This window comes from Tursiops truncatus, chromosome 15, assembly GCF_011762595.2.
Source record: "Tursiops truncatus isolate mTurTru1 chromosome 15, mTurTru1.mat.Y, whole genome shotgun sequence".
Taxonomy (NCBI): domain Eukaryota; kingdom Metazoa; phylum Chordata; class Mammalia; order Artiodactyla; family Delphinidae; genus Tursiops; species Tursiops truncatus.
The window spans coordinates 9,499,509-9,725,848 of NC_047048.1; the positions used below are offsets into that span (position 1 = coordinate 9,499,509).

The 226,340-nt window shown below is 51.1% G+C and overlaps 5 protein-coding genes and 2 non-coding genes across 25 annotated transcripts; 5 read left to right on the forward strand and 2 right to left on the reverse strand.

Moving 5' to 3' along the window:
• The first annotated feature begins 23,017 nt into the window (after nt 1-23,017).
• ELN (elastin) lies at nt 23,018-55,522 on the forward strand. Its single transcript, XM_033839862.2, has 35 exons — nt 23,018-23,457; nt 29,647-29,697; nt 30,673-30,699; nt 31,545-31,577; nt 35,536-35,631; nt 35,877-35,921; nt 36,011-36,067; nt 36,761-36,808; nt 37,803-37,874; nt 38,152-38,181; nt 38,655-38,726; nt 39,358-39,399; nt 39,809-39,868; nt 40,457-40,510; nt 41,890-41,970; nt 42,056-42,109; nt 42,711-42,908; nt 44,053-44,106; nt 44,687-44,797; nt 45,015-45,053; nt 45,454-45,537; nt 46,369-46,425; nt 47,400-47,495; nt 47,579-47,638; nt 48,189-48,290; nt 48,972-49,010; nt 50,414-50,482; nt 50,568-50,633; nt 50,930-51,013; nt 51,547-51,585; nt 51,798-51,851; nt 52,231-52,275; nt 52,661-52,690; nt 53,311-53,361; nt 54,494-55,522. Exons 1-35 carry the CDS (start codon nt 23,070-23,072, stop codon nt 54,535-54,537), a joined length of 2,532 nt encoding a protein of 843 aa, XP_033695753.2. The 5' UTR covers nt 23,018-23,069; the 3' UTR covers nt 54,538-55,522.
• Nucleotides 55,523-67,532: 12,010 nt separating this feature from the next.
• On the forward strand, nt 67,533-145,369 carry LIMK1 (LIM domain kinase 1). Of its 12 annotated transcripts, none has more exons than XR_012326031.1 (20): nt 67,537-67,797; nt 69,502-69,598; nt 76,090-76,228; nt 76,576-76,685; nt 78,172-78,378; nt 83,062-83,167; nt 83,255-83,421; nt 84,512-84,695; nt 85,531-85,617; nt 85,943-86,074; nt 87,380-87,439; nt 87,812-87,877; nt 88,235-88,391; nt 90,641-90,696; nt 90,918-91,075; nt 91,153-91,394; nt 92,519-92,627; nt 92,873-92,982; nt 113,907-114,035; nt 145,199-145,369. XR_012326031.1 is itself a non-coding variant. In XM_033840909.2 (16 exons), the coding sequence occupies exons 1-16, from the start codon at nt 67,743-67,745 to the stop codon at nt 90,938-90,940; spliced, it is 1,719 nt and encodes a 572-aa protein (XP_033696800.1). In that variant the 5' UTR covers nt 67,533-67,742; the 3' UTR covers nt 90,941-91,074. The 12 variants fall into 12 exon arrangements, 2 of the variants coding, with proteins under 2 accessions (XP_033696800.1, XP_033696798.1); XR_004522267.2 differs by having other exon boundaries at nt 92,519-92,613; XR_004522266.2 differs by lacking the exon at nt 92,519-92,627.
• On the reverse strand, nt 110,367-110,439 carry TRNAG-CCC (transfer RNA glycine (anticodon CCC)). The gene has a single exon. It is a non-coding gene; the product is annotated as a tRNA-Gly (tRNA).
• Nucleotides 129,975-154,500, forward strand: EIF4H (eukaryotic translation initiation factor 4H). 2 transcript variants are annotated; one of them, XM_019921928.3, is made up of 7 exons: nt 129,975-130,131; nt 145,199-145,386; nt 147,418-147,482; nt 147,566-147,662; nt 147,979-148,038; nt 152,340-152,477; nt 152,568-154,500. In XM_019921928.3, exons 1-7 carry the CDS (start codon nt 130,073-130,075, stop codon nt 152,705-152,707), a joined length of 747 nt encoding a protein of 248 aa, XP_019777487.1. In that variant the 5' UTR covers nt 129,975-130,072; the 3' UTR covers nt 152,708-154,500. The 2 variants fall into 2 exon arrangements, with proteins under 2 accessions (XP_019777487.1, XP_019777488.1); XM_019921929.3 differs by lacking the exon at nt 147,979-148,038.
• Nucleotides 154,501-160,023: 5,523 nt separating this feature from the next.
• Nucleotides 160,024-176,325, forward strand: LAT2 (linker for activation of T cells family member 2). Of its 7 annotated transcripts, XM_033839396.2 has the most exons (14): nt 160,073-161,126; nt 162,012-162,203; nt 165,493-165,618; nt 166,081-166,120; nt 169,673-169,716; nt 169,900-169,960; nt 170,188-170,225; nt 170,516-170,551; nt 170,632-170,662; nt 171,225-171,280; nt 172,356-172,418; nt 172,703-172,774; nt 173,231-173,351; nt 175,535-176,325. In XM_033839396.2, the coding sequence occupies exons 3-13, from the start codon at nt 165,522-165,524 to the stop codon at nt 173,332-173,334; spliced, it is 642 nt and encodes a 213-aa protein (XP_033695287.1). In that variant the 5' UTR covers nt 160,073-161,126; nt 162,012-162,203; nt 165,493-165,521; the 3' UTR covers nt 173,335-173,351; nt 175,535-176,325. The 7 variants fall into 7 exon arrangements, with proteins under 7 accessions (XP_073648115.1, XP_033695289.1, XP_033695290.1 ...); XM_033839398.2 differs by lacking the exon at nt 162,012-162,203 and having other exon boundaries at nt 160,054-161,126; nt 173,267-173,351; XM_033839395.2 differs by lacking the exon at nt 162,012-162,203 and having other exon boundaries at nt 160,077-161,126.
• A 1,278-nt stretch (nt 176,326-177,603) lies between these two features.
• Nucleotides 177,604-199,874, reverse strand: RFC2 (replication factor C subunit 2). The gene is made up of 11 exons (XM_033839394.2): nt 199,719-199,874; nt 196,999-197,068; nt 194,770-194,811; nt 194,364-194,470; nt 190,736-190,837; nt 189,343-189,443; nt 182,041-182,198; nt 181,726-181,791; nt 180,921-181,001; nt 179,611-179,724; nt 177,604-178,023 (listed from the first exon to the last, which is right to left on the reverse strand). Exons 1-11 carry the CDS (start codon nt 199,823-199,825, stop codon nt 177,913-177,915), a joined length of 1,059 nt encoding a protein of 352 aa, XP_033695285.1. The 5' UTR covers nt 199,826-199,874; the 3' UTR covers nt 177,604-177,912.
• On the forward strand, nt 184,110-184,182 carry TRNAG-GCC (transfer RNA glycine (anticodon GCC)). The gene has a single exon. It is a non-coding gene; the product is annotated as a tRNA-Gly (tRNA).
• Nucleotides 199,875-226,340: the final 26,466 nt, after the last annotated feature.

A 226,340-nucleotide genomic window follows, 5' to 3' on the forward strand; every position in this document is an offset into this window, starting at 1 on the left:
TGACCATTACTGCGCAGCAGTCTGCAAGCTGGGCAGTCAGGGGATCAACAAATATTTATTCAGGGGTGTATAGGTCAGACATGAGGGGCTTACAGCCTGGTCTGCCTCCGTCTGCCAGTTGCAGGGACTGGAAGGGGGATGTAGTCGTCCGTTCTGGCCAGTCGTCCGTTCTACAGCTGTGTCTCTACAGCTTGAGGGCCCCCGGGACCCCTTCCCCTTCTGGGGGAGGGATGCCAGATCTGGGGGTCTCTGTCCACGGTGAGCAGGGAAGGGGGGACCTGGTCCACAGCCCTTACCTCCCTCCACCCACCCCCCTGCAGGGAACCCAATGTGCATAGAGAAAAAGTATTATCCAAGTTTTCCCAAATACACGTGGCTAAACAATGATAGATAGATAGATAGATGATAAATAGTAGATAGATAAACAGACATTAGATTTGTATGTACACACACATATATACATACATGTATATTAAAATACTGCGACTGATTTTTGAACTCTTTCATCACAGTATTATTTATGTAGAAAAGCACAAAAATCACATGTGAACTCTCATCAAATCAAATGTGAATTTTCACAAACTAAACACCTTTGTGTTGTCAACACAAAGGTGTTAATTTGTGAAAATTTGATCTGGTCATTTGATTTGATCTGGTCATTCACCAGATCAATATATAGACCTTTGCTGGGTTCCCCCAAAAGCCACCTTACACCCACTTCCAGTCACGACTCACCTCCCCAGGATAACTGCTCTACTGACCTCTCTCACCATAGATGAGTGTTGCCTGTTTCTGAACTTGATGTAACTGGAATCCTGAAATATGTCCTCTTTTACGTCTGAGGTCCGTCAAAGCTGTCGCGTGTAGCTGCCAGTGTATTTTTTGCGTGTTTGTTTGATGCGGGCAACGGTCTATGCCCCCCTGCATTCTGCCCTCACCCCCACCTGAGTTCTCAGGAGTCCATCCCTGTGAGGAAGATCCCAGAAGGAGCCTTTTCGAGAGAACAAACAACACCTCGGGACCCCTGAAGCTGTTGTCCTCCCAGAGACGGGGGTGGCCTTGGGGGCGTCCACCAAGCTGCCCAGACCAGTGCCCCTGATGCTGGGCAGTAGGGACTGAGAGACCAGATGAATGGCCCCAAGCCGTTCCTGGCCCTTTCCAGAAACGTGCAGTGGGAAAGCAAGCCGGGGTTGGTAGAGGCACATCCTAGGCACAGCAGGCGACCCCAGCCATTCGCTGCCTCTCTCCAAGAAAGGATGTGCTTGTGGGCCATTCGACCAACAATGCTCCCTCCCAGAGCCCTGCGTCTGTCCCAGGCACAGGGTCACAGGTGTGGGTCAGATGCGTTCTCCAGATGCCCCTCCTCTCCTTCTCCTCGAGGCCCAGACTGAGTGACAGCTCCTCTCTGAAGCTACCTTGACCCACTGCTGGGCCCCTGCTGGACCCCACACCGCTTTCCTTGGTACCAGTGGGTGGTGTTCTGCACGTAGGATGCGATGCCCTGAAGGTCATTCTAGGATGCAAATCTGGTCATGTGACCCTTCTGCTCTGAGCATCCTATGGCTCCCACTTACCTCTATAAAAGCGTTCAAACTCCTCCATCAGGCATTTCTTGCCTGGAGAGATCCAGTCCCGCTGACCTCCCCACCTTTTTCTTTCCACTGTCTGCTCTCAAGCACCCTACTCAAGACCCAGCCTTGGATTTCGGGCTTGTGTGATTTCTGAATTGTGGTCACCCTAATTGCAATGCCCCTGTCTCTCTTTAAACTAGCAAACTTGTCCTGGAAGACTTGGCTGAAATATCCCCTCCTCCAGGAAGCCCTCTCTGACTGCTGAGGCAGGGTCCGTGCCTCCTCTGGGCTCCCACAGCCTCATGGTCCCCTCAGAGTATCCCATTCCTCCGATGCAATATTCTCAGTCCGCGTGACTTGGTGCCTCTGGCAGTCGGAAGATGTCAGGGGGTCCTGGCCAGGCAGCCCAAGTGAGAAACATCTCCCCAGGGATGAGCCGGCCTCCCCTCCGAGGTGGCCCGGCAGCAGAGAAGGAGGCGTGACCCTTTGGTCACGGAAGCCAGTCTTGGGCAGCACCTCTGATTTAGGCCTCTTGTGACCCCCCCAATTGCCCCCCCAGGATCCCACAGTCCCCTAACAGGACTCTCCACCTGCCCCAGCTAGTTCTCCACATGGCAGCCAAAGGGCACCTGCCCACATCCAGATCTGATCATGATGTTCCATGTCTCAAACCCTCCATGGCTCCCCAGTGCCTTAGGGGAAAGTCTAGGCCTCATTCCCATGGTCTGTCGCCCACACATCATCCCCAGCTCTTCAGTCCATCAGCAAGACCACGGGCAGGTGCCCAACTCTTCCACCAAGCCTTTGCCCAGCACACTGCCTCTGCCCGGAGCACTCTTTCCACACCCCCTCCTGGCCCCAGGTATTCTATAAATGTATTCTGTTCTTTCCAGAGAGGACTGACCGCTCTGCCTTTTTCTCCCTGCGCCCCCCATACCATCTGTTCTAGACCTTGAGGCACTTTGGGGAACTCCTCTGTATTTGTCTGTCGTCCCCTCTAGACTGTAGCCTTGGGACCAAGGCGCTGCTTGGTGCAACTCCAGTCCTGGGGCCTGGCATGCAGTAAATGTTTGTTGAATGAAGGCGTGAATGCACCCATTTTATAGACAAGGGGCTTGAAGCCTGGTAGAGCAGTGACAGGGCCTCTGATGCATTGTGGCATGCAGACACAGGCCTCTGAGTTTCTTTTCTTTTTTTTTAATTAAGTTATTATTTATTTAGGCTGCACTGGGTCTTAGTTGCAGCACGCAGGATCTTCGTTGAGGCATGTGGGATATTTTAGTTGTGGCATGCGGGAGCTAGTTCCCCAACCAGGGGTCGAACCCAGGCCCCCTGCATTGGGAGCGCAGAGTCTTATCCACTGGACCACCAGGGAAGTCCCGGCCTCTGAGTTTCTAGGAGGTTGTGGGCCGGTTTCCAGCCTCTAGCATCTGCCTGCTCCCCGTCCCACCCCAGATCAGTCCCCTGCAGAGAGCAGCAGGCTTGACCAGCCCTCCAGGAGCCAGGAAAACGAGGGTCCCTTGGAGCAGTCTTTGGAGACATTTGGGGATGTGTACTGAGAACCAGGTCACCAGGACATCTGTTCTGCAGAGCTGGGAGCTCTGGGCAGGTCCTCCTCTGCCTCCCCTGCTGGGTGGGACTCAGGGCAGGGCAGGCAGCAGGGGAGGGTGTGGCAGGGGCAGGGAGGTGTTGGGGAGAAGCAGGCCTGGTTTATGAGACAAGCAGCGGTGGAACCACTTGGCGAGGTGGGCATGCACGACAGACCCTTGGAGATAAGAGCCCAGAAGTATGTGAGCAAGGTAGACAGTGGGTTGCGGGCACCCCAGCTCCCCCGTACCAGCCGGAGACACCGAGACTGGGGCAGGTCAAGAACATCTTGGATGGAAGGAGGCATCAGGACCTTCCAGGGCTGGGCCCACATTTCCCCACGAGCCTCTCTTTCTTCGTGGCTCCACACATCACTTTATTCCCTCTCAAAGCAAACCTGCTCCAGAATTTTCCCTGACTTCTCCAGGCTTTCTTTCATCACTGTCCCCTGGTCAGGTCAGTCTCTCCTCCTTCACGGCTCATCATGGTCCTTTTCAAACTCAGCCTTCCCAACTTCCTGCACTTCCTGGGTGTGCCTCACACTTCTTGCCACCTCGGCACCTTTGCACACATGATGCCTTGACTATAAAGTCCTCCATGCTGATCTGCTGGCAAATCCTACTCAACCTTCAAAACCAATCCCATAGATCCCCTTCTTCAGAGTCACTCTTGCCTCCCTAAGGCAGGATAGGGGCTGCTCTCAGCTTCCACAGCCCCCAACCCCATCCCATCCGTCTTGGTCACAGTACTCAGTACCCTTGCCAACCTGCTCTTCCTTCGATGGGGCTCTCTCTAAGGCAGAGGCCTCAGGCATGTCCTCTCTGGGTCCCTGAGCTCCATCTTGGGCTGTTGAGGACTCAGAATCTCCAAGTTCAAGGCTAGAGGCTCCCTCCCTTTGTAAAGAGGCCAAAAGGATGAGGCCCCAGCATAATCCCCCCTCATACCCACCCACACTCTCTCTGTTGTTCCCCTCATCCCAGTCCTGGGCCAGACACCAAGAGTGTTCTGGTCATTTCCCCTTACCCTGATCACTGCAGTCATATGAAGGGAATGATGAGATCCCCTTAAAGAGGAGGAAACTGAGGCTAGGGGCTGGGGGCATGTCCTTATCCAAGCTGCACTTGAACCAGCCCAAGCAGGTTGACTGAAATGGCCGGTTTGTCCAGAGCAGGTTGAAGACACACCCACTCCAGGTACAGGGCAGGGGACACACAGCTGGTACTCGGGCAGGACCACACAGATGGGGAAAGGCCAGTGGGTGCCCCGGCTGCCGGCTCAGGGCTGAGGACTCACGCGGGCAGGGTCATATCGGTCACCCACGTGGGGCAGGGAGATGTACCAGCTGAGTGCCGGGGGCAGGACACAGAACAGGGAGTGAGCTGCGTGACACGGCTGGTGTCCTCTGGCTGCCTGCACGAGCAGGGCCACAGCTGCCGGCCCACGGCTCAGCCACCCGCCGGCAGGCTCCCTTGGCTGTGGGCATGGCCCTGGGACCCATGTCTGCAGACAGGACTGCGTGCCTCAGCAGAGGCCCCACTCCTGCCGCCAGCCGAGACCCCTCCTCACAGCCCTCCCACAGGAATGCGTGACTTTGAATGGAGACTATGTCATCCAAGAAACATTCCGTGTTTTCCTTGGTGTGTGCTCTGGGAACGTGGCAAGAATGGCTGTCCACACTGCCGTCCACATACTTGGGCAGCTGCCGGAAAGCTGGGCTGCCCGGGGCCAGCTCTGTCCTCAGTCCCGAGAGGATGGGCCCCTGAGAGGCTACCCCTACCCCGCACCTGCCTGGAGACCAGGTGGGAATACCCTTGGGGCTGGGATCTGGGTCGGGGGAGGAAGGGGAGTTGGCAGGGAATGGAGGTCTACTGCCCCCCACCCAGGCCCTGGGCCCTGCTGGCCAAGCACTGTCTTTGAGTCTGGGAGACAGAAACATGGGTGCCAGTTGCCTTACTGCCACAACCATGTGACTTTGGGCAAGCCACACCCCTCTCTGAGCCTCAGTCTTACCCTCCAGACAGTGGGCTCCCTCAAGGCCCTCTCAACTCTGAGGGGTCTGAAGTTAGAACCTGGGTCTTGGCCTGGACAGCTCTCACCAAGAGGATAGAAAGGGGCTCACTAGAATCCCCACACCCCACGACAGCAGGGACATACCAGCCTTTGGTCCTGCGGACATCCTACCTGCAAAAGCATCCCTCCCTCTTCCTGCTTTGAGCGCAGAGGCCAGCCAGCCACAGGGTCCTGTAGTCTCACACTGGTCCCTGCCCTTGTGCTGCGAGTGACAAAGCAAAGCAGGGGTGACGGGGGGCGTGCTGTCTGTCTTCCTCCCCTCTCGAATGGAGAACCCAGCCCCAGCCCTCAGGTGACTCTGAAACATCCCTGGGGTAGGTACACTACCCTGGGGAACCCAGGGTGGCAGGAGAAAGTGTCAGGGACCCAGAAGTCCTCCAGCAGCCAGCCTTTCCCTCCCTCACCCCCGCCTTCCCTCGGAAAGGCCTCCCACTGAGGCAGTGGGTCCAGGGGTCACTGGGCCCAGAGCGCGAGGTTGGCTGGCACGGAGCGGCCACCTGCCAGCGAGTCCTGAATGTGCCAGTGATGGGGCCTGCAGCAGAGATGTGCACCTGGGCCCCAGCCCACAGCCCCAGGCCCGTCACCGGCTCTGCTGGAGTTAACAGCAGCGCTCCAGGCCCTTCTGCTTTCAATTCGGATGTGGTGGACAGAGCTTAAGGATTTGCACGTTTCCTTGAACATTTCTGAGCTGGGGCCCAGGGCAGGGACTGAGGACGGAGACTTCAGGGAGAAGCGGTAGCCACTACCTGCCCCTCCCGGAAGCCCACATCAGCACTGCAGACCTGACGCTGTCCTGGCTTACGGGCTCGCAGGGCACTGGGGTCCCATGGGTGATGGACGAGGAGGCTGAGGCCCGCAGGGCACAGGCACGGAGCCCGGGGCCTCTGCCCCCTCAGCCTTGGGCTGAGCAGCCTCTGAGGTGTGTCTGCTGGGACCCAGAGACCCAGGTGGGAAGGGCCTCTCCATCTGAACTGGGCCTCAGGCCCTCGCATGGGGGGTACAGGTGTATGTCCACGTGAGGGGTGTCAAGGCTATGCCCTAGGAGGCCTGGCCCTCTCTGACTGGCGTTCTGATTTGGGGGATTCTGGGTGTGTAAAATGACCTTTCCAGGTCAGGGCCTCAGCTGGGACCCCTGGAACTGAGAACCAGGCCTAGGTCAACCTTTGGATCCCTTTACCTGCCAGGCCTGTCCTCCCTGCCTGCCCCCTGCCCGGCTGCCGTTTGCCTTGGCATGCCTCTCACCAGCCCCAGGGAGGCCCAAGTGCCTGGAGTTCGGTCACATCCGGTCCAGCCGTCTAAACAGGCCTGAGGCCCCAGAGCCCGCTGGGCCCAAGGGGAGCCCAAAATAACATCTGAGTCAGCGTCCCTGCAGACGCCCCCACCCACCTGGGCCCACAGGGAGGCGGCCAAGACAGGGGACTGGGCCAGGTCAAGCGGCCACCTGCTCCAGTGGGGACCCAGCCAGTGAGAGGCACAGCCTAGAGGGCAGCCATACCATTAACGTCAAGAGGGAGAGGCTGGGGAGTAGAAGGGAGATGGGGCCCTGCCCTGGGGCTCCTGTCTGAGGGAGACAGAGTATCTGCAGAGGATGGCAGTCCAGTGTGGTCACGGCCCCAGAAGAGGGAGAAGTAGGGGGCTGAGGAAACAGAAGGGAGCCCTCAACCCAGCCTAGGGTCAGAGAAGGCTCCCAGAGGCAAGCAAGCCCTGAGAGATGGGTTGGATCTGGACAGGACAGAAAAGGGGGAAACACAGTGCATACAGGGGGGTAAAATGAGCAGAAGCCCCGGGCACTGGGGGACTCATCCCAGAGCAAGTGGGGTACCTCCACCCCTCAGCAGGCAGATGCAGACACCCCAAGACAACCCCTGCCCGGCCCTCTAACCAGAATGTGCCCCTCACACCATGACCCGGCAGGAACGGCAGGGCCGTCGATCCCACACCACCCCGGCCGAGCACAAAGGCGGCCCCAGCAGAAGGGACTGTCTGCCCTGAGCCACCCACATCCTCCTACACCTTCCTGCAGCTGGGCCCCAACCCCAGGAGACTTAGAAGAGGTGAGATCCCAAGTCCAGGGGAGGGTTCAGCCTGGGATCGGGGACAGGAGCTAGGCCGCTGTCATCCAGGGTCCAGCCTGGCGCGGGGTCAGGCCTCAGCCCGGGCTGGAGGAGAGGGGCTCCAGGCTGTGAGACGCGGGCCTGTTGGGGGCAGAGGGGCCGGAGACAGCAGGCCTTGGCACCTCTTTGAAGGCGGTTCCCGAGCAAGCCGGTCGAGAGGGAATTCTGTCCCCACGTCCCTGGGAGGGTGGCAGCTGTGAGGTCATCCTGCCCCTCATCTCCAAGCCGGGACAAGAGGCGGATACCTGAGTCCCCGCTGGCCTGCAGCTTAATCCCCCAGCTTTCCTGAGAACAGCTCTGCTGTTCTTGGCCAAGGGCCTCTGCTGAGCCTGGCACGGCCCCGGCTTGGCCCTCACCAGCGAGTGAGGGCTTGGCGGGGGCCCAGCCAGGGCGGTGGACATGATGAAAGCACAGAACATGGGGCCCGGGCAGACGGCAGGGGCCCAGCTGGGCTCTGGTCAGCAGCTCCGCCGCAGGGGTGGGTCTCACCTCCTGGGACCCCTGTTGTCCGGTGGAGGCTGCAGTGGTCATTTCCCAGCTTACCTGGTACAGAAGACAGACAGACCCTGCTCCTTCTTGCCTCTGAAACAAATTAGAGCTTCCCCAGAGGGAAAGAACCAGAAGATGGAGAGCAAAACCCTGATCTCCCCTTCCTCCCTCCTGTAACTGGCCTTGACTGCATCTCTACCACGTTCCCAGCTCACTGCCAAACTCTGCGTGGGGGGCACAGGGATGAATTTGCTACAGAGCCCCGAGGGCAGGACCACGCCCCTCCTCACTGCCGCAGTTTCTCGGAATAGCCCTGAGCCAGGGATCTGAGCGGAGCTTGGGGCGGCGCTCCAGCGAACATTTGCTGAACAGCTACCCAATGCCTGACATGTGCTCACCACTCCCCTCTCTAATAGATGGGGACTCTCAGGCTCCGCAGGCTAACCTGCCCAAGGTCAAATAGTTCAAAGTGGGATAATGGGAACTTGAACCTGAGATATGGGAGCCCAGAACCTTGTGGGGCAGAGAATGTGTGTCTATGTGTACATTTATATATATGTCCCCGTGTGTGTCTGTGTGTCCCTCTGTGTGTGTGTGTCCTTGTGTTGTGTGTGTGTCTGCGTACATGTCTAGGCATGTGTGTGTACATCGGGGAAGAGTGGAGAGCCCTGAGGATGGCTCAGAGGGAGAAAGGTGGTCCAGCAGGGCAGGACTAGGGGATTTGTCATAGAATGGTGCCCAGGCAGTCCCTGAGGACCATTTTAGAAACCCCAAAGTCCCCCTGGTCCATTTTGTTAGCAATTTCACATCCTTTTGTTACAGGTGTCGACTGTGGATCACTTTCCTGAAAGTTATCTGGAGAGAAGCACTTCAACCGTGGAGCCCCAGGTACTCGCCAAGTTCCATTTAAAAAAAAATTGTACTGTAATCCCACCCTGGGGACTGGGGGCTGGAGGGTGAAAGAGTGAGCAATTGTGGGCTCGCTGGATGGCAGATGACCATCACATGAGACCCCTGATTCATTAATTCTGTATGTTGAATATTGGCATCAAGGAAGTCACGGAACTAGGGATATACCAGAGTAGGACTTATTCATCATTATATCCTCAATGCCCAGTACAGGACCTGAAATATAGTAGATGCTCAATCAATATTTGCTAAATAAATGAGAAAAGGCCTCTTTGCTGAATGGATAATACCTGAGCTTCCAAACCATCTTTATTAATTAAGAGTTCAGTGTCCCTGAATGAGTCATTTAAACTCTACTTTTGACCAATCCTAGTTAGAGCCTTAGATTAGAACAGAGGCATTAAAGACACAACGTGTAGGGCACAGCACCCTTCTCTCGCTCCCAGGCATACATTACCAAGCAAATGTATGATTCTCACCTGCTGAAACTGGATATCCTCAGAATCCTTTTTAACACCATTTCAGGCAGCCATTGCCTGTCAAATGCAGTTGGCGATGGAACCTATTTGCTGTCCTGGGACAGGACAAGCTCCTCCAGCCCATAAATCTATGAACAAGTGGAAAGAAGCTTCTGGGAAAGCCCAGGCTGTGGGGTGGGTTTAGGGAAGAGTAAGGAAGGATCAGGTAAGGAGGCTCCTCCCTGGAGATTACTTATCCCAGTCGGGGGACTCCCAGAGTTGTAGAAACTGGTGAGCTTATCACACACCAGGTAGAAATAGACATGCACATGGAGAGGGGATGGGGGACCCCACTTGCTGCCTGAATCCTGACAGAGGTTGGACGCAGCCTTCAGCCTGAAAACCACAGGCAGCTCAGAGCTTTTATTAAATCCAGGGGCTGGGGGAAGGTCAGGGGCTAGTGAAAAAGGCAGTGCAGCCAGCAACTCAGGAGGGAAGGAGTTCTCCCAAATGCTGGGGCCACCAAGCTTGGGGAGGGATTAGGTGGGCAGGCTGAGGCCTGGCCCTGCTGAGACTTAAAATGCTCTAGGTCAAAGTAGATCAGAGACCTAAAAGTGAAAGGTAAAAGTATAAAGTTTCTAAGAGAAAACATAGGAGAATATCTTTAAGACTTTTGAGTAGGCAAAGATTTCTTAAACAGGACAGCAAAAGCACTGACCACTAGAGAAAAGATTGATAAATGTGCTTTCACTAAAATCAAGGACTTCTGTTCATCAAAAGACAACATTAAAAGAAAGGCAAGCCACAGAGTGGGAGAAGATCTTTCTAATACGTATAACTAACCACAGAACTGTATCAGCATATATAAAGAATTCCCACAAATCAATAGGAAAATATCAAACAACTCAATCTTAAAAAGTGAACAGAAGTCTTGAATAGGCACTTCACAAACAAGGATATTCAAAGGCCCAAAAGTCATATGATAAAGTGCTCACCATCATTACTCATCAGGGAGATGAAAGTTAAAACCATAATGAGATACCCCTATACACCCACCAGAATGGCTAAAATTTAAAGACTGACAATTCTAAGTGTTGACAGGATGAGGAGCAACCGGAATTCTCCTAGACTGCTGGTAGGAATGTAAAATGGTACTACTTTACAAAATGGTCCAGAAGTTCTTCAAATAATTAAACATATACTTACCAGAGAAGCCAGCAATTCCACTCCTGGCTCTACACCCATGAGAAATGGGCACATATTTCTACAAAAGATGGGGATGTTCCTAGCAGCATTATTCATAATACCAAAAAAATGGAAGCAGCCCGAAAGTACATTAACATTACAATAGGCGAATACACTGTGGTATATTTCTCAAATGGAATACTACATAGCAATGAAAAAGAATGAGCCCTAGCTATACACAACAACAAGGATAAATCTCATAGTCACGATATGAGCAAAAGAAACCAAATGCAAAAAAGTACCCACTGTGGGATTCCATTTACATGAAGTTTGTATCAGCTTCCTGAGACTGACGTAAGAAATTACCACACACTTGGTATGAAAACAACGGAAATTTATTCTCTCACAATTCTGGAGGCTAGAAGTCCAAACTCAAGGTGTTGAAAGGGCCATGCTCCTTCTGAAGGCTCTAGGGAAGAAGGCTTCCATGCCTCTTTCTAGTTTCTGATGGTTGACAGCCGTCCTTGGAGTTCCTTGGCTTGTAGGTGATTCATTGCGATCTCTGCCTCCGTCTTCACGTGGCCGTCTTCTCCCCGTGGGTCTCTGTGTCCCTGCATCTTCACGTGACCTTCTTATGAAGGCACTAGTCATCGGATGTAGGACCCACCCTAATCCAATAGGACGTCATCTTAATTTGATTGCATCTGCAAAGACTCTTTTACCAAATAAGGTCATGCTCACAGGTACCAGGGATTAGGGCTTGAACATATCTTTTGGGGGACACACTTCAGCCCACTGCAAAGTTCAAAAACAGGCAGAACTAATCTGTGGCGAGAGGCATCAGCCAAGTGGTGATCTCTGGTGGGTAGTGACTGGGAAGGGACGCAGAGGAAGCTGCTGGGCTGGAAGTGTTCTACATGTTGATGTGGGTGGTGGTGACATGGGTATGTACCCAAGCTACCCACCTACCCTCTGTGCACTTGAGTCTGTATGCGTTATTCTCACTTTAAAATGCCTTTGTAGGGGCTTCCCTGGTGGCGCAGTGGTTGAGAGTCCGCCTGCCGATGCAGGGGACACGGGTTCGTGCCTTGGTCTGGGAAGATCCCACATGCCGCGGAGCGGCTGGGCCCGTGAGCCATGGCCGCTGAGCCTGCACGTCCGGAGCCTGTGCTCTGCAACGGGAGAGGCCACAACAGTGAGAGGCCTGCGTACCACAACAAAAATAAATAAATAAAATTAAAAAATAAAAAATAAAATGCCTTTGTGGAGCTGAATTAACTGTTGGGTGAGTGAGCAGATGTCATTATGTAGGTTAGACAACACACACACACACACGCACGCACACACAATGCTACACAACCACAGACAGGCAGACACAGAGACACACATACAGACCCACTCATCCTCACTGATACCTCCCCCAAGGCCTCAGTCTCCTCGTCAGTCATCAGCACGGGTTGGCAGGAGTGTGGAGCCCAAGGCGGAGGGGGTGCTTCTCCCCCAGAGCTGAAAGCCAAAACCAATTCTGGGGGTCATGGAGAGCACCCCACCCGGCATCATTCTGGGGCCTGGAAGGTGAGTTCAGGCAGCCAGGTCTGCTCAGGATAAACAACTTAATGCAAACCCAGGGACCTGAGAGCCTCAGGTCCCGTAGGAGTAAACCCCTGAGAGGCAGAGAAAGATGCAGACAGGAACATGTAGAAACCAGCAGGAGAAAGAGAGAGACACACCGAGAAAGAGGCGGAGACACACAGAGAGCGTGAGACAGAGACATAGAAGGAGCGGGATGGAGAGAAGGGGACATTCATTCATTCACTTCTTTCCCACCCAGCCACCCCCAGCATGTGTTCTGGGCCAGGCCATGATGGGTGCTGGGGACACAGAGGGCAAGACATAGCACTACCCACAAGGAGCTCCTGGCTGTGAAATAGAGACTCCAGCTGACCAGAGGGAGTGGGCAAGGCTTTAGGGCAGGTCAGCCTCCCTCTTTTCCCAAGGGAGTTTGTGTCCCATCCCCCTCCCTCCACCCCTTCTTCAAGAGTCCAGAGAGGGGACGGAGCCCACAGAGCAGTGGAAGTGATGGGCCAGCCTGGAGAGGGCCACAGACTCAGCAGGGACAGACCCCCACGGCAAAGGGCCAGCTCCAGGAGATGTGTCTCAACCCGCGCTGCATCCCCACTCTTCTTCCTCCCCACTTCCTCCCAGGCCTGCTCTGTCTAAGGACAGGGGCCAAGGACAGATGCCCGGCTTGAAATAAGGTTCAAAGCCCAACTGCTATTATCGGCTTTGGGACCTTGGGTGAGTCACTTAATTTCTCTGGGCTTCAGTTTAGTCATTTGAAAAATGGGAAGAGAATGCTTTAAAATATAAGTTTTGTTATTATCCAGATATGGTGAGGCCAACAGATCAGGAGACCACTGCCATTGAAGAGGTAGTTTGAAATGGATGGCTAATGGGAAGCAGCCGCATAGCGCAGGGAGATCAGCTCGATGCTTTGTGACCACCTAGAGGGGTGGGAAAGGGAGGGTGGGAGGAGGCTCAAGAGGGAGGGGATATGGGGATATATGTGTACATATAGCTGATTCACTTTGTTGTACGGCAGACACTAACACAACACTGTAAAGCAATTATACTCCAATAAAGATATAAAAAAAAAAAGAGAGAAAAGGTAGTTTGTAATACTCAGAGATCCCAAGAGAAGAAGACATGCCATTCAGGGTCACACAGGGAATCACCAGGGCCAGTCAGGGGGCAGAGGGAGGGAGACGCATGAGCAATAGCTTTTGTTGTGGTTTTTGTGGGAAGGAAGATGGGAGGCAGGGTGAGCAGGGTTAGGGTTGGCTACTTTGAATAATTTCAGCAGGCTCTGGGGCCTAGGGCTGTGCCTGGTTGTCTGATACCTGGCGTGGGGTAATGAGGGTCGGTGGGCAGTAGCCCTGAGTGTGAGAGCTCCGTAAGGGAGGTGGTCGAGGTGTGAACTCTCGATTGGTTGGTTTATATATGAAAGGCCCTCTCCCAGGCAACTTGTTTATCACCTCTAGAAGTTGGCTAACCTTGGGAGGGGTGGTCCCTCCAGAGTCAGCAAGGTCCTGAGATGGCAAAGCATCAAAAATACAGAATAAAAAGATGTGATTAATACAGGGGAATCACAGCAGCTCCTCATTCATTTGGAGATTAAACGAGTTACTGTTGTTGGAGCTCCCAGCATAGTGCCTGACGGGTGACAGGAACACAGTACAGGCTGGAATCCAAAGCCACATCCCTCCTCCTCTGAGAAGCCTTCCCGAGCTGACCACACCTGGCATCTCTTCTATTGATGGCCCCCAGTTCCCCATTAGTGCCACCAGATTTTTTTTTCTATACCAGTGAATTCTACACACACATGGTTCTGGGGGACCAGGGTTCTCACCAGTCTGGGTTGATGGGGAAAGAGTGGGTAGCTCAGCCTGAGTCCAAGGATATTTTAAAAGAAATGGATGAGAAGAATCATACACCCGCCTGGATACTCGACCATCTGGTAACACAGTGTGACCAGGAAAGACCCTTTGGAGAAGTCAGTACAGGAGAGGGGACTTCCCTCCTACATGGGACATTTTGAATGTTGTGTCAGGAGGTACACACACTTCCTCAAACCCAGGCAAGAATCAGAACCAGAAGTTCTGCTCTCAGGAGAGGGTGCAATGAACATGTTGATGCAGTGAGCATCTGGAGGGCTTAGTTCCAGAATGTTCCTTCACTGTACTTGGGGCCTGGGAGGAAGAAGGTGGCCCCCTCGCCGGCTCCCACAAGTCCTTTGTTATGGACTGATTTGTGTCCCCAACCCCAAAGTCTTATGATGAATCTCTGATCCCCAGGGCCTCAGAAGGTGACTGTATTTGGAGACAGGGTCTTTAATGAGGTAATTAAGCTAAAATGAGGTCATTAGGGTGGGCCCTAATCCAGTATGACTGGTGTCCTTATATGAAGAGGAGATTAGGACACAGACACACAGAGGAAAGCCCACGCGAGGACACGGGGAGAAGACGGCCTACAAACCAAGGAAAGAGGAAAACCCAACTCTGCCCACACCTTGATCATGGACTTCCAGCCTCCAGAAATGTGAGAAAATAAATCCCTTTTGTTGAAGTCATCTGGCCTGTGGTACTTTGTCAGGGTAGCCTGAGAAAACCCACACACCCTCCAGAAACCTCTGGTGGCTCTGCCTTCTTTCCAGAAGCAGAAGCTGTGGTTGGGAGACAGGTGGCCCTTCTTGCAGAGGACTCTCATGGTCAAGGTTAGGCCAGTGGTTCTCACACTTGAATGTGCATCAGCATCACCTTGTGGGCTTGGTAAAGCTCAGATCACGGGTCCCACCCACAGAGTTTCTGAGTCGATAGATCTGGGGCGGGGCCTGAGAATCTGCATTTCTAACAAGTTTGTTCTCGTGTGGTGCTGCTGGTTCAGGGACCACACTTTGTTTTTGTTTTTTAATTTATCTATCTATCTATCTATCCGGCCGTGTCTTATTTGCGTCATGCAAACTCCTAGTTGCGGCATGTGGGATCTAGTTCCCTGACCAGTGATTGAACCCGGGCCCCTGCCTTGGGAGCATGGAGTCTTATCCACTGGACCACCAGGGAAGTCCCAGGGACCACACTTTGAGAACCAATGATTATGATGCCCATTAAACTCTGAGAACCACTGGCCTGACAACAGGAGGCCCCTGCGGGAGGGTCACTTTTAGAGACGGGCCATTTAGCCCAATGTTTCTCTAAGTCTGCTGTGCATTGGAAACACCTGAGAGGTTTTAAAAATACCAACACCTGCACCCTCCCCCAGAGATTCCAGTCTGGGGTACAGCCTGGGCAGTGGAATTTAGAAACTCCCAGGATTCTAATGTGCGGCCAGGGTTGAGAGGCCCTGCTCCAGTCTACACGCCCACTGCTCTGCACCCCCTGCGCCCTCACGCCCAGAGCGGGGAGAAGTCACCCAGGATCACACAGCGATTGGGGCAGGTCAGAGAGTGGAACGCCAGTCTCCTGGGGACCCTGCCTTCCCACCAGAGTGGTGGCTTTCATGATTTTTCAAGCCCCAGAAGGCTTTCTTCAAATGAAATGCTACTCAGAACCTTAGTATATAAACCAAACACAACTAGGTCTGTCTTGGTTGGAACCAGCTGGGTGGGGCCTGGAGCCCTGCCACCCCCAACCCCCAGCAGCCCCACCTCTGTCCTCAAGGTTCTGAAGAACACACCCTAAGATCGCTGAGCTCTCCAAGATATCCTCTTGGGGGCCTCTGGGGAGTCTGGAGGGCTTTGGAGCCAGAAGCCAGCATAGCGCCCCCCTGAGAACAATGGTGACCCAAGCTTGGAGGCTAAGACCTCAGTTCTTTTTTAAAAATTTAATTAATCAATTAATTAATTTTTGGCTGCACTGGGTCTTCGTTGCTGCACACGGGCTTTCTCTAGTTGTGGCGAGCGGAGGCCACTCTTCGTTGCGGTGTGCAGGCTTCTTCATTGTGGTGGCTTCTCTTGTTGGGGAGCACGGGGCTCTAGAGCTCAGGCTCAGTAGCTGTGGTGCACGGGCTTAGTTGCTCCGCGGCATGTGGGATCTTCCCAGACCAAGGATCGAACCCGTGTCCCCTGCACTGGCAGGCGGATTCTTAACCACTGTGCCACCAGGGAAGTCCCAAGACCTCAGTTCTTATGAGCTTAGCAGGAGCCTATCCTGTGGCCAGACAAGGGGGTCAGGGAGGTGTGTAGGAATGGGGGTCTTCCTCCCCACCGTTCACCTGTCCACCCGGACATCACTCAGCCACATCGTGGGTGCCTCCTTCCCACGAGCAGGAGAACGGCCCCCAGCGCAGAACGTGAGGACAATTTGTAAACACTCATGGTAACAGTGTCTCTCAGACTTTCTGACTGTGACGTGCAAGAAAAAAGTTCATCTTCATCTAGTACTCCCATGCAAACACGTGAAACTCAGACAAAAGATTTAGTACACAAGGTCGATTTGGTCACATGTATTACACTTGCATCTCTTCTGTTCTCTCCTTTTTAAATGCTGTTCCTGACCCACTAAATCAATTTTATACCCCACCAACGGGTCACAGCCTGCAATTTGAAAAGTGCTGGTAGAGCATGAAAGGCTGAGCAGGAAGGGCCAGTGTCCTCGCGGAGTCGGTTACTGGTGGCTAGAAGCAGGGCAGGGCCAGCTGAAATCTGTGCTTTCGGAAGCCCCCTCCCCGTGCCCCCACTGCAGGCAGGCAGGCGGCCTGTGGGTGCGCTGGAGGGAACAGGCCTGGGTCAGGGCTTTCAGCCTTCCTGCTTTTGCAGGTGCCACCAGAGTGCATCTCCCTTTGAGAGAAGGGTACAGGATGCAGCTCTGGCGTCATCTCCTCCAGAAAGTCTTTCCTGGACTTCCAGCCTCCAGATCGCTCCTCTTTCCCAGGATTGCTGGTGCCGGTGTCCTGTGTGTCCCCCACTCCCGAGGCCTGATGCTCAGCCAGAGCAGGCAGCTCAGGAATGTGGAGGACAGAATGAACGAGGGAGTAGATAACCCAGGCCCGGCAGGAGCCCCTGGCCTGGTCTCGCCTGCCTCCTACCCTGCATCCTGGCAGCTGCCCTGGCCGCCCCGTGGGACCCGCCCGGAGCCACAGGGATCAGGCCAGCTGAGGGCTCCGGGCATGGGTGGAGGGGTCTGCCTAGGGCAGGGGGTGGCTACTGGCAGAGCCCAGGAGGAAGAGAACTCCCTGCCTGGCAGTGTTCCTGGGTCAGGCTCTTGGAAGGACTTCTGGGCATGGCGGGCTGGGGGAGGTGAGGCAATAAGGGCGATAAGGGCGCGTGCAGGAGCGAGCACTACTGTGAGACAGGTAGAGGCAGCACGGAGGAGGGCGGGGGGTGCCCGGACAGCTCTGTGCACCAGCTCCCAGAGCCCCGTGGGAACCCTTGGGGCAGGCAGCTCGGCCCCAGGCCCTACTCTGTGCCCAGCCCAGGGAAGAGAAGGCCCTGCTCTCCAGTTGCTGAGTGTACCCCAAAGCTGTGGCCATCACCCCATCAGAGAATGGTGTGGCTGGTGGAGTGAAATACCCCGAAGGCCTCAGCCCCAGGCCACAATGCCTTGGGGTGACCTTGGGCCAGGGGTGTGCTTCCTCAAGCCTCAGTTTCCCTATCTGGGGAGCAGGATAGTTTGTTCGGTCGTGGATACCTGTGTGTGTCAGTCCTGTATCCCTCCCTTCCTGCAGCTCACCAGGCTGCCGCCAAAGCAGACTGAATTCATCTTCTCTCTGAGTCAGAATCCCAGAGAAGCAGGAGACCCAGAGGAAAGGTGTCCTGCTCTGGGATTGGGACAGTCCCCTGTGAGTCCCATGAGTGGATCACCCCTTGCAAGCATCCTCAGAGGCGGCCCAGGCCCCAGGCTCCCCAGCTTCAGCACAGTGTCAGGGTGCACAAAGGTACAGAGGCTCCCGCAAGGGAGTGATTGAGGCCAGGGCTTAGAGGAGACTCCTGGATTTTGGTTGGGGACGGATGGTGGAGGCCGAGAGACCCAGTAACTGGGATGGAATTTACTGCCCCCGCCCACGTGACAGGGGCTCTGAGTTAAAATTAAATAGATCTAAAGGAGATAGGAGTGCTCTTTCTGGCGGCCCGAGTTCGTAGACAGGGCTCCTAAACCCTGTGTTTATAAACTTGGCTAACAATATCTCCGATTGAAAATGGAGATGTGCTTTGTAAACTGTCAAGTGTGAAAGCAATGAGAGGCGTGTTCTGCACTCCTCTGTCCTGGGTCCCCTGGGGAGGGGTGCAGAAAGCACCTGGCTCACAATGTTCTCCCCAGACCGCAGCAGACAGCCCGTGAGGCAATGTGGGAACAGCACGGGGCAGAACGGCCCGTCTGGGACACCCACCCACCCCCAGCTCGCACGGGTCAAGGACCCAGACTGACAAATGACTCAGACACACAAACACCCAGGCCTGGGCAGAGGTGTCTGGATCAGAGATGCGTGCCTCCGGAGCTGGGACACCCTGGGCCAGCGGTGGAGCTGGCACTCGTGGGGAGGGGCCTTCCCCCTGGGCCTCTGGCTCCCCCAGCCTCAAACATCTGCTTCAGCTGCCTGAAATGGTGTCACGGACCCCGTCCCACTTTTGAGCACTTGCTTTAACCAGACTCTTACGGACATGAGTCATCGATCTTAAAGGCTTGTGAAGACCCCTGTCTCCGTAAGAGAAAGTGAGGGCTGCTGAGGGTTAATTACTATTAACGTCACCATTATCAGGTATGAATTACAAGGTGATCCATCCAAGCTCACACACTAACCAGCGTTCATCCATGTCACAATGATGACCACTGGCCCCTTTGCACCCCCAGCCTGCTCCCGGTGCCCCAGCCTGGGGGTTGCAGAAATTCTAGCCCGCCTCCCCTACTCCCAAACCCCGCTCTGAGCACAACCTGTACTTCCCTTGGGCTGATCCCGTGTGATGAAATGGGATTCCATGAGTCGCCCAGATCTGCAGCATATTTACCTCCAGTGAGGTCTGCTGAGGAGGGCCCAGTCGCCTTTGGGGAGGCCGAGATGCTAAGGCCTTTCTCCTCTCCTGCCTGAAATGTTGGCTCTGGGCCGAGGCTGCCTGGTGCCCCTCAGTAGGAAGCCGCCCCCTCTGGCTCGGTCATCAGCATGGTGGCCTCTCCCCTGTGGTGTGTGCGCCTCAGGCCTCCCCTGCGGGCCCTCAAGGACTTCCCTTCTTCCCTCTGTCCCTCACCCTCATGCCCCATCCCACCTGTAACCTTTCAGTAGCAGGAACCACCCTCGATATTCCCTCCTCGCTTGTCCCAAGTTGGGCTCATCCCCACCAGACCCCTTGTGGTCTCGCCCTGCACCGTCCACCCTGCAGCCACTGGCCACATGTGCTTACTGAGCACTTGAAATGTGACTAATCCAACTCGAGATGTGCTCTGAGTGGAAGCTACGCTCCAGTTTTAAGACTTAATACAAAAAAGAATGCAAAATACATCATGAGTAATTTTTTATATCTGTTATCTGTTCAAGTGATAATCTTTTAGATATATTGGGTTAAACATAGCTTATTATTCACATTAGTTTTACTTATGTTTTCTTTCATTTTATGTGGCTACTAGAAAGTTTAAAATCAGAGGGGAAAGCTCAGACTTAATGTCCGCAGCTGTGTCTCATGGAAGAGAGGGGATGGGCCAGAGGTCCTTCACTCTGCCTTCCTGCTAATTCTCTCTTGGAGCGTCTAAACTGGAACCTACGCTACCCAACCAGCATGCATTTCCTTCCCAAATCTCACTTGGGTCCATATGAGAAATTCATGTTTTTCCCCTATTGGTATAACCTGGACCTTATTTCCTGTGGGACCACCTGGAGGGACACTCACCCACACAGAGGTGTAAATGACTGACAACAGTGGCCCCCTCACTGGGAGGGACCCCAGTAGGGGTTCCAGGTCTGGATGACACCCAGCTCTTCCCAGCCTAGCCCAGCAGCGCACGCTTACTCTCTGGTCCAAGGTCCCATGCACACAGCGCATCCTGCATTCAACGGATAAAAGGACCATGTGAAGACAAGGAAGAAAACAGAAACAACACCTCCCGGGATTCTGGAGCTCTGTCCATACCACCAGAACTCTGCCCACATCTCCTGGCGTGCACATCTGTGTTTGTCATCCCATACTCTTGGACAACGAGGGAGACGGAAATGGGTCTGTCCTCAAACTGCCTTCAGTGATGGCCAGGCCGGTCAGTGGGGGATAAGATAAAGCACGAAGTTCAACTCAAGAACCATCAGAGAGGTTCCAGGGGCAGGGATGCTGAGGGGCACAGACCTGGAGGAAGCTGAGACCAGGGGACCTCAGCAACAAAGGTCTAGCACCTAGCCCTCCAGGACAAGTCCAGGCTGCTGGGCAGCAGCTCCACCAGCCAGAAGGAAGGAGGGCAGCAGAGCAGTGGAGTCGGGTCAGGCAAGGCCTTGAAGGCCGTACTCAGAAGACTGGACTTTATCTGAGAGGCAACTGAGGGTTTCTGAGCAAAGCAATGACATGTTGAGAGCCGAGTGGAGGCTGGGGCTCCTTTTTTTTCTAAACGGCTACACCTGGAGATGCTGGTGGACAGGGAGAGCCTGTCAGTGACTCACCTGGACGCCCAGGAGCAAGTGGGTGGGTAATGCTTGTCAGTGACAACAGTAAAGCCAAGTTCCTCCAGCACTTGGTGCACCAGGCAGTTCGACATTTATGACCTTATTTAATCTGTACAGCTATGCGGGAAGGTGAGCACTGAGCAGTTGAGGACTGTTGCGTTTCTTGAATGAATGAATGTTGGTCTAAATTCTAACCCCCAGTCCTTACATTATGCATTGACTGCATTGGGCTAAATTGCACTGAATAATCAGTCTGCTGGGTTTGATTCTGAGTTGAGGTCCCCTCTTGAGGTGTACAGAAGCCTTGTCGGATATGAGCTCATGGAGCTCCTGTAAGACAGGATGCTAAGGAGAAGGGGGCATGCAGCTGGGGGACAGGACACGGGGCCCTGGCCCTGTGGGGAGCGACCTGGCCCAGCAGCCTCAAGTCTATCCCTGCAAGCGCCCCTCCACACCTCTCCTGATCCCCACAGCAAGCCCTCTCCCGCTGGCACCAGCCTCTCTCCCAGTCCTGGAATTAATAAAGACTGAGCAGACTGCGGTTTGAAAGTCTGAAAGCCGGTTCCTGCCCACGTCACTGCTCCGAGAGAAATGGGGCCCAGCTTCTCCCCAGAACCCCCTTCCTCCCCCCTCCCTGGGAGGGGGCAGGCACGCAGATGCACCCCACCCCTCCGCCTCCCCTCCCTTCCCCCAGCAGGCACAAGCCAGGCCCTGAGCCTCAGACCCTAACCCTGAGCACCGCTATCCGCACCAACAAGGGCTGGCTGGGGCTCGTAATCTCCGTGAACCACCCCCAGATCACCACCAAATAACACACATAGGAAGTAAGAGCTGCACACTTGCTGTGCACGCACAGCTTCAAGACAGCTCTGCTAGCGTGCGTGCCCTTCCAAACTCTTGGAGCAGCTGCCGCCTGAGACCAGGGAGAGGAAGGGATGGTCCAGGGTCCCAAGGTGACCCAGCATAGAGTCAAGCCTAATACCTACACAGGAGCGGTTCTCGCAGAACTGATGTAGTTACGGTAGCGCTACAGGACCAGGACTAGTGTACAGAGCGTTTGGATCTGCAGACACAGTACAGAAATACGTGACCACATCTTATCCATCTTTGCAATAACCTCCTAGGCGGGAATAGTTATCACCATTTGACAGATGAGGAAGCTGAAGTTCTCTGGAGAGGTTAACCTGCTAGAAAGTGCTAGAACAAGAATTTAGTCCTAGGTCCTACCGAGTCCAGTGCCCGGCCTTTGGCGTCTGCACTCCTGGCTGCCCCTGCAGGCCCTGCAGGCCCTGCAGACTGCTTCAGCGCTCCTGGCTGGAAGAGGGGTCCTTTAACCCCTTTCCTCTGACTTGCGGCTGTGTCCTCCTCTCATTCTCCATCTGGGTGCAGGGAAAAGCTCTCAGAACTCATGGCCTCGACTTTTCCCCCTCACAGGCTGTGATGAGGGCAGGTACCAGTTTCCCTCTCCTATCCTCTGGCTCCCAAATTTCTTCCCCACTTGGGTGAGGTGGCGTGACCCCCTCGTTTCCCACCCCACCCCATCCCCCAAATCCCTAGGGTCCCCATACCGCACAGTCAGGCGGGAACAGCCCGAGTCCTTCTGGAAATGCTGGTCCCTGTTGTTTTAGCTCAGGGCCGCCCCCTCCTGGCCACCAAAGGAATGTCAGCCTGGGGAGTTCTTCTGGGGCAGGAAGAGAACCGGCAGTCTGGGGGCTCCTGCGTCTGGTCTGGGTGCTAGGGATGCTCAGCATTGGGACAGGTGGGGGCCAAGTGATAGAGGGGGGCTGGGCCACCTATCAGTCTGGATGGGCTCCCCAGCCCCCCGGTTCTCTGCAGGGCACCTGGGGTCCAGCCTGGCCTTCAGCACACACTGTGGCCTCCACAGGCTTGCATGGGGCTGCACTTCGATCCCTGACGGATGGAGCCCCTGTGATGTGTCAGGGTCTCCCACATGGCCCCAGATGCCCTGGGGAATGACACCAACAGAGTCTTAACCCCCAGGCTATTCTGCCCGCAGCCCCTTGGCCTCTGCAGCCGTGGATCCCAGACTGACCCATCACACCCTCCCCAGCTTCAGGCAGGAGGCTGTGACCTTAGCCCACAAAGAATGGAGCCCTGCAGCGCCTCAGGGTCCCCCTTCCTTTCCCCAGGTGCCCCACGGGGCAGTGCCAACATGATCTCACCTTCCCGGCCATTCTGCCCACAGGCCCTCGACCTCTACGGATACTGGCCTGGGCCCTGGACCCCTGTCCCCAGCTTTGGGCAGGGCTGTCTCTTGCCAGGTCTGGGAGTGCTGAGGGAGTCTGGAGGCTGGGGTAAGGGCAGAGGCACGGGACAGCTGGCCTGTCTCCCCACACTGGGCCCGGGGCCCAGCCGCAGGGGCGGGGGCCTGGCCACTCAGGCCTTGGCTGGGGCCGGATCTTTGGCCGGCCTGCAGGGCCCTCCCTCCCGTTTCCTCTCCCGAGGGCTGTCCTGGCAGGGGCCCCCCTTGCACTTTCTGGCGGGGAACGGGGCCAGCAGTGAAAGAACAGCCACAGAGGGAAAGCAGGAGAGAGATGGGGGAAACTCTGTGTGTGTGTGTGTGTGTGTGTGTGAGTGTGTGTGTGTGTGTGTGTGCGCGCACGTGTGTTTTAAGGAAAAAAGCCCACAGTCCAGTCCAGTCAGACCCAGCCTGGGAGGCTGTGAGCCGGCCTTTCGTAATTGCCCCCTCCCCGCGGCCCCCTCCCCGAGGCCTCCCCCTTCTCCCGCCCTCCCGCCCGCCCTCTCTCCCTCCCTCTTTCCCTCGCAGACCGACAAGGCAGCAATTACGCTTTGGGGATAAAACGAGGCGCAGAGAGCGGGCTGGGGCATTTCTCCCCGAGATGGCGGGTCCGACAGCTGCAGCCCTGTGGCCCGGAGCCCTCCTGCTTCTGCTGTGTATCCTCCACCCCTCGCAGCCTGGAGGTAGGCCTCACCCTGTTCCCTGACGTGCCCGCAGCCCTCGGGCCTCCCGCTCAGGTGGCTGGACCGACGGACGGACGAGAGGAAGCTCTTCACCCCCAGCATCCTCCAGGGGGTCCCAGGCAGGAGCCCCTCAGCCACTGGATCCTTGGAACTGCCCCTCCCGGGAGCCAGCCGTGCTGAGCAGAAACCTGTCACACCATCGCCCCCTGACTCAGGGTGGCCCCAAACCAGCACCGGCTTCTGCTGCCCCAAGAGGGCTGATGGGCCCTGCTCTGTCCTGGGGGGTCTCCCGGTATGGGGGTCGCGAGCATGCTGGGGAAGGGCTGACGAGCTCCCGTCGGGTCTGTGGGCACCAGCAGTTTGCACACCTGTGGACCTGCCGGGTGTGCGCGTGTGCCCTGGGGGCAGGGGACCTGGGCTGGAGGCCAGCTCAGCGGCAGTGAGCTCTCTGACCACAGGTTCCTTGTCCCCTGGGAAGTCAGGACGCGCTCGGAGCAAAGTCAGGGTTAAGTTGATTATAGGGTTGCGAGTTGGAAGGCTGCCGCTGTGGTCTGTCCCTGGTGAGGAGGGCTGGGAGCATGCATTCAGGCGTGTGAGTGTGTATGTGTTACATGCTCTTGCACAGGTGTGCATGTTGTGTATATGCCCAGACGTGTCACCAAATAGAGGAGGAGGTTTCTGCGAGGGGATGAATGTTCACAGGTTCATCCTTGGACAGGGGTGTGTGTGTGTGTGTGTGTGTGTGTGTGTTTGGGAGGAGGGGTGTTGTAGGTACGTGAAAGTGCCTATTAGCATGTGTAAAAGTCTGCCACCCGACAGGCATGTATACATGGGAGAGCTGGTGTGCAGGTGTGTCACTGGGTGTGGTTTGTCACTGTGCATGTGAGTGTGTGTGTATATGTGTGGTATGGGACACAAGCGAGCACAAGGAAGCTAGGGAAGGTATCCGTCTCCTGGCAGAGGGAGAGTGGTGAGTGGCAGGGGCTTGAGTGGACCTCGGGGCACTCCTGGACCACCTGGCCTTGGGTCCCGAGGGTGCCCCCCCCCGGAGCTGCTAGCACCTTGGGGGACCCTGGGAGTGGCCTACCAGGGGTCCCTGACGGTGCTCCTGGCCACAGGAAAAGAGAGGTGCAGGCAGCCTCACGAGCCTTTGGTGGGGTAGCCTGGGTGCGGTCTGGTTTCCGGGAGAGTCTTGCTCGCCATGAGAACCGGCCCTTCAGTGGCGGCCAGCGTGGGGAGGTGCACCGGTTGCAGCAGGGCCAGGCCGGAGGGCTGGAGCAGGGGGCTGGGCAGCAGCAAGGGCTCCCTCCATGAGATTGACCAGCTGGGCAGGACCGCTGGGAGCAGGGGCTTCCTGCAGAGGTCAACTCCTGGGTCTGGGCGAGGCCAAGGGATGGTGTGCACCCTCAGATGGGGCCCGTGGGGGGCAGCGAGACAATCCCAGAGGAGCAGCCGCCCCCGTGCCCGAGAGTAGCAGCGCTGGTCCTGTCTGATCCTCCTCCCTGGAGTTTGGTCCCCGAACATCTGCCTTCCCAGAGAGAGCTCCCACCTAGAGCATGATGGTTAGTCCCCACAGGAGCCCAGGGAGTAGAGGATTTTTATTGACGCTTTTCTAATGGGGAGACTGAGGCTCAGACGGGCTAAGGCAGCCCCAGGGGGATTAGTACCAGCCAGCTCTCTGCCCTGGGCCAAAGATGAGGTGGCCAAGGTCCAGGTTCTGAGCAGCATTTGGGGAGGGGCAGGCTGGGGGCCAAGTACTCTGGGGTGGGCCTGCCCTAAGAAGAATGCATCCTCAATGACCGGGCTAAATGCTCCGTTGGTCCTGTTCTTTCTTTGCAAACATAACTCTCAGCTCTGTCCCAGGTGGTAGAGTAGCTGGGTCCAAAGAAGGGGTGTGTGAATTGATGATGTCTTCTGGGGTTGGTGCCCAGAGCCACCCAAAGGAAGTCTAGAGAGATGGGATGTGGGAGGGGCCCCCCACCCAAACACATATGCGCACACACCTGCCTGGCTGTCCTGAGGGAACCCAGCTTCCCCCCACCCCTCATGCGTTCCCCAGTTCCAAAGAACCGTGTTGCCAGGGGAGACAAGGAAGGGGCATCCCGGGAACCTCTGTGATGGTAAAAGTTGTTTAGACCCATTTAAGATGGGTCAAAAGTAGCTTTGATCAGCTGCCACGAGAGAGACAGAAATTACATCAGTTATAATCGGGACCAGCTGCCCCAAACCCCCAGAAATTTTATCATTTCGGTTTTGGGTGTTTGTTTGTTTTCTTATTTCGGAACTGAAGACAGTTTGCAACAGGGATTTTCAGCCCTGGCTGCATAATTGGAGTTTCCCGGGAACTTGAAACAATTCTGATGTGGGGTCTCACCCAAGAATTTTTGCTTTATTTGGTCTGGGGAGGGACCCAGACCTGTAGGTCTTGTAAGAAGCTGCCCAGGTGACTGAGGCGCCTCCGGGACCCTGGATCTTGGGGTTAGGGGTTGATCCTGCTCCAAGTTTGCTGGGGCCAAGGCAGGAGGGCAGACGTGTCCGCGGGAGGGAGGGGACAGAGTCAGTCACTGGAGGATTGTTTTTGAAAAACGCTTGGCGGCCTTTCTCCGTGCAAACGACAAACAGCTTCGTGTGGTCTTATCTGCGCCCCAGGCCGGCCCCCTGGACTTGGAACTGGCAAAGCCCCCTGCCAAGGCCTGCTGGCCTGCTGCTTGCTCCCAAACAGCCATCTCCCAGATCTTTGAACCTAGATCAAAGGATCTGGAACGCAGAATGCCCTGCGTGTGATTGGGGTCAGATGCGGTTCCTGGGCCAAGCACTTCATTTCTCTGACTCTTGGTTTCCCTGGCTGAAAAATGGGGAGAAACATCCCTGCCCTACTTACTGCCTAGGGCCAGTGGGAGGCTCCAGCAATGAACATTGCAAAAAAATAAACAAATAAAGCATCAAGTAAGAGGACTGTGGGAATGCAAATTTTAAAAGCTGTATATTCTCTTATTCAGAATTTGCTATCTTGGACTGATCAACCCTTGTAATTCATGCGCGTTTATGAGGTTTAGTTTTCCCTCTTGCTACTCATGCCACGTTTTGTCCAGTGGGGAGGCAGCCCGTGTGTAAACAGAGATGCAGTAATGGAGGAAGCTGACAAGACTGGGAGAGGGGGTGGCCTAGAGGAGTCCCAGGAAATCCAGAAAGGCTTCCTGGAAGAAGTGACATTTGAGTTAGACCTTGAAAAAAGGTAAATGTTCGAGGAACTTCTGTGGATGAGAGGTGGGCCTCAGTCTTTGGGGCTCTGGGAGGCAGACCTAGAGAGACAGAGGGGCAGATTCTATCTCAGTAGGAGGAAGATCTCTCCGCAGGTAGAGCAGACAGCATCGGGAGGTGGGAATTTGCCTGTCACTGGAGGCGTGCAAGCAGGAACACAATGGGATGTTTGCAGAAGGAATTTCAGCCCAGGCCAGAAGACAGTTACGATCCCTGAGAGTATAGGATCATGATTCTAAGATGCAAGAGACAAGTTCCACCCTGGGCTAGCCGGTGAAACAAGCCAAACCCACATAAAACAAGACAAGTATGCTCCAGGCCAACTGCTTGGGCCAGATGAGCAGTGAGAACCACAGGCTCAGAGACGGCAGGGGGGAGAAGCTGAGCCCAGTCTTGGTGGAAGGGTAGGACTTGGATAGAGGAGAGGGCATTCCTGGCAGGAGGAACTTCTCAGGCCAAGGAGGGGAGGTGGGAAGGAGGATGCCCCTTCCCATGATGGGGCAGGAGAGGAGGCTGCTGCCTTTCGAAGGCCTTTGATCAACTCCTGTCTTATTCTATTCTCACCTCTCCTGCGCTTGAAGAGAGGCCAGGCGTAGATCCTTTACACCCACTAAGCCTTCCCTATTTCCTCAGTGCAAAATGGGGATCAGAACCCCTGGCCCCCCAGGCCGTCATGGTTCAGGCACGGAGTTTGGCAAACACTGTTGGGATCTGAATCATAGGGGTGGAGAGTAGGGAGAAGAAAGAGCTTGGGACGGAAGAAGCAGAAGGAGCTGGCAGGCCCAGGAGGGGCCTGGCCACTGGTCAGGGAACAGAACCCCAGGAGAGGAAGTGGGGCTTCAGCCAGGCCAGCCCGAGGTGGGGGGACCCCAAGGTGGGGAGACCCTTAGGCTGGTTGGGGATGGAACAGGTCAGACCAGACCCACAGGCAACCTCCTTGCCTCCCCTCCACCTAACTCACCCATCCTTTATTTATTTTTTTTTATTTATTTATTTTTTTTTTGGCGGTACGCGGGCCTCTCACTTCCGCGGCCTCTCCCATTGCGGAGCACAGGCCCCGGACGTGCAGGCCCAGCGGCCACAGCTCACGGGCCCAGCCGCTCCGCGGCATGTGGGATCCTCCCAGACCAGGGCACGAACCCGCATCCCCTGCATCGGCAGGCGGACTCCCAGCCACTGCGCCACCAGGGAAGCCCCCACCCATCCTTTATTGAACACCTACTGTATACCTGGCCTTAGGCCATGTACTGTGCAGTGAAGTAGAAACAAAGTGTCACCTTTTTTTTAAGCGTTACCGAGTGCCAGGCCCAGGGTAGGACAGGTTTCTTGAACTCTTTGACAACTCGCAACAACCTGGCAAGGCAGCAGTTATCAGCCCCACGTTGCTACAAAGGAAACTGAGGTTCAGAGAGGTTAAGTGACTTGCCTGAGGTCACACAGATGGTAAGAAGTGGCACAGCCAAGATTACAGGCCAGATGGGTCTATCCTGAGCCCCTTGCTTCCTCCACCCACCATGTCGTTCCTGCAGTCTGCCCTGGAGCAGAGGGTTAGAGAGAGAGAAAGGGGAGGAGGGAGAGAGGCCGAGGCAGAGAAAGGCCTGGAGCACAACAGGGAAAGGCACATAAGAGACAGAGCTCGGAGCCGGAGGCCAGAGCCAGAGAAGGCATCAAAGGCCTGGGGCGGACCATGTGTGCACTTGGCAGCCGACGACAGGACCCAGGCGCTCATTCCCAGAAGGCCCAGCCTCCTGGGGCCACTGCCCTGAGCCCCTGAGGCTCTGAGCAGACTGCTTAGACACTCCAGGCCTGGATTGCAGTGCCTGGGGGGCCTCAGGCCCGGGGGGGAGGTAGGGGGTGGCTCCGGGGCTTTGGCACGGGGTGGCCATGTCAGCTTGGCATCCTCCGCCCTGCTGGGCCATGGCTTAGGCTGACGGGGCCCTGGGGCCAGCAGGCCAGACGTCTGCTGGGCACACTGCGGAGCTGCCCGACACTGTCCCCCAGCCCAGTCCACGCCCCATTCGGCAGGGTGGTGCTGGGGCCCAGGCTGGGGCACCGGCAAGGCGGCTTGTCAAGGCTGGGGCCGTTCTGTGGCAGTGCAGTCGGGGCCTGGTGTGCTCCAGGATTGTCTGTTGCCATGACTACGTGCAGGCTGGGTCTGGGCCCTGCATCACAGCGTTCCCCGGTGAGAGCTTCACTGGTCCGTGGGGACTGAACTCGTGATCTGGGCTGGGCAGACAGCCCCTGGACTGGCCAGTGAATTAGCTTTTCCTTCGGAAACTATTCACTTTGCTCATTCATGGTGTCCCCCTCTGGGCCCCGGCGCCTCCTTAGACAGCTCTGTGTCAGACGGCCAGAGCACCACCCAACCACTGCTGCCCAGTGGCTGAGGACGCGGACCTCACGCCGTCCTCTCAGCGTGGGAATGGCCGCACTTTTGTCGGCAGCAGCCACGATTCCTTACCGCTCACTGTCACGGTCCGGCCTGCCCTCACACAGCTCTGGCCCCTCCCGTGCCGCTCAGGGCTAGAGAGGCTTGGCTGCCCAGCAAAAGGTGCTCAGACCCAGCCCCATGCCAGGCTCTCTCCAGGTAACGCAGTGCAAACCGTTATGCTCAGAGGAGTAGCCTGGCTTTGAATCCAGGCTCGATCTCTTTCCGCCTGTGTGACCCCCGCCCCCGCCCCGCACATCCCTTAACCTCTCTGAGCCTGACTTCACATCTGTTAACATGAAGATAATAACCCCTGCCCTTCCAGCCTCACCAGGCCATTTTGAGGAGCATGAATGAGAAAATGCTTTGTAAACATTATTTGCTTAGTCAACCTAAATTGCTTTGCAGACACGCAGTATTATTATCATCATCATTATCTTTATCGTTAGCATGCTTTTATTCATTCTGGCTAATGGGGGACTCTACCTACTTCATTCCAGGGGTCCCAGGGGCTGTTCCTGGTGCAGTGCCTGGAGGCGTCTTCTTCCCAGGTAATGTACATGAAATTGTCACACTCCCAGGTAAGACAGATGGTGATTACATTTGTGAGAGATGCACATTGTGACACTGCAGAAGGGGAGAACATTGGCACACCTACCCCAGAGGACCCATAAGTCACTCCTATTTTAAAAAGCAGTTACATGATGCTATTTTACAACTATTAAGAGCACAAAGTTTCTGAAAGATGAAACGCAATGCTTGTGAGACTGTCGGAAAGTGACCGCCTCACCGATCCCTGCTGTTTTAGTCTTCGAACCATTCACCTCACTCTTGGAAACCCATTCAAAGGAAATAATTGAGAAGAACAGAAAAAGAACCATCTGCCCCAAGGTTCGTAGGAATGTTCCTTGCAAAAATGCAAACAAGAAACCCACCTGACTGGAGGGTGTGATTAAATAAACTTATATGATGCAACTACTGAAAATTATGAATATGCTATCTGTCGGGTAACATGGTAAAGTGATTCTCAAATAAAAACAATATAAAAGCAAGGACTAGGTGCGGGTGGAGATTGGGCCCCCTCCAAAAAAAGAAAATGGGCAGAATATTAACTCAATGGCATGGTGGGGGGGGGGGGGCGGGGGGCGTATTTTCTTTTTTTAACATCTTTATTGGACTATAATTGCTTTACAATTTTTCTTTTAATTTAGAAAAAAGCATAATGTCTTAAAGTAGATTGAAACGTCAAACCTAATATTTTCAATACTTACAATGTGTCTGAGTGTTCAGAACCAACGTGGAAGTGAGGGCAGCTACCAGCACACTCCCAGGTACACACAGGCACACAGCTGTTTCCCCGATGAGATGGATGTGGAAACAGAGGCTCACAGAGGTCAAGGCTTGCCTGAGGTCATATGGCTAGGCAGCGGTGGATTTGACCAGGGTCAATGGATGGCTTCCCGGCAGGGACCCTGATGGTCCTCTCTCTCTCTTTCTCTCTCTCTCTCTCTCCCCCCTCAACACAGGCGCTGGTCTCGGAGGCCTGGGAGGAGGTGAGCTCAGACACCAAACTTGGTTCTTCAGCGATGGGGTCTGGGTCTCACTCTAGTCCACATACGTGCTCAGATCTGAGAACCTCAGAAGGCCCAGACATTAAGGGACCCCTCATTTCACAGACCGAGCATCCACTGGGGAGGGATTTGTCTAAGAACTAGAACTCACGAGTCCCCTAAGCCCCTCCCCCTGGCCTCTTTCCCTGGGGGCCCTGCCTTCTTTCATATTTCTTTCTTTTTTTTTAAATTAATTAATTTTTGGCTGCGTTGGGTCTTCGTTGCTGTGTGCGGGCTTTCTCTAGTTGCTGCGGGCGGGGGCTACTCTTCATTGAGGTGCGTGGGCTTCTCATCGTGGTTGCTTCTCTTGTTGTGGAGCACGGGCTCTAGGTGCACGGGCTCAGTAGTTGTGGCTTGCGGGCTGTAGAGCGCAGGCTCAGTAGTTGTGGCGCACAGGCTTAGTTGCTCTGCGGCACGTGGGATCTTCCCGGACCAGGGCTCCAACCCATGTCCCCTGCACTGGCAGGCAGATTCTTAACCACTGCGCCACCAGGGAAGTCCCTCTTTCCTATTTCTTTTGATCCTCAGTAATATCCCTGCAAAGCCAACTGCGCGGGAAGCATCATCCCCTTCAGAGGCTGGGAAACTGTGTGAGAGAGGGTAACCCCAAATCAGGGCCAGAGCTGGGCTTCCCACCCAGGCATGTGGACACTGGGCTCCCAGCAGCTCCCTGTGCAGAGGGGAGGATCATTCCTCACCTCACAGTGAGACCCCGCAGTACCCTGGGGGATCGTGGTAGGTCAGGTGGGCTGGGACTCCCCATTTACCACCATCTCTTCCCTCTGCAGCACTGGGCCCTGGAGGCAAACCACCCAAGCCAGGTAAGACCGGTGGCCTCAGAGCACTGAGTGAGTGCCGACGGGGTAGGGGAGGGAAGGGTCCGCAGAGCTGTGAACCCAGCCTATGGACGGAGGAGGGAGGGAAGCGGTGGGCAGCAACAGTCCCTCTGCCCCCTAGTCAACCCCACCTATGACCTGGCTAGGGCCAGGCTCTGGGGCATCCAGGGTCAGGAGGCTGGAGGCAGCTTGCTGTCCTCCATGCGCGAGGGGTGTCTGGCACCTACCCTGCCGGTGCCTATGTGCCCAGCTGCCCTGACTGTCCCCTGTGCACAGAGTCCCAGAAACAGCCCTGGTGCTGGAGTCAAAGGTAGGAATTGATGTTCCAGTGGCCACCAAGCCTGTGGGCTCAGACACAGATGGTGGGCCCCATACTCTGCCTGAATGGTCTCTGACCACAAACCAAGCCCTCTCTTACTCCAGGCCAAGATCCTAGATGTCCCCGTCCTTAATGACAATCTGAGCCCTTATCCTGACCCCAGGCCGAATCTTGACCCCAGACCAAGCCCTGAACCTAACCCTAGGCTTCACCCTGACCCTGGCCCCAGATGAGCTTCCTTCCCAGGCCCCTTCCAGCTGTGTCCAGACCAAGGAGTTTTCCAGTATGAGGATGTGGCCAGATCTATCCCGGCCTTGCCCATGGGGCTTGGATCTGCCACTAGGGTCCACCATCAGCTCCAGAGAACACCCCCCCAGGAAAGAGGGAGGGCGGCTTCCTCCTCCAGGAGGCCCTGGTGGATAAGGCTCAGGTGGCGGAAGGGGCGTCTCTGTCCGGATTTATGGCCCTAAGAGCATGAGACACTTCACATGCAGCCTTGGCACCCCCCACCCTGATCTGTGTCTCCCTGGCTCTGAAGCCTGGGACTGCAGGACAGTTTGCATGTCCAACAGCTCTTACGAAATCCAGATATCCGATGATTCAAGTGCAAGTGAATCTACAAGACCCAGCTTCCCCTTCCCTGCAAGCCCATCTGCGTTATGAAACTACAGGGCTGGGGCCAGCCGAGAGAGATGCAGGAGGGCAGGAGGTCTGGGCAAGGGGTTTGCTGGGGTCTGTTGGGGTCTGCAAGGCTGGAGCCCTCGGGATTCACTGCTTATCCCGCCTGAACCTGTTTCCTATCTTCTCGGAGGGGTGGGTGATCTTAGCAGGGTCTTTGACGGCAGAGAGAGAACAGGGAAAGGCTAGATAAACAAAGGTGTGGAATTAGGATCGTGCTTAGCTGTGAAGACCCAAATGGTAGCGGTCGTGACTGCAGAGCTAGAACAGGGATTCATTGATCCCATTGGCAGCAGGGGACACACGGCGGGTTGTGATGAAACACCGAAGAGAAGACTGTGAAAACTGCATTCAGTTGCAGTTGATAAAGTGAAGCTTTTATTGATGAAAGATTTAGTTTAGACTTCCAAAAGAACTTCTGGCTCAGGGTGAAGGCGTAGACCGAGAGGAAAGTCAGAGCATCTGCTCATGAAAAGGGGCTGGACTCCATGACCTCCCTGAGGTCATCTTTCAGCCTTAGGACTCTGAGCTACAAAGGCCTGGACAGGGCCACAGTGCCCCCCCGACACACACACAAAGGGCAGCTCCCCACATCCGGGCAGCAGGGACGCCTGGGCCTGCCCAGATGGGATGGAACTGGGCACAGACAATGCAGGTCATGCTTGGGAACAACTAATCCATTGGCGAGTGGAGGGTGGGTGGCCTGGCAGCTGCTCCACCTGGGCCTCGGCCGGTGGCCCCGCCTGGGCTCTCAGTGGGGGACCAGGCAGCTGGGAGCCAGCCCCACCTACACCCCCAGCACCGGCTGGAGGCCAGTCACCCACGTGAGAGAACAGGGGGGAGCAGAGGGGCCACCCACCGGTCACCCTGGCAGGCTGCATACGCTCTGCACCCCCTGCCCACGAGCCCTCTGGTCCCAGGAAGGTGGGGAACATGCTGGCCGTTTTGTAAGCGGGGAAACTTGAGTCTCAGAGAGGTGAAGTGACTTGCTTTTTCATGCAAGGAGTAGCTTGGGACAGCGGGATTTGAATCCAGGGCTCTCTGACTCCAGGGGAGAGAGACGGTTGGGTAAGCCAGGTCCCCGGGCAACCAGGGAGTCCAGCCCCTCTCTCCTTCGCCCTCTCTCCTCCATTCTAGGGGCTGGACTCCTTGGGGCATTTGGGCCACGTGAGTCCACAGGAAGGAGGGCATGTAGCTGGTCATGCTACAGGGTGGCGCTGGGACCAGACAACTCTGGGGGAGCACGGGACGAGGGCAGATGGCCGCACAGGGGCTGCATGTCCCACCCCACGCACCCAGCCTCTTCTCACTTCCTGTTCGGTCCCCATCCTCTCCTCCTAGCCCCTCTGCGGTAAGGAAAGGCCCGAGTGTGTCTGCTGCCCTGTTGGAGCTCAGGACACAGGCCTGGCTGGAGAGAAACCCCTGCCAGAGCTGGGGAGGGGCAGGGCCCGCAGCCCTGGGAAGTGGACCCAGACACACCCCACGCCCAGCTAGACCACACCACACCTGCCCGGAAGGGAGACTGGCCGGAGTCAGAGGCCCATCTTACAGAGTGGCTAGCTGGGTTTCAGACAGGCCAGCTCACAGAAGTAGGAAATGGGGTCGGGGGACCACACCCAGTGGAAGCTAGGTGGACTCTCCAGGGCTCAGCAGCCCTGCATGTTTGAGGTCGGTCCCCAGAGGGGCCACCCCTGAGCTTGGAACCCTGGTGGCCGGGACTGGTGCTTGTGGGAGAGATTCTAGCATAATTGGAAACAAACCCAGCACGGTTGTGAACTCCAACCTGATTGCCCATCGGTCCTGGCCAAAGCCGTGGAATGTCTCCTGGAGGGGGAAAAGGAGAGATTGAGCCCAGATGTGGGACGGAGAGAGCCAGAGGGACCCATTCGGCTGTTCATAAACATTTTAGCATCTGTCTGCAGGCAGGGAGGCCCCCGGACTGCAGGGCAGGCTAGACGGATGGACAAAAGGGGCTCCAGATACAGGGGAGAGGGCGTGGCCTGAGGCAGGGGACCCCTGCGAGGAAGCCAGTGAGAGGCCCGGGGTGGGGCAGCTAACGTGGGAGCAGAGCAGGGCCCGGCCTGGGTGAGATCTTGCCGGCAGCTCGTGCTCAGCCCCAGCCCTCACAGAAAGCCCCTCTGGGTCCCTCGTTAGGTGGCGGGCCTTCTAAGGGAAGTGAGGTCTGGTCAGGGTGTGTTGTACGGAGTCAGCACAGTCAGTCCACATGGCACATAGCTGCTGGTTGCTAAACAGCGGCTGCTACTTCATCAGATCGGCCCCTAGGCACCAAAGGTTTGAGTCCAGCTTAGGGCCCTGAGCGGCCACACGCCGACCACAGCATTGCCAGGGTCCCGCCCCTACTCCACGAGACCCTTTCCACCCTGGGCCCAGGAGCGATGCCCCACACCAGCCCCTCACCTGGCTCTGTCTTCTTCTCCCCGGGTGCAGGAGGGCTCGTAGGCGCCGGCCTTGGGGCAGGTTAGTGTGGACACCAGGCAAGGTGCCCCTCTGGGGGCCAGAGCATCTGCCCAGTAAGAAGGGCAGCTGGGGGTACGAGGATGCAGACCGGGCCTGTCCTGGGCACTGGTGTAAGGGGTGGTGCTGTGACCGCTGTCCAGGGCACAAGGGAATCACAGCTGGGGCCTGGGTGCTGTTATAACCTAGTAACCAGAGCTGGAGGGGAGCAGCCCCAGGAGCCCAAAGGAGCCGCCCACCTCGGCGGGGCTTCAGGAAGGCTTTCTGGAGGAGGGAGGTGTGGAAGGTAGACCCCGAAAGATGCCTGCGGTTTGTCAGGCCTGCCCCAAAGTGCCCGCTGACACCGCACCCCGTCCCGGGAGCAGCAGTCGCAGCTTTGCGTGGAGCAGAAGAGCCTCAAATGTACCTCGTGGGCAGCGCGGGCCGGGGAAGGGCTGCGGGCAGGACCTCACTCCGTCCTCCTCTCTGCAGGGCTTGGGGCCTTTCCTGGAGGGGCCTTCCCAGGAGCTCTGGTGCCCGGCGGCCCGGCTGGCGCTGCTGCAGCCTATAAAGCCGCTGCCAAGGCCGGTGAGTGTCACCCTTTGGGACGTGCCATAAGCCCTCTGGCCTCCGCAGGCTCTCCACCTGGCAAAGAACCTTTCCTGAAGGGCAAGCAGACGGGAGCCTCAGCTCCATCTCCTGGGGGTGCGGGGAGGCAGCCAGCTGTGCCCGAGTCTCAGAGGTGGTGGCAGACCCAGACCTCAGCCCCGGGCCCTCCCGCCTGTGACTGTTCCTGGTGTGACCTCTCTCCTCTCCCACTCCTGGCTCTGTAGGTGCTGCGGGGCTTGGTGGCGTCGGCGGCTTAGGAGTGTCTGCAGGTATGGAGGCGAGACCTGGGTGGCCCCGGCGAAGGCCGTGGGGGTGGGGGGTGGTGGAGCCCACTCTGTGGTGGCCCCTTCCCTACCAGGTGCGGTGGTACCTCAGCTCGGAGCAGGAGTTGGAGCGAAGCCCGGGAAGGTGCCAGGTCAGTGTGGATGGAGTCCCTGGGGGTGGAGGGCAGAGGTCAGGGAGGAGCGAGAGCTTCTAAGGCCCACGGGGCAGGAAGGACAGGGCCCGGCTGCAGCAGGGCAGGGGGCATAGCCAGGCCCAGAGCATGGTGCCGTGTCCCAGATAGGGGCGAGGGGCCCTGGTCTACCTCCCGGGCCCTTCTTCCAGGACCTTGGAGCAGACCTCAGAGACAGACTCTGTGGCACCCACATTCAGGCGACAGATGGGGACGCTGAGCTTCAAGATAGGGAGCTGGCGCAGAAGGGCCCGCCCGTCACTGCGGAGCGGGGGGGAGCCCGAGGTGGGCCGACTCCCCATCCGGTGTTTGTTCCTCTGCACCAAGCCCTTGAGGAAGTGACTTCAGGTTAAACAAAAGGCTGCCTGAGTCCACACAGCAGGGAGGGAACATCTGGAAGCTGTTAACCCAGAGGTGGGCTGGGCCGGCCATGTAAACAGGCTCCAGGAGATGGGACAAATCCACGCACAGAAGGGTTTGCAGATGACTTCCGGAACTTACGGGAAGAGGGCTGCAGCCACTGCATGTGTCCCTCGCCGTTCCCGCCGGGCACCCAGGTGGCTGGCTCGGGAGCCCCAGAGCTGCCACGGCGGGAAGGGCCTGGAGGGGCCCCTGGAGGCCAGGCTGCCACTCACTCTCCTTCTTTGGCCACAGGTGTGGGGCTCCCAGGTGTATACCCAGGTGGAGTGCTCCCAGGCGCAGGTGAGAGCAAGCAGGAGAAGGGGACCCTGTAGCAAGGAGAGCAGACCCTGGCAGCCTCCCCGGTGGCCCCCCACCCCCCCCCCGAAGCCGAGGCCACCAGAGACCTTGGGTCCTGACCGGCATTTTCTCCCTAAGCATCAAAGCTCAGGCTACAGGCGTCAGATCTCTGGTTGTCTTTTCCCTACGAGGATCCACAAGCTTCCCCTGGCCCCCCGGCGCCCTGAGCCCAGGCCCAGACCCAGACGTCATCACAGCCTGCAGTGGGCCCCCAAGGACAGACCAAGTCGCCAGTGTGGCCAGCTGTTTCCCAAAAGCCATAAGTCACCAGGGGCCCCACCCAGTGCATCCGCCCTGCAGGAGGCCCTCGGAGCTGCCCTCTCAACCTCCTTTCCCCACCAGGGCCCGGCCACCCCACCCAACACGTGACCTCTTGAATTCCCCCAAAAGCCCAGACTCGGGCTGCTCTGCGGGATTGGCTGGCAGAGTGTCCCTCCCTCGGCCCCTCCCTGCCACGGTGGCCCAGCCCCAGGGGAGACAGGAGAGGTGACAGCACTGGACACTGGCAAATGGAGTGTCACCCAGCCAGAGCAGATGACTGCTTTGTGTTTGCTTGTCAATCACATCCAGTGAGAGCCCCCCAAGGTCACAGGCCTCCCCGACCTGCAGGCTCTCCCCACTTCTGGCAGGCTTCTACCGTCTGCCTTCTCTGATGAGGTTGAGCAGGGCGGCGGGAAATTAGCTCCAGTTTAGAGACAGGCCAACAGAAACACAGAAGCACATGGCTAGGAAATAGCATTAAAACTTCCGACCTTGGGTAAGATGGGGAAGAAAAGTCACTACCAAAGAGGCCCTCCCCGCACCCTGTGAGCCATGCCAGTAGCTGACAGTCAGTGCAGAAGGAGGCCAGCTGTGTCACTGACGGGTATGGTGCCGGGCTGGACCTTCCAGGCCGGCCTTCCCACGCCCACTGCGAGCCCCCTCTTTGCCCCTTCAGGAGCTCGGTTCCCGGGTGTAGGGGTGCTCCCTGGGGTTCCCACTGGAGCAGGCGTCAAGCCCAAGGCCCCAGGTATGTTGCCAGCTGGGCTGGGGACCCATGGTGGGAATCTCCATTCACCCTCAGTCCCCTCCGCCCTGGGGTGAGGGGCGGGGACCCTGGGCTCAGCTGGCTGAGATGGGCGGCACATCTCTCAGAAATCCCCGAGTGTGTGCGAGGCAGCATGAGCTGGGAGGTCTGGGCAGAAGTGGCCACGGCTCGGGCCAGCCTGCCCCTCAGCACTGCCACTGGTGCGTAGGCCCTGTGCCCGTGGCGGCAGGGCTGCAGTGAGGGCTCCTTGTCACTGCAGGTGGAGGCGGAGCTTTTGCTGGAATCCCAGGTAAGGCAAGGCCGGGTCCCCCATGCCAGTGAGGGTGGGCAGGAGATCCTCCCCTGGGAGGGGCTGGGCGTACCTACTGCTCCAGGCCTCGGACTGGCTTCAGCGCAAAGTGACATCAATCACAGGCCTGCTTCCCCCGTCCCAACCCTCTGTCTGGGAGCCCAGATGAGCCCAGAAAGCCCAGCAGTCTGTGCCAAATGCCACAAGGGCTACAGGCCCTGAGTGTGGCCCAAGCCCCAGGAGGGAGAGTGTCCGGCAGCTTCCAGAAGGAAGTGGCCCATCACTGGGGGCTGCTCTGCTGGCCAATGAGAAAGAGGCAGGAAGGCCCTCTAGGCACTAGGATGGTTTCCGGATTCCGGATGCCACGGGAGCTCATTCTGTCTGAGCAGAAGGTGGAGCGTGAGGCTGGGCGCTTCGCAGGGGCCGCTGGCTCGAGTGACTGGGACCTCATTTTGCTCTCCTTGTTCCCACAGGAGTTGGACCCTTTGGAGGTCCGCAGCCTGGAGTCCCTCTGGGGTACCCCATCAAGGCACCCAAGCTGCCAGGTAAGGCAGAAGGAGGATTCGAGAGACACCACTCGCTGGGCCTCCCTACTGGGAAGCCAGCTTGAGAGGGGACTTGTTTGGCCACCTGTGTCTTGGGGTGGACGAGGGTAGCCAGGAAACCTGGTATTAAAGCCCATTTCTGGTCGCCAGCAGAGGGAAGCAGGGGGAAGCCATCCTGCAAGTGTTGGTCTCACTCCCATGCACACACATGCACAGAGACCCATAGCCCTGATGGGAAACCGCTTGTGTTGATGGTAAGAAACACCATTCACTGGAAAGACTCCTCTGATGCCAACCCACCTCCACCCCAGCGATCAGCTCACATGATGAGCTGTTTCCTGATGGGGAGGAGAGTAAGGAAGATACGCAGACTCTGGGGCCATGGCAGGGCCTGAGTTGGTAGAAGAACGGGTGTCCCATCATGCCCTGGGGCAGGGGTGTCCTCTCCCTCCTCCACCAAGGCCTCTGCTCTCCCGAGAGCCTCTGAGAGCAGCTCACAGCCCTGGTGGAGGCGGCGCAGTCTTGGGCTTCAGTACCTGTGGGAATAGGTCTGTCTACCCAGGTAGTGGGGGCCCAGTGAGGCATGGGGCCGCCATGGGGCAGCCCCTGATCCCACACTCCATCTCCTCAGGTGGCTACGGACTGCCCTACAGCACTGGGAAACTGCCCTTTGGTAAGGCCCTCTTAGACTGGCGGGCTTCTGCCTCTCTCCAGATGCAGGGTTCTGGCAAGGGAGCTGTGGCCCCAGCTCAGGGCTAAGAGAGCACCCCCTGGAGGGAGGGGGTGTGTGGAGTCTTGGAATGGGAGTCCCCGAAGGAGGGGACATGGAACTTGGACTCAGAGCACCTCGCTCTCAATCCTGGCCCTCGCACTTATCACCAGGTCTTGGGAGAACCAGTTTCTTCTCTGAGCCTCAGTGTCTTTGTCTGTAAAATGGGAATAACCATCCCATACACATTTGTATTTAACTCTGGCTGGGTGGGAGACAGGTGGAGACTCTGGGTGGCCTGGCCCTTGAAGGGCAGGGGAGGGGGCAGCCACAGTGAGGTCCACGTGGATGCCCAGAGCCTCGCGTTTCGCAGGCTATGGTCCTGGAGGAGTAGCTGGTGCCGCGGGCAAGGCCGGGTACCCGACGGGGACAGGTAAGGAGAGCCTCACCCCACTGCCAGCCAAAGGGGGCACTAATTACCGAGCCTCCATAAAGCAGGCCAGCCCACCCTACATCCAGACCCCGGTCTGAGCCTGGAGAAGGATCCTCAACCTCTGCATGCTATGAAACCCCGCATCCACACCCAGATGGGAACCAGTTGGTTTTCTTTTTTTTTTTTTATAAATCTATTTATTTATTTATTTTTGGCTGTGTCGGGTCTCTGTTGCTGTGCGCGGCTTTCTCTGATTGTGGCGAGCGGGGGCTACTCTTCATTGCAGTGCGAGGGCTTCTCATTGCGGTGGCTTCTCTTGCTGTGGAGCACAGGCTCTAGGTGTGCGGGCTTCAGTAGTTGTGGCACGTAGCCTCAGCAGCTGTGGTGCATGGGCTTAGCTGCTCTGCGGCATGTGGGATCCTCCTGGACCAGGGCTTGAACCCGTGTCTCCTGCATTGGCAGGCGGATTCTTAACCACTGCGCCACCAGGGAAGCCCCGAACCAGTTGGTTTTCTTGGGGCTGGAATAGGTGGGCTCTGGAGATGCAGGGGCACATTTTCCAGAGTCTCTCTCCTTCCTCTCCCCCAGGGGTTGGCGCACAGGCTGCAGCAGCAGCAGCAGCTAAAGCAGCAGCAAAGCTTGGTGAGTACGCCTGCAGTCCCTGCCTGCTAGCTGCCAGCCCCCCAGCCTCTCCATCCCTATTACCACGGAGAGCCTTCCTCACAGATAACTAACTAAGGTGGCCCCTCCCCACTCCACCCCTATTTATCCAACTTTTGCAGCGCCACCCGTTCCTGTCTTCTTCCATGCATCCATTCATTCATTCTTTTTTCCATCCATCCATTCACTCCACCCTCCAATCCTCCATTCCTCCATCCCTCCCTCCATCTCTCCATCCATCCACCCATCCCTCCATCCATCCATGAATCCATCCCTCCCTCCATCCATCCATCCTTCCATCCATCTATCCACCTATTTATCTCTCCATCCATCCATCTACCCGTCTATCCATTCATCCATCCATCCCTCCGTCTGTCCCTCCCTCCCTCCATCCATCCATTTCAGAGACCAGGGACAGATAAGAGCTCTGCTGGAGAATGTTGGCACTGTTGCGGGAGTCAAGAGGGAGACGTTGTTTCTACCTGGGGATAATCAGGAAGCGTTCTCAGAGAGAATATTTGATTCAGGCCTTAAAATATAGGTGGAGTTTGCCATGTGGTTAAAATAGGAGGGAATGGGTAAAAGTGTGGTTAGAATGATAATTTTAGGTGGTACCTATATGAGCATTTAAACAATTTAATAGTTTAGTATCAATTTAATATGTACTATAAAACTTTTAACTAGCCCCTCAAGCCCATGATCCCTTGGTTAGTAGATGTGGCATGGCCTTCTCTATGCCCACGTGGGGAGCAAAGTGGGCATCTGTCCCCCTGTCCCGGGTGATTCCCCAGTTCAGAGACAGATCATGGGTGGTGAAGTTTTCACCTCTACCCCAATCCCAGGGGAGCCCTTCCTGTAGCCTGTAGCACCGAGCTGGAGGCCTGCCCCACGGAGGCCCCACAAGCCCTCCCTCCAAGCCCCCAAGGCTGGAGGGGGTGGCTGGAATGTGGGAGCAGGAGAGTGGGACGGCAAGGGGCTGCCAGAGCTAGGCAGCCAGGCGCTTGGATTACAAACTTGGCCGCGTCTTCGGAACACAGGGAGAGGAAGTCTTGAACATTCTTGCAGGGGCCCCCCTGGCCCGGGGAGCGGCCGCTTGTGGTTTCTCAGTATGTGGCAGTGATTAGAATGGGATTTGTCTGAAAACATACAAGTCCCTTAATGAGGGTGTTGAAATGGACACTTTGGGGGTGAGTCAAGGAACAGTGGGGTGGGGGCCTTCCCAAGCCGGCCCAGCTGGAGACGCCTGGGCCTCATTCCCAGAGGAGATTGTGCTGTGAAAAACACCAGCATCCAAGTAGCCTCCTGCCTGGCTTCGGGAGGGGCCCCTGGGAGCCACATTTGCACTATCTCCCTCCTAACAGGTGCCGGAGGAGCCGGAGTTCTCCCAGGTGCTGGCATTCCTGGCGGGCCCGGCGTGATTCCTGGCATCGGAGGCATCGCAGGTCGTGTCCATTCCAGCAGGGGGTGGAGGGTGTCCTTGAGAACGCTGTAGGGGAAGGGCCTCACCTTCTGTGGCTCTTTCTCCAGGGGTCGGGGCTCCAGATGCTGCGGCTGCAGCTGCCGCTAAGGCAGCCAAATATGGTGAGTGTCCCCCCGGGGGGCAGGACCAGGGCTCCGGCCAGCCCTGGCCTCTGCACGGGCCATGGAGACCCTCGTCCTATAAGGCTGGATGGACTTGGCCTTTGTCCATCTGGGGCACCGGCCCTCGCCAGGCATCACCGTCATGCCTCCTTGCTTCTGCCCATTCTGGCCACTCTGCCTGGGAGACTCTCTCCAGTGCTCTCCACTGACTGACTCAGCAGAGGGTGGGGACCCTGTGGAGCATCTGTCTCCTCCCACTTTACCCCCAGGGCCAGCCAGAGCTGCTGCGCCAACTGCCTGGGTGCCCAGTGGAGCGTTCTGACCCTGCTTTAGAGCTAGATCGCGCTCTTCCCAAGCATAGATCCAAACCCTTAGAGCTCTGTCGGGGTTCCCTCACTTCCCTCCCCTTCTCTCGGATGACTTGGATCCATGCAGATGCAATGCCCGCTCACCTGGGATCCTGCACTCAGGACCTGCCACTCCCGTAGTTCCCCAGAGTCGTGCCCCTGGAGGCCCTCTGAGGTTCCCACAGGGTCCAGGCCAGGGGAACAATCCTTTCCTGCCACAGGAGCTGCTGGAGGCTTAGTGCCTGGTGCGCCAGGCTTTGTCCCAGGAGCAGTCGGCATCCCAGGAGTTGGAGTCCCAGGTGTTGGGGTCCCAGGTGTTGGAGTCCCTGGTGTTGGAGTCCCAGGTGTTGGAGTCCCTGGTGTTGGAGTCCCAGGTGTTGGAGTCCCAGGTGTTGGGGTCCCAGGTGTTGGAGTCCCAGGTATTGGGGGCCCGGGCATCATGGGTAGACCAGGTGAGCTTGGCTCTGTGTGTGTGTGTGTGTGTGTGTGTGTGTGTGTGTGTGTGTAAGAGAGAGATGTTGAAATTATTGCCAAGACTTTTGTATTCTCCCTGACACCTCCCCACTCTATCCTCTTCTCTCCACACCGTTGGTCATCTTGTCTCCCTTGGGATATAACCACCTCCTAATTAACTACGGCCAGCATCATCTTGAATTCACCTTTTGGCTGTCAGTGTGCTCCTGGGGGCAGGAACCATGTCTTTTTCATCTCTGTGTTCCCAGCCCTTAGCTGAATATGTACTCAGTAAATGGTGGATAGATGGGTGGGTAGGTAGATGGGTGGATAGATGGATGGGGGCGTGGATGGGCAGAGGGACAGCTAGAGAGGTAGGTGAATGGCCATGTGGATGAGTAGGCAAATTGATGGATGAGAGAGTGGGTGGTGGGTGGATGAAGGGACAGATACAAGGATGGGTGGTTACATGGATGGATAAATAGATATAGGTAAAATGGTGGATGGTGAGATAAATGGGTAAATGGAAAGAGAGATGAATAGGCAGGTGGGGGACAAGATAAGTTGTTAGAAGGATGGATGGATGGATGGATGGATGGATGGATAAGCACGTGGGTAAATGAGCAGATGAACGGGTGGGTAGAAGGCAAACACAAAATGGATGGGGAACTTCCCTGGCAGTCCAGTGGTTAAGACTGTACGCTCCCAATGCAGGGGGTGAGGGTTTGATCCCTGGTCGGGGAACAAAGATCCCACGTGCCGCAGGGTGCCACAAAAAAAAGAAAATCAAAATGGTTGGTTGGTTAGATATTTAGATGAGTGGATAGATAGACAGATGGATGGATAAATGCATGTGTGGGTGGACAGAGAGATAAGTGGTTGAGTGGGTAGATTGAGGTCCAAAGATAGACAAATGGGCAGCCATACGGGAAGGTCAGCAGATAGAAGAATGGGTGGCTGGTTAGACAGATGGACAGATGGCTTGATGGAGATATGTATGGGTAAACGGATGGACAACTCTGTGTTGGCTCAACAGATAGAAAGAAGATGGACTGAAAGACAGATGGGTGGACAGAGGGATATATATAGCGCATCTCTGCTCCATTCTCTCCTGAGCATTTGTGTTTCCCTTGATCTCTCCAGGGGCTGTGTCACCAGCTGCAGCTGCTAAAGCAGCAGCCAAAGCGGCCAAATTCGGTGAGTCCTGTGCTGACAGCTCCGCCCCACCCTATTCTGGCCTTTACTTGCCAGAACTAAAGGACCGTCCTCTTCTAGTCCCCGTTGTACAGCCCAGAGAAGGGGAGTGACTTGCCCAGGGTCACACAGCAAGTCACTGGCAGAGCTGGGACTTGGCCCTGTTGGGCCCCAGGACCATGTCTCCCCCAATTGTCTCCCACCATGAGGCCAAGGGACTGGGTGATAGGAGAGTCCCAGTACGGCATTCCCAGTGGAGACAGTGTCCCTGACCCTCCCTGCTCTGGCCAGGACCCTCTCAGAGGAGCCCAAGCCTGGCTGGGGATAGGGGACCTGTGCGCAGTCTTTCCGTCTTCAACAAAGAGGCCCTTCCCCAAGCGCTCAGAGAAGAGAGAGGCTGGAGACACACTGTGGGGTGTCAGTAGGGAGGAAGTTGGTGGGGGAGGAAACATGGTTTCCTGTCCTTCATGGACCAGACTTGGGGGAAGCTCGCATCCTCTTCTCCAGTCCAGCGTGTCCCTCAGAGCCCTTCCCAGCCTCTCTCATTGAGATCATTTTCCACTTGCATCTCTTCTCTCTGCAGGGGCCAGAGGCGGAGTGGGAGTTGGAGGTATTCCCACTTACGGCGTTGGTGCTGGGGGCTTTCCTGGCTTCGGTGTCGGAGTTGGAGGTGTTCCTGGGGCTGGCATTTCCCGTGAGCCTTAGTTCCATGCAGGGGAAACAGGGATGGGGCAGGGGCTTGGGGGATGGGGTGGGGGAGGGTAGACTGGGCTTCGCCACCGAGCTCAGGGACGAGTTGGGGGAGAGCGCAGGGAGGGTCTCCAGTGCCTTGGGGGCAGGAATGCTGTCAGCACAGTCTGGCTGAGAGCCAGCAAGGTTTCTGAGTCTCTTTCTTTCTCGGCTCCTCTTAGCTGCAGCCCAGGCAGCGGCCGCCAAGGCAGCCAAGATCGGTAAGTGCCCCAGCCCTGCCTGTCCTCACGCCCAGGGCCATGCCCTCCCTCCTCCCCACCGCAGCCCTGCTCTCCTGCAGGGCCCAGGCTCAAAGCTCAGAGCAATTCTCCAACACGAGGGCAGAGCAACGTCACACTAGGGCCTCCAGGGCTGAAATGGCCTGGGTCAAGGTCGGAAGCCCCTGGGCCCATCCTCCAAAGCCGCAGTGAAGTTTTCTGCGCTTTTCAATTGCGCACCATTAGGATCATTGGTACCTGGCTTATCACCCCCAGACCAGCGCGTTAAAGGCGCCGGTCCATACACAACCACGGTGCCGTTACGCAACCCCTACCTCCACCCTCTGCTCCCCCAAGAAGGGGGGACGTCAAGGGCAGAGCTGGATGCTCTTCACCCCTCCAGGTGCTGCAGGAGCAGGAGCCCTGGGAGGGCTGGTGCCCGGTGCCGGAAAAATACCAGGTGTGCCAGGCGCTGAAGGGGTACCAGGTGAGCTGTGTCCCCAACCCAGACATGGGTTTGGCTTATCTCATGGAAGGGACCCTGGAGGTGGCCTATGTCCAGTGTACCATTTTACAGATGACAAGACTGAGCCCAGAGACAAGGGTAGAGACAAAGCAATTTCCCTTAGTTTGGAGGGAAGAGCCCCCATGGGATTCCAGATTGCTGAGTGAACCCGGCAATTCCCCTACCTGCCCCGGGGACGCTCAGGATGTCAGCCCAATAGGCAGTGGAACTCTGCTTTACCAGGGTTGGGGGGCCTTTCTGGTTTCTGATCAGGTGGGAGGGCCTGTGTCAGCCTTTGTTTCCCCAGCGCTCTTTCTCCAAGGGGAAGAGATTAAGAATTACAATGAGATTAATTTACAGCCTTCCTTGATTGTTTTTTTCCCACCAGAAGATTTCTCTTCTGCGTTTCCTCTTCTTTCTGGGAGGAAATTCCCCTTTTGAGTTTCCCCCCAAGAAATGTGGCGCTTCCTCTAATAGTTTTGGATACAGGCGTGATTAGGATTTTTAAAAACTAACATCACCTTCAACAGAAAGCTCCAGAAATCTTTTAGACTGAGGTTTGGGAGAGACAGCTTCGGGCTGCCCTCCACCACGGGCAGAGCTAGAAGGCCACAGCCTCAGAGCTGCTTCTCAGGGAAGGGGCGTGTCCAGGGCGGCCGGTGGGCCATCTGAGAGCGGGCCTGCCTCACGCTGGGTTTCCTGGGTGAGGGGACAGTTCCCTAGAGGTGGTCTCTGAGAAGCCTTTCCACGGTGGAGGGTGGGTAAGAGGGGGAAGGGATGCTGGGGACCACTCCTCACTCTTCACATCTCCAGGGGCAGGGATCCAGGCAGCGGCAGCCGCCAAAGCAGCCGCTAAAGCAGCCCCGTTCGGTAAGTGAGCCCCCGCCGGTCCTGCCTTCGGCCCTCAGCCTAGAGCACTGCTCTCTTGTGTCCCCGCTTTGGGGTTTGGCAGACCCCCCTCCTCAGGCTGTCATGTTCTGGGCGTGGGCCTTCCTCACAGCTTTTGGCCCGTCCGCCCACTTTGAGGGGTGTGGATGGAGTTTCTGATTAGGAAGGCAAAGTGAGAACAGGTGTTGGCGAGCCCTCCAGCACACACCCCCTACCCTTCCCAAAGCCACTGCTGCCTCCCAGTCCAGCTGGGGCCTTGCCCTGCTTCTGCAACAAATGCTGGGCTCCTCTGGGCTCCCACCCACCCCAAGGGACAGCCATGTTCTTGCTCCCTGACAAGGTTCTCCATGTCCTGCTTCATCTGAGGGCCACCCTGGCAGCCCCAGGTTCCCATACCTTCCTGAATATGACATAGCAAAACAGCTCACTTTAGAGCCAGAGAAACCTTAACTTCAGGTCTGCTGACCCCCAAACTCACATATGACAAACAACTCTTTTTTGTAAAACTATCATTTGCTGAGGTAATCATTACACCAGCCTTATGAAATTGGTACTCTTATGCCCATTTCACAGCTGTGGAAACTGAGGCTCCAAGAGCCTAAGAGACTTGCCCATAGTCACACAGCTAAATGGTGGCCGAGCTGAGTTTGGAAGCCAGTCCTGCCTGTCTTGCAGAGCTCCCTTTACTACATAAGTCTGCCTCCATCACCCTCAGGAGTCTCAAAGGGGCCCTTGTAACTCCAAAGTTTAAGAATTCCTGATCCTGCCCAGACCTCATATTAGGGATGAAGAAGCTGAGGCCCATCAAGGGAAAGTAACTTGTCCAAGGTCACACAGCAAGTCCGCGCCCAGCTAAGAACCCAGGGCTCCTGACCTCCAGCCCGCTGCTCTTTCCATTAGCTTCTGCCCTCCTTGATCAGTACTTGGTTAAGGATGAGCTCTTCTCTGTCTTGCAGGGGTAGTCCCGGGCGTCGGCGTGGGTCCCGGTGTCGGTCTGGTTCCCGGAGTCGGCGTGGGTCCCGGTGTTGGCATTGGCCCCGGTGGTGTCATAGGTAAGCAGTGTGAGCAAGCGGGCCTGAGGGGCCTCTGAGTGCTCCATGGGTGCCGTCCTCGAACCCCCTCTCTCTCCTCCCAGGAGCAGGGGCCCCAGCTGCAGCCAAAGCCGCGGCTAAGGCGGCCGCCAAAGCCCAGTTCCGTGAGTGCCCCGCCTGCTTCTCCCCTCACCCCACAGGCCCAGGCCTGGCCTGGCGTGATCCGAGCCTAAACTGGACCCCGGGACATGCCATAGCTCAGGCCTGCCCTGCGGCCTCGTGAGGCTCCCGAGGCGGCAGACAGAGGGCTTGGAAGTGCAGATGTGGCCTGAGGGAGACCTGGGTTCGAGTTGTGAGCCACACACTGGCTGAGTGGCCTCTGAGTTTCCTGCCCTCCCGTGTGGGTACCGATGGCACCTGTCACAGAGGCTTGTTAGGAGAATCAAATGAGTTCATCCAAAAGGGAGGAACCGGAGGTTAGGCTGAAAAGGGCAGTGGTGTCCAGAGTGTGTATCCCTGAATGCCAGCCTGGGGAAGGGCTGGACTTGGTGGTCAGTGAGAGTTTTAGGAAGACCATTCTTGTGGCAGCGTAGAGGGCAGATTAAGGGGGTCTGGGCCCCTTCCTTGGGGTCTGACTCAGCTCCCTGAGCCGGACACCCCCAAAAGGGCCTGTTCCCTGCCTGCTGCCGTCACCCCACTCCCCATCTCCCCCAGGGGCTGCCGCTGGGCTTCCTGCCGGCGTTCCCGGATTTGGAGCCGGTGTTGGAGTTCCTGGACTTGGAGTTGGTGTTGGTGTTCCTGGATTTGGGGCAGCAGGTGAGGGGCCTTCTAGGGGCTGAACAGAAAGACCCCTGACCTCAGAGGAGGGAGACCTCTCCTCCCAGCATGTCCCCTCCACTCAGAGATGTGCAATAAATTCCCCGTTATGTTCTCCGGAGCAGTTAGAGACAACTGGGGTAACAGACGCAGGCAGGCCAGGCAAAAGGTCCTCTGCTGCCAGATATCAGAGTTTCTGTCTCCTCAGTGGACGGGTGCCAGGGCTCCAAACTGAGAAGAAGCCCACCACCCAAGGAAGGAGGCTGGAGGGCCCTGGGGCCAGTGGTGTGTGTGGGCTAGCCTGGCTCCCCTTCGGCAGTGTGCTGTGGCAAGAGGGCCACTAGGAACTCTAACTCTTCGTCTGCTAGTTACTGAGCCTGCTCTATGTCCGGCCTCAGGCAGACCATGCCGGGCCTAGAGGAGACGGGAGGGGACAGATGGAAGGAGGAGGCACAGTTCAGCCCTCAAGCACCCACAGACCAGACTGGTAGAGGCACAGTTAGACACTGAAGCTCTGTACTTGGCTGGGTGAGCTCCTGGCTGCAGAGCCACAGCTTCAGGGCTTTGAGAGAAGCAAAGAAGGCTGAGGAAGTCAAGGAGGGCTCCCTGGAGGAAGCAGAATCCCCAGGCACAGAGCTCAGCTGCTGACCACCCCACTTTTCCTTTTGCCCTTTTCCGCAGTACCCGGAGCCCTGCCTGCAGCTAAAGCTGCCAAGTTTGGTGAGTGCACCCCACACACCATCGCTGACAGCACCCGGTCACCCAGCTCCCCTCTCCCTGAGCCAGGGCCCAATGCCTGGAGCCTACAGCACAGGGCTGGGATGGTCAGGATGGAAAAAGGCAGTTTCTAGGAAGTATCAATGATGGTTCAGCAGACTCTGGCTCCTGCCCACTAAATGCCTAGCGTGCCTCCAGCCCTAGGACAACCCAAACCGCCCTTCACAGTTCCAGCCCCCCTGGGGGCAGTTTCACTTTGGTGAGGACCATGGTCGCTAAGACACCTCAGGCCCTGACCATTTCATGGGGCCCAAGGCCAGGGAGGGGCCAGGGCTGCTGTCCCAGCAAAGCCAGGACTCCTCATCTGGGCCCCTGCCTCCCTGTCAGCATGACCGCGCCCGCCACGAGCCACGAGGACGTGGCAGACCTGCCCTCCCCCCACATTTGGCATTCGGGCAGCCCCGCCTGGCCAGATCCACACTGTCTATGTCCCCCTGCATTCCCGGCCTCCTGGGATCTGGGCTGGGGCCTCCGCCAGGGAACTGCCAACCAGGCCTGGCTGGTCCACGTGGGGCTAGTTTCCACCTCGGAAAATCCCAGCTTCCTCAGACCCCGCCCACGGCGGGCCTGATGACCCACAGGCCCCTCTCCTGTTCCTCGCTGGCGGCTCTGCCGGCCTGAGTTCGTCAGCCTTTGCCAGGGAAACAGAGCAGTTAAGGCCTCTGGCTCCGAAGTCATTTCCTGCCCATGAAACCGTGAACACATTGCTTAACCACTGCTGTGCCTCAGTTTTCTCATCTGCGAAATGGGGCTAATAGTGCCTACGTTTCCCGCTGCCCGGAGCAGTCTGATATGTGTGACACACGGACCATGAGTGTCCCCCTAAAGCGCTAGCTATAACTCCTGCTGCTGCTGCTGCTGGCAGCTCTGTACTGGACAGTGGTTCACACTCAGAGGTCCTTTCACTATCCAAACACCTACAGGTGAGCAGGAGTAAGGATCATCATCTCCTTTATAGAGATGCAACTCTGCGGCTCAGAGAGGTGACAGCTATGATGAGTGGAGAAAACAGATTCAAACCCAGGGCTGTCAGGACCTGAGACTAGTCTTCCACCCTTGGCAGCCTGTGGCCACAGCCACCACTGTGACCACCTGCAGGTCCCAGCACCAGCCCGGGAGGAAGGAGAGGAGACAGGCAGGCTGAGGCTCAAGGGGTGTGCCCTTGCCCGATGCGTCAGGGCAGAACCGGACCTCAGACCTGGGTGTCTGGTTATGGATTTCTGTCCAATACTCCTTCCACTAGGTCATGTGGCCTCAGCCACCTGTCTACTTGCCTAGTAGCCCTGGGGCCGGGAGACCCCGTCCTTCAGAAAGGGGAGGATTGACCTTTTGTCCTCTCTGCACAGGAGCAGGGGTCGGGGCCCTTGGAGAGCTTGGAGATCTTGGTGGAGCCGGTGTCCCAGGTGGTGTGGCAGGTGAGTTGAAACCCCAGGACAGGCTGGGCATGGAGGGAGACTGACCCATGGAGAGTCCCTCCCTGAGCCCCCTCTGTGTCCCCAGGAGTCGGACTTGATGCTGCGGCTGCGGCTGCGGCCGCCAAAGCTGCTGCCAAAGCCGCCCAATTTGGTGAGTACAGGAGGCGGGGCTGCCGCCAGGCTGCTAGGATTTGACGGGAGGGGAGGGGTTCTGACCACGCACCATGGAGCGCATATTCCCTGACCTGTCCCTGAGGCCCTCAGGGGCATCGTCTTCCAGGGCCCCGGCCCACCTCCTGGCCCCACTAACCCTCCAAGGCCCTGGGGGCTCAGGCTCCACCTGGGTCCTGGGATGATCTCCCCACAGCCCCCACCTCCTCCCACACCCCACCGCAGACAGACCAGCTGCTCTCACTTGCGGGGATTAATGCACAGCTCTCTCCTCAGGGTTGGGGGGAGTCGGTGGGCTCGGAGTTGGAGGACTTGGAGTTGGAGGGCTTGGAGTTGTCCCAGGGGCCGTGGGCCTTGGAGGTAAGGGGTACTCTGGAATCGGTGAGTGCATGGCCGCCCCCTTCTCTGGGCTCCTGCAGCATTTACAGGGGCCTGAGCAGGCTTAGCGAGGGCTGCCCCTTGCAGTTGGATGTCCCAGTACTCTCCCTCTCTTTCAATTCACCCAACCACCTCAAGGGGGAGTTCATTAGGATAGTGATGATTATGCCCATTTTCCAGAGAAGAAAAAGCAAAGCTTGGAGGGAAATTACTTTCCCAAAGTCTCTGCCATCATGGTGGACCTTATGTTAACATTTCTCTCTCTCTTGGGTCATCATTGTGTCTCCCTACCTGACCTGGCCTGAAGTCTCTTACCCCGTGTACGCCACAAGACTGGCCACACAGTAGGAGCTTAATAAAGACTTCTGGGAAGATGGACGGATGAAGGTGGGGTGGAGGGATGGTGGAAGGATGAGTCAGTAGGCTGATGGCAGATCGGTGAGCAGGTCAGGAGGGGGACATGACTTGGGGAGGGAGGAGATATTCCTGGGCCCTCACGCGCGCCATCTCCCCAGGTGTGCCCCCAGCTGCAGCTGCTAAAGCAGCCAAATTTGGTGAGTTGCTCCCGATGCCGCCCCCTGCCCAGGCCTGCAGGCTGCTTAGACCCCGCCCCCACTGCCCTGTCCCCGCCCCGGCGCAGGCCTCCGTCCTGCTCACAATACCCCTGAAGGCCCATCCAGGAGATCCCTGACCCCAGACCCCAGAGGGGATGCTCAGTGTCCCTTAAACTGTGGCTCGTCCTCACCCACATCTGCCCTCCTCTCAGGTGCCGCTGGCCTTGGAGGTTTCCTAGGCGCCGCCAGGCCATTCCCAGCTGGAGGTAGGGACCACCTCTGCTGTGAAATCCTCAGCTCTGGCCGGCCCTGGAGGAGGCCTGGCTGCCTAGCAGCTGGGGCCCTGAAGCTGCATCTGGCACAGGGACACAGAGAGAGGGAGGAGGGGACAGTCCAGGAAAGGAGGCATCCTGGGCAGAGGGGCAGGCCTCAGGGTCAGGTGGACACATGTGACTCAGACACCGGGCCGGCGAGCTGAGGCCACGGAGCTGCAACCCCGGATGCCAGCAGGGGACCAGCTGTGTTAAGAAAGCTGCCGCGGCAGGGGGTAGGGGGGAGTGGGAGGAGGTGGTTCTAGTCAGAGAGGCAATAGGTGGCAAGGTTGGGGTGGGCCCTGCCCCCACCAACCCCAAACCCCTCCTGCAGGTGTCGCAGCAAGGCCTGGCTTTGGACTGTCTCCTATTTTCCCAGGTATGACCAGACTCCCCCGCCCTGGGCCCCATCCTTCCTCCTTCCCTGGTTCATCTCCTGCTCAGAAGGGCTGAGCCAGGACCCGAAGGGTACCCCGCGCCCTCAGATTGCACAGAGTTGGGTTTCCCCTTCTCCTCTCCCTCCTGTGCCAGGCCAGGGAGCATCAGCTCTTCCAACACACCACGTCCATATGAGGCAAACTGAGGTTCAGAGAGTGCCAGGGACACGCTCAGGGTCACACAGTCACTGGTAGAGGCAGAGCCAAGGGCTTCCAACAGCCAAGCCCAGAACTTGGCCCCCCTCAGACGAGGCCCAGGCTGCCCGGCAGGGCTTGGCGGGCACCCCAGAGGTGGGCACACTCACGACCCCTCTCCTTGCCTTGTAGGTGGCGGAGCCGGGGGCCTGGGAGTTGGCGGTGAGTCTATCATAAGAACGAGGGGCCCCATTTCAAGCAGGGCCCTGAGATCCTGCTGAGGGAGCGGCTAGTGCAGCCACGGCCCTGGGCTGGCCCTGGGCGTGGGGACACGAGGGAGCCCCACGGGGAATCACAGAAGCTGAAGTCAGCCCTGGGACGTGGGGATATGGGGACCCCGATTCCTGGGGCTCCCAGCCAGGCACTCGACTGGGCACCAGGAGTGAGACAGGGACCTGGGTCAGCCCGGGTCTCAGGGTCTAACCAGAGAGGTTGACAAGGTCCCATAGAAAAGGAAAGAAACTGTAGGGAAGCACAAGCCATGTTCAAGCAGGTGGTCAGGGAGGCTGAGCTGGAGCCTGTCAGTGGGCGTAAGGCTGCCCCCGGGAAGCGTGGCCAGGGTCTAACTGTGGTGGGAGAAGGTGCCGCAGAGCTGCTCAGTCCTCCACAGGCAGCAGGCCATCTGCAAGGGGCGAGGTTGGACAGGAGGGTCGGGCCGGGGTCAGAGAGGCCTTTGGAACCCGCTGCTACAAGATGGAGGCGTGTGGAGGGGCCGGGGAGGGGTTGTCTGGGAGAGGAGGGAAGGCCTGGCCTCCTCCCCAATCCCGGCCTTCCCTCCACAGGCAAACCTCCCAAGCCCTACGGAGGGGCCCTGGGAGCCCTGGGATACCAAGGTGAGTAGAGACTCAGCCCCTGGAAGTGGGCGGGGGGTGAGGGGGTGGGTGTTGGGCAGAGGCAGAGTGATGGGGTCCATCAGCCTGGGAGAGAGGGCAGCACGTCAGACAAGGCCTGGCAGGGAGTGGGGAGGCTGGGGCAGAGCTGGACACCTTACCCACCCCTTCTTCTACCTGCGACACAGACACGCAGAGCTGAGAGTGGGCCAGGACCCTCCAGGTTCATCCAGGCCCGGCCTGGCCGCCCCTCCCTCCCTGGTACCCACACCCGCCCCTGCGGGAGGAGCGAGGGGCTGGGAGGGGGGGCAGAGAAGGAGAGAGAGGATGGAGGCGACAAAAAAGCGAGCCCCGGAGTCAGGGGATCAGAGGGGTGGACCCGGCAGGGTGGGCAGAGGCGGCCCAGAGCCACACCCTTGCTCCAAGGTGCAGATGTGTCTCTGGCAGTGTGTGGGGCGGGGTCTGATCACCACCCCCCAGGCATTTCCCAATGATGCCCAAAAGAGACCCAGAGAAGCCCCAGCTCTGCACCTGTGCCCAGCTCAGACTGCGGATCCCCTTTCCACGCCCCCAACCTGCTTCCCACTGAGCAGATGAGACAGCCCAGGCCAGGGCAGGGAGAGGCAGAGGCAAGAGCAGCCTGACCTCGTCCACGGTGCCCAGCTCTCAGTCAGGCACCAGCTGGTGCCTGTGGCCCTGTCACACAAGCTCTCTTTTTGTTGGCTTTCTTTCCCAACAACACCCTGGATGAGCTTCACAGAGAGAGAGAAAGATGGTGCTCACTGCCACCAGGTGGCAGTAATGAGCCACATCGAGCTCCCCCAGGGGTAGACGCTACCCCAGGCCCTACTACCAGACTTCTGTGCCTTGATGATTTGAAATAAGGTTAACCAATCAGACCCTCCGCCCGAGAGGGCAGGAGTCCTGCTACCACCCACCTGCTCAGTGGGAGTTTGTACAGCCGAAGAGCTCAGAGAGTGGCCTGGGGTCGTGTCCAGGCTTCCCGTGGCTTCTTGGAGCCTCTGTTCCCCGCTGTGATGATGTGGGTGTTAAGAACAGCTTGGAGTTGGGGGGAGTGGGCAAGGGCTTGAGAAGCAACCAAGACTGACCCTTGCGTGTGCCTCCCCGCACCCAGCTGGGGCCTGCCTGGGGAAAGCCTGTGGCCGGAAGAGAAAGTGAGCTTCCCGGGACCCCTGACTCACGACCTCATCAACGTTGGTGCTACTGCTTGGTGGAGAATGTAAACCCTTCGTGACCCCCCCCATCCCATGCCCCCTCCTAAGTTCCCACCCCAGGAGGGAACAGGGCAGGCAGGGTGGCCTTGGAAATCCACAGGGCAAGCAAACAAGAGAGTGGTGGCCAAGTGAGCTCCTGGAAGCCCCCTCCTTCAGAGGCAAGGGGTGGGTGGCCTTGGCCCCTGCCCCCACCCCCTTCCCACCCAGGAGCTCTCCCTCCACACACTCCATCTCCAGGGGAACTTGGTGCTACGTACTGGTGCTCTCATTCTCCCTGCGGGGAGGGAGGAGGGAAGGACAGCCCCTCAGGGAACCCCTTCCCTGGGGCTCCTCTGAAGATGGTGCAGACACTTCCTGGGCAGTCTCGCCTCCCCCTGCCCACCAGGACCCACCTCTGGCTGCAGTCCAGTTGGTACCCAAGCATCGAAACCCTCAAGCTGGATTCGGTCACACCATCTCTTGTCCCCCTTGGCCCCCTCTCCCCTACCAATGGCTATTCCCCATGTCTGGGGCACCTTCAGGTCGGAAGATTCCCCCCATTGGGAATAGCCCTCTTGCTCTTGTGGAATTCATCCGCCCATATGCCCATCCGTCCATCTGTCCTGGTCCCCATTTGGCTGCCCAGCACCTCTAGCTGGCTGGGCGCCCCTACCATCAACTCGATTAACCTGTCATGGCAGCCTGTGCCCTGCCTCTGCCCTACCACATACACCCCTACGTAGGGGCCCCGAGCCCAGGTTGTGAGGGGCTGTCCCGACTGGGGCAGCAGGAATCTCCCTCGCATACTGGGTCTCCCCCCACGCAGTACTGTATCCCCGGTCCCCCCCCCCCTGGAGCCCCTGTACTTCAGAGCATATCCCCCCCTACCCCGCCCATCTCTTTGTGTCTCGCTGTGATAGATCAATAAATATTTTATTTTTTGTCCTGGATGTTTGGGGATTATTTTTGGCTGTTGATGTTCTCCTTTGGTTTTATTTTTGTGGTTTATGGGGGAAAAAAACCTTTTCTTTTTTTTTTTCTGATCTGGGGAGCTACACCCCCAGTAGAAGATTCATTTTAATCGCTTTGGTATAACTCTGAGTGAAACACACATTTTTTTTTTTTAAATAAGAAAAGACAATTAACTGCTTCAGAAAAGACTAATAAATGAAAACCTTTTAAGGAACTGTCTTGGCCTCCTTTGTAATCCCTCATCTGCCTTCAGCTCCTGGTCAGGGTAGGGAACAGGGCTCAGCCTTGGGAACCTGTTCAAGATGTATTTAGGGGGCTGCCAATTACCTGCCATTGGCTTCTGGTGAATTAATCCTTCTCCTAGTTCAGCCTGTCCTTTCATAATGATAATCCCTTTGTAGGGGAAGCAGAGCGGCCAGCCCTACACACGTCCACCCACAGTGGGTCTCATTCCTCTGAGGATGTGGGTTCACCCACCCAGACACTCCTTCCCCAGCCCTCACCCCTTAGGCCCAAATCCTTGGCCTCTAGATGCTAAGAGTACAGCTGGACAGATGGAGGAAACAAAAATGACCCTTCTGTCCAGACCAAACGCTTGGCCTTGGTGAACAGCCTTGCAGAGAGAAAAGAAATGGCCCGACCTAAGAAACACAGATGGATGTTTCCTTCTAAACGTCCCCTTTAAGGAAGACTCACTGTCACACGTGGCCACTAGGGCACCACTTTACTTCTTTACAAAACAAAGCAAATGACACTCTGCAGGTGGCAACAGGAGACTCTGGACTACCCTTGGATGCCCCAATTCCCCAGGGTTGTCCCCCTCCCCTCAGGACTACAAATCCACAAAGTATGGGGGTGTGCCCCCCTGGAGCCCACAGGTCCCTTCTAGAGCCCACAACTCCCTTCTAGAGCACACTCTTGGGTACCAGATTCTGGAATTTCCTCCCCAGACCACCAAGTCCACTTCCAGGGCCCACATGGCCTCATGTGTGCATCAGAGCAAACCCCATGGCCAGTGGGCACGCGTGGAGGCCAGAAGGATGGCAAGGGAGCTGTTTGTTGCGAGTGCGGGTGGAGTCTGTCGTGCAGACAGCAGCAGACGGCAGTGTGGGTATCCGTGCACCTGTGCACAAGGACCCTGTGGAAAGAGCAAGGGGGTGGGGCGATGCTCAGGGACAGCTTCCCAGAGGACAGTAGAGCACAGGAAGCAATCTACCAGGCAGAGAATAGAGCAGAGAGTAGGGAGGGTCAGACCTTTCCAGCAGGAAGGGCAGCCTTGTGAAGGTTCCCAGTGCCTGGTGGGAGGGAGCAGAGCCGAGGAAAGGCGAAGGATGGATCAGAAGCCGGTCGGGGGTAGGTTAAAGGAGACCACGGGGTGGGGGGCTGCTGTGACAGTCAGTGAGGAGTGACAGCCTGCCCAAGAGTAGTGGCAAACCAGATTCATTCATTCATTCACTTGTTCAGCAAAAAGATCCCTTGCTCATCCTGGGAAACCCCTCAGCCCCAGGCATATTGGGATAGTTGGTCGCCCTGCCTTCCAGAGACATCTATTCATCATACACAAACATATACACATATTAGTTGCATTACTCAGCATCCTGGTGTTATTTTAATCAAAACTATGTTTCAAAGATCATTCCTTATCAGCTGTATATTCATTTAACAAATACTTACGGAGTTATGTACCATGCACTAGGTACTGTTTTAGAAGCTGAATATACAGTAGTAAACAAAATGGGCAAAAATCCCTTTTCTCGTGGAGTTAACATACCAGTAACTCTATCTGTTGTATTTATTTAATCACTTTGCTATTATGACCAATGCTGTCCTGGACATTTGTGTGTGCGTATCTTTCCTACATGTCAGTGTGACTTGGTCTATAGCAGCACCATCCACAGAACTTTCTGTGATGACGGAAATGTTCTCTATCTGCTGTGTCTGGTGTGTAACCACTAGCTACGTGGGCTCTTGAGCTCTAAAAATATGACTAGTGAGACTGAGGAATTGATTTTTTTTTTTTTTTTTTTTTTTTTTTGCGGTACACAGGCTTCTCACTGTTGTGGCCTCTCCCGCTGCGGAGCACAGGCTCCGGATGGATGCGCAGGCTCAGCGGCCATGGCTCACGGGCCCAGCTGCTCCGCGGCATGTGGGATCTTCCCAGACCGGGGCACGAACCCGTGTCCCCTGCATCGGCAGGCGGACTCTCAACCACTGCGCCACCAGGGAAGCCCAGGAATTGAATTTTTAATTTTGTTTTTTAATTTAAATTTTTAAATGTAAATAGCCACAGTATTGGATGATGCAGGTCTATGGGACAAAGTCCTGAAAATAGAAAAGATAAATCAAAAAACAAAACAAAACAAAAGATCCCTTGCTCATCCCTCTGCAGCTCTCCAGCCTCCGAAAGTTGGCCAGCCCCAGGATTCAGCCCTGGCACCTCCCTGCTTCTATTTCTCATAATTCATGGCTTTAAATACCACGTATGCGTTGGCAGTTCCCAAACTGACACGTCCAGCGCAGACCTCTCCCCTGAACTCTGGACTTGCACGTTCAAGGCCAGTTCTTAACATCTCCATCTGGAAGTCTCATACTCCTGCGTAGCATGGGTCCGCCCACCCCCACCAAAATCTGCTCTCCTCCCCACCTTCCCCGTCTCAGTAAACAGCAGCTCCAGTAGTTCAGGCCAGCAAATTTGGAGCCCTCTTCTCTCCCCACTGCCCACACCAGATTCACCAGCAAATCCTGGGACACTGCCTTCAGAAGATAACCAGAGTTCACCCACTCCTCCCACCCCCAGGCCCTGGTCCACCAGCAGCTCTTGCCCGGGGGACTGACACAGCTTCCAGGCTTGGCTCCCTGATTCTGCCCTGGCTCCCCTTCAGCCTTCTCTCCACACAGCAGCCGAAACAATCCTTTTAAAACATAAGTCAGCTCAGGTCACACATCTGCTCAAAATCCTGCTGTGGCTCCCGTCTCATTCGGGGCCCAAGCCAGAGGCCTTTCAATGGCCGAGGAGCCCCTACCTGAGTTGGCCCAGCTGTTCTGACCAGCTGTTTGACCAGCACCCTGCTACTCGGCCCCCTGCCAGGCCGTGTGGTTACACTGCCCTCTTCCCTTCCCTGCAGGTAGCAGGCCACCCCTCTGCAGCCTCCACACCTGCTGTCTCTCCTGCCCAGAAAGCTCTTCCCTCCGTTATCAACATGCTTGGCATCCTCACCTCTTTCAGGTCTTGATTCAAATGTCACCTTCTCAGAAAGTCCTTCCCTGACCCCTTTTCTAAAACTGCAAACTATAGGGGGTTCCCTGGAGGTCCAGTGGTTAGGATTCCGAGCTTTCACTGCAAAGGACTCAGGTTCAATCCCTGGTCAGGGAATTAGGATCTTGCAAGCCATGCGGTGCGGCCAAAAATAAAAATAATAATTAAATAAAATTACAAACTATACCTTCCTCCCCCACTTGGGAGACCAATGACTTGGCCCTGCCTTCTCTTTCTCCAGAGCACCCATCACCAGTACCCATCCTGTCACCACAGAGCGCAGTATACTTCGCGTCTTTGTTTATTGTCCGACTTTCCCCACCAGAACGCAACTCCCTAAGGATGGACATTGTTTTGAGATCAAAATAGTTGAGGGCTTCCCTGGTGGCGCAGTGGTTGAGAGTCCACCTACCGATGCAGGGGACACGGGTTCGTGCCCTGGTCTGGGAAGATCCCACATGCCGCGGAACGGCTGGGCCCATGATCCATGGCCGCTGAGCCTGCGCATCCGGAGCCTGTGCTCCGCAATGGGAGAGGCTACAGCAGCGAGAGGCCCGCGTACCGCAAGAAAATAAAAAGTTTAAACTCCCTGCTTTCATTAGTTATACACCCTGGTAGAAAGATGGTAATGGCAAGCAAATGTGCTAGGCTGATATTAGCTTCAAAGATATCCAGGTCCTAATCCCTGAAACCTTGTAAATATTACTGTTATTAGTCTGCTCAGGCTGTCATAGCAAATTGCCACAGACTGGGTGGCAGAAATTTGTTTTCTCACAGTTCTGGAGGCTGGAAGTCCAAGATCAAGGTGTCCACAGGGTTGGTTTCTCCTGAGGGCTCTCTCCTTGGCATGTAGGTGGCTGTCTTCTCCCTGTGTCCTCACACGGTCTTTCCTCTGTGCATATAAGTCTCTTACTCTCCTCTTCTTATAAGGACGCCAGTCATAGTGGATTAGGGCCCATTCTGATGACCTTGTTTTAACCTGATTGCCTCTTTAAAGATTCTATCTCCAAATACAGTGACATTCTGAAGTGTTGGGGGCTGGGACTTCGACGTACAATTTTAGCGGGGATGCAGTTTAGCCCCTAATAGTTACCTTATATGGAGAAAGAGTCTTTGCAGATGTGGTTAAGTTAAGGATCTTGAGATGGGAGATTATCCTGCTGGGCCCTAAATGCTATTACAAGTATCCTTAAAAGAAGCTGGAAGAATTGTATGCCAACAAATTGAATAACCTAAAGAAACGAATAAATTCCTAAAAACACACAACCTGCCAAGACTGAATTGTGAAAAAATGGAAAATCTGAAGAGACCAATGACAAGAAAGGAGAATGAATCAGTAGTCAATCCTCCCAACAAAGAAAAGTCAGGACCAGATGGTTTCCACTGGTGAATTCTACCAAATATTTAAAGAAGAATTTATACCAATTCTCCTGAAACTCTTCCAAAAGATTGAGGAGGAGAAACAGTTCCAAGTTCATTCCAAGAGGCCAGCATTACCCTGATAGCAAAGCCAGACAAAGACACTACAAGAAGAGGGCTTCCCTGGTGGTGGAGTGGTTAAGAATCCGCCTGCCAATGCAGGGGACACGGGTTCGAGCCCTGGTCCGGGAAGATCCCACATGCCGCGGAGCAACGAAGCCCGTGTGCCACAACTACTGAGCCTGCGCTCTAGAACCCACGAGCCACAACTACTGAAGCCCGCGCACCTAGAGCCTGTGCTCCATAACAAGAGAAGCCACCGCAATGAGAAGCCTGTGCACTGCAACGAATGTAGCCCCTGCTCGCCGCAACTAGAGGAAGTCCGTGTGCAGCAGCGAAGACCCAACACAGCCAAAAATAAAATACATTAATTAAAGAAAAAAAATCAAGACACTACAAAAAGAGAAAACTACAGAGAAATGACATTAGTAAGATGGCAGAATAGGAGGTCTTCAGTCCATATCCTCCCACAAACAATCCTAAATTTCATGTAGAACCACAAAAGACCTAAAATAACAAAAACAATCTTGAACAGGAAGAATAAAGCTGGAGGCATCACACTTCCTGATTTCAAAATATATTACAAAGCTACAGTAATAAAGAGAGAGAGAGACCAATGAACAGAATAGAGAGCTCAGAAGTAAATCCATGCATTTACAATCAACTGATTTTCAACAAGTGCACCAAAAACACACAATGGGGTAAGGATAGTCTCTTCAATAAATGGTGCTGGAAAAACTGAATATCCAGATGCAGAAGAAGGAACCTAAACCCTTGTCTCACACCATAACACGAAAATCGACTCAAAATGGATTAAAGACAAACATAAGACCTGAAACTATAAAACTACTAGAAGAAAGCACAGGGAAAAAGCTTCTTGACATTGGTCTGGGCAATGATTTTTTGCATATGACTCTAGGAGCACAGATGACAAAAGTGAAAATGGACAAGTGGGACAGCATAAAACTGAAAAGTTTCCACCGAGCAAAGGAAACCATCAACAGAGTGAAGAGACCACCTATGAAATGGGAGAAAATCTTTTCAGACCATACATTTGATACAGGTTAATATCCAAAACATATCTGGAACTCAAGAAACTCAACATTTAAAAAGAAAAAGAACTAATTTTAAAATAAGCAAAGAACTTAGGCAGACATTTCTCAGGAGAACACATATGAAGGGCCAATAGGTATATGAAAAGGTGCTCAGTATCACCAGTCACCAGGTCATGCAAATACAAATCAAAACCACAATGAGGGCTTCCCTGGAGGCGCAGTGGTTGAGAGTCCGCCTGCCGATGCAGGGGACACGGGTTCGTGCCCCGGTCCGGGAAGATCCCACATGCCACAGAGGGGCTGGACCCGTGAGCCATGGCCGCTGAGCCTGTGCGTCCGGAGCCTGTGCTCCGCAACGGGAGAGGCCACAGCAGTGAGAGGCCCGCGTACCGCAAAAAAAAAAAAAAAAAAAAAAAAACCACAATGAGATATCACCCCCTACCTGTTTAAATGGCTATTATCAAAAAAAAAAAAAAAAAAAAAGATAAGCATTGGAGAGGATGTGGAGAAAAGGGCACCCTTGTATACTGCTAGTGGGAATGTAAGTTGGAGCAACCATCATGGAAAACAGTGTGGAGGTTCCTCAAAAATATTAAAATAGAGCTATCATATGATCCAGCAATTCCACTTCTGGTATATAACCGAAGGAAATGAAATCACTCTCTTGAAGAGATATTTGTACTCTCGTGTTTATTGCAGCATTATCCACAATAGCCAAGCTGTGGAAACAACCTACGTATCCAACAACAGATGAATGAATAAAGAAAATGTGTTGTATATCTACAGTGGAATATTATTCAACCTTATAAAGGAAGGAAATCCTAAATAAATAAATAAATACAGGAAGGAAGGAAGGAAGGAAATCCTGCCACATGCTACAACATGGATGAACCCAAGGGACGTTATGCTAAGTGAAATAAGGAAGTCACAGACAAATACTGTGTGATCCCACTTATATGAAGCATCTAAAGTAGTCGAATTCATGGAAACAGAAAGTAGAATGGTGGTCACCAGGGCCTGGGGGAGGGGAAGAAGGGAGTTTGTTTAATGGGTACAGAGATTCAGATTTGCAAGATGAAAAATTTGGGGACTCTGTAATGACCTGTGTGGGAAAACAATCTTTTAAAAAAGTGGATAATGGGGCTTCCCTGGTGGCGCAGTGGTTGGGAGTCCGCCTGCCGATGCAGGGGACATGGGTTCGTGCCCCGGTCCGGGAAGATCCCACATGCCACGGAGCGGCTGGGCCCGTGAGCCATGGCCACCGAGTCTGCGCGTCCGGAGCCTGTGCTCCACAACGCGAGAGGCCACAACAGTGAGAGGCCCGCGTACCACAAAAAAAAAAAAAAAAAAAAAGTGGATAATGTATATGTATAACTGATTCACTGTGCTGTACGCCTGAAACTAACACAACACTGTAAGGCAACTATATTCCATATAAAGAAAGAACTAAAGAAAAGGTTAAAAAACAAGTTTTGGAGATCTGTTTCACAACAGTGTGAATATAGTTTACCCTTGAACAACGCTGGTTTGAACCGGGAGAGTTCACTTATATGCAGATTGTTTTTCAATAAATATAACACTTGTATTTTCATTTTACAGGTCTTTAAGTGTGGGGAAAAGTTTGTGTGTGATTAGAGATCACAATACGTAGAATCAAAAGAACGGGGGGTTGAGTCCTGATTCTCTCCAAACGGTTTCTGCTTCCTGGTCTTGGGTGAGTCATTTATCAATTCCTTTGTTTTTGAGGCAGAGACAGCAGCGTTCAGATTTTCCACTGTGTGTGTGTGTGTGTGTGTGTGTGTGTGTGTGTGTGTGTGTGTGTGTTGAGGGCAGCGGTGGGAGGGGAGCGTGTGTTGGTTCCCCTAACCCCTGAATCATTCAAAGGTCAACTGTACTTAACACTATTGAAACGTACACTTAAAAATGGTTAAGATGATAAATTTATATTATGTGTTTTGATGACACAGTTTTAAAAAAAAAAGAAGCCGGAAGGGAGAAGGAACTGATTTCTCCTCTAGAGACTCCGGAATGAATGCAGCCGTTGTTTTTAGCCCAAAGCCACTGGGTTAGGACTTCTGGCCTCCAAAACTGTGAGCAAAATAATTTGTGACCACAGCCACAGGAAACGAATACAGTGAATAAATGATTAATTCTAACGTCAGGTGAATCAGTGCTATGAGGATTAAAAGCCAGGGAAGGAGACAGAGAGTGAGACAGGATGTTAAGTTAGCTGGGATGGTTGGGGACATCTAATGTCAGGTCAAAGGCCCTGTGATGAACACATGCTTGGGAAGTTAGAAGAGCAGAGAGGTGCACCGTAGTTAACTAGAAAGAGCAAAAGAGAGAAGAAATATAAGCAAAGAAGTAGCGAGGGACTAGGTCCCATAAAGGTTGCAGTAAGGGCTTCGGGTTTGAAAGCTAGGAAATGTCACACTTTGACCCTTCAGAGGCTCTGGAGGGTCACAGGGGTGCATGACTCAGGGGCTGTCATACTGTACACCCAGCTAGACCAGGGAGGAGAGAAGAGTGGAGGGAGAAGTGGTAGAATTCTAGATCTGCTTTGTACAGGGAGCCAATAGGATCTGCCAGTAGGATTTGCTGATTGATCGATCAAGCGCAAGGAAAAGGAATAGGGAGAGAGGAGAGAAGTCGAGGATGCCTTCAAATTTTGGCTGAACCACTAAAGGACGGGGATGTCATTTACTGAGATGAGAAACACTGGGGGAGGAGCAGATCCAGGCACAAATTAAGAGCTCTGATCCGGATGCATTAAGTTTGGGGTGCCCGTTTGCCATCCAAGTGGAGATGCCGAGTAGATATTTGGGTTCTTGCATCTGCAGCTCAAGGAGAGGGCAGGGGAGTCAACGAGCCATGTGTCTGGGTGATGTCACGCAGAGTGGGCAAGGAGGGGGCAGGCTGCATCTGACAGCAGGGATCCCGTGATGCCAGCTCTCTTTTCCTCCCTAGGCTAGGACAGTTCAGGCTCTGGCCCCTGCCCTGGGTCACAGTCTTGGGCTAATCCAGTGAGTATCCCCACGGAGCCTCTTGTCACCAGCCTGTGTTCAGCCAGGTATCAATTTGGCAATTTGGACAAATCCTAACCATTGACCTGGAATGAGTCTTTCCCAAAGGGCTCTGGACCCCTCATCTAGAAAACTTGTATCATGAACCCCATCAGTAAAATATTTTTGAGCAAATATCACATATATTTGCCACTTGGATGGCAGACAGGCACCTAAAACAACGCATCCAAGCCAGAGCTCTTAATTTGCACCCAAATTATTATTATTATTTTTTTGCGTTGCACGGGCCTCTCACTGCTGTGGCCTCTCCCGTTGTGGAGTACAGGCTCCGGAAGAGCAGGCTTAGCGGCCATGGCTCACGGGCCCAGCCGCTCCGCGGCATGTGGGATCTTCCCGGACCGGGGCACGAACCCATGTCCCCTGCATCGGCAGGCGGACTCTCAACCACTGCGCCACCAGGGAAGCCCACACCCAAATTATTATTTGTTCCCCAACACACACATAGACACATTCACTTATAAATTACATACATAATTGACTATACAAATAATAAAAAATGTTCATCACATAACAATGCAAAAGCAGAGTTTAAGAAGAATGTTCGAAAGATGAAATGAACAACAGTTGAATGCTTTTATTTATTAAAAGTACAAAATTGCTTTTTTGCTTTCAGTTAAAAAAAGACTTAATAACTTGGATGAGCAATGTGACCGAATATGTCAGATCTGATGAGTTGGTCTTTGGTTTCACCAGGAAACGGGAAACGTGTCTGACAAGGAGCTCCGACAAGAGAGGGAAGTACCAGCTCTGTCTTTTCGCTCGTCTTGCAGTATCAGCATCATCTTCAACCTGCTTTCTTTTCAAGACTCTTTTGCAGCCACAAGTCTACTCTGTAAGGGTTAGTTGTGTTATAAAAGTGGGTGAGAGGGGCTTCCCTGGTGGCGCAGTGGTTGGGACTCCACCTGCCAATGCAGGGGACACAGGTTCGAGCCCTGGTCCGGGAGGATCCCGCGTGCCGCGGAGCAACGGAGCCCGTGCACCACCGCTGCTGAGCCTGCGCTCTGGAGCCTGCGAGCCACAACTGCTGAGCCCGCGTGCCACGGCTGCTGAGGCCCGCGCACCTGGAGCCCGTGCTCCGCAGTGGGAGAGGCTGCCGCGGTGAGGGGCCCGCACGCCACGGCGAGGAGTGGCCCCTGCTCACTGCAACTGGAGAGGGCCCACATGAAGCAAATATATATAAATGAATAAATTTTTTTAAATAAATAAATTTTAAAACAAAAAAAAACCTGTGTGAGTTCCTCTACCTAACAGGCACAGGCCCACAGCCCCTCTAGGTCCACTCAGTATCCCCCCGCACCCTGCACTGGGGCCCTCTCCCAAGCCCCTTCACCCAGGGGTGCTACCTGCTGCCACCTCCTGAGGCCGTGAGTGTCCTCATGGGTTTCCCTTAATGCTGCCCAGTCCGTTGTAAAATCCCCTTTATTAAACTCTGCTCAGTAATCCCTGCTGAGTGCTTCTCTGTTTCGTGCCAGGACCCTGCCTGATATATACCCTATAGGAAAGCAACAAACAAGCAAAAAACGTTGCTGTCCAGCCTCCGAGGACCTCCACACCTCCTTGGGACACTTTACTATAAGTGCTTTAGGGCCATCTGACCAGCAGACAGAATGAGGGCACCAGCATCAATCTGAATATTAAGAAAGGAGGGAGTGGGCTTCCCTGGTGGCGCAGTGGTTGAGAGTCCGCCTGCCGATGCAGGGGACACGGGTTCGTGCCCCGGTCCGGGAAGATCCCACATGCCACGGAGCGGCTGGGCCTGTGAGCCATGGCCGCTGAGCCTGCGCATCCGGAGCCTGTGCTCCGCAACGGGAGAGGCCACAACAGTGAGAGGCCCGCATATCGCAAAAAAAAAAAATAAATAAAGGAAGGGAGGGAGGGAGGGAAGAAAGAAGGAGGGAAGGAGGGAGGGAAGGAGGGAAGGAGGGAGGGAGGGAGGGAAGAAAGAAAGAGGGAGGGAGGGAGGGAGGGAAGAAAGAAGGAGGGAGGGAGGGAGGGAGGGAAGAAAGAAGGAGGGAGGGAGGGAGGGAGGGAGGGAGGGAAGAAAGAAGGAGGGAGGGAGGGAGGGAAGGAGGGAGGGAGGGAAGAAAGAAGGAGGGAGGGAGGGAGGGAGGGAGGGAGGAAGAAAAATTATATTTTGTTCCCTCCCCCAGGTAATTGTTTTGCACCCAGGGATGAATGCCCACCTTGTAGGCCACTGGACCCAAGCCCTGACTAGAGAAAAATCTATACAAACTTGATGGCTGGAGCTGGAGTGTGGGCAGTTCTGTCCCTTGTTCACTGGGTGAACTTAAGCATGTGGCTCAACCTCTCCCCGAATAGGCTCCCAGGCAGTAGGACGACGAAGTGGGCGGTGGGCCTCGCGGAGATAGGATTCTCCACTTGTTGGCAGGGTGCTCCACGCTTCCAGTGCTGGACTGAGCACCTGTGCGTTGGGGACCACCCAATTCCTCTGGCCACTTCCCTCAGCCAAAACCCCATTCAGCCTTGCCTCCTCCGGAACGCCGGGCAGGGCGGCGCCAGCTCCAGGTCTCCAGCACTGGGAGGAGCAAATCCCTGAGCAAGGTTGCTACAGTCTCCCCCAGAGGCTGCTCCTTTAGCGCCCTGCCTAGCTGGTGAGAGCCTGAGACGTGGGCCATCGCCTTCCCCCGCAAACCCTGCTGGGGCCTGCCCTCTCTGCAGGCCTCAGAGAAGGAGAGGACCTGGCCGGCGCCCCTGCCCAAGGCAACCACTATTGTCCTCAGGGTCCATCCACAAAGTCTCCTCCGGGTCGGGTCTCGGTTCTTGGCCCCCATCCAGCAAGCTTGGGTCTAGGGGCTCCCCGCAGGGAAACCGAGGCCCCTAATTGTCGCTTCTACACCCCCTAGGTTGCCGCATCAGAGCACGCATTCCACCTAAGCCGCAGCTTTGGGCTTAGGCGTCTTGGCCAAGTGGCGCGGAGCAGAGTGTTGTCACTCCAGGAAGAATGAATGAAAGGAGGAGCTGAGCGGGGCGGGGCGCCGCCGAGCGCGCGGGGCGGGGCCGCGCAGGGCAGTTCGGCCGCTCGCTCGCGCCCCGCCCCGCCCCCGTGCCGCAGCTCCGAGGCCCCGCCCCGGCCCGCCCCTCCGCTTGCTCCCCAGGCCGCCGCGGCGCGGAGCCGGTGCCGGAACCGGTGTCTGAGAGGCGGCGGCGGCGGCGGCACCGCGAGCCCCGAGCCCATCCCTGCCCGGCCTGCGCTCTCCGCCCCCGCCTCCCGGGCCGGCGGCGGCGGCGGCGACTGCGGGCGAGCTTGCGGGGCCCGGGCCGCCCCCAGCCCCAGCCCCGCCGGGCCCCGCCCCCCGCCGAGTGCATGAGGTTGACGCTACTTTGTTGCACCTGGAGGGAAGAACGTATGGGAGAGGAAGGTGAGCGGGGTGCGGGCCGGCGGGGCGCCGACCAAGGGGCCGGGCGGGCGGGCGCACCGCGCTTGGGGGAGAAGGGGAAGCGGGGAGCACGGGTGGGGGCCGGGCCTGGCCGCCGCGGAGGCTGGGTCTGCCGCGAGGCCGCGCCCCTGTGTCCTCCGGGATGAGCTCGTCCTTCCGAAGCCCGCAGGCCCCTCCCTGAAAAGCTCCCACCCTGTTTCCCCCTCCTCGGCCCCGGTGGGCTGCCCTCCCACAGTCGGAGGGCCCCTCCTCCCTTTCATCCCCGCCTTCTCCCATCCCCCGACCGACGACCACCCGGGAGGAATCCCAGGCACAGCTCGCCCAGTCTTGGCCTCCATCCGCGAGCTGTGTCCACCCGGGGCTCGCCCTTACCCCTTGGAACAGGCCTTGGAAGAAAGAGTCGCTGGGAAAGCCTCAGCCCTGACTCGCAGCCCAGCGTTTGGCCGGCTCCGTGACCTTGAGCCAGGTGCTGCCTGCTGGGCCTCAGTTTCCTCGTTTGTACAGTTGAGGGCCACATAGTTGGCCCGTGGTGCTGGTGTTGGGAGCCTGGGGGCAGAATGGACAGAGCAGAGATGCTCCTCTGGGGAACTTTTGGATGTATGCTGGGGCCCCCACCCCCTCTCCCTGCACCAAACCCAGTGCCTGCCATCAGTCTTGGCTGGGAAGATGACTCTCATCCTAGCCGCCTCTTCTGCCCCTTCCCCCTACTGGGGCCCAAGGCTTGGGTTTGCAGGACAGTTAGGGTTATGAAGACCCCCAGATTCTCTCCCTGGGGTCTCCTTTCCTGGGTTTCCTCATCCAAGCAATCTCATAGGTCCACCAGGTTCAACAAAAGTCCTATTATGCCAGCTCCTCCAGCCCTGCCCTCCCCTGGGGCTACTGCCAACCCTCCCCCAGGTCCCTGAAGGCCCACTTGGAGCAGGGGCCCACCTTATGGTAGCTCCTAGGTCCCTGGGTCCTCATGGAGGGGCAGACTGTGGCCTTGGAGCTTGGCTGGTGACCCCGCAAGCCTTACCTTCTCCAGGGCTCAGTCTCCCCAACTGTACAATGGGAAGGGGCAGGCTGGGAGATCTTCCAGGGCCCACCCAGCTCCAAGGGTGTCAGGCCCCAGGGATGACTAAGCATGCCTAGTGGCCCTCTTGAAGAGGTGCCGGGCCTCCCTGGAGCAGGTGTCTGGGAGCCCAGTCCTACGGCCCTGGCCCCATGTTAGGCCACGGCATAGCCAAGCCTTCCAGGGGGCTTCAGTACAGGACGCACCAACCTAGCCCTGTCCAGTCCCTGCCCTTTGAAGGGACTGGGCAGGCAGGAGAGGAAGGGGGGCTGTGACAAGAGTGTCACCCACTGCCTTATTTCCAAATCGTGCTGCTTTCTTTCTCCGCATTTACCGTGCCAGACCCTGAGTTGAAGGATGCCATTGCTGGGGGTTGGCGGACATCTGCTCCTCCTCTTCAGTTTACAGAGAGAGAAACTGAGGCCCAGAGGAGCTTGGTAGTTCAGCTGTGGTCTCAGCAAGACTCTCAGACCTGCATTCTCTCTCCTGCTCTGTACAGCGACTGCTCAGCCTGGGCGCTGCGTGTGTACAGGAGGGTTTGTGGAGGTGCATGTGGAGTTGGCGCAGGCCAGCGCAGGCCTGCAGCAAACTGCGCCTCCTGAGAATGGTTCCTAACGCCCTTTCCACCCCTGCAGGAAGCGAGTTGCCCGTGTGTGCAAGCTGCGGCCAGAGGATCTACGATGGCCAGTACCTCCAGGCCCTGAATGCTGACTGGCACGCAGACTGCTTCAGGTAGGGCAGGCTGACCTGAGCTCGGGTGCCCTAAGCAAGGCCTGCCAGAGACGTGGCCATCCCTCCTGGTGCCATCTCTGGTTGTGACTTCCAGCAAGTCCTTGGCTTCAGTTTTCCCCATCTGTGAAATGAAGCATCTGGACTAGAAGATCTCTGGAGGCCTTTCTTTTTTGTCATTCTAGACAGAAAAGGAGAGAAAAGGCGAGACTTGCGTTTATGCTCGTAATACCAAGGCCTGTTGGCTCCTTGGTGGGGGAGGAGTGGAGGGTAGTGCGCCCCTGCCTTCCAGGTGCTGGTGCTCCACAGAGAGGCCTTGGGAGGAGCTGGGCCTCCTTCATGGGCCCCAGGCTAGTTTGGAAGATGCATATCCAGTAAGACCGGTCCCTTCCCTCCGGACACCAACTCCCAAGTGTAGGAGAGTAGGACCAGAGCTGTGGTGGAGCACATGGGGACCCAGAGGTGGCCCAGCAATCCAGGAGCACCGTCCTGAGAAGCAGGGGCAGGGGGTAGCCTTAGATAGCTCTGTAGGGCCAGAGCTGGGGATGTGAGATTTCCCACATGGAGAAGTGTGGTAGAAAGCAGCTCCAGACAGAGGGCCCAGCAGGTGCAAAGGGTAGAATGGTGACGGGGCCTGGCCCAGTCAGTAAACGGCAGCGTTCAGGCAGGAAAGCACCCAAAAGGAGGGAAGGTAAAGTGGCGAGGCCCAGCTGGGGTCAGGGCATCAACCACCGGCCGAAGGAGTTTAATTTGGGCAGTGGGAGGCTCCGACAAGGATTTTTTTTTTCTTTTATAAAAATGTCTTAACATTTTCTACAATTTAGGAAGGGCCAGGCACTGTTTTAAGAACTTTTTATAGTTGGATACGTGTTGTCTCCGTGAATCGGAACACGGAGAGGTTAATTCTCTTGACCGAAGATACACAGCCAGTGAGCGAAATGAACACACAGTACACACACTGGCTGGGGAGCCCAGAGGAGAGGCGGGCTCCGTGTCCTGGGGTTCCCAATCAGGTGTTCAGAAGGAGGCCTTCAGGGAGGAACGGGCCTCTGAACAGGCAGACAGGGAGGTGGGACCGTGCAAACCGTTGAAGGCCCGGGATCAGCTCATCTAGTTGGAACAGAGTGAGTCGAGAGACATGATGATGAGGCAAAGTTAGGATCGATTCAGTGAAGAGCCCTGAATGCCAAGATCAGTAGCTTCTGAGGGCAGTAGGGAGCCAGCAGAGAGGGTAAGAAAGCAGGGGAGGGATGTGGGCAGAAGTGCTATTGAAAAATGCCATCCCGGTGGGCAGATGGTGGTAACATGGCAGGGAAGGGACTGTCAAAAGTTCGGGGCTCTGTGCCCATAAGACCTGACATAGGACAGTGACTAAGAGTGGAGAGAGTTTCAGATCTAGAAGGGACGATATTTGGCAAGGATTAGTCATATTAGCCACTATTCATTGGTGACTCTTGTAATGTCATTTCATTAAACCTTCACCATAACCGTAGGAGGGGCCGTTAATCGCTCGATTTCCACGTAAGAAATGGAGGCTCGGAGAAATCAAGTAACTTGCTGAAAGTTGCAACAGCCAGAGCTGGGACTTGAACCTATGTCTGTCTCACTCCAAGTCACTGCAGAGCTGAAGAAGTCAGGGGCTGTGGGGTGGAGCTGGGGGCTGGTGAGTGGCAGGGGCAGAATCTACAGCAGAGTCTGGTTTTTCACCCCGGGTGCAGAGGAGGCCAGTGGTCTGTTGGCTCTGGTGGAGCTGGGGGCCGTGTTGGTGAGGAGTTGTGCCCTGTCCTTGTTGAGGTGCAGGTGCAGTAGGCTAGCCAGGGAGGCAGTGCCCTCCCGAAAGCTGGCCGAGGTGATCTGAGGCCGGTCAGAGGTGGGAAGGGCAGAGACAACAGCCTACTCAGTGCGGGGGGATGGGATTTGAGAAGAGGCCAAGAGAAATCCAGGGAAGAACTTTGGGGGCCCCGGTGCATGGAGTGGGGAGGGAGGTAGAGCCTTGGGAGACATGGGGGAGGGCCAGGCGTGCAGCCACAGAAGCCACAGAAGGGCAGCAGTGGGGCGGGATGCGTGGAACCTAGCTTTGGAGGGGTCCCTGCCCTGTTAACCAGCAGAGGGCTGAGGCCCCGGGAGGGGGCGGTAGGGAGGGGGCATGTTGGGTTAGGCCCCGGTGCGGTGGGGACACAGGGAAGGCTCCCACAGTGAGGGAGGGCCCACAGGCAGTAAGAGCCATGGCTTCCACATGGTTCCACGACTTACACAGTGTTTCTGGCCCCGTGGCGTGTGGTCCTCCCAACAGCCCCCAAACCTGGTTGAGGCCAACGGTATCCTCACTCCCCTGACAGTCAGGAAAGCAGCTCAGAGAGGAGTCGCTGCTTGCTGGGCCCCTGGAAGCATCTCAGTGCCGTGAAGCGGGGCTGCCACCAGCCCCTGGGCTCCGAGAGCCTTGCAGCGACAGAGTTGCTGTGGGCCCATTGTCACCGCAGAGCCAGCCCCTTTCTCTGTTCCAGCCTCCTGGGAGGTCGTGGCCAGGCTCAGGGGGGTCCAGGCTTCCCTTTGCCCAGCTGCTGCCTCTGGGAGGTCCCTTCCCAGAAGCCTGCAGCTCAGGAGCCCTGGGGCTGCCGTAACTCGGGTAACATCTCCCTGGAGGCTGGTTGGGCTGACCCTGGATGAGGAGGGCTGAGTGCACAGCTGGCACTGGGGGCCGGAGCCTGGGCTGGGATGCCCCCCTCTTTGGGGGACTTGCAGGCAAAGAGGATGGACTGTCCATGGAAGTCAAGCTCTGTTCCCTCGGGGGCAGCACCAGAAGAAGCAGCTGCTCCCTGTCCCCAGAGAGGCTCCAGTGCCTTTGTTACAGCAGAGGCCGGGGGGCACGGAGGGTGCCTTTCTCGGGTGTGCAGGGCTGAGGACACAGTGCCGGCCAAGCTTCCCCGCCTGCACCAGAGCCCAGGCAGTAGGCCCTTCAGCTGCTTCCTGTTGTGAGCTAAGACCAAGTCCTCTTGCACCCACATCACTGCATCCTCCTCCCCTGCTGTGTGGCCACGCTGGCCCCTCCCTCTGCAGCCTCCAATCCTGAGTGCCTGGAGTAGGATAGGGAAACAGCCTGTCCGGCCCACGCCTGCACTCCCCGTAGGCCTCTGGGGCCCCCCTGCGATAGGTAGCAGCAAAGGATGCTGGCCTCGAACCTGAGAAGATGCTGCTTCCTCCGAGGGGCTGAGTAAGTGGAAAGCCCCCTCCCCACCTGTCCCAGGCCTCAGGCGGGGCCCCTGGTGTGAGGGCTGGGGCTGGAGGCCATGGTGGGACAGACCCACCTGAGGCCGGGCAATGGGGCAGGAGAACTGAAACTCCTTGGTGACTGTTGGCCGCCTGTCGAGGGGAAGCAGGCCACCGCTGAGACTCCTGGCCCTTCTGGTACAGGTCTCCCTTAAGGCTGGTCCCCCAGCTGCTCTTTTTCACCCTTGGTGTCCAGGGATGTGGCTCTGGGTAGAGGGCACCCCTGGGAGGGAAGGACCTGTCGCCGTAGGGGTTTCCACTGCTTCCCAGCCTGGCCTGTTCATCCCCCCTCCAGCCCCACAGTGCCCTCCTCTCCTGCTCAAGCCTGGCTCTGCCTTTGCTGCTCTGGGAGAGGGCTACACTGTACCTGGTATTACTCTCTTGACACCCTTTGTAGGGGCAGGGGCATTGGGGGGCACCCCAAGAGCCAGGCATGTCCTGCCCCACCTGCCTCCTCTGACTCCTGGCCCGATGCGGGCCTGAGGGGTGAGGGGATGCACAGAGTCAGGGGCTCCTGTGTGCCTTCCATCGGCAAAGGTCCACTGAGGCCCCAGGCGCCAGCCACCAAACTACTATGTGAGCCTGGGCTAGATCCCCTATCTGAGATGGAGGCTGAGCCAGGGCACCCTGGAGCAGTTCTGAGGACGCTGGGGGTGGGAACTGCTCCTGGTTGAGTGCACAGAGTGAACCAGTCTGGCAGGAAGCACTTCTGTTCTCTTCGGGCAGAGGCGTTTGTAGGTGCCTGGTCTGGGACCTCGGGGAGCCGGCAGGTTAATGGCAGAGGCTGGCGGTGCAGGCTGCGTGGGGGGCCATGGGCGCATCTGATCAGGCTTCAGGGAAGTGGTTATCAGGGAGCTGACTGCACTCACAGAGCCTGAGTGAAGCAACGTGGGGTCTTTCAGGGCTGCTACAGTGACGAATGTTTGTGCGTGAGAAGGACTAGGAGTTTGCAGGCAGAAGAGCATTCTCTCCCCGGGGGGAAGGCGGCCGCTCCAGAGCCCCGACTGACCCGCCCACCGAGGTGGGGGAGGGGGGCTGCTTCCTGCAGCCTGGGGCTGTGGGGGAGACTCCCGCGGTGACACTCTTGTGACGCGCTTCGTGGCTGGTGGGTCTGGTCAGCGGAAGGGCGAAGTGAATCACCGATCCGCACAGGGAGTGGGGTATCTCCCCAAGGTCACCGTGCGCTGCCTGCGCCCCGCCTGTTTGCGGAGCCTGATCTCCTGCTGCGCACCTTCCTGCTAGGTTAGAGCCCCCTGGGGGCTGCGCCGGGGACCTCCCCGTCCCCGGGTGTCCTCCCTCCTGGCTCGGTGCCTTCCTTGCCTTGTCGCCCGCCCCGTGGTAAGATGCCCACCCACTGCAGTCGGCAGCGATTGTGGGGGCAGGAAGGGCTGCAGGGGCAACAGATGACGTCATGGCTCCCGTCCAGCCGCTGCTTCCGCTGCAGCCTCCCGCATCCCAGCGCTGCCTCCAGAGGCTTTCCCTCCCCACTCGGATCCCTTTGAGAGAGCTCATCAGACCCCGCCTTCCTGGCTTCCAAAACCCGGGCATTTTGTGTTCCCCTGCCCGCCCCCTGCCCAAAGCCCCAAGCTGTGGTCCCCAGCCCCTCCCCTCAGGCTACCAGACAATGGGGAACTGGCTGGATCCTCTTAAAGGGACAGTGTCCCAGCAGCACTCTTGCTGCTCTGCGCTCCCTCCTTCTCCTCCCTCCTCCCCCTCCTCCTCCCCCCTCCTCCCCCTCCTCCTCCCCCCTCCCCTCCCCAGTTCCCTAGTTCAGGAGCAGTCATTGAGTGCAGTCAATGAGTGCTGCCCTGTGCAGGCTACGGTAGAGCGGAGGCTTTCCCGGCTGCCTGGTGCACAGGGCTCTCTGACCCAGCCCCAGTCTTTCCTGCCCTCCTGTCTCCTGGTTTGTTCCCCCACTGAACCATGCGCTCTGAGCCTGGGCCCTCCTATCCCTCTGCGACCTTGGTACATCACCCAGAGCACCCAGACAGCAGCAGAGCTGGACGGGTCCCCTAGCCGTTCTCTGCGCAGGGTGTACTCCGGCCCAAACATACCTGTGCATGCCAGGACCCTGGGTCAGGGTTTGCAGAACCCAGTGGGGCTTGTGCCCGGGGTTGAGGAGGGTGTCAGTCGCTGGGGGTCCCACATTTTTGCATTTGCTTATTACCGTGGCTTAGCTGAGCTTCTGGTCCCCACCCGACCAGGACACTTGACGGGAAAGATGTCAGGCATGTAGGTCTAGCTCCTGGCCTGGGGGGTGGCACATAGAAAGAAGCCTGTACATCATTTCTCCCCATCTGCCCTTCAGGGGCCCCACCAGCCAGGCCTTCCCGCTGCCTATGCTGAACCCCGTTCTTGTGCCTGGCAGCACTCGTGGGGCTGGCTGAAGCCTAGGGAGCCTGGAGATCCCCTTTCTTAACTGACTGACTGGTCTATACTGAGCTGAACTGCTGCCTTGTATCTTGGTGGAACTGGGAGTATCTTCATGGGGCCTATGGTGCCCATCTCTGTGACCCTGGGCAGGGTAGATAGACCCTCCTAAGTTCATCTGCCTCATCTCTAAAACGAGGGTAGCCATGCCTGCCTCATGGTGGCCTGTGAGAATTAGTAAATTTATTAAGCAAGAAAATGGGAAGGTGCCAGCACTTAGTAGGTCTTCACAGCGCCGAAAGGTTACCACCATCTACATCAGCTGCCAGAGCTGCCTCCACTTTGCTGGGAGTGGGGGGAGGGGGAGGGAGAGGAAGCCGACTAGACTGGAAGAGTGGGGCTCGCAGTTTGTTTCAGCCCCGCTCCCCCCAACCTGAATCCTGGGCTCCCAGGTTCCAGCCCTCCCTGGGCCTGACTGGTGGGTGACTGAGAGTAACTTGCCTGCCCTCGCTGGCCATCTTCCTTCACGACAAGGGACAGGGGACTCAGATGAGTAGCACCTCTCAGTCCAGGTCTAGCAAGTGGGCCAGACACCCTGGGTGCAGAGCTGCTGAGGGTGGTTGTTCATAGTACCAAGGCTGCACATAGTACCAAGGCTTCGGGCTGAGGGACCACGGCAGAGGGGGTGGGGGTGGGCGCTGAATCCATCCCCGGCTCCACTTGCCAAGCCCTGTGCCTAAGCACAGGCTGCTCCCGTCCAGAGGGCACACCTTTCTCTAGTGCTGCCTGTAGCCTGGAAGGGCCCAGGTGTGCGGGAGGGGTGGGCCCCCCTGAGCCCCAGCTCCCCTTCCACCCAGGTGTTGCGAATGCAGTGCCTCCCTTTCACACCAGTACTATGAGAAGGATGGGCAGCTCTTCTGCAAGAAGGACTACTGGGCCCGCTATGGCGAGTCTTGCCACGGGTGCTCAGAGCACATCACCAAGGGGCTGGTCATGGTAAGCACCCCTCTCCCACTCACACACCTCACGTGTGTGTGTGTGTGTGTGTGCGTGCGTGCACGCGCGTGCGTGCATGTGTATGTGTTTTCACAGGTTTCCGTGCTCCAGATCTCTCTCCCGTCATCTCTCTTGTTCTTTTCACTAGTTCTCTGATTCTCTGTGCCTCCTGAGCCTGTTTCTCTGTCTGTATCCCTCAGCCCGCTATTATGGAGGCAACTCTGTCTGCCCCCTGCCCCGAAGTTGGTTTGGGGCTGCCCTTCTGAGAGGAGGCCGAGGGGAGGAGCTATGGGGGCTGAAGGGGCTGCTGAGGTGGCTTGTCCCCACCCCCCCAACTCCCCTTCCAGGTGGCCGGGGAGCTGAAGTACCACCCCGAATGCTTCATCTGCCTCACATGTGGGACCTTCATCGGTGATGGAGACACCTACACTCTGGTGGAGCACTCCAAGCTCTACTGGTGAGTGCCCCGCCCCTCCCTGTGCCTGGCGTGCCCCCACCGTGTCACACGTCTCCCACGCCAGGGCCCTTCCCGTTTCCATGTGGGGGGCAGTCATAGTGACAGTGTAGAAACCACTGGGAAATATAAGACACAGCAATCAGGTGGAGAAAGCCTCAGACATCAGCTTTCTTTTCTCTTCGTTTTTTTTTTTAATATTTATCTAATATTTTGGCTGCGTCCGGTCTTAGTTGCGGCACGCGGGATCTTTTGTTGTGGCGCGCGGGCTTCTCTCTAGTTGTGGCGCACGGGCTCTCTAGTTGCGGCGCGTGGGCTCAGTAGTTGCAGTGCACGGGCTTAGTTGCCCTGCGGTATGTGGGATCTTAGTTCCCCGACCAGGGATCAGACCCACATCCCCTGCCTTGGAAGGCTTATTCTCAACCACTGGACCACCAGGGAAGTCCCACAGACATCAGCTTTCTTACTGACATCACTGCTGTGCAGTTCTGGCACCAACCCTCAGAGTTACCACCAACCCTGTGAGCTCAGGACCTGTCCCCAGCAAGTTCACCCTGACTTCAGTCACCGGCCACAAGTTTGGGAGTCCCCAGGCCGCTCGCATTTCTGACCGATTGGCTGCAAAGTCAGGGATTCCCACAGCTCTCTCAGCTTTGATACTTCGCTCAATGACTGAGAGCTCAAGAGAGCACTATACTCACAATTATAGTTTTTTACTAAAGGCTGCACATCAGGACCAGCCAGATGAAGAGACGCAAAGGGCGAGGTCCGGGAGGGTCTCGAATGCACAGCTTCTGAGCATTCCACCCATGGAATCAAGACGTGTGACCCGTCCTCCCTGGCATCACCAGAGTTTTTATTGGGGTTTCATTATGTAGCATAATTGATTGAATCACTGGGCATGGATTGAACTCAGTTTCCTCGAGGTCAGGCTGGGTCAGAGCCATAGCCCTCTCATCACGTGGTCAGTCTTTCTGGTGACCAGCACCCACCTCCCTGCTGCCTGAGTCATCTCATTAACATTAGCTCAAGTGTGTGAAGGGCTCAAGAAAAAGGAGGATACTCCTGTCCAAGGATTTAGAGCCTCTTTCCCAGGAGCCAGGGACAAAGACCAGACAAATTCTTTATTATGGCAACACTGATAAAGCTGGATTTGAGGGCAGCATGACTTTTGAGGATCCCGAATGGACTCTTAATGACTTCCTGCTGAACTGGACTTATCCCCAGGCCTCATCTTGGCTAGCTGACGGAGCATAGACAACCTAGAGTGAGCCCCGGAGAGGGGCAAGGCTGGGCTGAGCATGCCCAGTTCCTGCTCCCAGCCCATCAGGCAGCCAAGCTCCTCCTCTTCCCTTGGGGAGCAGTGAGGGGAGGGTGGGAGGAGAAGAGAGCCTGGGGCTGAGGGATCAGGGTGGGGGTGATGCTGGTGACTGTCCTGACACACTTTTCTTCCCGCTCTTTGGGTCCCCACCGCCTGTGGCTCTTGCAGCGGACACTGCTACTACCAGACTGTGGTGACCCCCGTCATTGAGCAGATCCTGCCTGATTCCCCCAGCTCCCACCTGCCCCACACAGTCACCCTCGTATCCATCCCAGCCTCGGCTCATGGCAAACGTGGTCTCTCGGTCTCCATCGACCCCCCTCACGGCCCGCCAGGCTGCAGCACAGAGCACTCCCACACCGTCCGCGTCCAGGGGTGAGTGGCTGGCCTGCTGAGGCTGCAGCTGGTGCAGCTGTGGGCACGGATGCTCTAGGTGGGTGGCTGACCCTGGGGCAGGGGGGCCCTGAGAATGGGTGAGCACATGGGCCCAGATGGAACCCAGCTCTGACAACTGGTATACCAGATGCCTGGTTCAATCATTCCTCCAAAAAAAGTAACAAATGTTAGATAAAATATTTTAAATGTTTTCTTTAATCCCTGCATGACGCAACAAGAAAGAGAAGTAACCAGGTCAGGAATAAGTGAAGGAAGGAGCCCAGGTGTGTCAGCAGAGCACGGAAGGCAGCCATGACTTAAGGGCAAATCTGAATTGGGTGAATTAGGCTTCAGTTTTCGAGTCTTCTCATGGCTGAGTCTCTCAAAGCCCTGACTTGCTCAAGGAAAGTGAGACTAATAAGAGAACGCCTCCCCACCCCATAAAGCTGCAACCCCCAAAGGGCTCTCAGGGTGAGGAAGAACAAGAAATAAACCACACCTTCCACCAGCCGCCCACCCCGCCGCCCCTGGCAGCCAACTCCCAGAACTAGAAAATAAACTGATTTGAACCTAAATGGAAGGGGAGAGGGGATCTCCCCTGAGAATTCATACACTTGGGTTTGCCAACCAAGTTCACATGCCTGGGTGGTTCAGAAAACCTCCAGGCAAAATTGTAAAAGTTTAAAGTACTTCTCCGCTAGGGGTAATGTCCTCAGGCCATGACAGAATCAGATGCAGATCCTTTCTGGAGGAACCCACCTCCAGGCTTCACAGAATTTCTCGAGATAAGCGTCCCAAGGAAGGTGAGCCATTTGGTCAAAAATCGCAGAGAACAAGGCACTGTGAGCGAGAACCAGCGGAAACAACAGGTGGCAGAAGCAGACCTGCAAAACCTGCAGATAGTAGGATTATCAGAAACAATACAAAATTATGCTCCATATGTTTTAATAAATAAGAGATCCTTGGGAAAAGTGAGTAAAGAGCAAATGAATTTGGAAAAGAACCACATAGAACCCCTAGAAGTGAAAGATGGGTTTAGCAGTAGAGGAGGGTTTTAAACAGCTGAAGGGAGAAGCAAAAACACAGCAAGGTGAAAATAGGGAAAGAGAGGTTAAGACGCACGGAGGGCAGAGTGAGCAGCTCTAATCATCCATCTAGAATCACAGGAGGAGAGAATGGGAGAGAGGCAGTATTTGAAGATACGATGGCGGAGAACTTCCCAGAGCTGATAAAAGACACCAGTCCACAGACTGAAACCCAGTGAATCCCAAACAGGAAAACTAAAAAGAAATTCACCCATAGATTCCCCCACCTGGTGAAACTCCGACACCAAAGGCAAAAGAAAAGACTTTAAAAGTAGCCATAGGGAGGACTTCCCTGGTGGCTCAGTGGTTAAGAATCTGCCTGCCAATGTAGGGGACACGGGTTTGAGCCCTGGTCTGGGAAGATCCCACAGGCCGAGGAGCAACTAAACCTGTGTGCCACAGCTACTGAGCCTGTGCTCTAGAGCCCGCGAGCCACAACTACTGAGCCCCTGTGCCAGAGCTACTGAAGCCCTTGCGTCTAGAGCCCATGCTCCGCAACAAGAGAAGCCACTGCAATGAGAAGCCTGCGCACTGCAATGAAGAGTAGCCCCGACTTGCCGCAATAGAGAGAAAGCCTGCGTGCAGCAGCAACAAAGACCCAACGCAGCCCAAAATAAATAAATTTATTAAAAAAAAAATTTCCTTCAAAAACAGAACAGGCTGACACCTGATTTCTCAACAGAAACAATGAAAGCCAGAAATAGTGAAATGATATATTCAATGCACCCAGCAAAAAAGAACCATCAGCCTAGAATTCTATACTTGATGTAAATATCCTTCAAGTATGAAGGTGAAATAAAGACATGTTAAGGCAGACAAAATGAGATTTGATACTAGCAGATCATCCCTAAAGAAAATTCTAAAGGTTGTAGAAAAGGTCTGAGATGTAAGAAGAAATGAAGGTTAAGGGGCTGACGCAGTTGATAACATGCTATGAGACGTTGAGCAGTTCCCTTGTCCTCTCGGGTTTTTGGGGTCTCTGTCTGAACAATGAGGAAGTCAGATACCTTGGGGCCTTCTGAGATTTCTCCTGGGCCTTCATGGACCCTTGAGAAATAGTTTTAAACGTTCCCCGTGTCTGGGTGTGGGAGCCACATGCCAGCTTTCTTTGGATTCAGTCAACGCTTCTCACATACCTGCCAGGTACCAGGCCCCATGCCTAAGCACTGGTGAGAAGTGAAGATGGTACTGGTGGGGGGAGGAGGAAGTTGGGCTTGACTCTGCATCTCCACCCCCATCTTGAGCATCAGCCAGGCCAGCAGCTGCCTTCCATACACAAGTGAACAGACAGATTGGTGAGAGAGATGGGGAAACTCCCAGACCAGCTGGTCCCTGACAACTGGGCAGAATTTTAGGAGTAGAGGGTCCACAGCACCTCCTCCCTGCCTCCCTCACTGGGTGAGCATTCTTTCCTGCTTCTTTTCCCCCCTTTGGCCACACTGTGCAGCTTGTGGGATCTTAGTTCCCCCACCAGGGATCGAACCCGGGCCACAGCAGTGAAAGCACCAAGTCCTAACCACTGGACCACCAGGCAGTTCCCTAAGGAATATATATATATATATATATATATATATATATATATATATATATATTTTTTTTTTTTTTTTTTTTTTCCGGTACGCGGGCCTCTCACTGTTGTGGCCTCTCCCGTTGCGGAGCACAGGCTCCGGACGCGCAGGCTCAGCGGCCATGGCTCACGGGCCCAGCCGCTCCGCGGCATGTGAGATCTTCCCGGACCGGGGCACGAACCCGTGTCCCCTGCATTGGCAGGCGGACTCCCAACCACTGCGCCACCAGGGAAGCCCAGGAATATATTTTTAAGGCTATATCCATAAGAAGTCTTTATCCATGAAAATATATTCACTATTTTTTAACTTTTTTAATCCTGAAAATTTCAAATTTACAGAAAAATTACTAAAATAATAAGTATATTGAATACCTGTACACCTTTTACCTAAGTTCACCAATTTTAACTTTCTGCCACACTTGAGGCATGTGTGTCTCTCCCTCTATGTATTTGTGTGTATGTACATATATATACTTACTTGTATATACACACATGTACATATTGCTATTTTTTTACTAAATCATTTGAGTGGAGGTTGTAGGCACCATTGACCCATCCTCCCCCCACATACTTCAGACCTTCTCCTAAGAACAAGGACATTCCCTTACATAATTGTCCATTGTATCTTACAGTGTAATGATGATATTTAGGAAGTTTAACATTGACACTTGTATTCAGTGTACAATCCACATTCGAATTTTGCCAGTTGTCTCAACACTGTCCTTTATGGCAGTTTCCCCCTTGATCCAAGATCCAATCCAGGATCACACATTGCATTGAATCCTCACGTCTCTTCGGTCTCTTTTAATCTGTGCCAGTTCCTCAGCTTTTCATTGTCCTTTATGACCTTGACATGTGTGAAGAGTGCAAGTCAGTTAAGGAAGCATGCCCCTCCATTGGGGTTCTACAGAGGGTTCCTCTTCCTTAGGTTTAAGTCATGCATTTTAACCAGATAACTGATGCTGTGTCCTTCTCTGTGCATCTTACTGGTAGACACAGGATGTCAGTGAAGTGCTCCCTTTATTGGGGATGTCAACTTCGATTATTTGGTTAAAGTGCAGTCCACTCTCTCTGCTGTAAAGGATTTTTTTTCCCCTTTGCAATGTAACCAGTTTGAGTCATCTGTGAGATATGAGTCTGTAAATATCCTGTTTCCAGCAGCCTTTCACTGACTCTAGCATCCACAGATAATTCTGTGATGGCTACAAAGTGGTGATTTTCTGTGTTCTTCCTGCTGTATTTATTACCTGACTTTCCTGTGTAAGGAAGCACTTCTCCCCCATGTGAGAATATACTCTCGATAATTGAAAAATTGCTAGCAATCTGTTTTTCTTAAAGCTCTCAGTCTCCTTTCTGTCCTGCCCACCCTCCCCCAGCCCTTCCCCATCTCAGGTCAGAGACAAAGTGACCATTCTTTGCAAAGCTTTTACAAAGACAAAATGACAATCAGACAGTTAACACCAAGGAGTTAAAAGAAGCAAGTAAATTTGGCAAGTTGGCCATTCCGTGAGTTAGTTTATGGCCAAGTAATCCAGGGCACCAGCCCCATCTCCACCCTGCAGCTGTGGCCCAGCCCAGGCTACTGGCTCCTTCCCGCCGATCCCAGAGGAGTGGGAGCCTTAGCTTCATCTTGCAGGGCAAGTTTGGGGGTCAGGTAGGAAGCAGTGGGTCCAGACCCTCTTAGGACTCTTTGACGCTTGTCTGCCCCACACGTACCAGCCAGGTAGAAGGAGAGGTCTGTCCTCCGTGGCAGAGACAACGCTCTGTTGAACAGGAGCCTCCGAGCATCTAGTATAGGGGGGCAAACACCTGGAGGGCATGCCACTTTTCTCCAGTTCCACACCCATAGGGGGCAAGCATTGTAATTACTATAGAACTCTTCCCACCAAACCAGAATTCGGTGTTCCCGCCGGTTGCCACCTGCCGATCACACAAGATAGAATGGTTTGCCCCACGCTCCTGATCTGATCCCCTTGGCCTTGGTTTCCTAGTGGGGTGAGCAGGGGTCTGACCACCGCTCTATGCCCACAGAGTGGACCCAGGCTGCATGAGCCCGGATGTGAAGAATTCCATCCACGTTGGAGACCGGATCCTGGAAATCAATGGCACACCCATCCGGAATGTGCCCTTGGACGAGGTATGGGTCCTGAGTCTGGTTGGATGTGGTGCTCCCCTGAGAGCACCACCCCTGAGACTCACCTGTCCACACTCCTGCTCTCCCCAGATTGATCTGCTGATCCAGGAAACCAGCCGCCTGCTCCAGCTGACTCTTGAGCATGACCCCCATGACGCACTGGGCCACGGGCTCGGGCCTGAGTCCAGCCCCCTGGTCTCCCCGGTTCACACTCCCAGCGGGGAAGCGGGCAGCTCCGGCCGGCAGAAGCCTGTCCTGTAAGTCAGCCCTGCACCTTGATGTACTGTATCTTGGTACTTTCACTGACGCTGGGCCTCAGGGGGCATGGGACCTGGTCCCTACCCTCCGGTAGCTCACAGTCTGATGGGGGAGTCAGCCCTGCAAAAAGAAGGAGGCCGGCAAGGGGTGCAGGGGGCTAGAAAGAGGAAGGAGAATGAGGAGCAGACGGGGAAAGCAGCACCCCCAGCTGGGGATGACAGCGCTTCCAGGGTGGACCAGCGCCCTGGCTTCGAGGAGCAGCTGGCCAGCAGCTCAGGATGCTGGGGCATCGGATGTGTTGGGGAGTGACGGGCTCTGAGGCAGAAACTCGTGGCTGGGGTCTTCGGGCTTTGCCCATCCCGGGGCGCCACCGAAGGGTGTTGCAGCACAGTGATGTGTTTCACAGAGACCACTCTGGTCCCCTTTGCGGGGAGGTGCCCAGTACCAGAGACAGCTGGGGGACTGTTGTGGTGGTCCAGGCCAGAGGGGCCAAGTGCCCTGTACCCTCTTAAAGAGAGGTGGGGAGGCACCAGGAAGAAGCCCAGAAGCAGGCTGGTCCTCGTGCCACTCACTGCAGGGGTCTGCTCAGGACTCCTGGTCAAGGCTTTGAGGGGGACACCTGGGATGACAGCCTTTACGCTAAGAAACAGTGATACTGAAGGCATGTGTTTCCTCCTCCCCTGCATTTGTCTGGAGCTCAGGCTACCCTGCAAGGCCACCTGTGGGCATTCTGGGCAGGTAGTCTGCCTCTGCACTCCAAGGCCTGGGACTCAAATGCTGGGAGACAAAGCGTCTGATCCAGGGTCACCAGGCAGAGAAGGCCTAGGGCAAACATTCCTACCTTAACAGGAAGTCCAAGCCAGACAGGGCACTGGGTGCTGGCATCAAGATGGGGCAAGAGCCTTATGACTGCCCCAGAAGAGCTGTCCTCTGCCGCCCTTTCTGACTGTACGGGTGACTACATAGACTGGCATCGATGGGGCATGGCAGGTAGGGGGAAGGGGGCAGGGCCAAGACCTGGCCTCCCCCCAAGGGGGCCTCGTCCGGGTGCCCACCTGGTGGCAGCGGGCACTGGGTGTGTCCCCCCAGGAGGAGCTGCAGCATCGACAGGTCCCCGGGCGCCGGCTCGCTGGGCTCCCCGGCCTCCCAGCGCAAGGACCTGGGTCGCTCCGAGTCCCTCCGTGTGGTCTGCCGGCCGCACCGCATCTTCCGGCCTTCGGACCTCATCCACGGGGAGGTGTTGGGCAAGGGCTGCTTCGGCCAGGCCATCAAGGTACAGGGCACGCCAGGCAGGGATGGGGCCGTGGGTGGGAGCAGGGGGGCAGCCTGTGTGTGACCCGTTGGTCCTCCACCCTCCTCCCACCAGTGTCCCCAGGAAGCCCCAGTGGACGGGTATCTGGCTTCCAGACTCGCTGGCCAGAGCTCTCCTCCACCTGGACCTCCCTGAGCTAGTTAGGGGGAGGGGACTTACTATAGATAGACCACGAAAAGTGGCTCCTCGGGGTGGGGGATGGGAGGGCAGCCCGGACTGACCCTGAAGGCTCCCTCCCCCAGGCCCCCTTACTGAGCCCAATACCAGCCCCCTCCTGGCCTCTGGGCTGCTCACCCCCTTCACACTCTCCCACAGCAAGACACGAGCCCTTCCCTGGCTCTGATGTCACCAGGCTATGACCAGACTGGAAGGTTCAGAGTTATACAAAAGGCACCAGCCAGGTTGCCCACGTGTGCAGACAGGCCCCAGCCCCTGTCCCTCGTCAGAATCTCTGGTAGAGCTACCATTTGACTTCCAGGAGACAGCCCAGCAGAGCAGAGGAAAGAGAACTGGCCTCTGGGTCAGGCGGTCCTGGACCCAAGCCCTGGCCACCCCCCTTCCTGCCACTTGGGTGACCGTGGACCCTGGTGGGAAACCTTCTTGAGTCTCAGTTTCCTCACCTGTAAAAGACTTAAGCCCCACCCCCTCGGGGGCTGCGAGCATCCCATGAAAAGTCTGCGAAGGGCTTGAAGCCGTCTGTCCATCTGCCTGGGGTGGGGATGGGCCTCCTGCAGGGCGGGCCTAGAGCAGAGCACGTGCCTGTGCTGAGTCTCAACCCCTGGGCGTCCCCACGCAGGTGACACACCGGGAGACAGGCGAGGTGATGGTGATGAAGGAGCTGATCCGCTTCGATGAGGAGACCCAGCGGACGTTCCTCAAGGAGGTGGGTGAGGGGCCTGCTGCACCCTCTGCACCAGACTCTTAGGACCTGCCCCACCCTTCGCCATTGAGAGGGGATGGGGTGGCAGAGGGCTCCAGGAGGATGTGTCGCTCAAGCCCACGCTGGAAGAAGAGAAACTATCTGCCAGGAGGGCGAGAGGGGCAAGGACGTCGCTGGGGGTGGGAGCAGCCCAAGCAAAGAGCACGGCAGCCGGCAGGTGTGACCCCGGGGGCTTGAAGGCTCCTCCATCTTTGGAACTGTCCGTGGTGGCCTCTGGTGGGAAACGGGGAGAAGGAGACATGGGCCCAGCCTGTTTGCACCCCACCAGGTGAAGGTCATGCGATGCCTGGAGCACCCCAACGTGCTCAAGTTCATTGGGGTGCTCTACAAGGACAAGAGGCTCAACTTCATCACCGAGTACATCAAGGGTGGCACGCTCCGGGCCCTCATCAAGGGCATGGTGAGTGCCGGGCAGAGCCCCTGCCTGAGACCCGTCCCAGCCGCTCCTGCCCTAGGACCCTGGGCCCAGCGGCTCCTCTGTCGGTCCCAGTCTCCTCCCAGGCTCTTCACTGGGGATCGGCCTGTGGTGTCAGAGGCCCTCCAGACCCTGATTCTGAATCAAATAAGGGAGCAACTGACTCCATCTAAGGTTGGGGGGGAAGCTGGGGCCCAGAGAAGGGTGGCAGCTTTGCTGAGGGGATGCACAGGCTGTCAGGTTAACCCCGTGCACCTGCCATAGGTTACCTCTCCCAGAGGGTCTTTGTTTTGCTTCTAAGCAAAACCAAGTCACTTACTGTTTGCCATGACGTATAAAATTCAGAACTCGCTGTGACAGCTTGGATGAAATTACCGATCCTCCTCTAAAAAAGAAGCGTTTGCGGGGGAGCTTCCAGCTCTCCTGGGATGCTGACGGTGCCCCGGGATCCGACGCTCAGCATCACCACCCCAGCATCACCCTCAGACCCGGAGACCCTGTTCCCTTCCGTCGCCGCTGAGTCCTCAGTCCCTTAGGTTGGATTACCTGCTGTCACCAGAGTATGGTTCCTGCGGGCTCCGGACAGGTGTAACTTCTCAGAGGGATTCTATGGTCCAGTGCAACTCAGAAATGCTGGGCTGCACCAGCGCAGGCTTCCTGGCTGCATCTGAATCTTTAATACGTTCTGATGTCCTTGCTCTCCCACTTGAGGTCTCCAAGGAGATGGGGGGAGAGCATGGGGTGTTTCCCCAAATGATTTGAGCCAGAGCCCTGTTCTCCAGAGTGACTCACCGCAGCTCTCTGCAGGTGACCTTGCCAGGCCCGTCTCTGCTGGACCATGAAAGCAGGTTCAGGTTTTTTAAAAACTCGAAAAAATGGGATTTAGTAGAAGAGAGTTTTTGTTCTCAGAGGAGGTGGGTCAGGAACTATAGAAGAGTATCTCCCACCCCGTCACTGTTTGGAACCAGTTCTGTTAGAAAATTGTTTTGAATTATTCACCCACAGCCCTTAGAGGGGACAGTTGTGAGGGACTTCCTTGGCAGTCCAGTGGTTAGGACTCAGCACTCTCACTGCCGAGGCCGCAGGTTCAATCACTGGTTGGGGAGCTAAGATCCCACAAGCCACATGGCAAAAAAAAAAAAAAAAGAAGGGACAGTTGTGGGTGTAGAAGAGAGTTGGGGGTGCATCATCAGACCCTACAGGACAGTCGCCCCTTCCTGTGTCTCTCTCACCCAATGTCCTGCAACTGTGGCCCCGTTGGCTCATCCTGGTCATTCTCCTCACCTCCAGGACAGCCAGTACCCGTGGAGTCAGAGGGTGAGCTTTGCCAAGGACATCGCTTCGGGGATGGTGAGTAGGCTCCGATTGCCGCGGGGCGTGTGGGCTGGGTGATCAGGCCCCACTTATAAAAGCATCTCGGGGCTTCCCTGGTGGTCCAGTGGCTAAGACTCCGTGCTTCCACTGCAGGGGCGCGGGTTCCATCCCCAGTCGGGGAAGTAAGATCCCACAGGCCACGCGGTGCGGCAAAAAACGAAAACCAAAACATGTTCTCCAGCGCTCACCTAAACTTCACAAGTTTAGAAATGGAAGGCACAGGAAGCTTTGAGAGAGGACAGAGGGGATCCAGTGGGAGGGGGGAAGGTGGGAGCCTTGGGGTGACCAGGGCGGGGCTGGGGGCCCTCAGCACGGCTGCCCCCTGACCCCCGTGCCCCCCACCCTCAGGCCTACCTCCACTCCATGAACATCATCCACCGGGACCTGAACTCCCACAACTGCCTGGTTCGTGAGGTGAGCGGGCCGGGCCGGGCCGGGAGGGGACAGCAGGGGGCCCCGCCCACCACGCCGCTAGACGTGCGGGGGCGGGGGCTCTGCTGTCAGCGTGGCCTTGACGGAGAGCCGCCCACACCAGGCTGCACCAGGGGCTGCGGGCCCGGAGGAGGGCCCGGGTGTGTGGACTGGGGTGGTCAGGGCAGGCTTCCTGAAAGAAGCTTTTGGGGGGGATGTATTTCAATGGGGGACAAGTGGGCCCAGGGAGCCCGGCTCTAAGGGGCAGTGACTGAGGGACCACAGGCTGTGGTCGAGGAGGGAGTGGGCAGGTGGTGCCAGGGGCGTGTCTCAGTGTGGCTCTACTTCCGGGTCACCCAGAACAAGAACGTGGTGGTGGCCGACTTCGGGCTGGCGCGGCTTATGGTGGACGAGAAGACGCAGCCCGAGGACCTGCGGAGCCTCAAGAAGCCAGACCGGAAAAAGCGTTACACGGTGGTGGGCAACCCCTACTGGATGGCGCCCGAGATGATCCACGGTGAGTCGGCAGCCCCGCCTGGCACATCCCCCAGGGCCCCGCGGTCCCAGGCGGAGCTGCAGGAGGCGGAGGTCCTGCCCTGCCCCTCTTTGAGTCCTGTCGTTGGTTTCCTTGTGCTGCTGCAACCAGTCATCACACACTTGGCTTAAAAAACACAAATTAGGGCTTCCCTGTGATGCAGTGGTTGGGAATCCGCCTGCCAATGCAGGGGACACGGGTTCGAGCTCTGGTCCGGGAAGATCCCACATGCCGCGCGGAGCAACCAAGTCCGTGCGCCACAACTACTGAGCCTGCGCTCTGGAGCCCGCAAGCCACAGCTGCTGAACCCCACGCGCCTAGAGCCCGTGCACCGCAGCAAGAGAAACCACCGCAAATGAGAAGCCCGTGCACCGCAACGAAGAGTAGCCTCCGCTCACCGCAACTAGAGAAAGCCTGCGCGCAGCAACGAAGACCCAGTGCAGCCAAAAACAAAATAAATAAGTAAATACATTTATTTAAAAAACCCCACAAATTATCCCGTAGTTCTGGAGGTCAGGAGTCCAGTATCAGGCTCACTGAAGTCTGAAGTCTGGTGTCAGCAGGGCTGCATTCCTTCTGGAGGCTCAAGGGGAGAGGATCTGTTTCCTTTCCTTTTCCAGTTTCTAGAGGCTGCCTCATTCCCTGGCTCCTGGTCCCTCCTCCAGCAAGGCCAGCAACGTAGCCTCTTCTCTCTGACATCTGTGTCCATTGTCACGTCTCCTTCCCTGACCCTGACCCTCCACCCTCCTTCATAAAGACCTTTGTGATCCCATAGGGCTCAGCTGAATGATCCAAGATAATCTCATCTCGAGATCCCTAACTGAGTCACACCTGCAAAGTCCCGTATAAGGCAGCGTGTTCACAGGGTCCAGGAGTTAGGATGGGGACACCTCCAGGACCGTTATTCAGCCTCCCACAGATCCCCTTTCTCCCACTCCGTTTCTTTTTTTTTCAGGCCTGTTACACAGCGGTCCCGTGTGTGCCCAGACTGGGGCTTTATAAAGCCTCTGCACAGGCAGGGGACACGCAGACACAGGGTCAGGGCCGCAGAGCCAGGGTCATCTCAACGCCAGCTCTGACCAAAGTTAACCCCCCCCCAATAGCTTAACCTGTAAATTGGGGTTAATGGTCCCTATCTCTAAGGAGTAATGTGAGAATTAGATAAGGTTTGTAAGCTAGTCAGAATTCAATAGAGAGTGGCTGTCCTGATTTTTTTTTTTTTTTTTTTTTTTTTTTCGGTACGCGGGCCTCTCACTGTTGTGGCCTCTCCCAGTGCGGAGCACAGGCTCCGGACGCGCAGGCTCAGCGGCCATGGCTCACGGGCCCAGCCGCTCTGCGGCATGTGGGATCCTCCCGGACCGGGGCACGAACCCGTGTCCCCTGCATCGGCAGGCGGACTCTCAACCACTGCGCCACCAGGGAAGCCCTGTCCTGATTATTTTTAAAGTCGTCAGAGAGAAGGTATTGTTTCCATTTTACAGCTGAGGCAACTGAGGCTCAGAGAGTCTGTATCAGTCCCTGAGGCTGCTGCAACAAATTTCCACAAACCAGGTGGCTTAACAACAGACACTTATTCTCTTATAGTTCTGGAAGCCAGAAGTCTGAAATCCAGTAGAGCCGTGCTCCCTCCGGGGATTTTAAGGGAGAGTCCATTCCTTGCTGCTTATAGGTTCTGATCCTGGCGTGTCCGGACTTGTGGCCACATCAGTCCAATCTCTGCCTCTGTCTTCATGTGACTGCCTCCTCCTCTGTGTCTTTTCCTTTTCAGTCTCTTTTTTAAGGACAACTGTGATGGCATTTAGGGCCCACCCGGATAATCCAGGATTGTCTCATCTCAGGATCTTTAACTTAATCGTAACTTCAAAGACCCTTTTTCCAATAACATTCACAGGTTCCAGGGGTCTGACGCAGTTCTCTTTCGGGGTCACCACTAGGTCCATGACCTGCCCAGAGTCACATCGCTGGTTAGTGACCGAGCTGGGCCTGGAACCCCTTGCCCAGGGCTTTCACCTTTACCCACTGCCTACCCCCGCCAACAGGTTGGCTCAGACTGGGTGGGCTCGGGTAGTGTCAGAGCCTAAGGCCTGATGCTACAGAGGTTTCCAGCATCTGCCTCCTGTCCTGACCTGCTGGCCAGGGCATCCCCCCAGTGGGCGGGTCCCTGGCCCGGCACCCTCACCAGCTGATATACCTGGCCCCATGCACTTGCTGACAGTGGTCTCTTCATCTAGGCCGCAGCTACGACGAGAAGGTGGATGTGTTTTCCTTTGGAATCGTCCTGTGCGAGGTAGGTCCGGGGTGGGCTCACACTCCCAGGCTGCAGGCTGAAGTCTGCAGGGGCCCCAGGCCAGGGAGGCTCTGGGAACGGGGCTGCCCACAGCCACCTGCATTCCCAGGGGTGTGGTGGTCCAGGGGGCGCCAGGCCCGGGTGTGACCTGCCCTCGAACCCACCTGGGTGGTGCCCAGTCCCAGGGGCCCTGGGTAACTGCTGGGCTTCGTGCTGGACAGATCATCGGGCGGGTGAACGCTGACCCAGACTACCTGCCGCGCACCATGGATTTTGGCCTCAATGTGCGAGGCTTCCTGGACCGCTACTGCCCCCCAAACTGCCCCCCAAGCTTCTTCCCCATTACTGTGTGCTGCTGTGATCTGGACCCTGAGAAGAGGTGAGTGGGTTGGGGGCTTAGGGTGGGGTTGTCCCCAGCAGAGCCCGAACCCACCATTCCCCTGCCTGTCTCCCCAGGCCCTCTTTCGTGAAGCTGGAGCAGTGGCTGGAGACGCTCCGCATGCACTTGGCTGGCCACCTGCCACTGGGCCCACAGCTGGAGCAGCTAGACAGGGGCTTCTGGGAGACCTACCGGCGCGGCGAGAGTGGACTGCCCGCCCACCCCGAGGTCCCCGACTGAGACCGGCCTGCCCAGCTGCCCCTGTCCCCGACTCGGGAGAATCCACCCTGCACCAGATTCCTCTGTGTGCGGTGGCCAGGTGTGGCACCCTCAGCGGGGCAGCGGACACCCAGACCCCTCCCCAGTGCCAGGCCCTAACTTGCCTTCTACCCTGTGGGCCGTGGCCCCTGCCCTTCCTCTGCCCCCGGCCCCAGAGCTGGCCTGGCTGCACAGACACCATCACCTCGCCCTGCCTTACCTCTGTCTTGGTGGGACCACCCCCTCACGCTTCTCCTTGCATGAGCTGGAGGACCCGTGTGAGCTGTACCCCATCCCATACCCGGTATCCTACCCCACACCCGCTGCCCCGGCTGTCCTATGCACACTCTACCCGTCTGCAGCTCCTCTGAGGCTGGGCCAGAGGACAGACAGCCTCAGACCGTGGCTCATCACTATTCCCAGGAGCCAAACAGGGAGTCTGGGGCCCATCACCCCCCCAGGGGGTGTCTAGGTAGCGTCAGGTATTGATAATTATCCAAACCCCCAAAGCAGAGAGAGGTCGTCTCCTGTGGAGTGGAAATCCCCGTGGCTGGGCAACAGCCCTCCCTCGCTTTGGGTCTTTTTGTTTCTTTATTGAAGCCACTTTAGTGAGAAGCAGGTACCAGGCCTCAGGGTGAAGGGTGGGTCCCTGGAGGGAGAGGGGAGCTGTGGTCCCAGGGCCAGAGCTGCTGGGAGGAGCAGCAGAGGGAGGCTGGGCAGAGTGGACGAGGCAGTGTCCACCAGCATCCCAGCCCCCTGAAGTTCATCTCAGCACCATCCGGGGCCTCTCCCCGAGGCTCCCTGCCAGTGGCCAGAGCAGCCCCTGCCCCTCCCCATGCCCCTCTGTCCTCTGGGTTCTTTCTGTGTAATCTATTTTTTAAGAAGAGTTTGTATTATTTTTTCATACGGCTGCAGCAGCAGCAGCTGCTGGGGGCTTGGGGTTTTATTTTTTTGGCGGGCGGGGGTGGGGGGGCCATTTTGTCACTTTGCCTCAGTTGAGCATCTAGAAGTATTAAGACTGTGAAGCCTTCTCAGTGCACTTTGAACCTGGAAAGTAATTGAAACAGGCCCATGGGACTATGACTCAGGGAGGTGGGACACAGTCACCTCCATCTAGGAATCACGATGTCTAAGGAACAAAACCCAGACTCAGAATAATAAAATAAATTCTGTACTCCCCACCAGATCCCGCTTTGTGACATGTGTCTGGGGGCCCTGAGGAAACAGGAGGAGAGAGGAACTTTTTGGATTAGAAGCCTTGTGGGAAGACAGGAATGGAGGTGTGGGAATGGAGGTGTGGACGGAGGGCCTAGAGGGTGGGGATGGAGGTGGTGGCCCAGCTGGGACAAGTGAGGACTTTCCAAAGCTGGGTTTGGTGGTGGGGGGAGGATTGGGGAAGAGTGGGAGAGACTAGGGAATGGATTGCTCTTATATCATGCTTGCTTTTTTTCTAAAATGTAAAGGGTCCAATCAGGAAAGCAGAAACCACGCTAGTTATTTCAAATATAGGTCATTTAATCCAGGGAATTGTTTATACAGGTGGCGAAAACACAGTGGAAGGGCGAAAAGTGGATACTGAGATAACCATTTCTGAGGAACTGCAGGAAGCAGCTGCTACCCCTTGGCTGGGGCACTTAAGGAAAGAGGAGGTTAGTTTAGTTATCTGGTGTCGGGTAACACTTCACTCCTTAAATTTGGTGGCTTGAAATAACAGTGATCACTCATGGATCACAACCGCTCTGTCAAGGATATGGGAGCAGCTTGGGTGGGTGGTTCTGGTCTGGGTTCTCTCCTAGGGTTGTGTTGGTGTTTGGGGTCTGGGGTCTCTCCTAAGTTTGTGGTCAGATACTGCCTGGGGCTACAGACATTTGAGGGCTCGAGTGGGACCAGAGGGTCCACTTCCAGGGGCCCTCTGTATGTGGCTCACACCCGTGGCCGCAAATTGATGCTGGCTGTTGATGAGAAGCCTCAGTCCCTGTCAGGAGCCTCACCATAGGGCTCCTTGAATGTCCCTACAGCATCCTCTAGGCGTGAGTATCCCCTAGGGTGAGCGCCAAGAGACGAAAGCAGAGGCTTCACTGCCTTTTAGGACCTGCTCTCAGAAGCCACACAGGGTCACTTCCACCGTACTTCACTGGTCACACAGACCAACCCTGATTCAACGTGGGAAGTGTCTACACAAGGCCACAAGTAGCGGTCCAGGAGATACCACTGGGGTCTTCTTGGACACTGGCTAGAGACGTGGAGGGTGGAGCCCCAGGAGACCAGTGCTTGGATTTTTGATTTTATGGGGGAAAGGGTTGGATTCCAGTTGGTGCTGGAACTTCTAAGAAGGTAGATGCAGAAATAGTGCTAGAGCTAAACATTTGCTCCTGCTGGACTGGAGGGCATTAGAAAGTCCCTCCTCCACATTCCAGTCTCCCTCAGCTGGTCCCTATTAGCAGGCCCACCGCAACAGGAATCCAGTTGCAAGGGAGCCTGGGAAATGTAGTTTTCAGTGGTCCAGCAACTGTTTCACAGAACAGAAAGTGGACTGGGCTTGAGGCTGAGATACCACAAGCAAGCAGCACAACCCACCCCTTTGGCTACTCATCACCCACGCACATCTTTCTACCATATTTGATATCCCTACAACTCTAACAGCTTCATGCCTCCACCTAACAAGACGCAAGTATCCTTTGTGCACAGATGTGTCATTCTCTTCCTAATACTGAAATCAGAAATAGTACAAGAAGAGGAAAATCACACACCATTATCATTCTAGAAATATCTAAAAAGAATAATATACTATGACCAAGTAGGGTTTATCCCAGGAATGTAATAGTGTTTCAGTATTTCAAAAGTAAATCCGTGGAAAACCACAGTGAGATACCACTTAACACCCACAAGGATGGCAGTAATTTTTTTAAATTTTATTTATTTATTTATTTTTGGCTGCATTGGGTCTTTGTTGCTGTGCGTGGGCTTTCTCTAGTTGCAGAGAGCGGGGGCTACTCTTTGTTGCAGTGTGCGGGGCTTCTCATTACGGTGGCTTCTCGTTGTGGAGCACAGGCTATGGGCGTGCAGGCTCTAGAGCACAGGCTCAGTAGTTGTGGCGCACAGGCTTAGTTGCTCCGCAGCATGTGGGCTCTTCCCGGACCAGGGATTGAACCCGTGTCTCCTGCATTGGCAGGCGGATTCTCAACCACTGTGCCACCAGGGAAGTCCCCATAATTTGTAAAAAGAAAGAAAAAATGTGTTGGTGAGGATGTGGAGAAATTGGAAACTTCATTCTCTGCTAACGGGAATATAAAATGGTGCAGCTGCTGTGCAAAACAGTCTGGCAGTTCCTCAAAATGTTAAACAGAGTTCTGACCCAGCCATTCCACTCTCAGGTATATAAACAGGAGGAATGGAAACGTACACACAGAAACTTGTACATGAAGGTGCATAGCAACATCATTCATAACAGCCCAAAAGTGGGAATGACCCAAATGTCCACCACCTGCTGAATGGATAAACAAAATCTGGTCTGTATGCACAATGGAATATTACTCAGCCCTGAAAAGGAATGGAATACTGATACGTGCTACAACATGGATGAACCTTGAAAACATTATGCTAAGAGAAAGAAGCCAGACAGAAAAGGTCACATGTTGATGATTCTGTGTACATGAAATGTCCAGAATAAGCAAATTCATAGAGACAGAAAGGAGATTCGTTGGGGGGAAGAAGGGTGCATAGGGAGTGATTGCTAATGGGTATGGAGTTTATTTGGGAGATGAAGAAAATGTTCTGGAATTGGGCAGTGGTGATGGTTGCACAACTCTGTGAGCATGTTAAAAACCACTGAATTGTACATTTTAAAATGGTGAATTTTAAGGTATGTGAATTACCTCAATTTTTAATCCATCAGTCAATGAAATCCATCATATGACCAGATCATATCACATGATGTTGATAGTGTCTGACAAAAATTCAACATCCATTCCTGGTTTAAAAAAAAAAAATCTCAGCAAACTAAAAATAGAAGGTAACTTCCTTAAGCTGAGTGAAGGCAGCTACAAAAAAAAAAACAACCAAAAAAACCCCACAGCTCACACTATACTTAATGGTAAAATAATGCACGCTTTCTTCCTAAGATCAGGAAAAAAGGCAAGGAGGTGTAGCCTCACCACTCCTATTCACCATTGAACTGAAGTCCTGGTCACTGCAGGAAGAGAAGGAAACAGACAAGAAGTAAGATGTGTACAGATTGGGAAGGAAGAAATAAAACTGTTCCTATTTCAGAAGACATGATTGTCTAGGTAGACAATACTAACAAATCTACCAAAACAAACAAACAAACACCCTCCTAAGAACTAACTTCAGCAAAGTCAGAAAATAAAAAGGTCAAAGTCAGCGTGAAAAATCAGTCTACATACTACCAGTGCACAATTGGAAACCAAATTTTTTTTTTTTCATTTATTTTGGGCCATGCCACGTGGCTTGCGGAATCTTAGTTCCCCAACCAGGGATCGAACCTGTGCCCTCTGCAATGGAAGCGTGGAGTCCTAACCACTGGACCGCCAGGGAATTCCAAAATATTTTTAAAGCACCATTCACAATAGTCCCTCCCAAAAGGAAATAGATCTAACAAAATCTAAAAGTTACAGATCTAACAAAATATGTGTAAGATCTGTATGCTGAAAACTGTAAAATGCTGAAGAAAGAACTCAGAGAAGACCTAAATAAATAGACATAGTGCTCATGAACTGGATTACTCAATACAATTAAGATGTTAATTCTCCCCAAATTGATCTGTTGATTTCACACAATTCCAATAAAAATCCCAAGAACATTTTTTTGTAGAAATAGACAAGCTGAGTCTAAAATTTATATGCAATAGCAAAAGGACTAGAAAAGTTAAAGTACTTTTGAAAAAAGAAAAAGTTGAAAGACACACACTACCCAATTTCATGACCTGTAGGAACTATAGTAATCATGACAGGTTTGGTGAAGAGATAGACGTGTGCACCAATGGAACAGAAGAGAGTCCAGAAATAGACCCACGTGTATATAGCCAATTGCTTTTTTTTTTAATTAATTAATTTCTTTACTTTTGGCTGTGTTGGGTCTTCGTTGCTGCGCGCAGGCTTTCTCTAGTTGTGGCGAGCGGGGGCTACTCTTCGTTGTGGTAGGCAGGCTTCTCATTGCAGTGGCTTCTCTTGTTGCAGACCACGGGCTCTAGGCACGCGGGCTTCAGTAGTTGTGGCACATGGACTTAGTTGCTCTGCGGCATGTGGGATCTTCCCGGACCAGGGATCGAACCCGTGTCCCCTGCACTGGCAGGCGGATTCTCAACCACTACACCACCAGGGAAGTCCAGTTGCTTTTGACAAAGATGCAAAGGCAATTCAGTGAAGGAAGGCTAGTCTTTCTAACAAATGGTGTTGGAAAAGTTAGACATCCATAATATCCTAAGTAAATAAAGATCCCAACCTAAACCTCAAACTCTATAGAAAAATTAACTCAAAATGGATCATAGAGGGACTTCCCTGGTGGTCCAGTGGCTAAGACTCTGCACTCCCAATGCCGGGGGCCCAGGGTTCGATCCCTGGTCAGGGAACTAGATCCCACATGCCACAGCTAAGAGTTCACATGCCGCAACTAAAGATCCCGCATTGCCGCAATGAAGATCCCGCATGCAGCAATGAAGATCCCACTGAGACCCAGCACAGCCAAATAAATAAATAAATATATTTTAAAAATGGATCATAGATCTAAATGTAAAATGTGAAAGTATAAAATGTTTATACGAAAACGAAGAAGAAAATCTGCGTGACTTGGGTTAAACAAAGATTTCTTAGACGTGACACCAAAAGCACAATCAAAAAAAAAAAAGGTTGATAAATTAGACTTCATCAAAATTAAAACACTTCCTCTGTAAAATACAATGATTGTGGTGGTGGCTATGTGTATCTATAAATGTGTTAAAACACCTAGAACTGTCAGTGGAAAAAGAAGGTAATTTTACTCTGTGTACATTTTTAAAATAATTTTAAAAAATCATACCAAAGCAGATGGCAAGCCAGAAGAAATATTTGCAACATACAGAAAATATTTGCAAACCATGTAATAGTCAAAGAATTCTATAATATATTGAATATAAAGTGTTCCTACAAAAAAAAAAAAAGATTGTCAGATGGGATTCAAAAAATAATTTATATGCTGCTTACAAGAAACCAACCTGAGGGCTTCCCTGGTGGCGCAGTGGTTGAGAGTCCGCCTGCCGATGCAGGGGACACGGGTTCGTGCCCCGGTCTGGGAAAATCCCACATGCCGTGGAGCGGCTGGGCCCGTGAGCCATGGCCGCTGAGCCTGCGCTTCCGGAGCCTGTGCTCCGCAATGGGAGAGACCACACAGTGAGAGGCCCGCGTACCGCAAAAAAAAAAAAAAAAGAAAGAAACCAACCTGAAATGTAATTATATAGATAAAGTAAAAGGATGAAACGATACACCACACAAACACTAGTTTTTTTTTAAAGCTGGACTGGCTATATTTAGATTAGATGAGATAGATTAGATTAATATCAATCAAAGTAGACTTCAGAACTGGGAAGATGATTAGGGATAAAGAGAATTACATGATAATAAGAGAATCAACTAGCCAAGAAGACACGAAATGTGTATGCATCTAAAAACATTGTTTTGAAATACATAAAGCAAAAATTCCTAGAACTGAAAGGAAAAATAGATATTATAGAAGTACCACCTTTACAGCCATGTGAAGTAGTACCTTTGAAGTGGATTCACCAGCCCTAGATTGGTGACTGTGGTCCCAGTCAATATCTTGACTGCAACCTTATCAGAGACGCTGAGCCAGAACTGTCCGGATAAGTCACTCCTGAATTCCAGACCATCAGAAACTGATAAGTGTTTATTAATATTTTAAGACACTAACTTCTAGATGAATTTGTTACACAGCAATAGATACGTAATAAAGCCACCATAAAACCTCTCTGGTTCTTTGACCATGACTTAAGCTGAGAATTAAAGCCCTAAGCTAGTCCCTTTCTTCCTGTAACTCTGCAGTGCAGTCAGAAATAGCCAGCCCACCTCACCATTCTTATAGTTTTCCGTAGCTATTTGTTTTCACGTGGCACTGGGCACTTCTCAAGCAACCACGAGTGGTAATCAGTTTATCTGAGATGTCTCTTTATGCCAGGGGACATGAGAATCCCATTTACATTGGCAAGGTGCTCAGCACTGAGTTCAAGGTCGGGGGCGTAACCAAATCAGTTTCATGGTCCCACCTTTTAAAGTCTACTTCTCTTGCCAGCTGGCTTCCTTCTAACTTCTGACAACGGGAATCACTAAAGGGACCTTGGAAGATGGACAAAGGGGAAAAAGGACTCCTTCCAGCTTTCCGGGGATTGTCTGTATTTCTCAAGCAACAGCAAACACTTGACTTCTGCCCCCAACTACTTGCAGCAGGCATAGCCCAGGCTGCCCATAGCTCTCTCTTCACAGGTCTGAGTACCAGCCACATGACACAGCTTCCGCAGTAGTCTGGGTACCACCCAAGGGCTCCCTTTCCTCAGGGTTCTGAACACCAGCTACATGGAGATACAATGTAGAGCTCCTAGGTCTTGGTAAATTATAAGGTTTGGTTCCCATTATCCTGACTAGTCCCTGATTGATATAGTACTTGGTACTGGAGTGGGGTTGAAATATTTGCTGGATAGGGCTTCCCTGGTGGCGCAGTGGTTGAGAGTCCACCTGCCGATGCAGGGGACATGGGTTCGTGCCCCGGTCCGGGAAGATCCCACATGCCACGGAGCGGCTGGGCCCGTGAGCCATGGCCGCTGAGCCTGCGCATCCGGAGCCTGTGCTCCGCAACGGGAGAGGCCACAACAGTGAGAGGCCCGCGTACCGCAAAAAAAAAAAAAAAAAAGAAATATTTGCTGGATAAATGAACAGAATAATGAATAATTGAGCTTGTAAGATCTAGGACTCCCAGCTGCCATCTTACTCTCAGGAGGAGCAACTAAATTATTCCTTCAGTAATTAAATCATTCAACATCTGCTCTTTGTCTATGTTAACCTCTTTACCACTCCATCAAATGAGTCCATCAACGCCTTTCTGCTTCCACCTCTTGGCCCGATAAATTTATTTTTTTTAATTTATTTTACTGAAGTAGAGTTGATTTACAACGTGTTGATTTCTGCTGTAGAGCAAAGTGAGTCAGTTATACATGTATATGCATTCTTTTTCATATTATTTTCCATTGTGGTTTATCAGAGGATATTGAATATAGCTCCCTGTGCTATACAGTAGGACCTTGTTGTTTAATCCGTTCTATATATAATAGTTTGCATCTGCTAATCCCAAGCTCCCACTCCATCCCTCAACTACCCCCCTCCCCCTTGGCAACCACAAGTCTGTTCTCTATGTCTGTGAGTCTGTTCCTGTTTCATAGATATGTTCATTTGTGTTGTATTTTAGGTTCCACATATAAGTGATATCATATGGTATTTGTCTTTCTCTGTCTGGCTTACTTCACTTAGTATGATAATCTCTAGGTTCATCCATGTTGCTGCAAATGGCATTTTTTCATTCTTTTTTATGGCTGAGTAGTATTCCACTGTATATATGTACCACATCTTCTTTATCCATTCATCTGTCGATGAACATTTAGGTTGTTTCCATGTCTTGGCTATTGTGAATACTGCTGCTATGAATATAGAGATGCAGGTATCTTTTTGAAGTATAGTTTTGTCCATATATATGCCCAGGAGTGGGATTGCTGGATCATATGGCAACTCCATTTTTAGTTTTCTGAGGAACATCCATACTGTTTCCATAGTGGCTGCATCAATTTACATTCCCACCAACAATATAGGAAGGTTCCCTTTTTTCCACACCCTCTCCAGCATTTGTTATTGGTAAATTTTTTAAAAGATGGCCATTCTGACCAGTGTGAGGTAGTACCTCATTGTACTTTTGATTTGCATTTCTCTAACAGTTAGTGATGTTGAGCATCTTTTCATGTGCCTGTTGGCCATCTGTATGTCTTCTTTGGAGAAATGTCTATTTAAGTCTTCTGCCCATTTTTTTTTTTCTTTTTTTTTTTTGCGGTATGCGGGCCTCTCACTGCTGTGGCCTCTCCCGTTGCGGAGCACAGGCTCCGGACACACAGGCTCAGCGGCCATGGCTCACGGGCCCAGCCGCTCTGCGGCATGTGGGATCTTCCCGGCCTGGGGCACAAACCCGTGTGCCCTGCATCGGCAGGCGGACTCTCGACCACTGCGCCACCAGGGAAGCCCTTCTGCCCATTTTTTGATTGGGTTGTTTGTTTTTTGTTGTTGTTGAGTTGTATGAGCTGTTGTTGTATATTTTGGAAATTAAGCCCTTGTCGGTCACATCATTTGCAAATATTTGCTCCCAGTCTGTAGGTTGTCTTTTTGTTTTATTTATGGTTTCCTTTGCTATACAAGAACTTGCAAGTTTGATTAGGTCCCATTTGTTTATTTTTGCTTTATCTCTGTTGCTTTGGGAGATTGACCTAAAAAAACATTGGTACAATTTATGTCAGAGAATGTTTTGCCTATGTTCTCTTCTAGGAGTTTTATGATGTCATGTCTTATATTTAAGTCGTTAAGCCATTTTGAATTTATTTTTGTGTGTGGCATAAGGGAGTGTTCTAACTTCACTGATTTACATGAGGCTGTCCAGCTTTCCCAACACCACTTGCTGAAGTGACTGCCTTTTTTCCATAGTATATTGTCGGCTCCTTTGTTGAAGATTAATTGACCACAGGTGAGTCGGTTTATTTCTGGTTAGCCCAATAAATTTAAATAAGACTCAGACTCTGCAACCCTCTGTTTGAATAAGAAATCCAATAGGTTTGGAGTTTTATTAAATTTTTGCAGGTAGGGAAAGGAAAAAATTGCCAATGATCCTTTCTTGACTTAATAAAAAGATTAATTATGTATATCTTTCAGAAAGCATATATACATCAAATTAAACACTATTATAAGCGCAACAAATTATTAAATGAGATAACCAGAGGACTTTCCTGGTGGCGCAGTGGTTGAGAGTCCGCCTGCCGATGCAGGGGACGCGGGTTCGAGCCCTGCTCCAGGAAGATCCCACATTCAATGGAGCAGCTAAGCCTGTGCACCACAGCTACTGAGCCTGCGCTCTAGAGCCCACGAGCCACAACTACTGAGCCCACGTGCCACAACTACTGAAGCCCCCGCACCTAGAACCTGTGCTTCGCAACAAGAAATGCCACCGTAATGAGAAGCCTGTGCACCACAATGAAGAGTAGCCCCCCCTTGCTGCAACTAGAGAAAGCTGGTGTGCAGCAATGAAGACCCAACGCAGCCAAAAATTAATTAATTAATTATTTTAAAAAGGTAACCAGAATGTAGACTTTCAGGGATTATTGGTTACAGTTCACACAATATAGTGAAAGACCCTGAAGTCTGAGTGTCTTAAAAGACTCATTTGGGACTTCCCTGGTGGCACAGTGGTTAAGAATCCGCCTGCCAATGCAGGGGGACATGGGTTCGAACCCTGGTCTGGGAAGATCCCATATGCTGTGGGGCAACTAAGCCCATGCACCACAACTACTGAGCCCACATGCCACAACTACTGAAGCCCGCGTGCCTAGAGCCTGTGCCCCACAACAAGAGGAGCCACCGCAATGAGAAGCCCGCGCACCACAACAAAGAGTAGCTCCCACTCGCTGCAACTAGAGAAAGCCCGTGCACAGCAGTGAAGACCAAACACAGGCAAAAATAATAAATAAATTTAAAAAGTAAAAAAAACTCATTTGAACAAATACCATTTCTAGAAGAAGATTATACATTTGCAAACTGTCACATCAGATAGGAGTGCAGAACTGATACTTTGGTGAATGCTCTATCAGAAATAGCTTTATGATCCTCAGTGATGGTCTGCATCTCTGCAGCTGTAGGACAAGGCAACATATACTTCTCTTACATTTTCTTCACTAGCAGCATTTTCAAACGTACTCCCCAGAATTCCATTAATTAATACCGAAAAACAGAAGAGACCTAATAAACCTAAAACATAAAGTAGGGAAAAGAACTGCCTGCCGAGATAATTTTTAGATAAAATCTACACACAAGGGCTTCCCTGGTGTCGCAGTGGTTGAGAGTCCGCCTGCCGATGCAGGGGACACGGGTTCGTGCCCCAGTCCGGGAAGATCCCACATGCCGCGGAGCGGCTGGGCCCGTGAGCCATGGCCACTGAGCCTGCGCGTCCGGAGCCTGTGCTCCGCAACGGGAGAGGCCACAACAGTGAGAGGCCCGCGTACCGCAAAAAAAAAAAAAAAAAAAAAAAAAAAATATCAACACAGGGTTATATAAAAGAATCTAGAGGGGCTTCCCTGGTGGCGCAGGGGTTAAGAATCCGCCTGCCAAAAAAAAAAAAAAAAAAAAGAATCCGCCTGCCAGTGCAGGGGACACAGGTTCGAGCCCTGGTCCGGGAAGATCCCACATGCCACGGAGCAACTAAGCCCGTGAGCCACAATTACTGAGCCTGTGCTCTAGAGTCTGCAAGCCACAACTACGGAAGCCCACACGCCCAGAGCCCGTGCTCCGCAACAAGAGAAGCCACCACAATTAGAAGGCCATGCACTGCAACAAAGAGTAGCCCCCGCTCGCCTCAATTAGAGAAAGCCCGCACCCAGTAACAAAGACCCAACACAGCCAAAAGTAAATAAATAAGAATCTAGAATCTCTTCAACATAATATTCACAAGGTTCAGGATAAAATCCAAAATCTTCAATATAAAACCAGTAGGAAAATGTGACCAATCTCGACAGAAAAGAAAGTCAATCATCCAAGGCCAATCCCCAAATAATCCAAATGTCGACATTAGCACTATGGAATTTTATTTTAAAGTAGCTATTATAATTATGCCAATGAAGTAAAGGAAAATTTTTTCATGATGAATTAGGAAATCTTAGTGGAGAAATAGAAACTATGAAAAAGAAGCAAATTGAAATTCTAGAACTTAAAATATCTAACATAAAAATTTTGGGAATTCCCGGGTGGTCCAGCAGTTAGGACTCCGCGCTTCCACTGCAGGGAGGCTGGGTTCAGTCCCTGGTCGGGGAACAAAGATCCTGCAAGCCATGCAGTGAGGCCAAAAAAAGGGGGAAAAAAGGAATTGAATTTAGAAGGAGTTGCATTGTAGCCTTGGTTACTTTGGCTTCACTTTTTTTTTTTTTTTTTTTTTTGCGGTACGCGGGCCTCTCACTGTTGTGGCCTCTCCCGTTGCGGAGCACAGGCTCCGGACGCGCAGGCTCAGCGGCCATGGCTCACGGGCCCAGCCGCTCCGCGGCACGTGGGATCTTCCCAGACCGAGGCACAGAACCCGTGACCCCTGAATCGGCAGGCGGACTCTCAACCACTGCGCCACCAGGGAAGCCCTGGCTTCACTTTTATATTTAACTCTAGTAGTGTCCTAGAATCTAAGCACCACGAGACTGTGCCACCTCTCTCTGCTTTGTAGCCTCAATCCCATCACCCCATACCCAGCAAATTCCCCGAGAAAGTAGGGGCTGTAGGCTTGTCAGGTTGTTCAACCTATTTATCTGTTTTTAAGAAATGTATAATCATTAGAACATAACACTTTTTCAGGAACAAATCTACCTTACACATATTCTACACACCAACTTGTTTCCAAATATAAATAGTTACCCACATTTTGTTTAGTTAAAATGTTGTTTTGGGGACTTCCCTGGCGGTCCAGTGGTTAGGACTCCGTGCTTCCATTGCAGGGGGCACGGGTTCCATCCCTGGTCGGGGAACTAAGATCACACATGCCACGAGGTGTGGCCAAAAATTAAAAAAAAAAAGTTGTTTTGGTTGTAAAACCAATCTTCTGTTTCCAGAAATAATCAAATACTTCATGTATCTGAACTGCTTTTACAAATGGACTAATAAACCTTAAGCTAAACAAGATTTTATACATGTATTTTCATTAAGATATAATTCACATAAAATTCATTCTTCTACAGATAATCAAGCATTTTTTTAAGTGAATCATGTTTTTTAAAAATTCCATCGGTATTTTTATTTGTTTGGTTGTTTATTTATTTATTTTTGGCTGTGTTGGGTCTTCGCTGCGCGCAGGTTTTCTCTAGTTGCGGCGAGCGGGGGCTACTCTTCCTTGTGGTGTGCAGGCTTCTCATTGCGGTGCCTTCTCTTGTTGCAGAGCACGGGCTCTAGGCGCACAGGCTTCAGTAGTTGTGGCATGTGGACTCAGTAGTTGTGGCTCGCGGGCTTAGTTGCTCCGCAGCATGTGGGATCTTCCCAGACCAGGGCTTGAACCCGTGTCCCCTGCATTGGCAGGCGGATTCTTAACCACTGTGCCACCAGAGAAGTCCCTCAAGCAGTTTTTAATGTATTTACGAAGTTATATTTACAACCATCAGCACGATCAAATCACAGAACATTTCATCACCCCTAAAAGAAATCCCATCCGCACTAGTAGACACTCCCCATTCCCCTGCTCCACAGCCTCTGAAAACCATGAATCTACTTTCCGTTTCTGTGGATTTTCCTATTCTGGACATTCCAGAATCATACAGTGTATGGACTTTTGTGTCTGGCTTCTTCCATTTAGAATAATGTTTTCAAGTTTCATCCATCTTGTAGCATGATTCATCCATTCCTCTTTAGGGCTGAATAATGTTCCATTGTATTCATGTACTGCATTTTGTTTATCCATTCATGAGCTGATGGACATTTGGATTGTTTCCACCTTTTGACTATTATAATACTGCTATGGACATCTGTTTGAACATGCATTTTCAGTTCTCTTCAGCATATACCTAAGAGTGGATTGCTGGCAGATATGGCAACTCTATGTTTAACTTTTTGAAGAACTGCCAAACTGTTTTTCAAAGTGCCAAGAGTTTTCTAGTTTCAGATCTTACATTTAGACCTGTGATTTGAGTTAATTTTTGTATATGACATGAGGTAGGGGTCCAGCTTCATTCTTTTGCATGTGGATAGTGAGTTGTCCCACTACCATTTGTTGAAGAGACTATTCTTCTCCCATTGAATGATCTTGGCACTCTTGTCAAAAATCGATTGACCATATTCGTATGGGTTTATTTCTGAACTTTCCATTCTATTCTATTGATTAATATGTTTATCTTTATGCCAGTATCAATAGTCTTGATCTCTGCTAATTTGTAGTAACCTTTGGCATCAGGAAAGGTGAACCCTCCAACTTTGTTCTTCTTTTTCAAGATTGTTTCCATATGAATTTTAGGAACAGCTTGTCTGTTTCTGGGGCAAAAAAAAAAAACCCAGCTAGGGTTTTTTTGTTTTGGTTTTTCGGTCTGTTTTGCGGGGGGGGGGGGGGGGGGGGGGGTTGTTTTTTGTTTTGGGGTTTTTGTTGTTGTTTTTTGGGGGTTTTCTGTTTGTGTTTTTTTGGCTGCTTTGGGTCTTCATTGCTGTGTGCAGGCTTTCTTTAGTTGCGGCAAGCGGGGGCTACTCTTGGTCACAGTGCGTGGGCTTCTCATTGCAGTGGCTTCTCTTGTTGTGGAGCACAGGCTCTGGGCACGCGGGCTTCAGTAGTTGTGGCACTTGGGTTCATTAGTTGTGGCTCCTCGGCTGTAGAGCACAGGCTCAGTAGTTGTGGCTCGAGGGCTTAGTTGCTCCGTGGCACGTGGGATCTTCCCGGACCAGGGCTTGAACATGTGTCCCCTGCATTGGCAGGTGGATTCTTAACCACTGTGCCACCGGAGAAGTCCCCTAGCTAGGGTTTTTGATAGAGATTGCTTTGAATCTGTAGATCAATTGAGGAGTATTGGAGTATTGATATCTTAACAATATTGTCTCTTCTAATCCGTGAACATGTCTTTCCGTTTATTTGAGTCTTAAATTTCTTTCAATGACGTTTTGAAGTTTTCATTGTATAAGTTGTGCACTTCTTTTGTTACATTTATTCCTAAGCACTTTGTTCTTTTAATGAGATTGTTCATTTTGGCGGGGGGTGTTGTTCATTGCTAGTGAATGCAAATACAATTGATTTTTGTATATTAATCTTGTTTCCTTGCTGAACTCTTTTATTAGCTCTACTAATTTTTTGTGGATTTCTCAGGATTTTCTATATACAAGATCATGTCATCTGCAAATAAAGATAGTTTTTATTTTTCCCTTCCAGTCTGAATGCCTTTATCTGCCTTTCTTCCCTAATTGCCCTGACTAGAACCTCCAGTACAATGTTGAACAGACGTGGCAAGGGAAGACACCCTTGTCTTGTTCCTAATCTTAGAAACCTTTCAGTCTTTCACCATTACATATGATGTTAAGCTGTGGGTTTATGCCGTTTATCAGGCTGAGGAAGTTTCTTGCTGTTCTTAGTTTGCTGAGTGCTATCATGACAGGGTGTTGAATTTTGTCAAATGCTTCTTCTGCATCTATTGAGATGATCACGTGGGTTTTGTAACCAATATTCTAAGTAGAAAGAACTCTATTTTTCAAATAAGTTAGTATCTGTTTCTGTGGTTTACATGCATACATTAACTTTCTCTTTTATAAGAAACTTTAAGTTGATCACTTACATTAAGCATTATAAAATAAAGGCAAAGTGGGCTTCCCTGGCAGCACAGTGGATAAGAATCTGCCTGCCAATGCAGGAGACACAGATTCGATCCCTGGTCCGGGAAGATCCCACATGCTGCAGAGCAACTAAGCCCGTGCACCACAACTACTGAGCCTGCGCTCTAAGAGCCTGTGAGCCATAACTACTGAAGTCCGTATGCTTAGAGCCCGTGCACCGCCATGAAAAGAAGCCCCCACTCGCCACAACTAGAAAAAGCCCGCGCGCAGCAGCTAAGACCCAACGCAGCCAAAAATAAATAAATTTATAAATTTTAAAAAAATTTTTTAAAACTTTTAATTAAAAAAAACTATTAAAAATATAAATAAATAAAGGCAAAGCTAATTGCCTATTAGCAAACTACTCTGTATGCAACAATTGCCAATATCAGAAATACTATTTAGTTGTTGTCAATTACACGCCCTGAAATAGGAAACAAAATTCACTTACTGTATTGTTTTTCAGATAGCCCCTGGCCTTCAGAATCAGAAATTGGGACTTGCCTGTCAGTCCAGGGGTTAAGACTCCGCACTTCCACTGCAGGGGTCAGGTTCGATCCCTGATTGGGGAACTAAGATCCCACATGCCACATGGTGCAGCAAAAAAAAAAAAATATATATATATATATATACATACATATATATATATACATATATATATACATATATATATGTATACACACACACACATACATACAGAATCAGAAATAAGGATTTCCCATAAATAAGAACCACTGCAGTGCATCTAATGGTTAAGTCAGTTGTTGTTTTCCCAGCTGTGGCACCACATTATTAAAAGCGTTATGCACCTAGGAATTATGCTGCAGTTAGTTGATAAGTCAAATAATGCCTGTCTCCTTTTAAAAAGAGTGTTCTGTGTTCACAATTACTTCAAAATGTGATTACATTCAAATAATTGATATATCATGCTCTAGCAATTACAGAAGTGTGATTTTTGACACACGGCAATTTTATAAATTAGGCAAACGTAAAATGCTAAAAGATGTGAACAGCTGTTCTGTTTAAAGCTTAGAGTGCTTCGAAATGTAGGTAATAGATTTCAGTTAACATAATCAGCCTATAATACAGCCTTCTAAATCATAAAGACTTTTGGAAATACAAATATAAACAAGGGAATTACTTTTCCAAGTTACAAAATTTTGGCAAATCAATACAGTACTTTGTAATACAGTAAAACTGTGTTGTATTTGTTGGAATCATATATCACTTTAACAGTAATTCCCACCACAAAAATACTATTTAAGTATGAAATCAAATTACTAAGTCTTTTTATCAGAGTTTATAGCAGAACCAGCTGTTTTATATAGATTAATATGGCTTTTAAAATTATATACTTTCCTTCTTTTAGAGTGCATTCCTTCTTGTAAGCTGCTGAGTTAATACAGCAAAGCAATCACATGTATGTAAAATGGGCTCTGTTTCCTTCTGAGGTTGGCCCCAAACCATTCATGAAAAGGTTTAAAATTCTACTTTAAGAAGCTCAAACATGCCAATAACTAATTTTGCAAATATTGTTAATTCTTCCATAAATAGGAAAACCCTCAATGATAGATGATCACATATATAGTTTTTTTTTTTTTAATTGTGAACCAACATGACCTATTTCAAGCCCAATATCCTTAGATTATTTTTCTGGTTTCGATGTACTGGCTAGTACCACCTATACAGTGTTGAACAGAAGTGGATATTGGACAAGCTTTTCTTGTTCCTAATTTTAAAAGGATACTTTCAATATTTCTCTTTTGAAAATTATTTTTATTATAGGATTTTGGTAAATACTCTGTATCCAGTTAAAGAAGTTCCCTGCTTTCATTGTTTGCTAAGAGGTTGTAACATGAATAGATTTTGAAAAGTATGAAATATTTCCTATTCATCTATTGGGGTGCTTATGGTTTTTCTTTGTAAAACTGACAATGTGATAACTTACATTAATTTTTTAAGATTATTTTATTTTATTTTGGCCACACCACGCGGCATGCAGGATCTTAGTTCCCCGACCAGAGATCGAACCCACGCCCCCTGCAGTGGAAGCACAGAGGCTTAACCACCGGACTGCCAGAGAAGTCCCTACATTAATTTTTTTAAATGTTAAAAACTTTGCATTCTTGGAACGAACCCAATTTTTCTATAATGTGTTCAGTTTTGTACATACTGTTGGATTTTATTGGCTAAGATTTTTTTATGATACTTACACCCATAATTCAGAGGAAGATGGTCCTCTAGCTTTCCATTCCCCTGTTATCCTTTTTTTGTTTTGGCATTGAGCTTATACTAGCCTCATATAATATTTGGGTACTATTCTTTTTGTTTTTTCTTTTTCTATTCTCTAGAAGACTATGTATTACGCTCTTGTGGAATTCCTTGAATGTTTGGCAGAAGTCACCTATAAGGCTGCTGTGAATGTTGTCATTTTTTAAAGACTTAACATACCGTTCAATTTCTTTCATTGACTGAAAGAAAAGCACACAACGTTAAGAGCTGTGAGTTGAGTTTTATTCAGTGTTTTGCTAAGGACTATAGCCCAGGAGACAGCCTCTCAGACAGCTCTGAGAAACTGCTCTGAAGATGTGGGGGGAGAAGCCAGTATATATATAATTTTGGCTAAGGAGCACATGCAATCAGGCATACATCTCAGTAGGAAGTTACTGCTAGTCACAAGGAACAGATATCCCAGTTAATGATTCTAGTGCTTTTCTAAGTATGGGAAGATGCAAGAATCTGGGTTCATAAAAATGTTTCCCGAAGTATAGCTAAGTATCTAAGGGCCTGTTTTCCCAGAGTACAAAGTGCCTCGTCCTGTTCTTGGTCTTGAATTCCTTTCAGGCTGCGCTGTAGGTCAGCGACTGCAGTGGCTAACGACTTGATTCTTGGAAAACTGTATGGTATGCAACATTTTTGTTTTACACTTTGATGATTTTCTGCGTCATCTTGAGTCAGTTTTGATAATTTGCATTTTTCTAGAAAACTCACCATTCGACTTAAGATTTTAAATTATTGTTAGAAAATGATAGTTTAAATCTCTCTGTCCTCTTTATCATTTCTGAAAATGTTAATTTGTGCCTCTTTTTCTTCTTGAAAATTTTCCCACAGGTTTCTTTTTATAGATCTTCTTTATTATTTATTTGTTTGATGGTTCATTAATTTTTGCTCTTATTTAGGTTCCTTCCTTCCTTCTGATTTCATTTGCTCCATTTTTCTTTCTCTACATTTCTGAGATTATTTGCTCTTTCTTATTTTATATATAATTTATTTTTAAATACAGGTATTTATGGTTGTACATTGAACTCCTATAGCCACATCCTACAGTTTTTTTTAATATTAATTAATTTATTTATTTGGCTGCGCTGGGTCTTAGTTGTGGCATGCGGGATCTTTTAGTTGCAGCATGTGGGATCTAGTTCCCTGACCAGGGATCGAACCTGGGCCCCCTGCATTGGGAGTGCAGCGTCTTAACCACTGGACCACCAGGGAAGTCCCTACAGATATTTAGTGTTTGTATTAGTTTCCTATGGCTGCTATAACAAATTGCCACAAACTTGGTGGCTTAAAACAACAGAAATATTTTCTCTCACTGTTTTGGAAATCTGAAAATCAGTGTCACTGGGCCAAAATCAGGGTGTCAGCAGGTTTCCGTATAACACTTACAGGTCCCACAAGTATCTCCAAGCCTGTAAGTGCACAACATTAAATAGCAAATTAAAAACACCATGAAAAGTCAACACATTTTCATGGAATAAAGAAAAAGTCCTCACATTTTCATTTTGCACTGGGATCCACACATTACATAGCTGGCCCTGCTTCTGGGACTCCCGTTACATGTATGTTGATATACTCGATAGCATTCCACTCAACAATTTTTCTTTATTTTCTGTCTAGTCTTCAGACTGGATCATCCGTATGGACCTATGTATCTTCAAATTTGCTAATGCCTTCTTCTGTCCACTCAAATCTGTTGTTGAGTCTCTCTAGTGAATTTTTTATTTCAGTTACTGTACTTTTCAACTCCAGAATTCCTATCTGGTTCTTTTTAAGCCATTTCCATTTCTTTATTGATGTTCTTTATTTGATAATTGTCATACTTTCCTTTAATTCAATAAACATGTATTCTTTAGTTCTTTGAACATATTTATAATAGCTGATTTAAAGTCTTTGTCTACTAAGTCCAGTGTCTGGGCCCCTTCAGACAGTTTCTTATTACTTCTTTTCCCCCTGTGTTTGGGCAATACTTTCCTGTTCCTTTGCATGTCAGTCAGACCAAAATTTGTGTGTCAGTGCAGCCGTGTCCTAGCTGTGTGATTTGGAGCAAGCTACTTTATCAGTCTGAGCCTCATTTTCCACAAATGTAAGTTAGAAATAGCTCTGTTGGGAGGATTAAATGAGATCTGCCTCATAATTTTTTACTGAAAACTGAACATTTTAGAGAATATATTGTAACTCTGGATCCTGATCTCCCAGGGACTGTTGTTGTTGATTCTATCGTTGTTGTTGTTTGCTGCTTGGCCGGTTGGTTGACTTAGTGACTTGTCTGGACTAATTCTTTATAGTTTGTCTTCCCCACAGTGTGCAGCCACCGAAGTCTCTGTTCAGTTTTATTCTGGTGTGGTGTTTTGTTGTTGTTGTTGTTGTTTTTGCATCTTGTTTTTACTTTTAAGCTTGACTTCCTAGGTATCACCCCTGGGTCAGCATAGCTTAGTGGCCAGCCAGTGGTTGGTCAGAAGTTTTTCTTAAACACCTTGAGCCCGTGCCTTCCGCCCTTTGCCAAGTGGGTCTGTGTGTGGACTGGGGCACACAAAGTTCAGGCAGGTTACAAGTCTGCCTTGGTTTTTACTTTCTGCTTTTGCACAAGGCCTGATGTTCAGCAAGGGATCTGGAGTGGGGGTCCTCAACTGCACGCACATGTGTGTGCACACCTCTAGATCCCCAGGAATATGTCAGAGCTTCTCGAAGCCCCCTGTGGCTATCTGGTGCCCTACATCTCCTTTTCAAACTTTGGACTGCTCTCTTGCTTGCCCCAGGCAGCACTGTAGCCTTAGGCAAATGTGACGGTGGCCTTTCCCAATTGTTTGCCACCAATCGATATTATTTTCAACATCACCCCTCACCATGAGCTTTTTTGCAGAGCTCCAAATCAGGTCAGCTCCTCCAGCAGCAGAAGTGAGGCTGCCAGTTTTCATGGCTACCATGTCTTGGCATTGTGGGTGGGGGAGGGGAAATGGAAGCAGCCTGGAGATAAAATGCCACAGACCCACTGTTATTACCGAGGTTCAATTTTTCTTGAATAAATGCCTTTCAATTTGCTGTATGCCTTTAGTTACCTTCCAGAGCACTGAAATAGTTGTATTGGATAATTTTGCCAGTTTTATCATTGCTTTTTCTGAGGAGAGGATTTGCCAAGGTCACTTCCCTCTGTCACTTCCCCTCCTCATTCTTCACTGCTTCTTATAATGCTCTAAGTAGAAATTTCTTCTTCCTGAAGTACATCCATTAGGAATTCTTTCAGAAAGGATCTGTGAGAAATAAAATCTTTTTTCTTTTTAACCTTTATCTGCTTTTTATTACCATGGGAATCTATTTGGACCTAGTTTAAATTATATTTAGTGTTCATAGTGTTTCTTCATTCTTGAGAATCGTGTCTCAACAATTCTGGAAAATTCTTAGTCATTATATCTTCAGATATCTCTACTTCATTCTTTTCATACTCTTTCTGGAATCTCTATTAGACATATGTTGAATATTCTGATTCTATTATCTGTGTCTCCTAACTTCTTTTTCACCATTTCAGTTCTCTATGCTTCTTCAACTCTCTTTTCCAGTTCATTAATCCTCTCTTCTACTGTGTTCAATCTGCTGTTAAATCTACCCCTTGAGGGCTTTATTGTGCTGTTTGTTCCAGTGACTACATTTTCTGTTTTTAGAAACTGTTTCTTTGTCAAATTCTGGGGGTTTTATTGTTCGTTTTCTTAGAGTTTGGATTTCTAACATTGAATTTTATGTTCTCTTCCATGCTGTTGTTGTATAATCTCAAGATCTAGGGGCTCTGATTGTCCTAATTGTAATTTTTAGTCTCATATGTGAAAAATTGTGTCAGGGCTTTGACATTAATTGTAATAACGGGTACAATTTCCATTGTAGGTGGGTCCAACTGCCATACTTAGCCCCCCCCCAAAAATATATATATGCTTGTTTATACATATATATTTTATATTTTATATATATATACACACACACACACACATAATACAGGATGCCTATATACATGTATATATATATGTACATATATATAGGCATCCTGTATTGTTCTGTATTTTTTTTCTTGTAACCCTAGTGCAGGGCCTCATCTCCTGTCACTCCTGGTTATTGACCCTCACTGACACTTAAGGGAAGACACATTATCAACTCATCGACTGTCATCTATGCTGTTTAGTCCCCTCTTTGTTTCTGGACTCCTGAGTTTTCTCTTTCTTCCATGGGAACTCAGCTGTGCATCTAAAATCATTTTTAATTTAATCAAACATTTCAAACAATTTTGCTAGTAGAGTTTTCTGGTTATCCTAGCTGACAAATCAGAAACATATGGGGAGATTTTTCAGAACATGTTTCACAGTCCTTCTTCCCCTGCCAAAATTCTGATACCACCTCCTAGAGAGTCTGCCAAAATCTGGGTGGAGCTGGGACCAGAAATGGGGTGGCGGTGGGGATCATTCCTGTATAATTTGAAAAACAACACAACTCACTTCCTTAGTGTTCTGATTCAGTTCCTGGTGTCTTAGACTTCTGTGCCTAATGCAGTTTCACGGCCCACAGGAGATACGGGGTAAAGATATGCTGAATACATGAATGCATGACTGATTACTGACTGATACTTGTGCAGGTCCGACATGTGATTAAACTAGATAGTAACTGCTCGATAAAGATCATTTTCCCTTCCCCTAAAACAGGAAAGAGGAGCTTACCAGCACCCCATGGGCGTGGCAGGCTCAGCTTAGACTACTCTCAAGGTGGACAGCCTGCATTCCAGCCTTGGTCCAGGTCTCTGAGGACTGTGATGGAGGGCACGAGGGAAGCACGTGAGTTGGCCTGGATTCCATTCTGTGGATTTTCACCCTCATGCACTGGATGAATGGGCCAATCAGCCTGGAGGACAGGCCCTAGGGGGTGCCTCACAGGTCTGTATTAGGCCCTACCTATTTATCTGTTTGGGGGGTGACACAGAGTTGAGAAGGATCAGGACACCTTAGGTGACAGTCAGGACCCTGGATCCCCTCTTTTGCCCCTTAAAGCCTCAGCTTTCCTTCTCCATCCCCTCCCTACTCTTCCAATCTGTCCCCAGCCCTTTCCTGACTCTGTCTCTCTGCAGACGACTCCTCCTTCAGCAGGGCTGCCCACACCAGCGCCTCCAGCTCATCTCTCCAGGTCACCAACCCATTGCAGGAAGACCCAAAGGCTCTTCAAAGGCCAAGTGCACAGACACAGACTCCCCTTTCCCCCAGCATCCTGCCCTCCTTCTGTGATCCCAACTCCAGGGTGTCATCCAACCCACGCAGGCACCTGTGAGTCACCCTGGACTCTGCCCTCCTCTTTCCAAATCTGTTTAGACCAAGTCTCCTGGATGGAATCCACTTCTGGGTATGTCTGCAATCAGGCCTCTGCCTTCCACCTTCCCTCCGCACCATCACCTGAGGTCAGCCACCAGCATGGCCCTCGGGATCATCATACCTCCTAACTCACCTGCAGCCTCTAGTCCGGGGTTGGTGGCCCCTGAGCCTGATCAGGGCCTCAGACTTGTTTTGTCTGCCCCCAACTGTGGTTTGCTTTGCTTCTGCTTTTAAATGAGCTAACACTATCAACTAGAAGATCTCACATACAAGGAAAGAATTCTGGCTGCTCTTGAGTAATTTGCGGGGCCCAAATGCGTGCTGTCCCCTTGGAGGGGCTGTTAGCTGTCCCCAAGTGGCAGCTGTTCCCTGATGATCACAGACCCCTAACCAGTCTGCCTTGCCCCTCAGGGCACTTGAGATTAAGGCTTTTCTCCGGTCTGTAATCATCCTCACTGCTCCCAGCTAAAACTCAAAGTTGACGCTGTCATTCAGCAGTTTGTCCAACGTCCTGCAGAGGAAATCAGCCTCTTTAACCAGGCATTCGAGTCCCTTCCCCAGTCCACCCAGGCCAACCCTCCAGCCTCACCCCAGTCCTTCTCCCCTGGAGAAGCACAGCTTACCCATCTCACAATTCCCATACACATCCCGCTTTCCCAAACCTTTCTGCCTGTAATTGGGCTTTTGTTCCTACTTAGTTTACTTAAGAATGATTGTACTGGACCATATACACAAAAGTGAGTACACTGAGTATAAAACACTGTCTCAGTGAATGAGAGCTGTCTTGGAGGAAAGGCTCTTTTTTTTTTTTGCAAACTTTTCATCAGGATAAATTTCAAATACTAAGAAATAATAAGTTAATGAGTCCCTTCTGCCCACTACCTATATTCAACAATTATTAACATTTGTTGATGTATGTATAGGGTTAGCTAGTTGGTTGGTTGGTTTTGCTGAACTATTTGAAATCAGTTTGCAAATATCATTACATTTCACTTCCTGAATATATCAAATACCTAAGCATGCATCTCCTAAAAGCACATTTTCTTCAAAACCACAAAACCATTATTAGACTCAAGAAAATTAACAATAATTCCCAGTATTATCTAACATCTAGTCCATAGTCAGTTTCCCCAGTTTTCTCAGCTAAGCATTTCTCAGCTGTGTTGTCATTGTTGTTTTGTTGGTCACATCAGGATTCAGTTGAGGCTTTAGGGCAACTTTGCATGTTGTGTCTCTTTGTTCTTGTGCCCCCACCAATCCTTTTGTCCCTGACATTTTTTTGTCCCAGGCCAATCATCTTGTATAAATCCTACCTTCTGGATTTGTCATGTTTCCTTGAGGTGTCATTTAACCTTGTTCCTCTATCCCCTTTACTTCCTGTAAATGGGGAGGGAGGTTAAATATAAAGGCTTGACTGGGCTCAGTTAAACATTTTGACAGGAACATCTCATGGGTGATGCGGTGTAAATAGGGGAAAGGAGTTTGGTTTAGTCTCCATGGTTTTCTGCTGTTGTTGTTGTTTTTGTGGCAGTGGCGCACAGCATGTGGGACCTTAGTTCCCCAACCAGGGTCCAAACCCATGCCCCCTTCCGTGGAAGCACAGAGTCTTAACCACTGGACTGCCAGGGAAGTCCCAAGTCTCCATGTTTAGACTGATGTCTGGAACTGGTGGACATTACAGGGAAAAAGGGAGCTGTGTACAGACATCAGAGCTGCTGAATGTGGCATGGGCTGCCTTGTGAGGTGGTGAGCCCTCATCACCAGGGGCATCCCAGCAGGCGCTGGTGGACCATCAAGTACATTGGTGAGGAGTCTGCTGTTTTGGTTAGAGTGCCAGACCCCCTCACCCGCTGGATACTTTAAGGGGTGCTTTTGCTCGTCACAATGACTGCAAATGTTGTTGATAGACAGTGGACGCTGAGAGCCTTGCAACTTGTGGGACAGTCCCATAAAAAGAGCTGTGTACCCAAGATGCTGTTGAGAACCCTGGGCAAGGGCTTGGTTAGAAAAGGGGCTTTCGAACCACTTTTAGCGATGGAGCTATTTTTCAAACAATAGCTTCACAGAACTGAGTATACAGAATAGAATCACGGTGCTTAAAGCTGGGGTGGCTGCGCTGTGGCCCTTCTCCAGAACCCTAAGGCACCAGAGAACACATGTGAAAACCACAGAGCTGGGTAACCTGAGATCCAGATGCTTCTGAAATTCTCTATCACAGGAGCGGGGTGGTCCATTCCAGGCCCCACGGCCACCATCACTCACGCTGTGGGTACCTGCAGGCAAGTGCTGGCCCTCTCAGGCTCAGGTGAGGGGACAGCAGTGCCCACTTGCCCTTACAAGGACTGCAGGAAGCGTGGTCCAGCCAATGCCTGGCTTGTGGCGGGGGCTCCATAATGTTTGTTAAAGCTTAATCTGAAACTCATTTGTTTTCTTGAATAAGAAATACATTCACATGGTAGGAAATTCAGAAGGCACACACAATTATACTGTGGCTTCCCCAGCGGACGGAGGTTAATGCTCTTCCCAGCACACACTTCTTTTTAATGGGCGTGTACTCCTCTGTGTTTTTCTTTCCATCTCAGAATCTCAGAGATCATTTCATTCCAGTTACATGGAAAGGTTTCTCATTCCTTTTCTGTAACTTCTTTTTTTAAGTATAATATACATATATAAAAGTGAACGTAAGGGAAAAAGCTCAATGAATTTTCACACACCCAAGAGACCAGCGCCCAGATGAAGAGGCAGATTCCAGCCTCCCAATGCCAGCATGTGCTACCCCAAAAGTAACCGCTATCCTGACTTCTAACACTGGAGTTTCGTTTTGCCTGCTTTTGGACTTTTATTATAGAAATAGACTCAGTATGTTCTCTTTTGTGTCTGGCTTCTTTCATTCAACATTACGTCTGTGAAATTCATCCACACCGTGTGTAGTTGTAGCTGATTCATTCTCACATTTGTGAGCTACTCTGTTGAATGACGTGACTATTTATTCATCTATTCTACTGTTGCTGGGCTTCTGGGTGTGTTCCAAGGTTTTGTTGTACCTAATAGTGCTGTTTGTGGATCAGGCACTGCCCAGGAACAAATCCAGCTCCCACCCTTGGTGCCCTGGGGAAGCTGGTGGGTGCATTTTGCAGTTGCACTGTCATTCATTCCTGTGGCAGGGGTCCATGAGTTTGAGTTTCGGCCCAGACCCCTCATTACAGCTCCTTTATATTCCCTCTTACTATCCCTGTCCTCAGGCGGCCGTGGTTTACCCAAGCCTCAAATCTTTCTGTAGTTCCCAGAGAGCTTGCAGAGAACAAGATTATCCTGCCCTCCAGGCACTCCCTGTGAAACCCACATAGCCCTTGAGGAAGGGCGTTCACAGCCTGAGGCACAGCAGTTGTCTTTGGGAAGGGGAATTGGGTGGCCTGAAGCCCAGAGTGCCCGGATGGGGAGGACAGACCTCTCACCTTAAACCCCTGGATGAATTTTAAATATTGTGTGTCATGCATATAAAACTTACTCTTTTTTTTTTGTTTTTTTTTTTTTTTGTGGTACACGGGCCTCTCACCGCTGTGGCCTCTCCCATTGCGGAGCACAGGCTCCGACGTGCAGGCTCAGCGGCCATGGCTCACGGGCCCAGCAGCTCCGCGGCATGTGGGATCCTCCCGGACCGGGGCACGAACCCGCGTCCCCTGCATCGGCAGGCGGACTCCCAACCACTGCGCCACCAGGGAAGTCCTATAAAGCTTACTCTTAAAAACAAATGTTATACATGTGTGTACATATACACATAGAATACATATATTAGAGTGTTTGGGGAACATAGACGGCGGGCTTTCTAGGGGAGGTGACATTTGAGATTTTGGCTTTTAAAGAAAATGAACCCATCAGGAAAGCGGGTTGGGGGTGATAGAGAGGGCCTGCGAGGAAGAGGGAATGGCTAGCGTGGGCAAAGGCCTTCAGGCTTGGGAAAGCGGGAAGAGTTTGGGGAATCCCAAGATGCGTGAGGCTGTAACGGAGGCACCCAGGGGAGCTGGAGCCCCTGGAGGAAGAGCTCTCCAGGGAGAGTCTGGGGTCAGGAAAGGGCTGAGGACAGAATGGAGGAGTGGGGAGGGGATGGAGAAGGAAAGCTGAAATTTTTAAGGGGCAAAAGAGGTCATCCAGGGTCCTGTCACCTAAGGTGTCCCTGATCCTTCTCAACTTTGTGTCACCCCTCAAATAGATAAATAGACGGGGCCTAATACAGACCCCTGAGGCACCCCCTAGGGCCTGTCCTCCAGGCTGACTGGCTCTTTCCTCAAGCACGTATGGGTCCAAATTCACAGAATGGAATCCAGGCCAACCCACATGCTTCCCATGTGACCTCCATCAGGGTCCTCAGAGACCTGGACCAAGGCTGGAATGCAGGTTGTCCATGCCCTAGGATTAGTCTGACCTGAGCCTGGGGAGGTGGTGAGCTCCTGCTTCCTTTCCAAGGCTGCACTGTCCAATATGGGAGCCACCAGCCACATTTGGCTATTTAAATCTCAACGTCCACTGGTTAAAATTAAATAAAAATCAGTTCCACAGCCACACGAGCTGCCTTTCAAATGCTCAATACCTCCTCAAGGTGTACAGAACAGAAATTATATCAAATGCTCAGCTGAGGTCCCAGGAAAGAAAGAGAAATCCCAAATGCCAGAAACAAGAGGGGACTGACCCCAACAGACGACAGCTAATGAGCTCACCCTGCTTCTGGGGTGAGGATGGGGTGAGAAGCAGGGGCTTGTGCTTAAGCGCATATGGGGACAGAAGACAGCCTTGGGAGCACACTTAAGGTTAGGGCAGGTCCTGAGATCTCTGTATAAAGCTGGACCCTTGAAAAGCCGCACTCTCGGCAAAAGGGCGAACTTGAGAAAAAACGCCCATCTACAAGGAGGTGACAAGCAAGCCTGTCTGTTTCAGCCTGAGAATCCAAAGCTCCCAACTCAGCATCGCATGGTTTGGGATGTCAATTTACTGGACAGGAATGGTCCAGAAACTCCCAACTCTAAGCAATGACATAAACACTGAACATAGTCTGGTGATACTTCTGGGAGATAAGCAAAAAGGGAAAAGCTTTGAAGCCATGCTCCCAAGACCCAGGCTGCAACAGGCTCTATTGGAGGAAAAAAATAAAAGAACCCACCACCCTAAGGGTGAGCTCATAGCAAGAAATGTCACAATCCCTGGGGGAACATTCCATGAGGATTGAAAGTCAGAAGACACAACAAATACAAGATAACAGGCCCAGGGTCTCCAGAACACACAAGGGTCTGACAGAGAACACAAAGTAAGTCTGTTAGAGATGAGTGGTTGCCTTTGGGGGGAAGGAGTGGGCATGAGAGAGGCTTCTGGGGGTACTGAATGTTCTGTGTCCCGACCCAAGTGCTGGTTACATGCGTTTGTTCAGTTTTGAAAATTTACTGAGGTACATACCTATGATTTGTGTACTTTTTCGGATGTATGTTATAATTCAATAAAGTGACATAATAAATAATTAAAGGAAAAATATTAGGAATCAGAATTCTAAAGAATAAGACATTATGGGGGTGGAAACAGAGGAGGCAGGTTTTAAGAAGAATCAAATAGAACTTTTAAAGATGAAAAATGGGGACTTCCCTGGTGGCGCAGTGGTTAAGAATCCGCCTGCCAATGCAGGGGACACGGGTTCGAGCCCTGGTCCGGGAAGATCCCACATGCCGCGGAGCAACTAAGCCTGTGCGCCACAACTACTGAGCCTGCTCTCTAGAGCCCGCAAGCCACAACTACTGAGCCCATGCGCTACAACTACTGAAGCCCGCGCAGCTAGAGCCCGTGCTCCGCAATGAGAGAAGCCACTGCAATGAGAAGCCTGTGCATCGCAACAAAGAGTAGCCCCCACTCGCCGCAACTAGAGAAAGCCCACGCACAGCAATGAAAACCCAACACTGCCAAAAATAAATAAATATTAAAATAAATAAATTTTAAAAATAAAGATGAAAAATGCACTCAATGAAACAAATTTTTATAAGGGAAATGAGTTATGTAACAGGTTAAATGTACCTGAAATGAAAATTACTGACCTGGGAGACATATCTGAGGAACAGATTAAATGTGCCCAGAAAGCACAGAAAGCCAAAATGGTGGAAAATATAAAAGAAAAGTTAGGGGACATAGAAAAGAGAATAACAAATTCGACACAGGTCTAATAGGTTCTATAAGGAGAAAGAAAGAATGTGGGGAAGACAATATTTAAAGAGAGAATGATTACTAATTTTCCAGAGTTGATCAAAGACACAATTTTAAAGATTCAAGAAGCAGAAACTCTACCCCTGCTCAGAAACAATAAGTCCACATTAATTTTAATAAGTATTTTATTTATTTAGCCGCTCCTTGCAGCTTTCGGGAACTTAATTCCCCAACCAGGGATTGAACCCAGGCCACAGCAGTGAAAGCACCAAGTCCTAACCACTGGACCACCAGGGAATTCCCAATAAGTCCACATTTAGAACCATCATAGTGAAAAGGCAGAACAAAGGCCAAAAGAAAAACTGTTTAAAGCTACCAGAGGGGAAAATGCTGATAATCTGACAGTGAGATTGACAGCAAAACAACAGCAACATCAGAAGACAAAAAGGGCAAATGGAACATCATCATTAGATTCTACAGGAAAATAATTCCCAACCGTGGAATCGATACCCAGCTTAGTCATCATTCAATATTGAAAGTAAAATAAAATTTTTTTCAGAAACGACTCAGAGAATTTCTCTCTCATAAATCCTTTCTGAGAGTGTTATAAAGGATGTACTCCAGGAAGAAAGAACTAGAATTCAGAACAAAGTGGTCAGTTGCAAGAAGTGATGGGAACAAAGACATGATTAGTACACATGTGGACAAATCTAAACAAGCCTGGACTTTTAAGAAGACTAATTTTGGTGTTGAAAATAAAATACTGGAAATTGATAACTTTTGAGATGTTGTATTTGTTTTTTTATAAATTTATTTATTTATTTATTTTTGGCTGAGTTGTGTCTTTGTTGCTGTGCACTGGCTTTCTCTTGTTGCAGTGAGCGGGGGCTACTCTTCATTGCAGTGGCTTCTCTTGTTGCAGAGAATGGGCTGTAAGCGCATGGGCATCAGTAGTTGTGGCACACAGGCTCAGTAGTTGTGGCTCATGGGCTCTAGAGCGCAGGCTCCGTAGTTGTGGCACACGGGCTTAGTTGCTCCGCGGCATATGGGATCTTCCCGGACCAAGGATCGAACCCCTCTCCCCTGCATTGGCAGGTGGATTCTCAGCCACTGCGCCACCAGGGAAGCCCCTGTATTTGTTTTTTTAGGTGTGCCCTAACCTAGGTGCCACGAACTGGGTGGCCTAAAACAACAGAAGTTTATTATCTTGCAGTTCTGGAGGCCAGAAATCAAGGTGTCAGCAGGGTTGATTCCTTCTGGAGGTTCTGAGGGAGAATCCACTTCACGCCTCTCTCCTGGCTTCTGGTAGCTGTTGGCATTCCTTGGCGTTCCTTGGCTTGTAGCTGCATCACTCCAGTCTCTGCCTCCATCCTTACATGGCCTTCCCCTCTGTTCTTTTTTTTTTTTAATATTTATTTATTTTATTTATTTATTTTCTTTATTTTTTTGGCTGCACTGGGTCTTAGTTGCAGCATGTGGGATCTTTCATTGCGGCACGGGCTCTTCATTGTGGCGCACCAGGGTTCTCTCTAGTTGTGGTGTGCGGATTTTCTCTCTCTAGTTGTGGTACAGGGGCTCCAGGGCGTGTGGGCTCCAGAGCACGTGGGCTCAGTAGTTGTGGCACATGGGCTTAGTTGACCTGCGGCATGTGGGATCTCAGTTCCCCAACCAGGGATAGAACCTGTGTTGGAAGGCAGATTCTTTTTTTTTTAATCAATTATTTATTACTATTATTATTTTTTTATTTTTATTTTTTAAATTTTTGGCTGCACTGGGTCTTCATTGCTGCGTGGGCTTTCTCTAGTTGCAGCGAGCGGGGGCTACTCTTTGTTGCGGTGTACGGGCCTCTCATTGCAGTGGCTTCTCTTGTTGCAGAGCACAGGCTCTAGGTGCACAGGCTTCAGTAGCTGTGGTGCATGGACTCAGTAGTTGTGGTGCACGGTCTTAGTTGCTCCGCAGCATGTGGGATCTTCCCAGACCACGGCTCGAATGTCCCCTGCATTGGCAGGCGGATTCTTAACCACTGCGCCACCAGGGACTCCCTGGAAGGCAGATCCTTTACCACTGGACCACCAGGGAAGTCCCTCCTCTGTGTTTCTATCTCACATCTCCCTCTGCCTTTCTCTTCTAAGAATCCCTGTCATTGGATTTAGGGCTCGCCCTAAACCCAGGATGATCTCATCTCTAGATCCTTAACTTAACTACATCTACAAACACCCTTTTTCCTAACAAGATCACATTCACTTGGTTCAGAGGATTAAGACTTGTTTTGGGGGACTACTATTCAACTTACTACAGATGGCTAGAGAGTTATTAAAGAGTTGTAGGGTCCTTGTTTTGTTTTGGATTGATTTTAGACTTTGTGAAATCAAATATGTGTGCTGGAAACTAAATGACAATTTCCCAAATATCTGAAATAAAATTATTATAAGTTGGGAAGGAATAAAAAATTTTGACCGATTTAATAGAAGATAGAACCAAAGAAAGGCAAAGAAAAAGCACAGTATATAGAAAGCACGAAATAGGATGACATAAATAATCCAAATATAGCAGGACTCACAATAAATGAAAATGCACTAACTCACCAATTAACAGGTAGACATACCTGGTTACATGCTGTTCATACTGTTTAACCATATACTATTTATGAGGCCCACCTCAAAATATAAAGATTCAGAAAGGCTAAATATAAAGGGATGAAAGAAAATGTGCTAAGCAAAGAAAGCTGGTGTGCTTCTGTGTGTCCTACACATTAGCAAAGACATTTAAATAGACTTTGAGCCCTCCCCACCCCCCAAAAAAAATTAGGAATAGAGAGAAGGCTCACTACATAATGTTAAAGGATTAGCAGACCAAGAAGATAAGATTATTTAAACTCGTATGCAATAGCAACAAAGAGTCTCCAAATATACAGTGCCAAAATTACAGAGAATAAATTGACAAGTCCACAACCACAGTGTGGAGATTTTAATATACGTCTCCCATTAGTTGAGAGCTAGCTCAAGCGGACAAAAATTAGTGAGGACACAGAAGAGTTAACCTACCTTCACAAAACTCCATATTCAACAATTAGAGACTACACATGGAACACTTTCAAAAACTGACCACATGATAAGTCAGAAATAAGCCTTAGGGACTTTCCTGGTGGCACAGTGGTTAAGAATCCGCCTGCCAATGCAGGAGACATGGGTTCGAGCCCTGATCCCGCAAGATCCCATATGCCGCGGAGCAACTAAGCCCATGTGCCACAACTACTGAGCCTGTGCCCTACAGCCCGCGAGCCACAACTACTGAGCCCACATGCCGCAACTACTGAAGCCCGCGCGCCTAGAGCCCATGCTCCACAACAAGAGAAGCCACCACAATGAGAAGCCCACGCACCACAATGAAGAGTAGCGCACGCTTGCTGCAACTAGAGAAAGCCCACACACAGCAACGAAGACCCAACGCAGCCAAAAAATTAATAAATTAATAAATAAATAAATTTTAAAAAAAAGAAATAAGCCTTAATAAATGCCAAAAATTTAATACCGTACCTCTGGTGATAATAAAATGAGGAATCAGTAAGAGAAAACATACGCAAGTCCATGCACGTTTGAAATTTTAAAATACACTTCTGAGTATTTTACCGATCAAAGAAATGAAAATACCATGTAACAAAACTGGTAGGATGTGGCTATAAAAATATATACTAATACTTAGGGGAAATTTTTTAACCTTAAATGTATATGTTAGAAATAAAGACCAAAAGTCAGTGAGCTGGGCATCCAACTCAAGAAGTTAGAGGGAAAAAAACAAAATAGAAAAACCCCAAAGGAAAAAAAAAGGAAACAATAAAATTGAGAACAAAGAAACAAGATAGAAAACCCATAAACCCAAAACTGGTTCTTTTAAAAGTCTAATAAATCCCCTGATGAAAGAAAGAGAGAGAGAGGGAGGAGAAAAACTATTGGAAAGAAAAAGGCCATATTATAGATACAGCAGAGACTGTACTGTGAACCACTTTATAACATTAAATTTGAAATTTTAGATGGAATAGATAATTTATCTTAAAAATATAACTTACCAAAATGTATTCAAAAATGTATTGAAGAAGAAATAGAAACCCCTAATAAACCTATAACCTTTTTTTTTTTTTTTTTTTTTTTTTTTTTTTTTTGCAGTACGCAGGCCTCTCACTGATGTGGCCTCTCCCGTTGCGGAGCACAGGCTCCAGACGCACAGGCTCAGCGGCCATGGCTCACGGGCCCAGCCGCTCCGCGGCATGTGGGATCTTCCTGGACTGGGGCACGAACCCGTGTCCCCTGCGTCGGCAGGCGGACTCTAAACCACTGCGCCACCAGGGAAGCCCCCTATAACCATTTTTTAAATGGGTCGTTTAATACCCAACCACCAATTGGTCCTAATAGGAAAATAAATAAATAGAGGTTCAGGCACATAATGGAATACCATAGAGGCGCTAAAAAGAATGAACTAGTTTCACAAACGTCCACACGAATACAAGTAAGAAACAATTTGGAATGGAATCATGTGCAAAAGGAATTGTAAAGTCTGATAACATTTCATAAAATGGTAAAATACAAACAATAATCATATCTATTCCTTAGAGATGAAGGGATTGACTGTTAAGTCAATGGCAAGTGGTGAGAGTCTGCAGGCCAGGAGGACTTGGGGGCCCAGCTGGCCTGGTGGGGGTCCATACTCAGCTCCAGTGCCTGGTACCATGGAGAAATGAAGGCCCGGGGTCACCAGATCTTCCCAGTTTTTGAAAGTGAACAAGAAATCAAGGCATTTATGTGAATTATGTTCCAATTCTTTGAAAGGCTGAACTTGGGGAGGGGAGATCCTCCATAGGAGGATCACATTTGGTCTGTGGCCCCCCCAGTTTCTGGCTTTTGGCCCAGGCCACAAGAAGTTGGGTCTGGGTTTGAACAGGAGCTCTGGGGAGAACAGGCTAGATCAGCCACCCCGGAAGCAGCCTAGATTCTGCCCAATGAAAGCTCCCTGGCTTAGGCAACAGGCTCTTAGATATGACATTTAAAGCATAAACAACTAAAGAAAAAAAATAAATTGGACATCATTAAAATTTTAATGTTTCAAACACCACCATAATGAAAGTGGAAAAAAAACACCCCACAAAACTGGAGAACATTTTTGCAAATCATATCTGATAAGGGTCTTGTATCTAGAATAAAGAATTCTTACAGCTCAATAATAACAAGACCAATAATTCAATTTAAAAACAATGGCTCTGATTACACATTTCTCCAAATAAGATATATAAATGACCAATAAGCACATGAAAAGATGTTCATAGCCATCAGGAAAATGCAGATCAAAACAACAACGAGCTCCCACTTCATAACCACAAGATGGTCATAATCAAAAAGATAAGTGTTGGGGAGGAAGGGGAGACATCGGAACCCTTATATACTGCTGGTAAGAATGTGAAATGGTGCAGCCACTTTGGAAAACAGTCCACAAGTTCCTCAAATAGTTAAACGTAGAGTTAACCATATGATCCACCATTTTCACTTCCAGGCCTATACCCAAGAGAAGGGAAGACACACAAAATCTTGTACACAATAGTCATAGCAGCATTATTCATACTGACCCCAAATGGAAACAATGCAAATGTCCATTAGCTGATGAATGGATAAATAAAATACAGCATACCCACACAATGGAATTTTATTTCACAATAACAAAGAATGAAGTACTGCATGGATGTACTACATGATACAGCATGGATGAACCTTGAAAATATTATGCTAAATGAAAGAAGCCAGTCACAAAGGATCACATATTGAATGATTCCACTTACATGGAATGTCCAGAATGGACAACTCTATAGACAGTAGATTAGTTGGTCTCTGACTCTGGGAGAGCATATGGGGGTTGGGGAGTTAGGCTAAGGGGAGCAGAGTTTCTTCTGGGTATTGAAAATGTTCTGAATTGATAGTGTTGATGGTTGCACAATTCTGTGACTATCCTACAAACCACTGAATTATACACTAAATGGGTGAATGGCATGGTATGTGAATTATATCTCAATAAAACTATTAAAAATAGTACTAATGAAGCACATGAATGGTGCCATTGTTGAATCACAGGGTCTTTTTGTCCACAGAGCACCAGTGGCTGCGGAAGCTCTTTGCAATGCTACCCAAGTTGAGGCATGGGAGGAAATGGGATGATGAAGAAAGGGTTTTAATCAAACTCCAAATATTTTCATCTGATTCCCAGTTTTCATAGAAGCAACCAGTATTTATTGAACTTCCTCTATGAGACAGTCCCTGCTTTAGGTGCCAAGACTTCATCAGCCAGCAAAACAAATTCCCTGCTCTCGGGGAAGATGGACTTTAAATAAGAAAACAATAAATAGATAAGAAGTCAGGTGCGACAAGTGCTGGGAGAAAGAACCACCAGGGCAGGAAAGAGAAAACTGGAGGCTGTTGCTATTTCGAACAGAGCAGTTAGGAAGGCTCCTTTAAGCAGAAGCCCAAAGGAAGCAAAGGTGCATGCCATGTGGGTGTCAGGGGGACAGGCAAAGCAAAGGCTTGAAGTGGTGAAGTGATCAGGGTGCTAGAGGAAGAGGAAAGCAAACAGGGTGGCTGGGCAGACAAGTGATGGGAAAGACAGGGAGGAGGGGCTGGGAGGGGACAGAATAGGGCCTTTAGGCCATAGTAAGGGCACTGGCTCCTACCCAGGAAGATGGGAGGGTTGGAGCAGAGAAAATGACATGCCCTGATTTAGGGTTTAGAAAAAACACTATGACTGCTTTGTGAAAAATGGACCAAGGGGGCAGAGTTGAAGCATCCTTCTTCTCCAAATAGTTTCACCGCTTATTTGATATATTTGAGATCTTTTTAAACAGTTTTTTGAGTTACTTCACAAAGTCTGCACAGTTTTAGTGCTAGTAAGCTATAGTTTTGGTTACAAAGAAAGCATATTCAGTACTCTTTTTCTTCTTTATTTTCATCATGTATAGATAGAGATTTCATTTTTAATTTTTCTCATATTCACATTCACTTGTTTGGAAAGCCTTTGACCTAGAGTAACACGTGCTTGTAACAGAAGCTTTGCAGTAGCTCAATACAGATGCTTACTGAGATTCACGCAGGGCCAGATCTGCGTAGATTTGTAGAGTATCAGTATGTCTTTTCACATAAATTGACTAAGTCATTGATCTTAATCTCAACATAAAAGTGATTCATATTTGAGGTTATTTTAGATAGGTTAACAGCATTTCACCAACAAAACATCGTTTCGAAACTTAAAAACAGCTGAATACTGAAAACTGTTATCACAAGGACTATCGTTCTTTTATAGGCAAAGAATTGATAGATTAAACAATTTGAGGTCACACAGCTAGTAGTTAAGTGGGTTGGCCAGGATTTAAACACAGGCAGTTTGAAATGCAACCCACAAGCTTCACTACACTATAGGTATCTCAAAGAAAGTGGCATCTGAGATGGGTCCTCTAGCAGGTTACACCCCCAACTCCCAGGATTAAAGAGAACTGGTAAAGGCTGGGATATCCACTCTTGGGAAGGAGTTAGGGAACAAATTAGGATCAAAGCTCATGAGGACAATCTCAGGAGAGGTTGGGCATCTAGCTTTGCCATGGAGGCAGTCAGCACATTTATGGAACTTTCTAGGGTTGGTCTCAATCCTCTGGATCCTGTGTGGGACACAGGTTGTGTGCTAGAGACCAACAGAAGGGGAAAGGGCCTATGGATAGTAAAGCTTAAGAGTGTGGCCTGAGACTGGCCCCGGGTGTTGCCCAAGTAGAGAAAAGGCCATTAAGCCTGGTGGGAGGGGATGGCCCCTGGATGGGCCTGGTGCTGGGAAAGCCCCAGACATACACCTTCCTATTAGTCTTCCCTCCTTTTACTTCATTCATGATAAATCACTCTCTTCTCCCTCACGCAGGGCCCTGTAGGATGACAGACCTCTCTCAACACAGGTTCCTATCCTCCAGAATCTCACCTTGGGGTGACTTTGGACTGGGAGACTTTGCTTCTTATTTAATCTTTACAATCTGAGGAGGTGGCTGATATCCTCCTCTTATGATAAAATGATAAAATTGAGACATTAAGGAGGTTAAGTAACTTGCTTGAGGTCACACAACTAGTAAGAGGCAGGGCCCAGATTACTTTGGGTCTATTGGATAGTAAAGTGGTTTTATTATCAATACTTAACAAAGATAGAGACAGAAAAGCAAACACCGAGTTAACAGCTGCCCTGTGAATGCCAGCACTGGGATAAAGTAGCAGAAGTGCTTAAATATAACAGTACTGGGCATACGTTGCAAAAATTCTGAGGTTCTTCTAAACTCTTCCTAGACACGGAAGGGTTTGGAGGATCCAATATTACCACAATCTCAATCACAAACTGGAGAAATTACCAGTGTAATGAATTCTCATTGCACATCCATTCTTTGCGATTGCTAGATGGACTTCACGTCAGGATAGAATTTTCTTCCAAAAGCAAGATGCACCAACTCGCTCGCAGGTTCAACGACAAGCTATACTCCAATCTCAACACCCCTTCCCCACCACCAATACCCAGGCGGCAAGTAGATCCTTGAAGGCAGGATTCAATAAGGGCATCCCCATTGCCTCGCACGCTCAGATGCTGACCCCAATCTCACCCTTCCAGGCCTTTCGCCCCCTGTGCATTCTCAACAAATGCTCAGCTCTGCGGGGTCTCCGTCCTGGGGGAGGTAGACCTTTCTTTGGTGTTAGCAAGCGAGGCCCTGGCCGTGTAGGTGTCGGAGTGGGACCTCCCCGCCTCCACCGTGTAAGTGTCGGAGTGGGACCTCCCCGCCACCTCCCCACCCCCCCACCAAGCGGAGGAGACCTCTGGCGTCCCTGCCAGGTCTGGAGTTCGGAAGCTAGGCGACAGAAAACACCGCGAGCCCGGCGGAGATTCCAAGGCCAGCCCGGGGCGAGGCCTTCGCAGCGCGCGGAGGGAGCCACAGGAGGTTCGGCTGGTAGGGCAAGGCTCACGTCCAAGGGTGGGGCGGGGCGGGGCAGGGGCAGGAGGCGGCCGCGGGTGAAGCCTCAGAGCTAGCACACAATGGGCCGGAGCGCCAGGGCAGGAGCCGAGCCAACGCGCCGCCGCACCACGTGGGCCGCAAAACGCGCCGGGCTGCCAAAGGCCAGCCAGCCCAGACCCGGCGCGGCGTACGTGCGCGCACGCGAGCGTGCGTGCGTGCGATTTGCGATCAGGCGGTGCGGCGGACAGCCCCGGCGGCGGGGCGGGGGGAGTTATATTGCGGGGTCCTTCCTCGCTCACCCTGGTTCCTCTCGGAGCGGAGACGGCAAATGGCGGACTTCGATACCTACGACGATCGGGCCTACAGCAGCTTCGGCGGCGGCAGAGGGTGAGGCGGGCGTGCGCGGGCCCCGGCCGGGCGCGAGAGGCGGGCGGAGTCAGGGGCCCCTGGCCCGCGGCCTTCTCGCGCGCACAGCAAGGGGCGGCGAGCGGTAGGGGCCCGGCTGGGCCGACTGAGGCCTCGTAGAGGCGCCGGGAGGAGTGGGGTCTGGAAATGGCGCGCTCGGGGAGGGTGCGGCGGCGGTTAGGCTCCCCGGGTTTTGCTCGCGGGACAGATCCCTCTCTGTGCCACCCCTCCCCCGCCGCCTACGATGTGTCTTTCCTCTGCCTCGGTCGCAGGGCCAGGCCGCAGCGGCGCTGAGTGCCCGGTAGGACGAGCTCCCGCTTCCAGCCCCATCCCCCAGTACGGCGGGGCCGGCGCGGGGCTGTGCTGCAGCGCGGGGGTGGGGGCCGCGGCCTGCCCCGCTCCAGTCCCGGTCCCGGCCGCGGCTTCCTGTTGTCAGCCTGCGCTGCAGGCCCCCTGGCCCCTTTCACCAGGAGACCAGCGGGCTTGGTATGATCGGAAGGCCGAGAGAGGGGCGATTCCCATCCCTTTACGGGTGTGAGGCTGGGATTTGGCAGCTGGAGCCCTGGAATAGTTCGATTCACCCCGGGGTCGGGGGAGACCAACCAGAACATACACATCATAGCATTGTATTTATCCTTTCTTAGATCAGAGTGCCTTGTTGACAAGTGCTACGTGCCTACTGGCAGAAGATGTTATTCTCCCTGGTTTCTCCAGACCTGGAGAAGGAATCGCATTTAGCTTCGTTCTGATTCTGGTCATACACAGGCTATATGTAATTGAGGCACCTTGTTTAAAAGAAAGATCCCTGACTAGTGAAGGAAAAGCTTATGGTGTTCAATTCCAGGAACCCGCCCTAGATTATTTCTTTTTAGCCACAAGTTACCTCATACAGAATTTAGAAGATAGGCTGTAAACATCTTGTTGTTTGTCAAGGGCACACTTGGCCTTTGTGTGATTCACAGAAAGGATTACTTTCCCAGGATAACACCACAATAGTACCTACTGAGGTGTCCAGTCTCCTGGGTTTCAATCCTAAAAGTACCTTTGTTTGGTGAAGAATGATCTTTTAATACCTTGGTTTGGGAATGGCTCAAATAAAAGCTTGTTTGGGTGCGGGAGTGTACCCAGTATCATTCATGAAAGTTGGGGACATGGAAATTGGGGGAGGTGGAGCCACCTGTTACTTCAAAGAATACTTTATTTACTAATAAAAAAGAAATAGATGTTGGATTACATGTAAAGTTAATGCTTTTGGGGGTAGGTTTCTAGACATCAAATTTGTACTTCAGTCATCTTGAAATTTAATAACTAGGATTTTTTTTTCCTTCCTAGTTTCAAAAAGCATTTGGAAGTACCCAGGAAAACTCTTAAACAGAGTAGTTCAGATTAAGGCAGTTCCAAGGAATTTTAGTTGGTTTGGAACTACAGTGTTAGTCATATTATACAGAGCCTGGGGATTTTTATTATTATTATTTTTTAATTCTGCCTTTTGACAAATTTACCAGCTGTTCTGGTGACTAGAGGTGTTCGAGTTAGACTTTCGGTGGATATCAAATTTTGACAGTTGGAGTACCTTGAACAATAGAAGTTGATCAAAAGTAAAATTCTCTTTTAAGATGCCATTTATTTATCAGAATATCAAAAGACGAGGACACTGTTAGCCATTTACCCAGATGTACTCCAAAAACTTGTATAAGAGAATAGTAGCTGGCATGATACATCTCCTAAGCTTCCTCATAAAAAGTCCTTTTACTATTAAGCACCTTCTACATCTTACCTTCTCAGAATTTTCCACTTCATCTTCATGTAAAAGTACATAGGAAATACTGCTCAGATTGCCAAAAAGTAGTTTTTAGAACCTGTCGGTGAATTTGTGTGTTCTTTGAGGCGGTGTCACGGGTGAGTCAGGAAACTTCACAGAGGACTAGACATGTAGTGGTGTGATCTGTGCCAAAGCTTTCCTATTCCAGATAGTTAATATTATTTTAACTTCATCAGGTCGAAAGTTATCAGTTATTGGAATCTTTGAAATTTAGCAAGGTGATAGGATAGTTGACCAGATATTCTTCAATGATAATTTTGAGTTTTGAATTATGTTCACATCAGTACGTGTCTCAGTGCTGTTTGTTTATGTTCAGATAGAAGCTTAAGCATTATAGACGATTACCACCTATGGAAAGCTGGTCTTGTATTGCTTTGTTTGGTGCTTTTTGTTTTTTAATTTATTTATTTATTTTTGGTTGCATTGGGTCTTCGTTGCTGCGCGCGGGCTTTCTGTGGTTGCGGCGAGTGAGGGCTGCTCTTCATTGCAGTGCGTGGGCTCCTCACTGCGGTGGCTTCTCTTGTTGCAGAGCACGGGCTCTAGGCACGTGGGCTTCAGTAGTTGTGGCACACAGGCTCAGTAGTTGTGGCTCTAGGGCTCTAGAGTGCAGGCTCCGTAGTTGTGGCGCACGGGCTTAGTTGCTCTGTGGCATGTGGGATCTTCCCGGCCCAGGGCTCGAACCCGTGTCCCCTGCATTGGCAGGTGGATTCTTAACCACTGCGCCACCAGGGAAGTCCCTGTTTGGTACTTTTGTAAGGCAACTTCTCACTAGTCTAAAACACCTTAGCTAGATAAGATGTCTCAACTCTAAGCAACTTGGGTCACAGGTGAAAGGAATGGCAGGTTTGAAATATAGAGTCAAGGGGCTTCCCTGCAGTGGTTAAGAATCCACCTGCCAATGCAGGGGACATGGATTCAAGCCCTGGCCTGGGAAGATCCCACATGCCGCGGAGCAACTAAGTCCTTGGGCCACAACTACTGAGCCTGCACTCTAGAGCCTGCGAGCCATAACTACTGAAGCCCACGCGCCTAGAGCCTGTGCTCCACAACAAGAGAAGCCACCGCAATGAGAAGCCTGCACACTGCAAGGAAGGTAGCCCCTGCTCACTGCAACTAGAGAAAGCCCGTGTGCAGAAACAAAGACCCAACGCAGCCAAAAATAAAATAAATAAAAATAAATTAATTAAAAAAAAGAAGGGTCTTCTCATTTAATTAAAAAAAAAACCAAGAACTTGGGTTTTAATAATTATACATTCCCCGTAAGTTTATTTTGTAGTTGTGTGTAATAACCAGTACGGTTGTCAGGAAGCAATACTGAACAACTGCTTTATTTCCCCAGCCTATAGAGGCATGTCGCCTGCAGCAGAGGAGAGAACCAGGGACTGCATTGTTGCTCAGAAAGCAAGTCAAAACAAAATTCCAAATTATCAGGAGTTGATTGTACCATATCTTGAATGTATTTGGTTTTTCACTTTGCTAAATTATCTTTGTGGGGTTCCAGTTTTTCATTTGCTATTGACAGTAAAGTGGAGAGTAACACTGATTTTATATTTTTAACTGCAAAAGGCCTTTTGAGTGCTTAACCTAAAAGTAGCATCAATCCTGAGAATTAGATTGGAACTTGGAATTAGCAAGAATTGATATTACTGAAATGGTACCTGCTAAAAATTGATTAAGCTACAAAATTAAATATTCTTTATTAGGTTCCAGTTAGGGGATTTAGAATTCTAATCTTCGAGTCTTATAGGATTTAAGCTTGGCATCTCTGTCTAAATTTCTAAGGATATTTTAAGCCTTAAAATGGGGAAGAAAGTGTATAAAAGCTAGCTAGTTTCACTTATAACAGGATCTGTAAAGATGTTGAAAGGCATATTCTAAAATCCTGTTTACCTATCAGATGGCAAGTTGTTTGGGTTTACTGTCATCCTTCTCTCCACTCAGTCTCCCAGTGCTTGATTCCAAGTCATTGTCCTCTTTGCGAAGTGTTGTTACCACAAATACTTGGTTTTACCAAGAGATCTCTGAGATGTCAGATGTTCAGGCAGAAGCCCTGGCTTTAGAATCAGGCAGACCAGAGCTTAAGTGTCCTCTTGGCTGTGTATGAGCAGTATGATCTGGACAAGTTTCTTTACCTCTCTGAGCCTCACTTTCCCTGCATATAAGATAGAAACTCCTCTATAGGGCTGTTGGGGAGTATTAAATGAGATGTTAAACTGTGCAGCACAGTATTTGGTCCATTAAAAATGCTTAATATTTGATAGCTGTTGATTTATAATTTTTAAAAATTTATTTATTTTTGGCTGCGTTGGGTCTTCATTGCTGCGCACGGGCTTTCTCTAGTTGCGGCGAGAGGGGGCTACTCTTTTGTTGCGGTGCGTGGGCTTCTCTTGTGGAGCACAGGCTCTAGGCGTGCGGGTTTAGTAGTTGTGGCACATGGGCTCTGTAGTTGTGGCTTGCAGGCTCTAGAGCACAGACTTAGTAGTTGTGGCCCACGGGCTTAGTTGCTCTGCGGCATGTGGGATCTTCCCAGACCAGGGCTCAAACCTGTGTCCCCTGCATTGGCAGGCAGATTCTTAACCACTGCACCACGAGGGAAGTCCAATTTATAATTTTTTAATTCTTAAAATAATTCCTTTGGAGTTAGAGTGGGAAAATTTCTGTTGAGGGTTAGATGGAGTGAGTTTTTATTTTCCTGTCTATATTTCTAAAGCCAATAAAGGGAAAGCTGTTCAGTTTATAGGCATAAAGCATTTATAATGTAATACCATAAGTATGGTAAATTAGTACCAAGTAATTCATTCTTTTTATTCATTTATTTATTGGCTGCTTTGGCTCTTAGTTGCTGAGCACAGGCTTTCTCTTTCATTGCAGTGCGCGGGCTTCTCATTGCGGTAGCTTGTTGCGGAGCATGGGCTCTAGGCGCATGGGCTTCAGTAGTTGTGGCACTCCGGCTCAATAGTTGTGGCTCGAGGGCTCTAGACTGCAGGTGCACGGGCTTAGTTGCTCCATGGCTTGTGGGATCTTCCCGGACCAGGGCTCAAACGCGTGTCTTCTGCATTGGCAAGCAGATTCTTAACCACTGTGCCACCAGGGAAGTCCCACCAATTCATTCTTTTTTTTTTTTTTTTTTTTTTTTTTTGGGTACGCGGGCCTCTCACTGCTGTGGCCTCTCCCGTTGCGGAGCACAGGCTCCGGACGCGCAGGCTCAGTGGCCATGGCTCACGGGCCCAGCTGCTCCCCGGCATGTGGGATCTTCCCGGACTGGGGCACGAACCTGTGTCCCCTGCATTGGCAGGTGGACTCTCAACCACTGCGCCACCAGGGAAGCCCAAGTAATTCATCCTTGTACATTATTGGTTTGTAACAGAACTCATGCTTGGAATATTTAAATGCTTCTGAGATTTCTAAAAAAAAAATTTTTTTTCGCATACTTTCAAAATTTATATTTCTGTTTGAAATTAACCTTAGTGTTCTGGAAAGACTTTACACAAATTCAAGAAGTCTTCCCAGAAACTTGGAACATACAAAGCAGAATGTTTGGCTGGGGGTGGGGGGGGGCATGGTCAGTCCTAGATCAGATCCACCTTCCAGTTTCCAGCTTCTGCTAGAAATGGAAGAGTGTTGGGCAAAAGACCATGCCATGCATCTTTACCTTTTCATCATTTGTGCAGCTGGTTAGACCTGCACACTCGGCACGAAGTAAGTGACCACTTGATTTTGATTGCACTTAGCAGCTGTAATGTCTAGGTTGTCTTTTTAAATAATTGAACATCCTATTTTTTTTAAGTTTGCCAACCATATGATGGTTTTTAAAATGTTCTTGATAGGACCCTCTGGATGTGCTTCAGTATGTTGATACTCTACTGAAAACATAGTACCTTCATTGCACTCCATTATAGGATAGATGTAGCTGGTGATCTCCCTCGCTCTGCACACTGTTCTCTAATTGAAATAATCAGTTGCATTTTTGGAGCCACCCACCCACCCCCTTTTTTTTTTTTTTGGCCGCACCGCGGGGCTTCTGGTATCTTAGTTCCCCTGACTATGAATTGAACCTGGGCCCTTGGCAGTGAAAGCAAGGAGTCCTAACAACTGGACCGCCAGGGAATTCCCTGGAGCCTTTTGAATATCTGGCTGAGTAGAAGACAGCTCGTTTCTCATAGCTGCTTCTGTATTCACTCTTGAGGTAGGTTGTTTGGTTGACATATATGAAGAAAATCCAGCCTTACATAGGTAAGTAGTTGGAAGTGGGAGGACTTTTTAATAGCCTTTTCAGATAATTGTAGATACTCTTGTGACTGTACCAAAACTTGACAGGTGGTAATTTCCATAAAAGTTAGTTGTAACAATAAACTTTTAATACTCTTACATTAAAATCCATAGATCTATCTTATATTTTGAGTGGATCTTTTACTGTGCTTTTTTTTTTTTTTTTTTTTTTTTTTTTGGCTGTATTGGGTCTTTGTTGCTGTGCGCAAGCTTTCTCTAGTTGCGGTGAGCAGGGGCTACTCTTCGTTGTGGTGCGTGAGCTTCTCATTGTCGTGGCTTCTCTTGTTGTGGAGCGTGGGCTTCAGTAGTTGGGGCACACGGGCTTAGTTGCTCTGCGGCATGTGGGATCTTCCCCGGCCAGGGCTCAAACCTGTGTCCCTTGCATTGGCAGGCAGATTCTTAACCACTGCGCCACCAGGGAAGCCCAGCTGTACATTGGTTTTTTTTTTTTTTTTTTGGTAACATGATACTTTGGTCATTTGGAAAATACCAGTTCACTGAGTTATGTAGCTCTTCCAAATGTTGAAGCATTTCACTATACAGTATCAAAAATCATGTTCATTAATGTCACCATCAGTTTCATCAGAAAATTTTCAGGTATTGGGAGACTGTCAAGCTTATATTGATAGATAAAAGTTTTCTAAAATTCTGGTTTTTGCTTGAAAGCCTGCGTTTTGTCATTCGCAGCAGACAATACTGTTGTTTTCCTTGAAGTGACAGGCTCACTTCATTTACAAGAAAATGTCTATGTAGCATCCGAGTCTGAACCATAGTTAGTCAGTTCTTTCAGGTAAAAATGGTGTTCCATGAAAAGAATAGCTAGTTCAGCTTGTAACTCACTTGCAGGAGTGCCTTTCCTGGAGATAACCATGTACTTCTGTAAGCAGCAGAAGTGCTTCATTCCCATTTTGTAACGGAATATTTTAAAAGTGGGTCAGTATTTAATAAAATTAATCATTTTTACCACTTTATCAAAAACATTCTTTGCAGAAGGTGGCTTTTTTTTTTTTTTTGGCTGCGCCATGAGGCTTGTCGGATCTTTGTTCCTCCACCAGGGATTGAACCTGGGTGAAAGCGTGGACTGCTAACCACTGGACCATTAGGGAATCCACCCCCCCCCCCTTTTTTTTTAATACTGCAAATGCATGAGTAATAGTGCAGTTTGGTGCCCCGGCCTGATTCATGCGAAGGCCAATGGCAGGATCGGTGTATGTGTTTGCTCTCTTTGACTTAACAGGGATACTACAGCCAGAAAGGTTTGGCTCTGCGGGGGCAGAGCCAGAACCAAAGGAAGTACATTTTGGTGCTTTTAGAGGCCGTCTGAAAATGCAAAGAATTGTTACTTTAACTGATTTTCTGTTAACGGAGGAACCTCAGTATGGTCTAGATTGGAATTTACCAGTTGCTCATTTTACCTAATAGTTAAAGATTTTTAAAATAAATATATTTATTATTTTTTATATTTTTATTTTTGGTTGCATTGGGTCTTCGTTGCTGCGCACAGGTTTTCTCTAGTTGCGGTGAGCGGAGGTGACTCTTGCGGTGCGCGGGCTTCTCATTGCAGTGGCTTCTCTTGATGCGGAGCATGGGCTCAGTAGTTGTGGCATGCGGGCTCTAGAGCGCACGCTCAGTAGTTGTGGCACACGGGCTTAGTTGCTCTGTGGCATGTGGGATCTTCCCGGACCAGGGCTCGAACCCATGTCCCCTGCATCGGCAGGCAGATTCTCAACCAATGCGCCACCAGGGAAGTCCAAATCTGGAACTTTTGGATTGAGTAACCTTTTTCACCCATATGAAGTTATTAAATTACTAAGCGCATTTCTTTCCTTTCATGTTAGGAGTCCAGAATTTTAGTTCATTATGATAAGTACCTTTTCCCAGTAAGAAAAGTTCCCTAAAAGACTCTGTAAACCAGAAGTCCCTTTCGTGTTCACTGTTCATCTAAAACAAGGCTTTCAAACTGCCTGTTGTGTCCTGTTGGGAGATGATGAAATCAACTTAGTGTGGGTCCTGGTAAGCATCTTTTAAGGTGAAATAGAATAGACAATAGTGTGCATTATACTATGAGTTAGTACTGTTGGCAAGCTTTTTAAAATTAATTTGTGTAGTTAACATGCAGGAATGTATGCATGTATTAAGTTGTGATGTAAAATGTATTTCTTGTTGTTGTACACAGCCTGAAAATTTTTTGAAAAATACTTAAATACAGGGCTTCCCTGGTGGCGCAGTGGTTGAGAGTCTGCCTGCCGATGCAGGGGACGCGGGTTTGTGCCCCAGTCCAGGAGGATCCCACATACCGCGGAGTGGCTGGGCCCGTGAGCCATGGCCGCTGAGCCTGCGCGTCCGGAGCCTGTGCTCCGCAATGGGAGAAGCCACAGTGGTGAGAGGCCCCCATACTGCAAAAAAAAAAAACAAAACAAAACAAAAAACTTAAGTACATAATTGGGGATGTCTTCTGAATACATGTAACCCTCTCTTATAATCTAAATTTTTTTCCAAATAAGCGTACCCACATTGGTGAAGAAGTTACTGGCAACCCTAAAGTAGTTGGTAGGCCTGTGGCTTCATTCCTTCCACCCTAAGTCTCAGATATTGTAATAGTTTTGGAGATAAAGCAGTGAGCAAGACAGGAGCTCCTGCCTCAGAACAACTTTGCATTTCTCTGCATTGCTTTTTATATCTTACCGATGTGATTGAATTATTAAGTTCCCATTCACAGCAGAAAAGAGCTCCTTGAAATAGGGCTCATTGAAGAATTCACCATAGACACTGCTCCCTCCCCACCCCCAGTGTTTACCAGAAACTTTCAGAGGCTTTCATGCACATCCTGTAGGAATGACAGTTGTCAAGATAAAGGGATTTAATTTTGAGTGCTAATTGAAGGCCTTGGAAAATACATACACTTAGAGGAAGATCTGCTTGGAACTGAAGGGTCTTTAATCCAAGTTCATTGGACTAGTTTTTTAAAACCTAAGTTACAACTAAAATGTAATGTGGCATCTTGGATGGGATCCTGGGACAGGAAAAGGACATTAGGTGAAAGCTAGGAAAATCTGAATAAACTGAACTAGTTAGTAATGAATTAGTTGGTAATGTATTGATGTTGGTTCTGTGATTGTAACCAGTGTATCTTCCTAATGTAAGATGTTAATAGGTAGTGTAAAAGGGTGTTTATGAAATAAGGGCTTGGCTTTTGAGAGCCTAACCTTTTTTGATTATTGTCTAGAAACCAAGTAGGTTACATATTTTGATCTTTCTTTCTTTCAGCATGCTCAGAGGATTTTGTCTTTGTTGCTTACTTGGATTTTATTCTCATAAAGGTAGTCTTACTGTGATTTTATGTAGGATCTAGGATAGTGCCTCAGGCCATGTGATATATGCTAATAAGCTCTAGGTGGCGCATGAAAGACCAAAGTTGTTGATCAGCCCCAATGAAACGAACTCAGTTATCACCTAGAAGTAATAGAGGGAGAGCACCTAATGTTCCAAATACCAAAGAGAGGTTAATACTCTATAGTCATGGTATCTTGGCACTGGTCTTAAAGTTTTAAGAATGACAGCAACAGTACTTAAATTCTGTATAGTTTCTAATGCACCGAGGAATCTTCGTAAAATTCTTGTCCAGAAATAATAGCATGTGGCCTTCATTTTTTATTATCTTTTACACTTTGGAAGCAAGTCTTGAGCACTTAATTTTGTTTCATCCACTTACTGACTCTAATCCCAGCCCTAATAATCTCTTCTCTTCTTTTTTCTTATAGTTGCCATTCCTCCAGTTTCCTCTCACTCCTATATATCTTTGCTTATTCACACATTATCATCTTAAGAGTTCAGTGTTTTGTCTGCTGCCTGGAAAATAGAGTCCAAGTGCCTTTTGCTCCACCCTGCAGAGACAGTGCTTGTTGCTGTCTCCTGAATTTTCTGCAGTCTTTTACTTGGGATGTGATTTCTCCTTTCTAGATGCCTGGACCCCCTTAGCTGAATTATAAGCTCCTTGAGGGTAGGAACAAGTCTTAGGTTTGTGCCCTCAATATGGTGCTCTGTATTTAATAGACATTCAGATACTTTGTTGATTTGAGTGAAGAAACGTGATTTGTCTGTAGCTCCAGGTGTGATTTTGGTCACACCTGGAGTTGAAAGTTGGATTTCCTAAATGACTGAGGATGAGATTATTACTTTAAAACTTTCGTATTTTTTTTTTAAATCAATAGACTGTCCCTTTGTGCAGCAGTAATGAGCGGGCAAGCCCATTGCTCAGTGGGAGCGATATGGCCTGGGAGTTTGCAGCACAGCCCTTCAGGTCTCTATTCTGAATTGCAGGGTGGTGGGGAGGTGGGGGTGTGTGCCCAGGCCTGCAGCTTTGCCTCATCTGTTGCCTGCTTTACATCCATGGCTTGTTAGTCAGCCTCCTTCTGTATAAGCAGTGTATCCTGTAGCGTGTTTAATTTACCCATAACACTTTAGAATTATTAAACTTTTGTAAAGCAATCAGTCTCTGTGAAGTGTTTTTATGGTCAATTTCAAACTCCTTTATAACATAGAAATTTGAAATATTTATAAAGTAACAGGTGAGAAAACCGAGGTACAGAGGTGATTTGGAAGAGGTCCTACACCAAGCTAAGTAAGGTGCCAGGTGTGTCTTCTGTGTTTTGAACCTGTTTTAGAAAGTGCTTTCATGTAACATAGCTTATTTAGATAATAGTCCCCTCTAAACTTAAATTAGTGTCAGAAGTATCTCATAAGAATTTTAGCTCAAAGAATTTCTGACATTTGACATTTTTATTTGATTGATGACAGAATGTATCCTTTTATTACGTCCATATGCATTCTCTGGGGTTTGTCTTCTTCACCCTTGTCTCTCAAGTTGCTGGCACACTGCAGACTCTTCATAGAGTGAATAAATTGAAATCTACCAGGCTGGCCCCAGTCCCACTGCATTGTAATGTCTTCAGTGAACTACTCAAGGAAAAGCTAAAAACCACTCAAGTCCTGTAGAACTGACCAGATCAGGTAGGGCAGTATTGAGGACTGCATCGGTTAGTCTTGAAAAAATCTAGAGTGTTAAGCCACTGGCAGTTTTGTGAGGCTAGGGTGAAATGAGCAAGTTGATGGGCTTGGGTTAGCTCTTTCCACATCTCCAGCTCTTAAAGTACTGCTTGCCTGAAGCAGGATTTTTCTATCTTTGCAAAGACAGATCTGGCTTCTGATCCTGCTGCATTCTTGCTAGTGCCCCCCCCTCAGTAGCATTCACCTGGGCAGCGGTCCTTATCAAGGCTTGCTTACATGGCTTTCTGTACTCAGTCAGAGGTCGGTTGACCCTATCTTTTCAGTCCTCTGTCCAGCACCCCACAGAAGTTCTCATGTGCCCTTTTAGCAAGACTTCCTACCTCCATTTTCTTGCTTCATCAAACAGACACCTGCCAAATTTATCATTTCTTCATCCTCACCTTCATGTTGAATTTTTAAAAAATCATTGTAGCCCTTTGCTTTTTTACATGTCTATGTAAATGTATACACAAACATGCATGTATGCATTTACAGTTATTTATGTTTTATATGTGCTACTCAGGTGTAAGCTATTCCAGGACAAGGGGCTGTTTTCCACCAGATGTTTAATAAATGTTGAGTAGATGAATTTAAAGTGTTTTTAATTATAGTTGGTCCCCTGTTTTGACAGTTTTCCAAGTGTTTATACTGTATTTTATATGTTCAGTACCCAGCCCCAAAGAGTATCTTACTGAGAATATTTTAGGTTTTATGGGGTTTTTTTGTTGTTGGTGGGTTTTTTTGTTTGTTTGGCTGCATTGGGTCTTCGTTGCTGCGCGTGGGCTTTCTCTAGTTGCGGCGAGCGGGGGCTACTCTTCATTGCAGTGGTTTCTCTTGTTGCAGAGCACAGGCTCTAGGCGTGTGGGCTTCAGTAGTTGTGGCACGCAGGCTCAGTAGTTGTGGCGCACGGCTTAGTTGCTCCGCGGCATGTGGGATCTTCCCCAGCTAGGGCTCGAGCCCTAGTTCCCTGCACTGGCAAGAGGATTCTTAACCACTGCGCCACCAGGGAAGTCCCAGTTTTATGGTTATTGAAATGCAAAATAAGTCACATTCACTTGTAAGCCTATTTTTCTGGTATTAGGACAGAATGCAGGATTTTTCTATTGGGAAGCAGCAGTTCTGAGGTAATTAAACTTAAAATTTTTAGCCATCTAATAATTACTTCATAGCCTGGTTCTTCTGCTTAAAAAAAAAAAAGAAAGCGTTGTCTTAAAGACTGGTATTTATTATCAAATATTTGAGATATCTGGAATTTGTGTCAGGCAAGATGTGGAATCTCTTTCATGATATTTCTAGCAGTATATGAATTTTAAAAATCAAGTTACTTTCGAAGACCTGGTATTAATATATATTCTGCCAAAAGAAAGGAGGGTTGACTTTAAGCAGATTTTTGACTGATGTGAGGAGACTCTTTTGCTTTAAATGTCTCTTAAAGAAAAACAACACCTCCCCCTTTTAAATTTGTTTTCTCCTGTGTTCTGCAAACATTTTATTTTGAAATTTTTCAAGTCTTCAGTAAAGTTGAAAGAATGCAATACGATGGACACTGGTAGATGTCACAAGTTTCACACTTGCTTTATCTTTATATATTCGTGCATGCACACATGGCTTTATGCTGAACCCTTTGAAAATAAATGGCTGTCCTGACACTTCACTCCTAAGTACTTTGTCTCTCCTGAGAACAGAGGCATCCTACTAACTTCAGTACCAATTAATCACTCCTAAGAAATTTAATGCTCACAATAATATTTATACTCATCAGATTCAGATTTCTCCATCTGCTTTTTCTTTTATGGCTGTGTGTTCCAGGATCCAAAGATCACATGTAGCATTGGTTATCATTTCGTTAGTTCCCCTGCCTTTTTTGTCTTTCATGACTTTTACATATTTGAAGAATCTGTGCCAAAATAGAAGGCACATTTAAATTTCTCCCATCATTAGTGATAGTAAGTTCAGTTACCTGGTTGCAGTAGTGACTGGCAGATTCATTTTATCAGTGTTTTGGCATCCTTTGAGCCTTGCCTGAATCAGTCACTACTACATTGGTGGTTGCAGAGTAGAGGTTTTCTAATTACATGATTCCTCCTACATTTTTTAGCTGACAGCCTTATTGATGTAAAGAAGAGCTCCCTTCCCATTAATTTAGTAGACCATCTATTAGAGCAATGTAGGTTCAGAGCAGAATTGATCAGAAAGTATAGAGTTCCCATATGCCCTCTGCCCTCACAAATGCACAGGGGCACAGCTTCCCCTGCTGCCAACATCTGCACCAGAGTAGTACATTTGTTCCAATCAATGAATCTGCATTGACAATGTCATTATCACCCAATGTCCATAGTTAACATTAGGGTTCACTCTTGGTGGTGTCCATTCTGTGCTATGGGTTTTGACAAATGTATAATGGCCCCATTTATTTTTTTGTTTGTTTTTAAAATATTTATTTGGCTGCAGTTGGTCTTAGTTGAGGCACGCAGGATCCTCAGTTGCGTCATGCAGGCTCTTAGTTGCATTATGTGGGATCTAGTTCCCTGACCAGGGATCAAACCTGGGCCCCCTGCGTTGGGAGCGTGGAGTCTTAACCACTGGACCACCAGGGGGAAGTCCCGTGGCCCTATTTATTTATTTGTTTGTTTGCTTTTTGTGGTTTTTTTTTTTTTGGCTGAGTTGGGTCTTCGTTGCTGCGCATGGGCCTCCTCTAGTTGCGGCGAGCGGGGGCTACTGTTTGCTGCGGTACGCGGGCTTGTCATTGCAGTGGCTTCTCTTGTTGCGGAGCACAGGCTCTAGGCGTGTGGGCTCAGTAGTTGCGGCACGTGGGCTCAGTAGTTGTGACTCGCAGGCTCTAGAGTGCAGGCTCAGCAGTTGTGGCACACGGGCTTAGTTGTTCCACGGCATGTGGGATCTTCCCAGACCAGGGCTCGAACCCATGTCCCCTGAATTGGCAGGCGGATTCCCAACCGCTGCGCCACCAGGGAAGCTGGTCCCATTTATTTTTAAATTATCTATAAAACATTGTAAACCTCAGGTGTTAGACGGCAGTTATTATGGTCATTGTTACTCTACACATGTGAACTATGTGACAGGCAGTGTATGACGCACCATATGTTATTTCTCAATAATTCAAGGTCTCTCTTAGTATTAACCCAGTTTTCCAAATAAGGCTTAGAGAAATTGAGTAACTCCTCAAGATTATATGGTGGAGTAAGTATGTGGTAGAGCTCGGATTTAAACCAGTGCGTACGCAGATTAGCCATGATATGGTGGAGTCAGGGTCCTGCCACTTTTAAGTTCTGTAACCATAGACAAGCTAAACACCTCTTGACTTAGCTGAGGAAATGACATTGACGTTTAAATGAATTAGTAATATGCACCTTGTGTTTGAGGATCCAGTGAGGTAGTGCATGGGGGAGTGGAGAGTAATATGTACAATACATAGTACTTGCTGCACAAAATCTAAAATTTTTATTAGAGCATATTATCTATAATCAGCAAGAAACAATTGTATTGTGAATGAGTTAAACTTCAGCTTCAGGGTAATAAGTGGACACTCCATTTCTGTGTGTGTTAGTGTTATCGGGTGTGAAGGAGGGCATTGGCTTAGGTTCTTTTCTCCTATTCTTAGTGAATAGGAGAGAACCACTTGTCTGTAGGAGGATTTTAATGTTTGGATTCGATTCTCCGGGGAAATGTACGTTCACAGAGATTCTGTGTTTCTGTGGACATTTCTGTCATCCAGAAATAAGCATGTTTTTCATAAATATTTTGGAATACTCTATTATTTCAAGGAGATGTTACTGTACACATTATATAGGATTATTTTGCCTGAGTGGTGTGGCTGAGTGGGAGACATTTTCCTTGGCCCTCTGGGGCAAGTACACAGGGGCAGAGTTGAATCCTGTCTGTTTCCCCTCCTAGGTCCCGTGGCAGTGCTGGTGGCCATGGTTCCCGTAGCCAGAAGGAGCTGCCCACAGAGCCCCCCTACACAGCATATGTAGGAAATCTACCTTTTAATACGGTGCAGGGCGACATAGACGCTATCTTTAAGGATCTCAGCATAAGGAGTGTACGGCTAGTCAGAGACAAAGACACAGACAAATTTAAAGGTGAGTTTGGGGGATTTTTACTGTGCATTATTGTAAGGGGAGGAGGGTCTAAACCAGAGGGCTCTAATTATGAAAGTGTTTCAATGAAAGTGTTCCGAACGTTTGCCCACTCCACGCAGTTGAAATAAACATTTATTAGCGCTTTAACGCATAGGCCTTCAGTTCTATTTGGGGGGGAAAGTGTTATACATAATCTAGTTTGTAGAAATATGTGGCATATGCCCAAGTAAATCTGGCGTTTTCCTGAGCTATATAGCAATCCTGTCTCTGCCAGAAAAGGAGTTACCAGAAAAGAAATGAACAGATAAAACTCAGGACTTTTCAGGTGCATATCACCTTGGCCGACTCCTGCATTTTTAGGGGGTAGTTTTTCTGTAATCTAGTTTATTATGAAATCCAAAAGGTAACCTAGTACTTGTTGTCACTGTACATTTGTGATTTCAGAGCATGTGTTTAGGGAAATGATTGGCTCAAATTTCAGATAAAGTTAGTGTCTGTAGGTTAGTCTTTCAGGTTCTTGAGCAGAGGAGTAAGAATGAGGAACCAGATGGGCATTATCCAACTTCCAAGGCTTCCTAAAGGGAAATGTGCCCTGTATTTAAGTGCGTGATGCCAGATACAAGGGCATTTGGTTTGCTTTATTTACCCAGAAGTACATCCATGAAAGGCACACAGGCTGTGGGGCTGTAGAAGAAGCAGGGGTGCTGCTCAGCAGAGCGGTTCCATAGTTTTGTTGTTCTGAAAGCCTTCTGACTTAAGAACCTGGAGCCTTGTTATAGTAAGTGATCAAACAGTGAAAAAGAATGTATCAGTTAAGCTTGGAGCAGTAAGTCCTGCTGCTAGGAAGCGTTAGGAATGCAAATTTAAGGTAAAAATGTGTGGGTGAAGCCAGCCTTTGGGCTGAGTCAGCAGCAGCAGAGATTGTCTCATAGAAGGGCATCTTTAGTTTCAGCAGCTCTGGAGTGTGAGATGAGTGGGAGCTCTGGAGTGACTAGGCTCTTGTTGCCTCTTTGAACTTGCAAGTAGTTTTCTCAGTTCTTCTAAGCATTGAATCCACTTAGGGGAAAAGGCATGGATGGGGAGGTGGAGTATGGTTGGGGGTGGAGGACAGGGAACTCTACAGCCAAGCAGTACATTCTTTGTGTAAGCAAATGGCGAACAGGAAAAGTTTGGACCCAGGCTTTAGAAGCACTTGCAGTCTAGTGGGCTTTGAAGGTGAAGTGTAATCGTCATACAGGATGGGGATCGGGAGGGTGGTGATACAGGGTGCAGTGTGAGCATACGGGGCAGGGGGAGTGCTTAACCCAGATTTAACCGAGAGGGCATGGACAAGAGTGTTGCAGCTAGAAGGAAAAGCTTATTCAGAGGTTGGAGGTGAGAGAGAGGGTGTGGTTTCTTCTGCCTGGAGTGTCCTCTGCTTACAGGCCTGTGTCAGAATCTAGCGTTAGAGACTCAAGTTGTCAATAAAGCATGCTGCACCAAGGCCATCTGTCTTTAATTAATTAGCATCCTGAGGAGGATGTGCTTGTGGCCGAGGGTATGTTTTTTAGCTTTGTAAAACAAGTTTTATAGCAGCTACCTGAGTAGTAAGTAATGGCGCCCTCAGCCTGTTCCATCAAAGCATGTTTGGTATCGAATTTGAAGTCTGTGTCTTAAAGCCCCTGTTAGGTTATATGAAAGTCGTTCAGAAGTCAGAACTAACAGCTCTTCAGTGACCCAAGAAGGTTTTAATATTATGGTTAAAACATAAAGCTTTATAAAAACACAGCTACTATTTCAGTACCTATTTGATTAGCACTTTCTGTTAGAATATAATTAAGAGGGGAAAAAATATAATTAAGAGGGAGGAATACCAGTCACGTTCTATTTATTAGAAAGTAAAATATGCTCTTTCAGGTTCTGCAAGTCTGCTACCATCTCGATGCAACAGAAGTGGTAGTTATGATGTAGGGAAATGGTACAGACAGGGATCCCACCTTATCTTTAACCCGGAATTCCTTGAGGAAATCGGGGGTTTGTTTTCTCTTACAGGATTCTGCTATGTAGAATTTGATGAAGTGGATTCCCTTAAGGAAGCCTTGACATACGATGGTGCAGTAAGTATATTCAGGTTTTCTCTGTGGTGGTAGTAGTTGAGATTTTTTTCTTGCCAGTACTTACAGTGTTTTCCACTTATTAGCTCTTGGGTGACCGGTCACTTCGTGTGGACATTGCAGAAGGCAGAAAACAAGATAAAGGCGGCTTTGGATTCAGGAAAGGTGGACCAGATGACAGAGGTGATTGGTTCTTCTACAACTGAGCATAAAACTTGCTGTATGCCCACTGATTACAGCTCTTGAAGGTTACCAGAAGAACTCTTATCTTGTAGGTCTGATAGGTGTTTATGAGCTTTTAAAAATGTGTAAAATCTTAGAAAGAATGGATGATGCTTCTGCAAGCCTGGGTTTTTTTCTTCCTGTTGGCAGCAAAAACTCTTATAATTTCATTGAACTTCCCATCACATGAGTTGTACGTCTTCCCAATGAATTTTTCCATGTTTGTGCAGCAAGGTAATGATACGACCTCAACTTTATCTTTTTTGTGTATCCTCAGGAATGGGTGGCTCTCAAGAATCTAGAGGTGGATGGGATTCCCGGGATGACTGCAATTCCGGTATCAGTATTTAAAGTATCACCACTTACCCTTTTCAGTGGCCTTGCTGCTATTGTACATTTCTTGTGAGTAGCCCGCCTGGCCGGACTACTTTAGTTCCTTTCACAAATGAAACTTTCCGAAAAGGTACCCAGGCATGCAATAAGCCTCTGTTAGAACCTCAGTGTTTGGGGTAGGACTTGAAAGCTTCCACATCGTGGGCAAGTTGGACTGATCCGCCTTATTTTGTTACCTTTTCTTAGTCTACTGTTCTTATATGTGCCTGTGTCTCATGCTGAGTCTTTCTCAGGGTTTAGCCCAGGGGAGCCCCTTGATGATGCTTGTGTGTATGGCATGAATAGAAGTACTATTATTTCTAGAAGTCTGAAGGTTCTAGAAGCTTACAGAAAGCCTCATACTAATGGTTCCTGGTGGCTCCCTCTTAGATGGTAATAGGTAGTCCTGATGACCTCTTTGTCTCTTAAAGGGCGTGGAGCACCTGTCCCTTAAGTGGACATAATCCACTTTATCATTGCTTTTCTTAACTCATCAAAGCATACCAGTGGGTGCCTCCTTGTGTCAACTCAAGAGGTCAGTTTGCATGCCAGGCTTTGAAGGGTTGATCTCCTAAACATCTCTTCATCTCTTTACTTGTTTTTTTTTTTAATTATCAAGGTAAATCATATGGTAAAAATGTCCATTGTAACCATAAGGTAGAGAATGAAAAACAAGTCTGTTTTCTTTCCTACAAACTTGAGGTTGTCTCTGCATTTGCCACCACATAAGATGAGATCATTAGTGCCCGCCCCCCCATCACCCCCCCCAATCAAAACAAAAATCAGTAGAAAGTAACTGGTAAGTATGGGAGGAACTTGTCTTGTGAGTCGAAATTTTTTAAAAGTTCATTCCAGTACTGTGTTAGCTAAACAGATTACTGCTTATATCTGTTGAATAATTTAATTCCTAAAAGTCCTATAGCCAATCAGAAATGAGCTTATTCATAAAAGTACAGTATAATCCAGTAAACCTGTAATTTTATGTATAAGCTAGTCTCTGATTGAAAAATGCAACAGATGTCATCTCAAAGCCACCTCAGGTGTAGTAGTTAGTGACTTGATGAGTGATGGTCTCCAATCTGCCAGTTTTGCCTTTCCTAGTACTGTAGAAATAGTACAGTGAGCTCACAGCTTTGGAGGTTACCAAAGGAACTGATGTCTTTCTACTGCTGGCTTAGCTTGGGCTTTTTTACTCTGAAGCAAGACATATAGTGAACATAGCCAGAGAAGCTACCTTGCCACCAACCAGTGTAAACTACAGTGTTCTGGTAATAATCTAAAACCAGCAGTGCGCACATGGTGGGGTACGGCCTATATACATTATTTGTATAGGTAGACCATTTTTACTCTTTAGAATAATGCCTTTTTTTAAATGACATACTCTCATTGTAAAAAAAATTTTTTTTTAAGCAGTACAAAAAAATATATAAAGAAGAAAACAAATAAGAAAGTCCCTGTCAACCAGAAATAGGCAGTGTGCTTTTATTTATTTTTTATCTTTTTTTTTTTTTGGCCGTGCCATGCAGCATGCAGGATCTTAGTTTCCCACTAGGGATCGAACCCGCGCCCCCTGCAGTGCAAGTGCGGAGTCTTAACCACTGGACCACCAGGGAAGTCCCTAGGCGGTGTGTTAAACTAAACTTCGTAAAGAAAGCTCAGAAGATTTTCATGAATAGTGTGCCTCCTAGAAATCTGTCATCAAACTTGATGAAAAGATAATTGTTAGTGTCAAACCTTGGTTCCCCCCCCCCATAATCTTCCCATCGCTCATATCATAAGAGTTTTGAAATGAGGTGGTCACTTGATGTTAATGTACACTAGGTTTTGGGGTTTTTCCCCACTATACTTTGTCTCATGGACCTGGACAAAGTAGCAGTTGTGTTTATGTGCCTTGTCAGTGTGGGTGTGAGCTAATTTGTTTTATGCTAAACACTGGTAGCAAAAATTAATCTCATTAAGAGGGAAGTAACTTTACTTTCATAATCAGTGTGGAAAGGTACACACAGTTTAGTTTGGGGGAAATGTCAGGTTAAATGTTTGAATACTAATTAAGCTTGTTTAATGAATGGTGTATCCTCTCTGGTTGATAGAAAAGATTTTGTAAAGAAACTTATACTTGATGATATGCTTCCAAAATGGGTTTTCCCCCAAAGCAGTGCTCCTGTTGGTCTGAACCTTCTTAGAATTGTTTTCATTACTTGTTTTGTTAAAATTGAAATTGTTCGATTTAGTCTCTGAACTGAGTTTCAGATAACTTGATCAATTTAAAAATTCCTTGCTACCCTTAAAGAACAAAAGAACCCCACCATTGCAGATAGTTAATTCTCCATATTCACAGTAGTTAGGTTCTTTAAAACCACTGCAAACAGCAAATTGGCGGATACGGAGCCATCGCTCATAGAGGAAATACACAGGCTCCTGTGAGCCTCTGGTCATATTTTTGTCAGCCATTCAATACATAACCTTGCTTTATGTGTTTGTGTTTAAAGACGCCTTGTTTAATATATATAGTTGATTGATTAACAATGAACTCACGGCCAGCAGCACTGTAACTCATGCCTGCGTGAGGCTTCTCTAACAAGGCACATCCCAGCCTTGCACTTAGGAGTACTAGACAGCACTTCAGCATGATGTTTGGGTGCTGTTTTATTTTAACAGCAAAATCACTAACAAAAAGCACAAAAGAGCAGAAAGCCTGGCACTAAATAGATTGTGAAAAGGACACTTGTTTACTGTTTGAGCTGAGACAAGGCAGAGTGTTGGCTCATTCAACCCTCAGCTGGGAATGTGTGTGTCAGGTGACAGACGTTTCACTGCTCTGTGCATGTCTGAATGACAGCGAAAGGCCCCAAGTATTGATTTCAGGGTTACAAATAAATTTTAGTGAGTAGACAAATTTGCAAACGTGAAATCTATGAATAATGGGAATCAACTATTTAGTAGAAGAATATTTCTCAAGCTCAGGATCCTTCTTCAAGGATAAGTTCCTGCAAAGCTTTGAGCAATCGCACTGTCCTTGGAGTGAGTAAAAATAGTCACCTTCAGGAGCTTAAACAGAGGGGGCAAGCTCATTTGTTTAATTATAGTCTTATTGCTTAAATTTTTACTGAAAGTTAAGTTGGTTATACTGTTAAAAGGTTAATTATCTTAACCTCCCCCTATGACTTTCAGTTAAATGCAAAACTAAATAAGGCTTAAGGTTCTTAAAGTCCATTGAGAAGATATTCTTCACACTGATGAGAATTGTAACTTTTTTAATATAAATTTACTTATTTATTTATTTTTCGCTGCGTTGGGTCTTTGTTGCTGTGCATGGGTTTTCTCTAGTTGTGAGCAGGGGCTTCTCTTCGTTGCGGTGCGTGGGCTTCTCGTTGCGGTGGCTTCTCTTGTTGCGGAGCACAGGCTCTAGGCGCGTGGGCGTCAGTAGTTGTGGCTCGTGGGCTCTTGAGCTCAGGCTCAGTAGTTGTGGCACATGGGCTTAGGTGCTCCGCGGCATGTGGGATCTTCCCAGACCAGGGCTCGAACCCGTGTCTCCTGCATTGGCAGGAGGATTCTTAACTACTGCGCCACCAGGGAAGTCCAAATTGCAACTTACTTTTTAATTCTAAATGAGATGCAGTTTACTTCTGTTGGTAATTATTTTAGCGGTGCACAAATGAATGGGGTGTGGGAACCCTTTGCAGCCAGAGGAGGTGTGGGTTGGGTCTGCGGTTCCTGCTCTCTGGCGCCCTCTCTGGGAAGGGAGTGGGCCTGATCACAGCTTTGTTTACACACAGGTGCTTTGCTTTTAGAATGATCCACACCCGAATCGCAGCAGAAACAGAAAAATGGGGGATGTCACCCAGAGGTGACTTTGTATTTTTATTTTGTCTTCATATCTAGCTTTTTCCTTTTGATTTTGTGTTCTAAATTATAACTTCTAAATTTCAGGTTTATCTTTTTTAATAACTGTATAGATTGTATTAGAAAACAATAAAACGTGCTTTGAGCATTTTTGTGTTAAGCCATATTAGAATATTATGGACTTTTCCTGCAAGCTAAGAATTTACAGCTCGTTTTATTTTTCTCTCCTAAGATTCTTTTTTTATTTTAGAAGTCTGTTAGCATTGAAATTACCCAACAGATTCACGTTTGGACTCATTTTGTATGCACTTTTGATGCTGGACAAACTAAAGAATTTAAAATTAAACTTAATTCACACAAGCTATGTTATCAGCTTTGAGACAGTAGTTTAAAAGATAATTCAATGTCATCTTCCTCCTTCAGGCTTCAGGGATGACTTCTTAGGAGGCAGGGGAGGGAGTCGCCCAGGTGACCGGCGAACAGGCCCCCCAATGGGAAGTCGTTTCAGAGATGGCCCTCCCCTTCGAGGGCCCAATATGGATTTCAGAGAACCAACAGAAGGTATGACGATAACGTGAACGTGTAAATGGAGCTCTGAAGGGTGTCTTTTCGTGACACATTTGTAAGCCATGTTGTGTTTCCCTCCCCCAGAGGAAAGAGCACAGAGACCACGGCTCCAGCTTAAACCTCGAACAGTTGCAACGCCCCTCAATCAAGTAGCCAACCCCAACTCTGCTATCTTCGGGGGAGCCAGGCCCAGAGAGGAAGTCGTTCACAAGGAGCAAGAATGAGCTTGCGGTTGGGAGGGAATGGGATGTGGGGGGGGGGTTCGAGCGAGAGCACAGCCTGGCTGCCCCCCAGACCGGCAGTCCTGCAGTTACCATTCCTGCGCCTGACCTTTGTCCTCCTTTCTTACAATGGAAACACAGAGCTTGTGAGTGCATGTCAGCAGTTAACAAGTGGTTTTTAGTACATTCTTGGCTTTGCTGAATCTACCTAGTGCCTGTTTTGTGCTTTTTTTTTTTTTTCTTTTTTTCCTTCCTGCCACTCCTTTCCTATTTTCCTTCTGTCCTTTTTCCTTCTCGCTCCTTGTTTCTTTCCAGCACATGAGTTTCTCTAGAGGGACAGAGGCAGCTGCCATGCGGGAGTTCTTTATATTGAAATGCTGCTTCATTTCTCTCCTTTGCTTTTCTGTTTTGCCTTTAGCCACACTGGGCGTTTCCTTTGATTTTTCTCAGCAACCTGCATGTTGAGTTCTGTATTGCTGTGGCTTCCAAGAAAAAAAAAACAAGTCACAAATTGGATAGCATCTTGTTTTTATTCAGCTGTTATCAACATACAGAATTTGGGACACATTGCTTTCAAAACAAGGATAAAATATCTGTTGATCTTTGCAAATTCCTTCCTGTAACTATTTATAGATAGTCCTGACTCCATTACTCCCTCCCCAGATGGGAGAATAGGCTTACATTTCAAACAGCAAAACCTAAAAAGATAATGTGAACTGCTGGCAGGGTGCACATAGGAGATAAATTGAATACACGGCTGTGTTCACATGCTTTATTATTGCTCTTTCAATACCGTGTCCAAACTGGTTCCCTTCTTTCACTGGCCGTTTTAGAGGCTCCTCTGTGGCTGGATGTAGCGAACTGCTGTCTGGTTTCCTTTCTGCTGGCTGCAGAGGTGCATTGGGCACTGCAGGTGGTAGCGCGGTGCTGGGCTCACTTCCTAGTGCGGACGCTGCTTCCTCTCAAACCCCTGTTGTCGTGTGTTCTGCATCACTCCCTGTGTTTATCTGTTCCCTGATACAAGTAATAGTGAGATACTGCGCTTCCCACCATCTCTTAATTTTAGAGTGAAAGAATGGGCCTAGAATGACTCTCTTTCACTTGATGAATTGAGAATTTGACTATGCAGAGCTGTCAGGTAACTGGTAGGTGGCTTGAGGTCACTAGTTCTCAGCTTCAGGACGTTCACTGCCACGTACAGTGTTCAGCACTCACCCAGGCTAGGCAGCAGCTTTTGAGCTTGAACACCTCTGTGTGAACAAATTCTTGAGCGCCCGAGTCCCACTTCATCCAATTGGGAGCAGTTCAGGGTCAGCTAGAGCCCCGGAAAAGAGAGACCCTCACCAGCATGACTGGAGGGCCGGGGGCAGGCTGGCCCACGCAGTGTGCTTAGAAAGTAGCTCCTCACTAGCTGCCACCCTCGGCCCCTCTTACTTTGTCTTTGTCACCAGGTCTCAGCAATTTACAGAACTCTCCCTCCTTTCCTTCCTTCCACCTGTCATGTTTGCTTCTGAAATAAGAACCATTTGTGTAACACCAATACTTACCTTAAGAAAGACATGCATTATGTGGTTGTAATCAAACCTGATGCTTTCAGATGACCTACTTACATCTTCAGTGTGGAAAAGATTAAGAACAAAACAAATTCATCTAAACTTCTGGGCAATCCAGTTGACTTTTAAATGTAAGAATGGAATTCCAAACACTTAACACATTCAGCTATATGACAGAAAGTAAATCTATGGATATGGTATTTTGTGAATGATCTTTTAAATAAAAGAAAACCTTACGTAATATTTAATGCTTGTCTTTATTTTTGAGTTGTTTTTTAGCTGCTTGTGAAGTTAATTTTAAATTTGGAAAGTAGTGTCCAAATTTAGTGGAATGTACTGCGGAGTGAGCAAAGCGTCTTGCTTTCGGAAGTTACAAGATTTGTGAAATTATTTTAGAAGCTGGTGATGATCAGAGATGGGATGCCAACTTTCTTCCTGTTTTTTTTTTTCCCCAAAAAACTAATTTCTCTTTTTTTGAGGGGGGGGGTTAAATTTATTTTTGGCTGCGTTGGGTCTTCATTGCTGCGCACGGGCTTTCTCTAGTTGGGGCGAGCGGGGGCTACTCTTTGTTGCAGTGTGTGGGCTTTTCATTGCAGTGGCTTCTCTTGTTGTGGAGCATGGGCTCTAGGCGCGCGGGCTTCAGCAGTTGTGGCATGTGGACTCGGTAGTTGTGGCTCGCAGGCTCTAGAGCACAGGCTCAGTAGTTGTGGCACACGGGCTTAGCTGCTCCGCAGTATGTGGGATCTTCCCAGACCAGGGCTTGAACCTACGTCCCCTGCATTGGCAGGCGGATTCTTAGCCACTGTGCCACCAGGGAAGTCCCCAAACTAATTTTTCTAACAAATGTTACATGGTGCGGTCATAGTTTTTGGTTGGGGAAAGGAACTTTTAAAAATAACTGCTTGTTTGAGAAGAAATCCTAGGTGCTCCTCGTGTGCATGATGGGTGCTACTTCATGGCAAGCAGATTGTGTGTTTGAGGAGGCACTGCTGTGTAGTTGAGTGATTTTATGACCCAGTGGGCAAGGGGCAGGGCTTTGAGCTACGTGTGGGAGAGGCCAGGCTGGTGGGGAGGGTGCAGAAGTTGCTTACCTTGCGGTCAGAGCCTGACTGCAGCTTAATCTGGAGAAACAAGGCGGGGAGGATGGGTGCTGTTCCGGCCAAGTGCGTGAGGGACTGATGACTGCAGCTGCTTCTCGGCCGCGGGCTTGGAGGAGAGGACTTGATGCCGACGGGTGTTTCCTTAAAAGAGTGGGAGCATTCCTGAGGCTGGAAACCCTCTGCCCAAAGTTAAGGCGTTGGAACTTGGTCTCCTGGAGGGTTTTCCTGGGACTGGTGGCCAGAGGCTTGAAATCCAACTCTATGAGCCTTTTTTCCAAAGGCTCTTTGGATTCCGTCTTAAAGGGCCTGTGGAATGTTCAGACCCTTGGAAGGATCATCTGTGTCTCCCAGTAATTCAGAGGTTTCTTATGATTGAAATGAGACTGCAGCTGTCTTTCTGCCTCCCCCAGATGTTGCTGTTACTATGCAGTGGTTGCTTCTCACAAGCACCTCTTCCCTTGGCCTGTAATACTTTCGTAATATTAAGACATCACAGTGTTTTAGTACCTGTGTCTCATCCATAAGTAACTGAATTGAGACGGGAAGGTACGTCTTTCTCCAAATAAGCACCTAAATAAATAGGGTCATTTTCATAAAAGTGTGTACCACCTATGTGAGTGTTCCAGAGATAGGTTTAGACAGATAGTTGACATCTGGTTTCTCTCTGCTATTCTTGAACTGGTTTCAGAGAAACATTTTAGTGGAGTGCCAAGTGAGGCCCTTTTAATAAGGGGTTCAGGTTTCTAAGAATGTTCTTTCCTCGGAGTCCATTTTGTCCAAAGCCAGATTGTTTCTCCAGGTCCCGGAAGAGGACAGGTTTCCACAGCAGGCTTCCAGAAGCCTGGGTTTCCCCTCATGACTCAAATGTCTTGTTTCTTCAGGGAGGTCTTGGTGAGCTCGAGGCAGAAAGGGGGCAGTAGTCAGGAGGGGCGTACGTGCGGGTGAGGAAGGAAGGTGTTGCCATTGTTACCTAGCATCCCCTTTCCATTCGTCATTGCTTAGGGGTAGCCTGCTTTTCTCAGTGAAGGAAGTTACTTGGTAGAGATCAAGTCTAGAAGAAGAAAAACTGATTGACTTGAGTTTGTTAAAGCCACTCTGGCTTGAGATGCGTTAGAAACAGCATTGCTTTGCTATGTCTTGAGATGGTGCAAGGCAGCCTCTAGAGATTCCTGTGCCTGATTTTTTAAACAACCTTATTATAATCTCTCTTCACGAGTTATGCTTCAGATACGCTTTTGCTTCCTCTCAGTCCTCTTCTCAAATTCCAAATGGCTGTTGAGGTCATGCGGGGTCACTAGTACCGCGACAAGGTTCACTCTTTAGAATGACCACCTCAGTAGGACCTGAGGGGGCCCAGTGCTGTCTGTGGGGCTACTTGGTCCCGTGGAGGATGGGGTCAGTGGCCTGTTTGCAGTTCAGCTGCTGCTGGATGTCTGCACAGTGGGATTTCTCCCCACTGTTTCTGTAGGGAAATTGGGAAGGGAGATGGGTCACGTCCTGAACTTTCTGAAGGATCATCTGTACCGGAAGTCTGTGGCGCATGTCACAGATGGCTGTCTCCTGGCTCTCCCCACCCTCCCCAAACAGTTTGTCTGGCATGTAGGGTAGTGAACCATCCTAAAAGGTCCCCCTGAAGGGAGGCTGTGTGGACGGCAGGCTGGGCCCCTTGTGCTTCTTTCCAGGAACAGCTGGCCTGGGCCTGGCCACATCTGCCCTTGTTAGTGAGGAGCTTTGCTCTGTCTTTTGCATTTTCTTGGCCAGTCTTTAACAACATTGAGATGTTTGAGTTACTTTCTCGCTTGGGAGAGGTTCACAGGCTTATAAACACATCTAGTATCTGAGAGTTTTCCTTTTGCAGTTTTTTGTCATGAAAATGAGCCGAAATAATGAAAGTTCTGTACTTAATTATAGCCTCCTACTAATCTCTTCCTCCATCTGTAACCACACTCTAACTGTAGAATATTAAATATACAAACAGAAGCGCACTCCTTTGCAGCGGCAGGCTGTTTGGTTTTCAGTTCAGGCACTTAGAAAAAATCTGTTTCCTGTACCTGTTCTTCCGTTCACTGTGGGAGACAAGGTAAATGGTAATAAAATTACTGGCCTAGAAGCTTATCTTTCCAAACGGGATTGGGAGGGAGGGAGATCAGAGAAGCTTTCCAGGTAGCCCAGAGGTTCTGTAAATAGCACCAAGACTCCTCGGAATTGGTAGAAGTCTCTCACATGCGTTATACTCTTGAAAGTAAGGATATGCTCACTAGATTTTTTTTAAAGTAATGTATCAAAATATAGATAAAACGGAGGTATTATATTCTAAAAATACATGAAGGGTATATGATGATTTCCTGCAGATCTGTAAGAGAAAAACAGTAGGAAACTAAGCAACACGTGAACAGGCATTTCACAGGAGAGGAAATATGGCCCCACAATGGTCAGCCTCATTAGCAGTCAAGGAGCTGTAAATCAAGACTACAAAGAAAATACTTTTCTACACCCCTCCACACGGCAAGAAGCCTGACAGACCGGTTGCTGGCAAGTTTGTGGGTCTCTCAACATGTTACAAATGAGACTGTGAGTACAGCCGCTGTGGGAATTCATTGGAAATTAACATTAACCTGAAAATTGAATGTTCCCACACTCTAGCCCAGCAGTTCCCCTCCCAGATATGTACCCAAGAGAAATAACAGCCACGCAGCATGATAATTTTATACATAAAAGACACTTGAGAAATACACATAGATGACAAAAAAGTCACGTAGGTCGGGGGAGGCAGAAGAATTGGGAGGATATTCTAGGTTCCGTTGGGTAGTGAGGTCATGACCAAAGATAAATCATAAATGGCTGGAGATGAGGGACAGGAATGATGCTTGTCTGTACCTTGAGAGTTGAGGGTGGCAGACAGCTTTATAGACAGGCTCCAGGGGCTTCTAGAATGTTGTGTACGCTTCTCAAGGTGCATTTTTCTGAAGAAAATCCCTCCCTTCACGCTAGCCTTTAAGGCATGTATGATGCCCGAATATTCTGAGCCTTGGAGTTGTTGAGTTCTTAGAACTGCTGCATGACTACCTAGATATCTCGCTTCTGTAACGTGTACATAACTGACACTCAGCTGTGAGCTGAAAAGCCAACTAGCCCTGTTTGGAGTGATGAAAACTTTGAAAATAGACTGGTGAGGGTTGTACAACGTGAATAATTAAGGCTGCTGAATTGCACACAAAAGTGGCTAAAGTGGTAACTTTGTTATATATGTTTTGTCACAACTTTTTAAAATGTAATATACCAGCAACCATTGAATTGAAAACAAAAAAACAATAAAAAAAACCCCCGGGACTTCCCTTGTGGGCCAGTGGTTAAGACTCCACACTTCCAAGGCAGGGGTTGCAGGTTTGATCCCTGGTCAGGGAACTAGGATTCCACATGCTGCGAGCACAAAACAAAACCCAAGTGCACTAGCGTTTACACAACCGGACATGAAATATCTAATTTGGGTTTTTGGTTTTTTTTTTTTTTTTTTGAAAACTGGTCTATAAATGAAATAGAACTTGGAGGAATTTGAGAATTGCCCAAAAGGGGACAGGATCCTCCTTCCACTCAAGTCCAAAAAGGGTTTTTAGGTTGACAGGGCCCTGTTTTTTGTTTTTTGAGTAACTTTATTTATTTAATTTATTTATTTTGTGCTGTGTAGGGTCTTCATTTCTGTGCGAGGGCTTTCTCTAGTTGTGGCAAGCGGGGGCCACTCTTTATCGCGGTGCGCGGGTCTCTCACTATCGCGGCCTCTTTTGTTGCGGAGCACGGGCTCCAGATGCGCAGGCTCAGTAGTTGTGGCTCGTGGGTGTAGTTGCTCCGCGGCATGTGGGATCTTCCCAGACCAGGGCTCGAACCCTTGTCCCCTGCATTAGCAGGCAGATTCTCAACCACTGCACCACCAAGGAAGCCCAACAGGCCCCTGTTTTTATAGATGGAAAATGGGCTCAGAGAGGGTGCAAGAGGGCTCCTAGGTGCCACTGTAGATGGGCCCTGAGACTTTGCCGGTGGTTGGCGGTCACTTCTCCAGCATCTGCCATCGCTAAGGCCGCGACAGAAGCCAGCATGTAGAACAGAGCGCCATTCCCACTGGACATGTTGGAGCTTCTGTCCGTCTCTGCGGGCAGGAAACCCTGGGCAGGTACCTAGTCCAGGGTTGGATGGAAACCAACACAGGCTTGTCCCAGTGGGTGAGGAGAAGCCAGGCAGGCGATCCCAGAGAGCACCTGCGCTCAAGGGTGGTGAAAAGACGACAGGCTTTGGAGGCTTTGGAGTATGGGTTCAAATCCAGCTTAGCCTCTGAGCCTCAGTCGGCTCACCTGTATAAGAAAAGTAAGGTCTCCCTCCAAGAGTTGCCGTGGGACTTGAACGTAGCACTGCCCCACGTGGGATGAGGGAGGCAGCAGTGATTCTCAGGCTTGGGAGTCACGTGATGTCGGCTTTAGTCCTGGCGCCACCACTTGCGGGGATGCGGATTGCTGTTGATGGTCAGGGCCCACGGGCTCTCCCATAAGCTCCAGTCCCTGCACCACCCTTCTCCCCCGCGGGGGGGCAGCAGCGGGCGCCCAGCCCTTGCATTTCTCTTTTGGTTGCCGCTGGGCTTCCTGGCGGCACTTCCGCTGTCGCCTGGCTGGGTCTGGGAAGCCTGTGGACCCCGGACTGGGGCTGAAAGAAAAACCTTGTCCCAGCAGAGAGGGGCCCAGAGCTGGGGAGCCCAGGCTCTGGGATGCCAGACAGATGGGGGTTGGGGTGGCCCCTGTGGACTTCCTGGTCTCTAGCTGGTGGGGCGCCACTAAGAGTTCAGCGGCCTTGGGCAAGTTATTTAATGGCCAATAACGGGAGGCACTGGGGAACATTTTTGCTGCGTGCGTGCGGCGCACCCGTCTCTCTAGCGCCATCCTCACCTCTGAGGGAAGGGCCCAGGCACCAGGGCAGCAGGTGGAGGGAGTGGGGGCTGAGCTCTAGCCGCCCTGGCTGGCTCCACGCCTCTGTGAGCCTCATCTGGAAAATGGGTGTGTGGAGGCTCCCAGGCCTGGCAGAGGAGTCATGGTTGTCCTTCCTTCTGTCCTTCAGCTTGGTCCCTTCCTCTGCTGCCAGGGACTGTCCACTCCTTTGTCCATCTGTCTTTGTCTCTGCCCATTCGTTTGTGATGTCTGCCCTGATATATGTCTGTCTGTGCCCATCCACCCACATCCGATGTTGTGTGTGTGTGTGTGTATCTGTGTTTCTCATTCTCTCCCTGCACGTATATCTGTGTGTGTGTGTTTTTTCATTGTGGACGTGTATTTCTATGTGTGTGTGTGTGTGTGTTTTCAGTGTGTCTCTCCGTGTCTTCCTACTCTCTCGCTGCCTGTGCGTGTCTGTGTGCGCTCCCCCATTTCGTTCCCTTTGTCCCTGTCCCGCAGTGTGTGTCACTTCCTCTTTGTGAGACATGTGTTTGTGTGTATGTATTTAGTGTGAATTTTGTGTGTGTTTGTGTGTCCATGTCTTTCTTTTCTCTCTGTGCCTGTTTGTGTGTGTCTCTCTGTCTCTCTGTCTCTGTCTGTTTGTCTGTCTCTCTGCCTCTGTCTGTTAAGAGCAGAGCCTGTCCGGCAGAGCAGCGGATGTATGAGGGATGATTCAGTGGCTGACAGGAAGCTCGCCGCCTTGCATCCTGCCTGCCAGTGTCTGTGGCACTGACATCGGATCAGGCAGGTGTGTGGGCTCAGGATGAGGTGGCCGCAGTGAGGAGACCCCCGCTCTCAGGTAAGCCTTTTCCAGGGGTGCCTGGAGCCTGGCCCCCAAGGCAGGGGTCCTGAGGCTGTCCCCCCGACACCCCACGGGGTTGGGAGTGGCCCTGCTGGCCCAGCAGGAGCGCTTGGCTGCCCGGCGGGTGGGCTGGAAAGAAGCCGGGATGCCCGGCACCCCCTCCCTTGGCCCCAGCCCTGTCCTGGCGCCCCCAGCTAGCAAGCCCTCGCCCCAGACCCTGTGGCACTAGAGGGGCAGCTGATTCTGGGGCTCTGGCCCCTCTCCCGCCCCGCCTTCCCCGGCCCAGCCTGCACAGCCCTGGGAAGCCCCCCAGGGCGGGTTCCATCACTTCCAGAGTCGGGTGAGGGTCGAGGACAGCAGCTCCGCAGGCCCAGACCCGTGAGCCTTGGTTTCTTCATCTGTAGAATGGGGCTGTAACAACCCTGCCCCAGGGCTGTGGGAGGATGGGAGAGATGCTACAGATAAGCAGAGCCAGGTCCTGCCCCTGGCCTGGAGGAAGAAGCTGTCCCGGCCACCCCGCCCAGCCCCCAGGCTGGCCACCAGCTCTCTGCTGGGGGGCTGAGAAACTGTAGGCCCTGGGGTGCTCTTTGTTTGTTTTTTTAAATTCTATTTTATTTATTTTTTTATACAGCAGTTTCTTATTAGTTATCCATTTTATCCACATCAGTGTATACATGTCAATCCCAATCTCCCAATTCATCCCACCACCACCACCACCACCGCTTTCCCCCCTTGGTGTCCATACGTTTGTTCTCTACATCTGTGTCTCTATTTCTACCCTGCAGACCGGTTCACCTGTACCATTTTTCTAGGTTCTGCATATATGCGTTAATATACGATATTTGTTTTTCTCTTTCTGACTTACTTCGCTCTGTGTGACAGTCTCCAGATGCATCCACGTCTCTACAAATGACCTGGGGTGCTCTTGGCACCCTGCTCTGCCTACGGGTGGCCCTGGCCTTCACCATCCCGCACCCGTGCCCGGAACAAGGGCTGCCCCGGTCCCTACCCCGGCCGCCTGAGCATAAGAGCCTCCATTAGAGACCTCTCGGTCAGCCTCATCTGAAAGCCAAGGTTATTTGGGAAAACGGAGCAAAGCCCAGCGGATAAGCCTTTCCAGGGGTCGGACGGGGACCTCTGGGTCCACCCCTACCCCCGCAGCCTGACCTTCGGCCCTGGTGGGCCTCAGTTTCCCCATGTAATACATGAGGAGGGCTGGGAGGCTGGGCGGCAGGGTTGCCAAGGGCCTTTCAGGGTGAGAGGCTGGGTGCAGAGGGTTGCTCAGCCCAGCCCTGAGAGCTTTTCCGCTGTCAGCTTGTTGCAAAACTTGTTCATATGAAAACTGCCCACTTCCCTTTCTGCTATTTTGGCCTGCAGGCCACGGTCTGTGGCGGCCTCCCCTCCCCTCCCCACCCGACTCAGCCCTGTCTGGCCCCTTGGGGCCCTCCTGGGGCTGCCGGGCCTGCCTGCGCCAGGGGCCCAGCCCCTCTCCCTCCGCCCTCCCCTGCCCCACTTGTTCTCAGGCCTGGTTGGGAAAGCAAGGAGAGAGGACAGATTGATTCAGTCTGGGGGGCAGCCACAGAGTTTTCCTCAAATGAGCCTCTCTTTTAAAAAATATTGCATGATTCTTAAAAATGTAATATAAGCAAATATATATATATATATAATATAAGAAAGGATTTACGTAAAGGAGTGTAGGCCTTGGAGTCAGCCTGCCCTGGGTGTAGATCTTGGTTCTGTGACTGGTCAGCTGTGTGACCTTGGGCAGAATACTCACCTCTCTGGGCCTCCCTCTCCTCCCTTGGAAGAAAGGAGCTGGCATCTCCAAGGTGATGCTACCCGCGTCTGTGACAACCGAAGGGCTGGGGCAACAGCGCTGCTCTCCTTCAGATCCCAGCCCCTCCCAGGGTCCCACCACGATGCCCTGCATGGTGCAGTAGAGGGGGGTCTCAGGCCTGCATGTCTGGGGGACCCGGCAGGGAGGGCTTCAGGTAGGGTTGACCCACACTGCTCAGTGCGGGCCGTCCAGCCAGCTCTGGCCCCGACAGGATGCGGCTGTCTCTTCCCATCCCACAGGGACCGTGATGATGGCAAGTCACAGTGGTCACAGGCAACCATGTCCCACCGGCCAGCACTAGCACCTTACAGGCATCCTCTCAATGCTGGGCCTCAGGTGGCAACCTGAGTGTTGAGTGTCATTCTTTCCCTCGTTTAACAGAGGGGTGACCGAAGGCTGGTGACACTGGGATTCAACAGCTGGGGCAGAATTTGTGTTCTCATACTCCCCTCCCTTCCCTCACCCGGTGCCAGGTCGGTGGAGATGGACCAGGGCTGGGGGCATCCCGAGCGTCTGCAGGGCCAGGAAGCAAGAGGGCTTTCTGATGGTCGGGGTCCTCTGGGAGGGAGGGCAGCAGAGGTCAGCAGCCCAGGTCCCAGGGCCTTGAATGCCAAGCTGAGAGTGTGGACTTGAACCTGGGGTCTTAAGCAGACCCCGGCGGTGGCCAGTGCTGGACCATTGTCCCATGGGTGCAACTCTCCCATGTGTCTGTGCCTGAACCTCCTCTGGGGCAGAAAGAGTCTCTGTCTTGACCAAAGGACAAAGACGTCAAGGGTGGGAACCCAAGGGAACTGTCCAGACCAGCCAGCTGGAAATAACACCCTCAGCAAGTTTCTCTTCCGGAAACCCCAACCGTGATCCAGGCTGGACGTGCTTGTCCACCCAACGACTCTTTGAGGAACGGCCTGGGTTGATCCCAGTCTTATAGATGAGAAAACTGACGCCAAGAGACCCCGAGGCACAGGCAAGCTTCCCTGCTTCAAGGCCAGATGCTCCCAACCTCACCAGCCTGAGATGGACTTGGGCCTTGGCTGGAGGCCCGGGAGGGAGGCAGCCCCGGGGCAGAACGAGGTGGGGGGGAGGGCGGAGGGTATGCGGCCTGGGAGGGCAGTGCCCAGGCTCGTAGATCCCCTCGGACAACCTCCTGGGGTGATCAGGTCATCCTCTCTCCTCGTGTGGAGGCCGCTGGGTCATGAGGTTTGGGAATGGTCATGTTTCCGCTGACTCACTTGGAGTTTGGGGGAAGGAGAGGTGACTTCTTCATGACGGGCCCCTGACTGGGGCTCAGCCCTGCACGGAGATTCCTTGTCATCTTTGCCACAGGGAATCAGGAAGCTCAGAGCGGCGAGGGGGACGGCCGGGTGCAGTGCAGGCCTCTGGGGAGCCCGGAGCAGGAGGCGGGCAGCACAGAGCTCAGGTCTCCCCAAGCCTTGCTTTCCCCAGCTGGGAAGCAGGGAGAAGGCTCCTCCCAGGTGGGCCGCGGCAGGAGGAACAGGTGTTCACCGAGGGGACACTCAGTAGCGTGGGCTCCACGTGCCCACCACGGGGCACTGCCCTCTCAGGACCCCTGGTTGCCCTCAGCTCTGTCACTGGCATTTGCAAGGGGGGAGCTGAGTCTCTTTATAGTTGTAATGATTCTCCTTGGAGGGCCCCTCAAGAGGGCTGTACTCACCAGGCCCTCCTGTGTGGGTGCCTGTGGCTTTGCTGAGGCCTGGCAGTCACAGCGGGGCCCCGAGGCTGGGACCGGCCACTGACCAAGAAGCAGCCTTTTAGCCCCACCTCCCAGCACATCCCACCACCAGCCACCAAGGTCCATCTGCCCAGGCGCCCTTCTTCCCCTCCTGGTCTCAGGCCCACCTCCTCCAGGAAGCCTTCCTGACCTCCCTCCTTCCATCACCCAGGGCAGGAGGAATCTGGGCAGATGGGTGTTTTAGGAATGGAAATCCCACCCCCAGCTTCCCCAGAGGCCATGGGTGGGAGCGGAGAACCACCCAAGGGTGGATGGGGGCTGCCAGGGGCTCCCAGGCAGAAGGGGCCATGGACTCTGAGGTTGGGGAATAAAGCTGGGCTGGCAGGAGGCAACAGGATGCAGTGGGCGGAGCCAGCGTTAGGGTCTGGAGGCTGGAGTTCAAATCCTGTTTTTCCCCTTAGCAGCTGTGGGATCTCTGGCTTTTGTTTTTCTGTTTGTGAAATGGCTCGAGCCTCTCCCTCAACGGGCAGTTGGGGGGTAAGCGAAGACGTGTGTGGGAGTGTGCACATACATGTGGTGCTGTCTGGCGGGTCTCCAGAACCTTCCAGCACTTAACCAAGAGTTGATGATGGCCCTGGGAGCCCGGGGTGCAGGTTGGGGGTCAGATGGGGGAACAGGGCTGGTTCTGTCCCTGCCTGGTCCCAGAGCAGGCAGGGGAGGTGATGCTGGGCTCAGCTGTGGGGTTGGCAGGGGACAGTGGGGGCCAGAAACCTGGGGTTCCTGGAGGGGGCGGCCCTGCAGCCTCCACCCCAGCTCACAGTGCCCCCACGTTGCAGCCCTGCAGGAAGAGTGGCCAGGAGTGGACATGAGCGTGGACACGGAGCTGCTGTGGTCGGGGGCGGCCCTACTGCTGCTGCTGGGGGCGGCGGCCGGCCTGTGTGTGCGCTGCTCCCCCCGCGCAGGTAAAGGCTGGGGTCACAGGTGCGAGGGAGGGGCGTGCGGTGTACCCAGCGAGCCACTCAGGCCCAGACCTGGCTGCAGTCGGAAGGGGCAGTCAGATAAGCCTCAGGAGGCAGAAGTGAACCCCAGGGGCCTGGGTTTCTCCTCTGAAGACAATGGGTCTGGCTCGCTGGGGGCTTTGGTTCTGCTGGGTCAAGGGCGTGTGTCTGGGGCCGATGGACTGCGCTGGACAAGCGTGGGGAGGGGGGCTGGGCTGCCTGCGTCCGCCTTCTCCACGCTCCGCGTTCCTAAATAAATGGTGAGCAGCCCCTGCCAGTGTCAGGTGGCCCCCAGTGATCGGTGGCTTAGCCCGCACGTCCGGTCTGAGGCCTGCACAGGGCACAGGGGAGACACGATGGTTGGGCCTCAGATCTCAGTTCCCACCTGGCCCCGGGACGCTTGCTAATCTGGTCCTGTTCTTGCAGGTGCAAAGAGGTCCGAGAAAATCTATGAGCAGAGGAGCCTGTGAGTGTCTCAGTGTCCCCAGCACGGTGACACTGTGTGCCCTGGGCATGGGTGTCCATGTGGGCATCCCCTCGGGCACCGCCACGCCCCACCCCTAACCCTTCACTCACACCTCCTCCGTGCCGGGCTCTAGTGGGTTCTAAGCAGTTAGGGGAGGGCGAGGGGGTGCCCAGGGGCTGTTCGGACCTGGCCCCAGCCTGGTCGGGGAGGGCTGGGGATGCCACAGGAGGGGAGGAGGGGATGCCACTCTCCAGCTAGCCCAGGAGCATCTCCAGAAATCCCCGCAGTGACCCCAGCCCTGGGGAGCGTGCTGTGCCGGTGCTGGAGGTCGACAGAGGAATCCCACCCTCCCGGGGCAGTGAGGGGAACAGAGACCGGGCGCTGTGTCCGAGTCTTCCCTGGAAAACACTAAAGGACCTCAGGGGAGGATATGGGTGTGAAACTTGGGGGACCAGGGAAGGCCTCCTGGAGGAGGCGGGAGGGATTTTAAGAGAGAAAGAAGGCAAAAGGGGACATCCAGAGAGAGAGGAAATGGTGTGGGCATTTGCCGATGTCGGGCCGGGGTGGACATTGTCTTGGGGATGAGGTGGTCGCTGTGAGCATGTCTTGAGAGAGATCAGCTGAATGCGGAGAAAGAAGAGTCTTGACTGTGGAGAGAGACCTTGGCCTTTGTCCTAAGGGCCAAAGGGAGCCACGGGAGAGCTGGAAGCAGGGCAGTGGGGGTGAGATGAAACGGGGCCACTGACCCCAGGCAGAGTTGCAGGACCTGGGCAGGAGGGAGTTCCAGGCACCTTGGGGACAGGCTGGCCGTTCTGTGAGCCGTGGGAGGGTCAGCAGTGCTGGGCACTGCAGATCGGGGGGCAACCCAAGAACAACTCGAGGCAGGAGGGCAGCAGCCAGTGGTGTCCTTACAGTGCCTGGTGGAGGGCTCTGAGACCCGCGTGCACACACGTGCACAGGCCTGCATGCCCACTCGCACCCACAGGCTCTCCCAGCACTCGCTCATGCGTGTACTTCTCACACGCACGGCACTCGCTTGCACGCCTGGGCAGGCACTCACATACAAACTCACACACACACCCTCTCTCATTTCCTTTTGCAACTGAAAAACCACAGAGATTTGAAAATAGAATTTTCCCATCCATGCCCACTCCTGGGGCCGGGGCTGGACTTTCCAAGGCTTTTGGGGCCACTTGGTCCTCTGGCTCGCCAGCCCATAACCTCCACCAGGGCTGGGCTGGGCTCCCCTAGTGCCCACCCACACCCCTGCCCCAGGGCAAGTTCCTCAGTATCTTCCCTCTCCCCTCCTCCCTTAGTCCCTGCCCACTCCAGGCCCCTGATTAATCTTAGAACCGAAGATAGTCAGAGGCACAAGTTAAACCTCCTCACGTGGGAGGTGGGAAAACTAGGCCTAAGTGGGAGGAGCTGGGAGGGGAGACTTGGGCTCTCCCCACCTCACTTGGGTTCAGTCCTATCAGCCTGTGTGTGCCAGGCCCAGCTCCTGCTTCATTTCCTCTGGGAAGCCATGCCTGACTCTCTTCTGTGGTTTTAGGGCATCATTCCTAAATCAGATCACTCTGACCCCCAGGCTGGAAGGCTGGGGCAGGTCACCATTCTGGTCCAGGGGAGGAACCCAAAATGGTTTAATGATTAGCTAATCTGATCCACTATCCTTAGCAGTGGCTTTCATTCCCAAGGGCATTTCATGGTCCAAAGTGGCAGCTAGAGCTCCAGCCCTCATCTCTGCCTTCCAGGCAGTAAGTAGTAAGAATGAAGGAGAAGGACAGAAATGGGGCATCCCAGTTAGCAGTGCCTCCTTAAAGGAGTTTTCCTGAAGGCCCAACAACCTTGGCTTTGCATGTCATTAACCAGAATTATATGGTCACACATAAATGCAAGGGAGGCTGGGAAATATAGCCTTTTATTAAAAATTGAGGTAACACTGGTTTATAACATTATATAAGTTTCATGTGTACGACATTATATTTCTACTTCTGTATACCCTACATTGAGCTCACCAACAAAAATTTAGTTTCCATCTATCCCTTCACCCATTTTGCTCTCCCCACCCCTGGTAACCACAGGTAACCACTATTCTGTTCTCTGTATCTATGTGTTTGTTTTTGTTTGGTTTAGTCATTTATTTTGGGCTTTTTTGTTTGTTTCTTTTTTATATTCCACATATGAATGAAATCATACAGAATTTTTCTTTCTCTGTTTGACTTATTTTACTTAGCATAATTCCCTCAAGGTCCATCCATGTTGTCACAAATGGCAAGGTTTTGTCTTTTTTATGGCTGAATCGTATTCCAGTGTGTATATATTTACCACATCCTCTTTATCCATTCATCCGTTGATGGGCACCTAGGTTGTTTCCATGTCTTGACTATTGTAAATAGTGCTGCAATGAACATACGGGTGCATATATCTTTTCAAATTAGTTATTTTGTATTCTTTAGATAAATACCCAGGAGTGGGATTGCTGGCTCATATGGTAGCTCTATTCTTAGTTTTTTGAGGAATCTCTATACTGTGTTTATCGTGGCTGCACCAATTTACATTCCCCTCAACAGTGCCCAAGGGTTTCCTTTCCTCCACATCCTCACCAACCCTTGTTATTTCTTCTCTTTTTGATAATGGTCGTCCTAACAGGTGTGAGGTGTTACTTCATCACGGTTCTGATTTGCATTTATTTCCCTCATAATTAGTGATGGTGAGCAGCTTTTCACGTGTCTGTTGGCCATCTGTATGTCTTCTTTGGAAAAGTGTCTATTCAGTTCCTCTGCCCATTTTTTAATCAGGTTGTTTTTTTGTTGTTGAGTTAATTATATATTATGTTATAAGGGGTATTAACCCCGTATTGGATATATCATTTGCAAATACCTTCTCCCAATCGGTACGTTGTCTTTTTGTTCTGTCGATGATTTCCTTTGTTGAGCAGAAGGTTTCTAGTTTGAGGTAGTCCCATTTATTGGGAAGTACAGTCCTTTGGATGGGTATGTGGCTGTCTAAATGAAAATCAGGGTTCTGTTTCAAAGGAAGAAGGTGATGGTTAGATACCTGGCTGTGTCTGCTAAGCCTTGAAGTTGCCTCATCAGGTACTGGGGAGTAAATGGCGTGTGTGAACAACTTAAGAGGACCGTGCTCTCTTAGGAACGTTAAACACTCCTGGGATGGCAGGTGGTGGGAGCAGCCTCTTTGTTGCTCCTGGCTGACGTCACTGCCAGGTCCCTGAGCAGCTGCCCCAGCCCTGCCCACAGACTCTCCTGGGCATCCCCAGGGGTCCTGGGGAGGCTCTGTGGGGGCATATGTCTGGCTGGCAGCTGGCTCCAGCGCAGGGCCATGTGAGAAGTGTGGGCGCGCGGTGGGCAGGCAGGGAAGCACTCTAGAGAAGGGGTGCATCAGGAAGCCCTGGATCTGAGTCCTGGGGGGCTGGCAGCCCCTCCTCACTCTCGCCCTGGTCTGTCCCTCCCTGTCCGTCTGTCCTGCCCCTCTGTCCCTGGGGCTGTGGGAGGCCAGGCCCTGGCTCAGCACAGCTCCATGTGTTTCCAGGCAAGAGAATCAGCAGAACTTTGCGGTGGCCCGGACCTATACCCGTGAGTCCCCAGACAGAAGGGTCCAGGGCTGGGCTTGGGATTGGGAGTGTCCACATCAAAGTCCCTTTCGTCCCCATTGTTCTGAGGCTGTGGCCAGGCCTGATCTAGTGGGGTGATGGGGTGAGGGGGCTGTGCTGGGCAGCTGGCCTGGGGGCCCAGCCAACACCCCGTCAACCTTTCCAGTGGTCAGGGAGGCCTGGCCAGGGCCCCTGGTGGACACGGCCTCCAACGCGGCATCAGCAAGGTAGGAAGGAGCCCCTGTCCCAGCCCCACGGGAGGCAATGAGGTGGGCCCCAGGGTCCCCACCTGGCTGAGCCCAGGCCAAGACCTTGCTCCTTCCTCGGACCTCAGAGCCCCAGTTCTGATTCTGAGGGCCCTACCGGGGGGCTGTGGGACTGTGGCCTCCAGACCCCCAGGAAACCCGGGGCCTTCTCCCAGCCCCTCCTTAGCCTCTGCCCCACTCCCGTGCAGGAAGGACAAGCTGCTGCAGTTCTCCCCCAGCCTCGAGGGTGAGTGCCCTGGGACACAGGGTTGGGGGCAGGGGCGAGGTGGGACGGAGATGGGTGAATACCTGGTGGGACAGGTACTGAGCAGGAAGCCTTCCCAGAGGAGAGACGCTGTGAGCTGGGCTGGGAGGCCCGATGGGGCTGGCCCAGCAGGGGGAGGGGACGGAGAGCAGGTGTGAGGGCGTGAAGATTGGAAACACCTAGGCTTCTTCCTCCCGTGGTCACAGCTGGGAGGAGGCGGGGGCTGGGGAACCAGCATTGAGCCAACCCAACAGGCCTGGCCTTTCTTCCAGAGTCTTCATCCTCCAGGTACCAGAACTTCAGCAAAGGTAGGTGGGCTCCATGGAGGAGGGGGCCGCAGTGGGGCATACAGCCCGCGCTCAGGCCTGATTCTCGCCTCCTCCTGCAGGAAGTAGACGCACATCAGATGCATCCTACATGTGAGCGGGCTTCTCCGGGCCCTGGCCACCCCCTCGCCCCGCCGCCCGCCCTGCCCGCCCTGCCCGCAGCCTCCTTACGTGAGAAAGGCCTCCTGCCCTGGAACCTGCTGGCCCAGGCAGGCTCTCTGTAGCTCTGTTTCCCTCAGATGACCGTAGCTTTGGGGGGGCTGAGGACAGGGACAGGAAGGAGCCCTGCTCTGTTTGGGGGTGGGGGAGGCCGTTGGGGGACCTCATCCTGCACCACCCGGTCAGAGACGAGTTCCACCGACCCTCAGATAGGAAGGGCCCCCAGGACGTCTCCTCATCTCACAGTTGGGCAAACTGAGGCCCAGGGCAGGAGGTAACTTGCATAAGGCCACACGGTGAGGTGGCTGGAGCCAGGGCAGCTCAGGGGTGCAGGGAAGCAGGGTGGGAGGATCGGGGGAGACCCTGGCAGGGCCCTCCGCAGGCTCTGGGGCAGTGACGGCCGGAGCAGCCCTGGCCTCACTGCCTGCTCAGGAAGCTCCCGGCCCAACCATGGGCCTGCCCAGCAGTTGGTGCTGTGTCTATGTTTTCTTGCCAGACACCCCTTCGCCATGGACTATTTTGATAGTGGGCGGTTCCAGAAGCCCCCGGAAGGTGAGGCAAAGGTCGATGAAGGGGAGAGGGAGGCGGTGGCCTGGGAGCGCAGCTTCAGAAGTCACACCCCCGGGGCGGGGCCAGAGGTGGCGGGAGGATGTAAAGCAGGAGGCCAGGCCCAGGTTTAGGTGGCTGGAGGGGGCTGGGCGGGGGGACCTGGGGGAGGCTGGCCCTGTGGAGGGAAGGAGGGAAGGGATGGGCGGGAAGAGAGGGTAGGGGGGCCAGAAGGGGAGCTGAGGGCAGGCGCAGGGGGCAGGCTGGTCCCCTTGTCATCCAGGCCCCTCTCAAGGCTGGGCACACAGGGGACCTTGAAGAAAGGCCCTGGACCGGTCAGCCTTGTTGACAAACGCTGAGCCCTCCAGGCTCCGAGGATACTGGCACCCTTTGTGAAGAGCAAAGGTGCTCCTAACACCTTTGCTCTACAGAAACTGAGAACTGAGGGTGGGCAGTGCCTGCTGAGAGGTGCACAGGGCTGGGCTCCTGCCTGGGCCGGGCTGGGGTGAGAGGTGGGGGGGTCCTTTTCTCCCCGCTGCGTTTCTAAATTGGGGAGAGGCCCTCACTTCTCAGAGCCTCTTCGACACAGATGGACGCAGGGTGGGGTGGCGTTTAGAGCTCAGCTTCCCCGTTGGGGGGTTGGGGGGGGAATACCGGGGTACCAGGCTCTGATATGCCACAACCAGCCTAGGCCCCCGGACAAAGGACCCTCAGCCCACCCCACTGCCTGAAGGGTTAGGCAGGTTCCTGTCCCCTGGGCCCCCAGCGGCTCTCCCTGCCCCTCTTTGCCCCATAGAGATGGGCCTCCCTTCTCTGACTGTCCCTCGTGGGCCTGACTGCACCCCCCCACACCCCCTAATCTCCCCTCCCCAGGGCATTCAGGGGAAGACAGAGAAGGAGCCCAGGGTGGAGGCTGCTGGAGCCAGGCCAGCACCCATTAAGAAGCTTGTCCAGGAGAATGTTCGAGGCCCCGGGGGACCCAGAGGGCTGGGGGCTTGATGAGACAGAGGGAGAGAGGAAGGGCCAGGCCTGTCGGGCAGGGCCCACCAGCATCCGGCGCCCTCTCCTCTCTCCCTGGCAGATGAAGATGACACCAATTCCTATGAGAACGTGCTCATCTGTGAGCCAAAGAAAACCGAATCAGGTGAGGCTGCCCTCCCCGGAGCAGGGCAGGGAGGCCCTGCTAGGCCAGGCCCGCCTGCCCCGCTGAGCTCTGAAGTCCCCGCTGCACGGTTCACCAATATCAGACCCTGTGTCCGGGAGGAGTCCCCATCAGTCCTGGACTCTCCCTCCCTCCCTCGAGGGGCCTGCCCAGCACGAGGACACAGGCTGCCCCTCGGGAGGGGTGGACGTGGCACCTCTCTGGCCTAAGGGCTGGCCATGGTGGCTGCCCCTCTGCCAGCCCCTCCCCCGGTGTCCTTCCTGCAGGGGACGAGGAGTCTGAGGGTTATCAGAACTCAGCATCCATCCGGCAGTGGCGGGAGTCCAGGAGAGTCGTGGGTATGCGGCCGGAGCCCCGGTGCTTCCAAACGGTCACCTTCAGCAGGCTCAGAGGGGCCAGGCCTGGGACAGACAGTCGAGGGGAGGGGGAGAGAGGAGAGCTTAGGGGATCTGGCTGGGAGGGCAAGGCCGGGTGGGCTCCCCTACGGCCAGTCCAGCTGATTCCACAGCGAAGCTTCTGGCACATCAGCGGCTGCAGAGGCTCGAACCGTGCCAGGACCCCCCTCAGCAACACCATGGCCTCCTGAGGTTGGGTCCTCCTGGCCGGCTGCCCATCCAGCCGCACGCACGGCATCGCACTCGCCCTGCTCCCCGCAGGACGCACCTCTGGCAAATCCCAGAGAGGACGGGACAGACACACCATCCAGTGTAGCCTTTCCTGCGGGCGGTGTGGTGGCGGGAACAGGGCTGGGCATGTGCGTGTGAACCCTCTGACCATCTGCCCGCGGGTCGCAGAGCCGGTCCCGAGGGAAGCACCTCCCTACCCGGTAGGAAGCCCAGACGAGGACGACGGGGAGCCCGATTACGTGAATGGGGACGTGGCAGCCATCAAAGCCTAGAGAAGCCCTGGAGGAAGGTACGGTCCAGGGTGGGGGCTGCACGGGCCTAAGGGGCTGCGCTCCCAGGGAGAAGCAGAGCTGGGGCGGGAGGAGCCACAGCAGGGACCATGGGGCAGCACCCACGGATGCTGAAACGGGGTGGTTCCTCGGGGCGCTGGGACGCCACCCTGGGTGCTGGGCCTCTCGAGCGGTCCCTGCCCACCCCCCGCTCCTGTGGCTGGTGTGGGGAGGTGACAGACCCACGGTGGACACAAAGTCTCAGGCCCAGGGCGTGTCAGGCAGGGCAGGCTGGTGAGTCATGGGGTGAGAAGGTGGGCTCTGGGTGGGCCTCTGCAACCTTGGGCGAGAGACTTCACCTCCCTCGACCCATTTCCTTGCTTGCAACCTGCAGCTACTGGGACCCGTGTCTTGACAACACGCACAAGGCATAGCACGGAAAACAGGACGAGTTGGACTCAGGGATGGGGCGGGATCGGGAGGAAATGGTGCCAAGTGCTCACACGCACCGTCTCTTGGCGCCCCCAAGGCTCAGAGTGGACAAGCCACCTGCCCGAGGCCCCACTTAGAGCGAGTGGAGGAGGGAACGGTCCCCCAGGCGCTCAGATGTCGGAGCCCAGGCCCTGCCTCACGGGGAGCAGGTCCCAATGTGGGGGACACGGGCAGTCCTCTCAGCGGGCGGCCGGTCTGGGCCGTTTGAGAACGAGCAGCAGGATCGGTGGTAGCAGTTTAAGCCCAGCGGGCAGAGCCCGGGGTTCATTCATTCACCCAGTAGCTAGAGGGCCCCTGCCAGGGGCAAGTCCTGCCTTAGGGGCTGGGGACACAGTGATGAACAGAAGACACACAATCCCTGTCCGCTTAGAACTTCCGTTCTGGTGGGAGAGAGAGAACATAACCAGCTGGAAGAGAAGAGGAGAGAAATGCAGCGCGTTAGGACTGCAGGCGTGGGAAGGGGCAGGGAGCAACGTGGGGTGGGGAGAGGTGGTGCCGTGATTCAAGCCGGGAGACAGCGCAGCTTTTCTGAGCTCCACTCCTCGCCCCTCTGGGGACAGGAAGGACACCCAGGCAGAGGGACTGGCAAAGACCCCCGGCAGGAATCTGCGTCTGATAATGTGTGTGGGCAGACAGAGTGATGGGGGAGCATCGGCAGAGGTGGAGGGCGGCGGCGGGAGGTGTGCAGGGCCAGCACCTGGGTTTTCCTGAGATGGGGCAGGCGAAGGTCTGGAACAGAAGAATGACTTGTTTCTAAAGGATCGCTGGCCTCCGCGTAGAGGGGACGCGGTGGAGGCAGGGAGACCGGTGCGCTCAGGCAGGAATCCAGCGACTGTTTGTGGAGCGATGGGGCTCACTGATGCGCGGCGTGTCGGCTGCCCGGTAGAGCGAGGACTTGAGGAGGCCTGCAGGGGTTTGCCTGAGTAATGAGAGGGTATCGCTGCCAGCAACTGAGATCAGGGAGGCTACAGGCGGGGCGGGTTTTGTGGGCAAGGCCGGTTTATTTCTGGGCCTGTTAAATTGGAGATGCCGTGCAGGAGGATGTATGAAATGGGCAGTTAGAGATCTGCGCCTGGATTCAGGGACAGGCAGGAGTGGAGAGGCTGTGCAGGTTCTTCAGACGAAAGAAACTGAGTATGTTGTACGCTGACAAACGATATGGGAGGTTCGAGTCTGGGTCGGCTACGGCTGGCTGGAATTTACACCTGGGACCCCGCACACAGAAGGGACTGAACTCCACGGGCTGGGGCCCACAGCAGCCCGACAGGACTGCAGAGGCCCAATCCCTATATTCTAGCAGGTGGAAGGGCTGCCAGGCAAGGGGAAAGGCGGAGTGGAGTTAGGGCCCAGTACCCCAGTCAGGTCCCTTCTGGGTTCGAGGGGAGAGGACGCAGCTCAATGGTACTGGTCCCAGGACACGTGCGGGGGAAAGCCGCCAGCTGCTGTGCAGAGGGTGTTCCTGCACCCAAGGCATGTCAGAATAACTCGGGCCTCGGCCAGAACCGAGCAGTCAGGACTTCAAACAAAAAGCAGACGCTCCTGGAATAAGAAACATGCTTAAGGCTGCTTGACGGCGGGTTCTCTGCTCACTGGACTCTGACCAATGTGCATCCTCCCCGACCCGTGCCGGCTGCTCCGGGGCTGAGGGGACAAAGCGTCAGGCCAGGCAAACCTTTCCCTCTTTAACAAATACTTTTCCTTTTCATTGAAGGAGCCAGGGAACCATATACTGCCTCCCCAGGGTCCCTTCTCCAGAGCTGCTCAACTTCTAGACCCCCTACGGCTACTCCTGGGAGGGGCACCAATGCACCCTGAGGACCAGCCAGCCGGCCACGGGGTACCCAGCCCGGGAAAGGACAGTTACGCATGGAGCCGCCCTCTGACCGGCTCCCACGGGCAAGGCAGGAGCCTGGGGCCGAGGGCAGCTCCCGCTGTGGTCAGATGCCCAGGACTCAGGGCAGTCGCATCCCTTTAACCGCATTTAAAACATCATACTACATGGGTGTTCGTGTCCTTTTTTGCTTTGGATTTTGATCCCAAATTGCTTACTAATGTTGGTTGCTGGGATCCTTGTGCGTGGTGGATAAGCTTGTACAGTTAATTTATATAGGTGGAGTTGTATTTAATATTCTGCGTTTCAGAGTAGAGGTTGTGTCCATCTTGTCTCCTGTAAGCATTACACGTACTTAACTTCAGCAGAGTTACGGGGAGCCTTGGCGCTCCTTTCTTTGGCCCTCCGTTGACCGAATCAGAGATGATGCCACGGCCACCTTCATGACCCTTCAGCAGGAGTGTCTGCTGTGGACAGAGCACGTCACGGTTCTGGGGAAGGGGCAGGCGGAGTGGAGTGGCCTGGAGCCTCAGCTGATTGGGCAGAAACAGGACCGTCTCATGGGAAGGACGGGGTCCAAGGGACCTCCTGAGTCAGAGAAGCCAGAGTCAGGGAAACAAAATGCCTCCTCCAACCGAAACATCTCAATAAACCGTTCCAGTTCAAGGGCAGCGATTCTCCCGTCTGCTTTCCCTGCTTCACGTAGAACCTTCTAAGGCAATGAAAGTCAGGCTTCTTGTTTCATAGAAAGGGACCCTGAGGCCTAGAGAGACAGAAGGCTGGGGACAAGAACTTGGTCCCTGAGTCCAACCCTCTTTCCAGAGGCTGCACCGATTCTATGAGACGAAGTTAATGCTGCAAGTTAGGAAGTTAGAAGAGAAAACATCTAGAACACAGCTGTTGGCCACTTGTCTCTTCACACCCCGCAGTCCTGGCCTCACGACGTGGAGAGGACAGCTTAGGCCTGAGCACAGGTGTGGTGGGGCTGCAGTGAGGCTCCAGCGGGAGGGGGTCCTGCCCCGCTGTCACTGAGTGTGGGAAGCTGGGGTCTCACTTTGCACCATGGGCACGAGCATCCCTTCGCCTCACAAGGGTCCCAAGGCTCCAGACAAAAGATAAGAGTGAGAAGGTAGGGAATTCCCCTGGCGGCCCAGTGGTTAGGACTCGGTGCCTTCACTGCAGGGGCCTGGGTGAGAGCCCTGGTTGGGGAACTAAGATCCCGCAAGCCGTTTGCCAAAAAACAAAACAAAACAAACAATTGAGACGGTATGCCGAAGTATTTTTGTAAACCTTCACCCTGCAGTTTCTGAGGACCTTAATTTTTTTTCCCCCTCTTAATCAAAACCCTAACCGCAAAGAGCCAGTGACCCTGGAGCCTTTCCTGTATCCATTCAACCACGTGGTCTGGACACGTGTCTAACCCTGCCTGGGATTTGCTTCAGAACAATCTGGGAGTGGGGTAGGATGCTGGTGCTGGTGTCGGGTACAGAGGAAACAAGACTGGCCACGTGTTGGTAAAACTGCTAAGATGGATGATGAGTATGTGGAAGTTCACTGTATCATTCTCTGTTTTACGTACAATTGATATTTTTCATAATTTTTAAACGTGGAAAAAAATAACACCTTGCCAAAAAGGAAAAAGCGATTCCACAAATTAATGCAAAATTCACTGGGAAATTCTAAAGCGAATGAGTACACCCGTTTGCACAGAAAAGGCGACCTGGTGGGACGGTCCCCTATGCCTGTGATTCTTGCCAAGTCCTTTCTGAAGGGCTCAGGGCCCTGGGCTGTTCTGAGAAGCTGATAAATGACAACAAACCCTGCCTCACCCTGTGGGACTGTCCTCTAGGCCTCTAGAAAGATTGAGATTAGCCTGTCCAGTCTATTATCGAAATCACCTTTCTACCTGTAGGACACTAGGGGCGTAAACACAGAGACGGGAAGCCAGCTTTCCTTGTGGCCTTGCACTGCCACCTTTCTGCTGACAAAGCTGTACGGTTTTATTACTAAAATGCCAACACGTGCACAGATCAGGCACTGGGCCCTGGAGGGTCTCTGGGGCCTTTCCATGCTGTCACCCCACCACGAGTCTGAGGCTGAGGGTAAACACTCCAGGAGCAGGGGAGACGTACTGGAAGGCGACGGCAAGGAAGATGCACTCCAGGGCCATCCAAGGCAGCACTTTTTCCACATCAGAAGGCTATGACTCCTGCCTCTCAGTGACGAGGACTCATAACCCAGCGAACGAGTTCTCTGCTCTAACTGGCCACCGGGGCCATTGTCTTCTGACACAGCCTGGCCAGGAGCCCTGCCATCTGCAGAAGGGAGTTCACACCTTCTGCTATTTTCATATGAGTGTATCCAATTTCCTGAAAAAAAAAAAAAAATCAAATTTAAATCTGGTTAATAAGTGAGGGAAGAAGTTTAGTTTTTAAAATCTGAACATCTAAACGAATGGTTTGCTCAAAATTGATGCAGTGAACTCAAACTCCAGCTGAAAAATGAACTCTGAGGAGTTCAATTTATTTCCTAAAAGGTTGCTGATATTTCTTTGACAGGTACTGCTAAGAAAATGAAAAAGAAAAAAAAAGCCAGACTGGGAAAAAACATTTGTAACACACATATCTGACAGAGGACTTGTAACCAGAATATACAAAGAACTCTCAAAACGCAATAATAAGAACGCAAACAACCCAATTTAAAAATGGGTAGGGCCTCCCTGGTGGCGCAGTGGCTGAGAGTCTGCCTGCCGATGCAGGGGACACGGGTTCGTGCCCTGGTCCGGGAAGATCCCACATGCCACGGAGCGGCTGGGCCCGTGAGCCATGGCCGCTGAGCCTGCGCGTCCGGAGCCTGTGCTCCACAACGGGAGAGGCCACAACAGTGAAAGGCCTGCGTACCACAAAAAAAAAAAAAAAAAAAAAAAAAAAAAGGGTAGACTTAGACACTTCCTCAAAGAAGATCATGGATGTCAAATGAGCCACATGAAAAAGTACTTGACATCATTAGTTATTGGGAGATGCAAATTAAATCCATAATGAGATACTACTATACACCTATTAGAATGGCTTAAAAAAGACCAACTGAGCATTCCAAGTGCTGACCAGAAGGGGCATTGTCTGGAATGCTCACATATTGCTGACACAAAGGCAAAGTTCTATAGCCACTTTGGAAAAGTTTGGAAGTTTCCTATAAAGTTAACCCTTCGATTACCATTCAACCAAGGAATCTCACTCCTGGGAAGTTACCCAAGAGAAATGAAAACTGGGGTTCATGTTCACACCAGTTCACGTACACAAATGTTTACAGTGGTTCTATTCACTGTCACCAAAATCTGGAAACTCAAGTGTCCTTCAACTGGTGAACAACAGTGGGACGTCCACACAAGGGAACACGACTCAGCAATGAAAAGGAAGGACCCACCGACATAGGCAACAACGTGAACAAATCCAAAATGCATTAAGTGAAGTGAGAGAAGCCAGACGTAAAAGGTTACGTTCTGCTTGATTCCACTTGTATGGCCTTCTGGAACATTCTGTCCCCCAAAGAGAAAAGAGATCGGTGGTTTCCAGGTGCTAGGGGGACAAGCTGACTACAAAGCAGCCCATACATTTGGGGAGATGACACAGCTGTTCATATCTTGACTGTAGTGGTGTTTACAAGACTGAATGCTTTTGTCAACAGAATGCACCCAAGAGGCTGAATTTTACTCTATTTAAATTACACCTCAGTTAATCTCACTTAAACAACAAACAAATAAATACCTCTCTCATAAAGAGAGTCATTCCAAGGAACACTAGGTCACTGCCTGGCAGGACTGACTTAAACAAACCCCCAGCCCCCAGGATGACCGGCCACTGACTGAGCATCTTCCAGGCACCTGGTCTGCGAGTAAAACAAAACCTCAGCGTGGCCCACGTTCTTGACGAGAGAAGCACTGCTCTACTCTCACTGACCTTAATAAACTCCAGTTTCAAGTATTCTGCCATTTGGAAGGTTTTACACACTCGAAAAATGTTGCCAATGATGTCTTCTGGGGAATAGCCAAGATGCCACAGGTGAGCGAGGATCTAGACAAAAGAAAACACACGGAGGCCGCGTAACGGTGTGAACAAGGATGCTGGGGGCAGTGAGGTCAAACCCACACCAGTCTCAGGCCCGTCACACAGCTGGGAGCAGACAGGCCATCTGAGACAGCACGAGTGCTTCTAAGAATCGGCCCAACGCAGCGGCCCTGCTGGTGGGCCGCACCCTTTAGGTCATGTGGGGTGATCGATCTTCCCAGCAGGCAGAGAGATAGTATCGCAAATGTTTTAAACCATACTGCAAGATGGTCTACCACCATACCCTGTAACGTCTTTATCCAAGGCTCTTAAAAAGACTTTTTAATCATCCCAGTAAGCACCCCAGAGTGTCTGCTACGCTCTCTGAGCTGCCACTCTTATAAATGAACACCCCCGGGACGATTAGGCCTGAACAAATCCTGACCAGGGCAGAGATGACCGCAGTGGTCTCAGCCTCCTGCCTTCTCAACCCCAGGCCCCAGTTCCAACGCTCACCCCACCCCAACTGCAGGGCCTGGAGTCCTTGGCTCCCTGGGGCAAACGCAGGGGGTGGGGTTAGCCCCGTGTCCATAAATCTGACGGCGTCCTTCAGGCCACGTGCCTGGGTCTCCCTGCCTTGCACGCCAGTTTCACGAGAGGTCGAGCTCTGCCCTAAACCCACTCAGCTTGTAGCTTAGTTTGGTGGCAGCATGGGGGAGGGAAACCGGCTGCAATCAGAGCAATGGCCTCAGATCACATCAGTGCCCCCCACGTGGACTTGAGGGTCACCTACACCCCAACGATGCCCACTGGAATCTGCTCATAGGACCAGGCTCTGGGTCCCAGGATGCCCATTCCCAGGCTCTTCAGGAAGATAGAGGGGGACAGCTCCCCTCCACAAAGAGAAAGATGGCTTTTCTCTATAAAGCAAGGAATTGGGCTGTTCTTTCCTCATGTCCTAGGAGGACAAATTCCTCTTGCAGAGAATATAATTCGAGTAGAAAGGCATGACTTTGAATTCCAGGTCTATTACTTTCAAGCAGTGTGATTTAGAGCAACGAGTTTAGCCTCTGAGCCAGTTTTCTCACCTGTAGAGGGTACCCAACTCCCAGCATCAGTTAAGAATGAGATGGAGCAAAGTCCCCAGCACAGGGAGCGCCCTCTCTGCCCGGCTCAAGAAGCGAGAGGTTCCCCCCGCGTCAGGAAAGGGGGAGGAGACCCACCTTGTAGGCCTCATCGATACTGGCGCTCACACAGTGCTGGATCATCTCCTTCACCAGCAAGGGGTGGGGCTCGTCACAGACCTGAGCAAACAGAAAAGAGAGGCCGGTCTGGGGCTGAGGGGGGCCATCCGAGGAGGAGCCCTGGCAGACCCACGTCTGGGTAACCTAGATACCCACCGTCTTCACTTGCTGTTTACATTGAATTCTCCAGCAAACAGAACAAGGTTTGGGAATGCCTCTCTCACCACCAGAGTCGTCACCAAATAGAGTTTGGTGTCGACCTAGTGCGGTGAGGGAAAGCCTCTGACATCATCATTACAGATTTCTCACACCAGATGAATTCACAAGAGCCAATAAGGAATGTACACGCAAGGGGCAGCTTCAAAGCCACGAGTCACCTGTCTTACATCACTGGGAAGATGACCTGCCCAGTGGACTCTCTGAACCCACTTAAGAACTGGGAGGTCTTTGGGGGCCAATCTCCCACCTGGAAGAGGAACAGGCTTGCCCTGGACAGGGCCCCCAGCCTCAGCGTGATCTCGGGCCTGTTTCCTCAGCCCCAAAATGATGAGAACATCTGCGGGCAGGGATGTGTGAGGACCAAACAGGACACACGTGGAAGCCCTGGGCCTGCCGCAGCAGCGGGGCACGTCCACCACCCACACCACGCCACAGCCGAGCCCCTCCCACTCTCCACGGGGGCGAGTCTGTGCCCCTCCTCCCAACGCCGCCCGCCCGCCCTCCTCTGCTGGCCCCGGCAGGTGCACGACGCTCTGTCGACTGTGATGCCCACGCCAGCTTTTACCTTGAACACATTCTCACTGTTGATGAAGCCGAATCCCGCGAAAGTGGACTGCAAGTTGTTCAACGCCTGCCGAGGAGCAGAAACAAGGCCAGGGTGATCTTCGGTCTCTGCCCGCCCCATCTCCCCTCTTGGGATCCGAACTTACCCCCCTACTTGCAGGCCTGCTCCCCACTGGCCCGAGGCCCCACCAGTGTATCTGGTCAACGTTCCCCAGTCTGGCTACACTCATCCCCAGGCAGCAGTCGCCCCCCTCTCCCCCCAAACGAGGGGTGCAGCAAGCCCGGGAGGCCGGCGCCCAAGCGGTGGCGCACGCACCTGCCTCATGTCGCCCTGGGCGGTGAAGAGGATGGCTTCCAGGCCGTCGTCCGTGTGCGGCACCTTCTCCTGCTCGATGACGCAAAGCAGCCTGGCAAGAATCTGGGCGTCGGTCAGCTTGGTGTAGCGGAGGACCGCGCACCGGGACTGAATGGGCTCTGCACGGGATAGGAAGGGAGTGAGGCTCCCCAGCAAAGCACGGCGTGACCCCGTCGGTCCTTCAGTTACTCGGAAGCAGCCGCAAGAGCCACGAGGCCCAGCCATGCTGACGCCACAGCCCCTGCCCAGCAGTGCCCAAGAGGGACCCGGCAAACAGGCTCAATTTCAAAATACCAACCAATAGTGGCCTCAGCTAGGACTGCCCAGGCTGACCTTGGCTGGCCAGGGCTTCCAGAAGGGGAAAAGATCCTCCAGGATAGAGACAGCCACGTGCCACAGCCCACAGGAGTCAGTGCGCGCCCAGGTGGCCTCCTGAACCACCGGGTAGGAGGTACGTCTGGGCCCTTCTGGGCAGGTCACGACCCAGCCAGTCTGGGGTGAGAACAGGGCACCTGCGTGGCTTCTTTAAGCTTCCACAGCAGATTCTGAGGCACATGAGAACCACCAGATGGACAAATGCCGGACTCTGGGTGCTATCCCTGACCTTCAGTTCAGACCATGACCACAGCATCTCCATGATCTCCACGCCCCGAGTGGGTCTCTGATCCATCCTGCTCTGCTGCCCCACTGGCTTTCCTCAAAATGTGTTGATCCGTCATCACCTCTGCCTTTCTAGGCAAACCCTGTGCCCACCAAGGTCACAGCACAGACCACCTCTGACCCTCCTACATAAAATCTTCCGCAAACCTCACCTGTCTCTCCTCTCCTAAGCCCGCGTGCCTCCCGTGGAAAAATCGACCTGTGCTCTCCTGGCAGCTCTTCCCACCAAGGACGTCCTTTCCCAGCTTCTCCCCACTTAAATCACAGCCGTCATTGAAAAAGCTCTTCTCCCACCCTCCTCCTCGCGGAGCCGGCCCAGACCACCCCAGACCGAAGTGACCGCCCCTCCTTTGCTCTCACATACACTTTCAAGGAACATGTTCCTGTTCGTTTATTTGCATTAAAGAAACCAGTTACCTCCCCCAGGGATGCAGTGGACGAACACCACGACCAGGCCCCGGCCCCTCAGAGCTTAGGTTTGCCGGGGTAGAGGAGTGAGCATCAACAGGGATGTTCCCACACCCCGGGACAGGGCCATGGAAGAGGTTTGTAGGAACGGCTCCAGGAGCCCAGCCGGAGAGCCATCAGCTCAGTGGAGGTGAGTTCTGAGCTGGGCCTTCAGGGACGAGCTTTCCAGGCCGGAAAGGCAAAAGGAACAGCACATTCAGAGGCAAGAGTGATGAAAGGGCACAGGGGCTCTGGGGAGCCGTGAGGCACTGTGCAGCTGCGTCACACAGGGTAGAAGGAGATGAGGCTGCGGGTAATGGGCTCCTGTGTGCTAGGATGGGGGCGGGCGTGGCTGTGTGGGCCATGAGGGACCACTGAAGGGCTCAGTGGGGGAGTGGCAGGGTCAGACCTGTGCTGAGAAGACCCCGGCAGCCAGCTGGTGACTCAGGTGCAGGGAAGCTGCAGGGACACGGCACCAGTGAAGGGGAGAAACTGAGGCCAGACCTAGAGTGAGGGAAGGAGGGGTAGGGGCTCAAGACACTGGGGAGGTGGGATGACCTTGGACCTGATTCTGGTGAGGGGCTGGCTGTGGTGGTGAGCAGAAAAGGGAGGACCTGAGATGGCTCAGGGCTTGCTGGCTTTGGGACACACCCCCTGCCTTGTGTGAGCCCCTGATGGGCAGGGACAGAGCCTCATACAGGTCTGTAGCCTCCACTGTGCCTTGGGTGGAGGAGATGCTGTGCACATAAAACACTGTGTTCAACATCTGCCCAATGGATGAGACGTTTCAAAGAACGGCTTTCCTAAGAGTTCATTTCAATTTGTCTGAAATCAGGAAGATTCACGACAGAACCTTCTTTACATATTTGGCTTAACAGCACAGACAAGAGAAAGACCAATTCGAAACGGGAGTTCTTGGGACTTCCCTGGTGGTCCCGTGGTTAGGACTCCGCACTGCCAATGCGGGGGGCCTGGGTTCGATCCCTGGTCGGGGAACTAGGATCCCACGTGCCACGCGGTGCGGCCAAAAAATAAATAAAATAAAACAAAACAAAACAAAAAAAACACAATGGAATTCTTATCTAAAAGCAATTAATATGCAAACTACACTAGAAGTTTCCTTTCATAGATTTTTCTCTTTGGAGAAGTACCAAAAGCTGCGAATTCAGATACACGTCAGAATAAAGCAGTCCTAGCCTTCCTCCAAGAAAGCAGAGCTCTCCCTTAACTGGTGTAGCTCCAGGAGCTAAGGTGAGGTTGTTACTGACAGTTTCAAAAATCAGCTCTGCAGTGATTTGATCATGAACCATCTCCTCTAAAGCTAAGCAATACATTTCTTTACAGATTTGGTTTACATGGTTCTTATATCCCTTTAGAAATTAAAAAATAATCAGAATGCTACCGATATATACCAGAAAAATTAATTTCATGAAAAGGGAGGGCCAGACCTTTCTCTACCAATAACTGCAGTTTCAAATCACAAAACAGACCCATCCACGTATAGCCCTATGCAAAATGCACTGGGGGGATGGCTTCACAGGCGAAGTCTATCAAACATTTAGAGAAGAGCTAACACCCATCCTTCTCAAACTCTTCCAAAATACAGCAGAGGGAGGAACACTCCCAAACTCATTCTACGAGGCCGCCATCACCCTGATACCAAAACCAGACAAAGATGTCACAAAGAAAGAAAACTACGGGCCAATATCACTGATGAATATAGATGCAAAAATCCTCAACAGAATACAACCAAACAGGGCTTCCCTGGTGGCGCAGTGGTTGAGAATCTGCCTGCCAGTGCAGGGGACACGGGTTCGAGCCCTGGTCTGGGAAGATCCCACATGCCATGGAGCAGCTGGGCCCGTGAGCCACAATTACTGAGCCTGCACCTCTGGAGCCTGTGCTCCACAACAAGAGAGGCCGCGATAGTGAGAGGCCCGCGCACCGCGATAAAGAGTGGCCCCCGCTTGCCACAACTAGAGAGAGCCCTCGCACAGAAACGAGGACCCAACACAGCCATAAATAAATAAATTTAAAAATTCACGACATATGTCAATATTAAAAAAAAAAAAATACGAGCAAACAGAATCCAACAGCACATTAAAAGGACCATACACCATGATCAAGTGGGGTTTATCCCAGGAATGCAAGGATTCTTCAATATACGCAAATCAATCAGTGTGATACACCATATCAACAAACCGAAAGAGAAAAACCATATGATAGGGGCTTCCCTGGTGGTGCAGTGGTTGAGAGTCCGCCTGCCGATGCAGGGGACATGGGTTCGTGCCCCGGTCTGGGAAGATCCCACGTGCCGTGTAGCGGCTAGGCCCGTGAGCCATGGCCACTAAGCCTGTGCATCTGGAGCCTGTGCTCCGCAGCGGGAGAGGCCACAACAGGGAGAGGCCCACGTACCGCAAAAAAAAAAAAAATGATAATCTCAATAGATGAAGAAAAAGCTTCTGACAAAACTCAACACCGATTTATGATCAAAACTCATCATAGAGGGAACCTACCTCAACATAATAAAGGCCATATATGACAAACCCACAGCCAACATCATTCTCAATGGTGAAAAACTGAAACCATTTCCTCTAAGATCAGGAACAAGACAAGGTTGCCCACTCTCACCACTATCATTCTACATAGTTTTGGAAGTTTTATCTACAACAGTCAGAGAGGAAAAAGAAATAAAAGGAATCCAAATTGGAAAAGAAGAAGTAAAATTGTCACTGTTTGCAGATGACAATACTATGCATAGAGAATCCTAAAGATGCTACCAGAAAACTACTAGAGCTAATCAATGAATTTGGTAGAGTAGCAGGATACAAAATTAATGAACAGAAATCTCTTGCATTCCTCTACACTAATGATGAAAAATCAGAAAGAGAAATTAAGGAAACACTCCCATTTACCACTGCAACAAAAAGAATAAAATACCTAGGAATGAACCTACCTAAGGAGACAAAAGACCTGTATGCAGAAAACTATAAGACACTGATGAAAGAAATTAATGATAATACAAACAGATGGAAAGATATACCATGTTCTTGGATTGGAAGAATCAACATTGTGAAAACGACTATACTACCCAAAGCAATCTACAGATTCAATGCAATCCCTATCAAACTACCAATGGCATTTTTCACAGAACTAGAACAAAAAATTTCACTATTTGTATGGAAACACAAAAGACCCCAAATAACCAAAGCAATCTTGAGAAAGAAAAATGGAGCTGGAGGAATCAGGCTCCCGGACTCCAGACTATTCTACAAAGCTACAGTAATCAAGACAGTATGGTACTGGCACAAAAACAGAAATATAGATCAATGGAACAGGATAGAAAGCCCAGAGATAAACCCATGCACATATGGTCACCTTATCTTTGATAAAGGAGGCAAGAATATACAATGGAGAAAAGACAGCCTCTTCAGTAAGTGGCACTGGGAAACTGGACAGCTACATGTAAAAGAATGAAATTAGAACACTCCCTAACACCATACACAAAAATAAACTCAAAATGGATTAAAGACCTAAATGTAAGGCCAGACACTATAAAACTCTTAGAGGAAGACATAGGCAGAACACTCTATGGCATAAATCACAGCAAGATCCTTTTTGACCCACCTCCTAGAGAAATGGAAATAAAAACAAAAATAAACAAATGGGACCTAATGAAACTTAAAAGCTTTTGCACAGCAAAGGAAACCATAAACAAGACGAAAAGACAACCCTCAGAATGGGAGAAAATATTTGCAAACGAAGCAACTGACAAAAGATTAATCTCCAAAATATATAAGCAGCTCATGCAGCTCAATATCAAAAAGACAAACAACCCAATCCAAAAATGGTCAGAAGACCTAAATAGACATTTCTCCAAAGAAGATATACAGATTGCCAACAAACACATGAAAGGGTGCTCCACATCACTAATCATTGGAGAAATGCAAATCAAAACTACAATGAGGTATCACCTCACACCAGTCAGAATGGCTATCATCAAAAAATCTACAAACAATAAACGCTGGAGAGGGTGTGGAGAAAAGGGAATCCTCTTGCACTGTTGGTGGGAATGTAAATTGATACAGCCACTACAGAGAACAGTATGGAGGTTCCTAAAAAAACTAAAAATAGAATTATCATATGACCCAGATATCCCACTACTGGACATATACCCTGAGAAAACCATGATTCAAAAAGAGTCATGTACCACAATGTTCACTGCAGCTCTATTTACAATAGCCAGGACACGGAAGCAACCTAAGTGTCCACTGACAGATGAATGGATAAAGATGTGGCACATATATACAGTGGAATATTACTCAGCCATAAAAAGGAACGAAATTGAGTTATTTGCAGTGAGATGGATGGACCTAGGGTCTGTCATACAGAGTGAAGTAAGTCAGAAAGAGAAAAACAAATACCGTATGCTAACACATATATATGGAATCTAAAAAAGAAAAAAAAATGGTTCTGATGAACCTAGGGGCAGGACAGGAATAAAGACGCAGACGTAGAGAATGGACTTGAGGACACGGGGAGGGGGAAGGGTAAGCTGGGACAAAGTGAGAGAGTAGCACTGACATGTATACACTACCAAATGTAAAATAGATAGCTAGTGGGAAGCAGCTGCATAGCACAGGGAGATCAACTCCGTGCTTTGTGACCACCTAGAGGGGTGAGATAGGGAGGGTGGGAGGGAGATGCAAGAGGGAGGGGATATGGGGATATATGTATACATATAGCTGATTCACTTTGTTATACAGCGGAAGCTAACACAACATTGTAAAGCAATTATATACTCCAATAAAGATGTTTTAAAAAAAAAGATAGCACAGCTACCTTGTTTGATACCACTCAGTTGTTAGTTAGGGGAGCAGGGATTTGATTTGAAATCTGTTTGCTTACAAAGTTCATGTTGTTTCCAGTTAAGCTGCTGATCTGGAAAGTTGAACATTATTTGGTAAAATCTGGACTCTGTAGTTTCCCTACTCTTGCCATTACCTGTAGATAGAATTTTGACTTCTAGGATATTGTTCATTTCACTTTTACAGTAAAATTTATAATAAAAATTTAAATTAAAAAAAAATGCACTGGGGGGTGGGGGCAGTTCTTTAAGTATAACACAGCTCCCGCCCTCCCAGACCTGTCCTACCACTGGTAAGGAGACAAGCATCATACGCGGCCATAAATCAAGACCTTTTAGCACAGTTTCCTCCACTGCACCATGGGTGTCTTGAAGGTAGAGAACGTTTCCTGTTAAACTCTGTCTGCTCTGCACTAGCCTAGTGCCCGACGCCTACTAGGAACAGAGTAGATGTTTGTGGAATAGATTCATGACCTGGGGAAGGTCAAGGGCCACGAGCCCACTGGGGCTGGAGACAATGACTTTGGGGGGCATCATGGTTGGTACCACGCTTGTCTGGGTGGAGGAGCCGGACGGCTGAGCTTACACAGGCTGGGGGTTAGCGGGGCGGATGTGAGGCAAGGACAGAGGGACAAGAGAGCTGTGAGAAATAGTCAGAGAGAGAGTGAAAAAAAGCTGGGCTGTGCTCATAGTCTGTATCAGAAAGGGAAGGGTGTGAAACCAGCAGGAAGTTGAGACACTGAGGTGGGAGGGCTCAAAGCAGTGAGGAAGAAGACAGACTGCTGGGAGGGAAGGAGGGAGGGAGGGAGGGGGCTGGAAGGACCAACGCCAGGTCAGGAAGATGAGCGTGTGAGGTTTCACAGGGGAGGCAACTCCTGGTAATGACAAAACCCAGCGTGCAGACACACTGTATGCCAAGCGCTCCAGACACACAGAAAGCGCAAGAGCGCATCTGCACAGGGGCCATGACCGTGACACTGCGCACAGGATACCAAAACATCACACGCGCCTGTGATGCAAGAGTCAGACAGACCTGGGGTTCCAATCCCAGCTCTTCGGCTTGCCGTGAGACTTTGGGCAAACTATTCGACCTCTCTGAGCTCCATGTTTTTTTCATCTCTAAGGTGGAACTAATAATACCTCCTCATAGAATTATATAAGATTAAATGAGAAAGCAGATTATACAGTGCTCAGCCCACGGCAGGCGATCAAAAGCCCCTTCTCTTCTGCTGCTAAAGAGCCAACGTGAACGGCACGTGGACCCCGAGCCATGCAGAGCTGACCCTCACCTATGATTTTATCCGAAGCGTTACAAGCAAGAGCGAAGCGGGTCGTTTTGGAGTAGATTTCCATCGTTCTCCTCAAGGCTTGCTGGGCTCCATCAGTCATGCTGAGAAGAAAAACACAAGGGGCGGTTTGCAGCTGGGACCCAAGGTCCATGGGACACAAATCCCCTCCTATGGACCCTGGGAAGCCTACACTCCTGATTGGGCATGCTCAGTCTCTCTCTGGGACCCCGTGTGGGCCTCACGCAGACAGGCTGCACATGGACAGAGCAGAGGCCCTGCAGGCAGGCTGCCTGGGCTCACCTCAAAGCTCCTTCATCCACTCCTGTGGGACCTTTAGGCAAATTATCTGAGCCTCAATGTCATCGCCTATAAGGAGATAATGCTACTGCCCACCTCAGAGGGTTGTTATGACAGTTAAATAAAACAATAACATGTAAAGTGTGTAGCAGAGCACCTAGCATAATGCAAATGCTTACAGATACGTGCTGGATAAACGTTAGCGGCTATTACTGCTGTAAATAATGTTACAGTAAAATGGTTAAGGTGTATCCCCACTATGGAACAAAATGGCACAGAATACAGCAATTAAAACCTATGTTCAGGGCTTCCCTGGTGGCGCAGTGGTTGAGAGTCCGCCTGCCGATGCAGGGGACGGGGGCTCGTGCCCCGGTCCAGGAAGATCCCACATGCCGCGGAGCGGCTGGGCCCGTGAGCCATAGCCACTGGGCCTGCACGTGCGGAGCCTGTGCTCGGCAACGGGAGAGGGCACAGCGGTAAGAGGCCCGCGTACCGCAAAAAAAAAAAAAAACCTATGTTCACAACAAGATTACAATAACATGGAACTCTGCTTTTCGCGTTAAAACGCAAAACCAGGATACAAAAATTATAATTATTATCATCTCAACTATGTAAAAATGCACAGTGTAGAAAAACAGGAGATAAAATAAAGCAAGAAATTACCCATATCTTTAAAAGTTTCTTCAAAGAACATGAATTACTGTTATTTTTCTAAATGGCACCTAACATTTTCTCATTTATGCTGATAATGATCGCACAATGTTGTGAATGTACTAAGTGCCGCTGAATGGTACACTTGAAAATGGCTGAAATGGTAAATTTTCTGTTAGATATATTTCACCACAATTTAAAAAAATCATTTAAATTATGCATGTAAGTGATGCTGGAACAAACACCTTAACTGTCTTAGACAAATGTTTGTAAATTACTTAATTAAGATCAGGTTCAGGGCTCAGGCCTCTATTAAATCTCTTTTGAAGATGTGATAAGCAAATCTGTCACAGAAGTGCCAAGGTGAGAGCTCTTCCTCCTGATTTAATACAGCCGATAAAAGACTCAGAGATCAAGGTAAAAAATTCCTGGCAAAGCACTCTACCTGTCTGCTTCATCCAGGACGATGATCTTGTGTCGCCCTTTGGGAAGGGTGACTTTCTGTTGGGCAAACATTTTGATTTTGTTCCTCACAACGTCAATGCCCCTGAAACAATGAGCCACAATATTACTGTCACCTTCTGAGACCAATTCACTCACCTTCACGGGGACTGTTAACCCTCAGGACACCATCATGGACCCAACTTTAGTTTTTAAGTTTCTTTTTGGGCACTCTAACTATTTATAAGGATTGTCATTCATTACTTTTATTCCTTCTTGGAGGTCTTCAGAAGAACAAAGGAAAAAATTTAGTTACTTTTTAAAAACAGAATGAAACTCATTTTATCTTGCAACTATCATACGGGTCCACTGGATTCTTTATAATCTAAGATACATTTTGGGGGTCTCAGTAATCTTATGCTTCCTGTATCTTAAAATGTTTGCTACTTCATCATCCTAGTACTTATTTCATCATTACTCATCAATTATTCCCAACTATGCTAAAAAAGACTAAAATAATGAAATGAAAGTGATAGAAATGCTTAGAAGATCGATGCAATATTCAGAAAAACTGTTACTACTGCCTCATCCTTCGGTTTTTTATTGTTTTGTGAGGTACTACATTATCTTTCTGGAAGATACAAAAGTAGTTCAGATACACCATCTGAAAGCTTTCATTGACAACAGCCAAAAATTCAAAATTTTTCATTTTCTACCCATAATGTCACAGAGAAAAGAAATGACAGCGGAAGATGTTTCATCATTATAAGACAAGTCAGAAAATGAAGTAGAGAGACAGCAGGATTCTAGACTCTGATGATGCTGATGGTGAAATAGATCACATAAACAAAATTTTAGACTACGAGTCTTCAGATGCCAAAATCCTCCATGAATTTTCTCAAACTTAAGAATCAAGGCGTGAACATATTTCTAAGGACAAAAACTAAACATATTTTCACCCAGTTAGTCACTCAACAGGAAGGACTTAGCTCTCCAATGTCTTGTGACAAGAACTTGGACCATCCTGTTTTGCTAAAAGAACATGTGACAGGACTTCCCTGGTGGCACAATGGTTAAGAATCTGCCTGCCAATGCAGGGGACACGGGTTCGAGCTCTGGTCTGGGAAGATCCCACATGTCGTGGAGCAACTAAGCCCTCAAGCCACAACTACTGAGCCTGCGTGCCACAACTACTGAAGCCCATGAGCCTAGAGCCCGTGCTCCATAAGAGAAGCCACTGCAATGAGAAGCCCGAGTGCCACAATGAAGAGTAGCCCCTGCTCGCCGCAACTAGAGAAAGCCTGAGAGCAGCAACAAAGACCCAACACAGCCAATAAATAAATAACTGTATCAAAAAAAAAAAAAGAACATGTGACAGTATTCGTTCATCTTTGATATTCGAACACCCACATTTACAGGGTACAGTTTGTAAGTGATCAAAAGCTGAAGGTAGGTGTGTATAATAAGGTTCCTGGAAGGAAATAGATGATAAAGGAACCAAAAAAAGCCATTGTATGGATCGCTCTAATAAATCTAAAATTGAAAATATTTGCAATTATGGGCCATTCTCTCTTCAACAAAGTTAAGAGCCACCAAAATTTTCTGCTGGTATCTGCCATCTGGAATCGGCGTTTACAAAACGGCTCAACTGCAGGCGTGTTCATGGCATCCGATGAGCTGTTAGTTGCATTCAAACAACAGAGCCCGTTTCAGGTCTGTATACATCATCAAAACCAGGAAAACGTTGCAGAGTAGAGAACCACGTCCTCAGGGAATAACCAAAGGCAGACTTCGCAGACATTTTATTCAACAGGTCCTCATTTTTTAATCCTCTACTATCCCATGTCTAAAAAGTAAACTGGGGGAGTTCCCTGGCAGTCCAGTGGTTAGGACTCGGCTCTCTCACTGCCATGGGCGGGGGTTCAATCCCTGGTCGGGGAACTAAGATCCCACAAGCCACGCTGTGCAGCCGAAAATAAATAAATAAATTTATAAAAGCAAAAAGGTTAAGATGGTAAATTTAATGTTAAAAAAAATAAAAGTAGTAGGGACTTCCCTCGTGGCGCAGTGGTTAAGAATCCGCCTGCCAAGGCAGGGGACACAGGTTCGATCCCTGGTCCGGGAAGATCCCACGTGCCGTGGAGCAACTAAGCCCGTGTGCCACAACTACTGAGCCCGTGCTCTAGAGCCCATGCTCTGCAACAAGAGAAACCACCGCAGTGAGAAGCCTGTGCACCTCAACGAAGAGTAGCCTCCGCTCGATGTGACTAGAGAAAGCTAGCGTGTAGCAATGAAGATCCAACGCAGCCAAAAATAAATTAAAAAAAAAAAGTAAACTAGCAGCCCACCTCCATTAGGATGGTTACTAACAACAACAGAAAATAACAAGTGTTGGTGAGGATGTGAAGAAAAGGGAGCCCTTGTGTGCTGTCGATGGGAATGTAAAATGGTGCAGCCACTATGGAAAACAGTACGGCGGTCCCTCAAAAATTGAAACATAGAATTACCAAATAATCCAGTGATTCCATTTCTGAGTCTATATCTGAAAGAATTGAAAGCGGGGTCTCAAAGAGATATTTGTGCACTCCTGCTCATAGCAGTATTATTCACAGTTCATAATATTCAAAAGATAAAAGCAACGCAAGTGTCCATTGTCAGCTGAATGGATAAACAAAACATAGTGGTATATACCACTCAGCCTGAAAAAGGAGGGACATTCTGACACGTGCTACAACATGGAGGAACCTGAAATATGCGTGAAATAAGCCAGTCACAAAAGCACAAATGCTGTATGATTCTACTTGTGTGCGGTTCCTAGAACAGTCAATTCATAGAGACACAAAGTCACATGGTGGGTGCCAAGGGCTAGGGGAGGGGAATGGGGAGTTGTTGTTTAATGGGTGCAGAGTTTCCGTTTGGGAAGAAGAAAACAGTTCTGGAGATCTGTTGCACAATACTGTGAATGTACCCAACGCCACTGAACTGTACACTTAAAGATGGTTAAGATGGTAAATTTTTTTTTAATAAATTTATTTATTTTATTTATTTATTTTTGGCTGTGTTGGGTCTTCATCACCGCGCACGGGCTTTCTCTAGTTGCAACGAACGGGGGCTACTCTTCGTTGCGGCAGGCAGGCTTCTCATTGCGGTGGCTTCTCTTGTTGCAGAGCACGGGCTCTAGGCATGCGGGCTCAGTAGTTGTGGCTCGCGGGCTCTAGAGTGCGGACTCAGTAGTTGTGGCACACGGGCTTAGTTGCTCTGCGGCATGTGGGATCTTCCCGGACCAGGGCTTGAACCCGTGTCCCCTGCATTGGCAGGTGGATCCTTAGCCACTGCGCCGCCAGGGAAGTCCCAAGATGGTAAATTTTATGCGATGTGTATTTCAGCACAATTAAAAGTAATTTTTAAACTCTCCATTAAAAAAAAAAAAACTAAACCAACAAGTCAAGTGCTTATGATGCCACATCAACAAGCCAGCAATCCCCATTCTCTTTCATTGGAAAGATTAAAGGAAAACACAAAGCCAGCAAAACAAGCTCTATAAGTGCTACAGAGACCTGAAAAATGTTGTTTCTATAACAGCTCAAAAGGTAAAACACTTGCCACCCTTCAGGCCTAACTCCCAGGTGTACCTGTCATTTGAGGCATTGAGCTCCAAAACGGCATCCTTGAAGGCCGGGCCCAGCAGGGCTCGTGCCAAACACAGGATGCTGGTAGTTTTGCCGGTTCCTGGGGGGCCCTAGGAATGAGATCTCCAGTAAGTGCTTCAAGCCAACAGAATGAACGTAATGAGAACTCCCGATTTACTGCTCACCACTCTTTGCACTCAGGCCCCGCCTAGAGCCCTCCCAACCCATAGCACACACCAGATCAATACAGCAACCAACCCGCAGGCCTCACCAGTGGGAGGTGGGAATGGTATGGGCTCTGGTGGTCATGGGCTTCTCTGAGGAGGAAGCTCTGTACATGAGAAAGCGCTTAAGAGGGGGCGAAAACGAGCCTCCAAGATGTCCGACAGGGCCAGGACCCAGTACTCACAGCAATGATGATATTGGGCACATTCCCTTCTCTTGAAAAGACCTGAAGGAAGAAATGCTCGTTAAAACTGGTTCATCTGCAAACTTGAGGAGCCAGGTCTCCCCAACCACACAGGCCCGTGTAGCAAACATGGCTACAAACTGTTCCATGTGGATGCCCCATGGAACACTCAGGTCAACACACTCTAACCTGAATTCAACACTTTCCCCTATAAACCTGAGGTCCCCCCATGTTTCCCCTTCCGTGGACTGTCAACGGCGTCAACCCTCCCGCCCACACCAGGAACCTGGAGGTCACCGTCATCCCTGATTGGCCTTCTCCCTCACCCCATGCAGCCCCTCAGTGACAAAGGCTGGGCCCCCCTTTCTCCTTTATCTGGAGACCACTTCCTTCTCTTCAGCCCACTGCCACTTTCTTAGCCCAGGACCTCTTTTTAAAAAATTATTATTTTTTTACATTTTTATTGGAGTCTAGTTGATTTACAATGTTGTGTTAGTTTCAGGTGTACAGCAAAGTGAATCAGTTATACATGTACATATAGCCACTCTTTTTTAGATTCTTCTTAGCCCATTACCTCTTGCCTGCATTGCTTTCAACAGGCCATTGGCTGGTCTCCTTGCATCTAATCTTGCCCCACTCCAATCCATTTCCCATATGGTAACATAACCAATTTTCTAAAATACACATCTCTGAAAACACTCTTACCTGACTGGAACTCTTGGATGACTCAAACCCTTAAACCTGGCTCACGAGGCCCTGCCCACCTCACCAGCTCACCCCTCCCACCCCTCCCACCCCCCAGGACATGTGCTCTACAGCCTCGTTACTTGGTAGGCTCCACAGACCAGCAGCATCGGCATCTCCTGGGAGCTTGTCAGAAATGCAGACTCTCTGACCCCACTCCAGAACTACCAGATCAGAACCTGCATTTTGACAGCACCCCCAGGCGATTCGTATGCCATCCATGTCGGGAAAGCACTACTCTGTATTCCACTCAGATGGCATTCCCCACCCCCCACCCCCCACCCCCGCCATAGAATAAACCATGCTCTCTCTCACCTCCGGGCCTTTGCACATGCTGTTCCTGCTGCCTCCCCTCTCTCCACCCCCGACCCCCCAAGTCTGGCTGACTCCCACTCACTTAGCTTTGGTGTCACTTCTTCCATTTGGGAATTAGGACTCTGTAAACAGGTTAACTCTTCCCTGAACTAACCCACATGCCCCCACAGCCCCTGTACGTCCCCTGGCAGAGTGCTTATCACATGGCCTGATGACTTTAATGCTGCCCCAGTTCGACTGTAAATCCCACGCAGAGCTGGGCTCAGGTCTAGTCTGTTCACCATTATATCAACCGTTCCTAAAACCGCACCATAACTAGCCCAGAGAAGATATTCAAATATTTGCCACATGAATAAGTCTGTAAAATAAATAAATACCTTGGTAGCTATTGAAGTCTAAGCCCCAGTTACTACAGAGACTGCCTCTGTCATGTCTCAGATAGCTGGGCTTCTAGATTCTGCCTAAAGACCTCTAGGGCTGGGAATTCAAAGCTTCCTCTACTGCTGACTGTTTCTGCTTGCTCCCGGTTTGTGTCATCCTGAAGTCGGTTGCCTTGTCACTTAGTTGCTTTAGGCAGGGCTTAGCAATTATGATGGAGAGGAAGGTGGGGGGAGTGGGGGGAGTCCACCCTGAGACCCATTTTTATAAGCTCCCTAGCTAAGAATGGTTTTCACATTTTTAAAGGGTTGTTTAAAAAATAAACAAAGGGACTTCCCCTGGGGGTCCAGTGGTTAAGACTGCGCTTCCACTGCAGGGGGCGCGGGTTCAGGGGGCGCGGGTTCAATCCCTGGTCGGGGAACTAAGACCCCATGAGCTGCACACGCGGCACGGCCAAAAAAAAATACAGAGAATATGTGACAAAGACTTTATATGGTTTGCAAAGCCTAAAATATCTATTCATCGACTTTTGCAGACAAAGTTTGCCACCTCTGCTCTTGAAGAATACAAAACAAGTCTGATAAGCCCTCTCCAATGAGCCAGTCCTTCAAACATCTGAAGTTACCCACCCTGTCTTCTAGATTCCTCTCCAAACTGAATGTCTCCCATTCCCTTAATTCTTCTGGATTTGTGGCCAGCCCCCAGCTCGCTACCTTGGCTGTCTTCCTCCAAATGCCTTGAGCTTATCAAAGTCACAATAATGAGATGTAAGATCCTCTTTTAAAAACTCACCTCCAGCCTGCTCACTGTGTCTTCATTCCCGACAATTTCATTCAGCTTTACTGGTCTATATTTTTCAACCCTGTTTTTAAGAAAATGCATAAAGATGTTGACACGGCTATTTTCACGCTACCCAAAAGAAAGCACTAAAGGGCAATTCTGGGAGCTTTGTCAGAAGATGATATACATTCAATAAAAATACATCAAATGGTTGCAGGTTTTAAATTTAAAGAGATGCCCGAGTGCCATTTGAAAAGTCAAGTGCATGAGAATTGTGCACCAAAGACTTCAAACCCGCCACAGCAGAGAAACACCTGCTGGTGCTGGAGAAGGGCCAGAGCAGGCCATCTGGAGAAATGTGACACTGTGTGGCCACACAGTCTGCCCATCACAACAGAGGTCCAGCGCACGCAGCACTGACACCATTTGCTCTGACAGACATGGATGCAACTGGGCCCCTTCTCATCCTTTAACTGCCAGTGTCTGCAGACTTGTGCCAGGTGCCCAGCACGGCTGACTAGACAGAAACCGCAGGCCTATCCTGTGATCCTACTAGGCTGTGTGGACTGGACAGCCTAGTGGCCTTTTCAGACCAATACTTCTTCTACTAAGCAAGCTATGCTATGAGAGAAAGTGACTTTCTCTGGCTCTGAGAATAGAACAGGAAGTAGATTTGCAATGATTTGACCATCAGGACTTCCTCTGCCTTTATGATAGTCCCTGATTTACTCTTAGCTTGTATTCCCTCCAGGTACTGGTTTTGCACCAGAAGGAGCTGCATGCAAAGCTTTTTTGCCACATACTGCAGAAAACAGAGACAGCTCTCTTCCAAGGTCCGCAGATGCAGCATGCTTGTTCCTCCTCATTTATTCTTCATGCTCAGCCCCCTCCAGGTGCCAAGCGGTGGGTAAGGAGCTAGCACACTCAACGGGAAGAAGGTAGCAGGTGCAGACACGAGCAAAACATAGTTCTTGCTCTCAAGGGCTTTCCCACTAGCGGGGAGACACAGCTTGGCAAATCCCACTACAATGCTAAACTGCTTATGAAAACCACGGGCTGTGGAAGCCCAGAGGAGGGAGGAATCGCCACCTGGGAATGTTTGCAGCTGAAATCTCAGCTAGATTTTGTTCTGTTTTAATAAATTTATTTTATTTATTTATTTTTGGCTGCATTGGGTCTTCGTTGCACGGGCTTTCTCTAGTCGCGGTGAGCGGGGGCTACTCTTCGTTGTGGTCCATGGGCTTCTCATTTGCGGTGGCTTCTCTTGTTGCAGAGCACGGGCTCTAGGCGCCAGGACTTCAGTAGTTGTGGCACACGGCCTCAGTAGTTGTGGCTCGCAAGCCCTAGAGCGCAGGCTCAGTAGTTGTGGCGCATGGGATTAGTTGCTCCACGGCATGTGGGTTCTTCCTGGACCACGGCTCGAACCCGTGTCCCCCGTATTGGCAGGCAGGTTCTTAACCACTGAGCCACCAGGGAAGTCCCTCTCAGCTAGACTTTGAACAAGGCAAACATACTCCTCCTTCAGGACCTTCATAGCTGCTCCCTGACTGAAAGCTCTCTCTGCCTCCATGGCCACATGGCTTCTTCCCTGAATTCAGGTCTTTACTCAAATATCATCTCATCAGAGGCCTTCCCTGACCACCATAGCGATTTACTCCACAGAAGCTGTCACCATCAAATATATTATATGTCTACTTGTTCATTTTTTACTTTGTCTTTCTCTATCAAATGTAAGCTCTGTGACAACAGAATTTGTTTTGCACACTGAAGTATCTTAAGCATCTAAAATAGGGTCGTGTGTGAAAATTATAATGCAAACCACATATGTAATCTTAAACTTTCTCATAGTCACATTTAAAAAGGTAAAAAGAAAATGGGTGAAGTTATTTTACTAATATGATTTAGAGAACCTAATATATTCAAAATATTATCATTTTTAACATGTAATCAATATAAAAATTACTGAGTTTTTTTAAAACTAAGTCCTTGAAATACGGCGTGTATTGTACACTTACAAGCCCATCTCAATTCGGACTAGCATCAGACTCATGTGGCTAGTGGCGGGGGGACTGGATAGCGCAGCGTAGATATTCCAGTAAGCTATACTGCCCATCATTTAGGTATCTGGTCTCGCCAAGAAGAGGGGTGGGCTGGAGGGATGGGAATACGCAGCGGACAGGGAGGAAACCATTCCCACGCCCAGTGGGGAGTTCCGAGAGGTGCGCACAGGGAGTGGAAACCGAGTGGAGAGCCTGCCCTACACCTGCGCCTGTTGGCAGGTGACTTCCCAAGTCACCTTTCCTCCCAGCTGCCCAGGATGTTGCTATTTAAAGTGAGCAAGCCACGGAAAACAGGCGGGTGCCTTCACACCATCCCGATTCCGGATCTGCGTCCGACACTGCCCGCCGAGCGACCATCAGAGTCGTGGCTGGCACAGCGCCTGGTGCACAGTGCGTGGTCGCAGCGGGCGGCTATTATCACAACTAGCATTGTTCTGACCAAGACCCCGCTTCCAGAGTTCAGACTGGTCACTCTCCACCCCAGGTGGGCTTAGCGACCCACATCCCTTGCCTTCTTCAAATAATAATCTACTGGACACCACCCCGGGGCCTCCTGCTCCGCTCAGGTGACCCCCAAATGAGCTCCCGCCCCTGGTTACCCCGGGACACACGGCCCGCCACTCGCCCACCCACATGTCCAGAGAACCCATCGTTGATGGCCTGGATCCTCACCACGGCAGCTCGTACTGGCCGGCACTGCCGGGGGCCTTGCTGGGGGCCGGGTCAGGGTCCTGGGCCCCGCACTCGCCACTGCCACCGCCACTCTCCTGCGCCTCCATTCTCCCGCCGCCTCTTCCCGCCTCCAGAGACCTCACCCCATGACGCCATCACGCAGGCACCGCCCCTTGCTTGCGAGGGACTCTGGGCGCGAGCGGAAGCCTTCTGCCCGCCCCTTTCTGCGCCTGCGCAGAGGGCACTGGCCTGGCGGGGGAGCTAGTTGCTATTGACGGCAGTTGCTATGGGAGACCTGGTGTACGGTCTGGGTAGTGAGTGGAAGGCGAGACCGGACCGCATCGCCTTCCGAGAAGGCTGGTCGCTCCAATAAGGGACGTTCGTTGGTTTTCGTCTTTGTGAGATTTGTCGGGGAGGCCCTGTCTGTGCGGCCCGTGGGGAACCGCTGCACGGAGGTGGGGCCGCACGCCAGACAGGCCTGGCAGGGTAGGAGCATCCTGCCCGGTGCAGGGAGAAGCCGGAGCCTGTGGACATTCCGCCCAAACGCAGGACCTGACGGCGGACACAGACAGGGACTGATGTCCAGCGGTCCTGGACGGCGGAAGGCCGGAGCCGACGTCTGGGACCTGCCCTTGCCCACTTTTCTCGATTGCTCAGAATGTCCCCATGCAGAACACTAGCTCCCATTGCAGGTGGGCTCCTGCACCCTGGAACCTGACGTTTATTATCAGGAAATTCTCATAATGCTACAAAATGGGAATTACTCTCATTTTGCAGAGGAGGAACTGCCCCTCTGTAAAATATGAATCAGTTTCATTCCAGAAAAATAGATACTGCATATTCACAAGTGCTTTGAGTATTCTTTTGGGCTGGTTTTCTACCTGTTGAACTAATCTTTCCTCCCATTGCCTAGCTAACATAATAATAACAACTAATAAAAATAACGAATGGTGACTATATTTACTATCCTCTACTATGCACTAGACCCGAGGTGGATACTCACATTACCCTCGTTTTACAGATGAAGAAACAGGCTTGAGAATGACTAATTTGTCCAGTGTCATTTGGGTTGTAAGTGGTGGAGCCAACCCACCATGTTGCCAAAACAGTTCATATAAAATTGTGTTTTATTGCACATACCGTATTGCGTCATAATTTCGGGATGAAATCTGACTTTAATGGTTAGGATTCTGTGATTTCACTGCCGAGGACCCAGGTTCAATCCCTGGTCAGGGAACTAAGATCTTGCAAGCTGCCAAAAAAAAAAAAAAAAGTCTGAATTGAAGGCAAGGATTGGGACCTCTTCATCTCTACCCTGTTGCTTAGCACAAGGCCTGGTGCTCTGTAAGTGTTCAATATGAGTATCTTTAATGAACAGTAGGGATCCATGTTTCCAGACCAGCTTGGGTCAGCTGTGAGGAACTGGGTTGCTTTCATCGGAGAACTGACGAAAGCCCCATGAATGTTTTCCTTTCATCATCAGTTAAAATATGTGTATATTACAGAGAGAAGACTTCTCTTCTAGGCAGTTGATTGGTCTTTCAAATAAATATGTGCTCCAGAATATATACTGCAAGTAATTGTTTGTTTTCTCTTTTTATCCTTATTTTTCAATTTTCTTTCCCTCAAGAAACCCAGCCCATTATGGAAATTTATTGGGGAAGACAGTATTGCTGTTCTATTCATTTTTCATGTGTAAACTCTGTGCTTCATCTTTCCAACCTGAGTGTTTATTTAGCTCCTTGAGGACATGGGACCTGCCCCTCAATTCCTATTTTCTTCCCTTGTATATAAGCGGCATGGAATTGATGTCTGCCAGTTGCTTCTTCCAGTTATGCAGCCAGGCTAGCAAGCTCAAGACAGTGGGCACAATTTACAATTGTGTTCTATGAGCTGGGAAGAAAACATGTGCTTCCGCATTCTTTTCAAGCTGTTGCCAGTTGGGCAGGAACCTCAAATGACTCGGATTCTGAAGCAGTTTGTTTTAATGATGGTAATTATTTAAGTCTCCAGGTTCAAAACTAACTCAGTGTTTTTCTTCTCCCCTTTTATATGATTTGGGAAAAAAATACTTGAAGTTGGCTATATCTCATTCGTTCCCCTTTAAACTAACAGAGCCATCCTGTGTATTTTCAGAGTCACTATTCACAGGTCCTTTATTTCTCTGGAGGAGAAAATACAAGTTTTCTTGAAATATAAACGTTTTTTGAAATGTCTCTTTGTGGTTTTCCCTTGGGATTGTTCCCATGTGGTAATATTCATATTTTCCTGAGAGTCAGCTGTCACTCACACACACATGTCCCACCACATACACAGTTTAGAAACTAAACATTTTCAGTAAATGCAGAAAGTGGTGTATAATTCTTTCCTCTTTCTTGGTTCTCCAAAAACCCCACTCTAGAGGGGCTTAGTTGGTGCTCCCAGGACCCCGCGTTCATTGATGTGATTGGAATACCAGGAGAATCAGAAGGAGATGACCTTTGAGGCAGAACTGCACCATCAGGACTTTTTTTTCTTTTTTCTAGTCTGAGCCTTCTGTGATTTGTTGGACTTGGGCCCAGACAGAGCTTAGATCTTTTTTTTTTTTTTTTTTTTTTTTTTGCGGCACACGGGCCCCCCATTGCTGTGGCCTCTCCCGTTGCGGAGCACAGGCTCCGGACGCGCAGCCTCAGTGGCCATGGCTCACGGGCCCAGCCACTCCGCGGCATGCAGGATCCTCCCGGACAAGGGCACGAACCTACGTCCCCTGCACCGGCAGGCGGACTCCCAACCACTGCACCACCAGGGAAGCCCCAGAGCTTAGATCTTAAAAGCTCCAGCCACTCCCCTAGGGCCACACAGCAGCCACATGGGGGGACCAAGGAGTGTTGGGGAAACCACAGGCTCTTGTAAAAGGGCAAGAGGAGTCCAAGCAAATCTTCCACTTCTCTCCTGACAAATCTGTGAAATGCCAGGAAATTGAATTCACATATAGGCTAAGCTCCCAGACTCTTATCACAAGAGGGCAATTAGAGAAAAGAGGAAAGATGTCAAAAGGTAATCAAATTGAAAACAAAATCGTTTACCTAAAGCCAGAAGCTTTCAATCAAATTTATCAAATGGGACAGGCAACAAGTCTTGGTCAAGATGACACCTTGACTTTGACCATTAAAGTACAGCTCACTTCTCACGTGACGTTGCAGGATGTGGGTTTGGAAATCTGGTGGCATCTCAGGACCAGGACTGCCAGATATTCCAGCTTTCCACCCACTTGTAGCCTCCATTGGCCCAGAATGTTGAACCTACCTGATGCTGTTTGCTTTGTTTACACTGAAGTTTTAAAAATTCATTTGTTGTTTTCTAGTGGATTTCCTTATGAATTTTAGCTAATAGTGATACTATCACTGAAATAATTGTTTGCCCTCAGACACCGCAGTCTTCCATCACCGGTAGAGTTTTTCTAGCATTCTCATTAGCATTTACAATATTAAAACTAACGCTCATTTTGTAGTGAAAAAGCATACATCCTAAACATATCTACAGTATAAGGATTTGTTCTCGGGAATTGCTCTGATTAGGTTTGCGGGATTTGGAAGCTGGAAACCATTTAGCCTGACTCTTGGTTTCTGTCTAACAATATTGATTGAGAGCCTACAGCCGCTGTTATGGGCACTGGATGTGTGAACAGGGCAGGCTTCAGTCCCTAAGGAGCTTGTAGGGAGAGAAAGGGACACCAGGCAGCCAATCATATGTTTACTTAGCTGTGATTATGATGTGTTGGAAAAAGCACTGACTGGTTGTTAGGATATCAGCCCTAGGGTACCACCTCACCTGAGAGGTCAGGAAGGGCTTTGCTGGGGAGGAAGCATTTAACCTGAGATCTGAATCCTGAATCTCTGTTGGCTTTGCCTGGCAAGCACCTCCTAACCCCCTCCTTCTCTCCCATGACTGTCTTCCCTCTCACTCTGTTTATTTCTTTATTGTACTTACCCACGATTATCTGGGTTTATTGCCTTGTTTATCGTTTGTTTCACCTCCTAGAATGACAGCTTGTTAAGAACAGGAACTCTGTCTGTCCTGGTCATCATTTCTCCCCGTTGCCTGTAGTGCTAGCCCAGCGTAAGTGCTCCATTTGTCCTGAAGGGATGAGTGACGGACAGATGGATCTGGGATGAGCGGGTGTTGGGGTTGGAGAGAGTTGAGGCCTACAGGGACCAGAGCATGCAGGGCAAGAGTAGGGAGCCCCTGGAGGAGGCTGGGTAATAGCCACACGACCCAGTTTATGTTTCGATCACTCTGGTTACTGTGCCTCAGGTGGTCTGGAGGGAGGCAAGCGTGCATGTGGAGGAAATGCGTACAGAATTGTTTGTGTTTTTTTGTGATCTTTTAATTTCTAATGATGATACTTTTTTATTTTTGGCCGCACTGAGCAGCTTGCAGGATCTTAGTTCCCTGACCAGGGATCGAACCCACACCCCCTGCAGTGGAAGCGTGGAGTCTTAGCCACTGGGCCGCCAGGGAAGTCCCAATTTCTAAATTTTAAACTGTAAAACATTTCAAATAGACTGAAAATAATATCCACATTCATGTACTCGCCACCGAGACAGATGTTAACATTTTGCCTTGGGCTTCCCTGGTGGCGCAGTGGTTAAGAATCTGCCTGCCAATGCAGGGGACAGGGGTTCAATCCCTGGTCCAGGAAGATCCCACATGCTGCGGAGCTACTAAGCCCGTGTGCCACAACTACTGAAGCCTGCAAGCCTAGAGCCCATGCTCCGCAACAAGAGAAGCCACTGCAATGAGAAGCCGGCGCACCGCAATGAAGAGCAGCCCCTGCTCGCTGCAACTACAGAAAGCCACACACAGCAACGAAGACCCAGCACCGCCCAAAATAAAAACAAACAAATAAATTTATTATAAATAAAATAAAATAAAATGACCTTGTATAAAAAAATTTTTTTTTGCCTTCTTTTAAAAAAAAAGAAAGAGGGCTTCCCTGGTGGTGCAGTGGTTGAGAATCTGCCTGCTAACGCAGGGGACACGGGTTCGAGCCCTGGTCTGGGAAGATCCCATATGCCGCAGAGCACCTAGGCCCGTGAGCCACAACTACTGAGTCTGCGCCTCTGGGGCCTGTGCTCCACAAAGAGAGGCCGCGATAGTGAGAGACCGCGCACCGCGATGAAGAGTGGCCCCCGCTTGCCACAACTAGAGAAAGCCCTCACACAGAAATGGAGATCCAACACAGCCAAAAATAAATTTAAAAAAAAAGAAAGAAAAATTTATGGATGCAGCCAAAGCACTCCATCCTGTTCTCTCCTCTTCCCTTTTCCACCTTCACTTTACAGAAGAGGAAACTGAGGCACGGAGAGGTCAAGCTGTGGTTCCCAAGGTCTCTCCATGAGGAAGGGGTAGAGTCTGGATCTAGACTATAGATTAGGTGGTCTGAGCCCAGGGCCTGGATGTTTATATGCTTTTGAACTTGGTTAAGGCATAGATTCTCTGTTAACATGATGTACTATTGTTTGGGGGGGGGTTAAAATTTTCCATAAATCGAATCATGCTGTGTATAACTTTGCAATTTGTTTTTCTCACTTAGCGTTATGTTTCTGAGCTTTATCTAGATAGGTCTGTTTCCTTTTCTAGGATGTAAACTCCCCGAGAGTGGAATTGTTGTCTCTTTTTTTTCATTGTCTGGAACAAAGTAGGTGCTCAGGAAAACTTGCTGAATGAATTAATTTGTTTTCTGCCACAGAGTATTCCATTCTGAGACAGTTTCTCTAGGGTGGATACCTAGAAATGGAACTACTGTGCCCCGGGTAAGGGCATCTTTAATTTAACAAGAGTCATTAGAATGACTTTCTGGAGAAGGTCTCCAGATAAAACCTCACAGCATATTTAGAGTAAAAACCCAAGCCCTGTAGGGCCCCGTATGTCTTACCTCCATGCAGCCATTTCTCTGACTTCCCTTTCTACCACTCTTCCCTTGTACACTCGATTCCAGACACATGGGCCTCCTAGTTCTTGATGAAAAGGGCCAAGCACATCCACCTCAGGACCTTTGCACTTGCTGTTGCCTCCAATGTCCACTTGCTTCCTTCTGATCTCTGCTCTGTGTCATCTACTCACCAAGGCTTCCCTGCTCCCCTCCTCCCACCAATTCCTTTCCTCCCTACCCTGCTTTTCTTTTTTCTCTATAACCTAACTCTAGCTGATAAATAGGTATTATGTATGTATTGTGTGTGCAACCCCCCTCCCCCCATTAGAATGTTTAATGATGGCAAGGATTTCTCTTCATCTCAGTCACTGCTGTTGCCAGTGCCTCCAGTGGTGCTTGGCAGACATTGGCACTTTGTTTCCAATGAATGAATAATCCCAGGGAGTTTCGGAAGTACAGACGTTTAAATTGTTAGATTTATGAGATATATTTAAATACTTGGAAGGTTTGTCAGATAACTGAGATACTTAAGAAGGGAATCAAATATGTTGAATTTATAAATGTAGTTCCAAATGTTTGACAGATAAAATGTATTGTATCTATAAAGACCTTTAAAAGTCACTGTCAAAAAGAGCTAGAGGGAGGGCTTCCCTGGTGGCACAGTGGTTGAGAGTCCGCCTGCCGATGCAGGGGACACGGATTCGTGCCCCGGTCAGGGAAGATCCCACACGCCACGAAGCAACTAAGCCTGTGAGCCACAACTGCTGAGCCTGCGTGCTGCAACTACTGAAGCCCGTGTGCCTGGAGCCTGCGCTCCACCACAAGAGAAGCCACCGCAATTAGAAGCCCGCGCACCACAACGAAGAGTAGCCCCCGCTCGCCACAACCAGAGAAAGCCCGTGCACAGAAACAAAGACCCAATGCAGCCATAAATAAATAAATAAGAGCTAGAATTGGGAATTCCCTGGCGGTCCAGTGGTTAGAACTCTGCATTTCCACTGCCAGGGGCCCAGGTTTGATCCCATGTCAAGAAACTAAGATCCCGCAAGCCACACGGTGAGGCCAAAGAAACCAAAAAAATTAGCTAGAGTGATAAAAAGAAAAATAAGATTTGTAAAGTGAACTTGAAAGCTTAAGGAAGGACAAGGTTTTTCAAATGCATAATTTTCACAAGTCAGGAAAATCTTAAGGGGGATTTCCCTGGTAGTGCAGTGGTTAAGAATCTGCCTGCCATTGCAGGGGACACAGGTTCGAGCCCTGGTCCGGGAAGGTCCCACATGCCACAGAGCAACTAAGCCCGTGCACTACAACTCCTGAGCCTGAGCTCTAGCGCCGGCGAGCCGCAAGTACTGAAGCCTGCACTCCTAGAGCCTGTGCTCTGCAACAAAGACAAGCCACAGCAATGAGAAGCCCACACACTGCAATGAAGAGTAGCCCCCGCTCTCTGCAACTAGAGAAAGCCCACTTGCAGCAACGAAGACCCAATGCAGCCAAAAATTAAAAAAAAAAAAACTTAAGTAGCTTTGCAAGTAAAATTTCAGTGCACAGAAGTTGTCTCAGGGCCCACCAGAAAACCCCCATTTCCCCTGGGTGTTGTCACTGTATCCTGCAGTGTGTACCAGCATAGCTCCTACCGCAGTACCAGGAGGTAAGTTTTGTTAAGTGCTAATCAATGCTTGAGTACTATTGTTAGTACAGATGAGACAACCACAAGGGTCACTGAGATTCAGTCTGCCTCTCTGAGGACATCGTGGCATCCTGGGGGCCTTGATGGCCTGGGGTTAAGGTCAATCTACCCACAGAGAAGGTGCACTGGCCACCTGAAAGTCCCTCCCTCCGTGCCTGTCTCTGTCTCTCCTGGAGTCTCTCCCTCAATCTGGTGTCTCTGAATTTGCAAGCTGCTCCTGTCATTCGGAAAACGAGGTCACAGAGTGACCTCCAGCCGGCTCTCTCCAGAGGCGCCCCAGAGAAGGCAGCCCATCTTTCCAGGACAGTCCTAGCTATTGAGCCAGGATGTGAGTCTCACATTGTCAGTCCACAAAGGACCGGCCCTGTGTGAGCTCTGTTCTGGGAGCACTGTTCTGACCACAGTGGGAGATGCAAAAATAAGCCCGACGAGAAGTTCATGATTGGAATGTCCTCGCACCTGGAGAGCACTTGCGGCTGGAGTGGCCCAGGCCCCACGGGGAGATGATCTGTGAGCTCAGCCTTCAAAGGAAGCACAGCTCAAGTTTAACTCGATGCTCCTGAGCAAGAGTGTCCAGAGGAAGCCTGATTTTGAAACGTCTACACCTCTCAGAGGAAAATCTTGGGTCCTGGGCCCCCAGACACCGCCATTTTGAGGGGCAGGGGGAAGATGCCTACACAGGACCCTAAGATGCACCTTTTAAAAGACCTTCATTTTTCCTCACAAGGAAAAATGGCATTTTAGAGGGGGTGGGACTGGGGATTTCAGAGAGCCCACCCTGCTTTAGGCAAATCCCCAGTAACAGTCCTTTAAAAACCCTCCCAGAGTACCAGCTAGTCTACAAAAATGCGGTTCCAGTTCAGTGCCTTCTGTATGTAAATTTTTCACTTTAACCGTTTCGTTACATTTTAGCAATCGGGAAATTTTGAAAACTGCTTTACATACTTCCTTGCCTTCTTAAAATAAAAGCGGATGCATGTTTCCTGGCGCCTTAGGGCTTTCACTACAGAGGCTGCCTGACTTGTGTGCTATGATGGGGGGTTGACCCCAGGGCTGGGGGGTTTAAGTGCAAATGCTGGACCACTTGTCCTCACCCTTGACAGCCCGGATCGTTAGTCTCTTTAGATTTTTTACTTCTCATTTTGTTCTGTTTGTTTATTCATCCAAGCTCTCCCTTCTTCCTGCTCTCAGTCTGTCTGCCCTGGCCTCCGTGTGGTTACCTCTCAATCCGCTAGTGGATGGGAGACCAGAACATGAAGTTCGTTCAGTTATGTCCCGGCTACCCCTCCACCAATAATGTTAAAATTACTACATTTTAACATTATGCAAATGAGAGATGAGAGAGAGTACTTTTGTTTTTTTGCCAATCTGGTGTGTATATATGTGTGTGTATATATATATATATATACACACACACACACACACATACACACACGCACACACGTATATTACATGTAATATACATATTATCTATAAATGATAACATATGTGTATGTATAATTACTGTTTTAATTTTCATTTTCTTTTTTTTTGGCCACGCTGCTAGGCATGCAGGATACCCCCACCAGGGATCCAACCCGTGCCCCCAGCCCCCGCAGTGGAAGCGTGGAGTCCTAACCACTGGACTGCAAGAAAACTCCCTAGTTTTTTCCTTGATAAGCTCCTTTTAATATGTGTGTTGACCTTTGACATTTCCTCTTCTGTGACTTGTCTGTCCATTTTTCTGTCCTGTACAAATTATAAGGCCCTTTTGGAGAGCAATGTGTCAGTTTCTAGGGATGGTTTGTTTTTTATTTCTATTATTATTATTATTATTATTATTATTATTATTTTGGCTGCGTTGGGTCTTCGTTGCTGCGCACAGGCTTTCTCTAGTTGCGGCGAGCGGGGACTACTCTTCGTTGTGGTGCGTGGGCTTCTCATCGTGGTGGCTTCTCTTGTTGCAGAGCACAGGCTCTAGGCACGTGGGCTTCAGTAGTTGTGGCACACAGGCTTAGTGGCTCCACGGCATGTGGGATCTTCCCAGACCAGGGATCCAACCTGTGTCCCCTACATTGGTAGGCTGATTCTTAACCACTGCGCCACGAGGGAAGTCCCGATGCTTTAGAACTATACATTTTTTTGACCCAGAATTTGCTTCTAGAAACTTGTCTGAAGGAAATACACATATTCACAAAGATATATGCACTAGGCTATTCATTGCAGCGGGTTTTTGTTTGTTTTGTTTTGTTTTTGGGGAACACACACTGAGCAGCTTATGGGATTTCCGTTCTCTGACCAGGGATCGAACCCGGGCCATTGGCAGTGAGAGCATGGAGTCCTAACCACTGGACCGCCGGGGAATTCCCTCATTGCAGCAGTTTAGAATGGAAACAAACAGAAAATGATAGAAATGTCCATCTGTAGTTGAATGAGTAGGTAAATTATGGTATATTCATGCTGTACAGTCACTTAAAAATGAAGGCCATTTACGTATACTGAAATGGAAAGATCTCCGTGTGCCCCCCCCCCCCGAAAAAAAAAACTCACAGGAGAAACATAATCCAATGCATTTAAAAAGAAACTACATCTCAGCCTGAAACAACCAACGTTAGTTGTGTTTCCCTCTGGGGAGGACAGTGGTGTGGAGGCACTGCTGGTGAATTGGGGAAGGAACTCTTTCTCTCATGGACTTCTGTTAGTTGTAACCTTCTACGACAAGAGTTACCTGTGAGCTACTTGTGTCTGAAATATCTTATTTCAAATGAAAATTATTCTGTCTAAAGTCTTGCCACATCAGCTGTGGTCCAGGGTCCAGCAGCATGGGCACCAGCTGAGAGCAGGTTAGAAATGCAGGCTCTCAGGAATCTCTCCACCAGTAATGAAACCGGCAGAACGCGTCTCAGTGCTCAGTAGAGCATAGGTTCTTCTGTCTCAGGGCAGAAAGAATTCAGCGAGAGGCAGAGTGACAAGTAAGGAAAGAGTTTATTAGTATAAGACACTTGTGAGAGATACAAGCAGGTGGGCAACAGAGTGCCACCTTGAGAATTTAGTGGGCTATAGTTTTATAATCAAAGGAAAAGTGGGGAGGGGGAGAAGACCACCTTCTCCCTCATTCTTTTTTTTTTTTTTTTTTGCGGTACGCGGGCCTCTCACTGCTGTGGCCTCTCCCGTTGCGGAGCACAGGCTCCAGATGTGCAGGCTCAGCGGCTATGGCTCACTGGCCCAGCCGCTCCGCGGCATGTGGGATCCTCCCAGACCGGGGCACGAACCCGCGTCCCCTGCATCGGCAGGTGGACTCTCAACTACTGCGCCACCAGGGAAGCCCTCTCCCTCATTCTTGAGTAGACGTCAAGCTTCCATCATCAGCTCCGCCTCCACCTTAGGTGGGGGAGTTTTTTTGTCCCTACATGGTCAAGCCGGGACTGTCATGGTGCAATGGAAAAGAGGCAAAAGGCAGTAACATATACTAAAATATGGTAAATCATCTCAGGTTTCAGTATAATGTCACCTTTTCCTTATATTTTTGTTTTTCTTGGGCACCGAGAAGCATGTTCTAGAAATCATTAACTTACTGAGCTCACTGGGCAGGATGTGGGTCTCATTCCACCATTTATTGTTTTGGGGCATGTCTCATGCTTCTGTTGCATGGTTTTGTTGCTAAGCAAGCCTGCTTGGTTTTGTGGTTGAGCAAACCTGCTTTCTTGAGTGATCATTAACTTACAGGGTCGCCCATAATTTTTTCTTTACTTAGAATCCCCTAGTGGGATTAACTATTTAATCACCTACTCTGTCCCTTTACTCTGTCCCTATCAGTAATGTTAAAATTACTACATTTTAACGTATGAGGATGATTAATGAGACAGCATGTTTTTGCTCAAGCCTGGCTGCAGAGAATCACCTAGAGAGTTTTACACAAATGCAGAGGGCCCAGAGGTTCTGATGTAGTAGGTCTGGGGGCCTGGGCATGCAGCTGGGCTGAACCTCTGCTAAGGCGTCAATAAATGAGGGGGAAGCAGTGTGAGTAGGGGTGGGGGGATTCTCCCAGCAGGAACGTGAGAGCCAGGGCAGGCTCTTTAGGCTGATCTGTGGGGTATATATTTTTATTTTTTGCTTCCTGTTGGGTACTCTGTGGCATGGGATATTTGGACTGCCAGATCAGGAAACCCACTTAAGAAGTCCTGGGAATTCCCTGGTGACCCAGTGGTTAGGACTCTGTGCTTTCACTGCCTAGGGCTCAGGTTCAATCCCTGGTCAGGGAACTAAGATCCCACAAGCCACCTGCCCCCCCCCCAAATTTTTTTTAATAAGAAAAAAAAAAAGGCCTATACTGAAGAAAACTGTGTGTCCTCACAGGATCAATTAGGGGTTGATTAACTGCATTCAAAAACCCTCATCTAAGCAGTTTCACATTTCTTTCAGTAACAGCCTCCCCAGGACATTATTTCTCAATCTGAGGTCATGTCCACCATTTCAATACCACATCCACTGCGAATGGTTCATGTTGGTCCAGTCTAGCTGGCTGGTGCTCCAATTTGGGGGGTATATTTTATGTTTCCCCTAATCCTAGAAATAGCCAAGCATGGGTCTCATCTGAAGAAGACATCATGTACATTTTAAACAAAGCTTAGTCCCAGCATGCCCACTCATGCTCACACAAGCACGCCACATTCCTTGGGAAGCCCCGAGGGCATCAGTTCCATGAAGGATGTGTCTCACAGGTGGAAATGTTTTCTTCATACCTGAGGCCCTTGGGTGCAGGGTGTAACTGTGAAAGTCCTCTGTACCCTGATTCCACCAAGACTATAACTTCTTATGCTCCAGGAAGTGTCCTGGGTGCAGGGATGTGTAGTACACAGGCTGAAGGGTGAGGCGGTGAGGAGACACAGCAAGAAAGGCTGGTGCGCAGTGTGTGTAAGGCCCTAAAAGAGTAGGGTCTGACATCCACGGAGCAGATGCGCGGGAGTGAAGGGTTCCATCTGAGGGTGGTAGCAAGAAGAAATGGCCACAGGGCTTCTCTGGTGGCTCAGTGGTTAAGAATCTGCCTGCCAATGCAGGGGACACAGGTTTGAGCCCTGGTTCGGGAAGATCTCACGTGCCGTGGAGCAACTAAGCCCATGCGTCACAACTACTGAGCCTGTGCTCTAGAGCCCATGAGCCACAACTAATGAAGCCCGCACGCCTAGAGCCCGAGCTCTGCAACAAGAGAAGCCACCACAGTGAGAAGCCCACGCACCGCAACGAAGAGTCGTCCCCACTCGCCACGACTGGAGAAAGCCACGTGCAGCAACAAAGGCCCAATCAGACAAAATAATAAATAAATAAATTTATTTTTTTAAAAAAAGAAAAGATGGCCACAGACACAGGTGGTAATTGAGTTCTCTTCAGCCATCCATCCATCTATCCATCCATCCATCCATTCATTTATTCAGCAAGTATTTATTTAGTGAACCAGGAACAAAAAGTCTGGGCCCTATTAGAGTGTGGGATACGGATGAGGAACTGCTTTAGCTCAGCATTGCAGGTGCTACCATAAGGGAAATCCCAGGCCATGAATGCAGGGAGGGGGACTCCAAACCCAGATTTGGAGGGGAAGCATCAGGACCCAGGCTGGGACCTGATAGTTGAGAGGGAGTTATCCTCCTGGGGGAGCCCAAGAGATGGGGTGCCCTGGGTTTCAGGAAAGGGTGTAGTCCATGCAAACATCTGGAGGGGGTGTCTTAGAGATCAGCTGAAGCTCACAGAGGTGAGTTCGCACCGGGTGGAGCAATTGGAAAAAACAAAGGGACAGCACCCTGAGAAGGTACAGTTTGGGGAATGACGGGGGAGGTGGGGGCGGTTGTTAGGGACACTCTTAAGTAGCTGAGACAAAGGATGCCCAGCTGCAGGAAGGGCAGGTGAGGGGCTGGAGAGGAGGCCAGGCACTTCTGCGAGTGCCAGAAAGTCAATCCTGTCTCAAACCGAGGAAGAGGGGATGAAGGGACCCATGAAGGGATTAGGGGAACCGGATGCACCGTAAGGTTAGGCGGCATCCCGACTCACTTGGAGGGCACTGGAGTCCCAAACCCGGTCTCCAATCAGGGGGTGGAGCCTGTACATGCCCCCCATTCCCAACCTATAGAGGAGACGGAGGTGGGCGGGTCCCAAGTAAGCATTGTCCAGGAGGTCCCCACTTTGGACAGTCCCCGATCAAATACCACCTCTCCACAATCACCCGCAAATATTTACATCCTGTTTCTGCCGAGGCCTCCCAGGGCCTCAATTTTCATGAATAAAATATGAGTTTCCGGGCCGAGCCAAGGAGGGAAGAAACCCCCGCCAGCTGGTAGGGACCAGAGGCAGTTTAGCATTTCGGTTGCTGTCGCCTCCCGCGTGGTATTTGGAGGAAATTTGAATTGGCCCCGGTCAAGGTGACCCGGGGCGGGAGATTCGGCAGTTTCCATACTCTCTGAGCGTTCCTGGAACTAAACTATTTGCAGTGCACATACCCGGAACTCTTTTCATAAGGCTGTTCCCTGAGAAACTCAAGACTTTTGCTTGTTTATCCTTCAGAAATGCTGAAGTCTGAGCATGTTATAGCCAGAGGGAGGTGTTTAGAGATAATCTAGCCCAAAGCCCTCATTTTAAAGATGAGGAAACAGGCTCAGAGGGCAAGGAGCTTGCTCAGGGCCATTCAGCGAATCGGTGATAATCTGCCGCGGTTCCCTGTCACCTGGTCCGATGTTCTTTCCACTGCATCACACTTCCGGCAAGTACAAAAAATTTAAATTAATACAGTATTCTTCAGAACAGTTTTAGTTTTACAGAAAGTTAAGCAGATAATACAGAGAAGTTCCCCTCTAGCCTATTCCCTGGCACACAGCTTCCCCTATTATTAACATCTTGCATTAATGTGGTGCATTACTTATAATTAGTGAACCAACATCGATACATTATTATTATGTAAAGCTCACAGTTTACATTAAGGTTCACTCTTTTTTGTTTGTTTGGGTTTTGGTTTTTGATTTTTTTTTTTCTTTTTTTGACCGCGCTGCACAGCTTGTGGGATCTTAGTTCTCTGACCAGGGATCAAACCCAGGCCCTCGGCGGTGAAAGCATGAAGTCCTAACACTGAACCCGCCAGGGAATTCCCAAGGTTCACTCTTTCTGTTCATCAGTTTTATGGATTTTGACAAAGGCATAATGTCATGCATGTATTCACGATTACAGTATCTAACAGAATCGTTTCAGCACCTAAAAATCACCTGTGCTTCACCTATTCAATCCTCCTCCCTCCCTCTCCCTCCCAGTCCCAGACAACCACTAATATTTTTGCTTTTACAGTGGTTTTGCCTTTTCCAGAATGTCATATATTTGGAATCATACAGTGTGTAGCCTTTTCAGACTGGCTCTTTCACTTGGCAATATGCAGTATATATACATATATTTTTAATACCCATAGAAACTTCCTCATGAGTAATAGAGATCTTATAGGTTGATTGAATATTTCATATTCTTTGCTCCTTCCAAAGATGTGGAAATTCCTGGAAAATGATGCAAAATTCTTCCTTAATTAGAGAGACGGATTCAGGTTGGTGCCTGGACTTGCTTCTTCGAGCCTCAGCAATTTTTCTCCCTTGCCTTTCAGATACCTTCTCTTTAAAAAAATGTCTTCGCCAGCCTTTCTCGTCGGGATTGCCTCTCACGTGGTCTTTTTCTCGGTTCCGACTTCTCTATAAAACCTGAGTTGGGAGTGGGTAGGGGAGAAGTTTTGTTTCTTTGGACATGGAGTGTTTTTCCTACGCCAGGCTCTGTGCTAGAAGCTATTTCCCACATTTTATTTAATCTCTACAAGTCTGTAGCAGAGAAATCCTTCTTCCTATTTTTATACAGGAGAGAACTGAGCAAGTCCCTGATCAATTAGCCCACAGCCTGGCAGCCAGCAAGTGCCCCGAGGCGGGGGTGGGGTTTGAACCCAGGTCCCAGGTCCAGATCTGGGCTTTAAACCTACACTGCTTCCTTGGACGGCCTTAATTTTAATTCGGATCCAAGTAAAAAGTCCCCCAAATTTCCCCCGTTTTCAGAGTGGGGTGACAATGTTAGTAACCTGAGGAAATACTACTTGTGGGAAAGAAAGTTCTGGTTTAGAACTGCTGACCGAAAACAAAACAGGAAGTCAAGCATTCCTGGCTTAAATGGACCATCTGGGAATCTACTAGAATTAGTCCTGCCGGAGGCCAGGCTGCGCGCGCTTCACCCTGGGCTCGGAGGAGAGGAGAGGGACTCGAGTCTGCAAACCGCCCTGGGCCGGATCTGCCCTCCCACGAGGGCAGGGAGGGGGTGGCCACATCTGAGCTTAAGGGGGGGGGTGGCCACATCTGAGCTGAAACACCAAGCGCGGGAGAGAAGCGGGAAGGACAGGACACCGGAAGTCCTGCAGCTGATGGGGAGGCAGTGCTGTGGGGAGGTGTGGAGGGAGTGGGGGGGGCGGGGGCAGATGCCAGGGCTGGTGCGGGGATGAATCAACCTCGGGGGCGTGTGGAGAGCCTGCCTGGCTGGAGCTGGGTGGGCCCTTGCAGTGCACTGGAGTCATTCTTTCCCACTGGGCCGGTGGTACAAATCCCTGGCACCCCTGCTCCTTGAGAGCATAATTACTACCCCCTCCAGAGGACCTGCAGAGGTGCCAGGGCCAGGCGCTGCGTGCAGAGCCCTGGAGAAAATGCTGTCTTATTTTGCTCTCCCAGAGGGGCAAACTGAGGCACGGAGCAGTGAAGGTCGTCATCCAGGGTCACACAGTCAGTGGCAGGACCGGGATCTGAAGAGAGGCTGTTGCTCCCCGGACGTCCCTCCTACCCCTCTGCCCGCAGCCTCTGTCTAGACACCTTGGACCGCCTCTGTGTCCCCTTTCCCAGGAAGTACCAGGGACCTGGGTCCGAGGTGTCATCTGATCTCCTCTCTGAGGCAAAAAGGGGGGAGCCAGGATGAGGGGCCCCAGATGTCTGTGGCCTCAGTCCGGTTAGATGGTAGGAAGGACTATACCAGAGAACGGGCTGCAGCCATGGGAGGGGAAACAGGATCCATGGATTCTTTCCCAGTTCCAGGCTCCTTGAGTTAGGGCCTCCAGGCCAGAAAGCGGGCCCCGCACCAGGGCGATGCCCTCTCCACCCCAGCCCACCTGCCTCAGTACCACTGGGGTCTGAACCATTCAGCTGGAGGACAAATGGCCATACTTAGATTTTAACAGACAGCTGGAACAGGGCCCAGGTGGAAGGGGAGACCAGGTGGGGCTGGCAGGGTCCCTCACCTTCCTGCTAGGGGCGCTGGAGCCCAGGTCCCAGGCTGAGCTGGCGCTACCCGCCAGCAAGGCAGGGATCAGTTTCGCCGCCCCCCACGCCCCGACGTGCAGCCGTTCAGGTCTGAGAAGCCCGTCTGGGTGGAGAGGCTTCGTTCACTGCCCCTGCCCTCCTGCTTCCTGGAAGCTCTTCATCTTTCGGAGGCCTGCTCTGGGCTTTTTGCATCTCGTACCTTTGAGGAGGGGATGGGCTGGAGAGGTGGGTGTAGGGGGTTCAAAGGTCCAGGGAACGTTACTTTCTTAAGCCAGGGGTTCCTAACATCGCTGTTCTTTTTATGATATTTAAGCCATGTCTACAAATGTGCTTTATATGCATGATATTTTATGATCAAAACCAAAAGCAATTTACCACCCACCTCCCCACCCCTATTCCCATCTTATGAACCAAGGACCAGGATGGTAGGGGCAGAAATCTGACCCCGGGCTTCCCTGGTGGTGCAGTGCCTGAGAATCCGCCTGCCAATCCAGGGGACACGGGTTCGAGCCCTGGTCTGGGAAGATCCCACATGCCGTGAAGCAACAGCCCATGCGCCACAACTACTGAACCTGCGCTCTAGAGCCCGTGAGCTGCAACTACTGAGCCCATGCGCCACAACTACTGAGCCCGTGTGCCACAACTACTGAGCCTGTATGCCACAACTACTGTAGCCCGCGCGCCTAGAGCCTGTGCTCGGCAACAAGAGAAGCCACCACAATGAGAAGCCCGCGCACCGCAACAGAAGAGTAGCCCCAGCTCGCCGCAACTAGAGAAAGTCGGCTCGCAGCAACGAAGACCCAACGCAGCCAAAAATAAATAAATTTATTTTAAAAAAAAAAGAACTCTGCCCCCAAATCACACAGGGAGTTGGGAGCAGAGCGCAAGATTACAGCCCCACCCTGATCTAAAGACCCCCCCCAGCCCCACCCTGACCTACACACTCCCCACTGTAGGAAAAACCCCCTATGTGTCTCCTTTATTCCCACCCGATACTTCGCTGAACTCCTGATACCAGATGTGTGGGATCCCCACACCAAGCAATGTTCTCTGCTACACCAGCTGGGGTCCTGCAAATTTTTTTTTTTCTCCACACCGCGTGGCTTGCAGGATCTTAGTTCCCTGACCAGGGATTGAACCGGGGCCCTCGTCAGTGAAAGTGCAGAATCCTAACCACTGGACCACCAGGGAATTCCCAGGGGTCCTACAATTTAACTCAATTCTGATGCTCTCTACCTGGAGTTAGCACTCCTAGCTTCTCCCCAAACATCTGGCCCATAAGTTAAGGGCCGAGTCCCATGAGACTGTCCCCCACCCCCCCCCCCACCCCCCCGAGATGCCAGTCACAAGTCCAGGTTGTCACCTGTGCTTTTGATCAACTGGCTGTAAATTGGACGTTCCCACGACCCCTCCTTGGGTTCAGTCATGTGCTGGAGCAGCTCACAGAACTCAGGGGAACACTTACGTTTACTGGTTTATTATATAACAGAGGATATGGTAAAGGATAAAGATGAACCGCCAGTTGAAGAGATACATATAGCCGAGGTCCAGAGGGGTCCCAAGTGCAGAATCTTCCGTCCTCGTGGAGCTGGGGTGCATCACCCTCCTGGAGTGCGGATATGTTCGCCCACCCAGAAGCTCCCCGAACCCCATACTTTGGGGACTTTTATGGAGGCTTCATCATGTAGGCACCATCGATCATTAACTCCATTTCCAGCCTCTCACCCCTTCTTGGAGGATTACGGGGGTGGGGCTGAAAGTTCTAAGCCTTTAATCATGGTTTGTTCTTTCCGGTGACCAGCCCCCCCATCCAGGAGCCCACCCAGAGCTGGCTCATTAGAACAGAAGATGCTCTTGTCACCCAGGAAACTCCAAGGGTTTCAGGAGCCCTGTGTCAGGAACCGGGGGTCAGATACCAAAGAACAGCACAAAAGATGCCCCTAGTGCTCTTATCACTTAGGAAATTGCAAGAATTGTAGGAGCTCTGTGCCAGGGGCTGGGGGACAGAGACCAATATATTTTTTCTATTGTTTTCCACCCGCCCATCTGCGCCCTGATCTAGAGACACTCCCACCCCCCCACCTCCACGCTTACCTAGAGACCCTCCACCCTACTCCCACCCTGATCTAGAGACAGCCCCACCTCCACCCCTCACCCCTACCCCAGTCTAGGGGCCTTGCTGTGACTCTGATCTTGGTGTTTCCACGAGGCTCCAGGGAGGAGACCAGGGTCAGTGTGCTGATCCCAAACCCGGGGCAAAGGGGCTAGAGGGTGATCTGTCCCCAGTGCACCCTCACCTGCGGGGAGCTGGCAGGCACAAGAGGGGGAGGGGTGGCCTCGAGCAACATGCCGGGCCTCAGACAGAGATCCTTGTGGACAAGAAACCTGGGGAGACTGCAGCTGCAGGCTGGGTGTGGGCAGGCGGGCACCCCCTGATTTGATAGATGGAGGCCCTTTGGTGGCTAATTCTGGGGAGCCTTTGGTCAATGATACCCTCTTGATTTCTGACAGCCCCTCTGACTTGCCCTGGGGCCTCTGGACACTTCAGCTCGGGGCGCTGGCTGGGAGGACGGAGTTGCAGGGAGAAGAAGGAGCACGTCGGAGGGGCTGCAGGACCTGGGCTCCTCCCTGCACTGGCACCAGCCCTGGGACCTTGTGGCGAGGGTTGGGGGAGCTTGGCCGTGAGAAGAAACAGCAGCGGCGTGTGGTGGGGAAACTGAGGCAGGAAGTTGTTAGGTGGCTTTCTCAGAGCCCCAGGGAGGGTTTGTGCAGGAGCCGCTTTTGGCTCTCCAGGCTGGCGGAGGAGAGGAGCCAGCTCGCTGATGACATTCACAGACGCCCTCCCTCCTGCCAAACACGGACAATGTTCATTTTGGTCCCCTCCTCCTCGCCTCCCTGCTAAATCTCGATCAGAGCTGCCCACTCTGAGCCAACATCGCTGCTTCTGCCTCTTCTTGCCCAACCAACAGGAAAAGACAGGCGTGGCAATGCTTTACAGACACGGCCCCACTGCCCTAAATTGCCTGTCTTCTTAGCCCCGCAACTGAGAGGGAGACGTGGCCCCAGGCACCCTGACCATGACTCCATCAGAGCACTTAGGCTTTGAACCCTGTCTGTCTGTCTGTCCATGCAGGTGGAGGTGGAGCCTGTCATTCCCATTTTGCGGACAAGGAGACTGAGGCTGCCCCTCCACCCTCACCTCAGTCCCAGTTCCCTGGTGCTCTGCGGGCTGAGCTCTTCAAGTTTCCTCCCAACGTCACTTGTGAGCTGCCCCCTCTGCCTGCGCACCACACTTATCCTTCCAGACACATCGGGGCTGTCACCTCCTCCAGGAAGCTGCATTGAGAATTAGATGTGGCCCAAATCACTCTGCCCACAACTTCATCAGAGCTCTTATCACTTTATACTGAGAAACCGTGTCTGCATCTTTTCAAAGCAATTTTGTAGCCACACACTGGGCAGAAAAGTGGTGAAAGTATTTAAAAGCAGTAAAAGGGGTTTTGTTGCTGGGACACTAACATTTTGAATATGAGCTCTAACTGTTGTATGTTATGCACACCTGGACCACATCTGTGGGATGTTTAAGAATGATGAAGCTGCAGGGGTGAGCTGTAGAGTAAGGAGGCTGCCGGTGGTTTTCCTAATGATGCTTTGTCTAACGCACTTTATCCTTCCTGCTGAAAAGCAACAGGGGTTGGACAAACGACCTCCTAGCTTCTCCCCAAACATCTGGCTCACAGACACTGGGGGTGGAATGACACCAAAGCTCAGAGCGTGCCAGAAGGTAGGGTGGGGAGGATGGAAGGGTGTGTGGGTTGGTCTAAGAAAAGCCAGATTAGGCAGCGCAATTCTGTCAGGCAACCAAGGTGGCCGAGAGCCCCAGGAGGGGTGGGACCAGGAACGTCACTGCCCTGGGCCAGCGTGAACCTCCTTAGGACACTGGTTCCCAAACATTCCAGGAATAGCTGCCAACTTTGACCTCCATCTGCCACAAAGTGAATGGAAGTTTTCCAGAAAGCCAGGTTCACTTCATTCAAAGGGCTGTCTTTTATTCCAAAATGACGTTCTTACCTTTTTCTGGTGCTAAAATGTCCTTTCTCGCAGGCCATGATGGTGGTAGCCCAGTTGTTTTTTTTCCCAGCGTCTTTTTATGGTCAAATCACAAACTGGTAACCTTCTGTCAGTTTCAAGTTTTGTGTTTCTGGTGGGGTGGGGTGACTGGTGATCGGGGTGACTTCTCAGAAGGACCCGAAAGACCGAAACCAAAAGAGATGACCCCTTAGGCGGGGGCTGCGGAGAAGGTGCGGCCTGTGAGGGGCAGGCGGCCTGGGAGGGGGCAGGGGCCAGCAGCTGGCATCCTGGGGAGAAGGACACTGGCAGTCTCCCCGGGCAAGAGGCTCACAGAGACGGAATAAACATGATTCCAGGGCGTGTTACCACCTCGGCCGAATGATGCAATGCACAGATGTGCAAACTTGGGGACGTGGAGAGAGGAATGAGGGATGGCAGCTGGGAAGGAAGGCTCTTTCCCTCGGTTGGAAAGCAAGGGACTGCAGAGGGGCCCTGCAGGTAGCACCTTCTAGAGGCTTCCCTTGGCGAGAGGAGGCTGGGTGCATGTGGCCCAGCTGGGGACCCAGGGAGGAAGTAACCCCAGGGATGTGGCAGGCACCGGCACCTAAGGCCTCTACCCACAGAGGCAGATTTCCACCCCAGCGGGAACCACGGCAGCAGCAAAGTCCTTAGCCACACGTCACCCGATTCTCAGTGATTGTGGGTGCTGTCCATCCACGCAGGGGGTGGCTTCTTCCCTCCACAGTCCCCATTTCCAAGGCCCCCCGTTGAAGGAGCCCATTCAGGAGTCGCCCAAGGAGAAGCGCCTTCCCCCGCCCATCAGGCCTCAGCGGGGGACTTGCGCCACCCCAGGGTCACAGGTGCCCCCCCGATGCGTATTCACAGCCACTGCTTCATCTGAGAGGCCGGAAATGCAGGGATTAAAACATGGACTCTGGCCCTGGGCCGCCTGGATCCCACAGGGTGCTTCTCCCTACCTGCCTGTGAGCCTGGCCGAGATTCAGAACCTCACCTGTAAATGGGGCGGGTACAGCCCCTGTTCCTGGGGCGTCCTGAGGATGACGTGAGCTTACAGAATCTCAGGTGCTTAGAAGGATGCCTGGCATGGAGCGAATCATCAATGCAGCGTATACAATAGGCTCTCAAAGTGTACGCCTGGAACCGGCACTTTGCGAGCAGCCCTGTGGAGCAGGCAGGATTCCTGTGTTACTGGCCCAGGGTCATAAAGCCGGGGAGCAAACAGAGCTCAGGTTGGAGTTTAAGGTGGCATCTATCTCCCTGCTCTTTCCTTACAGGCTGGAGGGAGCCTGGCTCTGAACCCCGGGGGCCTGGCTAACCTTGCACTCACAAGCTGTGTGACCTTGGGCACGTCTCTTAACCTCTCTGTGACCCGGTTTCCTTTTCTCTAAAATGATATAGTAATCCCACCAGCTGTAGAATATTTGGTGAGGATCACAGGAGTTGATACTGACAGGCTGCATAGACAAATGGACAATGGCAGACCGTATATAAAAAACAACTGACTCACAGTCTGAAACCTCCAGTCCAGGAAGGCAAATGGTAACCCCCGGAGCAATGGGCCCCGAATGGCCAAGGTTCGATCAAGAACTGCCGGCTTCCTGAGTTTTTTGCCTCTACTTCCAGCTTAGGGCCAATCCCCGAAAGCCAGATGCGCTCCCCTCACCAGTCACAGAGGTGATATTCATCCCTCTCTAGTTACCTAGCCTCCAGCCTCCCCAGCCAACAGCCTCCAATCAAAACACACCCAAGGACTTCCCTGGCGGTGCAGTGGTTGAGAGTCCGCCTGCCAATGCAGGGGACACGGTTTCGAGCCCTGATCCAGGAAGATCCCACATGCCGCGGAGCAACTAAGACCGTGCGCCACAACTACTGAGCCTGTGCTCTAGAGCCCACGAGGCACAACTACCGCAATGAGAAGCCTGCACACACTGCAACAAAGAGTAGCCCCCGCGCGCCACAACTAGAGAAAGCCCGTGTGCAGCAACGAAGACCCAACACAGCCAAAAATAAATAAATAAATTTATTAAAAAAACAAAACAAACCCCACATCCGAACCTTCCCTCTGGTCCTCTCTGAAGCCCTCCCACTCCTGGCCTGTGCGTCTTTGCCAAACGCGAGTGTTGCATCCGACTCCGTCGCTAGACCGAGCGCTGCATAAACAGTGCTGGCTGGTTCTCTGCTGGGTGGGCTTTGTGGATTTCCATAATCCATATAACTACTCTGTAATAAGTAGTCAGAAATGCCAGCTTTGGGTCACTCAGCGAGCCTGGGTACGGGCTGTATCAAGCCTGTACCAAGCGGAGGGAGGGGGCACGGCTTCCTCTTGAGGAAGGAAGAACTGGGCTCAGGCATCTTCCTTGCGTTTGAAAGTAAGGGTGTGGCCTTCAGAGTGATGTGGCCTCAGCTCCTGTCTCCATGGTGATGTCACTCCCAGCTCAAGGCCACAACAACATCCAAACAATGTTTTGTGTGTTTTTAACAGAGACACAACATCCAAACAACCATTTGAACAGACAGGGGTTTGGGTTTACATTTCTTTTGTTAGTTCTAAAAGTAACACATGCCTGTAGGAAAACACAGAAAAGGGAAGAGAAAAATCCCATTGGCTCCCCCTCCCCAAAGGCTACCACGGTTACATTTTTCCCCCTTGACGGTTTACAAGGCTGAGATTGTACCATATGTACATTTTGTTTTTCATTTGACATAAATCCAGGAGTGTTTCCCATGTTATTTATTACAAATTCCTTGTAAACAGCAATTCAGAAGCTATAAAATATTCTATCATGTGAATGTACTATTGGTCCTAAAAAATTATACAATAAAAAGTATCCCAGGGAGGCAGCAACCTGCAGGGCAGCCAGGCCTCTCGCCCCACCACAGGCCCCCCGCAAGAGCGCTGCCCCGGCACCGCCCCCCCCCACCCCCCACCCCCCGGCTGTTCCCAACGTGCTCTTCCCATGAAACTCCCCCTCCCGTGGGGCTGCCAGTCGTGGCCAGTGTCAGCAAGAAGATGGCCAAATCAGCACTTTCTGTGGAGACAAAAGAGCCGGGTGAGAGGTCTATGGGGACAGCCACCTCCCCCAGGCCTCCCCCCTCCCCCCATCCCCAGGCCTGATGCCCAGGGCATCGTGCCCAGTTCCACCCTCCACATCTACAGCAGAAAACCCCAATCGAAGCTTCAGCAAGGTAGAAGCGGATCTTCTCTCACGTAGAACAAGCCTGGCAGTAGCAAGGGCAGAACCTCTCAGGTGAGTTGCCCCTTTGCAGCTCCGCCCACCGTTCAGGTGAGGGGAAGCTAGGACTCTGTGGTGTTCCCTGCTGCTCTGAATAACTGGGGTGGGGGGGAACGGCTGTCAGTGAGGGAGGGGGGCCAGTGGGGGCCGGGGTGGGAGGAGGGCAGGAGAGGGGTGACTGAACCTGCCAGGTGGCACAGGTGAGCTCAGGTGCGTCACAGCAGCACCTGGGTAAATCCCTGTCTCTCTTTAGACCTCAGTTTCCCCACCTGTACAAGGAGGGGCCAGTACTAAATGGTGGTTTTGTTTCCAACAAGGAAGCTTCTTAGTCCATCCCTGATGGGCTGGTGTCCTGGGAACTTTATCCAGTTTCCTGGTTCCAGAAGCCTCAGGTGTTGAAGAAGGGAGAGGTGCCCACAGGGCCCAGGTGCCATTTGATCTGGGTCAACCCCCCTCCCCGGCCCTGCCCCAGTTCGGGCAAATCACACTTTCTGCTACACCCCACTTCCCCCCTGTCTGTTCTGAGCTCTCTCTCCTGCCCTAGAACCTGGGTGTACAGACCAGGTGGGCTTCAGGGATCTGTGAACTGCCTGAAGCTGTCTGCAAAACTCCGTGTGTGTGTGCACGCACACACACGTGTGCACATACATGTGTGCATGCGTGTATGTGTGTAAGCATATTGCATGTGTCTGGGGAGAGTCCCCATGGATTTCAGAGTTTCCAAGGCATGTGTGGCCCTAAAAACTTATAAGAACCCCTGGCCTGGGCCTCTCCCTTTGTTTTCTGTGCTGTCTCCCCTCCCCAACAGAATTCCAGACCCCCAGCTCTAGCCTGGAGCCTCCCAGCCTCCCAGCTGGTCTCTTAGGGCTTCAGCCTACTCCCATGGGCTGCCAGGAGAACTTTCCTTTTTTTTTTTAATAATTTTTTTTTTTGGCCACACCTCAAGGCATGTGGAACTTCCCCGACCAGGGATCGAACCCACGCCCCTGTAGTGGAAGTGCGGAATCTTAACCACTGGACCACCAGGGAAGTCCCAGAACTTTCTGAGTAGTTTCTGATTGAGTCCTACCTGCTTTCTGTCATCAGGACCCCCCTGGCCTTTGTAGCCATCCTGGGCTCCCTTCCTACCCCACACTAATTCCCAGGCAGAATCTTCAGAGGAGAGTAACCTGCAAAAGCCCTGCCCCTTTACTCTTTGTGTTTCCTCCTCTCCGTGAGACAAGTCCCTTTTAGAACTCATTGCCCACAGGAGAAAATCCAAACTCCTAATAGGCACTCAAGTTCTTTTCTAACCCAGCCACTTGAAACAAAGTTCACATTTCGCGAATGCAGGCACTATTTGCTCTTAGCACTTCACCTAGATTAACGTATTCAACCTTGATAACAGCCCTAGGAGGTAAGTGTGTCACTAGCTCCATTTTATAGATGGGGAAACTGAGGCCCAGAGAGGGTTGCCCCTGAGCTGGTAGGTGATGGAGCTGGATTCTTACCACTGCACTTTGCCTAAGGTCTTATGTCTCAGTATCAAGACCGTCCATCCCAGCCACGTGGAACAATTCACTCCATGTTTCCCGAGCTCAGCCCTCTCCTCCCTTCCCACCCTGTTGACACCTCCTCCAGAAGCCTGCTCTCCACTGGGCTCACTCTGCACCCTCCTCCTACCTTGGTCTCCAGGTCTGGCTCCCCTGACCAGCGGAGACCTCCTCAGGGCTGGTCCAGTGCCCACACTCCATCATCAATATCATGACCCATTTGCTGAACTGAAGTGAAACACTATCTCCAGTTTATCAGTGGGGAAACTCAGCTCAAGAGGTGAAGAGGACTTCCCTGGCGGTCCAGTGGTTAAGACTACGCGCTTCCACTGCAGGGGGCACGGGTTCCATCCCTGGTCGGGGAACTGAGATCCTGCATGCCAGGCAGCGCGGCCAAAAAAAAAGAGGTTCATTCATTTCTCAGAGATTATGGATACCGGTGGAGAGATGGTTGGTAGCAACTTAGCAAATTCATCCATTCAAACAGTGTCATTGAATGTCGACCCTTGGCCAGGCAGTGCACTTATTCACAGGGCATATAAATAAGACTGGGCCTGGCGCCTGCCCTCCCCAGTCTCACTGTACAGACCACACCTCCCACGACACACCCACATTCCCATATGCAAGGGAGATGGAGGTGAATTTGAGATGGGCTTTGAAGGGGAAATAGGATTTGTCAAACCCAGAAAGTGGCGAGGAACCAGCAAGGGCAAAGGAACTGAGGTTAGCTCATCAAGGGGAAAACGGGGAACAAAGGCACAGAGGCCAACCACAGCCAGGTACCTTGGGTGTTGGGATTCAGTTACTTCTCATCCCTGGACTGCCACTTAGCCTCTGCCCTTGACCTACCTGGGAGGGGGTGGATGGTAGGGGATGTGGG

What these genes read in the sequence shown, in the direction of transcription:
- ELN (XM_033839862.2), top strand. Translation starts at nt 23,070, where the DNA reads ATGGGGGAAACTCTGTGTGTGTGTGTGTGTGTGTGTGTGAGTGTGTGT. An exon ending in AGCTTTTGCTGGAATCCCAG is followed by an intron (nt 38,182 to 38,654) that starts GTAAGGCAAGGC and finishes TTGTTCCCACAG; the next exon opens with GAGTTGGACCCTTTGGAGGT. An exon ending in TGGCATCGGAGGCATCGCAG is followed by an intron (nt 41,971 to 42,055) that starts GTCGTGTCCATT and finishes CTCTTTCTCCAG; the next exon opens with GGGTCGGGGCTCCAGATGCT.
- LIMK1 (XM_033840907.2), top strand. Translation starts at nt 67,743, where the DNA reads ATGAGGTTGACGCTACTTTGTTGCACCTGGAGGGAAGAACGTATGGGA. An exon ending in TCACCAAGGGGCTGGTCATG is followed by an intron (nt 76,229 to 76,575) that starts GTAAGCACCCCT and finishes CTCCCCTTCCAG; the next exon opens with GTGGCCGGGGAGCTGAAGTA. An exon ending in GGCCGGCAGAAGCCTGTCCT is followed by an intron (nt 83,422 to 84,511) that starts GTAAGTCAGCCC and finishes GTGTCCCCCCAG; the next exon opens with GAGGAGCTGCAGCATCGACA.
- EIF4H (XM_019921928.3), top strand. Translation starts at nt 130,073, where the DNA reads ATGGCGGACTTCGATACCTACGACGATCGGGCCTACAGCAGCTTCGGC. An exon ending in AGGTGGACCAGATGACAGAG is followed by an intron (nt 147,663 to 147,978) that starts GTGATTGGTTCT and finishes GTGTATCCTCAG; the next exon opens with GAATGGGTGGCTCTCAAGAA. An exon ending in TTTCAGAGAACCAACAGAAG is followed by an intron (nt 152,478 to 152,567) that starts GTATGACGATAA and finishes TCCCTCCCCCAG; the next exon opens with AGGAAAGAGCACAGAGACCA.
- LAT2 (XM_033839396.2), top strand. Translation starts at nt 165,522, where the DNA reads ATGAGCGTGGACACGGAGCTGCTGTGGTCGGGGGCGGCCCTACTGCTG. An exon ending in ACATCAGATGCATCCTACAT is followed by an intron (nt 170,663 to 171,224) that starts GTGAGCGGGCTT and finishes TTTTCTTGCCAG; the next exon opens with ACACCCCTTCGCCATGGACT. An exon ending in GTTCCAGAAGCCCCCGGAAG is followed by an intron (nt 171,281 to 172,355) that starts GTGAGGCAAAGG and finishes TCTCCCTGGCAG; the next exon opens with ATGAAGATGACACCAATTCC.
- RFC2 (XM_033839394.2), bottom strand. Translation starts at nt 199,825, where the DNA reads ATGGAGGCGCAGGAGAGTGGCGGTGGCAGTGGCGAGTGCGGGGCCCAG. An exon ending in ACACAGTGAGCAGGCTGGAG is followed by an intron (nt 194,812 to 196,998) that starts GTGAGTTTTTAA and finishes TTCTTCCTTCAG; the next exon opens with GTCTTTTCAAGAGAAGGGAA. An exon ending in TGCCCAATATCATCATTGCT is followed by an intron (nt 194,471 to 194,769) that starts GTGAGTACTGGG and finishes TCTCATTCCTAG; the next exon opens with GGCCCCCCAGGAACCGGCAA.